General features: G+C 36.3%; 17 protein-coding genes, 5 long non-coding RNA genes and 1 pseudogene across 32 annotated transcripts; 10 read left to right on the plus strand and 13 right to left on the minus strand.

Moving 5' to 3' along the window:
- Positions 1-7526: 7526 nt before the first annotated feature.
- LOC147558750 (uncharacterized) lies at positions 7527-15071 on the plus strand. The gene is made up of 2 exons (XR_015234430.1): positions 7527-7687; positions 14853-15071. It is a non-coding gene; the product is annotated as an uncharacterized LOC147558750 (long non-coding RNA).
- Positions 15072-31156: 16085 nt separating this feature from the next.
- LOC147558751 (indole-3-acetaldehyde oxidase-like) lies at positions 31157-134039 on the plus strand. Of its 2 annotated transcripts, none has more exons than XM_086660447.1 (10): positions 31157-31614; positions 125866-127563; positions 128267-128526; positions 128650-128859; positions 129164-129382; positions 130185-131150; positions 131630-131725; positions 132464-132562; positions 132876-133065; positions 133570-134039. In XM_086660447.1, exons 1-10 carry the CDS (start codon positions 31455-31457, stop codon positions 133785-133787), a joined length of 4116 nt encoding a protein of 1371 aa, XP_086516573.1. In that variant the 5' UTR covers positions 31157-31454; the 3' UTR covers positions 133788-134039. The 2 variants fall into 2 exon arrangements, with proteins under 2 accessions (XP_086516573.1, XP_086516574.1); XM_086660448.1 differs by lacking the exon at positions 31157-31614 and adding an exon at positions 124531-124952.
- LOC147558752 (uncharacterized) lies at positions 33222-36588 on the minus strand. The gene has a single exon (XM_086657622.1). The coding sequence runs from the start codon at positions 35644-35646 to the stop codon at positions 33604-33606; it is 2043 nt and encodes a 680-aa protein (XP_086513748.1). The 5' UTR covers positions 35647-36588; the 3' UTR covers positions 33222-33603.
- On the minus strand, positions 37378-40275 carry LOC147558753 (receptor-like protein EIX2). The gene is made up of 2 exons (XM_086664319.1): positions 39153-40275; positions 37378-39053 (listed from the first exon to the last, which is right to left on the minus strand). Exons 1-2 carry the CDS (start codon positions 40273-40275, stop codon positions 37378-37380), a joined length of 2799 nt encoding a protein of 932 aa, XP_086520445.1.
- On the minus strand, positions 45907-47563 carry LOC147558754 (uncharacterized). Its single transcript, XR_015233536.1, has 2 exons — positions 47258-47563; positions 45907-46736 (listed from the first exon to the last, which is right to left on the minus strand). It is a non-coding gene; the product is annotated as an uncharacterized LOC147558754 (long non-coding RNA).
- LOC147558755 (receptor-like protein EIX2) lies at positions 56223-58904 on the minus strand (annotated as a pseudogene).
- Positions 94552-97572, minus strand: LOC147558756 (receptor-like protein EIX1). Its single transcript, XM_086664335.1, has 2 exons — positions 97041-97572; positions 94552-96923 (listed from the first exon to the last, which is right to left on the minus strand). The coding sequence occupies exons 1-2, from the start codon at positions 97570-97572 to the stop codon at positions 94552-94554; spliced, it is 2904 nt and encodes a 967-aa protein (XP_086520461.1).
- LOC147558757 (uncharacterized) lies at positions 106289-108663 on the minus strand. Its single transcript, XR_015233537.1, has 4 exons — positions 108531-108663; positions 108394-108452; positions 107467-107546; positions 106289-106538 (listed from the first exon to the last, which is right to left on the minus strand). It is a non-coding gene; the product is annotated as an uncharacterized LOC147558757 (long non-coding RNA).
- LOC147558758 (uncharacterized) lies at positions 112247-114746 on the minus strand. Its single transcript, XR_015233538.1, has 3 exons — positions 114110-114746; positions 113319-113487; positions 112247-112666 (listed from the first exon to the last, which is right to left on the minus strand). It is a non-coding gene; the product is annotated as an uncharacterized LOC147558758 (long non-coding RNA).
- LOC147558759 (uncharacterized) lies at positions 115341-116203 on the minus strand. Its single transcript, XR_015233539.1, has 3 exons — positions 116126-116203; positions 115970-116022; positions 115341-115687 (listed from the first exon to the last, which is right to left on the minus strand). It is a non-coding gene; the product is annotated as an uncharacterized LOC147558759 (long non-coding RNA).
- Positions 134040-143337: 9298 nt separating the features above from the next.
- On the plus strand, positions 143338-147697 carry LOC147558760 (uncharacterized). 2 transcript variants are annotated; one of them, XM_086660440.1, is made up of 11 exons: positions 143338-143464; positions 143546-143598; positions 144084-144345; positions 144450-144654; positions 144838-144928; positions 145016-145161; positions 145323-145566; positions 145682-145786; positions 146020-146202; positions 146656-146860; positions 147031-147697. In XM_086660440.1, the coding sequence occupies exons 3-11, from the start codon at positions 144087-144089 to the stop codon at positions 147516-147518; spliced, it is 1926 nt and encodes a 641-aa protein (XP_086516566.1). In that variant the 5' UTR covers positions 143338-143464; positions 143546-143598; positions 144084-144086; the 3' UTR covers positions 147519-147697. The 2 variants fall into 2 exon arrangements, with proteins under 2 accessions (XP_086516566.1, XP_086516565.1); XM_086660439.1 differs by lacking the exons at positions 143338-143464; positions 143546-143598 and having other exon boundaries at positions 144026-144345.
- Positions 147698-159098: 11401 nt separating this feature from the next.
- Positions 159099-163223, plus strand: LOC147558761 (uncharacterized). 3 transcript variants are annotated; one of them, XM_086660442.1, is made up of 11 exons: positions 159583-159751; positions 159819-159896; positions 159968-160249; positions 160502-160706; positions 160825-160915; positions 161041-161186; positions 161335-161578; positions 161680-161784; positions 161872-162054; positions 162240-162444; positions 162533-163223. In XM_086660442.1, the coding sequence occupies exons 3-11, from the start codon at positions 160027-160029 to the stop codon at positions 163018-163020; spliced, it is 1890 nt and encodes a 629-aa protein (XP_086516568.1). In that variant the 5' UTR covers positions 159583-159751; positions 159819-159896; positions 159968-160026; the 3' UTR covers positions 163021-163223. The 3 variants fall into 3 exon arrangements, with proteins under 3 accessions (XP_086516567.1, XP_086516569.1, XP_086516568.1); XM_086660441.1 differs by lacking the exon at positions 159819-159896 and having other exon boundaries at positions 159099-159747; positions 160004-160249; XM_086660443.1 differs by having other exon boundaries at positions 159512-159751; positions 159819-160249.
- Positions 163224-163957: 734 nt separating this feature from the next.
- Positions 163958-169834, plus strand: LOC147558762 (uncharacterized). Its single transcript, XM_086660444.1, has 8 exons — positions 163958-164210; positions 166656-166813; positions 166922-167044; positions 167432-167643; positions 167848-167991; positions 168398-168615; positions 168722-168980; positions 169454-169834. Exons 2-8 carry the CDS (start codon positions 166738-166740, stop codon positions 169586-169588), a joined length of 1167 nt encoding a protein of 388 aa, XP_086516570.1. The 5' UTR covers positions 163958-164210; positions 166656-166737; the 3' UTR covers positions 169589-169834.
- Positions 163998-165778, plus strand: LOC147558763 (zinc finger (C2H2 type) family protein). The gene is made up of 2 exons (XM_086660445.1): positions 163998-165649; positions 165693-165778. Exon 1 carries the CDS (start codon positions 164305-164307, stop codon positions 165451-165453), a length of 1149 nt encoding a protein of 382 aa, XP_086516571.1. The 5' UTR covers positions 163998-164304; the 3' UTR covers positions 165454-165649; positions 165693-165778.
- Positions 169835-172171: 2337 nt separating the features above from the next.
- Positions 172172-177768, plus strand: LOC147558764 (syntaxin-132-like). 2 transcript variants are annotated; one of them, XM_086660451.1, is made up of 13 exons: positions 172172-172617; positions 173477-173593; positions 173706-173762; positions 174379-174427; positions 175033-175121; positions 175209-175282; positions 175579-175621; positions 175709-175769; positions 175887-175912; positions 176076-176153; positions 176497-176577; positions 176810-176875; positions 177354-177768. In XM_086660451.1, the coding sequence occupies exons 1-13, from the start codon at positions 172600-172602 to the stop codon at positions 177525-177527; spliced, it is 933 nt and encodes a 310-aa protein (XP_086516577.1). In that variant the 5' UTR covers positions 172172-172599; the 3' UTR covers positions 177528-177768. The 2 variants fall into 2 exon arrangements, with proteins under 2 accessions (XP_086516577.1, XP_086516576.1); XM_086660450.1 differs by having other exon boundaries at positions 172226-172617; positions 175033-175282.
- Positions 177769-178310: 542 nt separating this feature from the next.
- LOC147558765 (uncharacterized) lies at positions 178311-181855 on the minus strand. Of its 2 annotated transcripts, none has more exons than XM_086657625.1 (9): positions 181375-181855; positions 180940-181195; positions 180639-180843; positions 180416-180506; positions 180133-180278; positions 179786-180029; positions 179573-179677; positions 179099-179486; positions 178311-179006 (listed from the first exon to the last, which is right to left on the minus strand). In XM_086657625.1, exons 2-9 carry the CDS (start codon positions 181175-181177, stop codon positions 178516-178518), a joined length of 1908 nt encoding a protein of 635 aa, XP_086513751.1. In that variant the 5' UTR covers positions 181178-181195; positions 181375-181855; the 3' UTR covers positions 178311-178515. The 2 variants fall into 2 exon arrangements, with proteins under 2 accessions (XP_086513751.1, XP_086513752.1); XM_086657626.1 differs by having other exon boundaries at positions 180940-181228; positions 181375-181850.
- Positions 181856-182585: 730 nt separating this feature from the next.
- On the plus strand, positions 182586-183734 carry LOC147558766 (uncharacterized). The gene has a single exon (XM_086659107.1). It carries the CDS (start codon positions 182586-182588, stop codon positions 183732-183734), a length of 1149 nt encoding a protein of 382 aa, XP_086515233.1.
- A 2007-nt stretch (positions 183735-185741) lies between these two features.
- On the minus strand, positions 185742-189870 carry LOC147558767 (uncharacterized). The gene is made up of 7 exons (XM_086660446.1): positions 188810-189870; positions 188205-188414; positions 187939-188106; positions 187160-187321; positions 186911-187027; positions 186726-186833; positions 185742-186574 (listed from the first exon to the last, which is right to left on the minus strand). Exons 1-7 carry the CDS (start codon positions 189155-189157, stop codon positions 186119-186121), a joined length of 1569 nt encoding a protein of 522 aa, XP_086516572.1. The 5' UTR covers positions 189158-189870; the 3' UTR covers positions 185742-186118.
- Positions 189871-194554: 4684 nt separating this feature from the next.
- On the minus strand, positions 194555-202020 carry LOC147558768 (4-hydroxybenzoate polyprenyltransferase, mitochondrial-like). 2 transcript variants are annotated; one of them, XM_086660505.1, is made up of 9 exons: positions 201635-202020; positions 200850-200985; positions 200452-200573; positions 200000-200069; positions 199750-199899; positions 199425-199560; positions 199248-199344; positions 198927-199043; positions 194555-194793 (listed from the first exon to the last, which is right to left on the minus strand). In XM_086660505.1, the coding sequence occupies exons 1-8, from the start codon at positions 201637-201639 to the stop codon at positions 198974-198976; spliced, it is 786 nt and encodes a 261-aa protein (XP_086516631.1). In that variant the 5' UTR covers positions 201640-202020; the 3' UTR covers positions 194555-194793; positions 198927-198973. The 2 variants fall into 2 exon arrangements, with proteins under 2 accessions (XP_086516631.1, XP_086516630.1); XM_086660504.1 differs by having other exon boundaries at positions 194555-195117.
- Positions 195325-198588, plus strand: LOC147558769 (F-box protein At1g52495-like). 3 transcript variants are annotated; one of them, XM_086660503.1, is made up of 4 exons: positions 195325-195604; positions 196850-196909; positions 197425-198407; positions 198477-198588. In XM_086660503.1, the coding sequence occupies exons 2-3, from the start codon at positions 196861-196863 to the stop codon at positions 198381-198383; spliced, it is 1008 nt and encodes a 335-aa protein (XP_086516629.1). In that variant the 5' UTR covers positions 195325-195604; positions 196850-196860; the 3' UTR covers positions 198384-198407; positions 198477-198588. The 3 variants fall into 3 exon arrangements, with proteins under 3 accessions (XP_086516629.1, XP_086516627.1, XP_086516628.1); XM_086660501.1 differs by having other exon boundaries at positions 195403-195643; positions 197425-198588; XM_086660502.1 differs by lacking the exon at positions 195325-195604 and adding an exon at positions 196558-196675 and having other exon boundaries at positions 197425-198588.
- Positions 201921-205169, minus strand: LOC147558770 (uncharacterized). Its single transcript, XM_086659108.1, has 7 exons — positions 204652-205169; positions 204047-204256; positions 203781-203948; positions 203004-203165; positions 202755-202871; positions 202570-202677; positions 201921-202418 (listed from the first exon to the last, which is right to left on the minus strand). Exons 1-7 carry the CDS (start codon positions 204997-204999, stop codon positions 201921-201923), a joined length of 1611 nt encoding a protein of 536 aa, XP_086515234.1. The 5' UTR covers positions 205000-205169.
- A 4103-nt stretch (positions 205170-209272) lies between these two features.
- LOC147558771 (uncharacterized) lies at positions 209273-219933 on the plus strand. The gene is made up of 10 exons (XM_086659109.1): positions 209273-210364; positions 210521-210637; positions 212117-213593; positions 214020-214357; positions 218456-218590; positions 218749-218832; positions 219003-219110; positions 219298-219381; positions 219551-219685; positions 219844-219933. Exons 1-10 carry the CDS (start codon positions 209273-209275, stop codon positions 219931-219933), a joined length of 3660 nt encoding a protein of 1219 aa, XP_086515235.1.
- Positions 219934-228291: 8358 nt separating this feature from the next.
- LOC147558772 (4-hydroxybenzoate polyprenyltransferase, mitochondrial-like) lies at positions 228292-233523 on the minus strand. 2 transcript variants are annotated; one of them, XM_086660506.1, is made up of 9 exons: positions 233202-233523; positions 231331-231905; positions 230540-230675; positions 230117-230238; positions 229628-229697; positions 229387-229536; positions 229040-229175; positions 228861-228957; positions 228292-228709 (listed from the first exon to the last, which is right to left on the minus strand). In XM_086660506.1, the coding sequence occupies exons 2-9, from the start codon at positions 231783-231785 to the stop codon at positions 228640-228642; spliced, it is 1236 nt and encodes a 411-aa protein (XP_086516632.1). In that variant the 5' UTR covers positions 231786-231905; positions 233202-233523; the 3' UTR covers positions 228292-228639. The 2 variants fall into 2 exon arrangements, with proteins under 2 accessions (XP_086516632.1, XP_086516633.1); XM_086660507.1 differs by having other exon boundaries at positions 231338-231905; positions 233202-233365.
- Positions 233524-252480: the final 18957 nt, after the last annotated feature.

Genomic DNA, 252480 nt, shown 5'->3' on the forward strand with positions numbered 1-252480 from the left:
GTACCATCTTGGGACGAACTTGCGGGTTGTGTTAGTTGTCTTCATCTATCCTTCAATAAAGATTTCTTTTCGCCCGAGGACGTAGGCTTTAAAGCCGAACCTCGTTAAATTCTGTTCGCATATTTGATTTTGACTTAGCTTTTCGATTAATCTTCATAATCGGATCAATTTCTGGGTAGGTTCGATAGCTTCCGCGACTTTTAGTTCTAACAAATATGTAAAATGTCATGGAAGAATGAATCATCTTGAGATTTTAAATCTTCTCTAAAGGACATCAGAGCTTGTCTCTCCCTTTCCTTACAAACAAAACCAAAACTGAAGTTATTGTAATCTGGTCCGACTAAAAAAAATGCAGCAAGAAAGAAAGTTAAGAAAATAGATCTCGACTCCATTATTAAGAACTGAAATCAAAACCAGAACTTAACTATGTTTTCAAACTGAATTGTCAATATTTACACACAGACACACAAAATCTAAAGCTTTTCGGCATGGTAGGACCTATCGTCTTGTATTCCGTTTTCAGCTGAACTGTTAATTTTCGAGTCAACAAGACCATCAATCGGTAATCAGTCTCAAGACTCGGCTTTCTGTACACCACTCAATTCTTCGTGGGGTGTAATATCTTAAGATGTTATGGCCAAAAAGAGAGTAACAAATAAGTATGGGTCTACTAAAACTTGCAAAGATTAGAAAAATAAAATTACTCAGAGACTTTTCTCATATCTTCAGACTTTTATACCTTGTTAAGTTTGATTATTCATCGGCCCTCTCAACGGGTTTGATTTGCCAACAAATGCTCGCTCAGTTGGTATCGCATTTAGTCCAAAATCCCAGAGATTCCAAGCTCGATTCACAATGGAGGTGGAATATATGGTTTATTGGACTTGGGGTATAAAGGATATAAATAATGAACTATAGGGTAACTTGGATGGCCCTTAGGGGGTATGACAGTGACCGGAGCTATGACAATGAGGGAAGCTTTTTCTTTCTGTTTGATAGGATTTCTTGTGTCTTCTTTATGTAGAAATGTCAATGTTAGTCATGAAGACACACTGTGTGTTTTCTTTCATTCGCGTTATCTTATTAGAAGCATATTAGTATATTGTTAGGCCAAGCGTGTTTGAAGGGGCTTAACCTGTGTAGTTTCCCCCTCCAACAACTTTTTATTCTTCATGTAGAAATGTCAACTTCTTTTTTTGTTGAAAGCCCTCGAAGAACTTAAAAGAGTTAACTTGATAAGAAAAGAATATGGAAGTTTTAACTATTCATGAGAAAAATGTGATGTAGTATGTTAAGCATCAAATAATACATGCTTGCAAGTTCATCCCTCTGCCTCCAATTTCTTTTGTTATGTTCGTATCATTATTACCCTTATGAATTTCGGAATCAATACTCCTAGTCGTCTCCATATGTGGTTATTTTTTGGAAACATTATTTCTCGGTGTAAACTTGAGCTCAATTTTATTTCTTTTGAGTGAACGAGTCATTCCAGATACAAAATTTTCGAAATATTTCAGTAGTCCAACTATCTGATTGAGACTTATAAATATTGTGAGAGTATAATTGATTGGAGACTCTTTAAAATCTTTAGAATTTTCTGGCCTGTTACATTTTGCTATCCAATCCTTTCAATGGGTTCTGTTGAACTCATTATTTTATCATTCTAATTCTTTTGGTTGTTTATTGAAGTCTTATAGACTACTCAGATAAACCTTTTTTGATTTTATCTTGTGTCTTCTTGTTTATGTAGAAATTTCATTGCCAGCTAGTCACCAAGACTTCTAATGATAATTGTCGTGAAGTTATAAATGGGACCAAACACATCAAATTGTTACGGATGCAAATTGACTTAGTTTGAATGAGTCTTGACGACCACCGATGAACTTTCTGCACAACCAGGAAATTTTAGTGCTAGCTAGTCACCAAGACTTCTACTTATAATTGTTGTGAAGTTATGAATGGCAATAATTTATTATGGATGCAAATTGACTTAGTTTGAGTAAGTCTTTTGGAAGATAACTGATGAACTTTCTGCACAACCAGTTAATTTGCCTAGAGTATCTCCTAACTTATCTTAATTGTAATTTGTATTTTTTCGTGGTTTGATTCTCTTCCTTGCATTATCATAATAGAGAGTAAAGACAAAATAGTACATAACACAAGTGAAGAAAAGAACGTCTTTGAAGGGGCGATACGCGTGCAATAGGCACCTTGAACAGCCATGGGGGTCCTCCAGGCTCCAACAGATGGTGAGATGAATAGAAATGGTCCTCCAAACTATGAACTTCAATATAAGAGTGCTTTTAACGTCAATACATATTAAATTTTAAGCTATTAATTTAAACCCAACATTCATTCGAGGCGACTGTAAGAGTAAGACCCACGCATTATTCCCCCAAACCAATTTCTTCGTTTGTTACTCTTCCAACTCACTTGTTCAACCTTTTAATCCCCAAATTTACTATCAATTTACTTAGAACCCACAATAAAGGCACAAAACGTAAATTAGATAGTCATTAGATTTAAGATGAGAGATTGTATAGGTAACATCCAAAATTGTTAAAGGCAATCTCACAAATGCTTAGAGGCAGTGTGGTCTTGAGGGCGATGTCCATCTTTCTTCTTCTCCTTATTTTTTAGTTAACTTTGGGCATTCCCTATAAAACTTCTTAATTATGATTTAACTGAATTACAGTAAGGTGCGGGCCAACTTTGGAGTCCCGTCCCAGCTATTTGATTATGAATTTCACTACCACATTTTAGTGAAGAAGAAGCAAAAGAGAATAGTTCAGAGGAAGAAGAGAAAAATAAGAAGAAATAAAGGGAAGTTCCATAGGGCCCTCTCATTTTTGTTAAAGGGCTCTTCACATAAACATTGACTTAGTCTATTGTCATTAACCAAGCTTGGTTATAGACCCCTTTTGGATCAACTCTAAATCCCTCTAAAACTCAAATCTCTTAGTCAGGAAATTTCTGGTGACGCCCTTGCTTTTCGACAGGCTCTCAGTCGCTACTCCATAAAGCATGGGTACAATTACAAATTCGTAAAGAATGATCTTTCGCGGATTACTTGTGTATGCAAAACTCTTACCCGTGCTTGGACCATTCATGTTGTTGCTCCTTTGAAGTCCCGATCCATGTTTGTTCTCAAAGCTCTCAACCCTCTGCATACGTCTGATGATTTTGTAATGTCTTCACGTAAACCTAGGTTGTCAACAGAAGATGTTAATCAATTAATAGTTGATGACATTTGAGAGAATCCTACGAAAAGTATCAAAGATATTGTAACATCATTCAAAAAATATTGTGGTATAAAAATGAGCTAGTACTAATCATATAAAGCTCGGAATGCTACTATTTCTTTGGCATATGGTGAAGAAGAAGATTCATATGCGAAGCTCCAGTGGTAAGTTGATGCACTACCTCGGTCGAACCCGAATACTGAGATTGATCTTCAAGACGATCCAATCTCCCGTCGTTTTGTTAGAATATTTATTGTTCTTGGAGCATGTATTGAAGGCTACAAGCACTACCGACCGTTAATATTTGTTGATGGTACCTTTGCCAAAACCAAATACAATGGATGCATACTTGCAGCTGTAGCAAAGAATGGGAACGATTGTAAGTACTTCTACCTATGTTTGTTACGTGCACTACCTGGTTTTCGCAACACTACTTGGTTTTCTGAACACCAGATGGTTTTCTAAACACTACCCGATTTTCTGAACATTGTCTGGTTTTCTGTCATGTCTCTAATTTATTTGAATTCCAATTACAGATTGATTGCAGGATTGTTTGTTGTTGCCTACGCCGTTGTCGATGTAGAGAACGATAAGAACTGGACCTGGTTTGTCGATGTAGAGAACGCTTATGTCTAACCGGCACCATGGTATTATAAATGGGGTTTCCAACATTTTCCCAGAGTGCCACCATTCAGATTGCGTTTGGCATCTACGCAACAATCTGAATGTACGTGTTAAGAATGGCGCAAAGAAGTCTGAATATTTCCAGTCGCTAATGTTTAAAGCGACTCGGGCGCTTACTGTATCGGACCTTCAAAAGTACACTTCAGAACTTGTTGTCATGGGCGGAAATGGTGTGGATTCATTTTTGCGCTCCGTCAATCCTGAACACTGGCAGATATGTATTTCCCGGCTAATAGGTATGGTTTAATTTGTTCTTCTCTATCTGAGTCGTTCAATTCTTGGATAAAGGACGAGAGAGTTCTTCCCATTTCTGTGATGCTCGATATATTGCGGATAAAAATAATAAACATGATAAACCATCGAAGAATTGAATCTTCTTCTTGGAACTCATTCTTTGCTCTAAGGTAAATGAAACAATTAAGTCCAGATTTAATGTTGCCTAGTCACTTCGTCGATCCCTAGTCACTTCGTCGATCTTGGTAATCTGGCTTGCTCATGTCGTAAGTGGCAAGTGCAAGGTATTCCATGTGAGCATGCTATCTTGTGTATTAAAGTGGATGGAGGTGATTCCTCCACTTTTTTTTTTATCTTGCGGTTACAACAGATGCATATTGTAAGACCTACATTCGTTCCATCAACCTTGTCCCTACTTTTGATGAACCAAAATCATTCGATAAAGCCAGCATGATACTTCCTCCTTTAACAAAGAAGCATCCTGGAAGACCGCGAATTGTTAGGATTGAAAGTTCAGGGAACTTTCGTAAAAGGCAGAGGGTATGCGGTAGATGTAATCAACTAACTTATCACAACAGTACTTCGTGTAACCAACCTATTTAATGATTGTAACTGTTCTTCATATCAGCAGGAGATAACTGTGGACCGGGCGCTCGACAATTTCGAATAGCTTCTACAGTGTTGGAGTTTTTCACATTTTGAAGAGAGTCTTTCTTTTTGTTAACTTTTTGTTGTTCTGTTTTTGTGTAAATCATGTGGAAGATAAGTTAGTTTTTAAGTGTAAGCTTCTTTTTTGTTCATGATTCTATTTTGCTTCCAGTAAATCTGGTAATGAACTTGACATCTGACTTTTTCCAGTAAATTTCTTAATGTACTGTCTTTGTGTTTTGTTTTCCAACCTTTGTCGAACCTTATTTTTCGTAGATGTTTACGTAATTCTTTCCATTAAAGTTTTAGAATAAGTCTCCCATCTTTGTTTTGAATACAAACTTATGGACCAGATAAATTTACAAAGGAAATTTTCTTGTGTACCAGGAACTGTTTTGTGTACCAGGAACTGGTTTGTGTACTAGGAACTTTCCTGTTTACATGAAATGATTTTATGTACAGTATATATTTTGTTCCAGTATATATTTTGTAGACGTGTTGTTTGTTCAAGTATATATTTTGTTAAGGTTTATAAGCAGGAGAAAACTGTGGACGGGGCATTGTACAATTTTGAATAGCTTCTACGGTGTTGTAGTTTTTCACATTCTGAAGAGAGTATATGTTTTTGTTAAGTTTGCGTTGGTACCAACTTGTCATATTGCTTTTGGCTGTTTATTACAAATGGTGTGATATTATGTATGTGTGACGTGATGGAGTTGGTGAAGGGTTGTAAGAGTATTGTGGTTGGTTCGACCCTCTCTACCGGATGTGATATAGGTATGGAGCGTATGGGGTCGGCGCTAACACAATGGATGACCTTGTGGGCCACACTCTTACATAAGGTGGACACCAACTCGTCATGTCGCTTTTTGTTGTTTGTTACATATGTGGTACATTTTATTTCTAATGGTCACAAATCGGATATTATACTTGGACATCTTCTCATGATAAGTGGTTGTCTATTTGTTTTGGTAGCTCTTGAAACTGTCTATTGAGGCTTTAGAGGTTTCGAAATCTACTTGTTGGGGTCTGACCCAACCTTTTATTTTTCAGGACAAGGAAATCGGGAAGTGCCACCTGCTTGAGTCATAGTTAGCCTTGGAGGAGTTTCTTTAGTGATTTTCTTTCTTTCTTTAGGTAGTTATTTGGAGTTGTATCTCCTAAACACTTGGTGTTATTTATGTTTTATCTTGTCCGACATTTGTGTCGATGATTTAAAGACATCCTGTGAGTTTTGAGAAACTTGGTAAAGTTTCAGTAGTTGATTTATTGTTACTTTTTGAGCTTCATGTTCGATGCTATACCCTCTCCTTGATGAGTATATCGTATATGTTTACTGTTCTGCGGAGAAATGCTTTAAGTTTAGGTTTTCATGGCGGTCGACGTGGAAATCTGGATTTGGGGTGTTACAAAGTGGTATCAGAGCCAGGTTCATAAATCCTAGGGATTGTGTCTAGGGCTATTAGACAATTAGAAGCAGTAGTGGCACTTTAATCTTTCCTTGGTTTTTGTGCGTGACATTAATTTAGTTTATCTCCTTATTCTTCTCTTGATTAGATTCATGGACGGAGATGGAGTTATTGGTAGGGGACGTCGTAGTGCTCGCATCCGAGGCCGAGGTACAGGCCGAGGTACAGGCCGAGGTGTAGGCAGGGGGACAGGCCGAGGTGCAGGCAAGGCGATAGGTCGAGGAGTCCTTGCCGAGGAAAGAGGATCAACAGGAACTGTGGGTACAACGGCGCAGGCTGAGAGCAGTGCAACTCCAGTTCAAAATCCGAATGGAGGGACAACGGTGACCATTGACGCAACTGCATTGCAAGATTTGATCAACATTGCAGCGGAGGCTAAAATGCGGGAGCGAGATCGGGTTCAGGTTCCAACACGGGAAAGAGGAGGTCTTGTGGTACCTATGGTGAATCAGAGACCACCGACTGAGATGACTTAGGTGCAGCATTATCACCATTTCAAGAAGATGGGGCCACCTGTATTTGATGGAACCGCGGGACCTTTAGGAGCACATGCATGGTGCCAGAAGATGGATAAGATTTTGCAGAATCTCGAGTGCTCAGATGTGGATAAGCAGAGAATGGCAGTGTTTCAGTTGGAAGGAAATGCCGCTTCTTGGTGGGATACAGAGGCTCGGTTAGTAGATCCTATGGCTATGACTTGGACAGAGTTTAAGGATTTATTCAAGGCAAATTACTTTCCATATTCAACACAACAGAAAGTATCAAGAGAATTTCAGAATTTGAAGCAGGGAGAGAATCAGACAGTCTTAGAGTATGAGCAGGAGTTTCATCGACTGTCATTGTTTGCAACTCGCTTGATCCCTACTGAACAGGATAAGATTGAGAGGTTTGTGAATGGGTTGCTCCCTAACATTGCGAGACAAATCATTGGGCAACCTGGTTTTGACACTTATCAGAAAGTGGTGACATGTGCTAAGGAACAAGATGACTACATTCAAGATATGAGGAAGCAGAGGAGTGTCAAGGGAGAGATGGGACATAACCAGAAATGGGGTGGTAACAACAACAAAAACAGTGGTAAGAATCGAAGTGACCGCTATCACGGGCAACGTGATGGCAAGAGGCCTCGTACAGATTGGGATGAGAGAGCAGTGGTAGCAACTGGTGGACAACCAGAACCACTGAATGGCAACTGGGGAAGACAGGGAGCTTTCCAGGGAATTTGTTACACTTGTCATGGGTAGGGTCATAGAGCAATTGATTGTCCTAAGAAGAATGAGACTCGAATTGGTAATCAAGGGCGACAACATGATCATAATCAACAGGGGAGGTTGCAGGGACGGGGTCAGCAGCTGCAGCTGAATGCCGTAGTCCCTAGGGATGTTGGAGCACCTGCTGAGGTGGTTGAAGGTACATTTCTTATTCATAGTAATCTGGGAAGAGTATTATTTGATCCTGGTGCCATGGGTACATTTATTTCTACTTCTTTTGTACGCACTTTGCCTATTGTGTTAGATCGATGTGTGAGCCCTTTTGTTGTATCGTCACCTTGGGGTGGGTCTATAATGATAGACCACATTTGTCGGGGGTGCATTATTAAGTTAGGTGAACGAGAGTTTGCTGCAGACCTCTTTGTACTTCAGTTAGTTTACTATGATGTCATCCTAGGCATGGATTGGCTTGCTTCATATCATGCACTTGTGGACTGTTTTGCCAAGACGGTCACATTTTCTCTTCCGAGTGAAGAGGTGTTGGTTGTGTCTGGACTTACGAGACAGATGAGGGAGATGCACTTGGGTAACGTGGAACTGATAGAGCATCCGGTGATGGGTAAGACGCTAGAGATGATTGATGTGGTATGTGAGTACCATGGGGTGTTCAGCGATATACCAGGGTTGCCACCACGCAGAGAGGTTGACTTCTGCATAGAGTTGGAACCGAGTACTACACCGATAGCTAAAACTCATTACCTAATGGCTCCAGTTGAACTACGTGAGCTCAAGGACCAGATTCAACAGTTACTTGACTTGGGTTTCATACGCCAGAGTAGCTCCCCGTGGGGTGCGCCTGTTCTTTTTGTTAAAAAGAAAGACGGGTCGATGAGGCTGTGAGGAATAAGTACCCTTTACCGAGGATCGATGACTTATTCGATCAACTAAGAGGATCCAAGTGGTTTTCGAAGATTGACTTAAGATCAGGGTATCATCAGTTACGGGTTAGAGAAGAAGACATTCCTAAGACTGCATTTGTGACACGTTATGGTTCTTATGAGTTTTTGGTTATGCATTTTGGTTTGACTAATGCTCCAGCAGCTTTCATGGATTTGATGAATCGGGTATTTCGAGATTTCTTAGATAAGTTTGTCATCGTATTTATTGATGATATCCTTATCTACTCTAGAACTAAGGAAGATCATGAGGATCACTTGCGACAAGTACTAGAGAGACTGATGGAACATCAGTTGTATGCTAAGTTCGAGAAGTGTGAATTTTGGCAAGAAGAAGTAAAGTTCTTGGGTCATGTTATTTCTAGCATCGGAGTATCAGTCGACCCTTCTAAGGTCGAGGCAGTGCTTAATTGGAAGCAACCCACATCTGCGACGGAGGTTCGTAGTTTTCTGGGATTGGCTGGATATTACAGGCGGTTTATCAAGGGGTTCTCGAGTATTGCAGGTCCTTTAACGAACCTAACTAAGAAGGAAGTTCCGTTTCGATGGTCTACAGAGTGTGACTTGGGCATTTCAAGAACTAAAGACGAGATTGACTACTGCACCAGTTTTGACCATTTCTGAGGGTGGTGTTCGGTTAGTGATTTACATTGATGCTTCAATTCAGGGTTTGGGTTGTGTTCTTATGCAGAGTGATAAGGTGGTTGCCTATGCTTCGAGGCAGTTGAGACCGCATGAGCGGAACTATCCAACTCATGACTTAGAGTTGGCAGCTATAGTGTTTGCTTTGAAGATTTGGAGACATTATTTATACGGAGAAAAGTTTGATCTCTTTACCGACCATAAGAGCCTCAAGTATCTATTCTCGCAAAAGGAGTTGAACATGCGCCAACGCCGATGGTTAGAGTTGATGAAAGACTATGACTTCTCGCTACAATACCACCCAGGTAAGGCTAATGTAGTAGCTGATGCATTAAGTCGACAACCAAGGGGTATCATAGCCGCATTGATGATGAATCAGTGGAAGATGTTGGAGGATGTGGCAACATATGACATTGATATGGTTGGGTCAGGAGTTGACACGTTATTTCTGGGTAGTATGGTTGTTAGACCATCCTTACTGAACCGTATTGTGGATGCACAAGTTAACGATGAGTGGTGCCAGAAACAGGTTTTGTTAATGCAAGAAACTGAAACTGAGTTCAGTACAGGACAGGACGGAGGATTGAGATTCCAAGGGAGGTTAATTGTACCGGCAGATCCAATCTTGAGACGGGATATATTAGACGAGGCACATCGGAGTAAGTACACTGTTCATCCTGGTGGTAACAAGATGTACAAAGACTTGAAGAGGCAATATTGGTGGTCCGGAATGAAGAAAGATGTTGCTGAACATGTGAGGAAGTGTGAGGTGTGTCATATGGTGAAAGCAGAAAATCGACATCCATTGGGACTTTTAGAACCGTTGCCTATTCCAGAGTGGAAATGGGAGAACATATCGATGGACTTCATCACAGGTTTACCGCATTCGAGTCGAGGCTTTGATGCCATTTGGGTGATAGTTGATAGGCTGACTAAGTCGGCTCACTTCTTACCAGTGAAGACGACAGATAGTGGAGATCGACTGACACAATTTTACATTAAGGAGATTGTCAGGTTGCATGGAGTTCCAGTGTCTATTGTGTCAGATAGAGATTCATCCTTTACTTCTCGGTTCTGGAAGAGCTTTCAAGCTTCTATGGGAACATCATTACACTTTAGTACAGCCTTTCACCCTCAGACCGATGGGCAGACAGAGAGAGTCAACAAAGTACTCGAGGATATGTTACGGTGCTCGATACTAGATCTTGGTGGTAGTTGGCAAGATCACTTGCCCTTGGTAGAGTTCGCATATAATAATAGTTACCAATCTAGCATTGGTATGGCTCCTTTCGAGGCATTATACGGGAGGCCTTGTCGATCACCATTATGTTGGACAGAGGCAGGAGATGCTAAACTAGAAGGACCAGAGGTGATTCAGGATACTTCTGAAAAGATTGCATTAATTCGAAGTAGGCTCAAAGCAGCTCAAAGTCGTCAGAAGAGTTATGCTGACAAACGACGTAGAGATTTGGAGTTTATCGTTGGAGAGGAGGTGTTATTGAAGGTGTCACCTATGAAGGGCGTCTTACGGTTTGGTAAGAAAGGAAAGTTGGCTCCCAGATACATTGGACCTTTCAGGGTAGTGGCAAATGTGGGCAAAGTAGTTTATCGTCTTGACTTGCCTGCAAGTTTGGCAGGAGTACACAACGTATTTCACATATCGATGCTTCGGAAGCATGTGAGAGATGAGGATCAACATTTGGTGGTTAACTACCATGATTTAGAGCTCCAACCAAATGCATCATATGAGGAGGAACCAGTTCGCATCGTTGATCGAAGAGAGCATGTGCTTCGCCGAAACACTATTCCCATGGTCAAAGTTTAGTGGAATCATCACAATGATAAAGAGGTTACTTGGGAGCGCGAGGATGATATGCAACTCCGTTATCCTCATCTCTTCCTCTCACCAGGTACGTTCAATTTCGAGGACGAAATTTTCTTTTAGGTGGGGAGATTGTAGTGCTCCTACTAATATTTAGGGTGCCTATAGTAACACCCATTTAGAGCCCCACTTCATTTAAACCCTACGCCCACTTTGTCCCCTCATTTCCCTTTCTTTATTTTAAAACTTAAGCAGCCTCATTTTGAGTATAGAGAGGGAATGAGAGTTTAAGGGTTCTAGAGAGAGAAAGGCTAAGAAGAAGGAAGGAAGGATTGGAGCTTGGTGATTGTTTTCTTTGTTTTTCTTGGTGTGGGGCTTACATTGCTTTGGATCTAAGGTAGATTTCTACTCCTCAAGGGCTTGAATAGCCATTTTTATAGAAAACCTAGACAAATTAGATAACACCACAAACCTTTAGTATTACTTGAACATAGATTAGGGTTCTTGACATAAATATATATGCTAGAAGTAGTAGATCTATATTTGTACAAACTCATTTTTTGGTCACTTTGAATCTCATCTATGTGTTAGATTTTGAGGATATTTGCTATAATGACATACTTGATGAACCATACAACCTTCATTTACATTTCCATGCTAGATTCATGTATGACAATGATATTTAGGGCTAAACCTCTCCATTTGCCATGATTTTAGTATATAGTGATGTGACACGAAAATGTCACATTTGGAGAGCCTAACTTAGACTAATTAGTCATTTTCGAGTGTTATCAATAATATTTTATGTGTTTTTCTTGTTTAGGTACCATATTTGGAGCTAAACATGGAATTCGGAATAAAGGGGGCGAATTATCACTATCATTTCATGTGCCCAAAATGAGAGAAAAAGACTTCAAGAAAATCATATGAGAAGAGGAGTCAAAGACGAGCCCAACGGTGAAAACGGAAGTCAATTCGGAGTTCGGACGGGGAAGTTGTGAAAGAAAGAAGTCGAGGTTCGGTCTTAAAACAAGGATTCTATGAAGGCACCCTCCTTTGGTTATAATTCTAGAAGGCACCCTCTTGATTTCCAAGTGAAGTCTAAAACCCAAGCCCAAAGAAGATGAAAGAAGGAAGAGATTTTGGAGGCACCCAATGGACTCAAGTTTGAGTCAAAGTCAAGGTTGACTATGTCTAGGGTTTGAGTCAAATACACTATTCATCTTCTTCCTTCTTCATTCATCATTGAACTACACAACTTTGGAGGAGAGAGAGAGGCTAAAGGAGTTCTAGGGTTTGAAGGGTTCAAGAGTGTGAAAGAGAGGGAAAAAGAGAGAAGAAGGAGGAGGCCGGCCAAGCTAGGCCGGCCAACACTAGGGCCGGCCTAGTCTTGGCCGGAAGCAGCAAGCACGGGCAAGGAAGCAAGCTCGGGACAGCTGCTGTGCACGGGATGCGTCTGCTCCAGCACGGGACAGCACGCACGGGATGCAACAGCAGCCCGAGCTCTCGTGGAGTTGCAGCAGCAGCTCGGTTTTTGAAGCTCTCATGGAGCTGCTGCTCGGGATTCCAAGGGGACGCACGGACGGCAGCTGCGCAAGCTCGGGACAGCAGCTTAGCACGCGCACCAACAGCTCGGGACGGCAGGAACGTGCACGGAAGCTGCTGGCCGGACCTTCTTGGGTTTTGGCCGGATTTCCTCACCTTTTTTGGCCGGAATTTTCTAGGGTTTCCGGCCACTTTCTTGGCCGGAAACCTTGGGGCTTTTACTCCCCATGTCCTTGGCTAACTTCCCATGTGATTTGATTTGATTTTGGGTAAGAAATCTTTAGAGAGAGAAAGTTTGATGAAGCTTTAATGGAGTTTGTGTTCTAAATGGAGAAGATGATGGTGGGTGCTATGGGGAATCTGATTTTTACTCGGGGACACCCAAAGTTCACTATTAAAGGGAAATCCAGAAAATTGCTACGGGGAGATCGACTACACTTAGAGGCTCATTTTTCTCGACGAACCTAGCCTCGAGCCACATCGAAAAAGGGGGATTTCTCATCATCTTCTTTTCATTTATTATTCATTCAACATGTTTAGCTAAATCAAGTGTGTCGAATATATGGGATGAAATGTGATGAATTCGTGATTATGTTTAATATGATTTCATGTTTCGATTATGAATTGATGTTCATTTGATTCGATTATCGTTTTGATCGTATTTCATGTGTCTTGTCAAGCACTTCGCATAGTTAGGCGACTAGACGACATTTTCGACGACTCGGGATTAACCGATTTAGGACGTTTGTTTGACTAAGTATGACCTCCGGATATACGTAGTCCTTATAGACACCACCTTAGGAGTCGAACATCGATTGTATTTGACACATTAAATCGGACAATACATAGTTGTAAATTATCATTATAGATTCCCGGACTTCGATACATGAACTCTCGTATTCGGATACTCTTGAAGCATGATTTGAATGTGATGATTGACTTATTATTTGTTTACATGTGAGTTTAATTGTCTTCGTCTAGTTTTATAAACTAGAAGCCTTGATCGTAATCGTCTATTGACACGAACTTTGATAATGCGTACTTAGTTTGATAATCGATGCTTAGTGACGTTTGATCGATTATACTTAGTTTGACGTATTATGCTTATTAGTGTCATACTTGTTCATTCTCAATTCATTAGATGGTGTGTGTAAGTTTGATAGTTGATGCTTAGTGACGTTTGATCGGTTATGCTTAGTTAGACATATGATGCTTAGGATTGTCAATGTGGGTGAAGTTAATTACACTTTCATGTGAATAGATACATAGTATTTGTCTCTGTCGATCTTGTGGATCGAAGTAACCGTCTCAATTAACTTTTATCCGAATCAACTCTTACCGTCTCCCGACTCTTGTTTCTCCGAACTCTTCTCTCGAATCTCTCTCGCCCGTTTACTTTATTGTTTAGTTTTACTTGCTTTAATTGTTTCCTTTATTGCTTATTCAATCAAAACCCTCATTTACCTTTGTTTTTCTCCTTTTAGTCTAAGTTAGCTTTTAATATCTAGACCGAGGGATAAGACCCTTCGATATCCAAGTTGCCTTCCTATCCTTGGATCGATCCCGGCTTTGCCGGATTACTACTTGATACCTTCGCTTGGGTGTGTAACCTTTTCGGGTGCATCATATAGCTCTTATAATTATATGTCTCTCACTATTGGACAATACTCTTTATATAGATACATGAACATGCCCTAGAACTCAACATGATATGAGGATTTTAGGCTATTATCATCATTGATTCATTACTTGCAAAATTACAAATATGGAACTCGTATGTCGTAATATGTTATCGAATATGATTTTGATTTATGTATGTTGTGGTGTGATGATATTATATGTGTGTGATGTGATGGAGTTGGTGGAGAGTTGTGAGAGTTTTGTGGTTGGTTCGACCCTCTCTACCGGATGTGATATAGGTATGGAGCGTATGGGGTCGGCGCTAACACAATGGATGACCTTGTGGACCACACTCTCATACAACGTGGATACCAACTTGTCATATTGCTTTTGGCTGTTTATTACAAATGGTGTGATATTATGTATGTGTGACGTGATGGAGTTGGTGAAGGGTTGTAAGAGTATTGTGGTTGGTTCGACCCTCTCTACCGGATGTGATATATGTATGGAGCGTATGGGGTCGGCGCTAACACAATGGATGACCTTGTGGGCCACACTCTTACATAAGGTGGACACCAACTCGTCATGTCGATTTTTGTTGTTTGTTACATATGTGGTACATTTTATTTCTAATGGTCACAAACCGGATACTATACTTGGACATCTTCTCATGATAAGTGGTTGTCTATTTGTTTTGGTAGCTCTTGAAACTGTCTATTGAGGCTTTAGAGGTTTCGAAATCTACTTGTTGGGGTCTGACCCAACCTTTTATTTTTCAGGACAAGGAAATCGGGAAGTGCCACCTGCTTGAGTCATAGTTAGCCTTGGAGGAGTTTCTTTAGTGATTTTCTTTCTTTCTTTAGGTAGTTATTTGGAGTTGTATCTCCTAAACACTTGGTGTTATTTATGTTTTATCTTGTCCGACATTTGTGTCGATGATTTAGAGACATCCTGTGAGTTTTGAGAAACTTGGTAAAGTTTCAGTAGTTGATTTATTGTTACTTTTTGAGCTTCATGTTCGATGCTATACCCTCTCCTTGATGAGTATATCGTATATGTTTACTGTTCTGCGGAGAAATGCTTTAAGTTTAGGTTTTCATGGCGGCCGACGTGGAAATCTGGATTTGGGGTGTTACATTTTCCTTTTGGGAGCACTTTCTCGGGAAATTTTACTGGATGCTTTCAAGGATTTCCTCCAACTTGAGCATTACGTATATTCCACAATCGGGACTGTAGGAGTTTAGATTTGGACAAAAAAATCAGTTAGTTTCCAATAACTATTAACATACTAAAGGAAAATTACAAATTTTGTACTCACCTTTGCCCTTGTTAGGGGCATTCGACATCTTTGATGTATGGAATTTTTTTCTTAATCCTTTTTCGACCGCACTTCATCTGTATCAAAGTTTCTGCAAGTGTTTCTGCAAATTGTTTGGCATTATAGTTGCATCTGTCACCCAGGTCATAATCACGAGTTACTGAGTTGTAGTGCGTCCATTCATTCTCCTCAAAATCATAAACCTACAGAGTCTAGTGTTGGCCCTCGAACGAGTCATCTGTCTAGGGAGTATTCAACGGCGCGTACGACGTTCTCGTATGACCTTTTATGAATCCTTTTTCGATCCTAACATTCAAATTAACTCTAATTGTCGCTTCACTGAGCTTCTGCTTTATCATTGTCTGCATTTTGTCATGAAAGTTTACTATTCAATACCCAAAACATATTTAAAATGAATTATAGTAATGGCACGGAAACTTACAAAAAACAGGGATGATAGGAAAAGCACTTCATGGTCCAAGTTCTTGGGTGCGAACATTAGGTTGTCTTCAAACCGGTCAATTACTTGAGAGTCACATCCTCGATTCATCATGAGCTCGTCTAAATATTTTGCTCTGAGGTAGTGATGCTTGTCTTTAGTCCGCACATCCAGACTTTACAAGACAACGTATAATTCATCAACCACAGAACAATTTCCAGCAACTCTCTTGTTTACTGACCAAATATTTGTTTACCAGGAACTCTCTTGTTTACTGACCACATATTTGTTTCACATGGGTTTCCTTCTTTAGTTTTATCATCTCCAAATCTATCACAGGGACTTTACTGCCACCTCCTTTTTCTGTTTGTCTCCTTATTCTCGGATTATGCATAATCCTTTCTACAAGTGAAGTTGGCAGTGGGGAAGACTGTGACACCCCGTGCCCCATAACTAGGCACGACCACGCCCCGGCAATTCACAGACGAGCCGAAAATCCGGCAGCACCTCCTCTGTAAATCGAACCGGTCGTACTTATAACCTGTCATGCAAACCATACATTTGCATACACATACATAACGGAAGCTAAAAATAAGACATAACTCAACTAAAAACTCTGGTTCCAAGTTGAACCACCAACACTAGGTTAACTCAACCTGCACACAACCTTACATCCCTGCACAACCTATGTGATAATATATATTTACATTATAAGGTGTTCAGTGTATAAAAGTATAACTTCGAAGATAACTCAAAACTGAAGTGAAAGGAAATAACACCAAAGTGGCACCACGCCACAACCCCTGCAATTCATTTGCTAACCCTGTCGCTGCAGATGCTTCTAACTAGGAACTTGCATACTAACACACTGGTAGGGGGTCAGTAACTCACCGACACGAGTTAACTGGTAGAGGAGTCCCAAAATAAAACTACGATAAAAACCATTTTCGCCATAAAACATGCACACGTATAAATATATATCAATCCTACTCTAACATACAACGGCACCAATGGTATGCTCCTCAATCAACAGAGAGTTACCCAGAGAACTCTATAGTACTTGGGCTAGTATCGTCCATACCGGCACTAACCCAGGTACTCAAGTTCTCTCGAGAAAGTGGCTTACCCTAGGTAGGTAAGCCCCTCTCCCACTAGGCGACTCCACAGTCATAAAAAGCTAACCTCGTGACAAATTTATACACCTAAGCTTAACTAGATACGTTTTAGCTTCACCGAAGTCGAATAGTCAGGTTGTCCCTCCAGTATTCGTGTTAGGACGAAAAGCATATTCTCATCAGTACCCTAGCATGCAACTATCCCTTCTTGTTTTGGAAAAGAATTTATTGTGTCAACAACCGAAATAATACTCTTTTCTTGTGAAAACCTCCTTCACCCACAATCTCAGCAGATTCGGAACTCGTCCGTTACGCCCGCGACTGAGATAGGCTTTTTAAAACATTACTTATCTTATCACACAGAAGTGGCACAACCAAGAGTCATATCATAACGTGCAGAGGGATCCCAATCACCAAACCAGTCGGGCGGTCAGAGGTGTACATCCTCTAAACCCCTAGGGTAAGAACAAACAGGCTTACAGTCCAATCGAGCGGTCAAGGGTAGCAAATCCTTGAGCCCCGGGAGTCCAACCTAAACGAGAATCCTAGTCAGAGAATGGATCACTACAACTGCCAAGACCCTCATGACTCGTCTCAGTCCACTTCACCCATCACATACAGCATACGAAATCGTTATGTCAAAACATTGATTATTACCATCCGTTTCTAAAATCATTTCTCTGGAAATCATTCGTAAGACATTTTTCGTATATAAAACCACCTCATCAATAAGCAAAGTTCACAAGACAAATCTTACTGAAATCAGCATCTAAAACATCAACACCATCAATACTCAAACCAACGATACCAGTTTCATTGAAATCAATGGTTTCAATCATGCAGTTATGATCAGCTATCATCTACACATAGTGATGCATGCATATCTCCTACTATTAGCATGAATCTAGACAATAATATATAATATACAATAAAACAAGAGATCACCCCTACCTAGCAATTCAGGACTTCGTCCTCATCCGCTTTGCTTCGAGCATCTCGCCCCCAACTCATTTCGGCTTTCCTTCCGACACCCTAGACAAAGATAAACCTGAGATTCTTCGAGAAGAATCTTAACATAACACAAAATCTCTTACTAAAATTGCACAAATACCATGCTTAGATCACATCATGAAGCTTAAATTCGATGAAGCAACTATTCCCCTCTTGAATTTCTACCAATTTCCTCTCTTGATCGAATTTCTTCTCCCACAATACCCCCACGCCACTCTTGAACTCAGTTAGAAGAAGGAAGAACTTAATTCTGATTTTCCCCTAAAACAAACAAACTTTGATTTTAGTCCCTGGGTTGGTACTAATTGCAAAATACCCCCTAATTTTGACCTGATTGCACATTTAGTCCCAGTGTTTAACTTAGCCTGAGTTTAGAATGGTCCCTCGTCTAACTTAAAATCTTGGGATGTTACAAAGACCCTTTCCCTTTCTTAGATGTCACTCTTTTGGCAGGGCTGACATGTGGTGATATTGTTTTTGACGCGAAGTGTTCCATGTTTTTAGTCACTTCTTCCACTGATTGTCTTCCCATGTCTGCAATATAGGCGAATTGACGCTTGGTTGGTGGTGTACACTCTTCATCTTCTTCAATCGGCAAGACAGACTTTTTCGGTGGAGTCCATTCAATGATTTGAGTCCCTAGCTCGATGTTAATCAAAACTAGGATACTCTTGTTATCATCAACCATCCTCCTTACATTATAACCTGTAAATATTTTACACGTGTAGGATTAAATTTAGAGATTCTAGAAAAACTTAATGCTCGGGGACTACTTAATATCACAACATTACCCATTTCTTTTGGCGTCTCTTTTTCCAGTGTATCTGGAACCCACCCTACCTCTTGACTTGATAAATTTATTTCAACCTCTTCATCCTCATCCGTGTCTGAACCCACTTTACTTCTGTTATAAATGGATAAAATAGAAGATGAAGTTTAGACTACAATTCAAGACCATTTAGTAAAGATTCAAATTGAATTGGGAGTTAAAATAAGAGTTTGCCTTTGTTGTCCTCATCCTCGCTCTCATCGCTGCCCTAGCTTTCTCACTTTCCTCGCTATTTTCTGTTATAACTACAGTGTAAACAACACTAAGCCATTCCCTAGACATATAATAATTTACTGACAATGAAAGAATTTACTAAACAGGATCTAAAGTATGGCTAACAGAACTAATACTTAAAACTTCCCGATTGTTCATTAAACCTTCAAAATTTCCTAAAAACATTTGAATCTAAAACATTACTAAGATGTAGAGAACAATATTAGATAAAACAGAAATAAATTCTTAATCTGAAATTAGAGTTTTCCTTTTTTCGCACCCTTGCTTGCCCCCTTGCTTTCACCCTTGCTCATGATGTGACACGAAAATGTCACATTTGGAGAGTCTAACTTAGACTAATTAGTCCTTTTCGAGTGTTATCAATAATATTTTATGTGTTTTTCATGTTAGGAACTTATTTTAGAGTTAAGCGTGTGATTCGGAATAAAAGGAGCGAATTATCACTATCATTTCATGTGCCCAAAATGAGATAAAATGACTTCAAGCAAATCAAATTACAAGTGGAGGCAATGATGAGTCCGACGGTGAAAACGGAATTCAATTCGGAGTTCGGACGGGGAAGATGTGAAAGATAGAAGCTAATGTCTTTTCTTGAAGGCACCCCCCCTTTGGTTCTAAATGTAGAGACAAGATGAAGGCACTCGCTTGGTTTCTAAACCAAGCCCAAAGCCCACACAAGCCCAAAGAAGATGACAAGGAAAAATCTTGGAGGCACCCTCTTTATGGTTCAAAGTAAAGACTGAGTCAAAGTCAAACATTGACTAGGGTTTTGAGTCAAAAAGAAAGGGATACAAGTAGTAAAGGAAAAAAGACTATTCATCATCTTCTAGCTTGGGAAAGAAACAAGAGAGAGAAAGGGTGGCTAGGGTTGGTGTTCTTGGTTGCTAGAGAGAGAGAGCTTGAAAGAGAGGGTTTGAAAAGAACGACAAGAGAGAGGAAGAAGGAGGATCCGGCCAAAGCTAGGGTCGGCCAGCACACTAGGCCGGCCTAGCTATGGCCGACCGAGCGGCAGCTCGGGCTGCAGCACAAGCAGCTGCTCGGGAGCTGCACAGGATACGCACAACAGACCGGAACAGCAGCAGCAGACCGGAACAGCAGCTCGGGCTGCAAGCTTCTCTCCAGCTCGGGACGTGGGATGGCAGCACGGGACAGCATAGGGAAGGACGCGACATGCTCGGGACAGTGTGCATCCGGCCGGGACAGCACCTATGTGGCCGGATTTCATGGTTGCCCGGAATTTCTTCGATCTTTGGCCGGATTTTTCTAGGGTTTTTCCGGCCACTTTCTTGGCCGGAAACCTTAGGGCTTTTACTCCCCATGTCTTGATCTAGCTACTCATGTGATTTGATTTGATTTTGGACTACAAATTTCTAGAGAGAGAAAGCTAGGGTTAGCTTTAATGGAGGTTGTGTTCTAAATGGAGAAGATGATGGTGGTCGCTATGGGGAACCCAGAATTTGCTAAGGGGAGATCGGCTGCACTTTAAAGACTCATATTTTCCGACGATCTTCGCCTTGAACCACATCGAAAAAGGGGGATTCTCTCGTCATCTTCTTTTCATTTTTTATTTAATCACCATGTTTAGCTAACTTTAGTGTGTCGATTATATGAGATGAAATGTGATGAATTCGTGATTATGTTTAATGTGATTTGATGTTTTGATTATAAATTGATGTTCATTTATTTCGATTATCATTTTGATCGTATTTTCATGTGTCTTTTCAAGCACTTCGCATAGTTAATAGACGAAACGAAGTATTCGATATCGATCGTAGTCTAAGTCATAATTTCATGTGTCTTGTCATGCACTTCACATAGTTAGGAGACTAGACGACACTTTCGATGACTCGGGATTAACTGATTTAGACGTTTGTTTGACTAAGTATGATCTCCGGATATACGTAGTACTTAGAGACATCTACTTCAGGAGTCGAATATCGATTGTACTTCGACACATTAGATTGGATCATACGTAGTCGTAGGTTTATCATTATGGATTCCCGGACTTCGACACCTCTCTCGCTTATTTGTTGCCCGAATCGAGTCTTACCGTCTCCCGACTCTTGTTCCTCCGACACTTCTCTCGAATCTCTCATGCCCGTTTACTTTTATTGTTTAGTCTAGTTTCATTTGTTATCTTGTTTTGTTACTCATTCATTCTAAAACCCTCATTTATCTTTGTTTCATTTCCTATTGAGTCTAAGTTAGCTTTTAATATCTAGACCGAGGGATAAGACCCTTCGATATCCAAGCTACCTTCCTATCCTTGGATCGATCGCGGCTTTGCCGGATTACTACTTGATACCTCCGCTTGGGTGTGCAACCTTTTCGAGTGCATCAAGTTTTTGGCGCCGCTGCCGGGGATAGGTTTAATAGTTAGTATATCGTTTGTTGTTTTGTTCATTAGTTTAGTGTTATTTTCTTCTTAGACGTCTTTATTTTATTTTGTACTTTCCTAATTTCATTTTCTTTTTAGGTACCAATTTTAAGAAAAGAGCCAAAAGAGACATAAAAGCGGGGGAAAAGGAAGGATTCGAGAAGTTAAGAAGAAAGGCGAACGAAACGAGAGGAGCACTCGATAGTATCGCATTCTATCTCATCATTTTTACTTGTGTGTGATTGTTTAGTTCTTTAAGTGTTAGCTCCCATTTTGTGATTGTGTGTTAGTATCCTTGAACATTAATTGTGAGATCATGGCAAGTTGGTCATTTGATGAGAATGACCTTATGCGAACCCTATCCAACACTATTCGACCATCTACAAGTCATCAGGACTACTCAAATTTATATAGGAATGTTACGACTAGTGATAGGAATAGGCGAGTTGAGTCTGACCGACTTAGGATGACCATGGGTGAATATCGACGGATGTATGGAGTCGGTCAGACTCGTCATGAACATGGTTTTAGGGATTATGAGCATGAGGGTAATCAACCCCGTAAGAGTCTTCGAGACTATCGACAAGAATTTGGGATGACCACACCTTCATGTATGAATTTGTCATTTGATGAGGACCGTAGTTGTATTAGTATTGATCGACTAGGTCGAAGTCTTCGGGACTATCGAAAAGCATATATGAACGGTTCATTTAGTGATGACAATTCCCGACTCGATGATTCCACTCAAAGAGTCGAGTCTAGGTATCTACATGAAGGTAGTGAAGAAAGGACCATGGAGACTATTAGCCCGGTTTGTGCTATTTGTGCGAGCTTAGACAATTTGACTGAGTATTGTCCCATGATCCGTGTTCCGCAAAAGTCTTCGTCTAGTTATACTCATGTGTCTTATTACGAATAGATGTCTGAAGACACTCTCCAAGCAATTTTAGAGTACCAAACTAGATTCAATCGAGATATAAAAGAGATCACGGAATGGATTCTCAATATTGTTGATAGAATTGAGTCGGAGCCTATCATCGACGAGGAAGGGGTTTGCGCACCCCAAACTCAAGAGGAGACTATGAATGATGGTGAGGGTAATACACCTGACTCTAGTCTTAAGTTAAATGTCGAAGAAGCTCCTGATAGACCTTTTGAGATGGAATTGACCGATGACCCTTGTTGCTCACTCCCTCGACCATTGTCATCTCACCATGATCAGACTACATTAGATTGTAATGTTCAGGATGATAGCTCTATGAGCAAGTTTGGGGATCACACGTTATTGAACTTTTCAATTTTTAGCACTTGTGATCACTTGGATGAGTTATGTAGAAGTGAAGGTGTTGCAACCAACTTTGAGGCTCCCGATGCCTTTAAGGATGTCAATAACATAGTAGTTGAAGAGATAGCGGATAGCTTATTGGATTATTTACCTAAGGAACTTATGGACCTTGACTTGGTCCCCGAGTATATTGCCTTATCCTTAGAGTTTAGTTCGACCTTCCACATGATCTCAGACTCGGTTGTTGACCCCTTCTGGGACACTTCGGACGTCTTCCCTAGCATGTCTAGGGACTTAGTGGATGTTCTATCCACTAAGCTTGAGGATGACTTTTTACCTTCGACTGACTTCCTGACCCTTCATTTGTATGTTGATCCTTTTGACGATTGTTTAGTCGTCGCCCCTAGCATTTATGCGCACTTAGTGGACCGTGCATCCACTAAGTTTGGGGATGGCTTCTTTTCGCTTTTAGTCTCACTTGTACTTCTTTCATTTAATATTCTTGTGAGACTTTTAGCTTTTGTATATAGCTTTCTTTGGGTTGACCCCCAAATATTCCGTCTTTTGTTTTAAGCTCGTTAGGTCGATTAAGGTGGCCTTTGATGTTTGTGGGTAGCATCTCTGGAAACCCTCCACGAGACATAACTCATGCTCTTGTGTGAATACAAGAGAATCGAAGGCTAATTGCATAGCTCAATGCAATCGTGTATACCCGCGTTAGTGGTAGAGTTCTATATGGTCATGCTTTTTATGTGCTTCATTCTCATTATATTTTTGGATATTTTAGGAGCATCTCTTATATGTTTTGCTTCTAAGGCGTGGTTTGTTCCAAGTTTGGGGATGGCGCGAGCTTAACATCAACTTGGAACCTCTTTATACATGAGCCTTGGTAGTGTCATCTTTTATCTCCTTCAGGTATGGTAATATCTCTCCACTCTTATCTTTAAATTGATGTGCCTCTTTATCTTTTGGTGAGTGTATGCTTAGAACATTGAGGACAATGTTAGTTTTAAGTTTGGGGATGCGAGATATGACCATAACCAATGCATGACCATGGGTTTCAAAGACAAAAGGGTTCAAATTAGCCAAAATTTGAAACTTTTAAACATTTTAAGTAGACTTGCATGTGATTATAGTGATAGTTTTAAGAATGTTGATGCATATGTGTCGAGTTGATGAGTTTTGTGATTGCTAATGGTCTTTGCATGAAAGTCGAGTCTTTGAGTGTTTGTGTTATACTATGGGAGTAACATCTTAGTGAAGAAGAAACATCTCTAAGAGACCTAGAGTAGTCATTAGTGGAGACTTAACCCATGTGAGAGCTCAAAGACTAAATTGTCCTTCGAGTGTACTCTTCCGCGCTAACTCCGAGTAGAATGAAGAGCTACTCAACCTCGTAACTATCAAAAGAGCTCATTTGATCTCGTGCGCTCAACTTTCTTAGCCACTAGGAGTGACATTAGGATAGCAAATTAACCTTGCCCTTGTAGTCCATGAAACCCAATAAGAGTGTCAACTAGAGGGAGGCGGATACTCCATTACCATCATCATCTTATATCCCGAGAATGAAGACATGAGAAGAAAGAAAGAAGAAATGTCAAAGCTAGTATGAAATGGAAAAAGTTGATTGCAAGAATAGAGTTGTGTGTGTTGTATTTTATTTTGGTTGATTGTATTCATGTTATGAAAAAAAAAAGAAAAAAAGGAATGAAAAAAAAAAGTGAAAAAGTGAAAAAAAAAAAAAAAAGACAAAAAAAATGAATGATGAATAAAGTTGTTTATGTTATGTTTGAGCATGTTAGCTCTTTTGTGTGAGTGATGTGATTGTATATATGTGTGTTTGTGTGTATGTTCATGAATAAGTATTTGAGCAAGAAACAAATGTGGAAGTGCTTGAGAGGTTTTATCATGAAGAAGTCGACATTCTCGGAAATCTTCCATCGTCATCCATCTCTAGTATCCGCTAAACTTTAGAAGGCATTTTTAGAGGGTAGAATGGGTGAGAATGGTGAGTGAGCTTCCCCACTCTATTTAGTGGCTAATTCCTTTTCGAAGATTATTCGTTCCAAAATGTTGTCCTCACCCCTTTTTAAGTGTTGAGTCCATGTTAGTGATCACACTCCAACATACGAGCGAACCATTCTTGAGTGATTTCATATTTGGAGTGTATGTCCGTGAGGCCGAAGTCGAGGCGAAATGTACTAACTTAGGAGTCAAAGTTTTGTGACTTCGGAACATAGATGTTGCTCATAATGGTATGACACTAGCACTTTAGGGTAAGATTATTAGTGAAGGGGCCTTTAGCTTTTACAAGAGCTTATTTACTTGATTCATTATGCATTAACATGCTTAAACCCTTTACTATATGAACCATGTTTATCTATGATTTGGATTTTGGACCCTTGTGTATTTGAAACCATGATGTTTGTGGGTGTCATCTATGGAAACCCTCACGAGACAATACTCATCCTCTAGGGGTAACCTAGAGGTTTAAAGACTTGTTGCATACGCTAAATGCAACCGGGATGCCTCCGAAAGTGAGTTAGGCTTTTATTTTGTTTTATTTGCTCGAGGACTAGCAGCTCACACCTTTGCTTTCACCTTTGATTACACCCTTGGTTTCACCCTTTCTTACATCCTTGCTTGCATTCTTTCTTGCATCATTGTAATCCTATTCTTCGTCACTCTCGTCATCCTCTTCTTCCTTTTGTTCCTTACTTTCTTCAGACTCATCTTCCTCACTTTCTTCATCATCATCTTCTTCCTCATCATATACTTCATCCTCTTCTTCCTCATCATCCTTATCTTATTTCTCACTCTCAGATTTTTGATCTTTTTCTATCTCACCTTCTTCCTCATCGTCCTGATCTTCTTCCCCACTCTCTGATTTTTCGTCTTTTTCTTTCTCACCTTGTTCCTCATCACCCTTTTCCTCATCTTTCCTTCTTTTTCGTTTTCTCCCTTTCTTGAAACTTCCTTCATTTTTTCCTCCTGATCCTCCTGTTGTTATACTGTTCCTTTCTTTGCATTCATATCATTTGCAGACACTAAAATCCCATTCTCTGATCGAACATAATGCTCTAGTAGAACATTTCCCTCTGCCAGTGAATCAGAGTAACCTTTGAATGCCTCGTCCCTCTCCTCAATAGCTTCTGCCAGTTCATCCTTAAGTTCAGCATTTTCTTTCTTAAGTTCTGCATTTTCTTCCTCCAACTACTTATTTCTTTGCTTAAGTTGTTTAATCACGAGAAGCGTGTCACTTACGTTGGACACGGTCTCTGTTTTTTGCAACCACTTGCTTTCTTTTTCGTCGGGGGGAAAACAAATGCTTCACTTACCTGAATGAGGAATAAATACATATAATTATTACCTTTTATTAACACTTGTGTAGTGAATATGTTAATGTAAACTAAAAACATTTCAATATATCAGTAAGTTTACTATTGATATACCAATAAGTTTACAGTAAACCAATAAGTTTACAGTAAACTAATTGGTTTACATTTAATTAAAGTATTATGTTACTTGTTCCTCTATCAGACCGGCTAGCTTCTCATCTAAGCTTTCATCTATTTTCCTTAGAGACCACCTTGCAATTCTGGGGATTTCATCTTTGTACTTCTCATCTCTTTCATAACATAGCGTATGTTCGCAAAACCATAGCTTTGAATAAGACAAACAAATTTTTATGTTGAATAAGGCACTTCAATGTTAAGATATAACTGAAATAAACTTAAACATACTCACAGGAAGGATAACGAGGCAGCCGAAAACTCTGATTGGGTCGTTGGGGTGCCGATTGATGTGGTCAATCATGTACTAGTGCACCACCATTGGCCAATTGTAACTCTTTTTGGTTTCCATTGGTTCCACGTAAAGTAGAATTTGTGTTGGCACCAAGTACCCTGATTATGGAGCAAATAAAATATTTGCAGCAATTGACATGATTATCAACCTAATGGCATCCATTTCATCCTCTTCACGCACAACCTTTCTCAGTGCATTAGAGATTTTAATACATGACACTTTTGTAGGTAACCCTATGAAGTACTTCTCACAAAAATCTAGTTGAGGTTTCTTAAGTACTTTGGTGGTTGGGAAAACATCTGTTACCTTCCCTCCCAAGGGCATGCCAAGAATGAGAGAAATATCCTCAGGCTGTACTTTTAACATCTTGCCGACGAAGTTGAAACTTTCTATTGAACTGGAATACAAGCACATGAGTTCAAAAATTGCTTTGTTAGGTCTACTGGTGTTGTCCATGTCAATCTTGTCATGGATAAACGCCATCACCAAATCATGGAATGGAGTCGCTGCAAGCAACTCCTTCTGGATGTTTGTCAACTTCGGATAAGTAATTCTTAACTGCGCCCATGTATTCTTCAGCGGATACATGTATGCCTTTGACAACCTTGCTGCCAAAGCATGTGGTCTATTTTTCCGTTCACTGGGAAAGGCAACCAAGTCATCTAGTCTGTATTCGGCCTCAGTAGCAGAGCCAACTTCAGGTACAGTCAGATTTGCCTTTTTCTTTCGGCTTCCTTCTGCTTTCACCTCAGTAATTTTTCTCTTTCCTTTGGTTTGTTTGTCAACTAAAATGGTTTCATCTGCTGAGACCTGAAAAAAATTACAAACCAGTCACATAAGAAAGACTTGAATTTTTTGGAAATCATCTGTGTTTTAGATATAAAAAACTTAATGATGGGAATCATCCAGTTTACTGGAAATCATCTAGTTTACTACTATTTTATTTGTACATGTACAGAGTTAAATGGTCATTTTACTGGGTATTCTTCTGTGTACATTATACAAATTTACAGCAGTAACCAAACATTTTACCAAACATTATACAAATTTACAATAGTAACCAAATGTACAGAAAATTGAATAATCATTTTACTGAACACAAATTTTTAGTAACCAAACATTTCGTGTGCATGGTCATGTGGAAAACGAAAGAGTTCAATGTGTTTTATTAACAAGTAAACTATCAGTCAATGTGGGTTAGATACAGAAAACTTAATGAAGGGACCCATCCTGTGTACAATAAATCAACTGGTTTACCACTACTATTTGTTTTTCCTGTACATAGTGAAATTTCGTGGGTATTTCTTCTGTGTACAGTATACAACTTTATGAAACAGAACAATGTACAGGAAATAACTTTTTGTACTAGGAATAAGTTTATGAACCAGAAAAAAATTACAATTTTCAGTTACATACGTTTTCCTAGGGCTCATTCTTCTTGAGGCCTGTTCATCCAGGACTGTTTGCGATCTGCTAGATCGAGGTTCATCAAATGTTACTCTCTTAGCTGTTTTCTTTTGCGTATTAGCCTTCATCATCTGCCCAAAACAAAGAAATATCAGACATTAACGTTATTTTAGAACTTGTATGATTTTTTAGTAGCAAAAAATTTGAACATTAGGGTTTATTTGAAAAAAAAATAACAGACCCCATATCTGATAAAACCCAAATTTTTGTTTAAGATATATAGCGAAAGGAAAAAAACCATACCTTTGATTGATCAAAAATCTGAGGGAATGAATAAGGTTTCTTTCTGCAACTTCCTTCTTCAACAAATAAGGATAGTGGCTGTCATTTGGAACTGAGATCAGGTGAAATAATTTATTTATTTTTCGGCTTCTCTTCTTCAATTGCTGTGGTTTTCGGCTTCTCTTCTTTAATGGCTGGTGGTTTTTTGGGGTTAAACGTTCGGTTTTGAGAGAGAGAACGATTTGGAGAGATGTTTTGGAGTAAAGAGAGTGATTTGAATAGGCATGGGAGAGAAATTTATGGGGGATGTGACAAGCCAGCTGCAACGTTCTGATCCATCACTTCATGACGCACACAAGTTCTGAAATTTCTGAAATTTTCGTGCGTTCCCGGGCAAATTTCAGTGGCATCTTTCGTAAATTTGATAAGAACTCACGGGTGTTGCGGTAATTTCTTCTAGAGTTTTGACGCATTGGACCCCTTTTACATATTCGGTTATGATTGGGTTGGGCCCTTATTTTCGGTCCATTTTTGCACCTTTGGTTCATTCCCTCTTTTATCTATACTAGTGTTAGACATTAGATGTCTTTATCCTCTATAAACACTAGTATAAGGGTATAAATCCCTTCACAAACTGCTTCCACCGAGACTCGATCCCACGACCTCATGGGCTTAAGAGGGGTGTCCAACCGCTGCACCAAAGGGTGGTGGACGTCTTCACCATGTTTCTCATCCTCTTAAAGTTGATTAGTAGCAAGTTAAATAATCAAAATATTAAAATGTTAGTGCCAGTCATTTACATACCGAAAGTGCTAGAATCACAAAGGATTTTGACAAAAGAAGTTGTCCAACTGATGTAGCGGTTGTGATATTCATCTCTCAACGGCCTAGATATAGTCAAACTTTCAAACCACAACCGCCACATAAACTGGGTAACTTCTTTTCTCAAAATCTTTCGTGATTTTAACATTTCCCTTTACATTATATAAACGAAAAATTACCATTATCTTACGAGATGCTAATGTAATTGTGAAAATTCAACTGGAGAAGAAACGTAAAACTTGACTTTTATAACATGACATTTTCTAAAATTCCAATCGTTATTTACAGTGAAAATCAATTACAACAGAAAATAGAGATTCCATAGTAAATTGGCACAAAGTTTTTTCGTAAAAGAACTTCAGATTTATTTTGTTATAAGGATGGACTAAACTCAAAATCCTCTAAGACATTAAAGGACTAGAATCCAATTTCAATCAAGTTTTAATTAGCAGGTTAGTTAGTACTCGTTCCTTTCATAAAAAAAAAAGGTTAGTTAGTACTCCACCTTCTATTTAAGTCGGGTTTTTTGAGTTTACCCCCTCAAAATTAATTGGTAATTGAGTTTACCCCCTTCAGTAATTGGTAATTGAGCTTACCCCCTTGAATTTATATTTTTTGTCAAAACTACTGAGGATATGTTTAGTATGTGATAATAAAATCAGAAAGTAAATAATATATAAACAATATCAATCTTTACTAATCATATTCCTGACCAAATCAAACAATAAAATGAGGTAGAATCCCTAATATGAATCATATTGAAGAATAATTGTTCTTGGTAGTGGCAATTATTTCACGTATGCCAAACATAAGACTTTGTGTTTTTGTCACTAATAGTAAGTCTAAGGGGGCAAGCTCTATTACTCATTATTGAGGGGGGTAAACCCAATTACCAATGAGTGACGAGGGGGTAAACCCAAAAAACCCATTTAAGTCCTACACGGCTTACTCCCTTATATAAGACTAGGGGATATTTCAGTGAGGAAGATAATAAAAATAATTATTATTATCAAATTAGATTAATAATATATAATAAATGATATATAACGTTATTAATTATTACTAGGGTATATCCCGTGCCCTAGGGCACGGACACTTGACAGAGATTTTAATTAATTATTATTTTATTGAGAGAGAGAGAGATTTTTATTAATTATTATTTTTTTGTATTATTTTTTTTGCTTATTTACTCTTAAATTAGTTATTATTATAGGGAAATTTGGCCAAAACTCCCTAAAAACTTTGGCCTTTGGTTAAAAAGGATTGGACAATTTTTTATGGGCTTCAGCTCCCTGTGGCATTTTTGTAAATTATCTAATATAGGGAAAAGACAAAACTGACCTTATTGCAAACTAGTTTGCAAACTAGTTTGCAAGGCAAACCAGTTTGCATATCAATTTGCAAACTAGTTTGCAAGGCAAACCAGTTTGCATATCAATTTGCAAATCAGTTTGCAAAGCTCTGCAAGGCAAACCAGATTGCAAACCAATTTGCAAAGTAGTGCAAACCAGTTTGCAAATCAGTTTGCAAACTAGTTTGCAAAGCTTCGCAAAATCAAACCCTAACAAAATAAGTAAGATTATATAAAATGTGAGGGTTTTTGGAAAATCTGAGGGTGTTTCTAAAATTTTCCTTTATACAAAGGTCAATTCAGGTATACAAAATTAAGGGATTTTTAGAATTGTCCTTCAAGCCTATTTCCAAACTTTTCATGGTGCCTAGAAGGAAAAAAGATAACTTGTCTTTTTGACAAAAAAAAACAAAAAATTGGGTCTCCAGCCCAATTTCCTGAATTATTATATTGAAATAGAGAGATTTTTATTTCTTTTTTTAACTTTTGAAATTTATTTTGTTTCTTTTTCTCTTATATTAGAATTTTTATTTCTAAGAAGGAAAAGATTATTGTTTTTTAAATAGGTAACTTTATTTCTACGAAGGACTATATTTTAAATTTTGAGAAGGGCTTCCAGACAATATCCTTTATTAAAAAAGGATGTTTGTCTCAGTCATCGTTTTCCCTTCTGTTTTATATAATCGATATTGTAATAATAATCTTGTGTTAGTAATATATGTTTTCTTTGAAGCAAAAAAAAATTATGAAAGGACAGGAAACCGAATAACTTAAATTTATGGGTGCCTTTTTTATGAAAAGGAGATGCCCTTAGTAGCAGCTGGCAAGTAAGATATCACTGATATCAGCCTCTTCCTTTTCCTGTCTAGAATCAGCTTCTCTCTCTCTCTCTCTCCTCGGTGTCGTATTCAAATTTGCTCCCAACTTCCACCGCTACTATCCACATAAACAACAAATTCAGAACAAAATAATAATTTATTCAAAAAAATTTGGACTTTCCAAATCTGTATTCAAGTCCAACTGAATCATGTTCCTCTGGATTTTATTAGTATTTCTAAGCCACTCCTATAGTGTTATTATCACTACCCAGCTGGTTTATCAGAAATGGGAGGAAGCAGAGAAGATGATAATAATAATAATAACCTTGTTTTCGCCATTAATGGTGAGAGATTTCAGCTTTCAACAATCGATCCTTCAACTACTGTTCTTGAATTCTTACGGACTCAAACTCGTTATAAAGGAACCAAGCTTAGCTGTGGAGAGGGTAATTACTACTCCCTTTTTCCCTCTTAATTTTTACTCTTTAGTTACACTTGTCACGGTGGGTTTGATTAATTAGGGTTTGGGATTTACTAATCTCTCACTTCTGCAACATATATATAGTTTGTAGAAAAATTTCGACAGATAATGGAGGAAGAATCACAATCTGACAAGTTAGACCTTTTCAATCACAATGGCTGAATTCTTTGGATTTTAAGTGTTCAGGCAACCAACATATGGTTAGAGCTTAAACATATTGTTGATAAGGTACTAATATTTAGAAGTATTAATTTCTGCCTTCATTTCTTTAAGCAGCTGATTTTATGACATGTTATATGACATATAACTAACATACAATTGTACGAGAGGAAATTTTCAAATTTTCATCTTCGATTAAGTTAGTGTTCGTTATTGTTATCAATACTATCTGAATTACTTAGACCTAAGTATATCCATCATTTGACCCATTCATGATTTTTTTTTTTTCTCCGTTCAATTTCTTTTGTAGATAAAAGTGGGCTTTTATTGCGTTGGATTTTCTTTTTTCATCTTCATTATTGTACTTCATTAGACAAATGTTGTTGGTGAAGATGAATACTCTTTATTACATGTATTTAATTTCGCAAATGACGACAAGTAGTTCGTGGCATTTGATAAATCTACACAATATTGAAATTAAAATCTCAAGATGCAATTCAATAGTATTTTGATGGGGCTCAAACTAGTGAATTCTAAAGAGTAAACCGTGTTTCATGTTCTAGTTGATAAACAATTCATAGCATGGAACTTTGGTTTACGAACAAATCAAAGTTCTTATAATTCTTTTGTGGATCAATTTTACATTTTTCCTAATGAACTTCCATGATCTTGATCCTTTTGAGCTGATCACATGTTGAAACTATTTGTACAGGTCATGTAATAGTTTGTTCGTTGAACTTTTAATACTATGCCTTAATTTCGCTAACTATAATATTTTTGTAAGAATTGGTTTTGCATCTCCGAATATACCGCACGCGTTGGGAGAGCAGTGCCACCCCCTCTATGAATATTTCTCTTTAGTTTTATCTCTCCTATGTTAGGAGGACTGAGGGGTCATCTGAGGGACAAATGGAATAGAAAAGAGATATGGAAACAAGGAGAGGAGGGAGAGAGAATGCCATCCTAACTTGTCGTCTCTATTATTAATGCGAAGGGAGGGAGCTAGGAGTGCTGAAGAGTTTTTTGTGTCAAACAAGTGAAGAAGGTGAATGCCGAGCAATCTATGGCCGTAGAATAGCTAGGTTCTGCGAGAATAGTCCCTCCCACACAGGGGAAAAGTAATCTAGTAGACTAGTAACCAAAAATATAATGTCTATAGGTCCTTTTCACTTATTGTTTTGAGGTGGATGCCCACAAATTTACCAGACGCATCATCATAAGTCTTTGCAGAGGGAAGTGAAGATGAGTCCGAGCATTGAAAAGAGCGAAGAACCGTTGTCATTGAACAACTAACGCTTCAGTTGAGGATATTGAGGGTTAACTTTAGGAAGTTCTTTGAGTACGTGATGTAGAAACGCAGCGGAATTAAAGAAGATGAATAAACTAAATAAGAACGATAAAATAAAGGCTAAATAACTCTAAAATACTCAACTTTATTAAAACTTCAAAGGGGTTTCTCTTCAATCCCTGAATAATGGACAAATTAGATATCCTTTTATAGGATTCTGGACTTTCCTAGATAGACTTAAATTAGACTTTCCTAAATAATTAAAATACTGCAACTTCCTAAATAACTAGACTCAAATCTGGACTTTTCCAATTATTGGAAATACTAAAATAACATAATTTCCTAAACCTAAATTCTCTAATAATCATACTAAAATTGGGACTTCCTAAAACTACTCTCCATGGCCGGATGGCCCATTGCCCGGTTTGGTCATGGAAAAAGCCTCCACGCCGGGTGCCCCTGCATCAGCATCCCCTTCTCCCAAGAGGTTCGTCCCGAACCGTTTGATTATGAAAAGTTGGATGTATCCGCGTAAAGGAATTCCTCCATGGCGATTCTTAATTCCCACTTCATATGAATTTTGTTGTGAAAAATACCACTGTGCAAGAAATCACCAACCTTATTCTCAATCTCAAATTGCAATGAAGCTCGCAAAATTATTATTAGTGAATAAATTGCGTTCATTTCGCCATCCTCCCATGGTAGACGCAACCATTTAACAATCTTATTCAAGAAATCCTTTATTGGAACTTCATGATGAACTCTCTGCATCCTATATGCCTTCATAACGTCCGTATTAACCTTGTTGTCCCATAAATTTGGCCCTTGAAAGATATTTCCAAAAGGAGAAGGAAAAGAACACGAAGATAGAAATCGTGGAAAGGAAGATTGGGCATCAACTAATCCAGATTTTAGGATTTCATTACTCTGATCAATTTCAAGACCTTTCTTAGAAGCATGAATAATTTCCTCATAATCACCTAGACCTACATGAGTAGCACCGAGACGATTGTAACCATTAGACCAACCCGATTGAAACTCCACCGTCTTTTGTGCATCAATTAGGGCTTCACTACAGTGATGAATTGAAGCGTGCACCGCCGAAGGATTGGAGTGAAGTACATGATTGGTCGGAACAAGATTGATTGTGTGGGAGGAGAAATCGATCGCTTTAGTTAGGGTTTCGATACCAGTTGGTCGAAGTATTATATCTTCGAACTTGTCATATTTAATATCGGGTATTGGATCCATGATTGTTTTTGCTCCATCATCCGTCCATTCCAACTTTATTCCCGGTCGAGCAGCTATTTCTTCAGGTGTGTTTTTATCTTTAGTTAAGAATGCCGACTGCCATCCCTGACCAATTGGAGATGACGGGTTATCTCCAGCCCCTAATATTCTCGTATAGACCAAACCATGCTGCTCTAGCTTCTCAACAAACTCTGGAAATCTCTCTTTCGTCTTCTCATAGATGACATGAGTAAGAGCTATAGGAGTCTCTCCTTCACATCCTGGCTCATCCTCACAAAAGAAAAACAATTTTGCTGGGAACTCTGGAATCTGAGCCATTGTAAGGTGGAAAGGGGTTTGCTGATCAGGTGGGGACTCATTAGCAGTGCAAACCCTCCCCACAATATTTGTCCCAAAAGCAGCTTCATCAACACAAGGAAACTCTTCATAACCAAAAACTTCAATAACTTCATTGAAATCTGAAGCAGTATTTACAGGAAACCCTATCAATAGAAGAACTCCAGTTGATTGAAGGAGGGATTCTAAACATGGTTTTTCCTGTTTTATGGTGTTTATGAAGAGAGGGAGATCACAGATGGAAGATGGGGTTGAAGTGATGATGGAAGGGAAAAGATTGCCATTGATGGGTCTCGGATAAGGTAATTTGATTTCAGTGAAGCTTAATTCTTCTTCTGTTGACATTGTTTGGCGTCCAGGTTCAGATGGGTGGCTCCTCATTAACATCAATGACTTGCTATGTAACTTGAATCTCTTACCACCAACAGTAGTACTAGTAGTGAGTGGCCAATGCTTCTCTTCGGCAACAAATTGGTTCTCTTCACCTTTGTAGTTTACAAAAATCATGGGCGTATCGCCAGGACTAGTAGTGAATGGCCAAAGCTTGATATCAGCCGAAAAGATGGGATCACTGAGTCTCCTTCCAATCAATCGCTTGGCATCGAAAACAATGTTAATGGGGTTCATGGCCACCTGGTTCATGGCAGTATCTCTGATCAAACGCTCGGAATCACTGAAAGCAACAGAAGATGGAGTAGTTCGGTTTCTTTGATCATTAGCAATGATCTCAACACAAATTGATTTTTCTTTTTCCGATAATGAAAGATTATTGTTTTCGTCATGAACTTCTTCTTGAATATCATCGGGTTCATCTTCTTTAGTTAATACCCAAGCAGATCGATTCATAACGTCCGTCCTAGTAGTCGTATCAATCAAATCATTAATGACATCTTCTTCCTGATTGAAAGATAAAATTGGCGAAGAAGATGGTTGACGTATTATTGTTTTGATGTCGTTCACCATATGTTGAATCTTAGCTAAATCGGATATTAACGATGGACCCGTTTCGACAAAAGACGAATGTGGTGGCGGTGGTGGTGAATAGGAAAGAGAAGATGATTGTGTTGGTGGTGGTGGTTGTGGCGAATAATAAGTGTATGAAAGTAGAGGTACCGAATATGGTAGAGGTGGTGAATACGGTGGTGAATAATAAGAGTACGGAGGTGGTGGTGGTGATGTTTGGGATTGATAACGGGACAGTTGTGGTGTATAATTAGAGTACGGAGATGGTGGTGGTGTTGCGATTGATGTCGGATAATAAGAAGATGGAGGTTGTGATGGGTTTTCTCGTACGGTTTCTCCCGGATTCCAATGATGATCGTACGAATCTCTATTCGCATGCAAACATGAAGCGCATAAGCATCGAGTAGTTATTCCTTCATGAGTATAATTTGATGGATTATAAACTTCTTTTGGAATAGAATAGGATTGATACTGATTTAACTCGTCTGGAAAAAAATTTCTAGAATCATTCACCCAAAACTTTGGTGGCTCTGATACCACATGATGTAGAAACGCAACGGAATTAAAGAAGATGAATAAACTAAATAAGAACGATAAAATAAAGGCTAAATAACTCTAAAATACTCAACTTTATTAAAACTTCAAAGGGGTTTCTCTTCAATCCCTGAATAATGGACAAACTAGATATCCTTTTATAGGATTCTGGACTTTCCTAGATAGACTTAAATTAGACTTTCCTAAATAATTAAGATACTGCAACTTCCTAAATAACTAGACTCAAATCTGGACTTTTCCAATTATTGGAAATACTAAAATAACATAATTTCCTAAACCTAAATTCTCTAATAATCATACTAAAATTGGGACTTCCTAAAACTACTCTCCATGGCCGGATGGCCCATGGCCCGGTTTGGTCATGGAAAAAGCCTCCACGCCGGGTGCCCCTGCATCAGTACAGAAGTATTAAGTTTATACTTTATACACAAAGAAGTATAGAACATGTAAACCTTGGTCCTTGGCAAATACTACAGTCAAGAGAACCAGGAAGATAAAGAAATTAAACACAAACATGGGTATCAAATGCACACGTAATGAACCCAAAATCAAGGGTGAGTATTTGTTGGTGGTCGGACTGTTTTTCTTTCAGTGAGAGCTGATCAACTAGTCAAGACTTCGATCGAGTAGGTTTACTCTGGTTAGATGTGGCCCAATTGGGTGGTTGACCCGTTTATTGGTTTTAACATATTGATTGTATAAAAATGCAAATTTTTTCTTAAAATTTACGTTGGTCAGAGAGATATAGTTGATAAAAGAACTTGTCAATTATGAACATCTGGTGTGGATAGATGATGGATTTGAAGTTTTAAAGCATCTCCAGTGCGAAACTATAAAAAACTCTAATTGTCCCATGTGTCGAGTCTCAATTGGGAGTCTCTTTACTATATGACACAACTGAAATTTTCAATTTTAAAAAAATCTGAAATGCAGCACTCCGAAAACTTAAAACTTATACTTAAGTTGGGTAATTTTCTTTGTAATATTGAGTGGAAATTGAGGTCCTCAAGAGGTCAGAAACTCAAATATTTGAGTTGCTATGTTCCGGATGTGCCGGTTACAAACAAGTCATCAAACCCCAACTAATGAAATTACAGAAAAAATGAAGAAACCTATGACAACCTGAAGAACGAAAGTCTCATTCTAATTAAGATTGGTCTGTTATTTGAATCATTCTTACAGGTTACCATATCGATACATATTTCCAAACTGCCATGTGCAAAACTTAAAGAGGTTTTGTGTCATAGAAGTAATGAATCCAAAATAAGCATGTCTCCAAGATTGCTTCCATAATAACACCCCACAGAAACCCCAAAAACCTGTTACAAATCCCAATCCTGCACTAATATAAAACCACTTCATCTCAAGCCAATCATCCTCCTCATCTTGTTTTTGTCCACCATATCCAGGCAGCTGAGCTTGTTCATCGCCTTTGCAGTTCTCGAGTGGAATACCACAGAGTTCAGGGTTGCCAACATAACTCAGTTCAGTAAAGCTTTGTAATTGGGTACTAGAAGGAATCTTCCCTGACAAGTTATTATATGACAAGTTCAAGTGATTCAGAGAATTCAAATCTGTAATGCTTTGAGGAATTACACCCGAAAGTTTGTTTCTTGAGAAATCAAGAGATTCCAATGTGCTCATCTTCCCTATTTTGGTTGGAATCTTTCCTGTAAAATGATTCTCAGATAAGTTCAAAAATCGTAACTCATGAAGTGTTGTTAGATCTTGAGGAATCTCTCCGGATAAGTTGTTTCCAGATAGATCTATGGTTGTAACAAGCCCAAGAGTGTTTCCATACGCATATTCCTTTCCATTTGTCACAAGTGAAACAGTTTCTTCATATCCCCCAATGTTGATGCGAATATAGTTTATCTGTTTTTTTTGCTTCAAAGCCATGGCACTTAAATTGCTGAAACATCTTGGAATTGATCCTGATAAGTTGTTATGAGCGATATCCAGTATTCGTAGTGAAGTAAGGTTACAAAGTGCTTCTGGAATACCACCACTGAACTTATTTAGACGCAACCTAAGAAGTATAAGCCCTGCAAAGTCAGCTCCCAGCCATGTTGATATGCTTCCACTGAACTTATTTCCACCAAGATCAATCGCTATTAAGCTAGTACAGTTTTGCAATGACTGAGGTAGTTCACCGGATAACGAATTATTACTCAAATGCAAGGATTGTAATTTAAATAAAGAACCGATAGAGCTTGGAATTTTTCCTGTTAACTTATTACTTTCCAAGTTTAGCAATGACAGATAGGATGAGTTAAACCAACGTTCTGGAATCTCTCCAAAGAGGGCATTGTTTGAGAGATCAAGATATTCTAATGTACACATTTTGCCAAACTCTGAATGACATCGGAAAGAGGAAATAGGACCGGATAAGAAGTTGCGAGAAAGATCTAGTATTGAAACATTGGATACACTAGGTAGTGGGCCGTTAAAATAGTTGGAAGTCAAGTTAACTACTGTAAAAGTATAACTAAATTTCAATAACTTTGGTAATTCTCCAGTTAGACTATTGTGGCCTAGATTCAAGTAATTCATTTGAGAAGACATGTTCCAAAACCAATTAGGAACTGTACCTGAAATTCTTGTGTTGGATAAATCAATATTCTGTAATTTTGTTTGTGTTTTTAACCATTGGGGAAATCCAGATCCTATGTGACAATTTTCAAATGATAACCCTACGAGTTGAAATGGAGGTTTCCAAGCAGATCTCAACTTCAAATCAACTGAATCAATAAACAACACTTTTAGTCTTCCGAGATTGGCGAAGTTAGCTTCAGTTACAACGCCCCTTAATAATGATAATCTTTCTAAATTTGAGAGATGCCATATTGTTTCTGGCAATGATCCATTCAATTCATTTCCATCAAGGAATAAAACCCTTAATAATGATAATCTTCCTAACGACGAGGGAATTGAACCAGAAAATGAATTACCCCAAAGAGAGAGGTATTCGAGATTTTGTAATTTCCCCAATTGCTCAGGCAAAGGGCCAGAAAGTTTGTTACTTGATAAATCCAACGACTTCAAACTACTGGTGATACATCCAGATGAATTTACCAAAAATCCAGATATATCTCCACCAAGTCTGTTCATTCCCATGTTTAATTTCTGCAAGTTGCATAGATTTCCCAAGGTATTTGGTATCTCTCCTTCAAGCTCCAAATTACCGCTTAAAGCAAGGCTCCTGATTGAAGTCAGATAACCAATATCTTTTGAAATCGTTCCGTGGAAATGATTGTAACTTAGATCAAGTTCTTCAAGTCTAGTAAGATTATATAACCATGAAGGTAATAATGAAGAATTCATATAGTTAAAAGAAAGATCGAGAATTGAAAGAGATGTAAAATTTATTTGTGAAAGAATTGGTACTATGGATGAATCTAGAATACAACCAGCAAGACGTAACTCGACTAAAGATGGGAGCATGTTAATCACATGATGCCACTTATGAGTTACCTTGCTGAGGTTCAGGGAACTCATGTCAAGATGTTGGAGAGAAGAAAGATGAGAGAGCCATTGAAGATCGCTAACATCTACGTAGGTTCTACTAATATCAAGAAAATGAAGATTGGATAAGTTTCCAAGTTCCTGAGGAATAATCCCACCAAAATTTGTTTGTTGTAGATTGAGATACCTCAAATTATGGAGGGACCCCAAGAAAGAAGGTAACTGACTACCCTCAAAATTATTGAAGCTTAAGTTTAAATGACTTAAATATTTTAGTTCAAGCAGAGAAGGATTTAATTTACCACCTAGTGATAATTTTTTAAGATGAAGTTCTACAACATTTCCCGTTCTCCTATTGCAAAAGACTCCTGTCCAATTGCAACACTCTTTACCATCCCAAGTAGATAATATATTCTCCGCATAATAAAATTTTTCATGATTTTCATCATAATATGAAGTGTTTAGATGTTTTAAATCTGCTCCGAAGGCCAACAAAGCTTGTCTCTCCCTTTCCTTACAAACAAAACCAAAACTGAACTTGTTGTAATCTGGTCTGAATAAGCAAAATGCAGCAAGAAAGATCATTAGAGAGATAGATCTCGACTCCATTATTAAGTACTGAAATCAAAACAAGAAATTAACTCATTTTTTAAACTGAATTGTCAATATATATATATATATATATATATATATATATATATACAAACACACACAAAATCTAAATACCTTCTATCGGCGATCTGTCTCAAGACTCGGCTTTCTGTACAACCACTCAATTCGTCGTGGGGCGTAAGATCTTAAGATGTTATGGCCACAAAGAGAGTAACAAATAAGTATGGGTCCATTGAAACTTCCAAAGATTGGGACAATAAAATTAGTCGTAGACTTTTCTCAAGTCTTCAGACTTTTCTACCTTGTTAAGTTTGATTATTCATCGGCCCTCTCAATGGGTTTGATTTGCCAACAACTGCTACTTAGTGTGTATCGCATTTACTCCAAAATCCCAAAGATTCCAAGCTCGATTCACAAGAGAGGGGGAATATATGATTTATTGGACTTGGGGTATGACGGATATAAATAATGAACTATAGGGTAACTTGTACGGCCCTTAGGGGGTATGACTGCGACCAAAACTTTTTTCTTTGTTCAAAGCCCTCGAACAGCTTAAAAGAGTTAACATGATAAAAAAAAATGTGGAAGTTTTAACTTTTTAATTTTTATGAAAAAAATGTGATGTAGTATGTTAAGTATCAAAATTTCGGAATCAATACTCGTCGACAACATTAATTTCGGAATCAATACTCGTCGTCGTCTCTACCTTTAAGTTATTTTTTTTTGGAAAATTTATTTCTAGGCAGTGGCGAAGCCAGAAATTTTCTTGTGTGGGGCACTTTTAAAAAGAGAAACTCACATAAATTAATAAATCAAACAATATGTATTAGCCCGTTACATTTTAATTTACTATATTGAATACATTTTGTATCAACTCAGTATAAAAGTGGTTCGTCCTACACTATAGTTATCATATTTAGAAAACGACAAATTCCGGCGATTTTTTTTTGTCCAATCAACCTATTGCTATTTAATCTTCTTTGAATGATATAAGAAATACGTAGGTGAATTTCATTATATTCTTAATTATATTTTTAGGGTAATTTAGTTCAATTTTTTTAAGAAAAAAGAATTACACAATTTAATTTAGAAATATATACAAAGGAAACCAAAAATAACAACACTTGCTTTTTCGTGGAAGAACTTTACACGCAATCAAAATTCTGAAAGTAAATAAATTATATATATTCATGTTTTTATCTTATTTGATTTCTAAAGAAACTGACTATATACGGTCACGTTTTTTACTAAAATATTTTACGATTTATTTTGATTGTAATTTAATGGTTACACTTTTATTTATGTAATTAATCTAACACACTAAAAGAAAATGTATATTTTATGCCAAAAAATAATTTTATTTCGAAAGAGGAGATGATTAGGAAAAAATCGTGTTACTCATTAGATTAGGTTTACCAAGAAATTAAATTACAAAATAATCGATATATTTCACTTCACGGCTAAAGAATTATATTATAGTGCGATGAGTTTTACACTATTTTTCCGTAGACGGGAAATAAATAGTGGGTTTGCTACCTAGAAAAGAAATAAAAAAAAAATCATTTAAGAATAAATCTATTTGTTTAGGGATAGTGTTAAGGGGAGGTCTTGAGAGCATGTGGGGGCATGCGCCCCCACATGCCCCTTACTAGCCCCTCATCCCTGCTTCTAGGTGTACATTTAGCTAGATTCTAATTCTTTTCAGCCAATGTCTTTCTAGATACAAAATTTTTCAAAATATTTCAGTAGTCCACCTATCTGATTGAGACTTACAAGTATTGTGAGAGTATGATTGATTCAGTGGCGAAGCCAGAAACTTTTATGAGTGGGGGCACATCTTTGTTATAGGTAATGAAAGAATTCCACAGTACACGATCAAGCTAGAATCGAAAAGCAAATTCTTAACAAAATTTTATTTATAGTTTAGATATTCCGGTGGTATTTTGATGTATAACAATCAATCCCTAAATTTCTCAATATGGATTAAGGATCTTTCCTCTAACTGGATTCCCAAAATATACTGAAATAAAAAACAAAGGAGGGGATGAAGAGATAATGGTGAAGATTAAAGAAGAAGATGCTAGATGATGAAGAGGAAGTGATCGTAACTGAAGAAAAGATGAAGATTAAGTTTTCTTTCTAATAACATGTTTACCAGAACAAAAGTCTAAAAAAAACAATTTTGAAATTTAAAATACAAGTCCCGAAAAACCAGACAAAATCAAAGTTAAGGGGGACGTTTAGAAAACTCATCATCTCTACGAGCCAATTTTATTTAGTTGGTCACTTTGAGGAGGTCAAAATTGAATTATCTCAATTAATAAGAACCAATTTTAAGCCAAGCATGACCTTTATAATGTATTTTTAATAAGTAGTCATCTTAAACCAAACAATAATTTCAACCGACTTAAGTAGTACTAGATATTTTAGAAAAAAAGGTGTAAGTAGTAGAAATTTTCTAGAAAAAAAGACTGTTGTGTGTGAGACTCGATCCCTTGACCTCAATATTAAAACAAAATCGCTCCACCAACTAAGCTAAGGAAGAATTATGTTTGAAAAACAAAAATATATATATATATATATATATATATATATATATATATATATATATCTAATATAGCGGCAAGTGTCGCATAACATTAACGAGCCACGTTAGGGTCGTGGGGGCCTGCGCCCCCACGGCCCCTATGTGGGCTCGCCCCTGATTGATTGGAGACTCTTTAAAATCTGTAGAATTTTCTGGCCCATTAAATTTTGTTATTCAATTTTTTAATGGGTTCTGTTGAACTCATTATTTTCTCATTCTAATTCTTTTAGTTGTTATTGAAGTCTTATAGACTATTCACGGTAAACGTTTTAAGATTTTATCGTGTGTCTTCTTCTTTATATAGAAATTTCAAAGATAGCTAGTCACCAATTAAGTTCTGAATGAGGCCAAACAGATTAAATTATTTGGATGCAAATTGACTTAGTTTGAATGAGTCCCTTCGAGCCCCGGATAACTTTATGCACTACCAGCTAATATCTTTTTTTGTGGTTTGATTTTCTTCCTTGCATTATCTTAAAAGAGAGTACAGACTAAATAGTACATAACACAAGTGAAAGAGAGCGTGTTTGAAGGGGCACTATATGTGCAAATTTGCAATATGCATCGTGAACAACCATGGGTCCTCCAACAAGTGGCGAGATAAGAAAAATGTGTCTAGTTACTAAAAACACGTATGTCGCTATAAGTTCATATCCCGATAAACTAGACCAGTGTCCCTATACCAACGTAGCGAGATAAAAGATAACTTTACAATTGGATCTTTATAAAAAATACTAGGGTATATAGTCCGTGATTCTGATATGAATATTATTATTGTGACAAAATTGGTTTCAGTTTCGATCTAAAATTTAGAAAAGAAAAAAATTATATATGTATAACAGGTTGCTTTGAAGTTTTTCTATTCAAGAAAATGAGAACCCATGGCTTAAGCCACTTACAGTTCGCTCGAAAATGAAAATCTAAATAATCACAACGTTGTAACAATTTAAACAAAAAGTAGATAGCATTACTAAAGTTAAAAAAAAAACATAAAAAGAATTCAACAAAATAATGAGAGTTGTACATGATTATGAACAAAAATTTCCATACAATAAAGAGGTTGAACTTTTCTATACAATGAAGTTAAAGATGTAAGTAATCCAGATCTTAAAGATAAACATAAAGAGGTTGAACTTATGCAATATAGTTTATTCGCTTCTAAAAAAACAACATTTGTTGAACAATCTACCTTCAAATTTGGACTGAGTGCTAGGGCAATATAAGAGCACATACATGCCAACGGTTCTTTTGTCAAAAATGGCAGAGGTGAACGGTTGTTTTGGATGCAAAGTGACTTAGTTTGAATGAGACTTTTCAAAGACGACTGATGAATTTTCTGCACAACCAGTTGATGTGTGGAGCTAAGTTAATATTTGAGTTGATGAATTATCTCATAACTTATTTTAATTGTAATTTGTGTTTTTTTGTGGTTTGATTTTCTTCCTTGCATTAACTTAATAGAGATTCGATAACACGAGTAAAGAAGAGCGTGTTTGAAGGGGCGCTACGCGTGCAAGATGCACCTTCAACAACCATAGGTCCTCCAACAGTGGTGAGATAAATAAAAATGGTCCTCCAAACTATGAACTTCAATATAAGAGTGGCTTCAAAGTCGGTACATACTAAATTTTAAGCTATTCATTTAAACCCAATACTCATTTGAGGGGAGTGTAAGAGTAAGACCCACCCATTATTCCTCCAAGACCAATTTCTTCGTTTGTTACAGCCTGTGTTGTTGCCCCTCAAACAACTTTTTTTTTTTTTTGATGGGATACCCCTCAAACAACTTAAAAGAGTTGAGTTGATGAAAGGTTTACGAAAAAGAGGTAATTTCTAAAAAGGTCAAAATAATATTGAAAATGAGTAGAAAAACACAAAACATTTGAAAATTATTATTCAGGTCAAAAAGTGTGCAAATACTAAATTACCCTTTTTTGTCATTTTGTGTAACTAAATTATTTTATTTTTCTTTAAACTTTAAATCGATATAACTTTTGTTTGGGATGTCGGATTTCTATAAAAATTATATATTTAGAAATGGTTTTTCATTAGCTTTCAAACAAGATCCACTTTCAATACTTTTTTTCAAAAAAAAAAAACCCAGAAAAAAACGGCGTTTTTTTCCTTTACGTTTTTCTGCAAACGTGTTTGCAACAATGTGTTCTGCAAACGTGTTTGCAAAAATCCGTTCTGCAAACGTGTTTGCAAAAATCCGTTCTGCAAACGTGTTTGCACAAATCCGTTCTGCAAACGTGTTTGCAACCATCCGTTCTGCAAACATGTGTTTGCATAATGTAAACTGCAAACTGTGTTTGCAAAATATAGATTGCAAACATGATTTGCAAGCTTTGCAGAATATGATCTTGAGTTGCATATCTTGCAAACTGGATTTGCAAATCTAAAATATATACTAAAAGTATGTGTCTACGAAATCTTGAGTTTGGAATTGAAGAAATTGTGTGGTCGACTATAAGATAAACCTTCAAAATTCTTATTGTTTTCTACTTTAAGATCAAACAAAACCTTTAGTGGACATCTAGACATATCCAATTTTTGAGACATGGCATTATAACACTCGCCTCGTCCTCCCATGGTTTAAATTTCATCATCTTCTCAATTTTTCAAAAGAATCAAGAAAGATGTCTAAAATGGGGGAAATTTGGGCAGGAAACTCTTGCTAGTAAATGTTCATCCGTGCCATGTTTAGCCAATACGTACCATATCATTAGTTTCCGAAATTACATTGAAAAAAATATTCTCAATATCACCAATCGTTATATGCAAATTCACATAGATGAATTCTCGGGCGAACCTATGAAACGAAGCGAAGTTTATATTGCTATTGAAGCATATCTTAGCTCGAAATCTTCCAAAGAAGCTAAACAACTTGAAACTCAAGTGGGCAAAGATAGTAAGAATCTTGTTTTAAGCATGGATGCCAATGAAGAAATGACATGAGTTTTCAAGAATCAAATTGTGGTGGATATAATCGATACATGATACATTCATGTTTCGACAATATCCACCTCCCTCATAGCAAATGAGCTTCAAAATTTTCATTAAATTACAGCACTGATACATTCATGTCCACAACATCCTAACTCTTCCACAACAAATAAACTTCAAAAAAAGGCATTGACACATTCATGTCAGACAACATCCGACTATCCGATAGCAAATAAACTTCAAAAAAGCCAACGACTCTCTAGATAGTTTAAAACCGAAATTAGACCGTCTGATGCCCATTAAATCTTAAATATTTGAGCATGGACAAATTATATGAACTTGGGCTATTTATGGAGAACCCTCCCCCCTGAACCAAAAGAATCAGAGATGCAAGTTATAGTTGCACAACATAACTGATCTTACCAAGTTGACCCCAAAAAACATTTTAAAAAAGAGCTTCCTTGTGTCACCTGCCATAACAAGCTCTTTAATCCTCCGCAACCAGTTAATCACAAGAAATACCAATATGTAGTATAAGATCATCTTCATCTATCTTGCCAAGAAAAGCTTCAACTATAAACAGATGTTCGTAACCACAAAAAAGTAAGGAAACAAAGGACAGTTATTTCTGATTCATTATAGAAATTGACATACAAGAAGCGCTTCTTCCGCCATGGCCTTCTCTAGGTGTTGGTGGTTCTGGTGTAAATCTGCTGGCTTGCATGAGTAGATATCATCCGGATGGCACATTTTGCCATCAAATCCTTGATTGCCCTTCGTGCCAAACAACAATGGAAAGCACCGCCACGGCCGCCACAAGGGACTGGAGCCAATTTCTACCTTCCAGATGCAAAGCTCTGCTATATCCTTACCCTTAACTTAAGAAATTAGTGTTCAATTCTGTCATCATCAACTTCAGCTCCAACTGCAAGACAAAACCAAACATTCAACTTTCAAGATATCTCTAACAATTGCTTTATTCAACTTGTCTACAGATTATCATTGTTGAACTCCATTACCCATTACCCATAACCAAAATTTATGATATAGTTTGATAAGGTAACCTAGAAAACTATGAAAAGGTAGAGAAAATCCACACCCACAACAAAGACTACAAACATAATAGATCACAATCATGGATACACATCACTTTGTTTGTCTGATTAACCCTAATAAGTTATGCAACTAAGAAGTTCTAAAGTAATGAAACTCATCTATATATGATATGATATAAACTAAAAATTAATACAATCCACGAGAAAGTTGCAGACTTAAACTACCACAAAGTGAATACAGAAGAACCTAGAAACCAAAAACCCCTAGTGTATCAAGAGACAGATCATTCAAAGAAAACCCTAAAATTGTGTACATGCCAATCTAACTTCAAAAAGTTTAATGCAAGAAAGATGGATAAGCATAAAATAAGAAAGGGGGTAGTGGTAATACCTGATCCAAGGATGGATTTGATATCATCACCGGTTGGGGTTGTGTTTCCCCCAAAATCGCGAACAAGTAAGAGGCAATTCGTATCTGCTAAAACCTAGCAGAAAGATAAACTTTCTCAGTTTCTCAACTACATAATTAGGGTTTCAACATGCTTATATTAGCCCTGCTAAACAAACTGAAAAACAAAATATGATGATTAGAGATTCAGAGAAGTTCCTGATGACAATCATGAACGAATAGAAAGAAGGAACAAGAAGAACCATGGAGAAGAAGAAAACGCCCAAAAACTCGTCGGTTTCTTCAGAGAAAGTGGGTTTTATGTATAAGGGCATTCTGGGAACCAAAATATTAAAAAATGACCTCAATAATAATTTGTCATATTATTTTAAACTTTATCTGTCAATATCCATGATATTGTGACACCTTCTAATTAATATAGAAAGTTACTTGCTTTTTTAGACAATATGAATATTCTATTGACCTAAACAACCATTTTCTCTATGAAAGAATGTGATGTAGTATGCTGGCAAGTTCGTCCCTCTCCCTCCAACTCCTTTTGTTACGTGTTGGTTTCGGTGTACCGATTCAACGAGTTGACTCAGCGAGTCTATAATCGAATCACTGGTGAAACTGGTTACTACTTTGATTTTATTTGTAAATTAATCAAAAACACTTTCTTTCCAAATTAATGGAGAAAAACTAAGGAATAAAACAACTCAATATCTTTCGTATTTCTAACCGATAATGTCTGTTATCCAGAACAGATGATTCGTAGTCGAATCTCACTATCGATTTAAGATCGGAAAGAGGAATTGTATCCTTCTGTGTTTACTGATTTATTACTTTAAAAAATCAACACACTTCTGATTTGGAAAATCAGAATGTCTTTGATTAAGAAATCAGATAGACTAAAAAGAAAAAGAACATCGGAGGATTAGAAGAAGAATAATTTTTTAATCGAGGCGAGGTATTCCTCTTTCCTTAAGACAATTGACGCCCTGTATAGTACCAAACAGTTACCGGCGTTTGTCTCCCAGGATACAACGATTAACCTTTCGATTCGATGGTACTTCGAATCAGAAAGCAGTCGAACTTGAAAGTATACTAACCTCTGACTTATGCAAATGGACCAAACTTCTTGCTTATGAAACTCCTTGAAAACTCTGCTAAATCTTTCTCTTAGATACTCTAATATGATCTTCTAACAATGCTTGACACTCTGGAAAAAACGGATTGAAATTTGGAGTTGATTTGGGTCCTATAAATAGGTTTCGAATAGATGCATTCATAAGGGACACTTCTGTTGGATTTTAGGGACGCATCTGTTGAGAAATAAAGTGACGCATCACTTCATTCCCTACAGTTCGTGTCGGTTGAGATTTGGACCCTCAGATGTCGCTCAAAAGCGCGGAAGAAACGCCCTCCGTTAGATCTGATGGACTTATCCCGAAAGTAGCCCGAAATCTAAGAAGATCAGCCGTTGGATGAAGTTTCGGGTTATCCCACTCCGTGCCCGACACGGACCTAACGCCATCCATTGGATCTGGCCTTTAGCGCGGAGAGAACGCCAACCGTCGGATCTGGACGTGTTCCTTTTGCGAAAATGGCCCCCAGACAAACTTTTCCGTATTGCCTTTTGGTCCCTAACTTAACCATTTTCCGTCCAAACTTCAGACTTGAATATCTCATTCATACGGAATCGGATTTGAGTGATTCTTGAGTCTAAACTTAAGAGCTCGACGAGACGAACGCAATGGCGTACTTCGTTTTTGAGTTTGACGACTTTAACTGATCCAAAATCTGATCCGATTCTAACATTACGTTGGAATCATTATAACCAGAACTACTAATCAAATAGTAAACATTAACTATGATCAACCAATTATGTAGCTTAGTTATTATCCTGATGAATTTCAGAATTGACACTGGCCGTCTCCATCTTTTTTGGAAACATTATTTCTGGATGCACACTTGATCTAGAGACTAATTCTTTTGAGTGAATGAGTCTTTTGCTTGATTAATGAAACAAAAATGCTTTGTCATATTAGAGAAAAGATGCATCTCGTGATATTATTTTGGTTAGATTAAGAGATTATCAAGATGATAAAGCTGATGCTATTTTAAAATATATCAAATAACATTTAAGGTTTTCAACCTGTCTCATGAAATGGTGATGATTATATGTCTAACTTGAATAGCAAGATAGTTGATAAGATCAATGTTTTTTTATTTGTCTGATTGAAGAAGTCGTTTCATACTCTGTATCAAACTCGTGCTGAGAACTTAGAAGATTTTGGTAGTCATTTTTTTATGATTTTAAAGAACAATCTTCAGTTCAGTTTTGTAGAAACCCTAGTTTCTGGTGAAGGAAATAAGAAAGAGATTAGAGAAACGAATTAGGGAAAATGAGTTTTATATATGGTCAACAGGACCAACCCTAATCTTCTCAGTCAACAGGTCAAGATCAGACCAAGTCAACAAGTGCAGACCAAGTCAACAAGTATGAACCAGCCTCCATTGTGTCTAAAGGCACCCTGTACGAAAACAAGAAAGTTAGTTACAACTTTATTGTTTTCTGTTTTTCTGTTTTTAGTTTTTCTGTTTTCATAACTGAATTGTCTTTCTTTCTAATCTCTTCTATATAAGAGACTTGTAAATCTAAAGAGAGATTATTGATAATAAAATAGAGTTTTGAGAAGTTATTACATGGTATCAGTTAGGTTACAGATCCATTGCTAGGGTTTTCTTCTTCTCAAGCTAAAAAACAATCATTCATCACCTCGCAAAGCTCATCAAACAACAAGTTTATGATCAAAATCAAGTAAAATGGATCAAAATCAAGTAAAATGGATCAAAATCAAGTAAAATCGATCAAAATCAGGTATTACAGATCAAATTCTAGTAAAATCAAGCATATTCAAGTAATAATCTGAAAGTGATAAGTGAACAAGTTTTCACTTACTGTTTTTTCGCACTGATCTCCAACATTCTCCTGGTTCTTTATCATCTCTTCAATTCTTATTCATGGCATCTCAAATGCAAGGTAATCTTCCTCCTATTTCATCTGTTACTAGCTTTATCACAGAAAAATTAGATGATAGTAATTTTTTAATGTGGAAGGACCAAGTAGAAACCCTTCTTGGAACTTATGACCTTTTAGGGTTTGTCAATGGTACTATAGAAGAACCCCCCAACTTAAGATCATTCATGGTGTAGAACAAGTAAATCAGGATTTTCAACTTTGGAGATCAAAAGAGGGTTTTGTAAGATCTTATCTAAAGAGTACTATATCAAAGTCTGTTTACTTTGATATATATGGCTTACAAACTACCCAAGAAATATGGAATTACCTTGAACTTACCAATAGTGAAGGTCTTGAGTCTAAGAAAGATCAACTTAGAAGGAAATTGCAAACCACTAAGAAAGAAAATGCATCCATTGTTGAATATCTTAGAGAGTTAAAGCTGATTGCTGATTCTCTCATATCAGTTCATGATAAAATCAGTGAATCTGAACTTGTCAGATTAGCTATTCAAGGCTTCAACTCTGATTATGATGAGTTTATAATTGCAATAAGAGCAAACAATGAACAACTAACCCTAGCTCATTTAAAGTCTAGACTTGTTCAACATGAACAATGCCTGCTCCAATAAGATAATGATCAAGAGGCTTACTATGTCAAAAGATTGAATCAAAAGCAACATCAAAGACAAAGCCTTCTCCAACTTATTACAGAAATCAGTCTTATACAAGAAGAGAGGAGTCACCTTTAAAGGGAAACTCTTCCACGAATAACCAACTAAAGGGGCAAAAGGCTGAAGATTTTGATTTTTCCTCAGTCCCATGTGGCTTATGTAAAAGATGGGGTCATACTCCTGGGGTATGCTATTTTAGATATAAGCCAAATAGGAGTTATCCAAGTTATCATTACTGATTCTCAACATAATCAAGAAGATATAACAGAGTTACCCACAGATGAGAATAAGGATATTCAATCCTATCTTTATGCAGATGAAGGTCTTTTGGAATGCAATAATGTTATTTTACAAACTCATGAAAATAGTGATGACTATGATGAATTTCAAGAGTGTCATACTGCTATTGTTATCAAGGACATTGATGATGATAATGATGTTTATTATGACTGTGAATCAGGTCTTGAACAATGTTTTGTTTCTACAGATTCTTCTATCTCCTCAAACAAAGATAAATCATGGTTGGCTGATACAGGTGCCAGCAGCCATATGACTCATAGTGAAGACACACTTACTCTAATTCAACCCGCAGGTTCAGATGCTGTTATGGTGGTGATGTAGAGCGCAGCGGAAATAAAGAAGACGATAAAATAAACGAAGAACGATTAAAAGAAAGATTAAAATAACTCTAAAACTGATAAACTTTATTAAACTCAAGGGGATTTTCTCTTAACCATGAAATTAAAAGACAGACTGGACCTCCTTTTATAGGATAACATACTTTCCTAGATAGACTCGAACTAGACTTTCCTAAATAATTAAAAGACTGCAACTTCCTAAATAGATAGACTCAAATCTGGACCTTTCCAATTATTGGAAATACTAAAACAATATAATTTCCTAAATCTAGATTCTTTATGAATCATACTAAATTTGGGACTTCCTAAACTAATCAATATGGCCGGTTGGCCTACGTGGCCGTTAGGTCCACGACAAAAGTGTCCACGCCGGGTGCCCCTGCATCAGGTGGGCAGTGGTAAGTTCTTACCAATAGCTAGTACTGGTATGTCCAAGCTAACCACTTCAACTCATAATTTTCAGTTAAGTAAAGTTTTATGTGTGCCTCACCTAAAGAGAAATCTACTGTCTACATCTAAATTCACCAAAGATAACTCTTGTTCAGTAGAGTTTCTGCCTTGGGGTTATAGTATAAAGGATATTCATTCTAATAAGATTTTGGTAGAAGGGCCTGTCAAGAATAATTTGTATCCTATTGAAGTTCACAATGATATGTTACAACATAGATCTCTTTTTGCTCATTTATCTCTAACAGTATCACAATATGATATATGGCATGCAAGATTGGGTCATTCTCATAGTGCAATTATAAAGCAACTTCATGATGACAATAAGATAATTATATCCAACAAAATTGACAAAACTTTTTGTAAGTCTTGTGAATTGGGTAAAAGTAAATGTCTACCATTTGCAAATTCATCCACAACTAGAAACACTCCTTTATATCTAATTCATCGTAATGTTCGGGGACCAGCTTATGTTACTACACCGAATGGTGCTAGATATTATATACTCTTCTTGGATGATTTTAGCAAGTATAGTTGGATCTATGCTATGAAGCTAAGGTCTGATAGTCTGAAATGTTTCTGTCACTTCAAGGCAACTAATGAAAATCTTCTCAAAGAAAAGATTGTATATTTTCAGTCAGATGGTGCACCAGAACTACAAAAGGGAGAATTCAGGGTTTTTTTGGATAAGAATGGTATTCTTTTTAGATGCTCCTGCCCATACACCCCTCAACGGAATGGAAAGGCAGAAAGGAAGCATAGGCATATTACAGAGTTGGGTAACACTCTTTCCTTTCACTGTTTATTACCAAAACAACTTTGGTTTGATGCATTTAGTACTGCAGTTTATATCATAAATAAATTACCCACCAAAACTCTACAAAGCTCAACACCATATGATGTTTTATTTCATCACTCTCCTGATTACTCAATTCTTAGGGTCTTTGGTTGTGCATGCTATCCACATCTTGGTGATCTCAGAAAAGATAAACTAAGTCCCAAAAGTGTTAAATGTGTCTTTTTGGGTTACAGCAATGAACACAAAGGTTATAGATGCTATGATCTTTTATCAAAGAGATTATATATTTCCAGACATGTCACTTTTGAGGAAGACAATTTTCCTTATGTCAACCTCAATTCTAGACAGTCAAGTGGTGATCAGATAATGAAGCCTCATATTTCACTACCTCTGTCTCCTATTAGTCATCTTCTAGATGGTCAAACTGAATCAGGGACACCTAGTATACATACTAGTACACCAGCAAATTCAGAATCAAGGGGTTTGACTTATCATGATGAGGGCATTACTAATACTTCTATTAGCACACCAGCAGCATCTTCAGTTTCATCAAACCTCCCACAATCTAGTCAGATTACAACAAGAGGAAGAAATGGCATTTTCAAAAGTAAGAATCTACCCACTGATTTTGTGGCTCATTATTCATCCCCTCACACTTTAAATGTTGCTTTTTTGTCTATATTACAACTATCCACTGAGCCAACATCTTATAAAGAAGCAGCAAAGCATACTAGCTGGGTCAAGGTCATGAATGAAGAATATCAAGCCTTAGTTGATAATAAGACATGGTCTTTGGTTCCTTATACCAACAACATGAATGTACTTGGGTGCAAATGGGTTTTCAAGTTAAAGCAAAAGAGTGATGGCACAATTGAAAGATACAAAGCCAGACTTGTTGCAAAAGGCTTTCATCAACAAGAAGGAGTTGATTATGAGGAAACATTTAGCCCAGTTGTTAAGGCAAACACAATAAGGATGGTTCTCACTATAGAAATCACAAAGTCATGGAATATAAACAGCTTGATGTGTCAAATGCATTCTTGCATGGGGAACTAGATGAAAATGTTTACATGATTCAGCCACCTGGTTTTATTCAACCTGGTTCTGATAAAATGGTTTGTCATTTGCACAAAGCTTTATATGGCTTAAAACAGGCTCCAAGGGCCTGGTTTAACAAATTTGCTACTTTCTTATTGGCTTATGGTTTTCAGAAGAGCAAGTTAGATCACTCAATGTTTACTTTTCATCAGCCTACTTCAACAATGATACTTCTATTATATGTTGATGATATAATTCTGACTGGCAACTCAGTCTCTCAAATTTCAACTCTTATAAAGGATTTAAGCACTAGCTTCAAGATGAAAGATTTGGGTCCTTTGGCATTCTTTCTACGGATAGAAGTTACTACTGATCTTACTATGAGACAACTTCTTCTCACACATAACAAATACACTTTACAACTACTACAAAAGGTCACAATGTTGGATTCAAAGCCATCAAAATTACCAGTTTCTAGTGGTAAAAGAGTTTCACTTACAGAGGGTGAGGATCTTTCAAATCCAACTGAGTACAGAAGCTTGGTTGGAGCTCTGCAGTATCTTACTCTGACTCGACCAGATATTTCCTTTGCAGTTAATTACACAACCTAGTTCATGCATAAACCAACAACAGTGCATATGGTTATTGTCAAAAAGATATTAAGATATCCAAAAGGATCAATAGGGTCTGGAATCACTCTTTCAGCTGGAGATTTAACTATTCTCACAACTTACTCAGATTCAGATTGGGCAGGATGCCCTGACTCTAGAAAATCGACAGGGGGTTACTGTATTTTCTTAGGCAACAGTCTTATTTCATGGAGTTCGAAGAAACAGGCAACAATGGCAAAATCTAGCACAGAAGCTGAGTATAAATCACTCTCAAATGCTGCTACAGAGTTAGTATGGTTATCTTACCTTATGGATGAGTTTCGTATGCCTCTGCATCGACCTTTTCGTCTCTTTTGTGACAATATCAGTGCTAAATATCTAGCATGAAACCCTATTTTTCACGCTCGAACAAAACATATCGAGGTCGATTTCCATTATGTTTGAGATCTTGTTTCAAATGGCTTAGTGGTGGTAAATCACATCTCCACCAACGACCAGCTTGCCGACATCTTTACTAAGGGTTTACCAGAAGATCTCTTTCGTAAATTTCGCGACAAACTGATGGTATTTCGTTCCTCATCTCCATCAGTTTGAGGGGGGCTGTAGAAACCCTAGTTTCTGGTGAAGGACATAAGAAAGAGATTAGAAAAAACGAATTAAGGAAAATGAGTTTTATATATGGTCAACAGGACCAACCCTAATCTTCTCAGTCAACAGGTCAAGATCAGACCAAGTCAACAAGTGCAGACCAAGTCAACAAGTATGAACTAGCCTCCATTGTGTCTAAAGGCACCCTGTACGAAAACAAGAAAGTTAGTTACAACTTTATTGTTTTCTGTTTTTCAGTTTTTAAGTTTTTCTGTTTTCATAACTGAATTGTCTTTCTTTATAATCTCTTCTATATAAGAGACTTTTAAATCTAAAGAGAGATTATTGATAATAAAATAGAGTTTTGAGAAGTTCTTACAAGTTTGTTTAATTAATTAGAGAAGATGATTATTGTCTCCAACAAATAACATCTAAAATATTTCCACCAAATTGTTTCAACTCATCAATATTACTGATTCTAATCTTATCTTGAATAAACTTATCTTGAATAAACTTATACGCAAGAGCATCTCCAACGCAAAACTCAAGAAAAACTTAAGAATTACACAAGAGTCATTTCCTAAATGCCTAGTTTTCTTTGCATTATTGAGTGGAAAATTGAAGTCTTTGAGACAAATATCAAATATTAAGTTTCTTTCTTGGACATGTATATTAGAATTAAATATTGACACATCTTCTTAAAATTAAACTTGAATTTTGTGTGGAGAGATTTTTTTTCTTCAAAAATTCTATAAATTCAGTTTTTCAGATTTAGTTTTGCGTTGGAGATGTTGGTATAATGAAAAACACTTTGTTTGCATCTTTACATGTATTTAAGTGAAAGAGAGGAAATGTTAATTTGGATAGATTGAACAGAGTAAAGAATATGACTCATCGTTCATTAGCCTCGATTTAACAGCACAAATACGAGGGAAAAAGATTCAGAGACAACTTTTGTGATTGATAACAAACATACAAACTTATAACATTTCAACCAGCATGTTTCATATGAGCCGGTTACAAACAAGTCATCAAACCCGAACTAATGAGATTAAACACAAAGAAAAAAAACCATCACTACCTTAAGAACCAAAGTCTCATTGGTCTGTTATTTAAAATATTATTACCACATCGATACATATTTCAAAACTACCATGCACAAAACTTAAAAAGCTTTTGTGTCATAGAAGTAATGAACCCAAAATAAGCATGTCTCCAAGATTGCTTCCATAGTAACACCCCACAGAAACCCCAAAAACCTGTTACAAATCCCAGTCCTGCACTAATATAAAACCACTTCATCTCAAGCCAATCATCCTCATCATCTTGTTTCCCTTCACGATTTCCGGACGGTTGAATGTGTTCATTACCATTGCAGTTATTGAGTGGAATACCACACAGTTCATAGTTGCCAATATAACTCAGTTCAGTAAAGCTTTGTAATTGGGTACTAGAAGGAATTTTCCCTGACAAGTTATTATATGACAAGTTCAAGTGATTCAGAGAATTCAAATCTGTAATGCTTTGAGGAATTACACCAGAAAGTTTGTTGCGTGAGAAATCAAGAGATTCCAGTGTGCTCATCTTGCCTATTTCGTCTGGGATCTTTCCTGTAAAATGATTCCCAGATAAGTTCAAAAATCGCAACTCGTGAAGTGTTGTTAGATCTTGAGGGATCTCCCCGGATAAGTTGTTTCTAGAAAGATCCATGGTTGTAACAAGTTCAAGAATGTTACTATACTCATATTGTCTTCCGTTTGTCACCAGTGAAGCAGTTTCGTGAAAGGCTCCATCAATGGTGAAGCTAAAATAGTCCATCGGTTTTTGCTTCAAAGCCATGGCACTTAAATTGCTGAAACATCTTGGAATTGATCCTGATAAGTTGTTATGAGAGATATCCAGTATTTGTAGTGAAGTAAGGCTACAAAGTGCTTCTGGAATACCACCATTGAACTTATTTTGATTCAACCTAAGAACTATGAGAGATGCAAAGTCTGCTCCCAGCCATGTTGATATGCTCCCGCTGAATTTATTCTCACCAAGATCAATCGTTACTAAGCTGGTACAGTTCCGGACTGACTTAGGCAGTTCACCCGATAGAGAATTATTACCCAAATGCAAGGATTGTAATCTAACTAAAGAACCAATCGAGCTTGGAATTTTTCCTGTTAAATTATTATTTTCCAGTTTTAGCAATTCCAAAGACGATAAGTTAAACCAACATTCTGGAATCTCTCCAAACAGGGCATTGTTTGAGAGATCAAGGATTTTTAATATATGATATCGGAACGAGGAAATAGGACCCGATAAGAAGTTGTGAGAAAGATCTAAATCCAAAACACCAGATACAAGGGGTAGTGGGCCGCTAAAATGGTTGTGACTCAATTCGATCCTTAAGTAAGAACTTGAATTGAAGAACTTTGGCAATTCTCCTGTGAGTCGATTTTGGGCTAGATTTAAATAATCCATTCGAGTAGACATGCCCCAAAACCAAGTAGGAACTGTGCCTGAAATTCTTGTGTTGAATAAATCAATTGTTGTTAAATTTTTTTGTGTTTTTAACCATTGGGGAAATCGAGTTCCTATGTTACAATTTCTGCAATATAATCATTTGAGTTGAAAAGGAGGTTTCCAAGCAGAGCTCAACTCCAAATCAACTGAATCAATATCTAACTCTTCTAATCTTAGGAGATTGGCGAAGTGAACTTCAGTTACAACGCCCTGTAACTTATTATCAGAAACTTCAATTCTTTCTAAGCTTGAGAGGTGCCCTATTGTTTCCGGCAATGATCCATTCAATTCATTATATTGAAGTTTTAAATGCCTTAATAATGACAATCTTCCTAAGGACGAGGGAATTGAACCAGAAAAGGAGTTATACTCGAGAGAGAGAGGTATTCGAGATTTTGTAGTTTCCCCAATTGCTCAGGCAAAGGACCAGAAAGTTTGTTACTCAGATAAATCCAACAACTTCAAACTACTGGTTATACATCTAGATGAGTTTACTAAAACTCCAGATACATGTGCACGAAGTTTGTTCTCCGGCAAGTCTAGTTCCTGCAGGTTGCATAGATTCCCAATATCTTTTGAAATCGTTCCGTAGAAATTATTGTTATTTAGAGCAAGTACTTCAAGTCTAGTAAGATTATATAACCATGGAGGTAATGAAGAATTCATTCCGTTATTAGAAAGATCGAGAATTGAAAGAGATGTAAAGTTTATGTGTGAAAGAGTTGGTACTGTGGATGAATTTAGATGACATGAAGCAAGACGTAACTCGACTAAAGATGGGAGCATGTTAATAACATGATGCCACTTATGACTTACCCTGTTGAGGTTCACATAACTCATGTCAAGATGTTCCAAAGAAGAAAGATGAGAGAGCCATTGAAGATCACCAACATCTAGCAGGTTGATGTCAGAAGGATCTACGTAGAAAATACTAATATCAAGAAAACGAAGATTGGATAAGTTTCCAAGTTCCCGAGGAATAATTCCACAAAACCCCGGTCTTTTAAGATCTAGATATTTTAAATTATGGAGGGAGCCCAAGAAAGAAGGTATCTGAATACCATCAAAATCGTTCCCACTTAAGTTCAAATGATATAAATGTTTTAATTCAAGCAGAGAAGGATTTAATTTACCACTTAGTGATAAGTATTGAAGATGAAGTTCAACAACATTTCCCGTTTTTGGACTGCAAAACACTCCTGTCCAATTGCAACATTCTTTACCATCCCAAGTAGATAATATGTTCTTCTTAAATAGAATATGTAGAATATCATCGAAGAATGTATCATCTGGAGATTTTAAATCTTCTCTGAAGGACATCAGAGCTTGTCTCTCCCTTTCCTTACAAACAAAACCAAAACTGAAGTTGTTGTAATCTGGTCCGAATAAAAAAATGCAGCAAGAAAGAAAGTTAGAAAAATAGATCTCGACTCCATTATTAAGAACTGAAATCAAAACCAGAAATTAAATATGTTTTCAAACTGGATTGTCAATATATATACACACACAAAATCTAAAGCTTTTCGGCATGGTAAGACATCTCGTCTTGTATTTCTATTTTTCAGCTGAATTGTCAATTTTCGAGTCAGCAAGACGTTCAATCGGTAATCAGTCTCAAGACTTGGCTTTTTGTACAATCACTCAATTCTTCGTGGAGTGTAATATCTTAAGATGTTATGGCCACAAAGATAGTAACAAATAAGTATGGGTCTACTAAAACTTGCAAAGACTAGGACAACAAAATTAGTCGGAGACTTTTCTCAAGTCTTCAGACTTTTCTCTCTCAATGGGTTTGATTTTCCAACAACAACTTGTTCACTGGGTATCACATTTTTTCCAAAATCCAAGAGATTCCAAGCTCGATACGCATTGGAAGTGGAATATATGATTAATTGGAATTGGGGTATTACGGATATAAATAATGAACTATAGGGTAACTTGGATGACCCTTAGGGGTATGGCAGTGACCCAAGCTATGACATTGTAAGTTAATAAGTTATGACTATGACGGGAGTTTTTTCTTTCTTTTAAATAAGATTTCTTGTGTCTTCTTTATGTATAAATGTCAATGCTAGTGATGAAGACTCACAGATGTTAGTTGTGTTTTCTTTCGTTTGCGTTATTTTAATAGAGGCATATTAGTATTAGGCCAAACATGTGCAGTTTCCCCCTCGAACAATTTTTTTTGTGTCTTCTTTATGTAGAAATGTCAACCTTTTTTGTGTTGAAAGCCCTCGACCAACTCAAAAGAGTTAACTTGATAAGAAAAAAAATGTGATGTAGTATGTTAAGCATCAAATAACTCATGCTTGCAAGTTCATCCCTGTAAGAGGCAGTTTCTAAAAATTGAAGAGGAGGTTTAAGAGGCAGCAATAGGCAGTTTCCAAATTGGGATGGTTTCCAATTTTTTTGGCTCAATAGGCAGTTTCCAATTTTTTGGCTTATAATATATATAAATAGGGGTTGAGTGCTTTGTAATCAACACACCAACACAAGCAACAACAACTCTTCTTTAGAGAGCTAGAGAGAGAGAGAGCAAGAGTGAGAGAAATTTTTCATAGTTTTTTGAGCAGTGTTAAATTTCTCGGTCGTCGAAGATTTAGTATAGAAGGTTAATTTCTATACGGTACCATCTTGGGACGAACTTGCGGGTTGTGTTAGTCGTCTTCATCTATCCTTCAATAAAGGTTTCTTGTTCGCCCGAGGACGTAGGCTTTAAGCCGAACCTCGTTAAATTCTGTTCGCATATTTGATTTTGGCTTAGCTTTTCGATTAATCTTCATAATCGGATCAATTTCTAGGATAGGTTCGATAGCTTCCGCGACTTTTAGTTATAACAATTGGTATCAGAGCCTTGTTGAGATTGAACGAAGAGAAGATGGGATCGAGAAGTGGTACGGTCAAAGCAGGGAAATATGAGATAGAGAAGTTCAATGGGAAAAACAATTTTTCTTATTGGCGGATGCAGATGAAGAATCTGTTAATCTCGCAGAAATTACACAAGACGTTGACGGGAAAGAAACCAGGAGATATGTCAGATGAGGATTGGGAAGAGTTAGATCTCGAAGCACGGGCTACCATTATGTTGTGTCTTGAGAGGGACGTGGCGTTCCTAGTAGACGAAGAAACAACGGCGGCGGGTGAGTGGTTAAAGCTAGAAAGCAGTTTCATGACGAAAACTTTAACGAATCGGGTCTACTTAAAATCCAAATTATTCACATGTAGAATGGAAGAGGGTTCTTCTATTCAGGAATATGTGAATAGGTTTGACAGGATTATCTCAGATTTGAAGGATATTGATGTTAAGGTTGAGGATGAGGACCAAGCCCTCATATTGTTACTTTCATTGCCTAAATCCTATGAGAACCTTGTTCAAACTTTGATGCTTGTTGGTGATAGTCTAAGCATGGAAGAGACGAGAAATTCGCTATTAGCGGATGACCTTCGTAAGGTTGCTACTAGCAGTATGGCGTCGGGTGGAGTAGACAAAGAAACATCACAAGGGTTGTTTGTAACGAGGGGGAGGAGTAATGAAAGGGGAAAGGGAAAGGACGGGAAATCTAGATCCAAATCTAGAGGCTCTTTCAAGAAAACGTGTTTTAGTTGTGGTGAGCTTGGCCACTTTAAAGCGGCTTGTCCAAAGAGAAAGTTGAAGCAAAAGAACGAAGGCTACAAGGAGAAACAAGAGATGCAAGAGGCGGGATATGTGTCAGAAGAGGCGGACGAATGTTTCTCGGTGACAGAGGTGTCTGAGAAGATCTTCGATAAGTGGATGCTTGATTCAGGGGCGTCACACCATATGTGCCCAAATAGGGAGATGTTTACTACCTATAGGAGTATAAATGGTGGTACAGTTATACTGGGTGATGATAGTATATGTAAAACTGTGGGACTCGGAACAATACGGATCAAGATGCACGATGGAGTGGTGAGAACATTGACGGACGTAAGACACATACCCGATTTGCGGAAAAATCTAATTTCCCTTGGTGTGTTGGAGCGGAACGGCTGTAAGATAATTATAGAGAATGGCTCCATAAGAGTCGTTAAGGGTTCTTTGGTGGTAATGAGAGGTACTCGTTACGGTAATTTATACAAACTTTTGGGGACAACAATTACGGGAGATGTAGCAGTAGGAATCAGTGGAAGGGATCCAACGGCTAGTACGAGGCTTTGGCATATGCGCCTTGGGGATATGTCAGAAAAGGGTCTATCTTTGATGTGCGGAAAGGCTTGTTAAAGGACATGAAGAAGCCTTGCATGGAGTTTTGTGAGCATTGTGTGTTCGGGAAGGCACACAGGGTGACGTTCTCTACAAGCAAGCACAGGAGCAAAGAGGTATTAGACTACGTACACACCGATGTCTGGGGACCGGCAAAGTTACCTTCCAAGGGTGGTTCCAGGTATTTTGTTACATTCGTTGATGATCATTCGAGATCTGTCTGGCTTTATTTTCTGAAGCATAAGAATGATGTATTCAACACATTCCTGGTGTGGAAAGCAATGGTTGAGAACAAAACTGGTCGAAAGCTGAAGACGTTAAGGTCGGATAATGGGACCGAGTACACGGATGGGGCATTCAAGGAGTTTTGTAATCAGGAAGGCATTGTGAGGCACTGGACAGTAGTAAACACACCTCAACAGAATGGAGTCGCAGAGAGATTGAACCGTACACTACTTGAGAAGGCTAGATGTATGCGCTCCAATTCGGGATTAGGCGTAGAATGGTGGGCAAAATCTGTTGCTACAGCTTGTTATATTGTGAACATGTCTCCACATTCTTCTTTAGATGGCGGCATACCTTACGAGGTGTGGTCAGGTGAACATGCAGATTACGGGAGACTTAAGGTTTTCGGTTGTACGGCCTATTACCATGTTAAAGGTAACAAACTTGACAATAGAGCAAAGAAGGCAATTTTCTTAGGATATGCTACAGGAGTCAAGGGTTATCGGCTATGGTGTACGGAAGACAAGAAGTTTGTAATCAGCAGAGATGTGGTGTTTGATGAGTCATCTATTGTAGCTATGGTGAAAGCTACGGTGCCTAGTTGTGGTGATGTTGGGTCTACTAAAGCTCAAGTAGTGGAAGTAGAAGCCGAAGACCAACGGGTTTCTAGGAATCATGATCAGGTGGAGCATCAGGATAATACTCAGGATGAGGAAATTGATGAACCCGATCATGAGGAGGTTCAAGGGGAAGGTACACAAGTTTTACAACAACAGCAGCAGGATGTTTCGGTACACACTAGGCCGAAACGGTTATATAAGCCGGTACAGAGGTTAGGGTCAGACAAACCTCTTAGGCATTATGGGCAGGCAAATCTTGTTGAATATGCACTCTCGGTGGAAGACGACGAGCCGGTCACCTTCAAACAAGCTATTACCGCGGAGGAAAGAGAGAGTTGGTTGGTTGCTATGCAAGAAGAGATGGAGTCTCTTCACAAGAACCAGACATGGGAGGTTGTCCCATTGCCCGAAGGTAAGTCTGTTATTGGTTGTAAATGGGTGTACAAGAAGAAAGAGGATTCTTCCGAAATCAAGGGTACAAGGTATAAGGCAAGACTAGTGGCCAAGGGTTATGCACAGAAAGAAGGGGTCGACTACAATGAGATTTTCTCACCGGTCGTGAAACATACTTCTATTCGGGTGCTATTGAGTATTGTTGCTCACAGGGATCTTGAGCTGGAACAACTCGATGTTAAAACCGCCTTCTTGCACGGTGATTTGGAAGAAGAAATTTATATGGCTCAACCTGAGGGATACAAGGTTGAGGGCAAAGAAAATCAAGTATGTCGTTTGAGGAAATCTCTTTACGGATTGAAACAATCCCCTCGCCAATGGTACAGACGATTTGATTTTTTCATGCTAAAGCATGGTTTTCGCAGAAGTGACTATGATTGTTGTGTATACATCAAGAAGCTTCGCGAAGGTGACTTTATTTATCTCCTTTTGTATGTGGATGACATGCTTATTGCTTCTCGAAGCATGGTGGAGATAAATAAGTTGAAATCTCAACTCAGTCAAGAGTTTGAGATGAAAGACATGGCCGCTGCAAAGAAGATACTGGGAATGGAGATTAAGAAAGAGCGGTCAAGTAAGAAACTGTACTTGAATCAGAAAGGTTACATCGAACGAGTAGTTTCTCGGTTTGGGATGCAGAATGCGAAGGCGGTGTCAACACCTTTGGCACCACACTTCAGGCTCTCGGGAAAACAATCTCCCACTACTACGGTGGAGAAGGATCATATGGATCGTGTACCGTATGCTAGTGCAGTTGGCAGTTTGATGTACGCTATGGTGTGTACTCGTCCAGATATTTCACAGGCGGTCAGTGTGGTTAGCAGGTTTATGGCAAACCCGGGGAAGACACATTGGGAAGCTGTGAAGTGGGTCTTGAGGTACTTGAAGGGTACCGTTGATACGGGTTTGTGCTTTGGTGGAGATACATGTCAGGTAAGCGGTTATGTTGACTCGGACTATGCTGGCGATCTAGATAGAAGACGATCTACTACTGGTTATGTATTTAGGGTACATGCTGCTCCAGTTAGTTGGCGATCGATGTTACAATCTACAGTTGCGTTATCTACTACGGAGGCCGAGTATATGGCTATGGCCGAGGGTGTGAAGGAAGCATTGTGGTTGTGGGGTCTTCTGGATGATCTAGGGATTAAGCAAGAGTGCGTGGATGTATGGTGTGATAGTCAAAGTGCGATCCACTTGGCGAAGAATCAGGTTCACCATGCTCGCACTAAGCATATCGATGTCAGGTATCACTTTGTACGAGATGTCATAGAGGAAGGTGATGTTTCTCTCATGAAGGTACACACAGATGAGAATCCCGCGGACATGTTGACTAAAGTGGTGACGTGTAGCAAGTTTCAACATTGTCTGGAATTGCTGCAAATCGGCTCGTGTTAAGTTGCCCGAAAGGGCGTAATGGCGACAAGGTAATCTTTATGTGAAGGGTTGGTAGAATTACGGTAGGCTTGATCCTGTAAAAGGGTACGTAGGCAACCATGGTCATATGGTGCAGTCGGATGAAGTTACAAAAGGAAGATATATCTTACAAGGAGTATCCTGGTGTTCGTCCAAAATTTGAAGTATATCAAATTGTGTACGAGGTGGAGAATTGTAAGAGGCAGTTTCTAAAAATTGAAGAGGAGGTTTAAGAGGCAGCAATAGGCAGTTTCCAAATTGGGATGGTTTCCAATTTTTTTTGGCTCAATAGGCAGTTTCCAATTTTTTGGCTTATAATATATATAAATAGGGGTTGAGTGCTTTGTAATCAACACACCATTACAAGCAACAACAACTCTTCTTTAGAGAGCTAGAGAGAGAGAGAGAGCAAGAGTGAGAGAAATTTTTCATAGTTTTTTGAGCAGTGTTAAATTTCTCGGTCGTCGAAGATTTAGTATCGAAGGTTAATTTCTATACGGTACCATCTTGGGACGAACTTGCGGGTTGTGTTAGTCGTCTTCATCTATCCTTCAATAAAGATTTCTTGTTCGCCCGAGGACGTAGGCTTTAAGCCGAACCTCGTTAAATTCTGTTCGCATATTTGATTTTGGCTTAGCTTTTCGATTAATCTTCATAATCGGATCAATTTCTAGGATAGGTTCGATAGCTTCCGCGACTTTTAGTTATAACAATCCCTCTGCCTCCAATTTCTTTGTTATGTTCGTCTCCGTTTGTGGTTATTTTTTGGAATCATTATTTCTCGGTGTAAACTTGAGCTAGATTCTATTTCTTTTGGGTGAATGAGTCATTCCAGATACGAAACTTTTTGAAATATTTCAGTACTCCAACTACCTGATTGGGAGTTGGGACTTACAGATATTGTTAGAGTATAATTGATTGGACTCTGTTTAAAATCTATAGAATTTTCTGACTTGTTAAATTTTGTTATTCAATCCTTTGAATGGGTTCTATTGGACTCATTATTTTCTCATTCTAATTCTTTTGGTTGTTTATTGAAGTCCTGTAGAGTATTGACAATAAACGTTTTAAGATTTTATCTTGTGTCTTCTTCTCTATGTAGAAATTTCAATGCTGGCTAGTCACCAAGACTTATACTGAAAATTATTGTGAAGTTATGAATGAGGCCAAACAAATCAAATTATTTTGGATGCAAATCGACTTAGTTTAGATGAGTCTTTTCAAAGACGACCGATGAATTTTCTGCACAACCAGTTAATTTCCCTAGAGTACCATTACTATATGTGTGGAGCTAAGTTAATATTTTAGTTGATTAATTATCTCCTAACTTATTTTAATAGTAAGTGTTTTTTTGTGGTTTCATTTTCTTCCTTGCATTATCTTAATAGAGAGTACATAACACAAGTGAAGAAGAGCGTGTTTGAAGGGGCGCTACGCGTGCAATATGCACCTTCAACAACCATGGGTCCTCCAAACTATGAACTTCAATATAAGAGTGCCGTTAAAGTCAGTACACATTAAATTTTAAGCTAGCAACACTCATTTGAGGCGACTGTAACCCAACCATTATTCCTCGAAAACCAATTTCTTCGTTTGTTACTCCTTCAAACCACTTTCTTCGCCCTTTAATCCCCAAATTCAATATCAATTTACTTAAACCCATAATAAAAGCGTAAAACATAAATTAAGATGTCAATGCCCCAAGCTTTTTTTTCTGTTTTCTTGTGGCTTTTTAGTGTAGAAATGTCAGTGCTAGTCATGGAGACTCACTGATATTAGTTGTGTTTTCTTTCGGCTGCGTCATCTTAATAAACACATTAGTACACAATTAGGACAGGCGTGTTCGAAGGAATTTACCTGTGTATATAGTTGCCCCTCAAACAACTTAAAAGAGTTGAGTTGATAACAAAAAAAATATGGAAGTTTTAACTTTTTATGAAAAAATGTGATGTTGTATGCTTGCAAGTTCATCCCTCTACCTCCAAGTCCTTTTGTTATGTTGGAATCACTATAACCGGAACGACTAATAATAAACATTAACTATGATCAACCAATTATATAGCTTTGTCGTTATCCTTATGAATTTCAGAATCAACACTCCTTGTCTCCATCTTTTTTGGAAACATTATTTCTACATGTACACTTGATCTAGAGTCTAATTCTTTTGAGTGAATGATTCTTTCTTTTGCTTGCTTAATGAAACAAAAATGCTTTGTCATATTAGATATAATGTGAGATAGAAGACATAGAAGACTCAGAGTAAAGAGGATTGAGCTGAAGCTAACTATATTACCAGACTGTTATGGGCACTCCTCCACGCGTGTGTCACTTGCGTGAGAACAAGTGATAGTTAGTGAATAAACTAATTACTGTTTAGTTAGTTAATCGCTAACTAACTCTCTCTCTCTCTCTAGAATAACAGTTGTAGTCTATAAATAGATTGAGATGATTGTAATCATATCATTGAAGTAGTTGAATCAAATAAACTTCGATTTACATGGTACCAGAGCCTTAAAAGCGATTTTCAACTCGAAATAAAAGTTTGAAAACCTAATTGGGACGAAACGAAAGATTAGAAAGAAGTTGCAATTACTGAAATCAAAGAATCAGTATTTCAAGCTTTTACCTCAAATAGAAAGAATCCATCTTCTGTGTGAAAGAACCAGAGACGAAATCATCATCAAATGGTAATTCCTCAACTTCAGGGTATGAACCCCAATTCAAATCAAGTTACTCATAATACAAACATTACTAGTTTAATTTCAGCTAGGTTAAATGACTCAAATTTCTTGATATGGGAAGACCAAATCTAGAATGCTCTTATTGGAAATGACTTAGTCAGTTTCATTGATGGTACTTACCAAGAACCACCACAAATTACTGTAATTGAAGGTAGAGATGTGGTTAATCCAAACTATCTTCAGTGGAGGAAGAATGATAGCTTTGTATATGCCTGTATCAAAGCTATCATTGATCAATCAATAGCTTCTGATATATTAGGTCTAAAAACAGCTAGAGAAATATCGAAGTACTTAGAAATGATCTATCTTCAAGATTTTGAAGCTAAGAAATCAACTCCAAGGAATAAACTTCAAAACAGCAAGAAAGAGTCACAATCAAGTTCTGAATACTTAAGCAAAAATGAAGAACATTGTTGTCTCTCTTGTAGCAGTGAATGATAGAGTCAGTGACTTGGAATTATCTAGAATAACTCTTCAAGGGTTGGGAAAAGAATACTCCCAATTTGTGATAGCTGTTCAAAATAGAGATGGAGCTCTCAGTTTTACTGAATTAAGAAGCAGGCTAATCCATCATTAGCAGTGGTTAAAGGAACAAGAAGTGAGTGATGACAATGAAGCATTCTTTGTCAAGAAATATCAAAACAAGAATGCCATGAGATCACCATTCTAAAATCATAGATTGATGGGTCAGAATCAGTCTTTAGAAGGCAACCAAACAAGAACATTTAACAGACAACCCATGAGAACAACCACAACTCAAGCAAGAGGTAATTTCTTTGACTTTACTACTGTTCCATGTGCTATTTGCTATAAATGGGGTCATACAGCAAGACAATGCAGATTAAGATTAAGAGATTTCTCAGAAATTATAGCTTGGGTCACTGTCATACCCCCTAGGGGCCATACAAGTTACCCTATAGTCCATTATTTATATCCGTAATAATCCAAGTCTAATAAATCATATGTTCCACCTCTGTTGTGAATCGAGCTTGGGATCTCCGGGATTTTGGAGTAGATGTGATATCAACTGAGCTAGAAATTGTTGGCAAATCAAACCCATTGAGAGGGCCGGCGAATAATCAAACTTAACAAGGTAGAAAAGTCTGAGGAGTTAAGAAAAATCTCCGACTAATTTTATTGTCACAATCTTTGCAAGTTTCAACGGACCCATGCTTATTTTTTACTCTCTTTGTGACCATAACATCTTAAGATATTATACCCCACGAATAATTGAGTGGTTGTACAGAAGTTCGAGGCTTGAGGTAGACTACCTATTTAAGGTCTTGTTGACTCGAAAATTGACAATTTAGCTAAAAAATAGAATACAGTATGGGAGGTCCTACCAGACGAAAAAAGCTTTAGATTGTGTGTGTGTTGTTGAGAAAAATAACCACTCTTTATAGGTGATCAGTCTACTTAGAGTTTTTCTCTAATGCGGAAAACCAGGATATTGGATGAAATGGTGAATAAATAGAAAATAACCACGAAGCAAATGAAGAATATTGACACCCAAGATTTATAGAGGTTCGGAGCAAGTCCTACGTCCTCTTTCAGCCGCACCAAGCAAATCCACTATGAATAAGAAGTTACAACTTACCCGAGTTACCGTACACAAAGTCTAGTGTACTCCCCGATTATAAAGTCTCACTACAACTCTCACCCTCACACTTACAAATCTCTCTTGATCTCACACTCTCTCATTTTCTTTCAATTACACAGAAGAGAAACTCTCTAGAGATGGGATAAATATATTGTGAATGAAGAAGCCAATTTATAGGCCTTCATTCACCCGTAAGAGTCAAGAGAACAATTAATGCTTGGCCCAAATTTTCTCCTTCCATTAATACCAAGCTTCCTTTTTTTCTTCCTTGAAACAAGGATGGCAGGACATAGGGTATGCTAACAATACACAGGAGTTGCATTTGTTGACTTTTATGGCCACATCAATTTTACCCTATTTGGCCCCACCATATGACAATCTCCCACTTGGGGTCAAATAAACCTGTGACCTGGAATTGTAGAATTTACCACTTCTCTTTCAACTTGGATTGGTGCTAACGTAACCTTCTTGATGCGGCTATCCGGCTCTCTCAGACCGAGAGACCTACTGAAGCCTTGCAGAGCTTCAGCTTCTCAGTTGTGACCTCTTTGGTAAACATGTCTGCTGGATTTTTCGAACCAAGAATCTTTTCAAGTAGTAGCTCACCATCTTTCAGAAGCGACCGAATGAAATGGTAACGAATATCTATATGCTTTGTCCTTGCATGATAGGCTGAGTTCTTGGCAAGATGAATAGCACTCTGACTATCACTGTACAAAATACTATTCTTCTTCTCGTGCCCCAACTCTGCTAATAAACCTTTCAACCATATCATCTCCTTGCTTTCTTCTGTCACTGCTACATACTCTGCTTCAGTTGTTGACAATGTTACCAGCTTCTGTAACCGTGAGTTCCAACTCACTGCAGTCGATCCCAAGGTATAAACATACCCTGTCGTACTTCGCCTTTTATCAAAGTCACCTGCGAAGTCTGCATCTACATATCCATTTAAAACAGAATTTCCCCGTCCATAGCAAAAAGGTACATCCGTGGACCCTCTCAAGTACCTGAAAATCCATTTCACCGCTTCCCACTGTTGCTTACCAGGATTGCTGGAATACCTGCTCACTACTCCCACTGCATGGGCAATATCTGGTCTTGTGCACACCATAGCGTACATAAGACTCCCAATGGCCGTTGCATATGGCACACCTGCCATAAACTCTTTATCCACATCTGTTACTGGACTCTGCAACTTGGAAAGCTTGAAATGACTTCCAAGTGGCATGCTGACTGGTTTGGCACCCTCCGTATTGAACCTCTTCAGAACCCGTTCAATATATTCAGCTTGACTGAGCATAAGTGTACCCTTTGACTTGTCCCTACTGATTCTCATGCCAAGAATTTGTCGAGCTTCGCCAAGATCTTTCAAGGAAAATTCTCCTGTCAATTGACCCTTCAAGTTCTTGATTTCCTGTAGAGATGTTCCAGCCACTAACATATCATCAACATACAGTAACAAAATGATGTAACCCGAATCAAACCTTCTAACATAGCAACAATGATCTGCGTTACATCTTGAGTAGTTGTTCATGAGAATGAAGTTATCGAACTTCTTATACCATTGCCTCGGGGCCTGTTTTAAACCATACAAACTCTTTTGAAGCTTGCATACCATCTCCTCCTTTCCTTTTTCAACGAATCCAGCTGACTGCTTCATGTAAATTTCTTCATCAAGGTCTCCATGAAGAAATGCTGTCTTTACATCTAGCTGTTCAAGGAAGAGATTTTCTGAAGCCACTAGACCGAGTACCACTCTGATTGTTGTCATCTTCACAACTGGGGAGAATATTTCATTGTAGTCGATACCTGGTTTCTGCTGAAACCCCTTCACTACTAATCTCGCTTTGTAGCGAATGTCACCATTTGCTTCAGACTTTCTCCGATAAACCCACTTGTTCTCCAATGCTTTCTTACCTCTTGGTAATTTTGCTAACACCCATGTGTCGTTCTGCCCAAGTGAATCCATCTCGTCTTTCGTGGCAAACTCCCACTTGCTTGAGTCCTCATCTTGTAGTGCTTCATCAAAATGTTCTGGCTCACCATCATCTGTCAGTAACAAATGATCCATCACATTAGCATATTTTGGATTCGGCTTTGGTACACGTGATGATATCCTTGGGACGAACACCTTAGATGTCTCGGTCTGAACACCCGACTGGTCCAGTGGAGTTGGCGGAGAAACTCCCACTGCTTGTGGAGTGTCTCCGTGTTGCATCTGTGATTCCTCATCACCTGGAGTCTCTGCTTCTTCCACCACTCTACTAGTCATCCCTATAGTATCACCCATGTCAACATATTTTTCTTTGTCGACTTGAGTAATTGATCTTTCACCTATGACTTGTGTTGCATCCTTGTCTTTATACAATACATCTTCATTGAAGGTCACATCTCGGCTCCGGATTGCCTTGTGACTTTCATAGTCCCACAATTTATATCCAAACGCATCACCTCCATAACCAATGAAAATGCATTTCTTTGCCTGTGGCCCTATCTTTTTCCTTTCTGTAGGATTAAAATGAACATAAGCAACTCCGAAAACTTTCAGATAAGAGAGGTTTACCTTCTTTCCGGTCCAACCCCTTTTGGAATCCTCATATCTAATGGACCGATGGGTGTCCGATTGATTAAATAAGCAGCCGTTTCTAAAGCTTGTGCCCAAAAAACTTCAGGCAACCCGCATTGCAGTCTCATGCACCTTGCTCGTGCATTTAGAGTCCAATTCATACGCTCAGCTACTCCATTCTCCTGTGGTGTCCCTGGGAGCGTCCTCTCCATACGTATCCCATTAGTAGCACAAAGCTGTAAGAATTCCTTCTTGTCATACTCACCACCATTGTCTGATCTTATACATTTTAGCTTCAGACCAGTTTCTGTTTCAACCAATGCCTTCCATTTCTGAAATGCATCAAACACGTCAGATTTATGTTTTAGAAAATAAATCCATACCTTTCTCGAGTGGTCATCGATGAAGGTAACAAAGTATTGAGCACCACCATGAGAAGGGACATCAACTGGTCCCCATACATCTGTATGAACCAAGTCCAACTTTTCTTTTCTCAAGCTTCTGTCACCTCTGTTGAAACGCACCCGCTTTTGCTTTCCAAGAACACATTCTTCACAAATACCTATTTCTACAGATTTTACCTCCGTTAAATGACCTGCCGAATGCAGAATCTTCATGTTCTTCTCACTCATATGTCCCAACCTTCTTTGCCATAATCTGACATCTTCATTACTACTAGCCACTGCTAGAGTAGGTCTTTCTGAAGCTCGGTAGAGAGTACCATTTCGAAGTCCTCGAGCTAATACCATAGCTCCTTTGGTCACTTTCCAATTTTTCTTAGAAAAGTGAACCTCACAGTCGTCGTCACAAACTTGGCCCACAGAAACCAAGTTCCTCGTCAAATTTGGAACATGCCGCACATCTTTTGGCTTCCATGTTGAACCGTTGACTTTCACGTTCACATCACCTACACCGATGATATCACATGCTTCACCATCACCAAGGAAGACTTGGCCAAAGTTCCCTTCCTTGTAAGAGGTCTTGATCCCCTTATTTCCTGTAGCATGGAAAGAAGCTCCTGAGTCTACTATCCAAGACTCGTTCATACCGTCCTCGGAGAGAAATAGGAAACTCTCGGTAATCACATTGTTGTCATTAACAATGAAGACTGCATCGTCCTCTGCAGCTGCAACTACATGGACCTCTTGATCACCCTTGTTTCCCGTATTGTTAGCACCCTTTCTTTCTGGACAGTCTTTCTTCATGTTCCCTTCTTTATTGCATGTCCAACACACACCTCTAGGCCTGGATTTCGATCTCCCCTTAGATTTGCCTCTAAATTTACCTTTAGATTTATCTGAATTTTTATTAAAATTCCTGCCTCTTTCATATTGCATGCTTAAGACGGATCTTGAAGAAGAGCTAGAAGCGGTGTAACCTCGTTCTAGTCTCCTCTCTTCTTCACCGAGTATCATAGCCGTTACATTTTCTAGCATTAATTTCTCACTACCCGCCGAGTTGCTTATAGGCGTCACAGTTGTATCCCAACTCGACGACAATGATGATAACAACCTTAATGCTTTAACCTCATCCGAAAATGTAATGTCAACCTTAGAAAGTTGGGAGATAATTGATTTAAACTTTCTAAGGTGAGCAGATACTGTCTCGCCTTCATTCATTTTTAAATTAAATAATTGTTCACACAACATAATTTTACCTGAGACTGACGACTTCTGATAGAGTCTCTCCAAAGTGTCCATTAAGTCCTTTGTTGTAGATATTTCTTCGATATTGTTGTAAACTTCCTCCGTAAGACACCTACGGATCACGCCAACACACTTGCGGTCAAGAATAGCCCATTTTTCATCATCGAGTTTACCCTCCTTATCCACTCCATGTAATGGAGCATGAAGATCTCTCTCATATAAATAATCCTCCATTTGTGATTTCCAGTACGAGAAATTTTAACCGTTGAAAACCCGAACCCTTGCAACGTTATCTGATTTATCATCCATACCTCCAACACCGATATAAACACTATTCACGTCAGAAAACACTATTCACATCAAAAACACTATTCACGTGAATAGTAACTCCGTCCACCGACAACAGAAAAGTTCAGCAATTCCTAACCCGGAAGCTCTGATACCAGTTGTTGAGAAAAATAACTACTCCTTATAGGTGATCAGTCTATTTAGAGTTTTTCTCTAATGCGGAAAACCAGGATCTTGGATGAAATGGTGAATAAATAGAAAATAACTACGAAGCAAATAAAGAATAATGACACGCAAGATTTATAGAGGTTCGGAGCAAGTCCTACGTCCTCTTTCAGCCGCACCAAGCAAATCCACTATGAATAAGAAGTTACAACTTACCCGAGTTACCGTACACAAAGTCTAGTGTACTCCCCGATTATAAAGTCTCACTACAACTCTCACCCTCACACTTACAAATCTCTCTTGATCTCACACTCTCTCATTTTCTTTCAATTACACAGAAGAGAAACTCTCTAGAGATGGGATAAATATATTGTGAATGAAGAAGCCAATTTATAGGCCTTCATTCACCCGTAAGAGTCAAGAGAACAATTAATGCTTGGCCCAAATTTTCTCCTTCCATTAATACCAAGCTTCCTTTTTTTCTTCCTTGAAACAAGGATGGCAGGACATAGGGTATGCTAACAATACACAGGAGTTGCATTTGTTGACTTTTATGGCCACATCAATTTTACCCTATTTGGCCCCACCATATGACAATCTCCCACTTGGGGTCAAATAAACCTGTGACCTGGAATTGAAGAATTTACCACTTCTCTTTCAACTTGGATTGGTGCTAACGTAACCTTCTTGATGCGGCTATCCGGCTCTCTCAGACCGAGAGACCTACTGAAGCCTTGCAGAGCTTCAGCTTCTCAGTTGTGACCTCTTTGGTAAACATGTCTGCTGGATTTTTCGAACCACCTCTTTGGTAAAGAATGTTGCAACTGTACAGGAGTCTTTTGCAATCCAAAAACGGAAAATGTTGTTGAACTTCATCTTCAGCACTTATCACTAGGTGGTAAATTAAATCCTTCTCTGCTTGAATTAAAACATTTATATCATTTGAACTTAAGTTTGAATTACTTTGCGGGTATTCAGATACCTTCTTTCTTGGGCTCCATCCATAATTTGAGATATCTCGATCTTCACAGAACGGGTTTTGGTGGAATAATTCCTCAGGAACTTGGAAATTTTTCCAATCTTCATTTTCTTGATATTAGTGATATTTCTATCGCCAACCTGGTAGATGTTGGGGATCTTCCGTGGCTCTCTCATCTTTCTTTTCTCCAACATCTTGACATGAGTTATGTGAACCTCAGCAAGGTAACTCATAAGTGGCTACATGTGATTAACATGCTCCCTGATAGAGATTACGATAACCACCTATGCAGATTTGGTGGAACCAATTCTGTTTGAATTTCAAATTTATTTTGAATTGTAGATTCAATGTAATCTGAATCTTGGCCAAGACCAAGTCTTGTAACTAATTCTTCAATAGCTATAAGTATATACTCTCTGGCCCTTCATTGAAAGGCAACAGAGACTTTGAACTCTTTTATGGTATCACGAGCATAGGTTTCCTTTTTGTCTTCGACCTTCATCTCTATTATGGCTGCTCCAACTACCACCTCCACCTCCACTATCTCTGCTACTCCTCCATTTCCAATCCATCACCCATACCCTACCCTAACAAATCTAGTTCCCCTCGTGTCAATCAAGCTTGATAACACAAACTTCTTGACGTGGAAAAAGCAGGTTCTTCCTATAATGAAATCTCAAGACCTCTTCAGCCATGTCGACCCTTCAATTCATTCACCCCCTCCCTTCATTAGGAATCCAGAAACAGACCTAGATGAACCAAATCCAGACTTCCTTCAATGGACCAGAGTAGACCAAACTGTGATTAGTTGGCTAAACACAACACTCTCCCCCATCAATTCTATGTCAAACCCCTGATTTCCAGACTTCAAGGGAGTTGTTCTCCTATCTCCAAGATACCTTCTCTGCTCAGAACAATGCAAGAAAGTCGCAACTCATTCTTCAGCTGCAAACAATTCAGAAAAACAACTTAACCATGGCTGAGTATGTCGGAAAAATTAAAGAAACCTCCGATGCTATTTCAGCTTTTCATGCTCCGGTTCCGGACATCGAGCTCGTCCTTCATACCCTTAGAGGTCTAGGACCAGATTACTCCTCCTTTGTAACTGCAATTGAAACCCGTGAAAACCTTCCTACTTTCACCCAGTTGCAGCCTCTTCTTTATTCGCAAGAAATGAAGTTTACACATCAACAATCTATCTCCTCTTCATCTACTGCCTTGATTGCAAAAACTTCATCTCCGGTAAGTAACCCTAAACCTCAAATCCGTCAACAACGAGGTGGAGGTCGTGGTGGTGGTCGAGCAAATCAAAGAGGTAGAGGTCGTGGAAGATCCCAAAACCAGTGGGGGTTTTCTTCTCAAAGTCGTTCTCAACAGACCCCTTCTCTTCTCGGCAATCCTACCCAACAGAATTCTTCACAGGTAATTTGTCAAATTTGTGGCAAAGCAGGTCATATTGCTTATTACTGTTATCATAGGGACGACCAAGCCTATCAACCCAACGATGTCCCTCAATCTTTTGCCGCTTATCAGTCGAATGAGATTCAATACGACCCAAGCTTTTATGCCGATTCAGGAGCATCAAATCATATGACTAATGATGCCTCCACCATGGTTACAAGAGGTTCGTACAGCGGCAATGATCAAGTCTCGATTGGTAACGGCTATCTTCTTCTAGTACATAATATTGGTAACATAACTATTGGTTCACCCTCTACTTCCGTCACTTTACAAAATGTCCTTCATGTTCCATCACTTACCAAGAATTTATTGTCAGTCTCTCAATTAACATCAGATCTTGATTGTTTGGTTATATTTGACAAAAACCAATTCTTTGTGCAGGATCGACGAACGGGGAAGCTGGTCCTTCACGGCCTTAAGAAAGGAGGACTCTATCAATGTTCGGGGAAAGCACTTCATGATTTTAAGAATAGTTTTCGAGTTTTGAATTCATGTTTCTTAGGTACAAAAATAAAGAGTGATGTCTGGCATATGCGCCTAGGACATCCCCATTTCCGTTGCTTTAATCAAATAATTCGAAATAAATTAGTTTCCCTTCCTGATTCCTTTACTAATACTAATTTATGTGAAAGTTGTGTGTTGTCCAAACATCATCGTCTTCCTTATTCGTTGTCAAATAATCATTCTACCTCTGTTTTATCTGTAATCCATTCTGACTTATGGGGTCCGTCTTCGACAGTCTCAAACTCAGGTTTTCGCTACCTTTTAATCTTGATTGATGAATATACCCGTTTTACATGGATTTACTTTTTACGTGAGAAATCTCATGTTCTGAGTTGTTTCAAAACTTTCAAACTTTTAGTGGAAAATCAATTTCAAAAGAAAATCCAAATTTTCCAAAGTGATGGTGGAGGGGAATTTTCATCCCAACATTTCAAAGAATTTCTTTCAAATCAAGGTGTTCTTCATCGGTTTTCATGTCCCCACACACCCCAACAAAATGGGATGGCGGAACGAAAAATACGTCATGTAGTTGAAACCGGGTTAGCTCTTCTTCACCAAAGTCATTTACTGAAGTCATTTTGGCCCGCTGCATTTCACACCGCTACGTATTTAATAAACCGTTTACCATCCCAAGTTTTGAAAAATCAGTCACCATTTTCAATTCTATATAATCGAGTTCCAGATTATTCTTTCATGCGTGTCTTTGGTTGTCGTTGCTTTCCCCTCCTCACCCCTTATCGCAAAAACAAATTACAGTACAAGAGTCATCCTTGCGTTTTTATAGGTTATAGTGATAACCACAAAGGGTATAAATGCTATGATCCAAAAAGCAAACGAGTCTATTTGTCGCGTGATGTACTCTTTGATCGAGTTACGTCTTGCTGTTTGTGGTCTAGATTCATCCATATTACCAACGCTTACACACATAAACATCACATCTCTTTCAGTTCTCCATCTTTCTAATAACATAATGAATTCTTCATTACCTGCATGGTTATATAATCTTACTAGACTTGAAGAACTTGATCTAAGTTTCAATAATTTCTATGGAACGATTTCAAAAGATATTGGTTGTCTGACTTCAATCAAGAGCCTTGATTTAACCTATAACACTTTGAAGGGGAGATACCAAATACCGTAGGAAATCTATGCAACCTGCAGGTATTACACTTGCAATGGAACAAACTTCATGGAGATATATCTGGATTTTTAGTAAATTCATCTGGATGTATCAGCAGTAGTTTAAAGTATTTGAGATTAGAAATGAACTACCTTTCTGGGAGTTTGCCTAAGCAATTGGGGAAATTACAGAATCTCGAATACCTCTCTCTCTCTCTATGGGGTAATTCATTTTCTGATTCAATTCCCTCGTCGTTAGGAAGATTATCATTATTAAAGTGACAATGAATTCAACGGATCACTGCCGGAAACAATAGGGCAACTCTCAAATTTAGAAACATTTCGAGTCTCTGGTGAATTACAGGGCATTGTAACTGAAGCTAACTTCGCCAATCTCCGAAGATTAAAAGAGCTGTATATTACTTCAGTTGATTTGAAGTTGAGCTCTGCTTGGAGACCTCCTTTTCAACTCGATCTATTATCATTTACAAATTGTCACATTGGATCTCGATTTCCCCAATGGTTAAAAACACAAAAAAAATTTAACATATATCGATTTATCCAACACAAGAATTTCAGGCCCAGTTCCTACTTGGTTTTGGGACATGTCTTCTCGAATGGATTCTTTATATCTAGCCCAAAATCGACTCACAGAAGAATTGCCAAATTTATTACTGAAATCAGAGGATGCGTTTAATACTGTTAACTTGAGTTCCAACCATTTTAACGGCCCACTGCCTCGCGTCTCTGGTGTTTCATAGGTAGATCTTTCTCACTATTGGAAAATTAATAATTTTTTAGTTGAGTGAAATTATATCAAATAGGTACTTGTGAAAAGTCACAATTTATGGGTAGTCACAACCCAATGGAGAGGCATCTTGTGGATTTTGTAGTCACAATTTACTCTACAAATACTCAAGTTGATTTCTCTTTTAGAAGGAGGTTTTGGACAGCTTTTAGTAGAGTATTTGAAGACAAAAGTTGAGTAGTCTATAGTCGTCAATGAGAGCATAGTAATTGGAAAGTTCGATGGAGCGTATAGAATTGTAGTGCTTCTTTCTATACGACCCGATCGTTGTATCTTGGGAGACAAATGTGCATAGAACCGTTAGCACCAATGCGGGGACATGATTGTCTTAAGGAAAGAGTGACCACTCGCCTCGATCAAATCAGATAAGTTTTTTCGTTTTTATATTTTGTATAATATTTAGTGTCATATGATTAGTTGTCAAGAATCGAATCCGTAAACCCCGACACCAACAATCTTAAGACAATCATGCATTCGTTTTATAATGGGTTCTTGAAAATTAATTTGGTCAGTTTTAGACACTTGCTAAACTGAATGTTGTTTAAAAAATTGGGATTACCGAGTAAGATATGTTAAGTATGTTAGCTAACTTCCATCAAATGGACCATATTAATCAGCCACGGATTCCCATGAGTATGGTTATGGAATTCATGGTCTTGGTGAGATATGTTAAGTGGATTTAATTCATCCCTATCTCTAATAGCCACCAAACAGTAAGTTCGATTGATTGGTCAATAATACATTGAATACAACAATACTTGTAGAGAACTATATATCTGCCCTATATCTAGAAACATAACTCTTGATTATGAAATAACAAATGAAAATGACTGAGGTTCTGTATCAAATCAGTTTACAGTTGTGCTTATGTGGAACTTTATAATTTCAAGGAATTTTCGTATTTTTTTCATTAAGAGGAATTACAAGATTATTGTTTCACTAACAGTGTTTGTTGAACTAGTTTACAATCTGAAATTATATATGATACATGCAATCCGTTGAACTTCCCGTGGATCTTAGCACTTCTTAAGGATTGTTTTATGAGAATTGTGTTTTCTAGAATAATGATTCGATTCTTTTGACTGAAGTTGGCAACGGAGACGAGGGTTAAAAGGAACATGATTCAGTAACCAAGATCAGTTTACATGAATGTATACATTCTTTTGAGGGTTCCTTAATCTACAAAAACCAACTAGATGGATGCACTACTCACAACATAGAATACATGGCTGAATGATTTCCAGATTATTTCCGGTGGATTAGTGTATATTCATGGAGAAATTCAAGTGACGAGTGATGGTTGTTAAATTTTAAGATCTTAAAGGGGTACTTAAACTGTTGCTCTGACCCGACATCCGCGGACCAATAGGTGCTCAAGTATTTATCTAAGTAACTGAATGTGCCTTTACACAAAATGATACAAATATTACACACAAATGCAGGACACCCTTTCTTAAGCATATATCAATATTTGTTGAAAAGTAGAGTTGGCGGATTAATTTCAACTACTACAATGTCGTCAATAGAACCTATAAAGTGACAAAGTAAAATGAATATTGAAATTCACAAGGAGAGAAGACAAGTAAACTTGAAAAGTATATAAATACGCATACAAGAAACGGCAAGAAAGTTTACTGTGTTCTTTGCAAAAATTGCCGAAAGAGTTGAAGATACTGTCTTCCAAAAGTAATGATCTTTGGGTACGATAACTATCTCAACAAATAGTGCACACGTACGATGAGGAAATGTAAGATAGTTTGAAGTTTACACACAGTTTGATTTTAAAAACATATGAAAGGTATGTTGATTCTCTGAACATTACTTATGAGTTTGGCTAGCCTACGGAAATCATGCTCTCAATTTTGGCTATTAGTAGATGCAAACTTTAGTTTGGCTTCCAAGTATGTGCCGATGGCTTGTGTGAGTGCAGCAGCAATGCTAAACCTCCAACATTGAACAAGTGTTGACAAAATTGATTTAAAATAATCATCACACCACTTCATATGGCAAAGTGCCAAGATTGTGGGGGTTTGTATATAAGTATACTTTCCCATATTCACACTAGGGTGGAATTCATTTTCTTAAAATACTTGATAAGTTCCTCCGCAGATCCAGTGCCATCGGCATATAGATGCAATTTCGTTATTAGAAGCAATGAGATGTTCTTCTTGTTCTCCCATTTTAAGATGAAAAACTAGTTTATCCATCACCGGGTAACGATGAGAAGAATAGCAGGAAATCATGTAGTGTCACTGGAAAATGAAATTAATCTTTTTTTTTCTTTTTCCAATCCAAGTTTCAGGTTAGTTGTCCAAAGATAGAGTCATGTTCCCTTCAACTCTATCAAGACAATGTTTTTTGGGTTCCATTTTATGCAAACTTGGTCTCTAAAAAAAAATCAGAGATAAAACCCATGCAAGAGGGGAAGAATTGGTTTAGCGAGTTTTGTTATAGATCTCCAATATTAAGTGTTGTCATCTTGTAACATAATCTTATCATAGGACAGACTCGATGTTAGTCACTAACTACAAGTTTCATGACATCTTAGTGAGAGTCATGAAATGTGGGGGAAGCATGGACCTATAATATGTCATAGTTGCTTTCCCATTAATGTTGAAGATTTTATGTTAAAATTGGAGTTGATTTTGATTAATTCGGTAATGGTATATAAGATAGATATCTTGTTTGGTTGTTGACTCAAACAGTAGTATACCAACATATTAGTTTTATAGAACTAAATGAATGTCGAATCAGTTGTCGAAATCCACATAGCATGTGTGTATTTTAACTGAAATTGATAAGATAAGAAAATGAATTTCTTAGAGGATATTCGAAATATAATATGATAATTCATATACGGATCGACAAAATAGTACCATAAAATAGTAAGGTCGTGGTATATGAGTCGACATAATATTATCATGAAATGATTGCTCTATACAGTTTGATAAACTGGATCAACTATGCATGCATATAAAGTTGCACGACAACCTAACAGGATCCAATTAGAAAAGGTGAGTCAATCACAAGCAATTATCATCAAGGGGAATAGGACTATTGCCTAAGTAAATGAGTAAAGTCATAACGGAAACCCAACCTAGTTGACTGGAGATCCCAAGATCTAGGTTCAATGGGAAACTGAAGTTATATACTGACTCGCCAGTAACACTGAGAGAGAATATTCTCTTACCCATTCATATGATGAATCAGTGTTGCCTGTAATGAGTGAGGATAAGGTTATCTTTTAATGATTCCTATAATTTAGAATTATTTTCTTTAAATGGGGTATAACAGGATACCTTTAATAGGAGATCACCTATATGAGTGTGAACTGGTGCCGGTTCCGTGAGAAGGTCGCAATGGCCGACTTCTCTAAAGCGCTCATGAAACCCGAGAATGTTCAAGGTCGAAATGAACACAACCGAGAACTGAAGGTTACAAGGAGTGTTATGTGTGATAGCTACTGCATCGGTTTACAGTTCATAGGACCCAGTTCAAGACATAGTTCACTAAGGTCCTTTTAAACCCGGTATCTATTCACTACGGAAGATTCAAAGTCAAAAACTATCTTTCCCGATGCATGATATCTCCTGTTATGCTCTCATAGTTATTTATGTTTGTCTGTTTGTAAGTCCTCTGTCTATTGTTGGTTATTTCACTCATGTGGGGGATTGTTGGAAAATTATTTATTATATAAATAATTTTTTAGTTGAGTGAAATTATATCAAATAGGTACTTGTGAAAAGTCACAAGTTATGGGTAGTCACAACCCAATGGAGAGGCATCTTGTGGATTTTGTAGTCACAATTTACTCTACAAATACTCAAGTTGATTTCTCTTTTAGAAGGAGGTTTTGGACAGCTTTTAGTAGAGTATTTGAAGACAAAAGTTGAGTAGTCTAGAGTCGTCAATGAGAGCATAGTAATTGGAAAGTTCGATGGAGCGTATAGAATTGTAGTGCTTCTTTCTATACGACGCGATTGTTGTATCTTGGGAGACAAATATCCATAGAACCGTTAGCACCAATGCGGGGACATGATTGTCTTAAAGAAAGAGTGACCACTCGCCTCGATTAAATCAGATAAGTTTTTTCGTTTTTATATTTATATAATCTTTAGTGTCATATGATTAGTTGGTCAAGAACCGAATCCGTAAACCCCGACACCAACAATCATAAGACAATCATGCATTCGTTTTATAATGGGTTTTTGAAAATTAATTTGGTCAGTTTTAGACGCTTGCTAAACTGAGTGTTGTTTAAAAAATTGGGATTACCGAGTAAGATATGTTAAGTATGTTTGCTAACTTCCATCATATGGACCATATTAATCAGCCATGGATTCCCATGAGTATGGTTATGTAATTCATGGTCTTGGTGAGATATGTTAAGTGGATTTAATTCATCCCCATCTCTAATAGCCACCAAACAGTAAGTTCGATTGATTGGTCAATAATACATTGAATACAACAATACCTGAACAAATGAATATGACTGAGGTTCCGTATCAAATCATAAGGAGATGAATGTGCCTGTTGTGATGATGGAGACCCCTTATTAGAATAGGTGCTAAAAACACACATGTTTCCAACTGTACTGGATGTGTGTAGAAGAATTGACTAATTGCAGAAAAACTGGTTGATTGAATCACCATTCTTGCAACCGAAGAGACTTGTTCTGTTACTACGAAACAAACCTTCACTTGATCTCAATCCCATCGAGGAAAGATGAAAAACATCAAGTGAAGAAAAACGAGTAGCAGCATTACTGGAAGCAACAAATATGCTATTCAAATCACAGAAAGGTGATTGAAGAATATTACTAACTCCATGATGGAAGTAGAGCAGCCGGAAAATTGATGGGCGAAAAGTACGGTTCCAATAAGTAGAGATAACCGAGAGAGAACAACAAGTTGTTCGAGGGATACAAACTTTGGAACACTATTGAATCGTCCAAAGTTGTAGAGAGAGTTGTTCGTCGGCCTAAAAACCGAGAAGAAGAGGGCAATGGAAATTGTCCGAAATCGAGAAGAAAACAATTGATTTTTCATCAAACTGAAAGGGAAATCGTTTCTTCCATCTTGTATAATGGAATCACAACAATTAAAAAATTGAAGAAGAGTCGAAGAAATCGACAAATTGACTGAAAGTAGAATCACGACGCAAAAAAAAAAACGTCGGCAATAGCGGAAGAAGAAAAAAATATTGATGAAACAGGGTTGATGAACCTGCTCAGAAGAATTTAATCGATCCAAAAATAATCGAGAATTTGCGGAAGTTTGATCAGGCTCGGGTAGAAAATAATTGTACTTCTTCTGGTATATTGCAGCACATGAGATCCCAATAAAAAAAGGCATCTTAAGTGAGTGTCCTTCTCTGGCGTGCATATGGCGATAATAAGAAGGAATAGGCAAGTCTTCATAATCATGAAGCTTGAACGAATATCTAATTTAATAAGCTTGGAAAGCAATGGGTAATAACGGATCTATCAGACCCAGTTGGTAGAATAGAAGACACAAACTAATATAAAAGACACAATAGTTTACGTGGTTCGGTCGGAGGATCACGACCTACATCCACGGAGAAAGCCATGAATGGCTATATTCTATTATCTCCACAATTGTGGGATTGATTGGTTACAGACTAAGACTCAATGCAACTCAACTCAATATAAAATACATAGAGGTCACTACTATTTATAAAGTGACTTGGGTATCTTATTTTCCTAGGACTCTATCTAGGATAACTACCAATAATATCTTCATATATCTTGGACGGTTGATACGGATATCTTTGGATCTCGATCCATCTCGATCCTCATACTCTAATATGTACCTACTTAAAAACACTTGATCTTGGTGAGAATAAATTCAGTGGAAGTATATCAACATGGCTGGGAGCAAACTTTCCAGACTGCGTCAAAATAAGTTCAATGGTAGTATTCCAAAAGCACTTTGTAACCTCACTTCACTACAAATACTAGACATAGCTGATAATAACTTCTCAGGATCAATTCCAAGATGTTTCAGCAATTTAAGTGGCATGACTTTGAAGCCAAACCCGATGCCCATATTTTCTAACGCTTGTGCAGCATCATCCTTCGATGAAACTGCTTCGTTGGTGACAAAAGGAGTACAATATGATTATAGTAACTTTTTATTTCTTATTACAACCATGGATCTTTCTAGGAATACTTTGTCCGGGGAGATTCCTCAAGATCTAACAAAACTTCAAGAGTTACGATCATTGAACTTATCTGACAATCATTTTACAAGAAACATCCCGGATAAAAATAGGCGAGATGAGCATATTGGAATCTCTTGATTTCTCAAGTAACAAACTTTTAGCTGTGATTCCTCAAAGCATGATATATTTGCATTTCTTGAGTTACTTGAACTTGTCATATAATAACTTGTCAGGGAAAATTCCTTCTAGTACCCAATTGCAAAGCTTTAATGAACTGAGTTTTTTTGGCAACCCTGTACTCTGTGGTATTCCACTGAAGAACTGCAGTGACAATGAACAAGCTCACCCGCCCGGATATGGTGGATTGAAACAAGATGATAATGGTGATGATGAGGATTGGCTTGAGATGCAGTGGTTTTATATTATTGCGGGGGTGGGACTTTTAACAGGTTTTTGGGTTTCTGTACCATAGAATTCGGCCTTCGGGGTCAACCCGGCGGCTTCTATAAGGAAGGCGGCGCAAAGGAGGCTCGAGGGCTTGTTAAGGAAGGCGGCAAGGGCCGACGAAGGGGGGAAAACGAAAGGCGTTTTCTGGTCCCCCCTTCGCCGGGGGGTGCTTGTGGGGGGGGGGGGGGGGGGGTGTGCCACGACGAAACAAGGGAATGAAAGGCCGCTTTGCGTTGGATGCTCTTTACCCTCCCCACAATGATGGCTCTGTTGTCTTGGGGAGCTTGAAGCTTGCTTCTTCTCCAGAACTTTCTTGGTCATCAATACGACCTGTCCTTAATAGAACCGATCTGATTCTCTGAACAATCGGAATTTCGTGCTTCTGTCGGATCCTCCCTATCTCCTGATCGAGCTTGTGTAGGTAGATGTTGCCTGGTAGGGCCGATAGTAGTACACTGTGTGGGACGGAGTAAGGGCCCTTCTCACCTCCTACGAGTCGTCCGGCGGAAAAGAGTTTATGAGTGGGGTAAAAGAACTTGGGATCGTCGATCTCTTCCTTAAAGATTGGGATGAGTCGATGTCGGTCGATGGTCTGAAAACACTTCCTGATGTCGAATTCCAAAAACCAGCGAGAGGTTCCCCACTCTTCTTTGATCCGTCTTAGGGCCAAGTGGCAGCCTCGACCCGAGCGGAAGTGCGATGTGTCTGGAAACTCGGGATCGTAAATGGATTCGGGTACCATTCTGATCGCCTCTTTCATGATCTTTTCTATAGGTAGAACTACTGTGAGCGGTCTAAACTTCGACCCTGATTTCTTTCTTCATATTGTAAAGGGGAGCAAAGCCCGTTTTTTGCTCCCTCTATTGATAGATCAGGGGCCCTCCTGCCGTCGTTTCAGTGACTCATAGGGCTTCCCTCAGCTCAGACTGGTGTCGCCACCTCTCCCAGGACCGGAATGATTATCCCTGCCCGATGGGTCTACATCCATCCCTGAATGTCGTCGGGTACTGTTCACTTCCCCGCCATTCTTGTAACCGTCACCTGTAATCCGCGCAGGTGTGTCCGCACCCCCCTGAGTGGACGAGAAAGAAAGGATTTCTCGGAGCAACCCCCAGCAAAGCCTACTCTACATTGTACTTGAAAGCAACCTATCTTACTTAAAGCAACTTCAATCTTGGCTTAAACATGATGGAGGCCCCAGTACTGAAGTTGCTTTAAGTAAGATAGGGGAGCGCCCCTATCTTACTTAAAGTCTTCCCCCCCCCCCCCCCCCCCCCCGCCTATTACTTAAAGTGAATGGGGAGTCCACTTTCCCGTATGAGCATTCGGTACATGTATCAGTCCGTGGAAGAGTGAAAGGGTCACCACTACTGTACTGAGGATCTCCCCCCTAATCTTAGATAGGTCGTCTGAGGGTTCGCCGCGGTTCATTGCTGTGCTTACACACTAGGCTACCCTTCTCCGAAAGCTCCGCGGGACCACCTACCACTAGTCTTCGGCCGGAGGGGTTTATTGCACAAAAACGCCGGGACGCAGGCTCCCGAAGAGGGAAGCCCAACGAATGTCAGATGCAAAGCCCCGCACCTCATTAAGATCATATTGGCATACTCTCCCAAAAAAGAAAGAGCAGACCCCATTGAAGACGGGAGTGAGGTACAACAAGGCCATTTCTGTCCACCGCCCTTCTCACGGAGCCGTACGTGGACGTTACCGCTCATACAGCTGCCAGCCAGCAAGCAGTTAGCCTTCCTCTACAAGGAATGGAAGTGTGGATGAATCGACATCAAATAGAGGAATTCGGTTTTTCTTTTCAGCAATAATATGATAAGAGCATCCCTTTCACAAAAACCTACAGATTCCCCCTCCCCCTTTCTTTCCCCCCTGGCCGTGTGTGGGCCACACTTCAGAAAGGCTCTTCAAGACCTTCACTTACTTGTGTGAGCCCCCCGTCCGCTCACGCTCCTTACCAACAACCCGGCGCTTCGCCGGAACACACCATAGATTGGTCCAACAACCAGTTGGCTCCTCGCTATTCTAAAAGCCCCCTTTTTTGTTTTGTCTAAAAAATGAGATCAAGAATGCGGGCAAACAATGCTTAAAAAGCGGTGGCCCGGTTCTAACAACTATCACTTAGTTTAAAAAACACTGCACTTCTGGCCCTTCTCATTATCCCGCCTTCAAAACAGCAAACATTAAAGATGGAGATCAAAATTCTTTATCGCTCTTTGAATCCGGGTATAAGGCGTACTTTTACGAATATTTATTTCACACTGTGTTAAGTGTCTAAGGTGCTTTCCTTAGCAGGCTTTCCGCGCGGGTAAAGCGTATATTCCCGTTATGTTATCTTGTGTCGATTTGACAAAATGCTCTCCGGACTATACGCATCTTGACGTAGAGCGCTTTCGATCTTTTTCTCTACGTCCAGTTGCTTATCGATAATCTCTTTAAAGTCCAGAAGTGCAGCGTCGTCTCCAATGTTGTTACAAGATAGGCGATCTTCAAGTTCCAGCCGCCGTTCGTGGGCGAGCATCAGAGGCTGTTCTAACGCAGCCCATAGCTCGTCTTGGGAAATTTCCGCCTAGGGCAGCCCACATGAACGGGGGGTTGCACAGCAGGATTGGGATGAGCTGGAGCCGCCTCTGCCGGTGCCGTCGGCCTGCTATCCGATGCTAGATTTTGAGGTTTTATTATGGAAGCAATCTTGGAGACATGCTTATTTTGGGTTCATTACTTCTATCACACAAAAGATCTTCAAGTTTTGTGCACGGTAGTATGAAAATATTTATCAATATCGTAACAATATTTCAATTAACATACCGATCTCAATTAGAATGAGACTTTGGTTTTTAAGGTTGTGGTCGTTTTTTTTTCTTTTTGTGTAATTGATGGGTTATAAAAATGTCTGATTTGAGTCGTTTAATCTACACGAGTTTGTCCGTTTCGGGTGTTTATTATAATAAATGATTGGTTTGCTTGATTAGGTGTCTTTTGCAGAGTTAAATGCGAAAAACAGCTAAAAACGATATTGTAGCGCCCCAAATCTCAAGCTAAGTGCCTTGAAATTGAAGATTTGAGACCTTCAAACTGGATCCACGAGCAACGCCTACCATGAGTGCACAATCGATACCTGAAAAACAAAATAACTGGGTCAAAACCCAACTATAGTAGATTACCTCAAACCTAAGTCTCGGGTAGGCAAGCTCAATCCCCAATCAAGGAAACATTGCACTCATATTCATTATTGACGTTATCTGGAATTTAACGTGACAACTAACATAATACAGCGAGATTTAGCTCATACATGTAGAAACTAACAATGCTTTTTCTTTCTATTTGATAGGATTTCTTGTGTCTTCCTTACATAGAAATGTCAATGCTAGTCAAGAAGACTCACCGATATTAGTTACGTTTTCTTTCTTTTGCGTTATCTTAATTGAGGCACATTAGTACGCCATCAAGCCAAGCGAGTTCGAAGGGCTTAACATGTGTAGTTGCCCCGCGAACAACTTATAAGACTGAACTTGATACCCGAAAGATATGGAAGTTTTAACTTTTTATGAAAAAAAAAAAAAAGGTGAGGTAGTATGCCTAGTAAACATCAACTATGTATGTTCAATCTAGATTCTAATTCTTTTGAGTGAATGAGTCTTTTGCTTGGTAATGGAATATGTGATGTTGGATTAATGGATCAAAAACTGCTTTGTCATTGTTGAAATAAAGAAAGAATATGGATCACCAAGATTGTCTCTTATCCTCATCATATTTAAGGAACCAAATATATGGTTTCCTTTACCAAATATATGGTTTCCTTTCATCCAAGAATTACAACCAGTGACAACTTGCCTTCTTTATATAGATCCATTATACAATAGCATAAATAGAGGTTATTATTCCCTTGTAAAATCATCAAGCAATACAATTTCCTTTCAATACAATTTCCTTTTCTTAATTCTCTCTTGATAACATGGTATCCGAGCATGGTTTTTAATCTGCTCATCATCTACCCAAACCACAACCAGTCATTATCGAGTCACCATGTTAAATGAAGATAACTCGGGTAATGACCTCACCTTACAACTTCCCAATCTGCTCAAAAATTCCCAACCAAAAGGTCCAAAACTATCCGATAGTTTACAAATCAATCTGAAACTTACCAGTCAAAACTATGCCCTATGGACCCGGATGATTCGGGTCGCCATAGGCGGAAGGTCAAAAAACTTGCTGAAACATTTAACTTCAAACCCACCAGATCGAAATCATGAGGCTTACGAACAATGGGAACAAAACGACTTAGTCGTTTTTTCATGGTTGATACAGAATATTGAACCAGTACTTGTGGACAATCTAACCGAGTTTCCCACAGCAAAATCGTTGTGGGATGCTCTGTTGGTCACATATAGCAGTGGTAGAGACAAGTTGCAGACGTTCAACCTTCACGTTAAAGCAAATGACATCAAACAGAATGAAAGTTCCCTTGAAGATTTCTGGATTACACTACAAGGTATTTGGGGTGAGATTGACCGAATCGATCTGAATCCCATGAAGTGTCCAGAAGACATCCAAACCTACTCAAAATCAGGTCAGAACAGAAACTTTTTCAATTTCTAAATGCCCTAAATCGAAAATATGACCCCATTAAAAGGGAAATTCTTCGGTTAGAACCTCTCCCAACTACAGAAGCAGCCTATGCGGTTGTCCGTAAAGAGGCTGCTCACCAGACCATTCTAGGAGTAACGTCTATTGATGCAGGTAACGTAGCAGCCGGTTTGAGTGCCTCCGAAACAGGAATAGGGCTCATAACAAAGGGTCACCGTCGATCCGAGGGAAAAAAACCCGGACCATCAACCAAAGAGGACAAGTCTCACCTTAAGTGTACTCACTGTGGTATGACAAAACATACCAAAGAGCAATGTTTTAAGCTTGTCGGATATCCCGAGTGGTGGTCTGACGGACACAAAAAAGGAATGAAAAATAATGGTCAAGAAACAGGGAAAGCTTCTTTTGCAGTGGGCAACAATGAAGCCGCCAACACCTATAACAGTGATCGGAATAGTAGTGAATTTGGGGGAATGGCTATGGTGCATGATGAAGAAGAGCATGAGGGGTTCTCAATGTCTACAGGTATTGCGTTTGAGAGAGACATCTCAAAAACCATTCTTACTCTCTATTTAATTACAATTTACCTCCTAAAAGTTATATTAGAAGAAGACAAGAACAATCATGGATATTTGATTGCGGAGCCACTGACACCATGAGTTACGAGTTATCAGATTTTGTCACATCAACCAAGCCTACAAAATCATATATACAAGCAGCGAATGGAGAAACAATGAATGTGAAAAATGGGGGAACAATTGAAATTTCTCCAACGCTTAAACTTTCTAATTGTCTCTATGTTCCCTCCTTGTCACATAAACTCTTATCAATAAGTCATGTAACAAAAGAGTTAAATTGCTCAGTCCTCATGCAACCTACTTTTTGTATTTTAGAGGATATCAGGACGGGAGCGATTATTGGGCGTGGCACTGAAAGACAAGGGTTGTATTACGTGGATGAGGTGACTCAAAGTGGTACTGCAATGCTTTCTCATGGGACAGCAGAACGTGAAGCCTGGTTATGGCATAGAAGATTGGGGCATTCATCCACGGGTTATTTGCATATTTTATTTCTTAATTTACTTCCTTCCAGTTATAAGACACATTGTGAGACTTGTGTTTTAGCTAAAAGTCATCGAAAAACCTTTAAACCAAGTAACACAAGGGTTGATATACCTTTTTCATTAATCCACTCGGACGTATGGGGTCCAGCTCCAGTTATTGGGGGACAAAATCTTCGTTTTTTTGTGATATTTGTGGATGATTTTACACGAATGACCTGGGTGTATCTATTAAAAAATAAGTCTGAAGTTCTTGAGAAATTCAAGATTTTTTACACCATGATCCAACCCCAATTTCAAAAAAACATTCAAATTTTCCGATCAGATAATGGAGGGGAATTTGTTAACACCAATATGAAACAATTTTTCCAAACCAAAGGCGTAATTCATCAAACCACCTGCACCCATACTCCCGAACAAAATGGTGTCGCGGAACGAAAAAATCGCATACTCTTAGAAATAACCAGGGCCCTTCTAATTGAATCACAGGTTCCCAAACTTTACTGGCCAGAAGCCCTTGCTACGGCCACTTATCTTATTAATCGGCTGCCCGCTCAAATCCTAAAAACAAAAACCCCATTACAAGTTCTTTCAGAAACCACAAAACTGCCCCCCATTCTTACTCTTGAACCACGAATTTTTGGATGCACTGTTTTCGTCCATATACCTAAGTCAAACAGAACTAAACTCGATCCATCTGCTGAAAAATGTGTCTTTGTTGGATATGGAGTAGATCAAAAGGGATATCGATGCTACAACCCAAAAACCAGACATATGTTTACCACTATGGACTGTGATTTTCTTGAAACCGAGTATTATTTTGTCTCCCAACACAGTATCCAAGAGGAGAGTGAATCTCTTGGCACACTGAGTTGGTTGACATATGTGACATGTGATGAAGGGAGAAGCCACAGTAGTATAAAAAATGAGTCTCCTCCTTCCACACATACAGAAGTTCCGAATGTCAGTGTCACCCAAGAAACTGCTCCCAACCTGATACCTGAGGTAAGTAATACTACTCTACCTGATCCTAATATTTTACCTGATCCTGTTGAAACTGCTGAGAATATTACTAATGAAACTACATAAGAAGATGACAATATACAGGAACAGGAAAATTCTCCAACACAAGATACAAGGGGAAGATATGAGTTGCCTCCTAGGGCAAATCGGGGATTCCCACCTAAAAGATATTCTCCAGAAAAGGAGGCTCAGGGATGTAGATACCCTATTGCTAACATAGCCAAAGGAAATCTTTCCAGGGAAGCCAATGCGTTCTCCTCATCTCTGTATGCTGAAGAAATTTCTCACAACACTGAACAAGCCTTAAAATCAAAGCATTGGAAAGATGCAATGGAAGAAGAGATAAGAGCCTTGAGAAAAAACAACACGTGGGAAAAATGTGTCTTGCCATCAGGGAAGAAAACAATTGGATGTCGTTGGGTCTATACAATTAAGTACAAACCCGACTGTACAATCGAAAGATATAAAGCTAGGTTGGTAGCTAAAGGCTACACCCAAACGTACGGGATTGATTACTCGGAAACTTTCTCTCCAGTCGCAAAGATCAATACAATCAGAGTTCTCTTTTCCATAGCAGCAAATAAAGATTGGCCACTTCACCAGTTGGATGTAAAAAATGCTTTCCTACATGGAGAGCTTAAAGAAGAAGTTTATATGGAAGCTCCACATGGGTTCACAAATAACTTTGGAGAAAGGGAAGTATGCCTTCTAAAAAAATCTCTGTACGGTTTGAAGCAGTCTCCCAGAGCATGGTTTGGCAGATTCACCTTAGCCATGAAGAACTATGGGTTTAAGCAAAGTAACTGTGATCATACATTGTTCTTGAAACAGAGAAACAACCTCATAAACTGTCTAATAATCTATGTTGATGACATGATTATTACAGGTAAAGATCATGAAGAAATAGCCAGATTAAAGAAAAACTTGTTTACAGAGTTTGAGATGAAAGACCTAGGGAGACTTAAATACTTTCTTGGAATTGAAGTTCTAAGAACGAAATAGGGAATTTTCATATGTCAAAAGAAGTATGTTCTTGATTTACTAGCAGAAGTTGGAATGGTCGATTGCAAACCAGTAGATACTCCTATGATTGTGAACCAAAAGCTCTATATAGAGGAAAAAGCAGAGATAGCTGACAAAGAAAGATACCAACGAATGGTAGGAAAACTGATATATCTCTCACACACCCGACCTGATATAGCACATGTTGTAGGACTGGTAAGTCAATTTATGCATCAGCCCCAGAGTGCTCATATGGATGCAGTCTTAAGAATTCTAAGATATCTCCAAGGAACAGCTGGTCATGGAGTCTTGTTCAGACCTAATGGGCATCTAGAAACTCAATTATACACTGATGCAGATTGGGCAGGAGATAAAGGCAATCGAAGGTCAACGTCAGGATACTTCACTCTGGTTGGTGGAAATCTCGTGACTTGGAGAAGCAAAAAACAAAAGGTAGTGGCTGTTTCAAGTGCTGAAGCTGAATTCAGAGGGATAGCAAGGGGGTTAACTGAAGTACTATGGGTGCGAAATCTCTTAACTGAGATAGGATATCCACCACAAGAAACTAGCAAGATTATAAGTGATAATGAAGCAGCCATCCAAATTTCCGAGACCCAGTACAACACGATCGAACGAAGCACATAGAGGTAGATCGACACTTCATCAAAGAGAAGCTGGAAGCAAAGATCATTACCCTACCCTTTGTGCGATCAGAAAACCAACTTGCTGATATTTTAACAAAATCAGTTAATGAAAGAATCCTTCACAATTGTCTGGACAAGTTGAATTTTGGAAATCCCACAATTCAACTTGAGGGGGAGTGTTGAAATAAAGAAAGAATATGGATCACCAAGATTGTCTCTTATCCTCATCATATTTAAGGAACCAAATATATGGTTTCCTTTACCAAATATATGGTTTCCTTTCATCCAAGAATTACAACCAGTGACAACTTGCCTTCTTTATATAGATCCATTGTACAATAGCATAAATAGAGGTTATTATTCCCTTGTAAAATCATCAAGCAATACAATTTCCTTTCAATACAATTTCCTTTTCTTAATTCTCTCTTGATAACAGTCATTTTGGTTTGATTAAGAGATAATCAAGATGATAAAGCTGATGCTATTTTAAAATATATCCCTGGTGAAACTACTTTTGAAGTCTCATGGTGCATTACCTTATATTGAGTTCAGTTTGTTTAATTAGAGCAGATAATTGCCTCCAATAAATAACATCTAATCCATTTCAATCAACAACTAGTACTTAAATATTTCCACCAAATTGTTTCAACTCATTATTATTACAACTGACTTTAATTTTATCTTGAATAAACTTATGCATAAGAGCATCTCGAATGCAAAATTCAGGAAAAACTCAAATGCAACACTACTGAGATCCTTAATTCAAAAGACATACTACAAAATGTAACACTCAAAAAACTTACAAAGTACTTATGACTCATTTCCTATATGGGTAGTTTTCTTTGTAATATTGAGTGAAAAACTTAAGTCATCGAGAAAAACACCTTGTTTGCACCTTTCTAGGTATTTAAGTGTGGAGAATATGACTCATCCTTCATTAGCCCAGATTTGAGAGCATAAGTACGAACGAGAAAATATCCAGAAACAACTATTGTGATTGATAACAAAACTGCTAACTTATAAGCTTTCAACCAGTATGTTTCATATGAGCCGGTTACAAACAAGTCATCAAACCCGAACTAGTGAGATTACACAAAAAGAAAAACGAAACCATCACTACCTTAAGAACTAAAGTCTCATTCAAATTGAGATTGGTCTGTTATTTGATATATTGTACGATAGCGGTACATATTTTCAAACTAACGTGCACAAAACTTAAAGAGCTTTTGTGTCGTAGAAGTAATGAACCCAAAATAAGCATGTCTCCAAGATTGCTTCCATAATAACACCCCACAGAAACCCCAAAAACCTATTACAAATCCCAATCCTGCACTAATATAAAACCACTTCATCTCGAGCCAATCATCCTCATCACCATCATCATCTTGTTTTTCTCCACCATATCCTGGCAGTTGACCTTGTTCATCGCCATTGCAGTTCTTGAGTGGAATACCACAGAGTTCAGGGTTGCCAACATAACTCAGTTCAGGAAAGCTTTGTAATTGAGTACTCAAAGGAATTTTCCCTGACAAGTTATTATATGACAAGTTCAAGTGATTCAAAGAATGCAACTCTATAATGCTTTGAGGAATTGCACCTGAAAGTTTGTTTGTTGAGAAATCAAGAGATTCCAATTTGCTCATCTTCCCTATTTCGTCTGGGATCTTTCCTGTAAAATGATTCTCAGATAAGTTCAAAAATAGTAACTCGTGAAGTGTTGTTAGATCTTGAGGAATCTCCCCGCATAAGTTGTTTCTAGAAAGATCCATGGTTACAACAAGTCCAAGATTGTTACTATACTCATATTGTCTTCCATTTGTCACCAGTGAAACAGTAGTTTCCTCATAGTCTCCTGGAATGGAGATGCTAAAATAGTCCCTCGGTTTTTGCTTCAAAGCCATGGCACTTAAATTGCTGAAACATCTTGGAATTGATCCTGATAAGTTGTTATGAGAGATATCCAGTATTTGTAGTGAAGTGAGGTTACAAATTGCTTGTGGAATACCACCATTGAACTTATTTAGATGCAACCTAAGAAGTATAAGGTTATAAAAGTCTGCTCCTAGCCATGTTAATATGCTCCCACTTAATTTATTCTCACCAAGATCAATCACTGTTAAATTGGTACAGTTTCGCAATGATTGAGGTAGTTCACCGGATAGATAATTATTACCCAAACTCAAGGATTTTAATTGAAATAAAGAACCAATAGAGCTTGGAATTTTTCCTGATAAGTTGTTATGAGAGATATCCAGTATTTGTAGTGAAGTGAGGTTACAAAGTGATTCTGGAATACCGCCACTGAACTTATTTTGACGCAACCTAAGAACTATGAGGTTTGGAAAGTTTGCTCCCAGCCATGTTGGTATGCTCCCACTGAATCTATTCTCACCAAGATCAATCGTTGATAAGCTGGTGCAGTTTCGCAATGACTGAGGTAGTTCACCGGATAGAGAATTATTACCCAAATGCAGGAAGGATAATCCACCTAAAGAACCAATAGAGCTTGGAATTTTTCCTGTTAACTTATTACTTTCCAACTTTAGAAATGACAAAGATGATGAGTTAAACCAACATTCTGGAATCTCTCCTGACAGGGCATTGTTTGAGAGATCAAGAAAACCTACACGATCCTTCTCGCCAGACTCCGGATAACATAGGAACGAGGAAATAGGACCGGATAAGGAGTTGTGAGAAAGATCTATAATAACACCAGATGCATGAGGTAGTGGGCCGTTAAAATTGTTGGAACTCAAATTAACCCGAAAGAAAAAACCAGAACTTACTTTGAAGATCTTTGGCAATTCTCCAGTGAGTCGATTGTTGGCTAGATTTATATCTTCCATTCTAGAAGGCATTCCCCAAAACCAAGGAGGAACAGTGCCTGAAATACTTGTGTTGGATAAATCAATATATGTTAAATTTTTTTGTGTTTTTAACCATTGGGGAAATGGAGATCCTATGCGACAATTTCTGAATGATAATCCTTCGAGTTGAAAAGGAGGTTTCCAAGTAGAGCTCAACTTCAAATCAACGAAATTAATTTCTAACACTTTTAGTCTTCCGAGATTGGCGAAGTTAACTTCTGTTACAACCCCCTGTAAGTCATTACCAGAGACTGTGAATGTTTCTAAACCAGAGAGATGCCATATTGTTTCCGGCAATGATCCATTCAATTCATTATATCCAAGTTTGAAATCCCTTAATAATGATAATCTTCCTAACGATGAGGGAATTGAATCAGAAAATGAGTTACTCTCGAGATTGAGGTATTCGAGATTCTGTAATTTCCCCAATTGCTCAGGCAAAGGACCAGAAAGTTTGTTATCCTTCAAGTCTAAATCCTGCAGGTTGTTTAGATTTCCAATATCTTTTGAAATCGTTCCGTGGAAATTATTCCAACTTAGATCAAGTTCTTCAAGTCTAGTAAGATTATATAACCACGCAGGTAATGAAGAATTTATGTCATTATTATTAGAAAGATCGAGAATTGAAAGAGATGTAAAGTTTACGTGTGGAAGAGTTGGTAATGTGGATGAATCTAGAGAACATGAAGCAAGACGTAACTCGACTAAAGATGGGAGCATGTTAATCACATGTAGCCACTTATGACTTACATTGAATAGGTTCAATAAAGTCATGTCAAGATGTTGGAGAGAAGAAAGATGAGAGAGCCATTGAAGATCACTAACATCTAGCTGGTAGTTGTTACTAATATCAAGAAAATGAAGATTGGATAAGTTTCCAAGTTCCTGAGGAATAATTCCACCAAAATTTGCCCATTGTAGATTGAGATACCTCAAATTATGGAGGGAACCCAAGAAAGAAGGTAACTGACTACCCTCAAAATCATTATGACTTAAGTTCAAACAATTTAAATGTTTTAATTCAAGCAGAGTAGGATTTAATTTACCACCTAGTGACAAGTATTGAAGATCAAGTTCAACAACATTTCCCGTTTTCGGATGGCAAAACACTCCTGTCCAATTGCAACATTCTTTACCATCCCAAGTAGATAATATATTCTTGTCATAATAAACATTTCTATTCTTATCAACATATGAAATATTATTTGGATATTTCAAATCTGCTCTGAAGGAGAACAAAGCTTGTCTCTCCCTTTCCTTACATACAAAACCAAAACTGAAGTTGTTGTAATCTGGTCCGAACAAGAAAAATGCAGCAAGAAAGAAAAATGGAAAAATATATCTCGCCTCCATTATTAAGTACTAAAAATCAAAACCAGAAGTTAACTGTGTTTTTAACTTAGATGGAAAAGATATACATATATATAGATATATGTACGCAAACGTACACACAAAATGTAAGACTTTTCCGCGTGGTAGGACCTCTAGTATTGCATTTCAATTTTCAGCTGAATTGTCGATTTTCGAGTCAACAAGACCTTCAACCGGTAGTCGATCTAAATACTCGACTTTCTGTACGACCACTCAATTCTTCGTGGAGCGTAATATCTTAATAGTAATAATTAGTATGTGACAAGAAAACTATTCAGAGACTTTTCTACTTGTTAGGTTTAATTATTCATCAACCCTCTCAATGGGGTTTGTTTTGCCAACAACAACGTTCGTATTGTATCTACTCCAAAGCCCTGGAGATCCTAAGTTCGATTCACAATAGAAGTGGAATTCGTGATTTATTGAACTTGGGTTTTTAAGTATATAATAATGAACTATAGGGTAGTCTGTATGGCCTTTAGGGGTATGATAGTTACCGAAGCTGTGACATTGCAAGTTATGACAGTGACAAAGCTTTTCATTTCTTTTTTATAGTATTTCTTGTGTCTTCTTTATGGAGAAATGTCACTGCTAGTCAAGAGGACTCACCGATATTTGTTGTGTTTCCTTTCGTTTTCGTTATTTTAATAGAAGCATATTAGTGTATCATTAGGCCAGGCGTGTTTGAAGGGCTTAACCTGTGTAATTTCCCCCTCAAGCAACAAGCCTTTTTATAAAAAAAAAAAAAAGGTATTGTAGTATGTCCTGTAAGCATCAAATAGCAAATGCTTGCAAGTTCATCCCTCTCCCTCCAATTTCTTTTGTTATGTTCGTATCATTATTTCCTTATGAATTTTGGAATCGATACTCGTGGTAGTCTCCATTTGTAGTTATTTTTTCATAAAATATATTTCTACGTGTAAACTTGTGCTAGATTTTATTTCTTTTTAGTGAATGAGTCATTCCAAATACAAAACTTTTCGAAATATTTCAGTGGTCCAACTATCTGATTGAGACTTGCAAATATTGTGAGAGTATAATTGATTGGAGACTCTTTAAAATTTGTAGAATTTTCTGGCTTGTTAAATTTTGTTATTATAATTCTTTTGGTTGTTTATCGAAGTCTTATAGACTATTCACAATAAACGTTTTAAGATTTTATCTTGTGTCTTCTTCTTTATGTAGAAATTTCAATGCTTGCTAGTCACTAAGACTCTACTGATATTTATTGTGAAGTTATGAATGAGGCCAAACAGATCAAATTATTTGGATGCAAATTGACTTAGTTTGAATGAGTCCTTTCGACCATGGATGAACTTTATGCACTACCGTTAATGTATTTATTTGTGGTTGATATTCTTCCCTGCATTATCTTAATAGAGAGTACAGACGAAGTAGTACATAACACAAGTGAAGAAGAGCGTGTTTGAAGGGGCTCTACAAGTGCAAATGTGCAATATGCACAGTGAATAACCATGTGTCCTCCAACAGGTAGCGAGATAAGAAAAATGTGTCTAGTTACTAAAAACACATATCTCGCTATAAGTTCATATCCCGATACACTAGACCAGTGTCCCTATACCAACGTAGCGAGATAAAAGATAACTTCACAATTGGATCTTTATAAAAAAAAATACTAGGGTATGGCCCTAGCTTCTAATAGGAATATTATTATTGTGACAAAATCGATTTCAGTTTTCATCTAAATTTGGAAAAGAAAAAAAAATTATTTAGTATAATAGATAGCTTTAAAATTTTTTTAATCAAAGGAAATGAGAACCCATGGCTTAAGCCACTTCGAGTTTGCTCGAAAATGAAAATCTAAATAATCACAACATGGTAACAATTTAAACAAAAAGTAGAATAGCATTACTAAAGTAAAAGAGCATAAAAAGAATTCAACAACGTAATGAGAGTTTTACATGATTATGAACAACAATTTCCATACAAAATAGTATGACATTGGGAACATCTGTGTACTTCTTTTCTTACAATGAAGTTAAAGATGTAAGTAATCCAGATGTTAAAGATGAACATAATGACATTGAACTTATGCAACATAGTTTATTCACTTCCAAAACAACATTCGGTGAACAATCTACCTTCATATTTGGACTGAGTGCTACGGCAATATAAGAGCAAATACATGACAACAGTTCTTTTGTCAGAAATGGAAGCAGTCAGTGTTGGAATTAGAAAATATATGATGCTTATCCTTTAATATTTGCTTTCTATTGTTAGATTAGGATAATATATTATTTGATTTATATTTCTATTCTCTGATTTGTAACCAAACTATATAAAGAGATGTATAGGTTGAATCACAATATACAGAAATAAGAATTCAATTTGGTATCAGAGCTAGGGTGATTGTTATTATCTACGAGAAGTCTTCATCTCCTTCGTGAAGATCGATCCAGACAAGAACAAACCAAAATCAATTTATCCTGGTTTGAGTCTCTTGTTCTGATTTCTTCATTTAAACTTCTCATGTTAAAACCCTAGGTTCGAATTCAAATTCTTAATGTTTATGTATATTCATCATTCTCTTCATTTGATTTTATCATAATCAGTCTTGAGAATTCTGGTACATCTATTATATTAGTGTGTGGTATTGTTTTGTTCAAATCTGTGATTTTTTTAGAACTGGTTATAGGACAGCAATGGCTTTAATTTCTCGTACAAATTTATCTCTCTCCCATCCGACACCAACTCACCGTGTTATTCAACCAGATTACATTCAACTGCAGTCCCAGATTGCTGAGTTGCAATTACACTTGGGCTTAACACGCTCTTCTGAACCTATTACTGCTAGTACTTTTGTTGTTCTCCATGGTAAGTCAGGTCAGCCTACTAGGATTTTGGATTCGGGAGCCAATAATCATATGACTGGTGAGTTATCTACTTTTACCTCCAATGTTACTCCCGTTGATCAGACAGTGAGTATTGTTAATGGGATATCTATGCCTATTTGTAGTCAAGGAAGTGCTCATGTATCCTCTGATATAACTCTCCAATTAGTGTATTATGTTTCTAAGTTCGCTTATAATCTCTTCTCAGTGAGTCGCCTTTCAAAACACTTAATTGTGTCGTCATTTTCTTACCCGACTCTTATGTTTTACAGGACCTGATTTCGAAGAAGATTATTGGCAAAGGATATGAGCGCGATGGACTGTACTTCGGCGATCCACTTCCTTCTCAGATATCTTCATCTAGTTCGCAAGCTTTTGTCTTACCTTCTTTGAATTCGTCTGTTTGCTTCTTAAAAAATTTAGACTTATGGCGTGCACGCTTAGGACGTGCAAACTTTCAATATCTATGTTGGTTATTTCCCTCTGTAAAAAAATCTTGCTCGGATTTTAAGTTTAATTGTGTGGTTTGTGAATTTTCAAAACATACTCGTACGTCTTATATTCCTCGTATGCATCGTGCACCTAGTGCTTTTTATCTCATTCATTCGGATGTTTGGGGACCTTTTCCAGTGTCAGCCTTGTCCAAACATCGTTATTATGTCACTTTCATTGACGACTAAACTCGATGCACATGGGTTTATCTAATGAAAACAAAATATGAAGTTTACACATATTTTACCAACTTTCTCTAAATGATCAAAACCCAGTTCAACACTACAGCCTGTAACATTAGATCTGATAATGGTGGAGAGTACGTAACTAATGAATTCCGTTCTGAACTTAACAAAAAGGAAATTTTTCAACAACTTACATGTCCATACACACCAGAGCAGAATGGTGTGGCAGAACGAAAATACCGTCACATTATGTCAGTAGTTCGATGTCTTTTACGTGGTATGAATATTCCCAAGTCCTTCTGGCACTTAGCTGTCCTTACTGTAGTCTATCTTATCAACAGAACCCTTAGTCGGGTGTTGAAAGGAAAAACTCCTTTCCATGTCCTTCAACCAGATCACACCTTGTTTCCCATCTTACCTCGTGTGTTTGGATGTACCTGTTTCGTCCAAAACCGTAGTCCTACGCGTACCAAACTTGATGATAAGGCTATTAGATGTGTATTCATAGGATATTCTTCAATGTCTAAAGGATATAGGTGTTATGATCCCATCACATATCGTTTCTATCATTCCATGGATGTAGCTTTTGTAGAAAAAGTTCTATTTTTCTTAGGTACTGCTAGGGAGTCTTCTAAGGAGCACAATTCTTCTCTTCTACGACCAGTTCCTATCCTTGAGTCCGCTCCACTGTCTTCTGCTTCTTCTAGACGAATTTTGCCTCCAAATGTCGAAGGTGTTGCTCCCTTACGGGTCTACTCTCGTCGATCATGCTCTCAGAATCCATTGCCAGTCTCTTCTCCGAAATCAGGTAATCCTTCACCTCCCTTCGTTTCTGATATTTTCTCTCCTACATATCCTACTCGGGAGAAGCGCATGCCTTCTCGATACCTTCTTACATGTAGCACTAACCATCCGATTTCTGAGTATCTTTCTTATCAGGGTGTTTCTAGTCAATACCAATTTTTTATTACTCAGGTTGACTCAATTTCTATTCCGCGCTCGGTCCAGGAAGCTCTTCAAAATCCTAATTGAGTGGCTGCTATGCAAGTCGAAATGGATGCCCTTCAACATAATCAGACGTGGGAACTTGTTTCTTTACCTCCCGGTGAACGCATAGTAGGGTGTAAGTGGGTCTTTAGTGTGAAGTACATGACTGATGGTACCATTGACAGATATAAAGCCCGCCTTGTTGCAAAAGAATTTACTCAAGTACCTGGAAAGGACTTTGGCGCTACCTTTGCTCCTCTTGCTAAACTAACCACAGTTCGTTTACTATTATCTCTTGCAGCGTCTTATTCGTGGCCTTTGTATCAATTTGATGTTAAAAATGCATTTCTGAATGGTGACTTATTAGAAACTATATACATGGATCCTCCACCGGGATTTCAGGCTCAGGGGGAGTATTCAGGAAAAGTATGTCGCCTTCGAAAATCCCTTTACGGTCTTTAAGCAATCTCCTAGAGCAAGGTTTAATCGCTTCAGTGATGTTGTTCAAACTCTAGGATTTGTGCGTTGTCACTCTGATCATACATGTTTCATTCGTCGCCATCACCAGGGAAAATATATTATCCTTTCAGTTTTTGTCGATGATATCATAATTACTGGAGACGACTTGTCTGGTATTGTTCAAGTTAAAGAGGCTCTTGGGAAATTTTTCGAGATTAAGGATTTGGGTCTTCCTCGATACTTTCTTGGCATTGAGGTTGCTCGATCCTCACGTGGAATATCTATATCTCAACGCAAATATGCTCTTGATCTCCTTAATGATACAGGTATGCTCGGATCAAGGCCTGCCTATACTCCTATGGACCCAAATCTTAAACTGACAACAAAGTCTGGAGAGTTATTACCAGATCCATCATAATATCAACGGCTTGTTGGTCGCCTCATTTATTTGACAAACACAGGACCAGATCTCACATATGCAGTGAGTGTTGTAAGTCCGTTCATGCATTCACCACGTACTGAGTATCTGGATGCCGTTTACCACATTCTTCGGTATCTAAAGACATGCCCTGCTCTTTGTCTCTTTTATGTCACAGGTCCACAATCAGGTCTCTCTTGCTTTACTGATGTTGATTATGCAAGATCAAAAGATGATAGGAGATCCACTTCTGGTATATGTATGTTTCACGGTGATCATCTTACAGCTTGGAAAAGTAAGAAGCAACCAGTTGTTTCACGATCTTCTGCAGAATCTGAGTATCGTGCCATGGCCTAAGGCACATGTGAGATTATTTAGCTTCGTTCCCTTCTAACTGAATTAGGCTTTCTTTTTCTGAAACGATGTCATCTACATTATTTTGTGATAACAAGTCTGCCATAATGCTATCATCTAACTCAGTCCTTCATGAAAGAACAAAACACATAGAAGTGGATATCCACTTCATTCGGGAAAAAGTGCGCTCAGGTATTATCAAACCAAATTTTGTGTCATCGGCTAATCAAACTGCAGATATGTTCACCATGCCTGTTGGTACGTCATTACTGCAGTCATCTCTTGTCAACCTGGGTCTCGCTAGCATCTTCGCCTCAGCTTGAGGGGGAGTGCTGGAATTAGAAAATATATGATGCTTATCTTTTAATATTTGCTTTCTATTATTAGATTATGATAATATATTATTTGATTTATATTTCTATTCTCTAATTTGTATCTAGACTATATAAAGAGATGTATAGGTTGAATCAGAATATACAGAAACAAGAATTCAATTGTCAGATGAACATCACAAGTGATACCCGAAACAACTCATAAACATCACAAGATAGCATTAGAGTGATATTCCAACCGGAGAACAACTCAGCTTAAAGATTTCTTCTGGGTTCATTGATTTTTTTGGTTTCGTGATCAATAAATCATGTTCAACATTTGGATATCAACTGAGGATTATAGTGAAGCCCACGAGCTCTAGTCCGCTTGATTAAAAAGTTTTCCGAGGAAACAATTGGAAAATCTTAGATGAGCTATTTGTATAGGTCGTCGAGGCTCTGAACTGTTTGCACATGGGACAACCATCGTTTGGCTGCTTCTTAAAGTTTAAATCACAGGGAAAATGACTATTTGAGTTGGAAAAATTATCATAATAACTAAAAAAGCCTAGATCTTTATCTATTAGGTAAAAGTTACCAAAACTTTATGTGTAATAGTATGTAAAGTTTAAAATCATATTGATAATTATCAATAAGGTCATTTTCTCTTTTTTTCATCCCGAAAATACCCTTACCCTTCAAAACTCATGTTTGGTCTGAAAATAAGCTGAAAAATTTTAGGGGTTGTTTCTTCTTAGTTCTTCATCTTCGAACGATATCTTCAATTCTTTTTCTTCTGATCTTCCACTTCTTACAGACAAACACGATCATCAATCTGCTAGATTAATAAATCAATCAACTAAATCAATAAATCGATTTACGTCCTTCAATAGATTCAAGGTCTTGCGATTATTTGTCCACTTCAATCAGAGTCGGCGGCAAAGATGGTTTACACTTTTGATAAACTCGAAGGAGCTAAAGAATTTGGTACTATTTTCTTTGAAAATGAAGCAAATCAATTCTGTATTGTTTTTACTAATTGTTTACCGCAAATTTTGATGATGTTAGATGTGTTATGTACTCCCTCAGTCCCAAAAAGAATGACCTAATTTCTATTTTGGATTGTCCCATTTTAGTGTCCTATTTCTAAAAATAAAGAAAGAAACTTTTCGCTCTTTCCAATAATACCCACTACTATAAATTTAACGACAACTTTATTTAAAGGTATGTTCAACTTTTTCATTGCAAATTATAATAGTTAACGAGGATACAATTGGAAAAACCATGTTATTTTTGAAAGTCAAACATCAATTAATGATGTTTCCTTAATAAGTTGGGTTTTCAAAATAGGTCATTCTTTTTGGGACGGAGGGAGTATAATTTTGATAGAAAAATAGCAGCAGTGATTTTTATTTTGCGGGAAAACTGCTCTTCATAAGGTTTACTTTCTCTTCTTTTTGCTATATTCATTACTAGGAGGTATTTGGGTTTATGTTCCTTAGAAGAAAAAAGCTATTGTTTATCATATCAATTTCTCCATGTTAGCTGTTTTGATTTTAAAGTCATTGAATTTTTATGTGAAGTTGAGGATGAATCTTACATTAAACAAAATGGTACTGCTCATAGTTCGAGGATGTTTTGTTTCATATTTTCAGTTTCTTGAAAGGAATCTCACTGTTCACTTTGATTGGTTTGATTAGAACTTGTTGGTCATTCTTAAAACCCTACTTACAAGACAAAAAAAAATGTTTGATGATTGTGATTTCTCTTCATGTTGTTGCAAACATTGCCCTGGTTGTGATTGATGAAAGTGGACCTGACCTTATGCTCAAGATTGGATCATTTGGAAACTAGTTTTCTTTCTTGTCGACGTTGTTTGTTGTTGTGCCGTTCTTTCTCCAATCGTTTGGTCGATTAAAAATCTCCGAAGTAAATTTGATGTTATGAGGTCCAAGCTCCATTGAAGTAAATCATTAAGTGTTTTACTGTTGATTTCGTGTATGTTATTTTACTTCAAGTTGTGTGCCATCCTGGGTAATGGAGAGATAGATTTTGACACTCATTATTCTGTTCAGGTTCATTCCCATACTTCAAATGAAGACTTGGGTAAACTCTTAAATCTAGAAGTCGGAACTGTGAACAAGGGTAGTGAAGTTATGGGAGCCAGTATGACTGTCAATACTGAACAACATTTTGCAGGTCGAACACTGCAACAACTGAGCTCTCTGTCAATATGTGATGTGAAGTGTTTTGAAGCTACAAGAACTATGGAAAACCTGCAGTAAATTTGATGAAATTAACACTTCTTTATCATTGCTAATGAAGCCCTAGCTAGTAGTGAGATGCAAATGTCCGACCTCCTTATCCATTAGGTTAGCTTTTGTTATTAGCGAACGAGACAAGTATTATTGAGACTTCAGATTTGTATAGAAAATCCTAAGTTGGGTTGTGACGCCCCGTGTCCCAAAATAGACACGACCACGCCCCGGCAATTCACGGACGAGCCGAAAATCCGGCAACACCTCCTCTGTAAATCATACCGGTCGTACCTGTAACCTGTCATGCAAACCATACATTTGCATACACCAACACAACAGAAGCTAAAATGAAACATAATCAACTAACAGACTCTGGTTCCAAGCCGAACCACCAGAACTCGGTTAACTCATCCTGAAAAACAACATACATCCTGTACAACCTATGTGATACATATACATTTATAATACATGGTGTCCAGTGTATAAAGGTATAACTTAAAATATAATGAGAAGAAAACAAAAGAAACCAAATAAGACAGCCGTGAAGCCACCTCACGCCCTTTGCGGATCACGAGCCTCAACTGTCTCACAACGACAATCAAACTACAAAAGAAGTACCTGCACACTAAGAACTAGTAGGGGGTCAGTAACTCACCGACACGAGTTAAACTGGTAGAGGAGTCCCAAAACAAAACTACGATAAAACCCTTTCGCAAGTAAACAATGCTTCACCGAAGTCGAATAGTCAGGTCGTCCCTCCAATATTCGTGTTGGGACGAAAAGCATATTCTCATCGGTACCCTAGCATGCAACTATTTCTTCTTGTTCTGGAAAAGCATTTATTGTGTCAACAGTCGAAATAATACTCTTTTCTTGTGAAAACATCCTTCACCCACAATCTCAGCAGATTCGGAACTCGCCCGTTACTCCCTCGACTGAGATAGGCTTTTTATAACATTACTTATCTTATCACACACAGAAGTGGCACAACCAAGAGTCACATCATGACGTGCAGAGGGATCCCAATCACAAAACCAGTCGGGCGGTCAGAGGTGTACAGCCTCTGAGCCCCGAGGGTAAGAACAAACAGGCTTATAGTCCAATCGAGCGGTCAAGGGTAGCAAATCCCTGAGCCCCGAGAGTCCAACCTAAACGAGAATCCTGGCCAGAGAGTGGAGCACTACAACTGCCAAGACCCTCATGACTCGTCTCAGTCCACTTCACCCATCACATACAGCATACGAAATCGTCATGTCAAAACATTGATTATTACCATCCGTTTCTAAAATCATTTCTCTGGAAATCATTCGTAAGACATTTTTCGTATATAAAACCACCTCATCAGTAAGCAAAGTTCACAAGACAAATCTTACTGAAATCAACATCTAAATCATCAACACCATCAATACTCAAACCAACGATACCAGTTTCATTGAAATCAATGGTTTAAATCATGCAGTTATGATCAGCTATCATCTACACATAGTGATGCATGCATATCTCCTACTATTAGCATGAATTTAGACAATAATATACAAGAAAACAAGAGATCACCCCTACCTAGCGATTCAGGACTCTGTCCTCCTTCGCTTCGCCTCGAGCAACTCGCTCCCACTCGTTTCGGTTTTCATTCTGACACCCTAGACAAAGATAAAACTTAGATTCTTCGAGAAGAATCTTAACATAACATAAATAACTCCGAAAGGACCATAAGAAAAGAAATAACAATTTAGACTTGACTCGCATTCATGTTGGAAGAACCCCAGTGACTATTCTGTCTTATATTCATTCCCGTCACAATTTAGTCCCAAATTCAAGCATGTCATATATCGTTGGAAAGCTACTTCAGTTTCTAACATTTCATTCCTTCTCGGTCAAATTTCCAATGTATAATCCTCAAAATAGCTACATACATGCAGCAGCAAAACAGATACTTCCTAACAACGTACGGTTCACTATAACGGTCACAACTTTCTCATTGTTGATCGGTTTCAATCCATTCTTTAGTCTTCGGAAAGGTTATGTCATCTACCATATTTTGTTCTCAGGTGGTTTTTCTTAATTCTCCATAAAACATCTCCAAAAACCCCAAACTTTACGCAACAGTGCATCAGTTTCACTGATCGTACGCTGCGTGTTCTAACGGTCATATCTTTCTCATCCGAGCTCAAAATAACATGTACGACACCATACCAAAAAGCTAACATCCTAATCTACAAGTCTCGTGTTTTCAGAAAATCCATCCCAACACTCTACAAGGCCAGAAATACTAAAACAGTAGACTTCACGTCACAGTCCCTCACACAGTGTTCAATCGATAATCGAACACCATTAACCTCTCTAACATGATTTAAATCTCATAACTAACTAATTCCCATCCCTATTAACCTTAAAATTCCATTCATTATGAAAAATCCCTAAATTTCATACTCATAAACCCTAGATGTCACTCTGAAGAAATAACATCATGGTAAAGTCAAAAATTACCTTAATTTGAATGTTCTTGCTTTCTTTCTTCATATCTTCATCAATTCCTCCCAAACTTCCTACAAAATCGAACTCAAACTTAATTGAGATTCAAACCATAACAACAATGAGTTCTAGAGAGAGAAAGTAAATTTTACCTTCAACCTCCATTGATAAACAACTCTAAAGCTATAATAATCACACCACGATCAACCTATAAACCCTCTTCAATTCCTTATCATCTTCCATCAATTTATCCAACCAATCTCCCTCCGAAAGCTAGCCCTAGCAGTCGAACAGAGAAGATGAGGGAAATCTGATTTTTTTTGTTCTCTTAATACATCTCAAGAAATTCATGTCTTTTCCCCGGATTTTGGTCTGATTGCAAAATGCCCCCTGATTTTAAACTGATTGCAAGTTTAGACCTATTTTAACCCGACCAAATTGTCAAATAGCCCTTCATCACACCTTATACATTATCTTATTTAAGCCGAAAGCTTGGGATGTTACATGGGTACTTGTGTCTTTTCTCTCTATTGTTTTAGTTAGCACTGTCCTCTCTTTTTGATGGTTTATATAAAACCATAATGATAGGTGTCGTGATGAAAGTAGTTAAGAGGGCCACCAAAACCATGATAGCAAAGGTTTGATCATTTAATACCTGCAACAAAAGAATGCAAGTAAACAAATTATAAAATGAAAAAAAATGCAAATATTAGAAGTTAAATTATATATCAACCACTAAGCAAGAAATGAGAAACGAACCGTAGATCACACTTGGTCAATGGGGAGCATGAATTAAACAATACTCTTACAAAAAATCTTTCGGGACAAGAATTCCAAGTACAAAAGCTTCGAAAAGAGCATGGATACTTTGTGTGGGTAAAAAAACCAGATTTCGTACACATACTCTTAGTTTATATTACCGATTTGCAAATCGAGTTTGCAAGATATACAACTCAATATTATATTCTGCAAAGCTTGCAAATCATGTTTGCAATCTATATTTTGCAAACACAGTTTGCAGTTTACATTATAACATATGTTTGCAGATGAGATTGTTGCAAACACGTTTGGAGAACAGATTTTTGCAAACACCTTTGCATAACGGATTTTTGCAAACACGTTTGCATAACAGATTGTTGCAAACACGTATGCAGAAAAACGTAAAGGAAAAAACGCCGTTTTTTTCTAGGGTTTTTTTTTTTTAAAAAAAAGTATTGAAAGTGGATCTTGTTAGAAAGCTAATGAAAAATCATTTCTAAATATATATTTTTTATAGAAATCCGACATCTCAAACAAAAGTTATATCGATTTAAAATTTAAGAAAAATAAAAGAATTTAGTGCCACAATATGACAAAAAGGGGTATTTTAGTATTTGCACACTTTTTGACCTGAATAATAATTTTCAAATGTTTTGTGCTTTTCTACTCATTTTCAATATTATTTTGACCTTTCTAGAAATTAACTTAATGAATGGACCCATCCTGTGTACAAGAAATCAACTGGTTTACCACTACTCTTTGTTTTTCCTGTACACAGTAAAATTTCCTGGGAATTTCTTCTGTGTACAGTATACAACTTTATGAAACAAAACAATGTAAACTAGGAATAAGTTTATGAACCAGAAAAAAATTTCAATTTTCAGTTACATACCTTTTTCCTAATGGCTCATTCTTCTTGAGACTTGTTCATCCAGAGTTGTTTTCGATCTGCTAGATCGAGGTTCATCAAATGTTACTCTCTTAGCTGCTTTCTTTTGCGTATTAGCCTTCATCATCTGCCCAAGACAAAGAAATATCAGACATTAACGTCATTTTAGAACTTGTATGATTTTTTAGTAGCAAAAATTTAAACATTAGGTTTTATTTAAACAAAAAAATAACAGACCCCATATCTGATAAAACCCAAATTTTTGTTTATGATATAGAGAGAGGAAAAAAAAACATACCTTTGATTGATCAAAAATCTGAGGGAATGAATAAGGTTTCTTTCTGCAACTTCCTTCAATTCTTCAACAAATAAGGATAGTGGCTGTGATTTGGAACTGAGATCAGGTGAAATAATTTATTTATTTTTCGGCTTCTCTTCTTTAAGGGGTGGTGGTTTTCGGCTTCTCTTCTTTAATGGCTGGTGGTTTTCGGCTTCTCTTCTTTAATGGCTGGTGGTTTTCGGCTTCTCTTCTTTAATGACTGGTGGTTTTTTGGAGTTAAACGTTCGGTTTTGAGAGAGAGAACGGTTTTGGAGAGATGTTTTGGAGTAAAGAGAGTGATTTGAATAGGCATGGGAGAGAAATTTATGGGGGATGTGACAAACCAGCTGCAACGTTCTGATCCATCACTTCATGACGCACACAAGTTCTGAAATTTTCGCGCGTTCCCGGACAAATTTCAGTGGCATCTTTCGTAAATTTGATAAGAACTCACGGGTGTTGCGGTAATTTCTTCTAGAGTTTTGACGCATCGGACCCCTTTTACATATTCGGTTATGATTGGGCTGGGCCCTTATTTCCGGTCCATTTTTGCACCTTTGGTTCATTCCCTCTTTTATCTATACTAGGCATAAACCCCGCCCTACGGGCGGGGGAATGCCCTTTTGCGCAACGCAAAGAAGTTAACATACGAGCAATCTAATAACTTTTTAGAATAATTTAACTGGTGATTATTGAATCAAGTAATGACCTAAATAAAAACAAACCGTTATGTTGATCAACAATTAGATCTGCGAAAATCATAAACGGAACAAATGTAAAATATAATCTGAGCAATATATGTGTAAATTCAAGAAAATAGTTTTCACTTGCAGATTTTTTTAAGAAATCCATATAAATAGTACCCTTCAATCATGGAAGAAATGAAGTTTCAAAAGAAAGCACCCACAAAATTTGCCTAAATTCTTCACCATTGTGTCAACATTTGTTGAAGATCTTTACAATTATGAGATTATTCTTGTGGATGTTAGACATTGTAGTTCACTCGGGAGTTTCTACCAACCATCCCCAAGCCTTGCTTCTCACTTCCTCTTCCTACCCAAATGGGGGAAAAGAGAAATCACTTAATATTCTTTATTAAAGACTAAGAAACAAGTAAATTAACAAGTAACTAAAATTAACTTCCGACGAAGGGAGGAATCCCTTCGCCGAAATCCCCTTCACTTTCAAAGTGGAAGTTCCTATTTTAATTATATGTTAGATCTAGTCTCAGTTTTTGGAGTAACAAAGAGTGGAAGAGAAAAGGAAAGAGGAAGTGAACATAGACACAAGTTTCTTCGATCTTGAAAAATTATCTGCATCTTCATAAACCAATATTATGAAAATATCTTCAAGTGGTGTTGGGAATCCTCATCTCTTTTAGGTTACCATATGTAAAGATGGTTTCTTCAAATCCTAAGGCCATGTCTTTTTTTTATGTTTGAATTTGGATAATCAGATGACTCGGAGAAGAGACGACATCAAGAAGAAAATATCATATTCGAACAACTTCAATCCGCAGACTCATCAAATCTCTAAATTCTCCACTAACTGCAATCACAAATATGTACTACTCTGAAATCTAAGAGATCATGGGTTCGATTCATAGAGGTGGTCTTCATTACTCATGTCAAAAGTCTGTGATTATATGGTAAGAAATTATAGATCTTTGCTAGGTCTTGTTATGGCCTTTAAAGGTCTCGTTATAGCCTTATAGGGTTTTGCTATGACCTTTAGAGGTCCAAGTATCAATGTTTATGGCAGTAAAGTGCTCATTCAATCATCATGATGTAATTTAATTTTGTAGTAACATGAAGGCCATGTAAGATGTTTGGATTCTAATCCACCATTATTGAAATGAAAGTTTCTTTCTCAAAAAAAAAAATTGACTTAAAGTAGAGGACTTTTACTTTGGTAAAGTTGAATAAAACCCACGCTCTCAAAGTGCTTACCTTCTTGAATTTGTCTATACTTCAGGAGTCCGAATACAACAAATAAAGAATAGTTTTCATCCTTATTATTATCCTGGTCTTTTCCTCATCTCTTGAAACTACCTACAAATTTCATGAAAATCCTGACTAAGAATACAACAAAAATGAGGAATGGGTGAATCAAATGACGTTCGAAATACAAAAAAATACTAAGTTGAGGCACAGTGGATTTGCATATCTCATCCCGTGATCGTGGATTTGGCTCCTTCTCCTCCTCATCGTTGTTGTTCGACAGGATTTTCAAGAATTGATTGAACGGATCCCTGTTGGTTAAGTATAGTATCTTCTATCATTGTTTTATCACATAATGCCTCGCATTGAATCAGTCTTTACCTACACAATTCAAGAGATCAACAATAAGTGAATTGAATAGCAAAGTAGTTGAAGAAGACCACAGGATTCTGTGAGTCAGCCCCTTACTTTCTCAATATGTCCTTCAATAACAAAGCATAGGTTAAATGAATTTAAGCAGTCATACCTCATAATGTTTATCAAGCCCAATGCTTGGAACTCACAAATTCAAATATTTCATATCACACGATTATAGTTTTATGTGGGAAAATACTCATGAGCAGATCTAAGGTAGTTTATAATTTTAACTCAAGTTAAATAAACCTCGTACAGTACAAGAACTTCGCTTTTAGAGATTATAAATCAATTTATCTGGATCCTTAGCGTCAAACATTCATCCCAAACTCAACAATATTTGATCCATATACCCATTGTAAAAGTGATCCTAATTAGTAAGTGGAACACCAGAATCTTCTACTGAGGTGTTTTTTTGTTTTCCTTGTAAATTAATCTGATAATTCAGTTGTTTACCTATTTTAGTAACAACATTACGGCTATGAGCCTATGATGGCATGGTGAAAATGAATTTTAGCGTTTAGTCATTTCTTAGGGATGGAAATGGGGAGGCTTGAATAATGTACCCGTAATAAAAAATGAAAACAATAAAAAGATAAGTAAAAGAGGATAGACATACCTATGATTGTAATGGACTAATGGAAAACCATTGTATCTTCATCTTATGAGATGTAACGAGGAAAATAAAAATGAGCATCTACTTTAAGTAGCTTTCCTGGTGTTGTTGATTAAGAGAAAGCTCCCACCATCATATCATCATGGATCATCACATGCTTAAATGATTTCACCTATTGAAGTAAAATAAGTAAACCAAACAACCAGAGATGCGTCTGCAAGGCACAGAAAGAAGATCTATAACACAAAAGAAGCAGATAACGCGAGTGGGACAACAAAAATTTTCAGAACCCTAGAGAGAGAAATATGACTATGTTTAAGACTTGAGAGGAAGGTTCCACAGAGTAAAAATACAAATCAGCTATCCGATTACGAAGTAGTATTCCTTTTTAGTATTTCTACGAAATATGCAGACAACAAAATAAGGTGAGTGGGGGAATATATTTGAATAAGAGCGATGCAAAATGTGTTAACTTTAGTCTACATACGAAGTGTTGGAAGTTCTTTTTCCACGTTATTATCGTAGACTGGAGTTTCGAAATTAACACATGTTTTTTATTGAAGTCATATATCAAAAACATATATGATATTCAAGTACAACATTTAGTAAACTAACGGGTGTAAGCTCTCTAGCATGAATTGGCCTACAAAAACAGGTTGTTATTGGTTCTCCGTACCCGGTGAATGTAAACCAGCTATTATACCCGAAGAAGAATTAATAAAGAGAAATACTTAGATGTAAATTCTTCATTTCATGATCTTATTAATAATAAAGTAATGCCATATAGAACTTACTTGATCAATTGCAAAAACCACATAAACATCTTTAACCGATGCTAATTTTTTGCTTTGACGAATGACTGTCACACCAACGGTAGCATGGATGTGAGAATTTCTGTTTGAATCAAGTAAAAAATAATGGAACTTCAGGCATAATTATCAAGTCTACCCCTCTTAACCATCCGACACCGACACCCTCTCCCAAAGGAATAAGATCAACCGTTCGACAAAGTAATTGTCTTAAGCAGTAAATAAAAAACATTATGAACAGTCAATATTAAAAGAAATTGTAATCCCTCTCCATACCTTCCTTATATCGACCATTAGGATACTTAATGGAGTTCCAAAAACTCTAACTTACCTCAAAGGTTTACATTCTTATTCCAAGTTATGAATTGGATTACCTGCTCATCTACTCTTTCATGCCAGAAGAAGTCACCTTTAACTTTGTGGTATTAACCACTCAAACATTAACCCAAAACCATCTACCCTACATTTTAAATCTCTTTTGCCTAAAAATAGAAGTATCAAATCCATAAATCTAGCTACATTTGAAAGAAAACCCCAATTTCCAAACAAGCTAATAAATTTCGAAAGTTATAATCCTTAATAGAGCTTTGATATTCACACTATTATTAAGGTTGAAAAATGTAGATTTGAGATGCGTAATGGGAACAGTAAAAGAAAATGCGGATGAACCTTAGTTGGTACTGACATCAACAAGAGCTTTATCGGCATGACCAGAGTGTTGGATACATAGAAAGATGCAGTGAGTTGGGGTAACATTTTCATCAAGACCATAATCAAATTAAAGAAGTAAAGAGGAAGAAAAATACCTCAATCGGCTGGAATCGGAGGAAGCTTCCTATTTGTATGTCGAGGAATGGAATTAGAAATGTAAGTAACCCTGGATGAGCACTTGAATGAAATCGATTTCGATTCCTCTCTAACGACGCCCATTGATTGTGAAGGACGAGAAAGGAAGGTAACGACGGACTTCAAGGAGGTAAGATGTGTCATTTCATTTAAGTTACATTTCCCCGAGGTATCCAAATGCAGAAGAACATTATTGACCATAAAGATGATAAATTTTTTGGACAAGAACAATATTATAAGTGGAAAGAATACTACTTTTAGAATAATTAATAAACACGTGGCAGTAAAAAAATACACGTTTGTTGATTGAAACAGTCAATTTTTGGCCACATTGAAGAAATATATTATTATAATGTTAATATTTACGTTTGTATATGACGGTTCTCAAATCTAAAAGATTTTGTTAGGCTAGTATCTCGTTGACTCTAATATAACATATTGTAAAGATGCAGAAAGTATTGTGCGATTTTGTGTTGTCCAATTAGGTTGTAGCAGAACTTGCAGCTCATATCATGTTCCACTGTGAAATGGCACTGATAGAGTTATAGAGGGGCGGTGGGTTTAATTTTGAAACAAGCATATAAGCAAGGTTAATTGGCTTACCACTCCCTGACTTTATCCGGTTTTTGTGTTTTCAGAAGCACCATTTAATAGAGTGTATTCCCAAATGTGCCACCTCGTTAATCTCTGGTTCTTGCAATACTGAAGGTACCCAATCTGAAAGAGATCACAGTTCCCGTTTCACATACTATGTCGAACGTGTTTAAACTCCAACGAAAAAGTATGATCATATCTCATCTTCTTAGTGTGAGAGATTATTGGAAAACAAACATGAAAGGCATCTAGAAAGTTACAATTAAGAACCTGTGAATCCTTAACAGTATCAAAATATTCATCCTTTGAGTACTACAATCAGAATTTGAAATTGAGATATGAGCAAATATTTTATTTAAATGAAGAGGGCAATAGGTGCTTAATAAATTAAAAAGAAATACTCACTTAGCATTTTCAGTAATCATCTTTGCATGGCTTCTACATTTTGGGTCAAGAATCTATATAGAAAACAATAACAAAAGAGTTAAAACATATAAACAATAATAAAAGTAAGAGAGATAAAATGACTCAAACATTTCAATAGTTAAAACATCAGATTACCTAAGGTATACATCCAACGATTCTCTCAAGTTGTACATTATCATCTTGATATTAAGATAGAAAATCAGATTCATGAAATTCCACCCTATGAAGCAAAAATTAATTCTCTTGATCATTGAAAGTTTCATCATTCCCATCCAAAGCATTCACATGAGAATTTATTAGTAACTGAAACACCTAATCAATCCTTCAACACAACAATCAATCGACTTACAATGGTAAGTTACAGACATGAAGAAGAGACGATTTTAAGAGATTGTAAGTTGTAGAGGATTTTCCAAGGGTTGTAGTTACTTTATAATCCTGAGCTTAAGGTAAAACCTGGATGATGAGGGGAGAGATCATGGAGAGAGGTGTAGGAAACTAAAGAGTTTTGTAAATGAAAGTATTAAATGTAGGTTAGGAGATTAAAGGGTTACATCAAATTATGTGAATTTGTGATATTTGAACTACATATATAACACTTAAAAATCACTCAAAAGTAACATATTTCAATTTCACGAACTGCTTGATGCAAAGACTTTTTCCTACCTTCTTTTCATAAACTTTTTATAAGAAAAACAAAAACAATTACAGAAGTAAAAAGGAAATTAAAAAGGGAATAACCAAAACAATTGATACTTGAAACCTCTATGAAACATTCTCTCAAACATTTTGTGCACAGATAAACTTTAGTGGTCAGAATCTAATTAACCTGTAGAAAATTAATACTGAGACATGAATTGAAGTTGAAGATCTGTTCTTTCTCATGGGAAATGAGAAAAGAAGAAACTTGAGAGTTTGTTTGCAAATAATTTTGACAATCCTTAGATATTTTAAATTTTCAAACATGAAAATTTATTTTTTCTAGATTGCAAACAATGAAATCAAATAAACATGAAAAACTAAACAAATTAGATTCTAATCTAAACAGATTAATTCTAATTTGAAGTACATATAGTTTTTATCAGATAAATATATAAACCAGAGTTAAGGAGTTCTGGGATTATTCACCATAATTGATTGAGCCCTTAAGACATTGATTTCTGCTTCGAACAAAATCAACCCACTGAACTCTTGGATTTAATTTGTATATTCAATTCCATAGATAATAGTAAAAAAGAAAACTTAGACCAGAACCAACAATTTGATGAGATAAAAGCCAATCTTACCTTCAATGTTGGCAAACACATGACAGACAAGGGGGAGAGACAAACGACTGAAGATGATGAGACTCTGTTACATTGAGTCTGTTGCAGAGAGAAAAAGGAGAGTAAAGTCGTGAGAGGTAAAAGGAAAATGGACGGTTTGGTAGCCAAACGGTCATTATAGCATGGACAGTCAGATTCAAGTATTGAAAAAGAGAATGGATGGGTGGATTTGTTTTTGTAGTGTGGTGGTCCTAGTCACACTGCCAAGTCAGATTAATGTGTCCTAGTCATATTTTATGTAATTAATTGTGTCTTAGTCACATTGTAATTAATTGTGTCTTAGTCACATTGATCTGTTTTGTATAATAGATATAGATGATAGTAAAAAAGAAAACCTAGACCAGAACCAACAATTTGATGAGATAAAAGCCAATCTTACCTTCAATGTTGGCAAACACATGACAGACAAGGGGGAGAGACAAACGATTGAAGATGATGAGACTCTGTTACATTGAGTCTGTTGCAGAGAGAAAAAGGAGAGTAAAGTCGTGAGAGGTAAAAGGAAAATGGACGGTTTGGTAGCCAAACGGTCATTATAGCATGGACAGTCAGATTCAAGTATTGAAAAAGAGAATGGATGGGTGGATTTGTTTTTGTAGTGTGGTGGTCCTAGTCACACTGCCAAGTCAGATTAATGTGTCCTAGTCATATTTTATGTAATTAATTGTGTCTTAGTCACATTGTAATTAATTGTGTCTTAGTCACATTGATCTGTTTTGTATAATAGATATTGTAATAATAATCTTGTGTTTTTTTTTTTTTTTGTTAAGAGGTTCTAATCATATTAAGAAATTAAAGTGTTATTACAGTACAAAGGAACTAAAAAGAAAGGAATTCTATTCCAAGATTCAGATTTATTCTTCTTCCTCGCTCGCTTCGCGAGCTTGTCCGCTGGCATATTAAATTTCCTGTTAATGTAATTAAATTTCACTCTATTTATCTGGTTTTTGATTTCATGGATTTTCTTGATGTGAACTCGCGATTGCCATTGAACCTCATGCTTGGAATTCTGGATATGTCTGATGATATTAATGTTATCACTTTCTATGATGATATCTTTATAGTTATGTTCCGCCGCCCAGAGAAGGCCATTTAGAATAGCGACAGCCTCGCCTTCTTCACTATTCCTGTTCCTGGATATAGACGTATGCGCTTCTATGAAATTTGCTCCAGCGTCATGAATAATTAAACTAGTACCTGTTATTTCATTCACATTAATGAAAGATGCATCTACATTAATTTTCAACCATGAATATTCTGGAGGATTCCATTTAGTTTGTATGGGTTTGTTCTTGTTATTATATAATAACACCTTTTTTGGAAAGTTATAAATCATTTTGATAATATGGGAGAGGTCATTAATTTCGTATTGAAAACAATGATCACATCTAGTTTTCCATATTATCCACAGAATAGTGGATAGAAGGTTTTGATAAGCTGCGTCGCAAAATTGAGGGGTGTGTTCCCAAGAAAAGATCCATTCTGTCAAATTCACAATATTTTCTGAGATAATATTAAAATAGAACCAAATATTCTTTGCTAGAGGACAATGTAAGAGTGCGTGCTCTATAGATTCAATCTCATTACAATTTGGGCAAAGTAGATTATTATTAATAAATTTCCCGATTCTCTTCCTAACTGGGAGGGCTTTAGTACATATCTTCCATATAAAGACTTGAATTCTAGGAACATTAGGGAGATTCCAAATAAATTTCCAATTAGGATTAAAAATTGTGGGGGAATTCATACTAGTGCAAAGGTAATTATACATGGATTTAACTGTGAATTTACCCGATTTTGTTAGCTTCCACATCCGCTGGTCTTCTCCTACCGTACAAATAGGGATTGATTTGATAAGGTTTTGTGTCTGGTGATCAAAGATATTATTGAGGGTCTCGTCATCCCATCTATTGTTATTAATTAACTGTGCCACCTTCGTTATATGACTTTCGCTATTTGTGTTTTGCGTAGGTATATTATCTGGGATCCAATTATCTGACCAAATATTAATCTGATTACCATTATGGACCTCCCAAGTTGTTAAATCTTCTATCAGATATAGCTGTTTACTGATTGTCTTCCAAAGCCAAGAGTGATGGGGTTTTACAGGACCTGGGGACTCTGTACAAGGAAAATACTTAGCTTTCAGAAACCGAACCCACATAGCATTAGGTTCCGCCTTAAGCCTCCAGGCTAATTTACTGAGCATTGCTGAGTTGTCTAGCTCAGTACGATGTATACCCAACCCTCCCAAGGCTTTAGGAAGGCAAATGGACGACCACGATTTCGTACAGATGCCTTTAGACTTACCCCACCAGAACGACTTTTGAATAGTCGTAATGCTTTTGCTGATGCCTCTAGGAATGGCAAAGCATTGCATTTGGTATCGGGGTACGGCGGCTGCTATTGTCGATATAACAATAGTGCGCCCAGCTTGAGAAAGGAATGAAAAATTCCATTTCTCTAGTTTATTCTTAATCTGCTCTAGGATATCCTTAAAAGCATTATTTTTGTTAGCTCCGATAAAGAGTTGCGCCCCTAAATATTTATCTGAAGGAGACGCGTTTTTAACTTTAAGAGCGCGCATAATAATACGCTTAAACTTCGGATGAGAGTTTTTAGAGTAGAAAATATTGGACTTCTTATAATTAATCATCTGACCTGAAGAGTCACAGAAAGTCTTAAGAATGCTTTTAAGTATGTGAATGTTATCCAAGGAGTTTCGACCGAAGATAATGCAATCATCAGCGAACAGAAGATGTGAAATGGTAAGGTCAGTATTATTAGTAGGGAACCCCTTAAAAGTATCTAGGTTCTGATTAGCTGCTAACATTCTACTCAGACCTTCCATGGCTAAAATAAAGAGGAAAGGGGAAAGGGGGTCACCTTGTCTAATACCTCTGGTCGGATAAAAGGTGCGCCCGGGGTGACCATTTATCAGCACTGCCATAGAGGAGGTGGTGAGGCACGTATTAATCATCCTAATCCAATGCTCCGAATATCCTAGCTTCCTCATAATGTTTGTTAAAAAATTCCACTCAATTCTATCGAAAGCTTTGGACATATCTAGTTTCAAACCAAAGTATCCTGTCGCTCCTTTCATCTTTTTCATGGAATGTATAATTTCCTGTCCAATGATAATATTATCTGAAATTTGTCTACCCGGTAGATAAGCCGCCTGAACCGGAGTAATAATGCCGTTAAGAGTATCTTTGAACCTATCAGCTAGAATTTTTGTGATGATCTTATAAGTAGTATTCAGAAGACTAATAGGCCTGTAGTCCGCCGGGATCTGTGGTGTAGCCGTTTTCGGGATAAGACAGATGTGTGTGTGTGATTGGCTTCACCAGGAAGAGAGGCGGAGAGGAAAAAATTATGAATCAGTTGATGGATATCAGGGCTGACAGTATCCCAATTGGTTTGAAAGAAAAAAGGAGGGTAACCATCGGGGCCCGGAGCCGCTTCTCTCTTAAGACCCTTAATAGCATTATTAATCTCATATTCATCAGGTATGGCATTAAGTTTATTATTTTGTTGTGTGGAGATAGTCGGGTGAAAAAGATTGAGAATGTTAGGTGCAGTAGTAGTGTGATCAGAAGTATTAATATCTAAAAGATGTGTGGTAAAAATATCTTGAATATGATCCATATTCTCCTGCCAGTCTCCATTGCTATCTTTAATAGCCCTAATCTTATTATGGCGATTTCGCTGAATGGCCTGTGAATGAAAGAATTTGGTATTCTTGTCACCCACCGTAATAAAGTTATTTCTGGATTTTTCTTTCCAGATATTTTCTTGGTTTAGGAACAATTGTTCCAGCTGCTCATTCAACCTTGTTAGCTCCTCTCTATTGCTACAATTGTTGATTCTTTCGGTCAGACTCTTAATATTACTATCTATATTACCGAAAACCTTTTTATTCCAAACTGTTAAGTGCTTACTTAACTTCTTCAGCTTCCCTTGAATATCCTGATTGACACTCCATTTCTCCGCAATAAAATCATGGCAATCTGGATGATTCATCCAAGTACGGATGAATTTAAAGGGTTTAGTCTTACTATGTATATTATTATTATCAGCCAGAAGGATGGGAAGGTGATCCGATCCCACAGAATCTAGATGAGTAATACTAGCTAATTGGTAAGTCTGGAGCCAATGAAAGTTAGAGAGAGCTCTATCTAGTCTTTCTTGGATCAGTTTCTCACCAAATTGCTTGTTACTCCATGTGTACGGACTCCCCTGGAATCCCATATCTGTCAGTTCCAGCTGATTGATGATAGAAAGGATCCTAGCTAAGTGAGAATTTGTGGCTGAGGAGCCACCTTTTTTCTCCTCTTTATCTAAGACACTATTAAAGTCTCCTATGACCGTCCAAGGCATATTCTTGTCTACTTTAAGGTTGGTAAGAGTTTTCCAAGGTTTCAGTTTATTCTTGTGATAAGGGCAGCCGTAAAACCCCGTAATGAAGGTGTTAAAACTATTGTTCGAGTTGACGATATTAGCATGTATCACATTATTATCAGAGTATGAAATGGTAGTGTTTAAATGGTGTTTCCAGTACATTACAAGTCCTCCCGCTTTATTGATGGGATCAACAAAGTGACTACTATAGCATTTTTGAAGCTTTATGTTCTTATTAATTAAGTTGGCTCTATTCTTAGTTTCCGCTAGGAAAATTATGTCCGGGTTATATCTATTAATTAAATTCAACAGATGCTTTTTGGTTAGGAATTGGGCTATCCCTCTAACATTCCAACTAAGGATAGTGGGGCTCTGATTTGGTGGGCTCTGCATTAGGGCCCGAGGAATCAAAAAGGCTATTTATTTGTAGGCAGTCCCCGAACTAATCCCTCCCCTACCTCTAAGAAACTAGTGACAAATGATCCAACTTAAGTCCTCACTATAAGATTAAAGGAGGAAAGCCTACTGAAAAGGAAATAAAAACCAAAGTGAATAAGTAACTAGCTAAACTAATGACTATACTGATGCTACAATAAAGCTCTTAGATCGATAAGAGAAACTAAAGGAGATAATAAACCTAAGATATAAGAAAACCAGAAGAGATAAAAACCACCTAAGATGAAAGATACTAACTACATAAGTATATATATATATATATATATATATATATATATATATATATATTACTTGATATTTTATATTATAGAAAACCAAAAGACAGAGATCAAGAGAGAAAAAAACCAAAGAGAACAAAACCAACCTAAAACTATAAACCTATATATATATATATATATTATTATTGTTTTTTTTTTTTTTTTTTTTTTTTTTTTTTTTTTTTTTTTTAAAAAAAAATTTATATGAACAAAATACAAACAACCTAGTAATCTATATCAGAGATTCAGCATCCATGGAGAGAAATGCAATAAGCTAATTAACTAACCAAAAGTGAGGTTATAGTCTTTAGGGTTAGGGTTTCCCTCATAGAGACAGCCATGCAAGATGGAAGATGAGCAATAATTTCAGATTAGAGCAGATATTAACTATGGGAACAAGGAACAAATCGAATGAAAATAGAGATAGTAGAGATGTACCGATTGACTTCCCTGATGTCCGAAATATATGAAAGGAATTACTTCCTTGATGTCGTCTAGAGATCGTGAGCTTGGGAATAGTCATCCGATGATACCCTTTCTTGCCTATTCGATTGATCTACTTTACTGCTCTCTCGAATCCATTAGATGTCGGCGACGGTGATTAATCCGAACGAAATTCTTCCCCTAGAGTAGAACACACTAAGCTTTGGGTAAGGTTAATAGGGTTGGATTGAAAGTTAGAAAGGAACCAACCAATAGGTGGTGATGGCTCCAGTGCTCGGTTGAAGATTTTGGTTGAACAGGAAAGGAAAGAATCCCCTAACAAGAGTCTCTCTACCCAAATTAATGTTACTACTAGTTATTCAACAACTAAAATCAAAGATTTATGTGTTTTTTAGTGAAGATTGATGATCAAGGTGAAAGATTTTTGTTGGATGGAGATGAAAAACTAGGGTTATGGTAGAAAGGAAAGAGGAAAAATCACCCTTGGATGACGTCACTGCAGACAGTCTCTCTCCTCAAAAAACCCAAATCATCACTCTCGGTTCTCAATAGATCAATAATAATCTTGTGTTAGTAATATATGTTTTCTTTTAAGCAAAAATTTTTTTATTAAGGGACAGGAAACCGAATAACTTAATGGTGTGTTTGGTTGCAGGATTCATGAATCCACGGATTCATGAGTCCTTGGGATTCATGATTCCACGGATTCATGAATCCAAATGGTTTCTTTTGGTTTGTTTGGTAACCAATAAGAATTCTAGGATTCTTGATTTAAATTCCTTTGGTTTGTTTGTCTATTATATTTGGATTCTTACAAAATAAGATTCTAATTAAAATAATATCATTCAAATTCATGAATAATATCCAAAAACAAAATCTTATCCAAATATTGTCTCTGAGTAACTGAAATTTCATGAAACCTATTTTTTTCCGGTAACTGAAATTTTATGAAACCTATTTTTTTCACGAAAATTTCAAAAATAGTTATTTCTTTCTACGAAATAATTATTTTAAAAATATTATTTTTTTCAAGATCATTATTTTTTCGAAAAAAATTATTTTTTTTCCAAATCATTATTTTTTTTCAAAAAATAGTTATTCCTTCTACAAAATAATTATTTTTCAAAATCAATATTCTTCAAAAATAATGATTTTTGAAAAAAATAGTGATTTTTGAAAAAATAATGATTTTTGAAAAAATAATTATTATTAAAAAAATACTGATTTTTTTAAAAAAAATAATGATTTTTTTTAGAAAATAATATTTTTTTTTAAAATAATGATTTTAAAATAATGATTTTTTAAGAAAAATAATGATTTTTGAAAAAAAAAAATTTTGAAAAAAAATAATGATTTTTGAAAAATTAATTATTTTGTTGAAAGGAAATAAATTTTTGTTGATTTTAAGTTTGAAATTTATGTTTATTAATCCAAATTCCTAGCAAATCCTAGGGGATAGGGTGGGATTTTGGTCCAATACAAATTTTGGAATTATGTCCTAGGATTTTTGGTAGCCAAACAGACCAAGGATTCATGATTCCTACCAAATCTCACTTTTGATAGGAATCCTACTTAGGAATCCTGCAACCAAACACACCATAAATTTATAGGTGCCTTTTTATAAAAGGAGATGCCCTTAGTAGCAGCTGGCAAGTACTATCACTGATATCAACAACCTCTTCCTTTCTCTGTCTAGAATCAGCTTCTCTCTCTCTCTCTCCTCGGTGTCGTATTCAAATTTGCTCCCAACTTCCACCGCTACTATCCACACAAACAACAAATTCGGAACAAAAGAATAATTTATTCAAAAAAATTTGGACTTTCCAAATCTGTATTCAAGTCAACTGAATCATGTTCCTCTCGATTTTATTAATTCTAAGCCACTCCTATAATGTTATCACTACCCAGCTGGTTTATCAGAAATGGGAGGAAGCAGTGAAGATGATAATAATAATAACCTTGTTTTCGCCATTAATGGTGAGATATTTCAGCTTTCAACAATCGATCCTTCAACTACTGTTCTTGAATTCTTACGGACTCAAACTCGTTATAAAGGAACCAAGCTTAGCTGTGGAGAGGGTAATTACTACTCCCTTTTCCCCTCTTAATTTTTACTCTTTAGTTACACTTGTCACGGTGGGTTTCATTAATTAGGGTTTGGGGTTTACTAATCTCTCACTTCTGTAGATATGATAAAACAAGGCACATCATATTGAAACACAAGGGATGAAATAAGCACTTCAAGTTTTTGATTTAATGTTGATAGTCGAATTATTGATGATAAGAGGGGAAAAATCTATAAGCTCATCTACTTGGTTAATTTTCGGCTTAAATTAACCTAATATCTTTGTAAAAATCTATAAGCTCATCTACTTGAGTAATTAATTACGCGATTTCCTAGTTAACTAGTTAAAACTATCAGATTTTATCGAGATAGAATCTAAGAGTATGTTTAACTAATATATATGCATCATCGAGACTATATATTGTCTATGGAAATAGCCCAAAACATACCGGAACCAAAAATAGTGCACCAAAGAGGTATACTCCTAGCATATCGGATACTTACATGGTAGCGTACCACGTAACAGTACCGGTGCCACGTACTGGAGCAAAACGCTTTCCCGGTGACGTTGGGAGTTGGGACCCCCCCACATGTCGATTATGTCCTCACTCAGCCACCACCTGGCTTGGTATGAGGTTTTGTTCCACACTTTGAGACTTCGATACTTATTAAGCTTGACCACATATCTACAACCCAAGCTGCAGACACTCTCCCAAGCAATGTGGGACCACCTAACCGCACACACACCTAGTCCCGTAGCAACTTTCTAACTGTACTAATAAGATTTTTCTCTTTTGTTGTATTAGTGTTGTTAATAGGGTTCAATTTCTTACAGTGACTGAATCCTGAACTTGGAGAGTAAAAGACAAGCAGTATTTTGGTTTCTACAATTTGGTCATCTAAAGTTCTTTTTTTTTTCAATTGCAGGCGGCTGCGGAGCTTGTGTCGTTTTACTCTCCAAATACGACCCGCTACTTGAAAAAGTTGAGGATTTTACAGTTAGCTCATGCTTGACTCTTCTATGTAGTATCAATGGATGTTCAATTACGAATACTGAAGGCCTTGGAAACATCAAAGATGGGTTTCACCCTATCCACAAAAGAATTGCTGGTTTTCATGCTTCTCAGTGTGGCTTCTGTACTCCAGGCATGTGTATGTCTCTCTTTTCTGATCTTCTCAATGCTGAGAAAGCTAAAGATGGCAGTCCGCCTCCTGGATTTTCAAAGCTCACGGTATCTGAAGCTGAGAAGGCTATTTCGGGAAACCTTTGTAGGTGCACAGGTTATCGACCAATAGCTGATGCCTGCAAAAGTTTTGCAGCTGATGTTGATATGGAAGATTTAGGTCTGAATTCCTTTTGGAAGAAAGACGACAGTTCAGAGGAGAAAGTAAGTAAATTACCCTTCTATTCTCCTAAAAATGAGATTTGCACCTTCCCCGAGTTCTTAAAGAAGGAAGTTAAGTCTAAAACCATATTGGACTCAAATGAGCATTATTGGTACAGTCCGGTTAGTGTTGAGGAACTTAAGAGCCTTCTGAAATCCATTGGATCTGAAAACAGCACCGCAGTTAAACTAGTTGTTGGTAATACAAGTACAGGCTATTATAAGGAGCTGAACCATTATGACAAGTACATTGATCTAAAACATATTCCTGAGCTTTCAGCGATTAGAAGTGATAGCACTGGGATTGAAATTGGAGCAGCTGTCACAATCTCAAATGTTATCCAAGCTTTGAATGAAGAGAGAAAAGATGGTTATCAGACACCAGAAAATCTAGTATTCAAGAAAATTGCTGATCATATGAACAAGGTTGCGTCGAAGTTTATCCGGAACACCGCTAGTTTGGGGGGAAATTTGATAATGGCACAGAGGAACCGGTTTCCCTCTGATATTGCTACTATACTTCTTGCTGCAGGTTCATCAGTTGACATACTTAAAGGCTCAGATCATATAAAGCTTACATTGGAGAAATTTTTGGAGAGTCCTCCTGATGATACTACAACTGTACTCCTAAGTATAAAAATCCCTGATTGGGGCCCACATAGAAGTTTTTCTTCCCAAACTAAAACTGGATTGATGTTCGAGACATACCGAGCTGCACCTCGACCCCTCGGTAATGCGTTGGCGTATCTTAATGCTGCTTTCCTGGCTCAGGTTTCTAGCTCTAAAACATCTGGTATTGCGTTCGACAAACTTCAGTTGGCTTTTGGTGCTTATGGGACAAAACATGCAATAAGGGCAACAAAGGTTGAAGAACTTTTAACTGGGGAATCTCTTAGTAAAGATCTGCTATTTGAGGCCATTAAGTTACTTAGAGCGACAATAATACCTGAAGGGGCCATTCCCAGTCCTGCTTTCCGGTCAAGCTTAGCTGTTGGTTTTCTTTTTCATTTCCTTAACCCTCTTGTTGAAGTTAATACAGCAGACCCTAGTGATGACTTGATACGAGATATTAATAACGCCGAGTTTCACACGTCTAAACTCGATATTAGTTTCGATCAGTGTTCTCAAAAAACAAAGCCAGTTTCGCTATCTTCGGGGAGACAAGTAATGGAAGTTAGCAGGGAGTATCCTCCAGTGGGTGAACCTGCTAAAAAAGCTGGAGCCGAGATCCAAGCTTCAGGTTCGTTATAAATCACTTCAGAAACTCTTTTAGTTGAATGTTCCTTGTTTTTTCTCACTTTCTTAGTTTAGTATAATGGATTGTATACTTATACATTTCTCACCTTATGGTATAGTATTAACTTCCCTGTATATTACTCATGTGGCATTTAATGTCACATATTTTCATTAACGTGGCCTAGCTAATTGTAGTTTCGACTTCCCGACCAGAATTATAACTTACAGATCTGCCTTGCATATTTTTTCACAGAAGTGACAGATAATTAAGTATTTCAATGAACAATATATTTCGATTGAAAATTGGATAAAAAGGGTTCCAAAAGTTCAACATTTAGGAGCGTATTCATTTCGGGTCACCCAAAGTTTACGGGAAAAAACAACAAAGCTAAAAACGGACTGCAAATAAATACTCAAATTATAAAATAGATTAGGTGAGGGAAATAGATAATAACCTATAGTTTGCATAATATTTCAACCATTTATACGAGCTTGTTGTTATTTCCACATTAGCCTTTCTCTTATTAGCTGGTCTGAGATTTATATCAACACAGAAATTTAATACGTACTTAATTTTTTATTGTTTATCCGTTTCCCTTTACTTTTCCAAGTTGCTTGTCTTCAATTTACACCTCAAGGCTAAAAAATTATACTGTATTAATTTATGGAGTTACCTGCACAAATGACCCCAAAATCATATTATGCAGGTGAGGCTATATATGTTGATGACATTCCTTCTCCCAAGGACTGTCTTTATGGAGCATTTGTGTACAGCAAGAAGCCCTTGGCACGGGTAAAGAGTATGGACTTTATGCCCCCGTCACATCCATCCGGAGTTGTTACAGTTATTTCCGTTGAAGATATTCCTAAAGGGGGACAGAACATCGGAAGTAAGACAGTGTTTGGCACTGAACCTTTATTTGCTGATGGGGTGACGCAATTCGCGGGCCAGATACTCGGCTTATTGGTAGGTTATTTTTTTTATTACAAAGGAAAAAATATTTTCTATTGTTACAGTGTTTCTCCATTGTGTAAATTATCAACTTCATACTTGTTTTCCTATTGTAAGTTTTGGAAATGACTGCTATAGGTTGCAGATACACAGAAACATGCAGATATGGCAGCTGAAGGTGCAGTTGTTGAGTATGACACTGAAAATCTTGAATCGCCAATTTTATCAGTAGAAGAAGCTGTTGAAAGGTCAAGTTTCTTTGAGCTCCCTCCATTCCTTAACCCGAAACATGTTGGAGATTTCACGAAAGGAATGGATGAAGCAGATCACAAAATTCTCTCAGCAGAGGTGCTATTCATAAACTAATTTCTCATATCTGCTACGAATTAAAAGCTGTGTTATAAACACGATTGGACTTGAAGGCTGGGTCCAAATAAAATAGAAACTCATCCAATTAGATGATTGGGATTTTCAAGTTCAGAAAGCATTTGTATAATTCTGGTCCTCTGGATTTTAGTTTTCGGATACATGGGATTTTTAACAACCCCTTCAAGATTCACATATGAATCTTATAGCATCTTAGAAAGCTTAACCTATCAAATTTCTAAACCATGAAATCCTGATTAAAGGGTTTTCTTATTGTTATTTTCAGATTAAACTTGGTTCTCAGTATTATTTCTACATGGAGACGCAAACTGCCCTTGCTGTACCAGATGAAGACAACTGCATGGTAGTTTACAGTTCAAGTCAGTGCCCTGAGTATGCACAAATTGTAATTGCTAGATGTCTTGGTGTTCCGGACCATAACGTCCGTGTTATTACAAGAAGAGTTGGAGGAGGATTTGGTGGAAAGGCATTAAAAGCCATGCCTGTGAGTTTTCCTCTCTTCATTTTGTTCTAAGTTCCCTTTTTTTCTCCTCTGAGAACCTTTTCAAGTAAAAATTAAAAATTATTCATTTTTATCGATATAATTTCGCAAAGTTCAGATTTGTTAATTTGTGCGTCATACTAAATTTTGACATGTTTCCACTGGAATGAGTGAATTATTTTGGTTTCAGTTCAACAAATAATTATGGTCCACTTACAGTTTCCCTTCATATTTGATAGAGATTTTATTTTTAGGAGCAAATTGTTTCTGATTAGAACATGATAAATCCTTGTAACTTCTTTTTGTTGTGCGTGATGTACTTAATCTGTAGCCATCACCCATTCCTTGTTTTGTCATGTCACTGATAGCATCCTCCACTAAAGTCTTGCTTGCAGAACCACAAATGTGGCATTTCCGAAGTAAAAAATGATATTCTAGCTATCCCCCAAACAAAAATAACACCTCTTGGCTTTTGCATAATAAGAAAAAAAACATGCTCTATTTATACTTTTTTGCACTTAAATGTGGAGCCCATATGATAGGATTCTAACTCCTAAGTATGACCCTTTCGGGAAGACTGTCTTCTTCGTAAGTTGACCTCCCTAGAATAAAAGTTTATATTTCCATCATTTCCTGACTTGCATAAATATTTCCAAAATTTCTATAATTATATAAATTGTTCCTACACTAACTCAAATAATATCTTTTCAGTGGGACCGAAGTTTAGGATATTGTGTTCATGACTATGCCTGTGAAAAATTGTATCATAATCAAAGAGCTTAAAAAGTTATAATCTGTTTTATAGGTTGCTGCAGCATGTGCAGTTGCTGCACAAAAATTACGTCGTCCTGTCCGAGTTTATGTCAACCGCAAGATTGATATGATAATGGCAGGAGGAAGACACCCTATGAAAATAAAGTATAGTGTTGGTTTCAAATCTGATGGAAGAATCACAGCACTACACCTCGATATACTTATTAATGCGGGAATTTACGAAGATATAAGCCCGATCATCCCCAATAACATGTTAGGGGCACTGAAGAAGTATAATTGGGGAGCTTTATCTTTTGATATAAAGTTGTGTAAGACAAACCTAACAAGTAAGTCAGCCATGAGAGCACCAGGAGAAGTACAGGCATCCTATATTGCAGAAGCTGTGGTTGAGCATGTTGCGTCTTTTCTCTCCATTGAAGTTGATTCTGTCAGGGAAAGAAATATACATACATATGAGAGCCTCAAGTTGTTTTATGAACATAGTGCTGGAGAACCTCTTGAGTATACTATGCCTTTGGTTTTAGATAAGTTGGCCAAATCTTCAAATTTCCACCTAAGGGTAGAAGCAGTAAAACAATTTAATAGCTGCAATAAATGGAGGAAGAGAGGAATTTCTCGGGTACCCATCTTTCATGAAGTGATGCTGAGATCAACTCCAGGTAAAGTGAGCATTCTAAATGACGGTTCGGTGGTCGTTGAGGTTGGAGGGATTGAGTTAGGGCAAGGACTATGGACAAAGGTAAAACAGATGACGGCATTTGCTCTCAGTCCTGTTGAGTGTGACGGAAGTTCAGACCTCTCAGAGCGTGTACGAGTCATTCAGGCTGATACCTTAAGCTTAGTGCAAGGAGGGTTTACTGCAGGGAGCACAACCTCGGAGTCAAGTTGTGAAGCAGTTCGTCTTTGCTGTAATACCTTGGTCGAAAGACTAACAAAACTCAAGGAGAGGTTGCAAGAGCAGATGGGACCAGTTTCATGGGATAGCTTAATTGTCCAGGTGATTATCTTTAATACTACAATATCTATAGATCAGGAAGGCTCTGTTCTTTATATGTATGAGGTGCAGTTGGCCAAGTCCACTACGAAGAACTCAGGCGGTCAGGCCTCGTTTTGGCTCAAACTACCAATGATCTGTAGAATTGAATGTCCTGTGTTTTAAGGGTGGAAATCCTAAACATTTAGGGATGCTACTTCCTTTACACTTTTGCTTATTATTATTTAACACGTTAATTATTCTTATACCTAGTTTACGTTTACGCTAGCATGATGTCTCCCATGTGGATGATCAACCTAGACCAGAGTATACCACGCCCTTTATTAGAAAAAGGGTGGTGGAAGTAAGTTTTCTACTGTTCAGCGCTCGCATTTCAAAACTCAATGTGTAGACTGTAGAATATAATGATAGGATCTGGATGAATTTTCTTTCAAATGTTCATTAATTCTACATTCTCACATTAATTTTTTTCTTCCTTTCAGGCACACGCCCAATCTGTCAACTTATCTGCAAGTGCTTACTACGTACCTGATTTTAGTTCAATGCGTTATCTAAATTACGGCGCTGCCGTGAGTGAGGTGAATTACTCTTTTTACTGATTGGTATGCTGTACTAGTTCAAAGTAGAAATTTTGTTGTCAGTATCGTCAGATGGTGGTGGTGATGACTATATCCTCACCTTGACGCCCCCACTTTTCTGATTTATTGTCTTCCTGAGTAACAATAATTAATTTGGTGTCACTCAAATAAGTATATTTTATACTAATATATGAGTTATTGCTTGTTTTAATAGTGATCTAGTATATGCAAACTAGTCATATTATTCGTGTGAGCGGAAAACCAGGTACCCCAGCAGATGCCCGTACTATGTTTTCCTATCACCAGATCGACCGTCGTTCCCCTCCATAGTTTTGGCAGTGGTCTAATACCAAAACCCCAACTTTAATGCCTGTCGCCTATGTTACAATAGATGATCGAAACCTACGCAGAGTTGTACGACAGGATTGCACGTTACAATAGAAAACATACAACTACTTCCGTTTTACATTAAGAATGTATGGAGTTCTTACATTATGAGAATAGATTGATTGAACATTAAGTTTCCATTATCTTATCTGTACTTATAATCAGTTGTCGGGTTTAAATTGGACACTAATTTTAATTAGTCAATTGCTCGGAGGATAGTAATGTGACTCCATGATATAGATTTATGAACTGATTGAGTCCATCTATGTACATGTATATTTTATATATATTATATGGTTTGGCGCGGCTAAGTTACACACAGTATGCTAAGCTGTAATTATGAACATGCAGGTGGAGATTGATCTTATAACAGGAGCAAGCACGATATTGCAAACAGATATTGTCTATGACTGTGGGCAGAGCCTGAATCCTGCTGTTGATCTTGGACAGGTTTGCTTAATGACACTCTTACTACAAACTCGTCCCACTTCTTGATCTGAAACATTCTTACTTTCCTCTCCCCAGTTTTGACCCTCGATGTTTGGCCGAGTTTTTCATGAACAATATGATTGGAACTAATTTTATCAAACTTAATTGATAGGTTCCTCGACATTTATTTGATGTGGCAATTCGTGACGCTTGTTATACGATCTAAAATCAGGCTTGTTTAAGAGTCCGAGACTAGGGATCATTAAGATTAGATCAATTTAATGATTATTCTCAACACACTTGTACGATCTAAAAGCAGTTTTTCTCTGTATAGATTGAAGGTGCTTTTGTTCAAGGTATTGGTTTTTTTATGATGGAAGAGTACCTGACGAACTCAGAAGGATTGGTGGTATCTGATGGAACATGGAATTACAAGATTCCAACAATTGACACCATTCCTAGAAAGTTCAATGTCGAGATTCTGAACAGTGGACATCATCAGAACCGTGTTCTCTCTTCCAAAGGTAAATCCCCAAGTCGTGATAATATGCAGTATGCATCAGTGTAAGTCACAATATGTCTTGTAAAAGCACATTAGAGCGTCTCTCTGAATCTTACATTGTTAAGAAGACCTCCCAGGACACGGTTGCAGATAGCTCTGTATCTTAAAGATTTGGCTAGAACTTCTTAGTGGGCTCGGCATTTGGGTAGCCTGGGGTGGTTTAGGGCAGGCTGAGACAAAACCCAGTACCAACTACCATGTCGAAGTAGGCTGTGTGGTGCTGGGTATAGGCTAAATCCGGGATTATATCGAATGAGAGGAACGGTCAAGGGTACTAGACCACAGATAAATTTCAACAGTAGTTCTCATAAACAATCAATTTTTGTAACAAGCCTATTTTTAAATTTTTGGTTTACAACCCAAATACGTCTGCATTATTGGAAGTCTTCCACCTAGGATCACGTAGTTCCCAGTTTCTGCTTGCTTGAGCTGACTTTTGGTGTTATTTCTTCTTCTTCTCTACCAGCTTCAGGTGAACCACCACTACTTATGGCTTCTTCAGTTCACTGTGCAACTCGAGATGCCATTAAAGCAGCAAGAAAACAGCTTCTCTCCTGGAGTGGGTCAGAACCGGACGATGCATCATCTTATTCAACATTTGACTTGGAAGTCCCTGCAACCATGTCTGTCATCAAGGGGCTCTGCGGATTTGACATCGTCGAGAAGTACCTACAAATGCACTAAATATCGGGTTGTTTGCCTTTTCTGATGGGTGTTTGTTTTTCAAAATCAAGAATTTTCTGGCATACTGAAATGTTGTTGTAAACACGAAGGAGCTCTCTGTTCAAACATTTTTTTGATATCCTTGTAAAGTAATAGGAGTGAAACCTTTTTTTATCAACAAGATACGAATAAAATTGAGATGTTGTAATTTCGTGTGATGTACCATCTGGATTTGTAATTGCAGGAAAATAAATTGATGGATTTTTATTTTTATTTTTATTTTTATTTTTATTTTTATTTTTATTTTTATTTCTTCATAGCCAAGTAACAGGATAGACTCAGGGGAGACAACTAATAGTAGTCCTAGGGTTCTTTTACATGTAACACTGAGCCTACGCAAGGTTTCCTCCTGTAGTGCGCGGAACTGGTCGCACTTTAGGGGGCCAATCGGGAAATAACCCTTTTTACAAAATGTGAAGTACATTGAGATTTTCAAATAAACCAAAAAATGGATGCGAAAAAGAAGAATTGGCTTCCTTGTTGACTTACCAAGAAGAAACACAAGTAGGTTTAGATGGTGAATCTGTATTGATATTGAAATAAAATCAGCCCTCTCAAGTAGAAACATGTCTCGATAAACTCCATCGATAGTCTTTTTTACCAACTAAGCTAACCTATCTGCTAGATGCGCTTTATATTTCTTTCTTTTTCTGAAAATATAAGATTATATTAATGCAATAGACAATCATACACCAGACATCAATTGGTATCGGGAGGATGAAATGTGTTCATTATCATGAATGTTAATGAGTACTTATCTATCCGGAACTGAACTAGAATTGAGATGGTTTATACCGGTTCTGGATCTTCATTTCATACCAGAATAAGTATTACTTTTTTTGTTGAAAACCAGAATAAGTACCCGACTATATTGAAACCTATAAGCTTCAATACCAATTGAGTATATCCGACAAGTACTCGGTCGGGTTCTCTACTTCAACAAGTGATTATTTGTTCTTTTTTTTTTGCAAATTTTAATGTCTCAATTACTTAATTTATGTTAATTATGTTTTAGTTAGGTCATTCGGGTTCTAGACAGTAAGATACCCTAACCAGAATCATCTCATTGACACCTCTACCCATAATTCCCATAAATCGTCCTAAACACATGCATAAATTCATTATTTCTACTATTATTAATACAAAATAACGACTTATGGATTTCTATTCTAATGAATCTTGATCATGTAGTCTTAAGATTGTCGAAGTGGATGCACTGCCACACTGACTCAAGACCTCAAGTGGGTCATTGTTTATTCGAAGTAAAAGATTGTGATAGCTATTAGGAAGTACTCACATACAGAATAAAGAATGTTTTCGACAAGAAAAATAAAAAGAAAAATAAAGAAAGAAGTCGTAAGGCACACAAAAAGGGTGTTCTTAGACTTCTTAGTAACTTCCTTAGGACAAAAGAAGAACTCCCTTGGGACAATAGAATTAGTCACACTTATTATATTGATCAAATAAAAATCCTTCCAAATGAATGGAAATTCAAGAATTATTTTCCCAACCACTCTAACCCCTTTCGATCCAAGATTGCAACTCACTTCCACACGTTTCAGTTTCCCATTACCAAATCAACACTTCAAAATGTTGTTAATAAAGAAAGAAGGAAAACTATTAAGAGAAAAAACTATCATTTTGGTGGTGTTCTATTTTATCTAAGCTTATTTTATGGGTATTTTGTTGTTGTTGTATAGGAATTTTATCTAATTAACATGAATAGATCTTAAAAACTGTTTACTCAAAATTCTGACATATTTTAATGTTGAAAAATCATTTGTTTTAGTTAGAAACAATTTGGATGTAGGAAACCGAGATAATCTATCACTCCATCTTTTTGGTGTGGGATTAAATTTAGAGTTATTTCGTAATAGGGGCATAAATAATTACAAAGTGATGAGTCTAGACTCTAGAGCATGAAGATGTTATTTTTTTGAGTTTGGGGCATGAACCAATTTTGACTAACTTTATCCAAAAGTTAACGTCAAATAACAATTAACATTAAGTAACTCTCCCCTTGGTAAAAAAAAAAGTGAGATGTCCCAAAGGCTAGTTTCATTTAACTTCTTATGCCCCTAACATTAATTTTTCAAATTTAAGCGTCCTTAGCACTATTGCTACAATTTTTTGTAAATTATTCAAAATTAAAAATAAAAAATCTAATTACATCTACAAATTATATTCATAACCTGCATGCATACTTATCATTTATCTCTATTGGCTGGCCACCATTTTTTTCTCCCTCTCTCTCTATTTCTCTCCTTCTCTCTCACTCACTATTTCAGCGAATAGAGAATTTAGTTTGTCGGAATCTTTCTTCGTCTTAGACGAAGGGAAAGGGCCTCATGTGAAACCCTAAAATTCTCGATGTTACTCTATAACTTTCTCAGTTTCTCTCTTCTAATTGTTGCAGCAGAGGAGTGGAGTTTAACTTGAAATCTTAAAACTCTCCATGCGGGTTACTAGTAAGGGCACGCTTCTTGTTTTGTCAGAACAATGGAAAGATATAAAGAGAGATAGTGGTAGGGTTCATCTAAGATTTTTCACACAAAATTTTGAGTATCCCGATACAAAATGTCATTCTCCAAGTCATGGTCGTAAATTTAACATTTTTTTTTAACAACACTAAGCTATTTAGAATATTGATAGAGATTAGTTTTTAATGTTAAGATACTTTAATATTTATGAACAAATTATTATTTATAGATTTATTAATTTTAAAATTAATTTTTGTGTGAATGAGTGGATGAAGCATAGAATCAAATTTTGTGGTCACACTTTTTTGTGATATATAGGTTTGTGCACAAGGTTTATGAATTTATGTGAATGTGTAGGTTTGTGTGGATATGGTCAATAGATGTAAATGTAAAGGTTTCAGCTCAAGATACCCTAATGAATAGGGTATGTTTGTATTTATAGATAAAAGAGAGTATATAGAGATTACACAAATGACCCTAACAATAAGATAAATGCAAAGTAAATGTAATCCATATTATCTACATTAACAGCCCCCCTCAAGCCGAACGAGAAGGAACAAGAGAGAGCTTGAACTTGAGTTCCTGAAACCTTGTAGAAGATAACCCTTTGGTGAAAATGTCGGCTATCTGAGAGTCCCCTGGTATGTAATGAACCTTCAAAGCACCATGTTTCACCTGTTCTCTAACAAAATGAAAGTCGATTGCTGTATGTTTTGTTTTGGAATGATAGAGAGGGTTAACTGTTAGATAAGTAGTGCTGATATTATTTTTTTTTTTTTTTTTTAAACCACTGATACCATATATCATTTATAAGTGATTAAATCACTAATTACATGGATAATTCTTATTTCTCTCGGTTCAGCAACATGAGAGTTACATAAGTAAATTCTCAGAATTTCGAATGCAAAGTGCCTCATGAAGTGAGAGAAATTGGACTAGACACTGACGAAAGAAGAAAGAAGAAAAATGAAAGGATCCTAAAGATCACGGATGAAAAGACCCTATAGGTCAACAAAATAACAGGAAAAAAACACCACCAATGTTACAATACTAGTACTAAAATGACCACCCTAGTCTTCACCGGAAAAACCGTCGTCTTCACTGGAAAAAACTTTTTTCATCATCGGAAAACCGTCTTCAATGCCAGAGAATCGCCGTCATCTCCGGATAACCACCACCACCACCACATAGGAATCGCCGCCAATGCAACCACCCATTGCCCCATGGCCGCCGTCACGGGCATTAAAAGACTAGAAGAAGAATTTGGATTAATAGATTTTCCTTTGGCGATGTTCTTGAATCTGAGACATCTTTCTTCCATATATTGTTAGAAAATTGAGATGAAGAGACAAGCAAGTAGTGACAATATGTAATTGTCCATGAATTTGTCCTCCATGAATCGATCAGGATTGTAACTTTCTTATCCCAATGGAAGTTCATGTGCATCTTCATCTTCTTTCTGTGATTTTTAGAGAGAGAAATAGGGGGAATTGTAGAACGTACTTTACTTTGATCAGTACGTAGTACCCATCTTGATAACCCTGGAAATTATTAATGGAGGAAGAGAAAAGGGGAGAAAAGGGGATCCGGCGAAGGGATTACCCTTCGCCGGAAGAAACAAGACCGAGATCTGAGAAGTTAATGGGAGAAACTCTAGAGAGAGAGAGAAAGGAGAGGAAACCTGGGAGGTTTTTTTTCTCTTTCTCTTTTAGTGCTGATATTATCACAATACACAATTGGAGCAGTGGAGGGAGACAATCCCAATTCAATCAGTAAGTTCTTTAACCAAATCAACTCAGCAGTAGCATGAGCAACAGCTCTGTACTCTGCCTCTGTGGAGGATCTCGCAACTGTCGACTGAGTTTTGGAAGCCCAAGCAATCAGATTAGGACCAAGAAAGATAGCAAAACCAGTTGTCGACCTTCTATCTTCTGGTGAGCCAGCCCAATCAGCATCTGAGTAACCAATGATAGGAAGGGTTGCAGCTCTTTTGAAAGAAAGACCAAGAGAAGAAGTCCCTTTAAGATATCGAAGGATTCTTTTGGCAGCAATCAAGTGTGTTGATGTAGGATTACTCATGAACTTCGATACTTGATTCACAGCATATGCAATATCTGGCCTAGTGAGGGTAAGATATTGTAATGCCCCAACTAGACTTCGAAAAAGCTGAGGGTCTTGTAATTGTTTTCCATCCAATTTAGACATTTTAGAACCAGAAATAACAGGGGTGACCACTGGTTTGGAGTCAAATAGACAAAAACGATGAAGTAAATCATTTGTATACTTTTGTTGAGTGAGGATGAGAGAGTCAGATGATCGAGATGCCTCCATTCCCAAAAAATAACTTAGGTCACCTAGATCAGTCATCTCAAATTTCGATTTGAGATTGGCAATAAACTTATGTAATAGAGAAGTAGAGGAACTAGTGACTAAGATATCATCAACGTATAATAATAAAATCAAAATGTCATTTGTAGACCGATAACAGAACATAGAGGGATCCGAAACTGATTGCTTAAAATCCATACCCAAAAGACAAGAGCTGAATCGATGATGCCATGCTCGAGGAGCCTGTTTCAGGCCATAGATGGCCTTGTGTAGTTGACATACATGATTAGGGTAAGAAGGATTTTCAAATCCCTTTGGTTGAGTCATGTAAACTAATTCATGAAGATTACCATTTAAGAAGGCATTTTTAACGTCTAATTGTTTGATTTGCCAATTACCTGAGATAGCAAGAGAGATAATACTTCGAATTGTTGTGGGACGAACTACAGGACTATAAGTTTCCTCATAATCAATACCAAATTGCTGAGTGTAGCCACGAGCCACCAATCGAGCCTTATATCTCTGAATCGAACCATCAGCTTTTTGTTTAATGCGAAAAACCCATTTACAGTCCACTATATTGACATTTGATGGAGCTTTAACCAAAGACCAGGTATTATTTTTGTTAAGAGCTTGAATCTCCTCCTCCATTGCATGTCTCCAGTGATCATGCTTCATAGCTTGAGAGAAGGTATATGGTTCATCAAGAGAAGATGAAGATGAAGGAGTTGCAGATAGAAGAACTTTTGGCTTTCTCGTCCCATCACGAGTACGAGTGATCATGGGATGAAGAGAGTTGGATGATTTCTGTAAAGGAGGAGTATGAAGGACAGCAGAAGATGGTGGAGGATCGCTGATCAGAGAAGAGGAAAGTGGAGGTAAAGGTGGTGGGGGACCAATCTGTTGAGGAGAGACAGATGACAGGTGGGAAGGTGGTAGACCAGATGGCAAAGAAGACGCGTTGACAGTCGTTAAAGGGTTAACATCAGAAGAAATAGGCACGTGTCCTGGTGGTCCTTGCAATGGAGAGGTGTGAACACGCGGGTGATCCTGAGGAGATGAGGTGGAAAGAGGTATAATAGGAGAAATGATAGGGCCAGGTGGACTGTTCAAAGAGGGAGAAGTCGTAACAGCTGGAAAAATAGTAATAGGTGGACGTGAAGGGGAAGACACGTTAGACAAGCGTTGCTGAGTCAGATGAGATGGACGGTCAGATATAAAAGGAAGAGAACCAGGTCGGACCGTCCATTCTAAAGAAATAGGAGAGAAATTAGGGTTTGGAGAAATTGAATTCGAAGAAGATTGAAGAGAAAAGGGGAAAACATCTTCATCAAAGAGTACATGACGAGATATAAAAATTCGTGACGAAGCTTCATCAAGACATCGAAATCCTTTGTGATTGGGACTATATCCGAGGAAAATACAGGGTTTGGTTTTGAAATCAAGCTTGGAGGTGCGATAGGGAGTAATAAGAGGATAGCAACGACAACCAAATGTTCGAAGTGAATCATAATTAGGTTTTTGATTTAGTAATTTCTCGAATGGAGATAAACCATTTAGAATAGGTGTTGGTAATCGATTAATGGTATAAATCGCGGCTTGAAAAGCTTCTGGCCAGAATTTATGAGGGACCGAACCATGATGAAGAAGACAGAGAGCTGTCTCCACTAAATGCCTGATTTTACGCTCTGCAACTCCATTCTGTTGCGGAGTGTGGGGACAAGAACGACGATGGTGGATGCCATTTTGAACAAGATAGTCAGAGAAGTCATTACTGACATATTCGCCTCCACCATCAGTCTGAAGAATTTTTAGTGGATAACCGAACTGCTTTTCAACAAATGTTTTGAAAGTTTGAAAAATTGTTTTAACTTCGGATTTTGATTTGAGAAAATAAAGCCAAGTAAAGCGTGTGTAATCATCAATAAGCAACAAAGTATATCGATAATTAGAAGAAGAAGACACAGGGGATGGACCCCATAAATCTGAGTGAATAAGTTCATTAGGAGCAGAGGGTAAGTGAAGAACAGAGGAAAAAGGAAGTTTATGATGCTTCCCTGAAATACAACTTAAACACTTACTTAAAGTCATTACAGAGTTTTTAATTTTTAAAGCATTACTTCTAATTACTGAATTAAAAACTTGCAGGCTAGGATGAGCCAACCGGCGATGCCAGACATCAGATGTAGCTGAAGCAGCAGAAGAGAAAGATGAAGCAAACAGAGAGATTGGATTGGGGTTGCTGGTTGTCGATAGACGGAATAGGCCTTCATCAATCGTTCCTACGAGGAGTCTCCTCCCTGTTGGAATGTCCTGAACAAAGAACCCATGACGATGGAAAACAACAAGACAATTAATATCTCGAAGAAGTTGGGAAACAGAAATAAGATTTTTCTTAAAACATGGGGCTATTAGAACATTCTTAAGAAGAAATTTAGAGTGAGGGAGAAGAAAATTACCACTACCAGTAACAGAAGTAACTTGTCCTGTACCCACCATTATGTGATCAGGAATGGAGGCTTCAGATCGAGCAGAGCAAGAGGCTGCATCAGAAGTAATATGCATTGAAGCTCCAGAATCAACATACCAATTTGGATCAGTTGGAGCAGAGGAGAGACCCATGGCAGCAAAAGATTGAGCAAAATCATTTGGATTGGGTAAACTATAACACTGTCGAGCTGAGTGACCAGCTTTACCACAATATTGACAAATGATGGGAGAAGGTGGAGCACCAAGAACAGAGGATTGAGAGGTATGTTTTTGAAAATGACCTCTGTTTGAGTTAAATCCTCTAGAGTTTCGACCTCCACCTCTCGAATAACGACCCATGTAACCTCTTTGACCAGAGAAGTATTGAGGACGAGGTTGAGAAGAAGAAGGAGAGAAAAGAACAGTGGGTTGAATGTTTTGAGTTCGAAGAAGATCCAGGCGAAATTCTTGAGTTAATAAAAGGGATTGAAGCTCAGAATAAGTGGGAGGGATGACTCGAGTAGTGATAGAAGTCACAAAGTTTTCAAACTCAGAGCCCAAACCAGAAAGAACAATAAGAACCAACTCATTATCACCAATGGGATGACCAATAGCAGCCAGAGAATCAGAGAGACATTTAATACGAAGGAGGTATTCAGAAATCGATTGAGAACCCTTTTTGGATGTTTGAAGCTGCAACTTCAAGTTCATTAATCTGGCTGAGTTAATGGAAGCAAAGTTTTGATCAAGAAATTCCCAAACTGCTTGGGAGGAGGTGAGGCCAAGAACAAGGCTAAGTACTGGTTCAGTCAAGGTAGCATTGATCCAAGAGAGAAGCATCTGGTCAATACGATACCAGTAGACATAATCAGGGTAGGAGGTAGCTCAGAAGAGGAAGGTAAGAACTCAGAGGGAGGTGGATAGGAGCCATTGACAAAATTGAAGAGATCTTGAGAGTGAAGGATAGGGAGAAGTTGGCTTTTCCAGAGAAGATAATTGGTGTTATCAAGTCTAATGGACACCAAATTTGCAATGTTGGATAAAGCAGGGAAGGTTTGAAGAAAGGAAGAAGAAGAAGTTGAGTGAGAAGGAGAGGAGAGAGGGTTTTGAGAAGCAGGGTGGGAGGGAATGTCGGCCATGAGAGAGGAGGCACTGAAAACTAGAAAGGGTTTTAGAAGTTTGCTCTTGATACCATGTAAAGGTTTCAGCTCAAGATACCCTAATGAATAGGGCATGTTTGTATTTATAGATAAAAGAGAGTATATAGAGATTACACAAATGACCCTAACAATAAGATAAATGCAAAGTAAATGTAATCCATATTATCTACATTAGCAGTAAATAGGTTATTTTATTTTTAATTTGAATATTTCTCAAAAATTTGTAAAATTTGTGTCAGGAACATTTGAATTTAAAAAATTAGTATCACTTTTTAAACTAACACAAGAGTCAACTAATGTTTAGGGTTATCAGAGGATGTTACTTTTGGATGATAAACTTAGTCAAACTACTCTTAAATTTACTCCATATTTTGTTGGTGCGGGATTAAATTTGGTCGAAATTCTCATTTCACATCCATGGTATTGGTATGATAAAAAAACTGAAAGTACTTCATGCCTTCTATCTAATTTAATAGTTTGTTGTTGAGAGATCTAATTTAATAATTGGTAGGACTATCCATCACCTTTTGGTACAGTGATTGAACATCCCCTCTTAAATCTATAAGGTTGTGGGCTCGCTTCTCGGTAGACGTAGTTTGTCATCAAAATTTATCCCATGTAATTTAGACAACAAATAAAGTGAATAATGTAATAAATTTGTCGGGTTTTAGACTTCTTTCATGTTGTCGGACTTTAGGTCTCTTTCATTAATGGTTTAAATTAGACAGTTATCATGCTTATCACATCTTCATGAAGTATCAATGCTTTGTAACGACTAACGTAGATCATAATCAGATTTCTCAAAAAAAAATTAGTTGGTAAGACTTAGACTACGTAGATCAGGTCTCGAATGCCCACCCCTGCTAAGCCGTTCCATACCAGGTTTCACACCAATACGCTTTCGGGCATGGTAACATTAAAGGTGCCCACTCAAAGTGTTATTGGACTATTGATTCCTGTAACGCAAAAGGGTGCCAATAACATCTGGTAGGGGCGCTTTTAAAATTACCCTTTGGGCTTTTTTCCCACTCCACCCATACCAGCAACAAATTGCGGGAAAAAACGGTTAGAGATATGGTTCTTTTGTCTTGAGCTCTCACGTTCTTTAAATCTGGATTTTTTTTTAGATAATGTGTGACTATTAATATCTTTTTTCAGTTTCAAATTAATTCCCCGCCAAATTTGGAACCAAATTAAACAGGTAATCTTTACTTTCTTTCTAGTTCTAATCCGATATTATCCCTATTTTTATTGATCTAATATATTGTATAAATACCTCCAGGTAGTTCAACTTCATCTTCACACCTCAATCCATAAAATTACTTCTATTATCATGTAAGTTCTTCATTTTTAGGTCTTTTTTTCAACTAAGCTTAAGCAATCTAGGGTGTAGGTTTTTGAAAAAAAAAAATTGGGTTTTGCTTCTAATTGATACTCTGCATTTTTATCTGTTCTTTCTTAGCATTTTTACCAAGATTTTGTTTAGTACTTCAAATTGTGTTTTTCAGTTCAATTTTTTTCCCATTTTATGGAAGTTAAGTGACAAGAGTTCTTATTAGGGTTTCTTTGGTAGGTTGGGTTTTCATAGAATAATGGGTATTTTTTTTTGCTTTGATTATCTTGTAAAATGTTAATTTTCTACTTTCTCCATAGACTAAATTTGTTGGTTGACCTAACTCACCCTAGATTCTTAACTTTTTATTTTCTTCATTTAGTTTGAAGTTCTAGAATTTATCGATTTTTTGAGCTTATCTAGTTTCATTTGGTCTCAACTTCTTCTCACACAAAACCACTGTTTTTTTCCTACTTAACTTTATCAGAATATGAGGCGAATTCGAGCACGTAAATTTCTATTGAAGAAGATGAAGATTTTGGTTCCATTAGTGACTATCTTGTTATTATCTTGTTGGGCTACCATGGCAAAGGCAAAGGAACACATGATATATAAAGACCCCGAGCAGCCGGTGCGTGCTAGGGTTAGGGACCTAATGAGGCGAATGACTCTAGCAGAGAAGATTGGTCAGATGGTTCAAATTGATCGAGCTAATGTGACCGCGGATATTATGAAGAATTATTTCATCGGTACACATAACTTCCCTCTCTTACATCTAACTTTTGTATATAAAATTTACGAGTCTTAAAATTTTACCTAAAACGGTGAGTCATTTGAAATTTGTACACTATAGGGAGTCTATTGAGTGCCGGAGGTAGTGTTCCTGCTCCACAAGCTTCTGCAGAAACATGGGTCAATATGATAAATGAGCTACAGAGAGGAGCTCTTGCTACCCGTCTTGGTATACCGATGATTTATGGAATTGATGCTGTTCATGGACATAACAATGTCTACAAAGCCACGATATTTCCTCACAATGTGGGACTTGGAGTCACCAGGTATATATAATTTACATTATCTTTGTACTTATTTTCGATATAGTGATGGTTCTTCTTAGGATAAAATATTTGTATTTTACTCCTAGTTAAAGCCTAAAGTTTCTTTATTCTTTGGCTGTTTAATGTGTTAGCCCTTTTAGTCTAGAAACCCTAAGTCTCCACAAATTGATTTTATCATACTAGGGATCCTGATCTAGTGAAGAGGATTGGGGCCGCCACTGCGCTGGAAGTTAGAGCGACGGGCATTCAGTATGCTTTTGCTCCATGCCTAGCAGTAAGAAACTTCTGATATTCTAAGCAGTTGTTATTTGACTATTGTTCGGAGCGAAATGCTTTTCTTACTCATTTCCCTTTTATACAGGTCTGTAGAGATCCAAGATGGGGTCGATGTTATGAGAGTTACAGTGAGGACAGCAGAATCGTCCAAGACATGACGGAGCTCATTACAGGGTTACAAGGCGAAATTCCGGCTAATTCTACAAATGGTGTTCCTTATCTTGGTGGGAAGTAAGATATCGAAAACTAGTATTCTGCATCATCATTTCATATTTTCATTTATAACTTTTGTCTGCTAGAGGTGTTTAAAAAGCATCTTTGGAAATGATACATACCCGTATTGTGAAGCCGATAGGTTCAATTACTAATTAATTCTCCTTGATTTGACATAGGGACAAGGTCGCTGCTTGTGCAAAACACTTCGTGGGTGATGGTGGAACTGTGAACGGGATCAATGAGAACAATACAATCGCGAGCTGGGGTGACTTACTCAGCATCCACATGCCTGCCTACTATGACTCAATCACCAAGGGTGTTTCGACTGTTATGGTTTCTTACTCAAGTTTGAATGGACAGAGAATGCATGCTAATCGTGATATGGTCACTGGGTTCCTCAAGGACAGACTACGTTTTCAGGTGAAACTATTTCCTTTTTCTTCGGTTTCATGTTACATTTCGTATTTTGTTTTCCATCTAGCAATTGAGTAAACCAAGGTCGAAATCTTATTGTTGAATGTGCGAATCTTGACAGGGTTTTGTCATCTCAGATTGGCAGGGAATTGACAGGCTTACGTATCCACTTCACGCAAACTACACCTATTCTATTGAACTTGGAGTTAATGCTGGAATCGACATGGTCAGTAAGAAGTCCTTTTTCCATTTTTCGGACTGCTATTAACAGAGATCCTTAAAATCTTTACCTAATTCATAATAGAATTCCTTTCCTGATTTCAATTTTCTTGTGCTTGGATTGCTTTAAATGTTGGTAGAATGGTAGTCTATAAATGAAAAGTTGTTTCCTGCAACTTGGATTTGGTAATACTTCTTCAAGTTACAACTTTAAAATTTTGAGTTCTTATGTTCTTGCAGATTATGGTTCCTTTCAACTACACTGAGTTCATTACTGAACTTACAGATCTAGTGAACAAGAAATTCGTTCCTATGAGCCGAATCGATGATGCAGTTCAGAGGATCTTGCGAGTCAAATTCACCATGGGTCTCTTTGAAAACCCATTCGCCGATCTCAGCCTAGCTGACAAGATCGGTTGCAAGGTTGGCATATTCGTTCCTATCCGCTTTTTATGCAACAATAGAACTGAAGTGCAAAGTACATGGAAGTTTTTCCCCAATTATAGAAAAGACTATAGTTTGCATTGTTGGTTGTTACACATATTTCTGTTCATTCGAGGAATGAAACGCACTTGACCCACAAAGAGTTCAGCAAAATTAGCATTCAAATGTGCCATTGTCGGCCATGATCCGAAAAGATGCCCTCGGCCCATCTAGAGGCCAACAATATTAGCATTTCATATTTGTGATATGAGGGTGTATGATCCAAAAATTCGCCTTGGCCCATTTAGAGTCCTACTATGTTAGCATTCATATTTGTGATATGTGGGGTATGATCCAAAGATGCCCGGCCAAACTAGAGGACAAATATACAAGCATATTTTGTGATACTGTGGAGTATGATCTGTTATGCTTGCTAGCCAATGTTGTGAACAGGAGCATAGAGAGCTGGCAAGGGAAGCTGTTAGGAAATCACTTGTGCTATTGAAGAATGGAAAATTGTCGGATCAACAACTCTTGCCCCTTCCCAAGAAGGCAGCAAAGATACTCGTTGCAGGAACCCATGCCGACAATCTGGGCTATCAATGTGGTGGATGGACAATTGAATGGCAAGGACTTAGCGGAAATAACCTCACTGAAGGTAAACTAGTTTTTTTTTACTTAACGACAATTTTCTCCCGCATTTCCTTCGCTTTTTATACCTGTTTGGGTGCAACCAGTCATACTCTTAACATCTCTCGACCTCAAACCGACATTGTTAGTTCTAATTAGTACCTGAAATACTAACTCCTTTAACTTTATTTCACCAAGGAACCACTATTCTCAATGCCATCAAAGCCACTGTTGATCCAAGCACCGAAGTTATCTACAATGAGACCCCTGATGCTAACTTCATAAAGTCCAACGACTTCTCCTACGCCATTGTTGTAGTTGGTGAACACCCTTATGCAGAGACCCAAGGTGACAGTATGAACCTCACGATCGCTGATACAGGTCCAACCACAATCACTAACGTGTGTGGTACTATCAAGTGTGTTGTTATAATCATCTCTGGCCGCCCCGTTGTGGTTGAACCATATGTTGCATCTATTGATGCACTTGTAGCTGCATGGCTCCCGGGAAGCGAAGGCCAAGGAGTGACTGACGTCCTGTTTGGTGAGTATGGGTTCACCGGTAAGTTAGCAAGAACTTGGTTCAAGTCTGTCGATCAACTCCCTATGAACGTCGGAGACTCACACTATGACCCTCTCTACCCTTTTGGGTTTGGGCTCGAGACTAAATCGATAAAGACCAATTAAAGACATAGCAATCTCATAGTCGCGAAGATAGTTATCTTTTTTCAATTTTTTTGTTGAATGGGTAGCTCTGTAAATAAATGCTAGACAGACAGTCACAGCTTAAAATGGTATCAATCAATAGACTAAATTGTTCCAGCATTTGTTGTCTTAAGAGATGATAAACTTGTTTTTGCTGAAAATTCAAGCACTTAAAGATAGAAATTTGGTTTAAGATATGAAGTTCTTGTTCGGTCAGATTTCAAAAATGATCGCATTCCCCGAAAAGGCAAAAATATGGCTGGAATTCAATCTGAACGACCAGATTTTGGTTCATGTTTCTCTGTTAATATTGGTGGATCAAATCTAGTTGTCCACGTCTGATTTTGGTCAGATTTCACCCAAAAATATAGAGCAAGTAATTGTCATCCCCATCAATGGGACCTCTATGTGGTTGTATAATTTTGACTTTAGAACCAATCTATATCTCACTCAAAAGAATCAACCTTTTATACCCTCAAGATCATATCTATAACATTAGACTTTAGAACCAATAAAATCCCCAAGAAATGACAAATTTTGTACTAATTTGTCCATGGACCATAAGTCCATAACTCCATCTCTTGACTAAACAAATGTGACATGATTGATTTGTTGATTAAAGTTAGTCACAAGTTTAGCCCATGATTTTTTATTATGTTTCTGGATGCATAAGAATATTGATTATTTTTATCGTATCACGAGTGTATCCTTGTTGGATTTGAACATTAATTTGGATTTCGACGATGAAGACACATGACTTATTTGCTAAACTAGTTATTATTAAGTTAATGATTTTAAATTTATCCGTCACCAAGAGTTGGCTCTAACTTAGATTTATTTTGAGAAATTAAAGTACTATTACACCCACAATGTGGTTTGAAGTAAAGATAAGAATCTGATCTCATTGGAGATCTGAAAGAAAAATGAGATTTGGATTAATTAAAAATATTCCATAAGTCATGGATGGATTTGAAATTTGTATATTATTGTATCTTTCAAGAGAGTGTTGAAGAAGTATTATCCAAGACCAAGTGGGGGTATCCTCCTACTCTCTTTCTTCTATTTGACTTCACAAATTCAATGTGAAACTCTATGGTGAAATTTTATGAATTTCTTGTGGAATTCATTAGGTTAAAAGACCTGTCTATGAGAGCTTATTTTGTCTTGTCTTTTACATGTTTCATTCATTATTCTTCAGTTATGTGACAATATAAGCCCCAACAAATATGAATCAAAATATCAAACTCCATTTATGGTTTTCTAATTGTGTTTAAGTATGTAATATTTGGCGCCTGAGCGAATTGCCGCCCCATACTAACTAACGACCCCATCATTTTTCGAAAATCTAAATCTAATCTTCACGACTTCACCCCCTTAATTAACTACATTGACCTTAAGTCCTATTGAACACAAGTTAAATTAACAGTGTTAGTTCAACATCAAGCCTAGATTTTGCAAGTCTGAACTTTCTAGTTCAACAAAAAAAAGTCTTTGAACTTTCCCTACTATCTCATCATTTTAAATACCAACTTGGTGAATTACATTTTCTTGGTGCAAGCAAATAAAATTGACTTTTCGACAATCTATGTAATTTTCCCTTAAAAAGAAAAAGAAAATCTAAATGCTTGGGATTAATAACCGGTTACTATAGTTTATAAAGCAAAAATAGAAGACCCACTTTTGAAAAAAAGAATGTCCAAACTTCAACGGTAGTAATTTTAAGGGTCATTAGGTTTTAGGCCCAAAGTAAAATCCTAAAAGGGAATAGGGTCATATCTTCCCAGAAAAAGGGATTTAAGTTTTTGTCCCTTTTGGACCCTATTACTCTCTTATAGATGAAACATGTTCCGTCCAAATCCTATCTCAATTTCCGCACAAATTTCGTGAGAGTCGGACGTGATAAATTTACAACACAACAAAATCGGTCATTTATTTTTCAAAATCCGAAAATATCTTTAACTTTCTCTCTCTATTCCGAAAATCAGAAAGTTTATTTCACTTTCTATCTCTTTAGAAACAGAACATTTACTCTCTCTCTAAAATTTTAACTCGAAAACCCTAAAATCTCTTCAATCAAGCTCGCTCTCTTAGCTCGAATCGTTATACCCTCTCTCTAAAACAGTATTATCTAGGAAAATTATAAAAAATCGAATGTCAAGTTTTTTTTCTAGTAGGCTGGAGACTGTAAATGTTATTTATAGTAAATTTCATGTACATGTTCATTTATGAGAAAGCAATATATATGATATTTACATTACATTTCATGTTTTGTGTTATACATAATGAAAAATGTAGGTTGGAGACTGTTAATTACAAATAGCTTAATGATTTTTTTCTCTAACAGGCTGGAGCAAGTTCAAAGAACATCATACAGAAAGGAAAGCAAATCGGAAGGAGAACAATTGATGTAATTGGAGAGCCGAAATTCATTCCAGATTGCAAATCTATATGTGTTTTGATGTATACAATATATGTACTGTATAATAAATATGTTGATATTCTGAATCGGTAATTAAACTTGAAATCCATCGAAAATATCTTAACAGAATACTATGTGTTTTGTTCTATACATATATTGATTACTGAAAGTTATATAGAACATACACAATAATGAGAATAAGTTGGAACATAATGTGTTTTACTATAGCAATAATAATTTTTTTCCTTTCTATTTCAATGGTGCTCAACCATTGGTTTTCGGTGTCCAACCATGACTCGCCAATTGTAGTCTTCTATATGGAAAACTGTAGTGACACACTTTAAATCATTCACAAACTTGAGACCGTGACCTGTGTTTATACTTTATTGACGAAGGACGAACTCAAATGCCTTCGCACCCCCCACAGAATAGCTGCCCAACGTGAGTTGACATTTTATCGCAACCCTCAAATTTGAAAGTCGTCTTCTCTACTGAGTTTGATGATTCCGTGGGATGAGCCATAAGCACTATTGTAACTGACAATAAATTATTATGATAACAGAAAGCATTATGATGAATACAAAATGAATTATGTATCATACAATATGAGAAAATGTTGAATAAATTGCCCAATGTTTTTTGTACATAAATTGAAAATTATAGAGAGAGAAAGTAGGAAGTTCGACTAAAGATGCTGATAAATAAACGGTTATTTATGAAATAAAATATGTTTTGATGTATACATTATACGTAATGTATAATAAATATGTTTATATAATGAATCGGTAATTAAACTTAAAAATCGAAGAAAAATATCTTAACAGAATAATATGTATTTTATTCTATACAAAACAAGTTATGTTTAATAAATATATTGAATTTCGGAATTTGTTAGTACCTAATAATACGGAGAAAATGTTAACAGAGATAAGTTATGATGAATATGACAAAGAAATTGGAGATTAATGACAGATTTTAATCATAGAAGTTAATCAAATGTGAGAAGTGAAAAGGGTTTGGAAGATGGTTTTCCGTTTTAGAGAGATAAATCACAAACCGAAACAACTTACCTGGTGAAGGAAGAAAGATTTTGATGAAGATGATGAAGAAAAACAATGAAGATGATTCCTAATCGTCTTCTCTACGCAGCTGGAGTATGTATTAGAGATGCTTTTCCATTTTTAAAAAGAGAAAGTAAGATAATGGAGAGTTTTTCGTTTTTGATGAAGATGAGGAGGAACACGATGAAGATGATTCGTCTATATCCTTCTATAGTCGACTGGGAATCCCTTTCGAAGAAGTAGTTTTTGGGTTATGGATTAGGACTTTTCGTTTAGAGAGAGAAAGTAGGAGAGGGTTTCGGTTAGGTTTTGATAAAAGAGTTCTAATCTGGAAAAAAAAAATGAAAAGAATTTTAAACATTGGTTTTCAAAAGATTAGATAGTCATATATAGAAGGTTATAAGGGGTATTATGAAAAATAGAAATCATAGAGATTTGTGTTTTCTACGGAGATGAGAACATCTGGACTAGATTTCTATTATAATTTTTATCTTGGTTTAAAAACCTATATTAATATTATGGTGGACTAAATGTGGGTTTAGATGTTATCTTTTTTACCATAAACCCAAAAATTGTAATTTGAATCATCTTTAAATCGCCATTACAGTAAACTATTAACTACGACCTCTAGTATAAAAATAGCTCAAATATTTCTATTTAATATTGTTTTGTTTCTCAAAGTTCTATTCTTGTGAAAATAACGGAACAACTAAAGAACCCTAAAAAAATACTAAACAATTGAAGTTCGAAAAAGATCAAGAGTATTGTTACTATGATATACCTTCTTCTTAAAAAGTCAATATCACACATTCCAAACTTATTTTCCTGTTGAGATTATATTTCTCAACCTTATCTCCACATTATACTTTTCAAATTTATCTTTAACAACTGACATTACATCTTTCAAATTTATCTATAAGGATTGAGATTATAGAGCTGTTTGTATTTAGAGAATCTCCAATGCGAGACTCAATATTAAAACCTTAAGTGCCACCTAGGACTTTAGAGTTTTTTTTTTTGAGAAAAAATCTCTCCAATGCAAAACTCAATTGAGATCTTAAGATGATGTGGAAGCATTAAGTTTTAAGATGTCTCAACTAGAAACTCTATTTTTGAGATCTCTTTTGAGAGTCTTAAGTATCCTAGTCATCAAATTTAATTTTTGGACCAATAGAAAGCCTTTCTTTCTCAACCACTTTTTCCTATTAAATGTATGTATGACATGTGTATCTATTAGAGTTTTTTACAGTGTTGCATTGGAGAAGGATTTGAATTAGAGACAGTCAAGTTAGTCACATAGAAAAGCGAATCTCAATTGAGACTCAACAGATAAGTCAAATAAAATTTTTTTAAGTTTTTCATTGGAGATGCTCTTATTAGTGACACGAGTTTTACTTCGCCTGCATATGATTGTTTTGTATGCATCCAAAATGAGGGGGACAATATTGTAAAATGATTTATTGGAACAGTCAATGGATAGACATAGTTGGTTTTTTATTGTAAACCCAAAGGGTAACATTTGTCTTTTGGAGTTTTGGTTTCTTCTCTAATTTTTTTGACTTAATTATCAACTAGTGATTATCACTAAGTGGCATCATATCACTTGTATTTTATATGTGAAATTTGAAAAAGAGATCGATAATGTTTTTTTTTCTCTTTTTTTTTTTTTGTTGAAAGATGTTTTTTTTGCTCTAATTGACTATTGTATCTAGTTCAACAAAAAAAAAAAACTATTGTATCCGACTCCGAGATCTCAAACTGAAAATATAAACATAGACTCAAAATTTATATTTAGTTTGGAGAAACATGTGGGTGGGTATATGATAATCAATGGCTGTGATTAATGATCTGGTCTGCCACATGGTATGGATATTTGGTTCTTTAATTTTCTTCCCACTAGGAGGCTCCCCCAAGTATACTCACTGGTTGCTCCCACATATTGAGGAACAAATGTGCATTTAATAAATATCGACACATAGTTTTGACCAAGAAAAATTATCCCTGTGGGTGAGTTATCCATTCTTAATATCTCCCATTGGGCAGTTGTGTTTGACCCCCTACCCATGACTTTATGTTGGATAAAAAGAGAGATAGGATAAGAAGAGAAGGAAACTAAAATCCTTTGATTAAGATAAATACATAACTAATTAATTATACTAGTGAGTGCTTAGCTTTAGTGGTTCAATAGTTGAATTGCATGGGACTTGGGAGAAGTCTCATCAATGCAAAAAGTAGAGTTAGGAGAGGTTAAGTTCTTGATCACAAAAGTTTATAGTTATGAAAGAAAGAGCATATGAAAGTGTTAAATGCATGGAAGTCTCCAAAATGATCACTCATCCTCCTTTTGGAAAACTTTTGTGCACAAAAAGTGAATCTTATCTATAAAGTTTAACCCTTTCAACAAAAAAAAAATCTATAAAGTTTAACCAAGTACAATTAATATGACTTTTTTTGGTGGTCCTTTTAATCCACCACCTAATTACTGGTTGATACTTGCTAGTGTGACGACATTTGTTTTCCCTTCTTTAAACGCGTGAATTTGTATACCCTCGTGACACTGACCATTTTACAATGTGGTCACTACTTGAACTCAAATCATTCAAGCAAAATAGTTGTCTTCTCTCTATAACTTTTTCTATAATTATGGAGGATATTATCAGCATTTGATGTTCGTCAAATTTGTTGTGTTATTTAAAAGAAAAATAATGTGCCCGACCTTTTAGCTAGGAAATGGATTACAACAAAATGTCGTAGTGAGCAATTAGATACTACACAAGATTATTCTTTTTTTTTCTTTATAAGTACGCAAAGATTATATTGTCATTATTAATGTAGGAGATTTTCTTTGTTTGAACTTTGGAATGAAGTTTGTTTTAGTTATTACGGTTATATGAAAAGGAAAAGGAAAAGTGTCATGACTTTACAGAATTTATTCGACGTTCAATATAAACTGAACAAAGTAAAATAATTTGGAAGTTCAACAAAAGAAAAGTAAAATAATTTGAAAGTTATTTTTATAAATGATGGTAGACTAGCACCATCCTTTACCTCTAAGGTGTTTAAAAGTTGTCTTTACAAATTAATTTAAACTATCCTAATTAATTTAAGAGTAGTAATTATCATATTGGGTCGTGAGTGTGTTTGTATTTTTTGGAAGTGACTATGAAAGTTATTACGCATTTGATACATCAAAGATGTGATAAACACGATAATTGTCGAATTAAATCTTGAAACGAATAGGTTTAAAGTCCAACTAAACTACTGACTTAACGCCCAACGAAATGAACAACCTAAAGCCCATTTGCCTACATTCTTTATACATTTAATAACTCAAGTTCAGTAAACCAAAGATAACCAAAGATTCAATTTCCTCTGAAAATCGAACCTGCGACTTACAAGATTTTGGAGTGTATGTCAACACTTTCAGTCACATGGACAACTAAGTGTTGACGCTTGTTTTGATTTTAAATTATAGAGCTTGCAAATGACACAGTGAGAAATTTTTTTATCTGGCTCACCTTCTATTTAGATATAGTAATAAATTCAAATAGTAAATCGAAAAATATATTATATGATCCTAAAATGGCGCTCAAAAACATAAATAAAATAAAAGTGAGGAGAAAACAATCCTCATGGCAATTTAGAAGTTTAAATCAACCGATTAAAATACTTGAGTTTGTTTTTGAGGGATTGGACGAACAACTCAAAAATAAGTCCAAAATGTTAGCCCAATCCATTGTTGCCGAAAAATTGAATGAATGTCCACGACGTCAGAATGGTTCAGGAAAATTCTGAAACGCCCTTCTCCTTTTCGAAATTTATGGAAAGTGCCATTGAAAAAAGTCCGGGAAACGTGAAGTTTCTGAAATTTTCGGGCGCTCTTACGTCATGAAGTGAGAGGATGTGACCATTGCAGCTGCCTTGTCCCATCTCCCATAACTTTCTCTCCCCCGCCGTTCCAAGTCAGTTTGGTTTACTCCAATCCCTCTATCTTCTCCAAAACCTTTCCCTCTCCTAAAACCAGTTTACTCCACAAAAACCACCTGCCATTGAGAAGAAAAGGCGAAAAATCACCTGATTTTAACTTAAATACACCTTATTTTCACTTTAAAATCACTGGCAGCATCGTTATCCATTGAAGAAGGCAGTTGGACAGAGAAGAGAGGTAAGAAATCTCCACACTGTGAAGCTTTTCTGTCGATCAAATGACAGGTTTTCTCTCTCTCTCTCTCTCTCTCTATCTCTCTCTTTCTCATCAACATAAGTTTTTGGTTTTATCAGATATCGTTTTTGTTGAAAATTAGAAATTTGATCCAGTTAAATGAACCTTAGAGGGTGTTTGATTTTTGCACTTATTAAGTGGTTTTCACTTAATATGTGCAGGTCGGCAATTTTAAGTCGTTTGTTTTTCACTTAATAAGTGAATATCACTTCTACGTGGTGCTAAAGTCAGTGCAAAAAAAATAAGCTCCAAGTTGGAGCTTACTTTCTAAGTGCTAAAAATGACAAAAAAAGACCTAAACAAGATTTAAAATTACAAATATCTATAACTACCTAAAACCTTATTATATCTAGAGGTAAATTTTGGAAAAATAAGAAAAAATTTCGCGACACAAAACTTTGGGTGGAAACAAGTTTCTTTTGTTTCCTCCAAACATTACTAACTTTTTATATATGTTTTTTGTTCTTCTTCCTCCGTCTTCCATTCTCACCACCATCAACTCCGAGATGATTAACTCCGGCATCCTTCCAACACTAATTTCAGGCGTCTTTGTGTTTCTCTCCTTCTTCAACCCTCTCTCTCTCTCTCTCTCCCTCTGCCTCTCTCTTTTGCTATTTTTTCATGTTCTTTGTAATATTTTATGGCACAAAAACAAACTCATTACAAACTTTAGTAAACAAAATATATGTTTTACCATTAATTTAATACTTGTATAAGTTATCTCAAACTGTTTGTTAGCTATAAGTTAGAGAAAATGATTGTTTGGGTTTAGAAAATTAACATAATAACTAAAAAAACCAAGATTTTTTCCTATTAAGTAGAAGTTACCAAAATATTATGGGTAATAATAGTTCAAGTTTAGAATAATATTGATAATTACTATTTAGGCCATTTTCTAACTATTTAGTTCCCGAAATACCCTTACACACTAAAATCTACTTTTTCTCTAAAAAATCTCAGAGATTTTTAGGGCTTTTCCTTCTTCATCATCATCTTCTTCTTCTTTAATGCTAATTCTTTTTTTCGAATCTTCTTTAATGCTTCTTCGACGTTTCTTCTTTTCTTCGAATCTTCTTCTTCTTCAATTTGCTTCATCACGAACATTATTGAACTATAATTTAACTTTCCCCAAAAAAACCCTAAGTATAAAAAAACAGTGTCGTTTTTGGAACCATTACAGAAGCAGTATTAGCTTTGATAGTAGATGATAACTTGCACACACAGATCGTATAGTGTGTCATTACTGAAGCCATTAAATCATCTCTGTGAATCTGTAATGGCAAAAAAAAGCTTACCGTGCATGTAACAAGGTTATAAGGTAGCTGATACTAGAGCATTAAAAGGAAAAGACAAGAAATTCAAAACTAAGGTGGGTGCTTGAATTTGGTGATTAAAAGCTTAACAATTGTAAATCCATTTTCCTAACTTACCATCAATACCTCCATTCAACTTAAGAAAGAATTTTGTTTCTAACCAAAATGGTAAAGGTACTGTGGATGATAGGGGAAACCCCAAAAGTTGTTTCCAGCGGCTAAATAATTCAAGATTTAAATGAACTGATTTAATGCATCAAGATTTAATGATGCCATCTTTCTTGATCCTAAGATCTTTTTTCATTTAATTGTAAGACAATGAAAGATGGTGGAAACTAGATTTGTATATGTGGATCAATGTCATTTTTAATGCAGCACAGATGTTTGATAAAATGACTGAGAGAGACAAACAAGTTCAGATTACACTTATATTAGATTTGGTGGAGATATGGGACAATTAAGCTGGTTGATGTGTGGATTGTGCTTCTAAGAGGGATCTGAATTTGATGAACTTATTATTTTGAACTGTTTAGTTATTGTCCCGATAATTCTCGATTTGCAAATCGAATTTGCAAGATATGCAACTCAAAATTATATTCTGCAAAACTTGCAAATCATGTTTGCAATCTATATTTTGCAAACACAGTTTGCAGTTTACATTATGCAAACATGTGTTTGCAGATCAGATTGTTACAAACACGTTTGCATAACAGATTTTTGCAAACACGTTTGCATAACAGATTTTTGCAAACACGTTTGCATAAAAACGTAAAGGAAAAAAACGCCGTTTTTTTCTGGGTTTTTTTTTCGAAAAAAAGTATTGAAAGTGGATCTTGTTAGAAAGCTAATGAAAAATCATTTCTAAATATATAATTTTTATTGAAATCCGACATCTCAAACAAAAGTTATATCGATTTAAAGTTTAAAGAAAAATAAAAGAATTTAGTTACATAAAAAGACAAAAAGGGGTATTTTAGTATTTGCACACTTTTTGACCTGAATAATAATTTTCAAATGTTTTGTGCTTTTCTACTCATTTTCAATATTATTTTGACTTTTTTAGAAATTACCTCTATAAGTTATATGCAAGGATAATTTAGACAATTCACATTTTTTATAGTGCTTATAAGTGATGAAAACAAATGACATTACAATTATAATTGATGGAAAACAAACGGTATTGCACTTATTAAGTGATATTCACTTACTAAGTACTATCACTTATAAGTGCTAAAAAATCAAACACCCTTTTAAAATTTCAAACCTGGTTTTTGTTGAAAAGTAGAAATTTTATCAGGTATGGTTTTTGTGAAATAGAAGTTTTTGATTTTATCATATATGACTTTTGGTTTTTATCAGATATGGTTTTCTCTCTTTCTCTTTGGTCCAGTTAAGGAATCTTAAATATCAATCCTCTCTAGATTTTTGTTGAAAAGTAGAAATTTGAAGTTTTATTGGAGTGAGAGAAAACTAGAGAGGGATATTACTTCAAAAGTTCAAATCTTCTTTTTAAACCCACGTGAAGTGCTAACAACTAATCTAGTAAGGTCGATTTCTAATTATTAGTCAACTGATATCCATTTAGAAACTACCAATCCACGTGATGGATTATCATTTAATATTTTCAACAAAAAGAAAGTATCATTCAACATAAAAAATTGTTATGAAGGTGTATTAATTGATCATATGATCTTAACAAAAAAAAATTGATCATATGTTATGAAGGTTTTAGATGAGAAAACGAATGACAATTATAACAAAATATATAAAAAAGAGAGTGACAATTTGTGTGACGATTATTTTAAACATGGACATATGGTATGTACTAGATACTATTGTAGCCTAATACAGTTATGTCATAATCAGATGGTATGAGATCGACAAATAAATATAAAATAAATGTGTTATTCCTGGCGTAATAAAATCAAATTATTTATGGATTTAATTCAGTATGGTCTTAATTATGGCCCACATAAATATACGTCAATAAGTCAAGTAGACATTCAAGATCAAAATCTTCACCTATGCTGCATTTTATTATTTCAAAATTAACATTGTTAGATTTAAATAAGGACTATTATTTAAATTAAGATTATATTAAGACAACTGTATTGTAATCAGATTGTATCACTATGGACAAAAAAAAATAAAAAAAATTGTACATTTCTGACCTAATAAGATCAAAGTATATATTAAATCAACTAATTATGGCCTATCACTAATTATTTAACCGAAAAAATATATGTCAATAAGTCAAGTACAAATTCAAGATCAAAAACTTCATCTACTTTGCATTTTAATATTTCAAAATTAATACTATTAGATTTAAATTATGACTATGATTTAAATTAAGATGACTTGTGTTATATTTTGGGTTATTCCTAATGGCCCCCAACTTTGTTACCAGCTTCCCGCCTGGCCTCCTAATTTACGAAAAATACTCATTAACATCCCCCCCCCCCCCCCCGGAGTTGATGGTGGTTCCGGAAAGAAGATTGGGGAAGAAGAAAATAAAACTGTTATAATTGGTTAGTGTTTGGAGGAAACAAAAATAAATTATTTCCTCTAACTACTCTCTCTCCATCACTCACTCTCTCTTCCAATTTCTTTGACTTCCACCACCAAGAAGCAAGACTAGCTTTGTGGTGCTGATGAGAGACAACGATATAAGAATGGGAATATCAAGAGCGTGATGAGAATCGAATGAGAGAAATTATATAGAAAGAAAAAAAGTGGCGAGAAGGAAAGACATGGCGAAAAAGACTAAGGGGTAGAATTAGAAAGTAAAGTAAAGAGTAAAAAGTTCTTTACAAAATTGTCAAAAATAGGGTTAGAATGGAAGCTGGACAAATGTAGTAGCCCCAAATAGACAAACGAGACACATTTGGGGGGCTTAACCGGAATTATCCCAACAAGCAATTACGTCTGAAAACTGGTAATACTAGAGACAAAAGAAAATCAGAGATAATGATAGAGACAGGGGAAGACTGAAAGTTCTTAATACCAATCTTAGATGGACTCTTTTATCATTAAAAAAATACTATTAAATCAAAAACTGGATCCTAAAAAGGAAATCAGAAAACTACATATTTTATCTTATAAATACAATTTAACAAGTTCTTCATTTCTCTATATAATTTAGAATTTGAAGTTGCAGAGAAGTGGGTTGAGCTTCATAATTCTTCTTCTTATCTCTGTAAGTATCTCTTTTTACTCTTACTTGACACTTACCCAGATTCCACATTTTGTAGATCAAAGCTTTTTCAGAATGATCCTTGAGCTCTCATGAGTTGAATAAACTGTGTTTTTAGTTGGATTTGAGATACCCATTGATTGGATTTTCAAGTTTTTTGTACATTTCTACTTTCTCTTAGCTTCATTTTAGTTTGTTTTTTGAATCTTCTTTAGATTTACAGATTCTTTGTGATTTAATGTATTATTCTTGATCTCAGGATTGAAGACAAATTGTTTAGAGATGATGGCAAGCAATAGAATCCTACCCATTATGGGTCTTCTGTTATTGTGTTTATGGTCAGCCATGGCAGAAGGACACTTAAAATACAAAGATCCTAAACTCCCATTGAATGTTAGAATCAAAGATTTAATGAAGAGAATGACTCTAGAAGAGAAAATTGGGCAAATGACTCAAATCGAACGCTCTGTTGCATCTGCCGACGTTATGAAAAAATATTTCATTGGTAAGTATATGTCGTTTGCTTCCATTTAATCTCTAACACATTCAAATTTACTTTGTTAATTTGCACGGTTAATAGATAGGGACTAGAAATTAAGCTAAGGATGAGTTTGGATTACTCTCTTTATCATTAATTAGTACTTTAGTTAGTTCTAACTTAGGAAGTAGATCAAGGATAGGAAATGTCAAATCATTGCCAAACAAATCCCAAATTGTTGATGAAGAGCTATTTGATTATAAGCTTTGTTTTGATTAGGGAGTGTACTTAGTGGTGGAGGGAGTGTACCAAAACCTCAAGCTACTGCAGAGGATTGGGTTAATATGGTGAATGAGTTTCAGAAAGGTTCTCTCTCTTCTCGTCTCGGAATTCCTATGATATATGGGATTGATGCTGTTCATGGCAATAGTAACATATACAAGGCGACAATATTCCCCCACAATGTTGGACTTGGTGTGACCAGGCAAGTTCGTCGATGCTCTCTATTCATTTCCTTATCTACCTGCATACATATATGTGTGTTTGTGTGTACGGATCCTTTAGTTTCATGCTCTAAGTCTAGCCTAAATTATATGGTGCAGGGACCCGGAGCTTATCAAGAAGATTGGAGCTGCCACGGCTCTTGAATCTAGAGCCACTGGCATCCCTTATGTCTTTGCTCCATGTATTGCGGTACGTGAACTAATTAAAATACATAAGAAGCTCTTGTTTCATGTGGAATAGTAGCTCATTTGTGAAGCTTTTTCTGTGTTCTATTCCCCCTCAAACGATTCTCTATTTCAATTTTGGCTCTATAGGTTTGCAGAGACCCAAGATGGGGTCGATGTTATGAGAGTTATAGTGAAGATCATAAGATTGTTCAATTAATGACAGAGATCATTCCTGGTTTACAAGGAGATATTCCTAAGAATTCTCGTAATGGTGTTCCTTTCGTTGCCGGGAGGTAAGAATATTGCAAGCTATCGTCAATAAATTCAAAATGACAGACTATAGACGGTTTGTTTTTCTTCAAATTTCATATCTGAAGTAGGTTTTCGTCTAAAAAGAAAAGCAACCTCATATCACCTTTCTATTTCTTTTCTTTTGCTTAGGGACAAGGTTGCAGCTTGTGCTAAGCATTATCTTGGTGATGGTGGAACGACAAAAGGTATCAACGAAAACAATACGGTGATTAACAAAAACGGATTATTGGGAATTCATATGCCAGCATATTTGAATTCGATCATCAAAGGTGTCTCAACTATCATGGTTTCGTACTCAAGTTGGAATGGGAAAAAGATGCACTCTAACCGTGACCTCATAACTAATTACCTCAAGGGTGCTCTCCGTTTCCGGGTATAAGAGTTATATTGAACTACTAATCCATGTCAAGTTATTCGATTTTGTTTTTAACTTAAACTAACACTAACCATCTTCATGAATGTCTGATGTGTTAGGGTTTCGTCATCTCTGATTGGCAAGGTATTGATAGGGTGACATCTCCAGAACATGCAAATTACTCCTATTCGGTTCAAACTGGAGTTAGTGCTGGCATTGACATGGTAAGAACGGTCTCATAAGCGAATTTGAAATATTTTGGATGTTCGAAAGTTCATCTACCGATACTCTCTTTTGCTTTTAATTTGCAGATAATGGTTCCATATAACTACACGGAGTTCATCAATGAGTTGACTTCTCAAGTGAAGAAGAATATTATTCCAATAAGTCGAATTGATGACGCTGTGAAGAGAATATTGAGAGTCAAGTTCACTATGGGACTCTTCGAGTATCCATTGGCTGATCTTAGCTTTGCAAACCAGCTTGGTAGCCAGGTTAGTCTAATCTAGTTCACTCAAAGTTTTCTTAAGATGTTAAATTCATATCATTCTTGTTCTTTAGTTGAAGATTAGATTCTTCCATTGATAATCCGTCTCCAAATCCACATAGAAGTCGGTAAAAACCTGTTGACTGCCATATAAGAAACTTCTCTGAGCAAACATTGTTTTCATTTGAACAGGAACATAGAAATTTAGCAAGAGAAGCTGTGAGGAAAACACTTGTGTTATTGAAGAACGGCGAGTCTGCTGATAAGCCATTGTTGCCTCTTCCGAAAAAGGCACATAAGATTCTTATTGCGGGAAACAATGCCGATAACTTGGGTAACCAATGTGGTGGTTGGACAATCGAGTGGCAAGGAAGAACCGGGAATAACCTTACAATGGGTAAGTTGGTTGTGAACAAGAACCATTTTTCCTTCCCTCGAAATTCGATGTTTGTCGAAACTAACAAAGTAATATTCTTGTCAAACAGGAACTACAATCCTCCAAGCAATCAAGAAAACGGTGGATCCGACTACCCAAGTAGTCTACAACGAAAATCCTAATTCAGAATTTGTTAAGTCAAACAAATTCGATTATGCCATTGTTGTTGTTGGTGAGCCTCCATATGCAGAGACATTTGGTGATAGCTTGAACCTTACAATCTCTGAGCCAGGTCCAAGTACCATTAAGAACGTATGTGGGTCTGTTAAGTGTGTGGTCGTTGTCATCTCGGGCCGACCTGTTGTGATGCAACCTTATCTTTCCACCATTGACGCACTTGTAGCAGCGTGGCTACCAGGGACTGAAGGTCAAGGAGTTACTGATGTTCTTTTTGGCGATTATGGTTTCACTGGAAAATTAGCTCGGACTTGGTTCAAGACTGTCGATCAACTTCCGATGAATGTTGGTGACAAATACTATGATCCCCTATTTCCATTTGGATTCGGACTCGTTACAAAGCCAAAGATGAATAACTAGGAGCTCCATTTAGAGATCTTGTAATGGTTTCCTCTATTTCTTCATTTTGTTCTTCAAACCTTGCTAGATTTTTCGTTTCACTTCTGTTCCACCTTGCAAGTCTTTCTTCTGTTTTTTTACTATTGTCATGCTTCTTTGACTCTTAGTACCAACCACTTTCTTGTTTAAAATTTTGGCAATAAAAGAGTATGATTCTTGAGTAACTAGTACATTAGTTCCTTGTTTTCCCACCATTTAAGAATCAACCAAGACTAGAGGTGTTTTTTTTATAATTCATTTGTAATCAACATCCATGGAGAGTATTAGGACAATTGATGTCGATTTAGGGTAACATTGTTAAAGCAATAATATTATTACCGAAACAATAGAACTAAACATTCTCAAATACTCAAATTCAACATTCCGAAGATTGTATAATTTTATATACTAGATATGTATATCTTGTATCCAAAAACAAGTAGTTCGCCCTATCAATCCTCCAGGACCCAAAACACTCAATTTTCGCCCATGATTTGACCCAAATCACTCAATTTTTGTGTATTTGTCTCAATATTGGACTAGTTCAATCCAAACACATGAAGTAAGGGGTGTAAGCTAAAATATGATTCATAAGTGGTTTTTGATGGAGTTGAAGTTCCCAAATTAAGAGTCTGATATCAATTTATGAGTTATTGGTCCACGTATTCATCCTCACATTTTATTTCCCCAAAACTTGTTTGGAAGAAATTGTTTCCGTCCAAAACATTCTACCACGGAAAATTTTCTTATTTTCCCCAAACATCGGCCTTTCTAAATGACCAAGTGCTAATCGGAATTGATCTCCTATCAAGTCTGAACCATTTACATGAGTCTAAATCCTAATGGTTTTGGCCTCTTTATCGTGGTTGTCTCTTTATACATGATCGTCTGAATCAAATGAACACAAAATAAACTTAAATCAGATTAATCTGACTTAGATACCTTCATTCTCCCCCTATGGACTGATCTCTGCTTCTATTTCTCTGATTCGCATCCTGGTTTTGCAACTCATCTCTCTCTCTCCCACTCTCTCTCCCACTCTCTCTCTCTCTCTAAACCTTTAAATCTGATTCGCCACTGCTATAATCTCATAGCTCCCTCCTTTTTCACTCTTCGGTTGCCGTTTGGCTCATTAGGAAGCAAAAGTCGCAGTTTTTCGCTTCTTCCTCGAGGTTAGTTTTTCTAACTTTTCTCTATTTGCTTTAGGGTTTAAGTGATCTTCAGTAGATTGACAATATAATATTTGATTGCAAATAAACCATAGGTATGATTCAGTTTCTCAGATTTATAAATCCTTTCTCTGCAATAAGATCTACTAGAATATCATCAAATCAAAACCCATTTCTTCTTTTCGTTAAATTTTCCCATTATGTATCTGATTCGGGTTTTGTTAACCTAGAGAATTCTCAATTAGACCCAAAAAACGATGAGAAAAAGGTAGCTATTTTCTGGGATTTAGATAATAAACCACCCAATTCATTTCCACCATTTGATGCTGCCATTAGACTAAAAAAGGCGGCATCTTCGTTTGGTTTTGTCAATTATATGGTAGCATATGCGAATCACCACGCATTTAGCTATGTTCCGCCTGTTGTTAGAGAACAAAGGAAAGAGAGGAAAGCCCTAAATCAATTGGAGAGGAGAGGGGTGATTAAACCAACTTTACCGTATGTTTGTAGAGTTTGTGGGAGAAAGTTTCATACAAATGATAAGCTCGTTAACCATTTTAAGCAACTTCATGAACGCGAACAAGTGAAACGTGTAAATCGTTTAGAATCAGCTAGAGGGAAACGAAGGGTGGAATTGGTAGCTAAGTTCTCAATGAAGATGGAGAAGTATAAGAGTGCTGCTAGGAATGTTTTGACTCCAAAAGTTGGTTATGGTCTTGCAGATGAACTTAAAAGAGCGGGTTTTTGGGTTCGGCTTGTTTCGGATAAGCCTCAAGCAGCAGATATTGCATTGAGAAATCATGTGGTGGAAACAATGGATCGTAAGCGTGCAGACTGTATAGTTCTTGTGTCAGATGATTCTGATTTTGTGGATGTTTTGAGGGAAGCACGATTGAGATGTCTCAAGACTGTTGTTGTGGGGGATTGTGTCGATGGGGTTCTTAAAAGATCCGCGGATGCAGGATTTTTGTGGAAAGAAATCATGTTTGGTAAAGCTAAAAAGGAGGCAGTGTCAGTTGTGGGACGTTGGAAGGACCGAGATGTCTTGACGAACCTTGAGTGGAGATACAAACCAGAGTTGGAAAGAACAGAAGATGAATCTGATTTAGATGACTCTGAATCTGAGAACAAGGAGGGAGATGGTAAAGATAATATGTGTGGAGATCATGAGAAGAAGGAAGATATTAGACCGTGGTGGGAACTGGATTCTGATATTGACGATCCACCTACAAAATCATTTAGATAACTGTTCTCTATCGGCTAGTTTTTTAGTTATTTAAGGCAGCTACTGGCATCGTCGGCATCTTTCTTGTCTTATTTTGTGCATTCAAAGCACTAAAATATTTATCAGTATGTGCTCCACTAAAATTTCTTTATAGTTGAGCTTTTACTCCTTGTTGGATGTATTACAATAGAATCCTTTCTTTAACTTAAATCATTGGGTGAAATACCTAAGGTTTACTCTGTTCATCTGTTATAATCAAGGTATTATATTTGGTATCGTTTCAAATTTCGTCAAATATTTCCATTAGTATTAAAATAATAAAATATTTATGGAAATGTTGTATAAATGATGGAAGTATTATATTAAAAAACTTGCTAGGAATTTAACAACGAAAGAAACACTAAAAGCATGTTATTACGTTTTTGGCAATCATCGTGGGTAGAATGAAAACAGGTGGGATCTAATTAGATGCTCGTATAAGAAGGTAAGAGTGTATCATTTGATTGAGCTGTTTTTCAGAGGATGCATGAGACACATGAAGACAATCTAAGCAATAATATTGGTGCCGATTATTTAATCAATTCCTGCCAATATCCACGCCAGGAAATTATGTTTATAAATCCAGTAGCCCAAACAAGATGTCCAAATAGGGAATATACATGCCCAGACTGATGAACTATTCATTTCTTGTTCGATTATGTTGAGCTATCCTGGGTTCCGGCGGTACGGATTATTAAACAAAATGTTTTTGGACTTATTGAATGTTGTGCCTCCTGATTGCGATGGTCCTAAGAATTGTTTTTGATGTTCCAAACTTTCAAACTTAGGAATTCCTCCTACTCAGAAACAATCCCACATCATTGAACCCCTTTTTCCCCATTTCAATATGTAAAAGAAGAATGTGACTAAGAGAAGTGGTAGCAACTTTCCTAATGACATGATCATAGAAAGAAATAACCTTCTCCAATTGTCACTTTTAAGGGTATAATAAGAACTAATAAGCCAGAAAAATGTCATTGTTGTCTTACTTCCATTTTTTCACAGCACAGATCTCAATGATACCCAAATGTATTCTTTTTCAGTATGTTTCTGTATTTCACTCAAATTTATGTTCTATCTTAGAGACGCTTAGTGCAATTTAAATTCCGTGCCAAGGCTATTGTCATAGAACTTTTGCTTGACCCGAATTTCATGTCTGGTTGTTTCTCTCTTTTGTTATGTAGCCAAAATTAAGCAGGGAGTCTGCCCGTTCTTGTTTTGCTGATTATGCCCTCTGAGGCGGAATCTTATTAGAGTTTGTTAGTCATGAGAGTTTGTAACGGGTGGCGTAGGTTCCTCTTTTGTCTCCCACTCATATGCTTCCTTCCTTACCTATTCTCAGGTGAAATCCTGAAATCTTTGTACTTTCCCCTTTTTACTCCTAGTTTTCTCAGAAATTACATTATCTGCTGAAAGTGGTACTCATAATAAGACTTCGCTGCTATATCAGTTATTGTATTGCACCAGAACTTAACTGTAGAAGGGCCACAGAAACATCAGAAGAACAAATTTGATCATCTGGTTCTAGGCCCTGCAGCTGGTCAGGGTTTGCGTGATCGATTGCAATGTCAGGGTACTAATCTTCTTATCATCCAAGATTGTAATTCGTTAGCACGTCAATTTCAAATACTGGATAACTATTATCTATTCGAACATCACATCTCTTTCTAAAATTACTATCAGACTGTTAGTCAAATCTGCTTTAAAGATTTTTACAAGATTATCTGAATACATTATATCTTCCTCGAATGAAATCATTTTGAATTATACGGCACCATGTCTGAAATGTAAGGCGACGGATACACTCTAGACTGTTGTTTGAAATACCTATCAAGAGACTGAAATAGAACAGTCGGATAGAGCTTTTCAGCATTTTTCTATTTCTTTTATCCTGCTCCTATGGTTTGATAGTTGAACTTCTGTAATCTTATTTAAGTTTTCTGTTTTACAAATACTACAGGATTCAATGCTCTCAACAAGACCCACTTGTCAACTTTGCCTCGCGTCTCTGATTTCAGTGACACGGTTTCCCTAGTAACTGTTTTTACTATTTACAATACCTCTCTTTCAAAAGACGATGACTCATCTAAGTTTGTGACTGTTGGGCAAACTTCGTACAGTAAAGTGGAGCGGTCAATCGCCGTCCTGAATGTCTTCATTAACTTCATTAAGGTGATTGGCAAACTCAAAACTCAACAGATTTAAAGTTATTATCTTATCACCTTCATTTCGAACCAAAAATCGCAGTTAATCTTAAAGATTTATTTGTTTGTAAAAGCAAACAAAGTTTAAAGCCTTAAAGAGAACGAATAGTTCATCTAATCTATTCTTGTTTACTGAAGAGTTGAAATTTAACGAAAACATGCAATTGTGCAGATGTCGATGCCCCAAAGCAATGTAATCATTCTCACTGATCCAGCTTCTGATCTTCCAATACAAAGAAATAATGTAGATATATTTCCTATCCCAGGTGAATATTCGCGAGACAAGTTGATGCTTCAGAGAATCAAATCTTACATTGTAAGAGAACATCACAAAAACGGATACTAGTTCGCAGTTAGAATTTTACTGCCCTCGTTAGATTCAAGTGTTTGTTTTTAAGAAATCTACTTACCCATTTAACTTCATTTGTTCTTCGTGATTGAATATTTTCTCTTTCCCTACTACAACTTTTGCTCTTCAACTCTAGAATATTGAAATTTCAAGTGTCAAATGAAACATTTTTTGTTTTCAATTTGATACGTAAGTTATTAAACCTTTTATCACGTCTTCTCTCTCGTTAGTTCAACTTTCCTTTCATTGTTCATGTTATATTAAAGAATACCTTGAAATTTTTTTTAACTTCCAATTGCCAATTGAGAGAAAAACATAGTATATGATATCATTACTGTAGTTCTTATGCTTTTTTGGTCTTGGATGTATGCAGGCTTTTCTAGAAATAAAGCTCAAGCAGCATTCAAGGAGGCAGGATGATAATCACCATTACATCTTCACAGATTCTGATATAGCAGTGGTTGATGATCTAGGACAGATATTTCAAAACTACCCAAAGTTTCACATCGCTGTCACTTTCCGGAACAACAAAGATCAACCTCTGAATTCAGGATTTATTGCAGTGAGAGGAACACATGATGGAATCCTTAGGTATGTGAATTGCATAATTTACTCTCTTTTTTAAGTTTCATGTTGATTTAGACTTCTGAGTTTTCAGTGTTTGTAATCTAGATTTACCATGTCTTGGTTGAAATAGGGCTAAGGTGTTTCTACAAGAAGTACTTGAAATTTATAGTTCCAAATTCATGAAAGCTTCTCGAATGCTAGGAGACCAATTGGCCTTGGCTTGGCTTGTAAAGTCAAATCCTTCATTTGATGCTAAGAGATTTACTAAACCACGAGCATTTGTGGATGACATTCATGGAGCTTCGGTTCTCTTTTTACCTTGTGCAATTTATAATTGGACGCCACCTGAGGGTGCCGGACAATTTCATGGCATGCCCTTGGATGTTAAGGTAAACATTTTGCCAAAAATTTAACGATCTATTATTTCTATTAAGCATTAATTATTGAGCACCCATGAAGTTCAATCTTTCTTTCTACTACCACTTTGATTTACAGGCCGGGCTGGTTAAGAACCCGCCATTTCAATGACTAGACATAACTTGTTATCCATGGGCGCTGGCAATGCCATCGAGCAATGTAAAAGGATTACCCTATAAATAACTTGATTATATCTTAGAGTAGTGCCCTAGTTATAATAAAAAAGAACCTAGTTGTATCGTATTATAAGTACAGCTTAGTTATATCAAAACGTTACCTGGTTTTTTCGTGCTGTTATCTGACATTACTTGGTCGGGTACCGTTTTATGACTGACAAACATCCCATCACCCCTTCGGCCTTCCTGATTTATCATATAGATTCTTAACTGTGAAATTTCATTTTTAGCTATGTTTCTAAAACTGAACTTGTTTGATAAACACACAGGTGGTTCATTTCAAAGGATCAAGAAAAAGACTAATGCTGGAATCATGGAACTTCTACAATTCTTCAACCTCCCCTAACATTTCAAATATGTTGTGTCTAATCTTAATGAGTGGAAGAACCAAGTATGATTTCTGAAACTTAAAAACCGGAGTTTTGTAATCACCATTTTTTCTTGTAATCCTACAACAATTCTCTGTGGTGTTTGATTTGACAAGAAGCGGATAAAATCCTTTCATTTCAGTTTTACGGGCACATTGAGTCATTGACTAAGAACAAGCATCATCACTACAGAAAATCTGAAATTCTGAATTCCACAAAATGTTTTTTCCAATTCTTCATTATTTTTTTCAATCAGCTAGTTTAGTGCATGAGAAGTTCAAATGTGTGTTCTTTACCGGTGTACATACAGTTTGAATGCCTGAGAATACAATATCAATTATGCTAGAGCCATCGAAAATCCAGGCCGATTTGGGAGGTAAACATGAATCAACGGCCAAGATTTTTTTGCTATTTGGAATGAATTCAGAAAAAATTGACCCATCAATCTGGACCGTTGATTTGAATTTCTCTCCCAAAGCAGCTTTGACTTTTGTTGGGTTGCTAGAGCATTTTCCATACAATATTATACTTGCCATTTTTTTTTGTTCTCATTAGAACTGCTAACCATGTGATCTTGCAGTTCTAGTGGAAGATGTTTTAAGACACATCAACTGCCAGCATGATTGTGGTCGGAGAACTGATTTGTCGACCATTATTCTTCTTTTGACTTGATTTTGCTAGTGTATTTTATTAAATTTATCTTATTAGGTTGGCAATAATATTAATCAAATATTAAACTAGTTGTTTATGAAATAGCCAAACTTTGCAGGACAATTTTATCTATAACAACCCGATCGGTTCCTTGTCATCTCATAAACGTATAACTTTTCCAAATCCGGTAACTACTTTTTTTCCAACGATAAAAATTATATATCAAGCAAAGTCATCACACCAAAAGAGTTGGTTAAAGAAAGGGGGCAATCCCCTAGCTAGGAGATATTAAGGTTTGTGACTCTAGCTAACTTAGAGAGTCAACGAAGGAGTTCTTAGATCTATTTACATATATGAACTGAAATAAGTTTTGTTTTTCGGACAATTGTTTGATTCGTCATGGCTTCTCCTACAATATGTCCACCAAGAGTTCGGAGTCTCCAAGAAAAAGTGTATCTGAATATTTGTTTGTCATGATCAAAGATATTTCCTCTCGAACCGTAATGGCTTCTCCTTCATCTATTGATCTGCGTTTGATGGAGTTTGTGAGCCTGCAACACATTCACCATGACTATCAAAAATTACTTACCCATTGAGAACAAGAGATAAATGATGCATCAAAGAAAGTGTAGTAATCTGATTATGGTAACTTCGTTCCCGTTTTCTTTTCCTTGTATTCCAAGTTTGCTAGTTTTATCAATGAGTGAGAGGTCTAAATCCAAGCTAGAACTTTACATGTCATTGTTTCTCCCCTCTTGACATTTTACATAGCCCTCCGTTTTTGTGTTTTTCTTTCAATTTTGTTCTAGTACAATTGGGGCGAACTTACTCCACAAGTTAATTACTTTTGCCTATAATTTCCAAGTTAATGAGCCTATTTTCTTAGAAAAATAAAATTGCCATCAAACATTAGAAACTAAATTGTAATTTAAAACCCACCAAATTTATTGGAAATGAAGACTAGCAAACACAGATTTCTGAGAATGGATGGTGGGTTTTCTCACTTTCTTTTAATCTTGAGAGTTGAGATTGATACCTATCAGTCTCTAGCATTGAACCAATATTGAGATACTTTTTAGTGAAAAACCCTAACAGCACAAATTGCATAATGTGCACCAAAATCATGTGGATGTTGACGTGGGCCGTGAATGTGAAAGTTCCTGCACAATGGACTGAGTCAGCCTGGCTGTGCCAGCCTGCTCCTTTCACCTAACTTAACAAAACAAAAATAGTGTTGAGTCTAAATTGCCCTCTAATTTGTGACGAACGGAAAATTTTGGGCCCTATATACATCTAACTTTCTAATTGGCCCCAGAACTAGATTGTCGTTGGTCGGTCTTCATTAGTCATCTTCTTTTTCTTCCTATTTTACCCCTTATTTAAAAAATATTTCTTTCTAAGTTCTCTTTTTGTCTCAGTCGTTGGATAGTTGTTGGCAACGGTGGATAGACTATTCTCGACAACCTTAAAAGAAATCATTCTTTCTATGTTCTTCTTCTTCTTCTTCTCAATCCCACTACTCACATCATCATTCTCATTTTCTCCATCTCCCCTTCTCCTCTTTTTCTCACGATCTCTCTTCGAAGCTTCAGATCTAAAGCCTCAACAAGTTGGTGATGATGAGAGGAAGAAAAAGATTGAGAGATGGTGATGAGAGGAAGTAAAAGAGTAAGCGAGTGAACTTTTTCTGATTATTGGTTAAAGGAGGTCGAAAACCATTGGGGTGACTTAACCCGACGTGTAAGAAAAGAAAAGAAAAAGATACATAAACAGATACTTTTCAAATAAAACTAAAATAAAAATAAAACAATTGACTAACAAAAATATAGACTTAGGGGCTAAATTAAATACTAGACAAATACAGAGGCCCAAACTTTTAGTTGGTCACTGATCGGGGGCAAATTAAAGTTAACCAAAAAATAAGGTGAAATGTTGTTTTTTTTTAGAACAAAAAATAAGATGAAATGAAAATTGACAAATAACTTCTAACATTCAGGGTATTTTTGGTCATTTAAAGAAAAAGATTTGTTTGCAAACAAAAAGATTACTAGAAGAAAATGTTAATATGTTTATATAGAAATAATAGAGTTAAAGAAACAGAAAAATTCTGATCTGTATTTTCTTATAAGAAGCAGCAACAAACGAAACCCCTCCCTGTCGATCTGTCACCGCACTCCTCATTCACACAGCTTTACTTGTCTTCCACTCTCTCTCTCTAGTTTCTCTCACATTAGAAACCCTAGCTGGACCTGGTTTTACTCTCTCTTCATAAACCAGGTTCTCAACTCTTCCTGATTTCTCTTCTCCTCATTCATCTTCTTTCAGATCTTCCTCTCTCTGTAGATTTTTATTTCAAAAACTGAAGCTTTCTCGTCCGATTACTCACTCTTGCAAAGATGAATGACCTTCTTACGGTAAATTATAAGAGGATTCTCTCTAATTTTCTGTTTTCATTTCTGGGGTTTTGAATTTGGAGTTTGATTTTGTGATTTTACTTTGATGTTGATAGTTGATACTATAATGCATCATCTTTGCTATTCTAAAGAATCTAGCTTTTCCCTTTTAGATTTTTTAATTTAGGTTTAAATTTCGTCATGGTTAGTGAAATTAGGTTTTAAAATGGGTTTACTTTTGTCCCTTTAGTACTTTCTACTGAGTTCACTTTTATGAAATTGTTTTGTTTTAATTTCCCTTAAACAGTTCTCTTTCTTACAATCTTAGATTAAGAAAGAGTTTAGTATAAGAGAATGAATGATAAGTAGATGACCAATTTCTCATTTTATTCTAAGATCGAAAAAAACCACTATAATTTGATTGCGGGTATTACTCATCTAATGTTATCATTGAATTATATATTATTGGACATCGAGATAATGCAACATTGAACACTGTAAGCAACGATAAATAATGATACAATTAGCTTGCTATTTTTATCGTAAGTCTCCGACTTACATTTTGACTAATGTGATAGAATATGTCAAAGTCGCTACCTTTACCACTAGCTGATTAGCTAATAATTGTTCTGTGACTTAAAACTTATAAATTCCATTAATCAATAAAACTTCTTAACTATCTTGGTAAAAAAATTGTTACGGTTTATGAACATTTGTTTTCTTTCTTCAAAATCGGAACTCACATCCATATCAAGCACCTAGACATCCTCCCTTCACATTATTATCTCAAGCAAAATGTCGGGGACTCCTGAAAGTGTTGTTCCAAATTCTGGTTCCTTAATGTAAAAATAACTTAACTATTTGCTGGTAATAATTGCAGGACTCATTTGAGATCCCTCGAGGCCGTCAAACATCGAGGGGTGGGGATATTGAAATGGGAAATGATGCTCCAAGAAATCCTCCTAGAGACCTAGGATTGGACAGTTTCTTCAAGAAGGTAGATTGACTTAGATTTTTTTATTAATCTTCATGCGCTTTTTCTTGTTCTGTTGTAAAGGTTCAAATTATTATTTGTCACCGATGATTTATTTGTCTCTGAATACTGCTAGATTGAAGAGATTGAAAAACAAATTGAGAAGCTCAACAAGCTACTGAAAAAGCTTCAGGTATGCATTTCCCGATCACTTCATTCTTTAAATCATCAATATGCTTCTTGGTTTCATTGTTGGGATAATTCCTTTTTGTTGTTTTAAGAGTTCCATGTTTTTGATAATTTAATTGCATATAGGGAGTTACATTTGATCCATAACTGGTCGGTGGTTGTGTCAGGCCGAACTTCCTTCATAATGCCTTGGTTGTTCATCATTTTAGACTAAATTGGAGGGTTTAAAACTAATTCCTTTTAACTTAAGAAGTACCATATATATCGTTCATACTTCATAGCTCATATTGGGATACATGCTTGTGAGTCATGTAAATGTTTCACATTTACTATTCGAGACACTACCAGAGGAGTTATCCTAATTAAGTGCTACCTTCTTCAAGGAGCCAAGAACACATAGGTCAAATGCAGCTTTGCTCATAAAATTTAAACGGTAATAACCATGAAACTGAATTAGTAACACACTTAGTCGAGGTTCTTCTTTTCGAATGATGAATGTATAGTCTTATACAAAGTTACAATTGAACACCATGGATGGCTCTTCTGTACATATTCTTCTCAGTAAGTTGCTTCAATGGCCAAGAAATTAGTACATATGATCCTCGCTTTTCTTGTTGCAGGATGCCAATGAGGAGTCGAAAGCTGTAACCAAAGCTTCCTCCATGAAAGGTATTTGCCTGATGTTGTATAATTAATGCTCTTGTACTTACAGAGATCCATGGTGAATAATTTTCATCCATGAAAGGTATTTGCCTGATGTTGTATAATTAATGCTCTTGTACTTACAGAGATCCATGGTGAATAATTTTCACATTAACATCACACTACGCCATTCAATAACATTGAGCATGCCTTACCCATTACATGCGTTTTCTACTGATTTAAGATAGGCTTCATCTCTGCTGTCCAATCAAACAATTATTCGGCTAAATGAATTCGGACATTAAGACAGTCCAGATGATCCACAGATTTCTATATGACAACCATGCATGTTTATTGTACACAAACACAAGAAATATGAACTTGTCGAGGTCAACAAAGAGGCACAATTCTTACTCTCAAGTCTTGTCGTGTACCATTGAATATTTAGTATAAACATAGTTTCCTTGTTTTAAGTATCCTTAGGGATATCTTTATACAAACCTTTCGGAAGTGATAATTGTTCATCGCAGATCTCTTTCTTTGAGGATTCACTGCGACCATCTGTCTTCCCTTTATTTGTTTCGTTTATGAAAGTATTGTCGCTGTGACTGATTTTATCATGTCTTGCCCAGCAATTAAGCAGCGTATGGAGAAAGATGTAGATGAAGTTGGAAAAGTTGCGCTTTCTGTGAAATCAAAAGTTGAACAACTCGATAGAGAAGTAATATGCTCTTCTGCTTATGTTACCGTTACATATTGCAGCATTTGGATGTTCTCTTACGATGCTTATTTCTTTCAATTTCTTCAGAATCTAGCGAATAGGCAAAAGCCAGGATGTGGAAAAGGAACAGGTGTAGATCGCACCAGAACAGCCAGTACAGTGTAACTATTCTTCAACTTAATAATCGATCTGGTCTAGAAAATTATTCTACTCCCAAATAACCTTTTGTGGGTTGTATGTTTTTATCACTCATCGTCATTCTTCCACCAGACATGTTCTTAACAAGGTCATCGTAACCCTGTGACACGAATTGGCTTAAAAGTTAAAACTAAGTATCTTTTTCCAACCTTAGCTGTTTTACCATATTATCTCAATGGGTAACATATATCAAAGAAGTATGCACGGTGATTTATACCATTTCAGTCCACAAAACTGACACTATTTACATTGTCTGCAGAGCTGTGCAAAAGAAGTTGAGGGAAAAATTGTCTGAATTTCAGGTAATTTTGTTATAGAAGATCCTTTTCCCTGTAACACAGATCCCTTCTTTTACATCACATTTATAGCCATCCTTGTGATATTGGCAGATTCTGAGGCAAACCATACATGAAGAGTATCGGGAAGTTGTTGAGAGAAGGGTCTTTACAGGTTTGTAACCCCTCCAGTATAGTAAGTTAGTTTCTTGTGTAGATCTTCAATCTACATGATATTTCCATCATTTTAGTTCTGACTCGTCAACCTGTTCTTTGCATTTTTATTCAACAGTAACGGGTACAAGAGTTGACGAAGAGGTAAAACTTATACTCTTCAATATCATATCTGCTCTGTCTAAAAGTTTTTGTTGTCCTCCCCTATTATCCTTACTTCATTGCTATTATTATCAGTATTCTCGTAAGTTCTTTCTATTAAAAATCTTATGTTTGATATATGTCTTATATGTGGAATAATGTACAGACAATCGATCAATTAATAGAGACCGGAGAAAGCGAGCAAATTTTTCAAAAAGCAATTCAGGAGCATGGGCGAGGCCAGGTTTGCCCTATTCTATTATTCCCATATCCATCTTTTGCGTTTTCATGACTCCGTGCAGTATCCAGAAATATTGAGAACTTTGTAAGCAGTCTGGGCATGAACTCATAACCTCTTCTGTTTTTTCACTCAAGTACAATATTTTTACTGCTGCCAACTCTAAAAACTAGAACATCTAAAGAGAGACCCAAGAATCTATGGCATGTGGAAATACACAAAACTGCTATACTGTTGCTGATTTATTAAAATTTGGGAACATTTAACACCTAAAGGTTCGATAAGTTTATTGATTTGCTCAGTGAGTGACCAGAACGCTCATATGCTCAATGTAAGTGTCCTTTTACAGGTACTGGACACCATGGCAGAAATTCAAGAACGCCATGATGCAGTTAGAGAAGTCGAGAAAAAGCTTCTTGAGTTGCAGCAGGTATTACATCTCTTCAAACTTGAGTACCTTTCAACCAGTCAGATATAATAAAGAATTCCTCTTTTCTTTACTTTTTCGAAGACACCAATCCCAACTCCAAATAGGCAAATACATCACTTAAATTTAATACAACTTGAACGTCATTAACTGGCATATTTGGTGTAGGCATAAGTTCTGTCACCTACTTTCAGATTCTACCATTAGGTTGTAGTGATACGTTTTTTTTGTGTAGATCTTCATGGACATGGCAGTCTTGGTGGAAGCACAAGGTGATCTGCTGGACAACATAGAATCACAGGTTAGTACTCTGATCCCGAAACCATGGGATGAAATTTCAGATTCGGCTGAAATTTTGGTAGGTATGGAAATGGAAGTATTTCATTTAGGCCGAAATAATTCGAAATTTAATTCCTTGTTGCCGAAACAAGAGAGGGATAAACTGTTTTTTTATAGCATAGAATGGAACATAACACCTAAACTTGTAAATATTTCTAGTTGCATTCTGACTGCATTCAATGATTTGTAAATGACCATCATAGTGGAAATAACATATGTCGGTTCCTATCTCATGAAGTTCTGTCGTTTGCCGTGTGGCCCTCATAACGGTCTGTTTGTTTCCTACATCTGTTCATATAGTTGACCGTCATTGACAGAAAAACACGTAATAACCGTAACAATCTTTTAGACCATTACATGATCCGTTTACCTTTATTTAAACATCGATTGCATTTCTTCCTATTCATCTGTCTTTATACGTTTTGGCTATCTATACTCAGGTATCAAGTGCAGTAGATCATGTGCAATCTGGGAATACAGCTCTCCAGAGAGCTAAATCACTTCAGAAGAACTCCCGAAAATGGATGTGCATAGCCATCATCATCCTTCTCCTAATCGTGGTCATCATCGTTGTGGCTGTGATTAAGCCATGGAATAGTAACAAGGGTGCTTAATTGTTCTCAAATCACGAATGTCTCTATCTCATTTTTCTCTGGTTTGTGTACAATAATAGTTGATATTTCTTGAGATTCTTTTGGACGTTCAAAGTTTATATAGTGTTCTTTTCTTCTCCCTTTTCTCTTGTTTCTGAGTCAAGATTCTTATTTTTACTGGGTCTGTTTTATGACTTATGTGTTTCTGGCTCTATTTGGATCCATTAAGCAAATATTGTTCTATATGCATATAAATTTCAAATATGGTGGTATTTTATTTCCCTTTCATGGTTTCTAAAAAGAACTATTTTAATTGAGTACTCCTTGAAACTTTACAAGCTAAATTATTGACGCGGAATATCAGACTGTACCAATAACACCTAAAGACTATCAACTTTGATTAGTTTTTATATAACTTCGATGGATGTCTTTTATCGAAAGAAAAAAGTAACAGTTCTGGATTTCCTTCTCTTGACTTGTGTCTGGTTTCTCAGTCTCTGTCGAAAGGGATCCAGCCGAGGGTGTGACAGAGACATAAGGCACTCTTGAAGTGCGTCCAGCCAAGGATGAGGGAAGAGAAAATATGATGAAAGAGAGATGAAGATAGAAAGAATGAAAGATAGCACTCTTGAAGTGCGTCCAGCCAAGGATGAGGGGAGAGAGAATATAAGATGAAAGAGAGATGAAGATGGAAAGAATGAAAGATATAGCAAGAAAGGGAAAATCTCAACATTCATCATTCAACACTTCAATAGACAATAATCCAATCAAAGGAAACTTGACAACAATTAACAAATATTATATAAAAATAAATATTTAATATTTAGAGATTTATATAAGCCTTCAATAAATTTATAATTAATTGATGTCTATTATAAACAATTCAAAGGAAAAAAAATACTAGAAAACAAAAAATCAAAAATCTTAATTACCTAGAAATATTAGAATAAACTATATCTAGTAAATTAGTATAACTAATTCAAGCCAAAGGCGCATAACCGTTAAAGGCCTAGCTTGTGGTATTAGTTGGCTTTGTTTCCAATCCAAAACCAAAGGGGAAGAGCGGGTCATAATGCGCGTCGTTAAAATTCATAGGGAGTTGATCGACGGACTTGAACCAAGTACGTGAAAGCTTGCCAGTGAACCCGTAATCTCCATAAAGGACATCAGTCACACCGTGACCTTCAGTTCCCGGTAGCCATGCAGCAACAAGAGCATCGATCTCTGAGAGATAAGGTTGGACCACCAGAGGCCGACCCGAAACAAGAACAACCACACATTTAGTAGACCCACATACGTTCTTGATCGTGCTTAGGCCAGGTTCTGGAATTGTTAAGTTCAAGTTGTCTCCTTGTGTCTCTGCATATGGTTGCTCGCCCACGACTACAACTGCATAAGAGAAGTTGCTAGACTTAACAAACTCTGCTTCCGGGTTCTCACTGTAGATGATTTCGGTGCTTGGATCAACGGTAGACGTAATGGCGCTGAGAATTGTGGTTCCTGTCGAATTGAAACAAGAGACATTTTTGTGAGTATAGTTCGTGATTATATGAGTTTTGAATCAATAATAACAAGTATATAAATGTATATACCAGAAGTGATGTTATTTCCACCGAGTCCTTGCCACTCAATCGTCCAACCACCAGACTGGTAGCCCAAGTTGTTGGCATGAGTTCCAGCAACCAGGATCCTAGGAGCCTTCTTCGGAAGGGGCAATACCGGCTTGTCGGCTGATTCACCATTTTTCAATAGCACAAGTGATTTTCTCACAGCTTCTCTTGCCAAGTCTCTGTGTGCCTGGCTTCCTAGCTGGTCAACTAGACTGTAATCAGCCATTGGGTTCTCAAACAAATCCATTGTGAATTTCACCCTCAAAATCCTCTTGACAGCATCATCAATTCTGCTCATTGGGATTATGTTGTTCTTAACTTGGTAAGTTAGGTCATCAATGAACTCAGTGTGGTTATAAGGAACCATGATCTACATAAACACAAGACAGTAAGAACATCGCAAATATTCATTGAAATCTAAAGTTCAATTCGATCTTGAAGAAAATCAGGTCTTACCATGTCAATTCCAGCAAGAACTCCAGCTTCGATTGAGTACGAGTAATTAGAATGAGGAGGTGAGGTGATTCTGTCTATGCCTTCCCAATCTGAAATTACGAAACCCTGAAATTTCACCCGAAAGACAGAAAATTAGTCTTGTTATCTTATGATAAATATGGGTATTGCAAGAATGTTTTCTCGAATAAAACTACTTGAAGTTATCGTTTATACCCGAAACTTGAGTTTGTTCTTGAGGAAGTTGGTAACGAGATCGCGATTGGCATGCATCTTCTTGCCATTCCAACTTGAATATGAAACCATGACAGTTGAGACACCCTTGATGATCGAATCGTAGTAAGCAGGCATGTGAATGCTTAGTAATCCATGGAAGTCAATCTGTGTATTGTTTTCATTAATTCCCTTGGTTGTTCCACCATCTCCAACAAAGTGCTTTGCACAAGCTGCAACTTTAGTCCTACAAAAACATCAACAAGATATAACTTGTTATGTCAAAAACAGATCAAAGTTTACGATTATCTTATTCTATGTATATGTATATCGAAGTTTAGAACTCTTACTTTCCACCAACATAAGGAACTCCTTTTGGAGAATTGAGGGGAAGATCTCCTTGTAGGCCAGGGATAATCTCTGTCATCATCTTGACAATCCTAGGATCTTCGCTATAGCTCTCATAACAACGACCCCATCTCGGATCTCTACAAACCTATAAACCATTCAAGATAGACAAAATTCGAAAACGTAAGAAACCCTCATTACCCAACAAAGTTTAGGCGAAAACCCACAACCCAATATCGAAAAGTATCCTTTAAATCATAGGTTAGTTATATATAAGGTATTTACCGCGATACATGGAGCAAAAGCATATTGAATACCAGTAGCTCTAACTTCAAGGGCAGTTGCTGCACCAATTTTCTTGACAAGTTCAGGATCCCTACATCATTAATAGAAGATTATTATAGTACACGTAAAAGATCATCGGTATTAACCATTCGAATTAGGGTTCTGATTTGAATACATTCAAACTTGTTAGATAAAATCTTAAAGTAAATAAACAAGTACTTGCCTAGTACAACCCAATCCAACATTATGGGGGAAGATAGTAGCCTTATAGACATTATTATGTCCATGAACAGCATCAATCCCATATATCATCGGTATCCCGAGACGACTAGAGAGAGAACCATTCTGAAACTCATTAACCATATCAACCCATTCCTCTGCAGTAGCTTTAGGTTTTGGCACACTCCCTCCACCACTCAATAAACTCCCTGCCAGAACAAAAAAAGAAGTTAATTATTTTTTCTTTCTCATGGTCTGACTCATCACTTCAATTCAGACCTCAAGTCAGATTTCAGATAACTTACCAATGGAGTAATTCTTCATTATTTCAGGAGTTGCAGTCGATCGATCGAGCTGAACCATCTGACCAATCTTCTCTTCTAGAGTCATTCTATTCATAAGATCATGAATCCTAACACCCATTGGTTGATCTGGGTCTTTATATTTCATATAGTTCTCCTCCCCTGATTCAACCATCATTACAGAGAAAAATAAAATAACAACTCCCATCAAAGGGATCAAATACCTCCTCCTCCCACCCATTCTTCTTCTTCTTCTTCTCTGTTTTCTTCCCTATATAATATCAATGTAGTCCTGATGAGAGAGAAAAGAAACAGAGGAATCAGATTTTGTTATGATGAAGTTAAAACAATTGAATATAAAACTTGGGTTTCAAAAAGATTGTAACATGAACAAAGAATACCAAAATTTAGTAAGAAATATGCAGGATAAGAACTTACAGTCAAAACAGAGCAATAGTAGCAGAGCTTTTGTGTTAGAGAGAGATAGAGAGAGAAAGTAAGCTTGAAGATGAAAGGGTTTAGAGAGGGAGAGAGGGTATTTATAAGGTTTGGGAATTGAGTATCTTAATTAATTTAAACACTGAAATCAGGATAGAGAAGTGAATGGAAATTTTAGATAAGCTTTATCAGAGATTGTCAACCGTATAAGTGTTTTGTTTAAATCTTGGTTCATGTGGCTAAATTTGGGGATTAGGAAACTGAAAAAATTTAAATTGTAAAGTTTATGAGCAGATTAGGTATTTAAGTATTATAGATTAGATGATAATAGTAGGATTTATGAGTGGATTAGGGTTTAGGGATATAAAGGATTATAGATTAGATAAGGGATAAACCCTTAAAAAGGAAAAAGTTAAGAATTTCAGTTGTAAAAGGGTAACAGAGTTTTGTAATCGGATGAGAGAAGTTCACTCAGTCTCTCACATGTACTTGCGACAAAACAACTTATTAATCTAATTACATTCTTTCACGACAATTTTTTTATATATTCTAATTCTATATAAAAACATTTAACAATCATTATCAAAAGAGAGAGTGATACAATAATTATTGAATTTCAAACTCCGTAAACTAGTAGTGTAGAAGCAAATACTCGTAATGACTCACAGAGTCTTTATATAGTCCTGATGTCCAATATATCTTTGTGATAGTAATTAGAGGTTATTTAGTTCAGGATGTATTCATATCTTGTAATGGCGTAATAACTCTTGAGTCCATATAATACGTAAGCATATATTGATGGCATAGTTTGTAGTTTGTACGTACAATTTTAGACTCTTTACAAAACAACTTATTAAGGACACTTAAGGCCATAAAATTTTTTCACCCACAAAAGTGAGGTTCGTAGTTCTCTCGTAATACCTAAACTACCCTTCTTTATGTAAATGACTAAATCTAGAGTTTAATCATTATTGTTTCTCACAATTTAATTTTTCCATCTCTTCTCCATTGTACTCTTCTATTTTCTGCCCGACATGATCATAAAACTACTTTAAATCGAAAATAAATCATGTGAATTGAGACCAACAAATGCTTCAACGGGGTATAAGATCAATCAAGCATGTCCGAGCATTACACATTTATTATTTGCGGACGACTTGATTGTCTTTGGTAATGCTAATACCACAAATCTAGATTACATTTTACAGTTTATGGCGCAATATGAAGCTTTCTCGGGGCAAAAGGTGAACTTCGAAAAGTCTTCTCTACTTTTCAGCCGAGGAGTACCAGGGACAATCCAGCATCAATTCATCAACCAACTCAAAGCACCAATCATGACGGACCAGGCAAAGTATTTAGGAGCTCTCCTTCTCAAACCAGAAAATGGAAAATTCTCACCAAAGTCGTATTATACAGAGATCAAAGAACCACCAAATCTAAGTGAAAAAGCACAAAATTTCCCATGGAAGCAGTTTTGGAAGATGAAGAAGATGAACCCAAACACACAAATATTCATTTGGAAACTTATACATGACGGATTAGCAAACCTTAGCAACATAGGGAGAAGGATAGATTCCATACCTCAATCATGTCGGTTGTGTGAGCTTAATGAAACAGAATCTTTAGAACATCTCTTTGGTTCCTGTCCAAAGTTCAAACAACTTTTGAGTCTGGCCGGAGAAGATAACCAAACACATACAAGTATTGATCCAATAGACCGACTCAAGAGGATACTTGGATCTTCGAATCAAAGAGAAGACAGATGGTATAAAATCACAACTTTAATTTGGAACTGGTGGAAAGCTAGAAACGAACTTATCTTTCGAAACAAGATTCCGAATCTAAATAGATGCTGGTGGCAGACATGCGAAGATCTAAGGTATGCTTCTCTAACCTTCAACTTGGTTTCCACTAATGCTCTTCCAAATACAGAGAGATGGTGTCCTCCACCGATGGGTTGCATCAAAATTAACTTCGATGGCTCCTTCAAGGAGAGTAGAGCTGCATGCGCAGCAGTAGCAAGAGACGAGAATGGGAGAATACAAGACGTTCGCACAGATTTGTTCCCGCCGATATCGCCATTACACAGCGAGATGTTAGGATTTCGGTCGGCGGTCGAAATGGCAGAGGAGAGGAGGGATTTGATTTATATCATCGAAGGCGACTCTAGGGTTTTACTAGAGTTAATCTCGGCCGTCGAACCATCCATTCCGTGGCGCTTGATGGATGATATTAATGATCTCAGAACTCGCATGCGTCAGCTGAAGCTTACTCTCGCCTACTGTCCACGTGAATTCAACTCATTGGCGCACGATTTAGCTTCTGGCAGTTCACCCCCCCTGAATTGGGTAGACTGCTAATTTAGCCCTTTAGTTAACGTTATGTTGTTATGTACCTTTACCCCTCATCGTGTTTGTGATGTGGGTGTACTGTTGTAACACTTTGGTGTATGATTAAGTGTTTTTCCAAAAAAAAAAAAGAAAAAAAAAAACAAATGCTTCAATGGTTCGTTTCGTCTTTGAATTTCATTTTCTCTCACTAGCAATTGGAATAGTTTGTAGATTTAGGGATTTCTCACATTAATTAAAAGTGGATACTGTGAGACAGAGAGAAGAATGGTGAAAAAAATGAGAGTGGTGCCTGTTGTAATGATGCAAATATGAAAATGGGAAAAGGATTGTGGTGTTCACGACCCTATACAATAGAAAGGTATGCATATATAAATAATATTGGTACGTATGTACACATCATAATGTAGTCACAATTGAACCTAGTTGGTTGGGTTTGGCTTTAACGGTTTCTAAAAGAATAGGTCCCTCACCTAACCAAATCAGCCCTTTTTTTGTAGTTCACGGACTGTAGTTTAGTCTTTTTCTTTTTTAGAAGAAACATTTTTGATACGTAATTTGTATGACACAAATACAAAAATGAAATAAAGTATAAAACCTTAACAATAAATAACACGTTATTTATGAAAAAAAACAATAATCAATAAACAAAAAAATATCGTAACTTTGACGTCTAGACATAATTTAACTATATTAAACGTATTGTAGAAATATACGTAATTAATACTAAATAATGTGTATATTGCGAAACAGATAGTATGTTCGAAATCAATCGAAAAAAAATCTAAAAAAAAGAAGAAAAAGAATTTTGGAAATTAATTTTCAAAAGTGGATTTTTCCTGATATAAAAAGTTATAATGAGTATTATGATTAAATAGAAATTATAGAAATCTATTTTTTCTACAGAGATGAGTCAATTTGGACTACACCATTACATCAACACAAAAATACCTTATCTAGATTTTGACCTTGACCCATTACTTTGACATATCACGACTACACCACCCATTTCTTTTAGAACTTTTGATTTACACCACGTGGAGGAAAATGTTAATTTTATTTAAATGTAAGTTGTGCGAATCACGCATGTGAATCAAAATAAAAATGCCCTTGCATTGTAACGAATGTTATAGAAGAATATTTAAACAAACATTTTGGGAAATTTTATAAAAAAGGAAAAAATAAACAAAACAAAAGTGAAGCAGCTAAAGAAAACTGAACCCAACTTCTTTCAACAACAAAAAAAAAACTTCTGCCCAGAATCTGTTAACAAAAAAAAAACTTTTGCCCAGAATCCGTTAACAAAAAAAAATCTGGGCAGAATTTTGCTAAATATATCTACTTTTTAGGTTTGTGGACCAGTCTTTCATGCTACTGGCAATTTTTGTTCATCAAGGCTGCTCTAAAATGTGTCAACACACAAAATCTCATCAAGGCTACTCTGAAATGTGTCAATACACAAAATCTCCCAAAACTACAACACTGCAGGAGCCAGGACTGGTGTGCTGATAATGTGTAATAGACTTGCAAACAAAATTTCTAGGTTACTAGCAATATTGTCTGCTTCAGCACATGAAGAACGCGTCACTGAAAGGAGATGGTTTGATCTCCTATTAAGGGGCATTTTCATTTTTTTCCTTCTTGTTTTGCAGAAAATATCTGCAGCATTTCTTATTTTTCGCTTTCAGACAGGCAAAGCGTTCACTAATATATTTGGGCAGCCAACCTCCGTCATCTCAAGTTTGCTATATCATTAGCTCGACAGCCTACTTGTTTCAAGCCCAACCAACTCCATATATCTAACTATTCAAGTCCCATTAGACCGAGAAAACTAATAGTATTGGCATTTATTCCACATACTCATTTGGATATATAGCCTTCGGCTTTGCCTGAAGTTGGTATAACTTTGAGCAAGTACTTTCAACAAACAACTTGCATAACTTTTGATAGTCTTGCTTCTACCAAGAAAAATATTAAGATCCAAACAGCCAACAAACGTCGGAAAATAACAGAAGAAAATGAAACAGAGCTTCTTCCATTCTGCTCTCTTAACATTATATTTTTGCTTCTGTAAAAATTTTGAAACAAGAAATAACAAAGAACTTCAAAAAAAACAAGAACAGATTCATGTCACTCTTCCAGATGCTAACAACAGCAAATGCGAAATCATAAACTAATTGAAAATAAATTTAAGTTATAGTTGAACGAAAAAGCAGAGATACTTACAACGTTACAACTGGTACAATGAACTCCACGAGAAGCACCAAATCGTTTGATTTCTTTTTGCGGCTACAAGTTTTGGTTCATATTTTTGTAGTTTGTCGAAAGTACTTGCCTTTTAAAGGCCATTTTGTGCAGCCTTATAACTTACTGGTTAAACATGGCAATAGATATTTCTACCAATCATAATTTCTCCTACCCCTGCTACTACTGGAGTTGCTAAACCTTGAAGCAGAATATTGATGATGATGGTAAGATTTTGCTGAACCATAAGAATTTGGACTTACAGGGCTAAACTTTGCCTTTTTCGAAGGAGATCGTGAATTTGAAATCGGATACCCCTTCTTGAAATTGGAATTTTTATGAATCTTTTGGGCTGGTGTTGCTGGAGATCTCCAACCATTTTCTTTGTACTTCCAGTTTGGAAACTCTTCGTGATCGTCAGGTATCCAGCCACCTCTGTGTTTAGGTTTTACTGGAGTGAAAGTTTCGAGTCCTTCGTCATATGGGATTCGTTTCTTTTTGTGAGGTTTTTTGATATCATGAGGTAAGGACTGAACACCATAGTCATCTCTACCTCCTCTTGGGAAATGCTGAACCGGAGTTGAGAATTCACCCTTCCTCCAATTAGGCTGCAAAAGTTTAGGTTAACCAAATTACAAACTATATAAAATGGATGGATGAAAAAATAGTCGTATTAAGAAATATGGGCAACTTATATTCATTCAAACTTTCAAAAAAAAAAGAAATATAGGCAAATCATGTAAATGTATGGAGTTGGACCTTGGAATATTTTGTGCATCCTCTGGCAAAATGTCCTTCCCCGCCACATTTGTAGCACAAAGTAGGTGTCGATGGTTCACTTGTTTCGCCACGTTGTTTTGCACAACCCTATATTTACAGGCATTCAATGAGAACAGAGTGGTGAATTCATGAGGAGTTGGTTAAGGAACATAAATAAGACTCACCAAACCAGTATGACCAGACTGACCACAGTTGTAACAAGTAACTTCTCTTCGACCAGTATCGATGAAGTCAACACAACAAAGATGGCCAAACCTATGGCAAATATAACATTGTATCTCCTGTTCAAGAAAATATAACAAGGGGCAAAAAACAATTCAGTAAATTGAAAATTAAATGGTTGTGCCTCATTAAAAGATAAATCAGAAAATGGAATACAAATTAACCACAAATAGTGTTGAGAAAGTTTAAACCTTGAGATCACTAGGGTCGTAGTCGCTAGTGCACGAGAACATGTTATGTCCAGAATCTCCGCATCTTAGACAGATAGTAGAAATCTGTGAGCCTCCTAGGTTTTTGTCAGGGCAGTTTCTGGCACGATGACCAGTCTTTTTGCAGATGTAGCAATCTAGTCCCTACAGAGAAATCACGAAGAAAAATAAAGAAAATTAATAATCATCACCAATGTGATCAAAGTCAAGAACCCCATTTTCCATGAAAACAACAAATTCTTCGAGTAATAAAGGGTATAAAATTTTTGACGCATGAAATAAGATCAAGTTCAACAGAATGACCAACAATAATGAAATAAACAAGTGTCGATATCCCTTACGAAATCCAGGTTCATAATAATTAATAAATTAGACACATCATACATGCATAAAAGATCTACCTATCAAGTTATGATAACAAAACGTATCGGAATAATTTCTATTGCTAAGTGTTTCTTAAAAGCCAAAACCGACTTAAATATTGATGGTAGATTCATCGCAAACTTTACACTTCAAAAGTTATCGACTTCCATTAAAAGGATGAGTTTCTTGACTGTAAAATTGTTTAAAGCATGGTCCTCCATTGTCTATATCCATTTGACACAAGCAAGTGAGAGCTTTGACTAATCAAAAGATTCAAAACTTTTAAAAAAATTCCTTTTAACTACTAGGTAGCAAGTTATCAACACTATATTGAGAACAGAAAGACTAGTCCATTAGATAATTCATCCCGGGAGATTTGCGAACAAAAAAGACCGTACCTGCTTGCAGTGACGGGCACCATGCTCGAAACTCCCACACACAAAACATGGTTTCTTGCGCTTCTTGGCTGTGCAGTTAGCTGCCATATGACCTTCTTCCCCGCAGTTAAAGCACGAATTACACGAACTCCAATTGTTACTTGGAGGATCAAAATACCTAGGTCCTCTCTAAATGCCCAAAAAAGAGTATAAAAAGATAAGCATAATAATAAGCTATTTGTATATTCAACTCAACATATCATCCAAAGTTCGACTGGTTCACTCACGAGAAGTTTCCGCAAGACAACATTGTCCACTATCTCAGCACCTTCTGTTTCCATGGGTTTAGCTCCTTCCACGACTTCGGCAGCTACGACACCAACTGCTTCTGTGTCCATGGGCTTGGCTCTTTTCACTACTTCCGTACCGCCTATACCGGCTGGATTTGTTTCCACGAATTTAACTTCTAACGCCTTCTCTTCATCCACAAATCTAAACTACAGCAACGAAAAAATATCGACTATCTAAAATTAGTAATCCCCAATCCCTAATTACAACAACATCAAATAACCTCAAACAAAAGAGCAACTAAACAGATGACGCAATCAACTTAAACCACAAGACAAAATTCTGATATCGAAATTATTGTAATCCAATGATAATCAAATTGAATCAGGTGGAATATAAATATTCACAAAGCGTTTGTTAAAGGGCATCAAAAACCTTATTAAGCATGTTAATTGGATTGATAGATAACCTAGAAAAATACAAAAATTGCCAATCAATGATTGAAGACGCTAAAGTTTTCTAATTTAACTAGATATAAACTTAAGATTGATGAATCAAGTATGAAATCATTATCAGAAAAACAGGAAAAGATGAATATACTCACAGTATTCTCCTTTATTTGTTTCTCTTGTTTACTAATATTCTTATCTTTCTTCTTCTTCCTATTCTTCTTCTTCGGCAACTCTGGTATACTCGCGGTTACATCAATTCCGCCATTGCTTAGATCTGCAACTACTTCTACATCATCTGAAGATGATGAAGAAAGACTAATCACTTTATCTTCACCTCGTTTTCTCTTATTCTCTCTCGCTCTAGCTTTTTCCACAATTTCCAGAGACAGATCCCCGTTAGCTTCTTCATCATCACTACTAGTCAATAAAATTACAGATTTTTTCATATCATTTTCATCATCTTCTTCCACCTTCCCTTTCATCTTTTCTCTCTTCGTCATTCTCCAACGACGAAGAACACAAACCCTAACCTTAAATTAGACCCTAGACCAGAGCGCTTTTGACCTTTTGGGACTTGCCGACGTAGGACGGGAGACTGAAGATGAGAAGGGAAGGTTGCGGGCTGTTATTGAGGAGGAAACAGTTTAGGCGTTCTGATTCTAGGGTTTCTTGCTTTGATTTTCAATTAATTCTATTTTAACCCTTAAAAGATGACCAACTCGCCAAGTAAGCCTCCTAAAGTTGATTAGTTAGTGAAATTAGGGGTGAGCAAAATCCAACAAATCGGCCGAACCAAACCAAGATGAACCGGACTGATCGGTTTTTGGGCCGAACAAATCATTGTTCAACTGGGCTCGACCGCAAAATCGTACAACCGAAACCGATTTGGTTTGGCTTCGACTTGAATTTCTAAAAACCTCACAAGTCGAATAAACCGAACTCTAAGGGCTTTATCAAAATAAAATATTATGTACATGGAGTAGAGAGTAAGAAATACTAAATTTTAGTAATAATTCTGAATATGCAATATGTGTTGTAAATTATCGGTCTATTTGCTTCAATGTGTATCGATATTTGCATGCAACTTAATGAAAGTAAAGGAAGAGAAAGAGATAGAGGTAATGAGCTATATTAAACCAAAGTGATGAACTTGAACAAAACTTCATTAGAAGAATTTTTTCCAAACTTTTTCCATCTTTTACCAATTTCATACAAACACTATACCATATACATCTATTTATAGGGTGGGAGAAGTAGTAGGAAGGTGACACATAACCCAATGTGTTGTCACTTGCATGGTGTGTTGTCATCAACAAGATGACACTTTTCATATGGAGCTCACATGCAATGACACTTCTCATATAGAGCTACCATAAGATTACACCACATCTAGGTGGTATTATAGAAATGGTGGGCTTCCATAGATATAAGTTTGGATAAGAAAAGGTATATTAAAGGCACCCAAGCCCCTTGCATAACCAATGATTTTATGGGCAGCCACATCCCTTATAACAATATGATGGATTTTTAATTTTTATTGTTTGTAATGGTGGAAAAGTATGATGGATTTTCAATTTGTATTCTCCGTATATTCATTGTGAACATTGTGAAGAATCAGAATAAGGAGTTTAATCCTTATGCAACGAAATGAACAACATTGTTTTAGCATTTTGTCTAAATTGTCTTTGGTTAAACCGATCAATCGAGTTGAACAGAACTGGGTTGAACCATGTCGGTCGACATAATGATTAGTTTGGCTTCGGTTGGCGATTTAGTCAAACCGCCACTTATTGGTTCGATTTTGGTTGGAGCCAAAATCGAAAAAAACCGACCGTTCCTCACCCTTAAGCGACATTTTTACGGACTTTTCCGTAAGACAACTTCAGCAATTTATTTTTATTTCCGTTTTACCTTTCTTCGCGAAAATGTTACTTTTTCTCTACAACTGAAAAAAAAACGACTGTTACTCACCCCTAAGTGACATGGCTTTTTACGGACTTTTTCATAAGACAACTTCAACAATTTACTTTTATTTCCTTTTCACCCTTCTTCACAAAAATGTTACTTTTTCTCTCACTTGTTCATCTCATAAAGGGTTGGTTACAACTGGCCAACCTGTAATGAGAAAAAACAGATCTTTATTTTCCTCTCGTCTCGCTGACCACCATCATCTCTCCACTTTCTCCCCTCATCATCCTCTTCTTCTTCTTTGCCCATTTGTCTTTCATCTCAAATACAAAAAAGTTTTTATCTCTTTTTTTCCCCTTTTTTTTCTTTTTCGTCTTGCTCTCATTTCATTATTTCGCCAAAGGGGAGGGGATGATGAGAGAAGAAGAAGAAGAAGAGAGAGACATAGTTAGAGAGAGATGCTAATGGTGGTCGGGCAGTGGCGGTGTTAGTGGAAAGAAAAGAGATGAAAAATAATATAAAAAAAATTATGATAAATTGGTGGTCATTGTTCTGCTAGTGATACCTTATTAGATACAAGAAAAAAAATAGGATAGGGAGGGAAGTAATTTTGACAATACAAGTAAAAAAGGGAAGAACTTTTATCATTGGGCATTGATTGGATTGGACTAGCCTAGCGGTAACCACTTTTGAGATGTCGTGGTTGGCAGTATGAGTTTTGGTCCTCTAAGAGCATCTCCAATGCAAGAATCAATCTTAAAATTTTAAGTGCCACCTAGGACTTTAGAGTTTTTTGTAGAAAAAAACTTCTCCAATAGAAAACTCAATTGAGATCTTAAAATGATGTGGAAGCATTAATTTTGAGATGTCTCAATAAAATACTCTATTTTTGAGATCTCTTTTGAGAGTCTTCAGTGTCTTAGTCATCAAATTTAATATTTATACCAATAGAAATTTTTTCTTTTTTAAACACTTTCTCCTATTAAATGTATGTTTGACATGTGTAACTATTAGAGTTTCTTTGAGTGTTGCATTAGAGAAGGAATTAAATTAAAGACACTCAATTTGACCACATAGGAAAGAAAATCTCAATTGATACTTGACACAGGCCAATTAGAGTTTTTCTTTTTTAGTTTTGCATTAGAGATGCTCTAATTCTCAACTACTTTTCAGTTACATGTCGACAAAACCCTTATGAAAGCTCAATAAGATACTTTATTGCAAGGTTTCAAATTATCTTCCTCGTCACCTATTATTTCTAATTTGTTTTTAGTTGATGAATGCTTCATGTTCTTGAAGTTAGACTTACCTTATGTTCATTACTTTATTGGACTTTCGAAATAGTTTGGATCAGTATTGGGTCAATTGCTTAACTTTTCGAATAACGACATACTTTCTTTAGTTTTAACACTCGTAGAAGAAAATATGTTCAAAGGGAAATAATTTATTTAAGCACTTTTACCTCTTTTAGAACAACATCAAACTTTGTCACTAGAAGAGTAAATTTTTCTCTCAGAATGACAAAGGTGATTTGATCAAATCATTTGTGGTTGTTCCCCTGTATATCAAATGGCTATCTTTTATATTCTTTGAAACACCAAAAACACCGTTGCTTCCACCAAAGGGATTTTTAGTGAGGGGGGTGGGGAACTCATTTAACAAGATATACTCCAAGAATTGGTCTCCAATTCGCGAACCTAACATATTGGTGGAGTTTGTTTCAGAAATATCGGCTGGGACTTGGGACAGTTTGGCTCAGCCAAATAAGTTAGGGAGATTTTATAGGGCCCCCTCATTTTTGTTAAAAGGCCTCCCCTCAGTGATAATTTAGCAAGTAAAATGGTTCATGGGGAGGCCTTTTAACAAAATTGGGGAGGCCTTATAAAACTTCCCAATAAGTTATATTGGAACTTGAGGACAAATAAGATAATTTCTGGGGCAAACTCATTGACTCTAGATATTTCCAAAGAGTCCTTAACTTTTGTACAGTTAAACCTAACTCTTCCTACTTTTAGAAAAGGGTTAATTCCGTTTTGGCTCCCGATTTGTGACCAACTCGCCGTTTTGGCTCCCATAAGTGTCCGGCAGTTCGTTTTGGTCCCAAAAATTTCCTATTTTGTCCCAAATTTTATCCAACCTCCCAATTCTACCCCGATGACATTTCTGTAATTATATATTTTTTATATATATTTTTTTTGTTTGTCCACCTCATCTAATCTCTCCTCCATCACACCACCTCCTCTCCACCTCACCCTTCTTCTCCGGCGGAATGTTGCCGGCCGGAATAAAAAATTCCGGCCGGCAACCTTATTAAAAAAAATAAAAAGTTTCTTTCTCTCTCTTCTTCCTCCTTTCTCTCTCTTCTTTCTCCTTTCTCTTCTTCCTCCTTTCTCTCTCATCTTCTCTTTCTCCTTTCTCTCTCATCTTCTCTTTCTCCTTTCTCTATTCCGGTGAAGGATACCTTCGCCGGAAATTGTCTGGATCTGGGGAAAACCCCAGCTCCAGACTCCTCTTCGTCTAACGAAGAGAAGCCCTATTCGTCTGGGATTTCCACCGGGTGAATATAGCGGAGTGCATGGTTATGCTACAACTACAACTACTCAATTGATGGCTGAAAATTTGCATGAAGATGATGGGTTTTAATTTGTTAGAATAATTTTACAAACTTGCGTGTCTTAATGGTTTGTTTGAACATGTTATAAAACTTGTCTGAATGTTCTTTTTTTGGATTTGATTGCTTATATGTTGATGCACATTATATGGTACTCGAATAATGAAGTAAAATGTTGCCAATTTTTTGTTTCACTTTAAACCAATATGTTACTGTTTGGTCTATTTAGCATCCGAATTGTCAAAATGTTTTCTTAGACTTGTATGTTGATGTACAAGATGTGGTACTTGAACAATGAAGCAAAATGCTGCCAAATTTTTGCTAATATACACTATAAATCAATTTTGAGAAAGGTGAGAAGAACAAATTTCTATGTTAACAGTGCATCACATTCAAGAGCCATAGTATCCCTCTATAGCTTGTAAGGCAAATAAGGACTATATGTCCAGAGGATTGCTTGGCAACGGAAGGTAGCTTGTAAGGAGACTAGGGTGTATCCCCTGGCCTAGGGCACAGACACTTGTATCAATCAAATGTTACGAAATTTATTGTTATATATATTTTATTGAGAGAGAGAGATTTTTATTAGTTATTATTTTTTTGTATTATTTTTTTGTTTCTTTTCTCTTAAATTAGTTATTATTTTATTGAGAGAGAGAGAGAGAGATTTTAATTTCTTTTTTTAACCATTGAACTTTTTTTGTTCCTTTTTTTCTTAAATTAGTTATTTTATTTCTAAGAAGGAAAAGATTATTGTTTTTTTAAATAGGTAACTTTATTTCTACGAACGACTATATTTTAAATTTTGATAAAGGCTTCTAGACAATATCCTTTATTAAAAAAAGATGTTTGTCCCAGTCATCTTTTTCCCTTCTATTTTATTATATAAATTCAAGTATTCAACAAGTTCAGTTCGCCACCTTAGTTTTGTATTGATATGAATTATTGTATTAATTAAATATTTCTTTATCAGGATTTTAACAACTAATGAAAGTTTAATCTTTCTTAGAATCCGATGCATCTCTACACCAATAATCATATTTAAAAATTTGTAACAGTAAATTTTTGGTATAAGCTTACATCTATACAGATATATATCAAATAATCTTAAAGGGTTCATAGAGTTCATGTGTGATCATCGTTTTTACTCGAGACTTTGAGATAGTAAAACTTCAGGAGTCCTGAAAAACTTATTTAAGGCTTCGAGGCTATTGTATAGGTGTGGTTGGTTCAATTTTTACCGAGACTCTGCCATAACTGAACTTTGTTTATGTCATCAGACATGTTACATGGTATGATATAAGTGAAATAAGATACTAAATGAGTGGGGAATGGAGTGAGTTAGTGACTAAAGAAGACATAACAATTTATAGAGAGATTTGAAAAGAACACTTGGATTTAGCAAATGCCTGTCAAATAAGTATATATAGACCCATATTCACCAATATTTAGTACAACTACATAATACATAACACTAAACATATTTGTTTTTGTTCTTCATCTTCAACCTCATCACTGCCATTCTTGAAGTTGTATTTTCCAAATTCCAATATGATAACAGACACATCGGCAATTGGTCCACCCAACACCAAAAGTTGCATCCCATCATATGAATCCCTGAAAATGATACAATGAAGATGGTAATACAACAGGAGGATGGAGCATAAACATTTTTAGTTAAATTAGAGATAAATGGAGCTACATACGGTTTTCAGACACAATTTCGGCCGGCCAGGTCAAGTCGGGCAGACTATCAAAATTTTGCCGCATAAACAACTTTGTCCGAGGTGGCCGGCCAGGTCAGATTTCGGCCAATTTCGGCCCGCCATTTCGGGCAGACTATGATTTTTGAAAATAAAAAATGAAAGAATACTAACGGAGACAACTTAAGAAAGAAAATCTAATAGAACCATGGTGGAGAAAGAAACAACAGGAATGATGCTAATATGCTATGCCGGGACGGGATTCCGGCAAAATCCGGGTCGGGTGAGTTGGCGCTCCAAGGTGGCATAGCTGGAACTCCAGGCGGGTGAGTTGGCTGACATGGAACATTGTGTTCATGGGTTTTGAAACGAATTTTTAGTTCAGTCCGTCAAGTTTGAATAATTTCGGATAAGGCAATTTATAAAACAAAAAAAAAAAAAAAGAGGCCACTTTCTCTCATCAGAAATTCAGAATCATCTCGACTAAAAGCTAGGGTTTACCCCGAGTTCTTCGTTCCAAGGCATCAGCTCTAATTTGTATAGGAATTTCAACTCGTTTTTTGGTCAAAAATCCGATTTCAGCTAGGGTTCTTCTGTTCCAAAAGCACTTCACTTCTACCTATCATCAAATCGAGTTCAGGCAGGGTTATTGGGGGGTTTTGAAGCTTGGTTTTTGGGAAGGTTTGGCCAGAAATCGTCACCAACTAGGGCTTCATTGTATCGAGGTGAGCAAGGTTCAAAGATTAGACATCTTTCTATCTCTCGTACGTACCTCTTTCTCTTTGCTGAAAATGAAATTAATCTGATTTTGCCCTAAAATGTGCAAATGTGATGAGTTTGGGAGAAGTTGAACCAGGTTAACTGTGTATCTTTCTCCTTACAAACCAAAACTTGTAACTTTTCCTAGTTTCTAATGTGAGGATTTTGGTAGTTTCTAAAATTGTTGTAATTACATATGTTAATTATACTGATTTTGCTCCAAATGTTTAATTTATTCTGAAACATGTTCAAATTTGCCCTGATTTTAGTGAAATAGGCTCAATTTGGCTAAAATCTCCCCCAATGTTGGTGATTTTTTTTTTTTAATTTTGGCCTAATTTGTCTTAAATAGGTGAAATTGGTCTGAAATAGGCTCAAATTAGTTCTTCACAATACAGTGCTGATTAAAAGCTGCAAAATTTCCAACTTGCGGAAAGATTTGCCTTAATTGGTAAATATTAAGTATATTATTTTTATTTATTATATTTGGTAAATATATTATATCTAGTAAATATTATATTATATTTGGTAAATTTTAGAAGTTATAATAAATAAAAATAATAAATTATAGATATAAAACTAATAGAATAACAAAGCTAGCTATTAATACCTCAATATTATATATTTTCTTTGAAATAGGAAAATTTGGTAAATATTATATTATATTTGGTAAATATTATATTAACAAGTAGTTGTTGATACTCTCGTGATAGCTAGCTTTGAAATAGGAAAATTTGGTAAATATTATATTAACAATATCCTAAAAATATATAATATTAAGGAGTAAGAATATAGAAATTGTGCCAAATTGCCAATATAGAGGTCCTAGGCTTGGAGATGCTCTCAACCCCTGTATCCTTGCGGCCTTGCCCCTAGTTATCAGTGCTAAAGTTTAAATCTTAACCGTTAAATAAGACAGGTGAGGTTTTAAAGGGTTTGGCTAAAAACCTTCTTGTGGCAACGGTGCCAATAAGGAGAGCTGCCGATCACCAAACCCTAGCTCTTTCTCTCTCTAATTTGTCCATTCAAAGAAGAAGGTAATTCAATTGTTATTCTTAGTTTGACTCTGTGATTACTAGTTTAACTCTGTGAATTGTTAGTTTTGAACTATTATTAATCTCCCTACCCACTTCCTGGATTTCTTATCTCTTTTAGTTAAATCAATGGTTTTTCTTCATGATTTCTTGTATCTTATTTAATTAATGATTCAGGTGGTGGGAGGATGAATAAATGCAACAACGAGATGGGAAAGAAGAAGAAAAGCAACAGAGGTATGGATATTGGTACTAGAAGTAGAACTAGTTGTAGTGTTGTTAATGGTGATTGGTTTGTATTTGAGATACTAACCAGACTCCCAGTGAAATCCCTTATCCGTTTTAAGAGTGTTTGTAAGCAATGGTGTTCGTCAATTCGACAAGATCGACAATTTATTGATTTACACCTTACCCGTTCCAAAACACGCCCTACTACCCGTATGCTTATTTTTGTTCCCGTACCAATGTCAAACGAGGAAGTAAAAACAGATGCAACATTGACTAAAATAGGCTGTTGGCCTTACCGAGAGTTCTATATCACGGCTGATCTAGTGTCGGTTGAAGATGACAACAACAACGACAAAAACACTACAAAAGTAGTTGTTGACACACCAAGGCTGATAGGCTCGTCCTCTTACAATATGATTTCAACAAAAGTAGTTGTTGACACACCAAGGCTGAGAGACTCGGCCTCTTACTATATGATTTCAAAACCTGTAACGGTTTGATCTGTATCATTGACTTACATATAGGATATGCTTTTCGTCTATGCAACATTAGTACTGGAGAAGTATCACCAAGGTTTGAGTCAAAATTGTTTGCCAAAGACAAGCGTGGGATTCCTTACTATAAGGAGAAATATAGGAATAGGTCTGTGAACTGTGGATTTGGTTTCGATCCTGTCACTAATGAACACAAATTGGTCTGTGTGTGGAACATGGTATTTTCTAGGTTGGACCGTGATACTTATCCTATTTGCGAGGTTTTCACCATAGGTGGGCCCCAAGGTATTGACGGTAATAATATATGGCGAAAGATCGAAGAGGTCCCACCGTACAAACTAACTAATGAATCTGTTTATGTGAATGGTGTTATTTATTGGACCACTGAGCATCTTATGTTTTGGCGGTCAGGGAGTAATACTCCTCCTGCATGCATAGTTGCATTTGATGTAGGAAGTGAGAAGTTTAGAGCAATCACACTCTCTGATTTCATCCTTGATCACCCTCGGATTCACGACGCGTATTATCTTCCTCATGATGGGCATGTTGATTTATTGGAAGTTTATGGGCGTATAGCTATGGTAATTAGAATGAAGAATGATGTATTCAAGCTGTATAGTTATGAAAATGATTACAAGGAGGAGGAGATCAATAAAACGTCAACTAGATCATGTAACAAAATGTGGAAGGAAGTGAGCAGTTTCACATTGCCTTTTGATTTGGGGAAGAATCTGACGATTAAGTTTCGTACTTTCGTCGGATCAGATGACAAGATAACTTTAACATCCTCCATTGACTTTGAGGATTGTCGCGAAAGATACAAGAAATGTGTGTCTATTTACTGTTACAATTGGAAGAAGGATAGTTGGACAGAGTTTGATGTAAGTGGAATCCCTTCCTCAGTTCCGCATCTATGTTATGGTAGCGTTTTTACTACTTTCTCGGAGAGCCTTTTGCCCCTTAACAATCACAATACAACAACACCATAGCAGACGGATCTGTCTTCACTCTATGTACAAAATTAAGTTCCATTCTTTTTATCTTATCTGCTATTTATAAGTTGATTTATGTGAGAAATTAAGTTGCCTTCTTTTTATCTTATCTGCTATTTATACTATTAGACGTACTTAAAACAATCATGTTTCCTATATTAATTTTGTAGTGAACTAAATTTCAAGAAGTTCAATTTTTTTATATTGTTCTGTAGTCCATAGGTACCTAAATTTCCAGAAGTTCAGTGCTTGGTGGGCCAGTGTTCTTACTGGTCCACTTCTTGGTGGCAACCTCGAAAATGTTCTCACCCCAAAGCCTCATGAACACCAAATTTTCTTAAGGAGTATGCTATTCGAACATAACATTGGGCTGAAAAATGAAAATAAGAATATAGTAGAGAAGATAAAAGAATTGAAAGATGCAATGTGGAGTTCTTCGTGGTTCACGAACTGCATCGGTTGAGATAATATCTAGTGGACTGGAAGGAGGTTGCCTGTTCATCCATAAATCATTTATCGGAGTAGCATCAACCAAGCCACCGCCTGTTAAGTGAGAGAACATTGTGGCCCAAGTGATTATTCCATTTTTATGATGCAAGTCTTCCAAACAATATCCCACTGAAGACGATTGCTCCAAACCACTTGTTCGACACAAATCTGCAACCAAAGAGGGATTTGATATAGGTTGGTTTGCTCATTTTTAAATCGGAGATATTGAAATTAATACCAGATATAGAACATAGATGAACTGCAAAAAAATTTGCAGAATTTACTCTCGGATAGGAGAATTTGCAGTTATTGAGCGAAGGTTCAACTGTGGTAGTGCATACCATCATATAATTTATTTAGACGATTACTTACTTCCTATTACAATCTTCTCGACTTGATAAATCAACTGTCCAAATCTGCCATGCTAATTGACCAGAAGCAGCTACCAACGATGCATAAAATGGCCATGCTGTCCAATGGAAAGAGTATATATAAGGCGAATGGATAAACTCCGATTGAGAAACATATGGAAACACAAAAGAGTAAAACCAATGTCTGCATTATATCCACAAAGACTTAGACTGCTAATACATGTAACTCCGAAACAAGAAACCCAGTTCTTTGTCAGATCACCGAACCTCAAAGCAGTAGATTTAACCCCTACTTTCAAGTCATCTTCTTTATCCTGCATTGTCCTAATCAATGTATTATGGTTTCAGTGGAAATTTAATGTCTAAAATCTTCAAATGGGATCTTTTCTACTCCAAGACACTTTGATGAAATAAAAGAACTTCACTTCTCAGAGGTTCTTTTACGAATAAGATGTGCTGATAAAATTGATAAGGTTGAGCTTTCTTATGCGAATGGTAAGTACCTGGTGAGCATAAATAGTATCGTACACAAGAGTCCAACAAACTCCAGATATAGACAGTGGGAGGACTATAACCGGATCTAAGCTTCCTTTAACTCCCGTCCATCCTAATAAAGTTCCCCAATTAAAAGTCAAACCTAGAAATGCTTGAGGCTGCAGTAAGTGCAGCATGAAAACAGAATAACAGATATTGGTAAAACTCGCCAAAGGAAACTTTTCATATGAGAAAGACTACCGCAAGAGAAGTCATTACCCAGAATGTAAATCTCTTCATGAGGGGATAGGAAAAGACTAGTAGCAATGATGATGCCCCAAGAACAGGGCTGTTTTAAGACTTCATTTTAAAATATTATTGCAACTAATGTTTGATTGATGAGATTCTTCAATAAAGAAAAGATTGATTTGAAGAAATTAACACGCAAAACTAAAATAATATAACTCATCCTGCATATACGCTTAATGAATGTCTTTAAATACTTTCTACTAATATTTACCGGTGGTTGGATTAGTTAGACCATGTTAAATTCGAATCAGCTAAGCCAGGCAATCTAAATCCGGTTAAGTGGGAGAGTTAGAGGATTTGGTAGTGGTTACACTTTTCACATAAACAAGGAACAAAGAAGTGGATGTATAACTTCGAGAAAAGAAAAAAAGGAACACCTTGTCCCCAAAAGGTACCATGTTTTAACAGAAAGTATCCCGCACCTATAATTATTTAGCTGAAGAAGAATCCCAAGGCCCAAAAGAAGTTGAAGACCAAGAAAGCTGATACCTTGAAATGGTGTCAGTAAGCCACTTGCTACTGGTCTAGACTTTGTGCGATCCACCTGAAGTACTAAAAGATTTTTTCACACAATCATGCGAAGAACAACGAAATCTGCCCTAAAAAATAGCCTCTTTCATTATAGAATAAAAGGAAATTAAGAACAACATTCTTTTATTGACATGAAAACAGAAAGAAGATAGATACCAATGTGATATGGTGTTCACATGTATCATCTTAAAAGCAGTTGTGTTTAAACCAACAATATCAGATTTTCAATTTCATTAAACCAAAAGATAAGATTCTATAAGCCAAGAAAGCAAATGGATTTGAGTTATACCTTTATGTCGATATCACGATCAAGAAGGTCATTTACTGTACATCCAGCACCTCGTAAAAGCAATGACCTGCAGCCAAACAGCGCCAGCATCTTAAAATCAGGAAGGTTTTCAGGTGATGCTGCCAACGTAATTGACCTATTACAGTGGACAAATAATAAGTGGAGAACCACTATTTAGTCATGATTTCCCTTGCTCGTAAGCAACTTCAGGCACAACGGCATTACTTTTACTGGACAAGTAGTAGAGCTATTAGTTACAAAAAAAAGACATGGGTCTGCAAACCTAAAATAGGGATGTCTGAATAAGAAGTCAAGAATAAAATTGGAGTGTAGACATTGAAGAAGTATCAGAACTCACAAGGGGTTAAATAAAACCCTTGTAAGCGGCATATATAGAGTAGGACGATCCAAGGTATAACTGGTCCAGAACTTCTAACCCTTCCTCAATTATGCCCGTTAAAGAAACTAAAGTCTTGGGAACTCTAAAGTGTATTGAGGAACCCAATTGGCTGTTAATCTACAACCAAATCTTGATAAGGTTAGAAGTTCTGAAACCACGTGTTATCTATGTTGCAAAGAGAACACATCGCCGACCCAAATAAACAAAAAAAAACTAAAATAACAGAAGGGGGAAAGCAAAGTATAAATTTAAAATAATATCAATAAGCATTTGAGATATGAAAGGATACTAATTTTTCTTTACAAACTAAATCAATTTGTTTCAAACAGAAGAAAAATATCAAAAGAACTGATAAGCATCACCAATTTTGAAGTTAGAACCTTACCACATACATGGCCAAGCAAGTAACCATGTGCCTATTGGCTTATCCAATCGAGCTAGATGAGCATATGGACGAATGGAGTTACGAAGATACAGATCAATCCACGATAAATGATCCTTTTTCAATTCCTTGTCATCATCGTGATGTTGGTTACCACTATCTTTTGTACCCTTAGCTGACTGAACCAGTAGATGTGGAAATCCTTGCGAAGGGTACTAAATTTGAGCTGCAATTAAAATACTTTACCAGATGAATTTCAAAGTTGGCAATTTGACGGTATTTGGGTATATCAAATATGGTCTGTCTGATTTTGGGATTGGTTGGATATTGATGGAAGACGTTTGAGGGTTTTAATATGGCGAATTTGAAAAGAAATGATTGGAGATGCAGAATATTGATGATGATGGTAAGATTTTGCTGAACCATAAGAATTTGGACTTACAGGGCTAAACTTTGCCTTTTTCGAAGGAGATCGTGAATTTGAAATCGGATACCCCTTCTTGAAATTGGAATTTTTATGAATCTTTTGGGCTGGTGTTGCTGGAGATCTCCAACCGTTTTCTTTGTACTTCCAGTTTGGAAACTCTTCGTGATCGTCAGGTATCCAGCCACCTCTGTGTTTTGGTTTTACTGGAGTGAAAGTTTCGAGTCCTTCGTCATATGGGATTCGTTTCTTTTTGTGAGGTTTTTTGATATCATGAGGTAAGGACTGAACACCATAGTCATCTCTACCTCCTCTTGGGAAATGCTGAACCGGAGTTGAGAATTCACCCTTCCTCCAATTAGGCTGCAAAAGTTTAGGTTAACCAAATTACAAACTATATAAAATGGATGGATGAAAAAATAGTCGTATTAAGAAATATAGGTAACTTATATTCATTCAAACTTTCAAAAAAAAAAGAAATATAGGCAAATCATGTAAATGTATGGAGTTGGACCTTGGAATATTTTGTGCATCCTCTGGCAAAATGTCCTTCCCCGCCACATTTGTAGCACAAAGTAGGTGTCGATGGTTCACTTGTTTCGCCACGTTGTTTTGCACAACCCTATATTTACAGGCATTCAATGAGAACAGAGTGGTGAATTCATGAGGAGTTGGTTAAGGAACATAAATAAGACTCACCAAACCAGTATGACCAGACTGACCACAGTTGTAACAAGTAACTTCTCTTCGACCAGTATCGATGAAGTCAACACAACAAAGATGGCCAAACCTATGGCAAATATAACATTGTATCTCCTGTTCAAGAAAAGATAACAAGGGGCAAAAAACAATTCAGTAAATTGAAAATTAAATGGTTGTGCCTCATTAAAAGATAAATCAGAAAATGGAATACAAATTAACCACAAATAGTGTTGAGAAAGTTTAAACCTTGAGATCACTAGGGTCGTAGTCGCTAGTGCACGAGAACATGTTATGTCCAGAATCTCCGCATCTTAGACAGATAGTAGAAATCTGTGAGCCTCCTAGGTTTTTGTCAGGGCAGTTTCTGGCACGATGACCAGTCTTTTTGCAGATGTAGCAATCTAGTCCCTACAGAGAAATCACGAAGAAAAATAAAGAAAATTAATAATCATCACCAATGTGATCAAAGTCAAGAACCCCATTTTCCATGAAAACAACAAATTCTTCGAGTAATAAAGGGTATAAAATTTTGGACGCATGAAATAAGATCAAGTTCAACAGAATGACCAACAATAATGAAATAAACAAGTGTCGATATCCCTTACGAAATCCAGGTTCATAATAATTAATAAATTAGACACATTATACATGCATAAAAGATCTACCTATCAAGTTATGATAACAAAATGTATCGGAATAATTTCTATTGCTAAGTGTTTCTTAAAAGCCAAAACCGACTTAAATATTGATGGTAGATTCATCGCAAACTTTACACTTCAAAAGTTATCGACTTCCATTAAAAGGATGAGTTCCTTGACTATAAAATTTTTTAAAGCATGGTCCTCCATAGTCTATATCCATTTGACACAAGCAGTGAGAGCTTTGACTAATCAAAAGATTCAAAACTTTTAAAAAAATTCCTTTTAACTACTAGGTAGCAAGTTATCAACACTATATTGAGAACAGAAAGACTAGTCCATTAGATAATTCATCCGGGAGATTTGCGAACAAAAAAGACCGTACCTGCTTGCAGTGACGGGCACCATGCTCGAAACTCCCACACACAAAACATGGTTTCTTGCGCTTCTTGGCTGTGCAGTTAGCTGCCATATGACCTTCTTCCCCGCAGTTAAAGCACGAATTACACGAACTCCAATTGTTACTTGGAGGATCAAAATACCTAGGTCCTCTCTAAATGCCCAAAAAAGAGTATAAAAAGATAAGCATAATAATAAGCTATTTGTATATTCAACTCAACATATCATCCAAAGTTCGACTGGTTCACTCACGAGAAGTTTCCGCAAGACAACATTGTCCACTATCTCAGCACCTTCTGTTTCCATGGGTTTAGCTCCTTCCACGACTTCGGCAGCTACGACACCAACTGCTTCTGTGTCCATGGGCTTGGCTCTTTTCACTACTTCCGTACCGCCTATACCGGCTGGATTTGTTTCCACGAATTTAACTTCTAACGCCTTCTCTTCATCCACAAATCTAAACTACAGCAACGAAAAAATATCGACTATCTAAAATTAGTAATCCCCAATCCCTAATTACAACAACATCAAATAACCTCAAACAAAAGAGCAACTAAACAGATGACGCAATCAACTTAAACCACAAGACAAAATTCTGATATCGAAATTATTGTAATCCAATGATAATCAAATTGAATCAGGTGGAATATAAATATTCACAAAGCGTTTGTTAAAGGGCATCAAAAACCTTATTAAGCATGTTAATTGGATTGATAGATAACCTAGAAAAATACAAAAATTGCCAATCAATGATTGAAGACGCTAAAGTTTTCTAATTTAACTAGATATAAACTTAAGATTGATGAATCAAGTATGAAATCATTATCAGAAAAACAGGAAAAGATGAATATACTCACAGTATTCTCCTTTATTTGTTTCTCTTGTTTACTAATATTCTTATCTTTCTTCTTCTTCCTATTCTTCTTCTTCGGCAACTCTGGTATACTCGCGGTTACATCAATTCCGCCATTGCTTAGATCTGCAACTACTTCTACATCATCTGAAGATGATGAAGAAAGACTAATCACTTTATCTTCACCTCGTTTTCTCTTATTCTCTCTCGCTCTAGCTTTTTCCACAATTTCCAGAGACAGATCCCCGTTAGCTTCTTCATCATCACTACTAGTCAATAAAATTACAGATTTTTTCATATCATTTTCATCATCTTCTTCCACCTTCCCTTTCATCTTTTCTCTCTTCATCATTCTTCAATGACGAAGAACACAAACCCTAACCTTAAATTAAACCCTAGACCAGAGCGCTTTTGACCTTTTTAGGACTTGCCGACGTAGGATGGGAGACTGGAGATGAGATGAGACGGTTGCGGACTGTTATTGAGGTAGAAACAATTTAGGCGTTCTGATTCTAGGGTTTCTTGCTTTAATTTTCAATTAATTCTATTTTAATCCTTAAAGATGACCAACTCGCCAAATAAGCCTCCTAAAGTTTTTCCTTTTTGAAAATAAACCTAAAGTTGACTACCTAGTGATGTGGCTTTTTTTTTTATGGTTTTTTCCGTCAAACAACTTCAACAATTTACTTTTATTTCCCTTTCACCCTTCTTACCGAACGTGTTACTTTACCTCTCACTTATTCGTCTCATAGGGGGTCGGTGGCGGCTGACCAACCTGTAATCAGAAAAAAGGAAAAAAAAAATCTTTATTTTCCTCTCTTCTCATTCACCGCCATCATCTCTCTCATCTTTCCTTACACCATATTATTCCTCTTATTTCTCCCGTTATTTTTCCTCTCAAATAGAAAACAAGTTTTTCTCTTTATTTATTCATTTTTCTTTCTTTCTTGTTTTGCTCTCATTTCATTATTCCACCAAAGGAGAGGGGATAATGAAAGAAGAAGAAGAATAAGAGAGAGGTAGAGAGAGATATGTTGATGGTGGTCTACCAGTGGTGGTGTTGGTGAAAGAGAAGAGATGAAAAACAATAATAAAAGACTATGAAAAGTTTGCAATAGATTGGTGGTCAGTCGTCTACTACTAACACGTTATTAGATGAAGGGAAAAGTTAAAGTAATTTTCAAAATAAAGGTATAAAGGGAAAAACATTTAACATTTTCGTTTTTGTGATCCATGATTACTTTATCGCGGTGAATGATGATCTAATTCACTAAAGATCTCAACCAACTCACCATAATAAACCGAGAGTATTTTCCCATTCTGTTTGGCGGGAAACACCCTCTGATTCAGAGAGAAGACATGCAAACCATCGGATCCATCATAAAAACCTTTCGATAAAACTTTCCAAATATCACCAAGTTGTAGGTAAACGTACATATCGCTTCATAATTTCTGGAGTCATTGACATCAACAACCATCTCTTGACTTTTTGTTTTTCTGCGTGGCACTTCTCATATTTAACATCATCTTCAGCAGGTGGTAATGAATTACCTCGTATAAATGAAATTTTTTTCTTTTTCAGCAACGTGCATCTCCATGATTTGAGACCACATATCATAATTTTTTTTCATTCAATATAAGCACTGAATTAAAGGATTCTCCTGACTGAAAAATCGTTTGAATTATCTGATCCATCATTTCCACTATATTAATTATAAGAAAAAAATTTATATCATAAAATTTAAAAACTGGATCTCGGAGAAGAAGTGTTCCACCAACTTAAAGCCTTGTAAATTGTGAGACAATATATATATAGATCACACAATAACAATTAAAGTTATGTTTTGACCTTTTTGCCTTTTTTTTAATACCAAAATAAATTCTCTCTCTTTAAAATAACAACAAATGAAGGTTTTTTTTTTCCTTCTTTGGAGCTAAGATAAAGGTTTTTTCTCCTTCAATCGACAGATATTTCAGAAAATAATTTTATGTCCTTTGATTTGATACCAAGTTTAAAGTGATCAAAGGTATTATTTTATTCCATGATAATTTTCAAAAGAATACAAGACTCTATTTATGGAGTTGGAATACTACTAGGCCTGTAAACGGTAGCTTATTGGATCAGATATAGTGATATCTGCATCCGAATTCGATAAGCTATCTGATATCTGATAATTATCCGACGGATATTATAAATCAATATCCGAATTCAAATCTGATAATATTAATAGATATCGGATAATATCCAATATCCGAAACTTTAACAAATTTTAAATTTTTAACCATTAGATCTAAATAATAAATCTCAACCATACATTTTATATATTAATTATTATGAATAAATTTAAATTTTTAGTATTTTTTATATTACTTATCGGATACAGATATTTATCGGATCGAATATTATTGTATCTGTATCCGATATCCGAGATTTCGAATATCTTTTCAAAATTCGAATATGAATGCGGATCGGATGTCGAATATTTGGATATCCATTGACAGGCTTAAATACTAGTAGTTTCTAATTTACTAGTTGCTAATATCTTTACTAGTTTGTAATATTTACTATATTCTAATTCTCAATATAGGAAATATATTATATGGAATATTTCGATACAGGAAAGAATCTCAACAGATTGGACTACCCGTAACCACTTTTCAGACTTCTTGCGACTGGCAGTATGAGTTTGGTACTCTCATACTCAATTACTTTTGAGTTACACGTCAACAAAACGCTTATGAAAGCTCAATACGATACTTTATTCCAAAGTTCCAAACTATCTTCTTCATCACCTATTATTTCTCATTTGTTTTTCGTTGATGAACGCCTCGTGTTCTTGAAGTTAGACTTGGCCTATGTTCATTACGTAATAGGGCTTTCGAAACAGTTTGGATCAGTATCAGGTCAATTGCTTAACTTTTCGAAAAATGACATATTTTCTTTAGTTTTAACACTCATAGAAGAAATTGTAGATTTAAGTCTAGAACTTTAAAGGCTAGACACATAAACAAATAACATCTCTTTCTGGGTGTAAATATCTTCTCACTCAGGATGACAAAAGTGAATTGATCAAATCATCTGTGGTTGCTGCCTACTGTATCAAATGACTATCTTCGATCTTCCTTGAAGCACCAAAAACACCACCTTCTCCTTGCAAAGAGATTTTTGGTGGCGAAAAAGAACTCATCTAACAAGATATACATCAAGATTTCGTCCCCAAATAGCAAACCGAACACATAGGTGAATCGGGGACAAATAAGAACACTCTCTAAGTCAAACACATTGACTCTAAATATTCCAGGGGTCCTAAACTCTTGTACAGTTAAACAATGATTTTTGACAAGCCAAAATGACATATCTCCCACTAGAGAATTTAGGGTAGCATCTTATTAGATATATTCCACAATCCTCTCAGAATACATGAACCTTCACTAGAAAACACTTATACTTGAAGGAAAACATGGAAGAACATCACAACTATAATAGACACTTACTCCTTTTCATTAAGATTAACTTCGATATATCATTTGTAAAGACTTCACCACTTTCTTCAATGGCTTCTATTTTTCATGGTGACAGGGGAAAAGAATTTGCATGACAGGTTTTTCCTACTCCAGGTCAGTAGAAGAAGGAGATGGAGGACTCGAGTCTGGAACCAAAATCGAGTTGAGTCCATCGATTTTGAGTCAAATAAGAAAGTGAGAGTGCCTCTTTTAATAGAGGACGCTCTTAACAATTTTCCTCCTCGCAACAATTTTCTAGAAATTGTGAGGTGCTTTCAACTGGCCGACTGGGATGCGCGATAGTCCTCACTTAGTGAACATATCATGTACTTTCGGATTGTAATAATCACCAATACAAGTTGGTTCCAGGAGAAAATTAATCTATCTTGTTGTTACTTTACCAACCATTTTGATATAACTCAAGGTCGGTTAAGAAATTACTATTTAAAAAAAGGTTTGTCAAAACAAAATAAGTAAATGATTTCTATTAAGGGCCATGCACGTCGGGTCATGAAGACCCGAGACCCACACGAATCCAGGCAGCCAAGCACAGCCGAGACCCACATCTCTCTACTCTTCCCGCCAAGATCTTCATAAGATCTATATTTGAATTAAGCAATTAGTTAGCAATTAGTTAAGATTGTATGTATCCTATTCTTCATGTATATCTCTTTGGTTGTTAAACCCTAATATGTACCTATAAATACCCCATTAGACTTAATGAAATATACAACAACAGAGAACAAGTTCTCTCATATAGTCTCTTAGCTTTTACATTCATAGTTTTAATCTCATTTGCTAAGTAGCTTAAGTCTCAATATCAGTAAGAGTTCATACTCTTCACATGGTATAAGAGCCTTGTTTATCATTTAGTTCTTTGTTTTTTCAATTTTTTTTTTCTTCGATTAAGTATTCCTCTCGGTTTCCTTTTTCTTTGGTTAGCATTCTCTCGGTTTTTCTCAATGGCCGAACCAATTGAAGCTTCATCCGAATACACTCCATCTTCTCCACCACTCAACTCTCCATTGTTCGATGTCCATCATTCGGACTCACCAACGACCGTCCTCATCACCCCACTTTTGTCAGGGGACAACTACTCCTCTTGGTCGAGAGCCATGAAAATGGCCCTTCGAGCCAAGAACAAACTCGGGTTTGTTGATGGTTCCATTTCGAAACCAACAAACCCAGCTGACCTTCATTCATGGGAGAGGTGCAATGACCTCGTTGGCAGTTGGATCCTTAACTCGGTTGCACCCGATATCCGTCCTTCAATTTTATATGATGACAATGCGGCTGACATTTGGCGTAACCTTCACGATAGGTACTTCCAAACAAATGCCCCTAAAGTCTATCAACTGAAACGAGCGATATCAACTCTCAAACAGGAAGGATTAGATGTGTCTTCTTATTTTACCAATCTCAAGTCCCTCCAAGACGAGCTTCAGTCGCTCATGGCCGTTGATCCTTGCATTTGTGGACACGGAAAATTGCTTCTTGATCGTACAAACCAAGAGCGTGCTATGGAGTTCCTTCAAGGTCTCCATGATCGCTTCTCGGCAATCCGAAGTCAAATCCTTTTAATGGATCCGTTTCCCTCGATTTTACGAATTCACTCTCTTGTTAAACAAGAAGAGGTGCAACAAAGTATCATGGCTACCACAAATGTTGGAACCGAGGCTGCCGCTCTAGCTGTCCGACAATCTGACCACTCTCGGTCGGACCATCATCGACCAGATCACTCTCGGTCAGATCTGGCTGACCGTCCACGACCAAAGAGGCAGCGCCCGTATTGCGAATATTGTAAAGTTCTTGGTCACGTGAAGGCTACTTGTTATCAGCTACATGGATACCCACCGAATCATGGTTCTCAAGCCCGTTCACGTCCACGAACTGCTCCCCTTGCGGCTTCTCTATCGGCACCCACAGAAGACGTGGGGGTGCTTCCAGCAGCCACATCGCTGACCCAACAGCAATACCAGGGTCTCATGAGCCTCCTGGACCAACAGGAAATAAATTCTGCAGGCACCTCCATCCCAATAGCAAATACTATGGATCCCTCGTCTCAATTAACAGGTACACGTTCGAACTCACCACCATGGATCATTGATTCGGGAGCGGCAAAACACATATGCTGCTCCCTCTCTCGTTTTTCTACATATATTGTTGCTCCACCAAATTATTTTGTTAAGTTACCCGATGGATCTCGTATTCAGGTTCGACATATTGGTTTCGTATTTTTTAATACTCACTTCTCTCTTCATGATGTATTACACATTCCTGATTTTAGGATTAATTTAATATCAATTTCTGTCATTACTAAATCTCTCGCTTGTTTAGTAACTTTTAGCTCTCATTCTTGTGTCTTTCAGGACCCCATCACGAACAAGACGATTGGACTTGGTGATCTCCACGATGGCCTCTACTTCTATCGCACGGACCCGAGCATTTGTTTTTCCGTTTCTTCTAGTCTTAGGTCAAATAAAGATGTATTTAATTTATGGCATTGGCGCTTAGGCCATCCGTCCATCTCTCGTTTTAAATATTTTACATCTACTGTTCCATGTTTAAAATCTATTTCTATTAATAAAACACCGTGCGATGTGTGTCCTCTATCTAAACAATCGAGACTACCATTTTCATCTAGTTCTTCTATTACATCTAAACCTTTTCAACTTATCCACGCCGACTTATGGGGACCCTTTTCCATACCATCTCACTCAGGATGTCGCTATTTTCTCACCTTAGTAGACGACTACTCACGTTGTACATGGATCTTTCTTCTATCCAACAAATCGGATACCAAAACGTTTATAATAAATTTTTCCAAATTTGTGACCACTCAATTTAGCACACAAATTTCTCAAATAAACTCGGGAAAAGGTACTATTCCGGTACCACAAATTCAAACTTTTCGTTCCGATAATGGAACGGAATTTTTAAATCAAAAACTACAACTTTGGTTCCAATCTCAAGGAATCGTTCACCAAACAAGTTGTCCGTACACTCCTCAACAAAACGGCATTGTTGAGAGGAAACATCGGCATATACTTGAAGTGGCTCGTTCCCTTCGAATCCAAGCAAATTTACCCATTTCTTTTTGGGGAGAATGTGTACTCACAGCAGTTTATTTAATTAATAAACTACCAACACCTCTTTTACGTGGTCTTTCTCCTCACCAAAAATTATTAGGAACACAACCGGATCTTTCTAATTTACGAGTGTTTGGTTGCGTTTGTTATGTTCGGCGACCACCATCACATATCAAGACTAAACTTGATTCCCGAGCTTCCGTTGGAATTTTTGTCGGCTACCCTACCAATCAAAAAGGCTATCGAATTTATGACATTTCCTCTCGAAAGATCATCACCTCTCGTGACGTTTTATTTCATGAGACTCGGTTCATTACAAATTCATCCACCATTGCTCCACATGAGACTCCTTGTCGCCCATTTATCTCGATTCCGGACAACGGTTCTTTTAATTTTCACCCCACACCAACCGAATTGCTTCCTGGCCCCTCTAGGAGCACTCCAGCCGAGACATCTCCTAATCTTTCTGAGGGCGCTCCATCTAACCCACCTCCTGACTACTCTGCAGGCACCCCAGCCGAGACGTCATCCCGTCTTTCTGAGGGCACCCACATTAGCCCAGCAAATTCTCCAGCGGGCTCTACATCTCTCCTGCCAAGTTCTCCCGTGAGACCTATCGGCACTCCTTCCACAAATACTTCTGTGGGCACCCCCTCTTCAGTGGACCTGGAAAATGTGACACCACCAACTCGACCTCAACGTATTACACGACCACCAGCCCACCTCAAAGACTTCATATGTAATAATACAAATATTTCATCTCCCTCTGTTCATTATCCCCTCACTAATTATTTTTCCATCAATGCTTTTTCGCCACCTCATCGCATTTTTTTAAACTCTATTTTATCTACGTCCGAGCCAACTTCGTACTCTCAGGCAGTCAAGTCTCCACATTGGCGTGATGCCATGTCAAAAGAAATTCTAGCTCTGGAGTCCAATAATACTTGGACGGTTGTTGATCTACCACCTGGTAAACACCCCATTGGTTGCAAATGGGTGTTCAAAACGAAATTTCGATCTGATGGATCCATTGAACGTTACAAAGCACGCCTAGTCGCAAAAGGATACACTCAGATCGAGGGCCTTGATTTTCATGATACTTTCGCACCCGTTGCAAAGCTAGTCACAGTCAGAGTTCTTCTATCTCTTGCTGCCATCAAAGGATGGTCTCTTCATCAGTTGGACGTTAACAACGCTTTTCTTCAAGGTGACCTTGACGAAGAAGTTTACATGAAACTTCCTCCTGGTTTTTCTACAAAAGGGGAACCTAAGGTTTGTCGGCTTCAAAAATCATTATATGGTCTCAAACAAGCCTCCCGCCAATGGTTCTCTAAATTTTCTTCTGTTCTTCTTAATAGGGGTTTCAAACAGTCCCTAGCTGATTACTCCCTTTTTACATATCATTCTCCTTCTGCTTCCCTCTATGTTCTCGTCTATGTAGACGACATTATCATTACGGGAACTAATGATAATGAAATATCCAAACTCAAACTATTCCTTGATCAAACATTTTCCCTTAAAGATCTAGGACGTCTCCAATACTTTCTTGGTATTGAAGTATCACGTTCCTCCAAAGGTATTTTTTTATGTCAACGAAAGTATGCCCTAGATATCATTCTAGATTCCGGCCTATCTGCATGTCGTCCTTCCCCATTTCCGATGGAACAAAAACTTCGACTCAGTCCGACAGATGGAACACCACTATCCGATCCAACTGTATATCGTCGTTTGATTGGTCGCTTACTCTACCTTACTGTTACTCGCCCTGACATAAGTTTTGCGGTCAACAATCTCAGTCAGTTTCTCCAGACTCCCACTTCCGTCCATCTAGATGCTGCTCATCGTATTCTTCGATATCTTAAAGGATCCATTGGTCATGGCATTTTTCTCTCTGCCACTAGCTCCCTTCATATTTCAGGATACTGTGATTCTGATTGGGCTGGTTGTCCCACCACCAGACGCTCTACAACTGGTTACTTCACCATGCTTGGCTCTAGTCCTCTTTCTTGGAAATCAAAGAAACAACACACTATTGCCAAATCTTCTGCTGAAGCAGAATATCGCGCCTTAGCCAACCTCACATGTGAACTTCAATGGTTAAAATATCTACTTCGTGATCTAGGAATCGATCATTCTTCTCCAATGTCCGTTTACTGTGACAATCAAGCTGCGCTACACATTGCCGACAACCCTGTTTTTCATGAAAGAACGAAACACATCGAGATTGATTGTCATTTTGTTCGAGAAAAGATTAAGACAAAGGTTATCGCTCCCCGTTTCGTGTCAACTACCAACCAACTTGCGGATATCTTCACCAAACCTCTTGGTGCAGACACTTTCAGGACTACTCTTGGCAAGTTGGGCATCATCTCGATTTCTGCTCCAACTTGAGGGGGAGTATTAAGGGCCATGCAAGGGCCATGCACGTCGGGTCATGAAGACCCGAGACCCACACGAATCCAGGCAGCCAAGCACAGCCGAGACCCACATCTCTCTACTCTTCCCGCCAAGATCTTCATAAGATCTATATTTGAATTAAGCAATTAGTTAGCAATTAGTTAAGATTGTATGTATCCTATTCTTCATGTATATCTCTTTGGTTGTTAAACCCTAATATGTACCTATAAATACCCCATTAGACTTAATGAAATATACAACAACAGAGAATAAGTTCTCTCATATAGTCTCTTAGCTTTTACATTCATAGTTTTAATCTCATTTGCTAAGTAGCTTAAGTCTCAATATCAGTAAGAGTTCATACTCTTCACAATTTCACTAGAGGAAGGGGTTGAACCCAATGAAGTTACATACACTACACTAATTGCTGGACTAGGCAAGAGTGGAAGATTGAGAACTGCACAAGAGTTGTTTATAGAGATGCAATCTTGTGGCCAGACTCCTGACCTAGTTACATATAGCTCATGGTTGAATGGGCTATGCAAGAACCCACATCTTGACGAGGCGATAGAACTACTTCAGTTCATGGAGGTAAGTGGTCTTGAAGCTGATCTTTATATCTATAATATCCTTATTGATGGGTACTTCAAGGCTGGAAGATTAGAGGATGCAAATAAGCTATTTCACGAAATCTCGAGTAAAGGATTAGTGCCTAACATGGTAACGTACACCATAATGATAGATGGCCTTTGCAAGAAAGGGATGTCGCTTGAGGCTAAAAAATTGATGACCGACATGGAGGATAATGGTTGCTTGCAAAATAGCATCACTTACAATACAATTATTCATTGCCACACGCTCTAACCAACTGAATGTACTTTTGGATTGTTAACCACAAGGTCGAAGGTTCAACCTTTTCAATAGAAGTTCTTTAGGCTAATCAGACATTAAATTGATGACTAAGATGGCTTAAAATTCAAAAATGTGTTCTTACGAAAGATCTTTGCTACATGTGATTTTTAATGATAAGAAGTAGATTAGCACAATTGTTTATTCTAAAACTCAGTACTTTTTGTTTTATTTTTCTTGTGATAAGCTTCATACTTGTAAATAAATTTATTTTTTTTGTAAATAAATTTATGATTGAAAAAAGAAGTCGTCAACTTTTAGACAATTTAACTTGGAACCAAGAGTAAGTCTTTGTTTGCATGATAAAAGATGTAACCATATGAAAGCATTATCAGAATCATTCATTTTATCGACTCACAAACACATGTCGCATGTAAAAAGCATGTGTATTTGTATAATAGAGAGAAGTAAGAATATGCGATTCGAATAAACTATTGGGCTGAAAATTGAAAATAAGAAAATTTTAGAGAAGATAAAAGAATTGAAAGATGCAATGTGGAGTTCTTGGTGGTTCACGAACTGCATTGGTTGAGATAATATCTAGTAGACTAGAAGGAGGTTGCCTGTGCATCCATAAATCATTTATCGGAATAGCACCACCAAGCCACCACCTATTAAGCGAGAGAACATTGTAGTCCAAGTGATTATTCCATTTCTATGATGCAAGTCTTCCAAACAATATCCCACTGAAGACTATTGCTCCAAACCACTTGTTCAACACAAATCTGCAACCAAAGAGGGATTCGACATAGGTTGGTTTGCTCATTTTTTTAAATCGGAGATATTGAAATTAATACCAGATATATAACATAGATGAACTGCAAAAAATTTGCAGAATTTACTCTCGGATAGGAGAATTTGCAGTTATTAAGCGAAGGTTCAACTGTGGTAGTGCAAGTGCTTAGAACAAGTAGCTATTAGTATTATTGCTTACTACTTAGTAGTCTCATAATAATTTACTATCAATATTTACTTATATTTCAAAGAGAGCTAAACTGCTAGATATCAATGAAAAATGTTTGGATTCTCTATCTCAATGTTTACAATCAAAATGGTGGTTCAATTGGCTACTAAGATTCTTTGCTTCTTATGAAACTAAAAAACAAAAAATCACTTCAAATTTACCATACAGTTCTTCCCTCTAGGTCTTAACCTTCAAATTGCTAGCAAAACAGAAAAAGGAAATATGTTGAAACAAAATTCACTTAAAGAAAATAATTTTATCTGGGCATTTGATAAACAATTTAGGTTAGTAAAATCAATATTCAGCTAATACATAACGTCAAAACTATTTACAGAGAGGGTCCAAAAGTTGATCTTTTCACTTTTTCTGTAAATAAGGTTTTGCTATTTACAGAGCACCTAAGGACTAAAATCAAATTTTGATAAAGATCACACTGAAAAAATAAATATATTGATTATAGAATAGAAGATATTTTATCTCCTTCGTTCCTAAACCCCACCACCAACACCTTCCACTACCCCAACAATCACCACCATAACTATGAACAATCAACTCACAGTTACCTACTAGAAACATTAGCAATTGAAGAAATTAACAATGAGGAAGGTACATTAATGGAGGAGCTTGGTGGTCAAGAAGTTTCATTAATGGAAGAGTTTGATAATGAAGAACTCAACTACAACTCTTCATTAGACTCATATAACCACATTATGAGTGAAGACATAGCTTTAGAGCTTGGTGATTATTCCAAAAAGAACTTAGATTTTTAGGTCAACATTTTTTCCTCACTTTTATGAACAACACAAATTTTTGGTCAAATCATGCTTAGAACGATGAACATTTTCGGAGACATTTTTTATCGCACAATTTCATGAAAAACAACAAAAACTATAAACATAATATGACAACAAAAAAAGATGGATTTTCGGCAGGAAATACATTTTTTTATCAAACAATTTTCGGTGAAAAACAACAAAAACTATAAACACAATATGGCAACAAAAAAAATGGATTTTCGGCAGGAACCACCGAATTCAAACCGAAATGTTTCGGCAAGAACCAATAAAAAATATGGCAACAAAATGTCATCTTCTTCTACGACAAGATTTCTTTGAAAACTACCTAAAGAACTAAAGAGAAATCTACTTCCATGAATATATATGATTCAAGATAAATCTATAACAAGATTGCTTTAAAAACTACCTAAAGAAGCAATGAAACCTAATACATCATGATAAAAGTTGAAAAAATTGCTGTAAGAATTTTGGAGGGAAAAGATCAAGAGTTTTAGATGGAGGGAAGGACCTATCTCTAAAATAGGGGTTTTATTCTAAATAACTAATAAGTTGTCATAAAGCCAAAAGATTTGTAAATAGTAAAAAGTGGATCTACAAGTTGTCCGATCTGTAAATAGCTCTTAATAGCTCTGTAAATAGCACCGACCATACATAATTGTTAACCAAAGTTTTGAGCTCATATCTTTCAAGTTTTGTGCATGATCAGTAATAATCAATAACAACTAAAAAGTAAGGAAAATGTAGTTTTAGAGAAAAGTATAATTCTCACATGTTGCTGAAAAAAAAGCGACGAATAAGATCTGCCGAGTAAAGATGAAAAATTAGGGCACTAAAAATGAAAGATAGAGAGAGAATTAGGAAGTTGAGAGATAAAGAGTTGATTTTTCTGTTCTAAGGTTGAAGGGAATTTTGAAGAAGGATGAAAGCCAAAATCTAATAGTTTGAACTTGGAAGTTACGAAAAATGTCGAGGGGCAAACTGGAGAAGGAATTCGCGCTGCTGCAGAACTAGAACCACTTTTTGTTTTGGTTTTTGTTTGGGTTCAGTCCAGAACCAGGACAGGAATGATGAAGGATTCTAGTACCTCATCGTATAGAATAGGTGGGTGTTTTGGCAAAATAAGATGGGAAAATTTCCGGGAAAAAGGTGGAAAACTTAAAAATTGTTCCCCAAACACACCCTTTGAGTAGCCGAAAGAATGTCGCCGACCACTTTTTCCTCTTTTCTCTCTCTTCTCTTTCTCTTTTATCTCTCTCTCCCTGCATCTTTCTTTAAATCCGGCGAAGGGGCTCTCTCTGCATCTCTCTCTTTCTCTTCTAAATCCGTATTTAGAAAAGGAAAGAGAGAAAGACGCCGGAAAAGAGAAAAAGGAGAGAGAGAAGAGAAAATGAAAGAGAGGGAAAGTGGAGACGAGTAGTTTGGTGGTGGAGTTTGTCGGTGTTCATGGTGGAAGTTGCCCGAATACGGAAGAGGTCGCTGGAATTGATGGTGGTGAGAAGGAAGATGGAGGAAGAAGATTATAAAAACATTAACGGTTAGTGTTTGGAAGTAACAAACAAACTTTATTTCCACCAAAGACTTTATTCCCACACAAATTTTTCTTATTTCCCTAAAATATCAACCTTAGAAAATATCAAGAACAATGATGTTTCACCCTTCATAAAGGCCACAACACTCTGGAGTTATGGATGTGGAATTGTTTTACAACTCATCGTGTCGATAACGTGTTATAAAATTGGGCAGACCAACCTTCTAGACTGCTATAATATTATTTTTTTGACACTTCAAGACTTCAGAGCTTTTAGACACATCACTAGAAAATAGTGTCTAACTCTTATAAGGATCACCACACTTCGTCTCTCACACGCATAGAATTCTTTTACAATATAGTGTCTAAAATTTTATAATGAAATTCTTTTAAAAAAACAAGAATAAAAAGTATTAATTATTAAATTTAACTGAAGAAATTGTGGGCTTAAGAGTTGGACTATAATGCTCGTCAAATATATACTGAAAAGTTTATAGTTGGCAAATGAAGAGCCAATGTTTACGGATTTGATTTAGCATTATCCTAAGTACAGACAAAGTCAAGAATGTAGGCACTATTTGGTTAAAGATTTGAATTTTCTACAATGTTGTTATATAAAGGTTGTTAACAAGTTATGTGTCAATTTTAGGTTCAAATTCGACGATGAATGGATAAGGGAAGTTGATATGAAACGAGCAATTGAAGAACACTATGGTGGAGATGAAGAGGTGATGACGATGAAGTACATGCTTGTGGTATATACGGGAGAGTGACAAAGAAAAGATAATGTGTGATGTGTATGAGAAGGAAATTGTCGAGTACCATAGAGTAAAATTCTTCTCATTGATCATCAACTCAATCTTTTTTTAGATGTTTGAAGTTCTTGATTCAGAAGATTCAATTCCATTTACAGGTTAAGATTCAATTCCATTTACAGATTAAGATTGTGAAGTATCAAACCAATATGGAGGAGAAGATTAAGATGTGTGATTTACATGTTTGAAGTTCTTGATTCAGATTAAGATTGTGAAGTATCAAACCAATATGGTTTGTGTGATTTGAGTATCAAACCAATCTTTTGTTAGTATGACTATTTTGCATTGGTTTGCAGGCTCTTTTTTTTATGGAGTTCTTGATTTGAATTTTCTACAATGTTGTTATATAAAGGTTGTTAACAAGTTATGTGTCAATTTTAGGTTCAAATTCGACGATGAATGGATAAGCGAAGTTGATATGAAACGAGCAATTGAAGAACACTATGGTGGAGATGAAGAGGTGATGACGATGAAGTACATGCTTGTGTTATATACGGGATGGAGTGACAAAGAAAAGATAATGTGTGATGTGTATGAGAAGGAAATTGTCGAGTACCATAGAATAAAATTCTTCTCATTAATCATCAACTCAATCTTTTGTTAGATGTTTGAAGTTCTTGATTCAGAAGATTCAATTCCATTTACAGATTAAGATTCAATTCCATTTACAGATTAAGATTGTGAAGTATCAAACCAATATGGAGGAGAAGATTAAGATGTGTGATTTACATGTTTGAAGTTCTTGATTCAGATTAAGATTGTGAAGTATCAAACCAATATGGTTTGTGTGATTTGAGTATCAAACCAATCTTTTGTTAGTATGACTATTTTGCATTGGTTTGCAGGCTCTTTTTTTATGTAGTTCTTGATTTGAATTTTCTACAATGTTGTTATATAAAGGTTGTTAACAAGTTATGTGTCAATTTTAGGTTCAAATTCGACGATGAATGGATAAGGGAAGTTGATATGAAACGAGCAATTGAAGAACACTATGGTGGAGATGAAGAGATGATGACGATGAAGTACATGCTTGTGGTATATATGGGAGAGTGACAAAGAAAAGATAATGTGTGATGTGTATGAGAAGGAAATTTTCGAGTACCATAGAGTAAAATTCTTCTCATTGATCATCAACTCAATCTTTTGTTAGATGTTTGAAGTTCTTGATTCAGAAGATTCAATTCCATTTACAGATTAAGATTCAATTCCATTTACAGATTAAGATTGTGAAGTATCAAACCAATATGGAGGAGAAGATTAAGATGTGTGATTTACATGTTTGAAGTTCTTGATTCAGATTAAGATTGTGAAGTATCAAACCAATATGGTTTGTGTGATTTGAGTATCAAACCAATCTTTTGTTAGTATGACTATTTTGCATTGGTTTTTAGGCTCTTTTTTTTATGGAGTTTTTTATTTGAATTTTCTACAATGTTGTTATATAAAGGTTGTTAACAAGTTATGTGTCAATTTTAGGTTCAAATTTGACGATGAATGAATAAGGGAAGTTGATATGAAACGACCAATTGAAGAACACTATGGTGGAGATGAAGAGGTGATAACAATGAAGTACATGCTTGTGGTATATACGGGAGAGTGACAAAGAAAAGATAATGTGTGATGTGTATGAGAAGGAAATTGTCGAGTACCATAGAGTAAAATTCTTCTCATTGATCATCAACTCAATCTTTTGTTAGATGTTTGAAGTTCTTGATTCAGAAGATTCAATTCCATTTACAGATTAAGATTGTGAAGTATCAAACCAATAAATCCAACAACCTTACGATCTAATACCTTCCAGTCTTATTCCTCTATCTTCATCGGTTTTGTACCGTGATTTTCAATGGGTGCAGCTAGGTCTTTGCAGTATAACAAATCTTCCATTTTTGCTTTCCACATCAAGTAGTTTTCTCCATCTAAACTAATCATGCGATTAGTATTCACTTCCATATTTCTGAACAATAAATCCAACCTTAGCTCTGGTACCACTTGTTAGGAAAAATAACCTAATTAACTTGTTCAGGAATATGAAGATAAACGATTGCGAAAGTAAAAGTATAGACACCAAGATTATTTAACGTGGCAAAAAACCCCTTTAAACTAGAAGGTAAAAAACCACGGGACCTAGTCCAGAAATCTTCCACTATAATTATAATAATGGGTTACACAACTCTTCAAGATGTGTAGAAACACTCTTGGACAACTCTTCACCAAACCTATGGTGGATAAACTGAACAAAGAAACAAAGAAATAGAAATCTCTTACTCCTTAGGATTTGAACAAATCCTAGATTCCTAAAGGTTGAAGAAGATAACCACAAACTAAATTTCTTCACAAGATTAATAATCTTCTTTTCTTCAAACCAATATTCTGCTCTTTCAATCTCTCTTGAAAGAACCACTTCAGAATCTCTCTTTCTCTGACTTCTCTTTGTTCTGGAAGTTGTTGTGAATAATCTCTTCCCTTTCATTCCCTTTTATAATGATAAATAGGGAGGTTTACCAATAGAAATAGGAATTCCTTTTTAGGCTTGAAAAATAGAAACTTCTATTTTTTCCCCAAACAAGGAATAAGGGAAATCCTATTCCAACTAGGAGTCCTTTTATTATAAGGAGGGACCCCAACAAACTCCCCTCCCGACTTATGAAGAGGGACCTACCATCCCCAAACCTGCAACACTGCTACATAGCTCATGTTTGCCTTTGGGTAATGGTTTTGTCATCATATCTGAACCATTGTCGTCAGTATGGATTTTCTCGATCTTCAACACCTTTTCTTCAAGAACATCTTGGATCCACTGGTATCTCACATTTATATGCTTGGACTTGGAATGGAAACTAGAATTCTTACTGAGGTAGATGGCACTTTGACTGTCGCAATGAATAACATAATTATCTTGTTTCATATCAAGTTCTTCTAACAGTCTCTTCATCCATAACATCTCCTTGCAACATTCTGTAATGGCAATATATTCTGCCTCTGTAGTAGATAAAGCTACACACTTTTGTAATTTAGATTGCCATGACACTGCTCCCCCTGAAAATGTAAATAAGTAGCCTGATGTGGACCGTTTAGAGTCTACATCTCCTGCCATGTCTGCATCTGTGTAACCGACTAATACTGGCTTATCATTACCAAAACATATACGAGCTTTAGACGTACCTCTAAGATACTTCAGAATCCACTTCACTGCTAACCAATGCTCTTTGCCTGGATTAGCAAGAAATCTGCTTACTACTCCAACTGCAAATGCAATGTCCGGTCTTGTACACACCATTGCATACATCAAGCTTCCTACAGCTGAAGCATAAGGAATTTTCTCCATTTCTTCTTTCTCACTTCTAGTTGATGGACACTGATCACGAGTCAACCAAGTGGAAGACAACCAAGTCTCATGTTTGCATATATAGATCTATATCAGTTGTTTAGAGAAGCTTATTTGAACAATATCAAATTTCTAGAGTTTCCTGATCTGGTAGAAAAATATCAGATAAAGAAACCCGATGCCCGATTTGCCCGAAGCCCGACTTGCCCGATGCTTTAGTGGGCATGGGCGGGCTTTGATCATAGGAGATTTCAGAAAAGCCCGCCCGAATCCGCCCGAGAACCCGAGTGGGCAGAGGAGAAAATTACCCGATCCGCCCGAGCCCGACTCAAAATTACCCGCGGGTGCCCATACCCGCCCGATTCCCACCCCTACTCATCGTATAGAATAGGTGGGTGTTTTGGCAAAATAAGATGGAAAAATTTCCGAAAAAAGGTGGAAAACTTAAAAATTGTTCCCCAAACACACCCTTTGAGTAGCCGAAAGAATGTCGCCGACCACTTTTTCCTCTTCTCTCTCTCTTCTCTTTCTCTTTTCTCTCTCTCTCTCTCTCTCCCTGCATCTTTCTTTAAATCCGGCGAAGGGGCTCTCCCTGCATCTCTCTCTTTCTTTAAATTCGTATTTAGAAAAAGAAAGAGAGAGAGGCGCCGGAAAAGAGAAAGAGGAGAGAGAGAAGAGAGAATGAAAGAGAGTGAAAGTGGAGACGAGCGGTTTGGTGGTGGAGTTTGCCGGTGTTCATGGTGGAAGTTGCCCGAATACGGAAGAGGTCGCTGGAGTTGATGGTGGTGAGAAGGAAGATGGAGGAAGAAGATTATAAAAACATTAATGGGTAGTGTTTGGAAGTAACAAACAAACTTTTTTTCCACCAAAGACTTTATTCCCACACAAATTTTTCTTATTTCCCTAAAATATCGACCTTAGAAAATATCAAGAACAAATGATGTTTCACCCTTCATAAAGGCCACAACACTCTGGAGTTATGGATGTGGAATTGTTTTACAATTCATCGTGTCGATAACGTGTTATAAAATTGGGCAGACCAACCTTCTAGACTGCTATAATATTTTTTTTTTTTTGACACTTCAAGACTTCAGAGCTTTTAGACACATCACTAGAAAATAGTGTCTAACTCTTATAAGGATCACCACACTTCGTCTCTCACTCACGTAGAATTCTTTTACAATATAGTGTTTAAAATTTTATAATGAAATTCTTTTAAAAAAACAAGAATAAAAAGTATTAATCATTAAATATAACTAAAGAATTGTGGGCTTAAGAGTTTGACTATAATGCTCGTCAATGTTTACGGATTTGATTTAGCATTATCCTAAGTACAGACAGTAAAAAATGTAGGCACTATTTGGTTAAAGATTTGTAAATCACTTAAATCACTTTTATTTTGGTAAAGGTGAATAAAACCCACGCCCTCAAAACGTTTACATTCTTGACTTTGTATGCTACTCAGACTCTTAAAGTACAGACAAAGTCAAGAATGTAGGCACTATTTGGTTAAAGATTTGTAAATCACTTTTAATTTGGTAAATGTGAATAAAATTCACACCCTCAAAATGCTTACATTCTTGACTTTGTCTGTCCTTTGGGGGTCTGAGTAGCATTATCCTAACCCATTGGATAATGCTACTCAGACTCCCAAAGTACAGACAAAGTTAAGAATGTAGCCACTATTTGGTTAAATATTTGTAAGTCACTTTTATTTTGGTAAAGGTGAATAAAACCCACACCCTTAAAATGCTTACATTTTTTACTTTGTCTGCACTTTGAGAGTCTGAGTAGCATTATCCTAACCCATTTGATTTGCATTTTTCCATGGATAGAACTCCATATAAACTTTGTCATGGAAAACCAGTGTCCAGAAAACAGCCAGTAGACCCTATTTCATCTTGCATTAATTAATTTTGTCCTTTTCGTCCCCCTTTTTACTACTTAAATACCAAAACTACCCTTGGAGAAATACCAGTACGAAAGCCTCCTTGTCGTAAAAAAATAATTTCCCGCCCTTTTGTTCTTCGTCTCTAGCACTTTCTCTCTCTAGAAATGAAGAAACCTATACATACTGGTTTTCTGTTCAGTAAATGAGAAGGAGAATTCTCGCTCAATTTCTCCAAACTTTCTCTTACTTGGAATTCTCACACGATGAAACGCTAGCTTGAAGTTCAGATTCAGTTCAAAGTAAGCATTAACAAGCTTTCTTGCTCTTTTATTCTTCTTCTCTAGCACTTTCTCTCTCTAGAAAACCTAAATCGTAAATCCATAGGTTTTGATTTTCTGTTCAATAAACGAGAAGGAGAATTTTCCCTCAATTTCTCTAAACTTTCTCTTCCTGAGAATTCTTTCACGATAGAACGCTATCTTCAAATTCAGATTCAGTTCAAAGTACGCATTAACAAGCTTTCCTGCTCTTTTATTATTCTTCTCAAGAACTTTCTCTCACTAGAAAACCTAAATCGTAAACCTATATATACTAGTTTTCTGTTGAAGAGATGAGAAGGAGAATTGTCTCTCAATTTCTCTATCTAAACTTTCTCTTACTTAGAATTCTCACATAATAGAAACGCTAGCTTCGAGTTCAGATTCAGATTCCAGGTTTTAATCCAAAACTGATATATGATCTCAATTGTAGATTTTGAATTTCTGAACTTAGGGTATGTTTTAACCCTTTTACTAGATCTTTTTTGTTTCCGGACCTCATCTCATAATTTATAAGCATTATAACACATAAATGTTTAAAACTTTAAAGGCTCGGAAACTTTAAAGTTTTGAAACTTTTAAAGTTGGGACTTTAAATGTCTTAGATCATTAAGTTCTAAACCTTTTTATTAAAATTGTGAAGACCCTAAACTTTTTGTTGGAACTTTAAATAGTCTGTTTAAATCTAAACCGTTCAAACTTGAAGCTGAGATTAAAACGAAAGTTATATTATTTTAAGAGTTAATCTTTAAATATTAGTTGTTTACTTCTCATCTTTATCTTCACTTGACATCACCATTGTTTTAAGATTAAAACTTTAAATATAAGAACTTTTAAGATTAAAACTTTAAATATAAGAACTTTTAAGATTAAAATTTTAAATATCAAAACAAAAGTTACATACTTTTAAGATTAAAACTTTAAATATTAAAAGTTTTAAAATATATTAAAGCTTTAAATGTTAAAACTTTTAAGATTAAAACTTTAAATATAAGAACTTTTAAGATTAAAATTTTAAATAATTAAAACGAAAGTTACATTTACTTAAAAACTTTAAATATTAAAACCAAAGTTATATTATTTCAAGACTAAAACTTTGAACAATGATTTTCTATTGAATTGAGGTTTAGTTGATTTAATATTTAGTTTTATAGACTAAAATGCATTAATAGGGCTCTAATTTTGATTATTTTTTGTTACACATTAATTAGTATGCATATGTTTCCTTTTTGTGAATCTAATAAAGCTAGTGGATCGATAATTTATATTTAATCTTATGGGATTACAACATTTGTGCCTTTCAGTGACCTAAGTAAAGAGTTTCTCGTATCCGATATACTTGTAATCAAAACTGAGGTTTTAACAAGTTATGTGTCAATTTTAGGTTCAAATTCGACGATGAACGGATAAGGGAAGTTGATATGAAACAAGCAATTGAAGAACACTATGGTGGAGATGAAGAGGTGATGACGATGAAGTACATGCTTGTGTATTGTATATACGGGAGAGTGACAAAGAAAATATAATGTGTGATATGGATGATAAGGAAATTGCCGAGTACCATAGAGTAAAATTCTTCTCATTGATCATCAACCTAATCTTTTGTTAGATGTTTGAAGTTCTTTATTCAGAAGATTCAATTTCATTTACAGATTGTTAGATGTTTGAAGTTCTTTTGTTAGATGTCTTGAATCTAGAAAAATTGTGGTCCTCCATATGAATGTTGACGATAAAGGATTCATAATTTGACGATTGTCCACCATAATAATAGTTTCCACTTGCTCTGCTACTAATTAGTGAGTAGCAAAAAATAATCAAATTTAGAGCCCTAGCAATGCATTTTAGTCTATACTACTAAATATTAAATCAACTAAACCTCAAAACAATAGAAAATCATTGTTTCAAAGTTTTAATCTTGAAATAATATAATTTTAGTTTTAATATTTAATGTTTTTAAGTATATGTAACTTTCGTTTTAATTATTTAAAGTTTTAATCTTAAAAGTTTTAATATTTAGAGTTTTAACCCTAAAAATTTTAATATTTAAAACTTCATTTAAAACTTTTAATATTTTAAGTTTTAACATTTAAAATTTAAAAGTTTTAACATTTAAAATTTTAATATTTAAAGTTTTTTTGAGATTTAGGGTTTATTGTTGCTATAATCACGGAAATGCCATATTAGGATTTATTTTTTTGAAGAACAGATTAGGGAAATCCTTTATGGAAATGCTAGAGTTATCTAGGATTCAGTTATTAGTTATTTACAGTTATTTATAATTTGAAGTAGAGAATCCATATAACAAGTTGTTCCCTGGTTCTTAAGTCCTACAAATCCTGTTGCTAGCTTCATATTGTAATTCAACTTATGTGTCAATTTTAGGTTCAAATTCGAAGATGAACGGATAAGGGAAGTTGATATGAAACAAACAATTGAAGAACACTATGGTGGAGATGAAGAGGTGATGAGGATGAAGTACATGCTTGTGTATTGTATATACGGGAGAGTGACAAAGAAAAGATAATGTGTGATATGGATGAGAAGGAAATTGCCGAGTACCATAGAGTAAAATTCTTCTCATTGATCATCAACTCAATCTTTTGTTAGATGTTTGAAGTTCTTTATTCAGAAGATTCAATTCCATTTACAGATTACGATTGTGAAATATCAAACCAATATGGTTTGTGTGATTTGAGTTTTCTAAGTAATCACTTATAGAAGCAGATCCTCTTTACGTATTATGAATTTGCTTTCTAAGAGGATCTTGATTTGCCTCAAATTCTTCTGCATAAACTGTGTCCAAATGATTCCAGATCTCTTGAGCTGATTGTGAACATAGAACATTTGAAGAAATTGATCGAGAAAAAGTAGTTTTCAAACATGATTTCACATAACTATCTTGCTTTCTCTAGATCAAATAAGCAGGATTTGGAACTTCTTTTCCTTCTGAATCGATTATACAAACTTCTGGTTTAGGTATTTTTCCATATATAAGACCGATTAGATCATTACTGATCAGAATTGTTTTGATTTGATCTTTCTAGATGAGATAATTAGTCTAATCTAGTTTTTCTGAAACAAAATTGGTGATGTTCAAGGTTTGAGGATGTGATTTGGAAGCCGATGAAGATGATTCTTCGAGATTAGATGAATCCATTGATGATGAAGATGATTCTTGATTTTAGAATTTGATTGGAAGCTTAACCTAGAAGCTGTGATACCATGTGAGATAAACAGAGAGAGAGAGAGTGAATTGAGAGAATAGATTGTATTATTTATCATTATTATCAAAAGAGGATTAAACCCCTATTTATACAAGTAATGTCAGCTTCGAGAGAGAAAGTAGTTACTTGAAGAACAAGTAACTAACTTTAAAGTACTAACCAACTTAACTAACAAACACTCTTATTACACTTATTATATTGACACTCCCATACTCTCTCATAGCATAAGCTCTCTAATATCATAAAAACTCTCTAATAGTTTGATTGATGGAGAAGGGAGAGATGAGAAACCGAGAGGTGTAGAGAGAGATAAGAGAGGAGAAGAAATAATAAGTTTCTTGTGTATTATAATTAACCATGGTGCATGTATTTATACATGTAGGGTTGAGGTGTTTTGATATACATGAATTATAGAAATAGATAACATAGCTTAGCTAAATTATAGCTAACCGACCGGGTCGGGTAGACCGATGTCTCTGTACTTAATACTCCCCCTCAAGTTGGAGCCGGAATGCTAATGAGGTCTAACTTGCCAATTATCTTTTGAAATGCTTCCGCTCCAACTGGCTTCGTAAAGATGTCTGCGAGTTGCTCAGAAGTCGGTGTGTAATGAGGGAGAATAAGTTTTGACCTTATAATAACTTTTTACTATTTTGAAGCAAAAGAACTTCTACTACATATACTTTTGGTTGCCAAACGACACCTACTAGATTGTAATACTAACCAATACAAGTTGTTCCAAGGAGAACATAAATTAATCTTCTTGTTACTTTACCAACACAAGGGCGGTCAGGAAATTACTATTTTTCGTCTAAAAAAAAAGAAATTGCTATTTAAAAAAAGGTCAGTAAACAATTATAAGTTTTAGTGTGATAACTTTACCGAAGATGTAACCATATGAAAGCATTATCAGGATCATTCATTTTATCGACTCACAAAACACAAGTCGCATGTAAAAAGCGTGTGTATTTGTATAATAGAGAAGTAAGAATATGCGATTCGAATAAAATATTGGGTTGAAAAATGAAAATAAGAAAATTTTAGAGAAGATAAAAGAATTGAAAAATGCAATGTGGAGTTCTCCGTGGTTCACGAATTGCACCGGTTGAGATAATATCTAGTGGACTAGAAAGAGGTTGCCTGTGCATCCATTAATCATTTATCGGAATAGCACCACCAAGCCACCACCTATTAAGTGAGAGAACATTGTAGTCCAAGTGATTATTCCATTTTTATGATGCAAGTCTTCCAAACAATATCCCACTGAAGACGATTGCTCCAAACCACTTATTCGACACAAATCTGCAACCAAAGAGGGATCCGATATTGGTTAGTTGGTTTTCTCAAATTTAGAATCAAAAAAATTGAAATTAATACCAGATAAATGAACTGCACGAATGTTCAACTGTGGTAATGCATACCATCTTAAAATTTTATTTGGACGACTACTTACTTCCTATTACAATCTGCTCGACTTGATAAATCAACTGTCCAGATCTGCCACGCTAATTGACCAGAAGCAGCTACCAACGATGCATAAAATGGCCATGCTGTTCAATGGAAAGAGTAAATATAAGGTGACATATAAACTCGGATTGAGAAACATATGGAAACAACACAAAAGAGTAATACCAATGTCTGCATTATATCCACAGAGACTTAGACTGCTAACACATGTAACTCCGAAACAAGATACCCAGTTCTTCGTCAGATCACCAAACCTCAAAGCAGTAGATTTAACCCCTACTTTCAAGTCATCTTCTTTATCCTGCATTGTCATAATCAATGTATCATGGTTTCGGTTGAAATTTAAAGTCTAAAAACACTAAATGGGATCTTTTCTACTCCAAGACACTTTGATGAAATAAAAGAAATTCACTTCTCAGAGATTCTTTAATGAAACTTAAGCTAGTGACTTCGAAAGAGCAAATAAGATAAAATTGACATGGTTGAAACTTTCTTATGTGAACCGTAAGTACCTGGTGAGCATAAATAGTATCGTACACAAGAGTCCAACAAACGCCAGATATATAAAGTGGGAGGACAATAGCCGGATCTAAACTTCCTTTGACTGCCACCCATCCTAATAAAGCTCCCCAATTAAAAGTTAAACCTAAAAATGCTTGAGGCTGCAGTAAGTGCAGCATGAAAACAAATATTGGTAAACTTGCCAAAGGAAACTATTTATACAAGAAAGACTACCACAAGAGAAGTCATTACCCAGAATGTAAATCTCTTCATGAGGGGATAGGAGAAGACTAGTAGCAAAGACGATGCCCCAAGAACACGGCTGTCAACAAATTAAGACTTCACTTTATGAATGATATAGAATCAATATATTAATGCAACTAACGATGAGATTCTTCGGTTAAAAAATGTTGATCTGAAGAAATTAACAAGCCAAACTAAGATAATATAGAATGATCCGAGAGGAAACTCATCATGCATATATGCTTAAGGAATGTCTTTAAATACCTACTAATATTTACCGGTGGTTGGATCTGTTAGACCATGTTATATTCGCATCAGTTAAGCCAGGCAATCCGAATCCGATTAAGTGGGAGAGTCAAAGGATTTGGTAGTGGTTAACTAGTTACACTTTTCTCATAAACAAGGAACAAAGAAGTGGACATATAACTTTTGAGGAAAAGGGAAAAAGAGCACCATGTCCGCAAAAAGTACCATGTTTTAACAGAAAGTATCGCGCACCTATAATTATTTAGTTGAAGTAGAATCCCAAGGCCCAAAAGAAGTTGAAGACCGAGAAAGGTTAGACCTTGAAATGGTGTCAGTGCGCCACTTGCTACTGGTCTAGACTTTGTGCGATCCACCTGAAGAACTAAAAAAATTTATCACACAATCATGCCAAGAACAACAAAATCAGCCCTCGGAGATAGCCTCTTTCATTATAGAATAAAAGAAAATTAAAACAACATTGTTTTATTGAAATGTATAAAGAAGAGAGATATCAATATGATGAGGTGTTAATAGGTACAATCTTAAACGCAGTTGTGTTGAACAAACAATCATCAAAGCAAATAGGAAAAAGCTAATATCAGATTTGCAATTTCATCAAACCAAAAGATAAGTAAGATTGTATAAGCCAAGAAAACAAATGGATTTGAGCAATACCTTTATGTCGATATCACGATCAAGAAGGTCATTTACTGTACATCCAGCACCTCGTAAAAGCAATGACCCGCAGCCAAACAACGCCAGCATCTTAAAATCAGGAAGGTTCCCAGGTGATGCTGCCAACGTAATTGACCTATTGCAGTGGACAAAAAATAAGTGGAGAACCACTTTTCAGTCATTATGTTCCTTGCTCCTAAGCAACTTCAAGCACAACTGCCTTACTTTTACAGGACAAGTAGTAGAGCTAGTAGTTAAAAAACCGACATGACACCGGGCCTGCAAACCTAAAATAGGGATGTCTGAATAAAAAGTTAAGATAAAATTGGGGTGTAGACATTGAATAAGAATCAAAACTCATAATGGGTTAAATAAACCCTTGTAAGTGGCATATGTAGAGGAGGATCCAAGACATGACTGTTCCAGAACTTCTAAGCCCTCCTCAGTAAAGGCCGTTAAAGAACTTATAGTCTTGGGAACTCTAAATATTTTAAGGAACCAAATTGGCTGTTTATTTATTGACTCTTGATAAGGTTAGAAGTTCAGAAACCATGCCCTATCTATGTCACGAGAAGAACACATCACCAACTCGAATAAACCAAAAAAAACATGGGTCGTCTCCATGAGTTAGAAGTTATTCTCCCAAGAGTATATACAAAATTAGTCAATAACAAAGAAGAAGGGGGAAAGCATTGTATAAATGTATGAATATATCAATCTGTTTGAAACACAAGTAAGAAACATAACAAGGAAAACAGTAAAATCACCAATATCAAATTTGAGAAGCTTACCACATACATGGCCAAGCAAGTAACCATGTGCCGATTGGCTTATCCAATCGAGCTAGATGAGCATATGGACGAATGGAGTTAGGAAGATACAGATCAATCCACGATAAATGATCTTTTTTCACTCCCTTGTCATCATCGTGATGTTGGTTACCGCCATTTTGCGTACCTTTAGCTGAACCAGTAGATGTGCAAATCCTTGCAAAGGGTACTAAACTCGAACTACAATTAAAATACTTCACCAGATGAACTTCAAAGTTGGCAATTTGACGGCATTTGGGTAGATCAAATATGGTATCTATGATTTTGGGATTTGTTGGATATTGATGGAAGAGGTTTGAGGGTTTTAATGGTGAATTTGAAGAGACATGATTGGGGGTGCACGGATTGACTGAAGACGAGAGGGCATAACATGATCTCAACTTGCGGGAAGCACGAGAAAGCAAGAAAACTGCCATTTTTGAGATATAAGGCGTATGAAACTTGAAGATACCTCTCTTTCTTTTCTCACTTTAAGTTTTGAATGTCAAGGAGCACTCCTTTTGTGCTCTTAATTTATATTGATACTTCATAATTTTCTGCAAGTATTAACAAGAAAATAGCTATTACTACTTACTACTTCATAATCTCAAAATAATTCACAACTAATATTTATTTATACTTCAAAGAGCAGCTAATATCTGAAATATGAATCAATTAACATACAAACAAATCATAAATGAAAATTATCGAACTTAAGCACCATATAAATTGAAGTAAACTGCTAGATCTCATTGAACAATGTTTGGGTTCCTATCTCAATGTTTACAAACAAAATGGTGGTCCAAAGTGGCTACTAAGATTCTTCTCTCTGGGTCTTAACCTTCACTTCGCTAGCAAATCAGAAAATGGAAATAAGTTGAAACAGAGTTCACTTAAAAAAATAATTTCAAAATTCAGCTAATACATAATTGTTAACCAAAGTTTTGAGCTTAGAGCATCTCCAATGCAAAACTCAAAAAAAAACTCAAATTGTCCTATGTGTCAAGGCTCAATTGAGTTTCACTTTCCAAGATGTCAATATTGAGATACTCAATTCAAAAGACATCTCCAGTGCAACACTCTAAAAACTTAAAAATAACTCATTTCGAGACCCCAAATTCCTAATTTCTAATTTCTAGAACCATAATTCATAGAAATTAGGATTGCTTCTTCTACATTTCCAATTTTAACATTAGCAGCCAAAATCGAATTCCATGATGCTGAATCTTTTACAGGACTTTCATCGAACAGTTTCCAAGCATCTCTCATACCCTCACAAACACCATACGTAGTAGTAACCAAAGTATTTATAACATGAACATCTAAATGAAAACCCATTTTCAAAACATGATTATGAATCCTTCTTTTACAGACAATCTAACAGAGCAAGCTTGAATTAAAATTGGGTTAGTGTATCAGGTTCAAAGTTCTTTTCTAGCATCAATTTGTATAAAAAAAAATAGTAGATTATGGATAATTTCTATTCAAATATGCTGTCATTACTCTATTCCAAGTAAACCCATTTGGGCATTCAATTTGATTGAAGATACAGAATGAGTAGTTGAGATGAATGAAGTGAGAATCTGAAGTGAAATTGATAAGTCAACTTGCGGCAAATGTGTCTCTAAATAATCCAGAAACGATCATTTGTGAGAAAATTTGATTAAATTGTTTCAAGTTTCCACATTTTTTGTAAATGGGTGTCTAAAAGTGAAAGATTCATAGTGGGTTTTAAGGTGGAATTTTTGTTTAAGGATTGTTTAATGGCAGAAGGAATATAGGTTTTGACAAAATTCATTGAGAAAGAAGAAGAGTTTGAAACCGTATAGAGAGAGAGAGAGAGAGAGAGTTACCAGGTGAAGATGTCAACACCAATGGAGACGAGAGAGAGTTCGTGCACAATTCGAATGCAGGGACGTTTAGTTCGAATGGAACCCTAGTTCGATTTGATTCTTCTTCCCTAATTTGATTCTTCTTCAATTTCAAATGAAATTTGGGGATTTCACTATTTCAGAATAGAGTGCTATTTGGGCTTCTGTTCGGGAGTTGTAGGGAGGGAGAAGGATTTATGTTATAAACGCCCCTGCGTTCTGTTGAAGACGCCCCAATTTTTTGGTGTCACCGCTAGAATTTATTTAGCAAACGGGCATTTCAATAATAAAACGGTCCACCACCCTTTAGTGTAGTGGTAGGGTATTCCTCTTAAGTCTATGAGGTCTTGAGATCGAGCTTTGGTAGAAGCAAACGGGCATTTCAATAATAAAACGGTCCACCACCCTTTGGTGTAGTGGTAGGGCATTCCTCTTAAGTCTATGAGGTCTTGAGATCGAGCTTTGGTAGAAGCAGTTTATCACCAAGATTTACTCCACCTAAGACTTCAGGCCTCTTTAATTATTGGTTTAACCTAGGCAGTTATCGTGCTTATCACATCTTATTGATATATCAATGCCTTGTAACAATTAACGTATATCGTAGTCGATAAATGACATAACTTTCATTTAGGACCTCACCATCTATATAACAAATGACATAGATTTTGATGTCATGTCATAACTTTCATTTATAAATCTCGGTCTTTAAATTTTTTTGTAAATCATGACCAACAAGACATTCTTTAAAAGATAAAGGTGTAATAAGTTAGATGTGTAATAAGTTAGAATAACATATATAAATATAAAATGTGGATTTGTTTGATTTATTTTTTCATTAGGCAATGGTGTTATATAGTAGTGATCTTGTTCTGCATATGGCAAAGCTTTGACAAGTGTGTGAAGAATGTCTTGTAGGAAATAACAAGTATTGTGACCCAGTGCAGGTTAGCAGCAGTTGATACTCGCTATTGAAACACAAATTAACAAAATGCTAAGGTTGAAAGCACATATGTTTCAAGTTTTGTGCATGATCAGTAACAATCAACACAAACTAAACAATAATCAAAATGTAGTTTTGGACACAAGTTTAATTCTGACCTAGTACTGAGAAAATAGCAAAGAATAAAATCTGTCCAGTAAAAGTTGACAAATTAGGGCACCAATAATGAAAAGATAGAGGGAAACTAGTAAGTAGAAAGAGATAGACAGAGTTGCTTTGTCTATTCTAGGGTTGAAGGGAATTAGAAGAAGAAGAAGGATGAAAGCTAAAATCTAATAGATGAAAATGGCAAAGGGTAAACTGCATAAGGACTTCACGTCGTCGTGGAACTGACCCCGCTTTTAGTTTTGGTCCAGTCCAGAACTGGAACAGAAATCACGAAGGGTTTTAGGACGTCATCATTTTGAATACATCACAAAACTTTTATACTATTGTGCCACTTCAAGACCTCAAGGCTTTAAAACACCTTACTAGAAAACGATGTTTAAACTCTTATAAATGCCACCACACTCCGTCTCTCAATTATTTTACAACTCCTAATTATATTACTTGATATTTTTGAGAAAAGTAAAAGGAATTAAATATTTGAATTTCGTTTTGTTCAATCTTTAGCGCTTCAATCCTCTACGTAAATTTACTCGTGCACATATAGAATAATGTTTGTATAAATTCCCAATAGTTGTAATAGAATTACTTAAAATAATCACGATAACATATAAGAAACTTAACATATGTGTCTGGATTTACGTAGACTCGTCTTAATATATGCGTATCACATTCTATTTGTGTTATGGTAATTATTAAGGGCTATTATATGGACCAATTTACAATTAGTACATAAAGACATGTAAATAAGATCTAAATTTTTCTACCCACCCCAAATTAAAAATCTTAATTTGGCAGCATATTAGTCGTGATAAATATGCTAATCAAAATCCAATTCACGCAGGGACGGAACCAGGACCATAAACAAAGGGGGGCCGATACTAAACCATATTTCTTAATACTCATGGAGTTATATGATAAATTGATGATTTAAATTTTAAAGCACAATTTAGTTCAGAAAGTGTTGGTCCTAGAAAGTGTAATCGCTGTAATGAACTATAATATATAATTTTTTTTTTATATTTCAATTGTCTTTCCGAAAAACTTAAATAAAGCAAAATTTTAGGTCTAAATTTTTACTTGAATCAAGAAAACATAATCGAAATGCGTCTTTATAAGAATTTTCATTTATCTTAGAATCGATTCATTAGATAAACTTAGTTAATTCCATCGATTAATAGAGTACTACATTAACAAAAAAAAAAAGTTAACAAGAATTGTGTTTTGCTGGGTGTTGAACCAAAAACTTTATAAAAGATTAGCAAAAACTAAGCCTAACAAGACTCGAACTCGAGTCCCTCACGCTCACAGTTCCATTCACCACCATCTCATCTAGCCAACATATCTATGTATATTTGAATCGAAGATTATATATTTAACTGACCGGGTGAGCAATCAGACATTCTTAATGGATTTGCTGCCAGGCGAGGGGGGCCATGGCCCCTCTTGGCCTGGCTGTAGATCCGTCTCTGAATTCACGCGTGTTGCATCATACATAACTCGTGAGTAAAACTTTATAACATATCTTATCGAGCATGATCATGATAATGTTACATGTTCAATCGTAAATATTTTTTACTTTTAATTAAATATATATTTAACAAGAAAACTGTGGATAGAAATACTTTGTGTTTAATTCTGTAAACAGATTATATGAAAACAACTGTTTGTAGATATAATATAAAATTTCACAATACCTTAACATGTGTTCCAGTAGGAAAAAGTGCATTTTTGAAAGAAAAATGATCATTGCTAACTATTTTTAAGTTAAAAAGATAAGTTATATTTTGGGTTATTTCCCTAATGGCCCCCTACTTTGTGACCAGCTTCCTGCCTGGCCCCCTACTTTACCAATAATTCCCGTATGGCCCCCTTTTTCCGTTGTCATTAACATTCCGTTACTCTCTCTCCTCCATCTCATTTTCTCTCTCTGCCACATCATCTTAGCACGACACATCATCATCTTCCCCGGCAAGGTCGCCGGTCGGCCAAATTTCCGGCCGGCGACCTTCAAAAATATTAAAAAAAAAACATTTTTCTTTTATTTTCTCTCTCCTCTCTTTCTCTCTCCACACTCCGCGAAGGGAAACCCTTAGCCGGAGTATGTCTGTTCTTGAACAGACGGTGATCTGTTCAAAGAACAGACCTTGAAGGTCGTCGGCCGGAAATTTATAGGAAGAGAGAGGAAGAAGATGAGAGAGAGAGGAAGAAGAAGAAGAAGAGAGAGAAAAGAAGAAGAAGAGAGAGAAAAGAAGAAGAGAATAAAAAAAAAAAAAAAATTTAGTTTGAAGGTCGCCGGCCGGAAATTTTACCGGCCGGCGACCTCTGCCGGAGAAGGTGTTGAGGTGGCGTGACATGGCAGAGAGAGAAAAAGAGATGGAGGAGAGAGAGTAACGGTGTTATAACGGAAGGGGGCCATATGGGTATTTTTCGTAAAGTAGGGGGCCAGGCGGGAAGCTGGTCACAAAGTAGGGGGCCATTAGGGAAATAACCCTTATATTTTTGGGTTGAAAGCTCAAATATTTGTATTTTGTTTGGTAAAAATCCAATGTTTTTTGCAAAGCTGTTGCAAATTAGAAAAAAAATACCTAGAGAACTGAAGACTACAAAAAATCGACTAATTCTTTTTTTACCGAAACAAAAAATTTATAGGAAGTTTGACCAAAATCCACATTTAATTTTCTTTTGGTTTTTGCCATATAAAATCTCTTTATTTTACGTTTCATTTGGATTAGTTTTAATTTAGTCTCTAATTTGTAAATGACTAGAAAACTTGACTTTATCGTTGTCCAAAATTTTAATTTAACTTGACAACAAGATTATAATTTTTTTTTTTTGAGAAAATACCAAGATTAAAATTTTTTTGTTGATATAAAGCAACAACATCAATCTTATAAAACACTTGAAGAACCCAAGACAGAAAATTCAATAGCATAGAAGATCCACATCCTCAAAATCAAAGACATCAAAAAGAGAATGGACAATGCCAAATTCAATTACACGAAAAGATCGTTAAATGTTCAAGCTGACAAACTAGCGAAATGGGCTCGCAAGAAGAATAGGTCGAAAAGTTGGAAAACTATTCCTTACTTGCTAGTTCATATGTATTGTAAAAATACTCTTAATAATCTTGTTTCTTAATATATGTTATCCTTTCAACATAAAAAGAAAAAAAAAAAAACAAGATTATAATTCTAAATGGTCTCTTTTACCTTTTTTTGTAAAAAGTTTTATTCGGTCATTTCTCTCTTTACATAGACTCCAATCATTTGTCGGTGAGCTTCAACTGTTCTTTTTAAGTAGTTTTTCTTTTAATATTTTTCTTTTCTGAAAAGTCTATCTTTTTCTTCAGTTTTTTAGCACAACCATCCCCAAACACAATTTTTTCTTCCTCGTTCTTTCACCACAATCACCTCCAACACAACTTTCATCTCTCTCAAATTTGACCGAGAATTTCAATGGATCGAAGCTTGAACCAAGTGAAGCTTCCACTAAAGTTCTTGAACTACCCCCCCTCCTACGTAACGCTCCATTTTGACCTAAAGAAAAGATATGGAATGAAGTCTTTTCACAAGAAATATTAGTTATTGAGGGTGTGTTTGATATCTCCTATTTCCATAGAAATAAAGGAATTTTCATGGAAATAGGTATTTCTACCGTTTGATACGAGGTATAATTTCATGGCTTTAATTCCCTAAGGAATCCATTTCTATGAAATATTCCACTATTAATTTTTTTTGCTCTCCCTTAAGAATTAGTTTCCTTGGAAAGTCAAAAGAAAAATATTTTAATATTTTCAGATAGTTGAAACATAATATTTATCTCCATATATGTTCAAATTACCCATAAATTAGCAAAATAAACTTTTACTTGGACATTTGGCAAATGATATTTTTGTCCTTCTTACCGAATGGCATGTTTACCGAGCTGTCAAAATGACATTTTGGCTTATATGGCGGGAGGAGGGGGGTTGTGGATAGGGATTTAGAAAGACATTCATGGACAAAATGTCTCGTTAACATTTCAAGACATTTTAAGACATTTTAAGACATTTTAAGACATTTTAAGACATTTCGAGACATTTGTTTGTAGCCAAATAATCTTTGTGCACATTTCAAGACATTTGATTCATAGACAAAATGTCTTTATGGACATTTCAAGACATTTGGTTCATGGACAAAATGTTTTTGAGAAATTTCAACATATTGAACCCATGGACAAATGTGTAGTGGATATTATTATTAATATTATTATTATTATTATTATTATTTGAGGACATTTGTGGATAATTGAGGACATTGATGGACATTTGTACTCATGTTTCGAAAATATATTTTTTGACTTTTGTAGACATTTGTGGATATTTGAGGACATTGATGGACAATTGGTGGACATTTATTTATTTAATATTTTCATTATCGTTTAATCATATGAAATTATATATTTGTACCACTATTTCAAATATATATATTTTTCGACTTTTGTAGACATCCGTATATATCTGTGGACATTGATTGACAATTTGTGGATATTTATTATTTTAATATTATCATTATCGTTTAATCATATGAAATAATATATTTGTACCACTATTTCGAAAATATATTTTTCGACTTTCGTAGATATCTGTGGACATTGATGAACAATTGATGGACAATTATTATTTTAATATTATCATATTATCGTCTAATTATATGAAATAATATATTTGTACCACTATTTCAAAAATATATCTTTTGACTTTTGTAGGCATTTGTGGATACTTGAGGACATTTGATGGACAATTGGTGGACATCTATTTATTTAACATTATCATTATCGTTTCATCATATGAAATTAGATATTTGTACCATTATTTCAAAAATATATTTTTCGACTTTCGTAGACATCCGTAGATATCTGTGGACATTGATGGACAATTTGTGGACATTTATTATTTTAATATTATCATTATCGTCTAATTATGAAATAATATATTTGTACCACTATTTCGAAAATATATTTTTCGACTTTCGTGGACATCGTAGATATTTGTGGACATTAATGGACAATTGGTAAATATTTATTATTTTATATATATTATAATATAATATAATAAAATAATATTATAATAATATCATCATTACTACAATATAATAATAATATAATATAATATGATATAATAATATAATAAAAAGATAATAATAATATAATATAGTAATATAATAATAAGATAATATTATAATAATATAATAATAGTATAATATAGTAATATGATAATAATATCAATATTATTATAATAAAGTATTATAATAATAGTAATTATTTTATAGGTCAGCACTTTGGGGAAAGCTAAATAGTTTCCGGGGTGTGAAGACTTGGTCAATTTTTTTTGACAATTTTATTTAGGGGGAAAGCAAAACACTTCTCCACCTCAGCTCTCTCGCTCTCTCTCCACCTCACCTCACTCTCTCTCCACCTCACCTCACTCTCTCTCCACCTCACCTCACTCTCTCTCCACCTCACCTCACTCTCTCTCCACCTCACCTCACTCTCTCTCCACCTCACCTCTTTATCTTGTCCGATTAGGTCGCCGGCCGGAAAATTTTCCATGGTCGCCGGCCGGAAAATTTTCCTGCCGGCGACCTAGTCGGAGAAGACAAAGAGGTGAGGTGGAGAGAGAGTGAGGTGAGGTGGAGTGTTTTTTTTTATTTCCCTGGAAAATTTCTAAAATTCTACATATTCCCTTTAAAATTTCACACCCCGGAAACTATTTAGCTTTCCCCCAAGCGCTGGCCATTTTATAATCTTCCTTACTGAAATGTTCACAAGTGTCTTCCATATTTTGAGAGACATTTTCTCTCCAAAAGCTCTCTAAATTTACACGAAAATGTCTCCAAATGTCCACAAAACTAATTTGTCTTGAAATGTCCATAATTTTGTGTAAAAAACGAATAACACAGACATCTCAGGACATTTGAAATGTCCCAAACAAATAATACGGATATTCAGAGACATTTTAAATGTCTCTAACCAATAACACGGACATTCAGAGACATTTAAAATGTCCCCAACCAATAACACAGACATTCGGGGACATTTTAAATGTCCCCGACTAGGGGTGGGAATTGGTCCGGACCGGTCGGTATCGGATTCTAACTTCATCGAACCGGTCGACTCGGACATAAACTGTTGGTGACCACCTATTTACTCGGGCGGACTCGGACGGTCACTCTCAAGAATTCTTTGTCCATTGACCGTCCAAGACCGTTTATTTTACCGGTCCAGTCGGACACCGGACGGTCTCGGTCCGGACTTTCCAATAAATTTACTTAATTCAGAACTTTATTTTTATTACCACAAACAAAATTACTTACAAATGAAGATGTTTAGCCAAGAAATCAAAAGTAAATATAAAAAAAAAAAAACACAGGGGATCATCATTTGACAAGATATAATTAAGCCATGCACTAATGTTTAGTCTTCCAGAGGACTATATGACTATAGCCAACGATCATCATATATTCATATGTCTATAAAATTCAACGGTCAACTTCTAAAAATGAGGACAGTTTAGTCGGTCAACCTATTCGGTCACTTGTACCGGTCGGTCAGCGGTCGGTCCTTCGACATAGAATTTTGACCGTGACCGTCCGCCAATTCTTTCGGGCCGGTCGGACACTGACCGTTATGACCATCGGGTGTCCATGGACACTTTTTATCTCGGTCGAACGGGTCGGATAGCGGTCTTCCGGATCTTTTTCCCACCCCTATCCCCAACCAATAACACAGACATTGGGGGACATTGTCATGTGCACCAATGTCTACAACCACTACCCCCCCCCCCCCCCCCCCCCCCAAAAAAAAAAATTTACATTTTTACCTTTTATGATGTCAAATTGACATTTTACCCTTATTTTGTCAAAATGACATTTTTACCCTCGTATGTATCGAAATGACATTCTTACCTTTATCTTGTAAAAATGACATGTCTACACTTTTACATTAAAATGACAATTTTATCCTTTTATATTAGTAAATTTTTTTTTTTTTTATCCATACGTTGTCAAATTTCCATTTTTATCTTGTTTTATTCACATCTTGACATTCATACTCTTAAATTAGCAAAGTGACACAAGATTAAGTATTTTACAACGTATGGGTAAAAATATATTTTAAAAACATAAGGGTAAAAATGTAATTTAGACATCATAAGAGAATGAAAATCTAATTTTGGCAACATAAAAGTCAAAAATGTCATTTTGACTACATAAAGATTAAATAAAAACTTTTAATTGAATATGATGTTTGTAGAAGTCAACCAAATAAAGAGTTCGTAATTCTACGGAATAATAAATGATTACCAAACGAAAGAACTCTTATTTTCGCGGAATAAATTTTGCGGAAGACTTTCCATGTAAATCTTTTATTTTCATGTAATTGTTTCCCTGATATCAAACACAACTAGTGGCGGATCTACAATGGGTCTTGGGGGTATATAGATCCCCTCAACGTTTATAAATTAGTGTATAATGTATAAAATTAAAAAAAAATAATTACTTTAATATTAGAAGCATAATTGCATTCCTATTGTCACCAGTAGGTAATGTTGGCTCAATGGTAGAACACACATTTAGTCACACTAAGGTCCCTAGTTCGCAGTACATCTCCACATGTTTGTGTTTATTTAGGATTTTTTAATGTTTTGGTTGAAATTTCAAAATAGTTTTAGGGTTTCGTACTGTTTCAACCGAATTTCAAATTTTGTACCGAGTCTTTCATAATATATTCCAGCTAATTCTCAAACTATTATTTCTTTTCTCAACAAAAGTGTGTTCCGTAAATCATAACTACTTACTAAGAGTTTCTAAAATCCAAAACGATTAGATCTGTTATATTCCATTATTTTTCTTTCTCACATGCTTCTTCACTCTTCGAAATTAGTATTGAATCACGAGCACATGGTTAATATATGTTTTTTTTCTAATTTATGTACTTACTTTATGAAGTATAAAAGTATGAAATATGTCTGAATGTTAAAGTTTCGAATCTCTTAGTATCGATTATTTCTAGTTATTAATTTTGTCAATAAAATATCTGTTATTTGCTCATGTTTGTGAGGTTGTAATTTTTCGAATTGAAGTAGTAATATTTTAGACCCCCTCAAACTGAATCCTGGATAAGCCACTGAACACAACCTAAATTTCAATAAAGAAACTGTGGTATCTTAAAGAGTTAAACGAGGATACTGGACAGATATTTAGTCAAAATTTTATAGTGGTCATAGAGAAGCTAAATTGAATGAACCCATTTCATTAAAAAGAGTTCCATATCAAACTTTTGTCATAGAACCCCCTCTCTGGGAAACAGGCCACAACACTATTTTGCCTCGCAGTAGTCTACTTTTTGTCACGTATACCTTTACAACTGAAATACCAAAATCACTCTTGTAAGAATTATAAATGTCGGTTCTTCTTGTAGTATTGTTTTATTTCTCTCTCTTGTCCATTCCTCGTTCTTTCCCACTCTAAAAATCACCGATCGAACTGCTTTTCGTTTTTGCAACTGAATGCAATGATTCCTCCACCATTAAAAGTATAATCACAAGATCATTTCTCTCAGTATCTTTCATCTCTAAATTATTTCAGTTTAGAGTTTTTCTTGGTTCATTGTTTTTTTTTTCTTAAAATGCAGCAAGAAGACGATGAAATGCTAGTTTCGAATCCAGATCCAGTTCAAGGTTTGCAAACAACTGAAGGTGACTAGTACTGCAATTTTATGTAGGAGGTGTGGTTAAGCTGGAATTGTTTCTGCCTAAAAAACATCCAATGGCTGCACCCTAGTATGGCTCTACACTTGTTCCTATATGAAATCTTATTGCATGAACATTCTGACTGATTTTAACCAGCCAATTTATTGGTGGTGTTTCTTGTATTAGCAGAGAAGTAAGTACTATTAAGGTTATTGAATCAGATACAGAGGACATCCATATTTGCTCAATAATGGCCAAGCTAGGTTTGAGTATTCATTTCTTCATTGGGATCTATAACTCCGTTTAGGGTTTCGAGAATGATGAGATTGCAAGTTTTAATCAACGGATGATAACTTTTCAGTACTCATGGGGTTTTATCTATTCGTCTCTAAATCTTGCTTGTATGGAATTGAAAGATAATAAGATAATAACGTTCATCAATACAAGTCGATTATGCAGAAGCCTCCATAGAGTTTCGACTAGAAAAAACCAAAATCCACACCTCTGATCTTACAAGGGATATTTGAACATCAAAGTATAGTCAGAGCCGCGGGTAAAGGGGTGCCACTGGTGCGGTGACACAGGGCCTGCCTTTAGAACTTAGAAGGGGCCATTTTATTAACTAGTGATTAAAACGACAAAAAATAATTAAGTACTCAAAAGTCAATTGCTTTGTACCTACGGTTCAAAGGAAAGAAAGAGAGATTTTAATTATCCAATGGTCATTACTCTTCAGACAAGTTGAAGTGTTGAAATGACATTTGAAATATCAAATCTAGGGATGGCATGCCTAATAAATTGGTTTTTGGCTTTCTCTCTCTAATTCTCTCTCCATTCTATAATTTCCAACTTCTACTCCTTTATACTAAAACAATTTTTTCTCTTTACTATAGTACTATCTATTTCTCCATAATTGGGTGCTCTAATTGTACAAAATTTAAATACTCAGGTGTCGTTTGACAACCAAAATTAGAAGTTTTTTGGTTGTAGTAGAAATTCTTTAGCTTCAAAAAAGTAAAAATTATCATAAGTACGTTTGGCGAAAATGTTACTTATAAGTAAAAAAGTTAATCTGTTTAACTTTAAAATCAAAGCTGAAAATATAAATTTTAAATGAAAGTCAAATTTTAACTTAAGTGAAGTCGAGAATCATCACGTTACTAAACTAACTTTTCTACTTAAATAAGTAAAAAAAAAGTAACCTATTCTAGTGTTGTCAAACGACACCTTATTCCATTACTAAATTTGTATGGAACCAAGTTAACATAGATTTTGACATTAACCCCCACTTTTATATCGATATTAGGACTACACCACCGTTTTTTTTTACTTTTGATTTACACCCCCACGTGGACGGAAAACGTTAACTTCTAAGTAAATGTCAAAATCATACATAAGGGCATTTATGTCCTGATTCACATGTGCGATTCACACAACTGACATTTAACTAGAAGTTAACTTTTTCCGTCCATGTGGGGGTATAAATCAAAAGTTTTTAAAAAACGGGGGTGTAGTCCTAATATCGATATAAAAGTGGGGGTCAATGTCAAAATCTCCCTATCTAAATTTGCAAATTCAATATATAGAAAGAAATTAGAAGAAGACAACATCATTCCGGCATTTTAAAATTTTCATTAATATTCTCAACTGAATTTTTTTCCTAATTTCATTATTTATATTATCAAATTTGTGCAATTCATTATTCACTTATCTATTAAATTTTGTTATTTAGTTCAGTATATATCAAATTTGGGCGGATTAACAATTTAATAGTTAATGCCATTTTTGCCTATTAGTTAATGAGACTTCGTTAGTTTTTTTATCATATAAGGGACTTCCCGAAATTTAACACAAGGCCCACAAAATCTCAGCCCACCCCCTCAGTATAGTAACTATACAAACATAAAAGTGTAGTAAATAAACTGTCTTGAGCCATTTAATCAGCTTATGAACGGCTGATTGGTTTGCTTCGCCTTCTAATTCGCCCCTGTAACTTGGCTATACAGACATATTTAGTTGGAAGAACATCATATGGAGCTTGTATTGGAAATACAAGATTAGACTTCATCACCAACCTCACGCTAAATCTTTTGATATAGACTAAAAGTTTTTCACTCACATTTAGCAATCTAGGGCAAAATTAGTAATCTGACCTAAGTAATCTATGGAAAAATCATCTCTTGTAAAGCAGTAAGCATAAATTAGGGCAAAATCATCCCTTGTGAATCTAGATTTCTAGAAAGAGAATGAATTGTAAGAATTTGAATTCAAATGATTTGGAAGACAACCCTCTTCTGAATCTCTCTTTCCTCCTATAATCTTATTTCTTTCGAAATTTCCGCACACTAGAAACCCATATCCCGAACGCTCGAACTCTTCTCTGTAAATGAAGGTCAAAGATTGATGAAATTCGTTTTTAGTGGGAAGACCTTGTTTATGATTAAACAAAAACCGAGGCACTAAACACAAAAAATGCCCCAAAACATCCCCACGTGACTTGGCACACCAGGATCGGGTCGGGATTCCCACCGGGCATAGCATCATTTTTGTAATCCAAAACTGGTTATGTTATCCCAATTGTGAAGTTGTTTGAATTTTTGAATTATAACACGATTTGTAGGACTAGTGACTTCTTACATTCTCTGCTCCAAATTCTGTATTATAGAAAGGTCAGGATCTTGATCTGGGTTTATTGTCTTGTTCTTTAGTATTGTTCTGTTTATGTTACTCTAATGGATATAATGCTTTGTTTGTTGAGAATTTCAGGTCGTGTACCAAATGCCGACAATTGAGTCAATATACAAGAGCGAAAACTACCAAACTTATACTATTCTATACTCTAACAATAAAGATATTATATGCTAATTGATATACTTATTGATATTAATGGTTAGTAATTAATACTAATTGAGATAGTAATTGTCTAATTGATACTAATGGTTACTAATTGATATGATATACCATCAAAAAGTATCCCTGGCTTTCAAAAGACTATTTTACAAGCTCCAGAATAGCTTCGAAAGTGTTGCAACTCAAGAACTTCGAAAAGCTTTTGGGTGGAATACCTCTGTTCTGCAAATGCCAAAGCTTCATCTCGACGTCAAAGGTTTTCGGGACGTCTATGCTTTATTTGATAAGTATGTGAAGAAGTATGTCGAGGTCGAACTTCTTTTGGGAAATAACAAGTATTATGACCCAGTGCATGTCAGTAGCAGTGGATACCCACTATTTAAACACAAGCACACTTGAAGAGCTCCACCACGCTCTTTAGCACGAGATTTTGAGTCTCGGATCGAACAATTTCTTCTGACTCTTTTTCAAATTCGATAAATGTTGGTTGATCGTATATTTCATTATAGTTCTCAACCGGGTTATTCTATTCCACCTCTTAGAAAGAAAAGAACTTAAATAAAAATACTATCTCTATATTTATTCCTTAGCGGATACACTTTCTTGATAATATACAATATGGATTGGGTGCTTCCGGAGGAGCAAGCATGCAAGAAGGGTTTTTGTTAAGGAATTTTTATTCCTCAATGGGGATAAAGTTTTAAAGACTTAAGTGTCATAATCAGCTAGGATAACGTCTGACCGTCAATAGTGTTACAGATACTCAACTGACCTCGCATGCATTTTATGGTTAGTCAATCTAGTTTCCGGGTTATATGGAGTTATTATTGAGTATCAAGACATAAAGAAAGAAATCCTACACGTATCAAGACATAAGGTAAGAAATCCGAGATAACCTTCCTGAATAATTTCTTTCCTTATGTATTAATGCGTCTAGGATTTCTTTTTCAATGCCTTGATACGTCTAGGATTTCTTTCTTTATTGGCGTATCAAGACATAAAGAAAAAAATCTTAGACGTATCAAGACATAAGGAAAGAAATCTGAGATAACCTTCCTCTATAATTTCTTCTGATATTTGCAATTGTGTTCAAACCCTAGTGTAAACTATGTATACAGCTTGTGAATAATACAAAGTTATCTTTTCGACTACAATTTGTATGTGTTAAGTTCCAATATTCATAGCCAGATCGACAATTTCACATAGTATCACGAGACTAAATTTTTTTCTTGCGCGATATTGTCGTCTTCATCGATCAACTTATTGGTTCTTAACTTCGTTTCTTCCCAATTCATTGTATCGATCAGGTCAATTTTACCTCTTCTCCTTTTATTTCTTTCCAAATCATGAGACATTTGGTAATAACATCTTATTACCCTTGACCTGGTAGACCTAGCCTTCTAGTCATTCGACCCACTTGTTAAACCTTTTTCTTGCTACCCCACTTTCCCTTAATTTCTGATTTCTTTTTGTATTCAGAAATCATAACACCTTTTAGAACAAACCAACTGCTAGATATAGGGGATTAATAATAGTATAATATTTTTACAACTCCTTCATATCCCTGGACTAATTCTATTTGGTCATGCTGCTGATAACAATAAAAAACACCCAGTTCAGTCTAAGTCCATGACCTAATTTCCATCTTAGGTCCATTCGACCATTCATACTTTCAATTGGGCATTAGTTGTTCTTTTGTTTGCATTTTTTTCACTAGCTTAATTGGTGTCTTATTTAACATTCTATCCTTCGTTAATTGCCTTTCAATTAATTGTTTTTTTTCAGACGCGGCTGTCTTTGATGACCCCTCTCCTATGAGGACGAATGCTTCGGTCTTAGATATAGCTTACTATATTCATCCATCCGACAACTCGACTTCTGTGTTTTACCCTACAACACTTTTGGGAGGTGAGTATGCCCAATGGACTCATGACATGACCGTGGTCCTTGTTGCTAAAAACAAACAAGGTTTTATAGATGGCTCTCTCCCTAAACCTGTGGATCCTACATCAGCTGTTTTATGGACACATTGTGACATAGTGGTTTCCAGCTGGATTCAAAACTCTGTTTGTCCTGAAATTCGAAAGAGTTGTATGCGCTGCCTTTCTTCTTTTTTGGTTTGGAAATTTCTGAAGGAACATTATGCTCAGTCAAATAAATCATACATGTTTCAGATCCGCAAGAATATTGTTGCACTTCGTCAAGGTACTTTGACTGTTACTTCTTATTTTTCCAAACTGAAGTCCCTTTAGGATGCACATGACACAGTAATGCCTCCACACCTTTGAGGAATTGAATACCATTGACTATAATTCCCTTGAGGAATAGAATACAACACATTATAATAGATTTTGTTCGGAAAAAAATTCAGAATAATTCACCCAAAATTTCGGTGGCTCTGAATGCCACATGATATAGACGCAACAGAAGATAATCAAAAGACGAAAACTTGTCTAAATAAGTAAGTAGATAAAGGGAAATGCGATAAACTTGATTAATAATCTCTGAAAGGTGAAAAATAGAGACCGTCTAGACTTCCTTTTATAGGGTTTTGGACACTTCTAGATAGACTGAAACTAGGAAGGAGATAGTTATTGAACTCTAGTTTCTTCCATTGATAATAATCCTAATTTGGAAACAAATAGAACACCCAAACCTAGCAAATCCTAAACCTAAAGGACTTGGTTGTGAAGCCTTTTTGCTCTCTTGGCCGTGGGGGCCATCAACTTAATCGGGAGGCCCACTGCAATCTACATCTTTACTCTTCGTCTCCAAATCATTATGCACATTTTTTGTCATTAGCAGATGAATATAAAGCCTATTAAGCTTGATTATTACCCTATAAAGCATGATTTTCTTTCTGTTGATATTGTTGGATCTTGTAATGATTTGATTGGTTTTGATTGGTTTAAAGTTGTATGGATGTTTAATTTGTGTTTGAAACCGATTGACTAAGAAATACAAGAGAATACCATTAGCACCAAGGATTAGCTTTCACAATGTCGCGGAATAGGGGTTTGGTTATGATGATCAAGTAAAGGCTTATAGATTGGTAAAAATTGTGAGAACCGCTCGTGATTCATGTGAAATTTCTCATCAAGTACATGTCTATTCATGGAGAAGTACTATTAATCAATTGATTCCGAGTACTTCTTTTGATGTACCTGGGATCTTTGTTGATGGAGTTCTTCAATACTGGATGTCAGAAAATTCAAGAGTTATTGTTTCGATCAACCTTGGAGAAGAGAGATTCTATGAAATTTTACTACCAAATTGTTTTGATGAGCGACCGAAAACAACTTTGGGTGTTTCGCGGAGGTGATCTTTTTATTTCTTTGGGTGTTTTGGGAGGTGATCTTTTTATTTTATTTATTTTTTGATGAAAATGGTGATCTTTTTATTTGTTGTAATTCTTATAATTGGATCCGCAATGTTGATGTATTGAATACGGAGTACGAAAGTCTTGGAGTAAATTCTTAACCATTTCTGGACTAACATGTTCTGAAAAGATTGATTTCACAATGCCACTATATCTATATAACAAATGACATAGGTTTTGGTGTCATGTCATAACTTTGGTTTATAAATATCGGTTGTCCAATTTTCTTTTGTAAATCATGAACCTTCTTTTTAAAGAATCTTTGAATAGATAGATATTTAACCGTCAGAATAATTACCCACTCGGTGCCATGTAATAACTTTGGTTTATAAATCTCGATCGTCCAACTCTTTTTTGTAAATCACGACCCTTCTTTTTAACGAGTTTTAAAGGATAAAGGTGGAAAAGTGAGAATAACTATCCACTCAGTCCCTATAAGCTCTCTAACTATTTTTTTCTCTTTCCTCTTTTCTCCCTTCAAACAACTAAATATAATCTCCGTTATCGTTTTTAATATATTTTTATTACTTCAATATGTGTATAACACCAAAATGTTCGATAATTTTGTATAACATTTAACATAATATAGAAATTTCCGTACCCTACGGGTACGGGCTATACCCTAGTCTATATAAAAAAAATGACATAGGTTTTGGGTGCCATGTCATAACTTGCATCTATAAATCTCAGACGTTCATTTTTCAAATGTAAATCTTAACCGTTGTCTTCATTCGGGTACTTAGGTTTTGGGCACGGGCTATACCCTAGTCTATATACAAAACTAATCTTAACATTTGTGAAGTCTAAGCAACTACCCACTTCCTTAAATTTCTCCGCTAAACGAAATCTTCTTTTACCTCTGATAAAAATTGTATCCCTTCTCCAAATTTTATACATATTTTTATTTCAATCTTTAATCTTAATTACGATTATCATTTCACCCGCGTATCATGCTTATAGAAAAATCCGCGTCCTATGGGCACGAGCTAATTCCTAGTTTTGTTATAAAAATGGTGATATTTGTATTTGAGGGTACTTGTAATACTTTGGGTGTGTATGATAAAAAGCAAGAAAGTGTGAGGAACATCATAGTGCCTGATGGTATATAATCATTTTTTTCGTACAATATGTTATGCGGAAATCCTAGTTCCACTTGATTCGGGTACTTATGTGGGTCAAGAAGAACAAAGAGAAAAATCAATAGAACCAGTAATAAAGAAGTTGAGAATGAGATGGTGAGCTATGAAGAAAGCTAAAGATTATTGACAAATTCGGAGTGAAAAATCTTTTACTTTGGATTGCTAATGGTATAAAGATCATGATTCTTGTTTTCTAGTTGTTCTCTTCCTAGTGTACATTTTGATGATGTTTCACCTCTTTCTTTCAACTGTAGTTTATAAATGTAAAATTATTACGTGTACTCGGACAAATGAATCAAAAGCTCGTATAACGTTTTTTTCTTATATACTTACATCAACTGCTTCGCGAAAATGTCAACGGTTTAAAATTAAAGATATAAATTGTACCACATTAGTTTCGAGTCACAAATTAAATTATGAATCAAATACATGTATCTTCTTGGATATTAAATCGATAGTTTTTTATCGTTTCATTAATATTTGCAGTTTATATTGAAGTTCTACTCTCTAGTATAAGAGATATTAAAGGTTAATTTTTATTTTATTGTTAAGCTATTATAAATCTTGTTCGAACTTGAGGTGATGAGAAGGATGAGCTCAATCTCTGTAAGTGATGTTCTAGTGGTGGTGCGAGGTGAAATTTACTTGGTTTAAGTGTACAGACTGAAATTTCTTGCAACCTTAATTTGTCTTCAATAATCTAAAACTTAACTGGAATTTGTTAATGTTTCCCAATCTGGTAAGCTAAAATCATGTTTCGTACTCTAAGTCAGATATGAAATCGAACGTAATTTGAGTCAGGATCCAGACTATATCTTATCGCACTCGTGACATTTGACTCGTCTTAAAAGTCGATTTCAGTTATTCTTAAGTTCATTTGTTTCAGATGATTCATATTGAAATGAGGTCGAGTTAAAGAATGAGGAAAAGCAAACATCGCCTAAAGAGTACTTCTCTCAACTTTCAACTTTCAACCATAGGATGGTGTAGTGCCAGACCCATAAATATTTCTTTCTGGGGCACGTCTAAACAATAAACAATTGTAAATTGTCTGAAAGTGTTGAAATGATTTCAAACAAGTGATTTATACATTTTATTGTGACATTCTCAACCAACGCAGCTACCGCTAACTTGAAAGTCGTGTTAACTGTGACATTTCAATGTAGGCAATTGGTCTTATATATATTTGAATTACATAAAAAGAACATGTTAAAAGAACGAGAGGCATTTGTGTTTAGAAAAAAATCATTATGATGTTCCTAAAGAATTTAAAGAAAGATGGATCACAGTAATTTTAGAAAAAATTATGAGAATAAAAGTTAAGAAAAATAAGGCATAAGAATAATATAGAGAAAGATTTGGAGGTAATTATGATAAAAGCGGGGGCGTAATCAAATTTAAGACAAGATCCAGTCTATATCTTATCGCACTCGTGATATTTGACTCATCTTAAAAGTCGATTTCAGTTAATCTTAAGTTCATTTGCTTCGGATGATTCATATTTGAAATGAGTTCGAATTAAAGAATGAGGAAAACAAACATCACCTAAAGAGTACTTCGCTCAACTTTCAACCATAGGATAGTGTAGTGCCATATCCATAAATATTTCTTTCTGGGGCACGTCTAAACAATAAACAAATGTAAATTGTTTGAAAGTGTTGAAGTGATTTCAAACAAGTGATTTATACATTTTATTGTGGCATTCTTAACTAACACAGCTACCGCTAACTTGTAAGTCGTGTTAACTGTGTCATTTCAATGTAGGCAATTGGTCTTGTATATACTTGAAATACATAAAAAGAACATGTTAAAAGAACGAGAGGTATTTGTGTCTAGAAAAAAAATCATTATGAGAGTTTAAAGAAAGATGGATCACAATAATTTTAGAAAAAATTATGAGAATAAAAGTTAAGCAAAATAAGGCATAAGAATAATATGGAGAAAAAATTGGAGGTAATTATGATAAAAACGGGGACGTAATCAAATTTACAAAGAAAAAAAAAGACTAAAAGAATAAATGATTTGATAATAGGAGTAAAAGAAATTAGGCTCTCTCG

This window comes from Eschscholzia californica, unplaced genomic scaffold (assembly GCF_041429995.1).
Source record: "Eschscholzia californica isolate CP2 unplaced genomic scaffold, dmEscCali1.0.p SCAF_2, whole genome shotgun sequence".
NCBI classification, from domain to species: Eukaryota; Viridiplantae; Streptophyta; class Magnoliopsida; order Ranunculales; family Papaveraceae; genus Eschscholzia; species Eschscholzia californica.

Excerpts from the sequence above, each read along its gene's own strand:
- LOC147558771 (XM_086659109.1), top strand. The coding sequence starts at position 209,273 with ATGGCCCTTCGAGCCAAGAACAAACTCGGGTTTGTTGATGGTTCCATT. Across the intron at positions 210,638-212,116 it reads GTCTTAGGTCAAATAAAGAT|GCAGTCAAGTCTCCACATTG; the intron begins GTATTTAATTTA and ends TCGTACTCTCAG. Across the intron at positions 218,591-218,748 it reads CGATGAAGTACATGCTTGTG|GTTAAGATTCAATTCCATTT; the intron begins GTATATACGGGA and ends TTCCATTTACAG.
- LOC147558756 (XM_086664335.1), bottom strand. The coding sequence starts at position 97,572 with ATGGAGGCGAGATATATTTTTCCATTTTTCTTTCTTGCTGCATTTTTC. Across the intron at positions 96,924-97,040 it reads CAACTACCAGCTAGATGTTA|TCGAGTTACGTCTTGCTTCA; the intron begins GTGATCTTCAAT and ends TCCCATCTTTAG.
- LOC147558761 (XM_086660441.1), top strand. The coding sequence starts at position 160,027 with ATGATGGCAAGCAATAGAATCCTACCCATTATGGGTCTTCTGTTATTG. Across the intron at positions 161,785-161,871 it reads TTAGTGCTGGCATTGACATG|ATAATGGTTCCATATAACTA; the intron begins GTAAGAACGGTC and ends TTTAATTTGCAG. Across the intron at positions 162,445-162,532 it reads CGGGAATAACCTTACAATGG|GAACTACAATCCTCCAAGCA; the intron begins GTAAGTTGGTTG and ends CTTGTCAAACAG.
- LOC147558769 (XM_086660503.1), top strand. The coding sequence starts at position 196,861 with ATGAATAAATGCAACAACGAGATGGGAAAGAAGAAGAAAAGCAACAGA. Across the intron at positions 196,910-197,424 it reads GAAGAAGAAAAGCAACAGAG|GATATGCTTTTCGTCTATGC; the intron begins GTATGGATATTG and ends ACTTACATATAG.
- LOC147558762 (XM_086660444.1), top strand. The coding sequence starts at position 166,738 with ATGAGAGTTTGTAACGGGTGGCGTAGGTTCCTCTTTTGTCTCCCACTC. Across the intron at positions 166,814-166,921 it reads CCTTCCTTACCTATTCTCAG|TTATTGTATTGCACCAGAAC; the intron begins GTGAAATCCTGA and ends CTGCTATATCAG. Across the intron at positions 167,644-167,847 it reads TCTTCATTAACTTCATTAAG|ATGTCGATGCCCCAAAGCAA; the intron begins GTGATTGGCAAA and ends GCAATTGTGCAG.
- LOC147558772 (XM_086660506.1), bottom strand. The coding sequence starts at position 231,785 with ATGGCAGTTTTCTTGCTTTCTCGTGCTTCCCGCAAGTTGAGATCATGT. Across the intron at positions 230,676-231,330 it reads CTTGCTTGGCCATGTATGTG|GTCAATTACGTTGGCAGCAT; the intron begins GTAAGCTTCTCA and ends CCACTGCAATAG. Across the intron at positions 229,698-230,116 it reads CTTCAACTAAATAATTATAG|CCGTGTTCTTGGGGCATCGT; the intron begins GTGCGCGATACT and ends ATTTGTTGACAG.
- LOC147558765 (XM_086657625.1), bottom strand. The coding sequence starts at position 181,177 with ATGGGTGGGAGGAGGAGGTATTTGATCCCTTTGATGGGAGTTGTTATT. Across the intron at positions 179,678-179,785 it reads AGAACAAACTCAAGTTTCGG|GGTTTCGTAATTTCAGATTG; the intron begins GTATAAACGATA and ends GTGAAATTTCAG. Across the intron at positions 179,487-179,572 it reads TTCTTGCTGGAATTGACATG|ATCATGGTTCCTTATAACCA; the intron begins GTAAGACCTGAT and ends GTGTTTATGTAG.
- LOC147558751 (XM_086660447.1), top strand. The coding sequence starts at position 31,455 with ATGGGAGGAAGCAGAGAAGATGATAATAATAATAATAACCTTGTTTTC. Across the intron at positions 31,615-125,865 it reads CAAGCTTAGCTGTGGAGAGG|GCGGCTGCGGAGCTTGTGTC; the intron begins GTAATTACTACT and ends TTTCAATTGCAG. Across the intron at positions 128,860-129,163 it reads ACAAAATTCTCTCAGCAGAG|ATTAAACTTGGTTCTCAGTA; the intron begins GTGCTATTCATA and ends TGTTATTTTCAG.
- LOC147558760 (XM_086660440.1), top strand. The coding sequence starts at position 144,087 with ATGAGGCGAATTCGAGCACGTAAATTTCTATTGAAGAAGATGAAGATT. Across the intron at positions 144,346-144,449 it reads TATGAAGAATTATTTCATCG|GGAGTCTATTGAGTGCCGGA; the intron begins GTACACATAACT and ends TGTACACTATAG. Across the intron at positions 145,787-146,019 it reads TTAATGCTGGAATCGACATG|ATTATGGTTCCTTTCAACTA; the intron begins GTCAGTAAGAAG and ends ATGTTCTTGCAG.
- LOC147558768 (XM_086660505.1), bottom strand. Across the intron at positions 199,561-199,749 it reads ATACTATTTATGCTCACCAG|GATAAAGAAGATGACTTGAA; the intron begins GTACTTACCATT and ends AGGACAATGCAG. Across the intron at positions 199,345-199,424 it reads TGGATATAATGCAGACATTG|CATGGCCATTTTATGCATCG; the intron begins GTTTTACTCTTT and ends TCCATTGGACAG.
- LOC147558770 (XM_086659108.1), bottom strand. The coding sequence starts at position 204,999 with ATGATGAAGAGAGAAAAGATGAAAGGGAAGGTGGAAGAAGATGATGAA. Across the intron at positions 203,166-203,780 it reads GTGCCCGTCACTGCAAGCAG|GGACTAGATTGCTACATCTG; the intron begins GTACGGTCTTTT and ends ATTTCTCTGTAG. Across the intron at positions 202,872-203,003 it reads ACGACCCTAGTGATCTCAAG|GAGATACAATGTTATATTTG; the intron begins GTTTAAACTTTC and ends TTTCTTGAACAG.
- LOC147558753 (XM_086664319.1), bottom strand. The coding sequence starts at position 40,275 with ATGGAGTCGAGATCTATCTCTCTAATGATCTTTCTTGCTGCATTTTGC. Across the intron at positions 39,054-39,152 it reads CGAATACCTCTCTCTTTGGG|AAACAATATGGCATCTCTCA; the intron begins GTAATTCATTTT and ends GATCATTGCCAG.
- LOC147558767 (XM_086660446.1), bottom strand. The coding sequence starts at position 189,157 with ATGACGAAGAGAGAAAAGATGAAAGGGAAGGTGGAAGAAGATGATGAA. Across the intron at positions 187,322-187,938 it reads GTGCCCGTCACTGCAAGCAG|GGACTAGATTGCTACATCTG; the intron begins GTACGGTCTTTT and ends ATTTCTCTGTAG. Across the intron at positions 187,028-187,159 it reads ACGACCCTAGTGATCTCAAG|GAGATACAATGTTATATTTG; the intron begins GTTTAAACTTTC and ends TTTCTTGAACAG.
- LOC147558752 (XM_086657622.1), bottom strand. The coding sequence starts at position 35,646 with ATGGTGAACGACATCAAAACAATAATACGTCAACCATCTTCTTCGCCA.
- LOC147558766 (XM_086659107.1), top strand. The coding sequence starts at position 182,586 with ATGGCGCAATATGAAGCTTTCTCGGGGCAAAAGGTGAACTTCGAAAAG.
- LOC147558763 (XM_086660445.1), top strand. The coding sequence starts at position 164,305 with ATGATTCAGTTTCTCAGATTTATAAATCCTTTCTCTGCAATAAGATCT.
- LOC147558764 (XM_086660450.1), top strand. Across the intron at positions 174,428-175,032 it reads CAAAGCTTCCTCCATGAAAG|CAATTAAGCAGCGTATGGAG; the intron begins GTATTTGCCTGA and ends TGTCTTGCCCAG. Across the intron at positions 175,913-176,075 it reads GTACAAGAGTTGACGAAGAG|ACAATCGATCAATTAATAGA; the intron begins GTAAAACTTATA and ends AATAATGTACAG.